This window comes from Centropristis striata, chromosome 5 (assembly GCF_030273125.1).
Source record: "Centropristis striata isolate RG_2023a ecotype Rhode Island chromosome 5, C.striata_1.0, whole genome shotgun sequence".
Classification (NCBI taxonomy): domain Eukaryota; kingdom Metazoa; phylum Chordata; class Actinopteri; order Perciformes; family Serranidae; genus Centropristis; species Centropristis striata.
Genome location: NC_081521.1, coordinates 6,488,080 through 6,776,437, shown reverse-complemented (window position 1 = coordinate 6,776,437; position 288,358 = coordinate 6,488,080). Strand labels below are relative to the sequence as shown.

The following is a 288,358-nucleotide window of genomic DNA, read 5'->3' as shown; positions in this document are numbered from 1 at the left end:
TTCAAGCTATTCAACTGTTGAATATGGTGAGTTTTTACCATAGACTGTATATAAATAATGGATGTAGTCACCGTGACATCACCCGTTGGTTTGTGGACTGCCCGTTGGAAGCATCGAGTTCATCGTTACACTTGTAGCCATGTTGTGTCGCCATCTTGTTTCCGATACGGGGAGCAGACCATATTTGGACTGTGGAGGAGGAGAGGGATCTGATCACTGACTACAGCCTCTCTACACCTCAACCTGACTGAGAGAAGCTGCTGCTAATTCATGTTAGCATTAACTGGAGCATTAACTGGGATGTTAGTTTTGGCTAGCAAAAAACAAAAAATAAATGTATGTTACTAACCTCATAAAAATGACCAGCGACTCCTTGGAGTGTCTGTTAGTCCAACCAAACGCTGAACAAGACATTTTTACTGAACAAAACATTCAAATAAACTGTCATTAAGTGAAAATACAGTGAAAGGGTCAAAGTCATGAGATCAAACAGCTAAATGTCCTCTTTTCTATCTATATAATGTTATATATAACTTTATTGACACGTTGCCGTGGGTACGCATTGTTCTGCTTCTCTCCTTATGACAGCTCGCCTTGTTAGTGACCTGTCAATCAAAGGTAGCCACGCCCCAAATCATATGATTCTTTATCTTCTATTTTCTTCTAAATAGGGCCATTATTAGAACTATTAACATGAAATTGTCTTGAAGAAGATTTTTTTTACTAGTGATTGAGACCATAGACTCAATTCTGAGGTAATAAATGAAGTGAGAAGTTTTCAAATTTTGCACTGAAATGAATGGGCAGGTTTTTTTGCAGCCAAACTTAGCGCCCCCTACTGGAATTTTCGGTAGAATGCAGCTTAAGACACTTCCTGGTTTGCCTCCTTGCTCAGACCAGGAGGTTGCTGCCTGGTTTTTACCTAAAATATTGGTACCAATTGAGAGTTTTAGTTGCATGTAGTTTGAATGTTATTTCAAAAGCATTTTCTACCAAAACATGCTAATTTCAAGTATTGCTGGCTTATTTCAACATACCATTGGTTTTTCCAATGCCTAGATATTTTTTACTTATTTAAAGAATTCTTACAAAGAAAAATGTACTTTCTGCACCGGCAGACAATTTTACTTGTTTCGAGCATGTATTTGCTTAATTCTAGTTATTTATTTCTTATTTTCTGTCAGTTGTTTTTTTTTTTTAAGTGTGGGCCCCTGTGCATAGACATGCAAAAGGCCCCACCATCTTTTACCCAAAAATTAGCAAGTTTCATATAATAAGAGGCCTTGGGCAAGTGGCAACATTAACACTTATACGTCTCTGTACGTCAATAAACTCTAACCTCAAAACAGTTAAAGACGTGCAGGTAAAATGTAGTTACATAGCTATTGATTAAAATTATATCACAAACTAAAAAACCTGATCTCTGCTACAGGAGATATAGTAATAGACTGTATTCACGTCAGTCAGATATATATAAAAAAGGGTAAACATGAAAATAGAGTTTGACAATGTGATCAAAGGCAACATCTGTAAAGCTTGATATTTGTTTTAAAGGGTTTGTAAAGAATTTATGGTATTATATGAGTTTTCAAAGGGTGGTTTTGGTCCATTTAAACCACAAGGGCCAGACTGGGACCAGCTGAGCTTTTAAAGGTGCGACAAGGGTTTAGGGTCCAAGTCTGACTCCAGATCTGCACTGCAATTCTGTTTTATGGAATACACCAAAAAACAAAATAGTCATAGATATCATAGACACATGACTTTCTGATTTATTTTCTTATATACAGCACTACAAAGCTAAGAGGTACAGATCAGCAGCCTGCTGAACTTAAACTATTGCAAACAAAAAACACATGCACATCATAAAGTATCAAATGCATGAAATGACACAACACTACTACAAACAGTCCTGATGCTTCTCTCCCTACCAAACAGTAGCTGTATCTCAAAGTCAAGGAAGGATCCTCAAATGGCTGAATTTGAAGGATACTACATCATCGACATCCGCCGCAGGACTGTCCCAATGTCCAGGATTCCCAAATTCCAAGGATGCCAAGATTTAAAAATGGCGGCGGAGCAATATGAATTTAAATAAAAAGTATTTTCAGTTTACACTGAATATTTGTTATCACATAACTTACAAAACTTGTGTTCAAAGTCAAGCAAAACATATCCATAAACAAATGCCAGAATATTTAGCTAAAAGATAATAAATATCATCTTGATACATTGCCAGTGAAGTTAATTGATGCCATCTCAGTCGCTAAAGTTATTAATTCATATGCATCAGATGATGTACTATGTGCAAAGTATATGTAGCTATGCCATTCAGAAGGTTTTACATTTCTGTATTTTGTTAACAGGGACCGACAAATCCACTATTGTCTGTTATTGTTGCGGCGCTGAATTTAAGCAGGACATCCAATTACGCAATGACGCACACCTGCACACTAAAGGCTGCTCCATTTGTGCGATATACTAATGACAGGAAGGATTCTGGCCGCCCTCGCCTCTGGAGGACCCGACTCCGAAGGAAGGAGCCTACCAAGGAAGGATCCTTGACATTTTTATACAGCCACTCTATTCCCCACCCAGTGTCTGCAGACATCAGCAACACATAATATGAACCACTGCACAGCGAGGAGTTAAACAGCCACAGGTGACTGTCATCATGACTCATATTTACCAGAAGAACCAGCAGTCAGCACCACATTTAAACTGGTGGTGACGCTGTTTAGCGCTAATGCTATAAAAAATAATGTGCTAATCAATCACACAAATGAAACTCACCCATACACTTGCAAACGTTAGCATCACGCGGGGCTCGTCAAACGATGACCTCTCCCCTGCAGGTCATCGCGTGATGTCATCATCAGACTGAAGGCGGCCAGGTTATTTTATTTTTAGCTTAATTATTTATATTGCGAAATGTTGTTCTTGATAAGAAATGATCATTACAAAAAAATAAAGATTAAAAATGTAATCTTTTTTTATTTATTAAATTTGCTTTGACAAAAAGAGCACTTTGGAGGCAAAGGCTCAGGTGCTTTAACACCCTTAGCCAACACCCAATAGAATATATAAAAGGCCATAAATGTAACTGGAATACAGCGCCTGATATTATTTATTATGTTTGTGCTTCTTCTCCTATGACAAGTTAAAATGTCAGCTGCAAAAAAGGTCTTTTAGTGTCATGTTGTTAAGTCAGTTTCATGATTACTGAAGGCTGAGCTGATGCTTGAAAAGAACTGGCTCAGTTTGATTGAAAGATACAAATGTTACATTTATTTATACAATAATCTATACTATTTTCATCCTAATCGTTTTCAGATGTTCTGATTTATCGCCTCTCTATGCACACTCACAAATACACAGTCGCTCAGCACAACCTGCAGCTCCACACACCTGACTGGATTGTCCCAGAACACTTAATGGTTCACACGTGCCACAGACCGTATTGGCACTTGGTCCAGTCTCTCTCCACTCCCTGGGGCCAGATCTAGTAAAAAAGGGCTCTATAAATAAGGCCAACTGTTTCTCTGGAGCCAATAAATCTTAAGAGAGCTGGATTTTTCTCCATTGTGGCATCTGGCGTCATTTGTCACATATGTGGTGAGCAATTAGGTATAAAAGAAAACCAGGAAACCCTGCAGAGGCCGCACTGGCTGGTGCCAGCAGCCATTGCTATGTTAAACTTCACCACAAAGAGACCACGATCCAAGAGACTCCAGGAGGGCGCAAGAGAAAGTGAAAAAATGGCTGAAAAACCAAAGTATTCGGTCTGGAAATGACATCATTGTTTTCCAGTGAATGATGTGGTTTAAGTTACAGCATTCTTGTTTATGTCCACCACAGGCTAACAAGCGTTTCAGGCTGAGCATAGATTGCAATCAAAGTCCTTAGCTCTCATAATCTGGGGATGTTAACCTTGGATCTGCACTTTCAAACAGAGACACACAGAGTAATTACAGGCAGACACACACAAGTACAAACTTATGCACACACAAAAGTGTCTGCATGCCACCGCTACCACACGGCCACCTTGGATTATATGTTATATGATTTATATTAATTATATTTTTAGCTGACAATAACATGACAAATCCTGTTGACATTTCTTAAGTGTGCAATGCAATATTAGATCCAAACTAATGGTGTTATTGTGCAGTATTTCCTGACCTTGGAGATGGATTTATTTCTGTACTCTAATTCAAACAGCACCATTCAGCACAAACCAAGAACTAAAATAGGGCTTCCTGTGTCACGCCCAATCACTTCCTGGTGCCAGTCACCATGCTGCAATAGTATATTGTACCCCATATGAAAGGTTTTGGGCAACTTTTCAAATTCATGAAGAACACAGTCTGCATACTATAAATACTGACATAGTGGAAGTTAAAACGGAGTCCAAAGACTGTTATGTGATTTTGATTACAGCCCTGCTAACTTGCTTCATGTTCAGGACATTGATTCCCGCTCTGGCTCCAAGGACTCCCCAGCTCTTCCTCTACCCAAACCCAATAGGAGTCCGATTGCTGCATCTGGTTCCTGTCACAATTTAAATGCAATTAGGAGGTTTCGCAGCATGGGGGTCAAACAGCAGAGCTACCGTCCGAACAGAAACACTATTAGACATACTAATGACTGCAGACAGAGCAGGACATGAGTCAGGCTCACAGAACTAGAAGCTGTAAAACAACCGTTAACAGAAATGTCTGCAGTCATATGCTAATGTTTAAATTCTTACTGGTATAACAAGTGTGATAGAAGGCTCATGCATGGATACTAAAACCACTTTCAGGTTCCATCTGGTGTAGGTAAAACGCTCAACTCTACCTTTCTCTGGTCCTCCACTACTCTTTCATCAGAACCTTCTGACGCTACAGCATGCACCTGTGCCAATAAACATAAAAGAATAACATCAGCACATATGTATGTGCATGCCTGCACATATGCATGCACACTCAAACACAGATACCAAGTTGTTCACTTCACTTTGGGTGAAATAGTGGGCCAAAAGTGCTTTCTATTACCGCAGACATGGAGGTTTTCAGGGAAATTTAGTGAAAGTGTGTAGCACAGGATAAAGTCTTTTATGTCGTTGCAGACATAAATTGTTATATACTTTTCTTAACGATCTGTGTTGTGCATGAAAGTGCTACCCTCCCAATAAGAGACCTATGTAGCGTTGAACATTACTGTACTTCATCAATGGACAAAATTAGGTGGGATACCTATTAATTCCGGTGCATTATTTTTCAAAGGAAATCATATGAACTCTTCATGAGAACAGCCTGCCTTAATGTTGGTCTGCAGTTCCAAAGTGTTCTCTTCATAGGTTTATGTTTTAAGTAGTGATGTGTAGGTCGCGAACCAGCCAGTTCAAAGAGCCGGCTCTTTTAAGTGAAGTTAATTGATGCCATCTCAGTCGCTAAAGTTATTAATTCATATGCATCAGATGATGTACTATGTGCAAAGTATATGTAGCTATGCCATTCAGAAGGTTTTACATTTCTGTATTTTGTTAACAGGGACAGACAAATCCACTATTGTCTGTTATTGTTGCGGCGCTGAATTTAAGCAGGACATCCAATTACGCAATGATGCACACCTGCACACTAAAGGCTGCTCCATTTGTGCGATATACTAATGACAGGAAGGATTCTGGCCGCCCTCGCCTCTGGAGGACCCGACTCCAAAGGAAGGAGCCTACCGAGGAAGGTTTATGTTTTAAGTAGTGATGTGTAGGTCGCGAACCAGCCAGTTCAAAGAGCCGGCTCTTTTAAGTGAACAATGGGAGCCGGCTCACGTCCGTCTGCGAGCCGTTCTTCTTCTTCTTCTTTTTTTTTTTTACTTTTCTTGTTAGAAAAAGTACCTGTGGATGCTGCCGGCGCTGACTACCAGTGTCATGAGCATGCCGTGAACCAATCATGTGAGGATTGAAAAGGATCATACAAGGATTACTTGATTGCTGTATTTAATTTCTATTTTTTCAGTACTTAGGTTAGGTGCGTGTGTTTAAATAAATAAAAAAAAATTCTTTGCTATTTTTATAGGCAATTTATATCTGCTTTGTGTTAGTAGAGCGGGTTGCACACAGATCAGATGGTTGGTGGTTCGATCCCCGACCATGGCAGCCTACATGTCGAAGTATCCTTGAGCAAGATACTGAACCCCAAATTCCTGATGCTGTGTTCATCGGTGTGTGAATGAATTCCCAATGGTGGCAGGTGGCACCGTTTAGGGTAGCCTCTGCGACCAGTATGAATGTGTGTGTGAAAGGGTGAATGAGTGCAGTCTGTAGTGTAAAGCGCTTTGAGTGGTCACAAAGCGACTAGAAAATCATTATATAAGTGCAGGTCCATTTACCAATTGGCTACAGCAGTTTATTGAAATATAAGTGATATATGTTTTCAAATACAAATCACAAGTCAAAACAGAGATAAATTTGGCTGAAATATAAAAGGTATAAGTGGTAAAATGAAGAGCCATTTGGGAGCCTAAAGAGCTGGTGAGCTGAGCCAAATGATCCGGATCACTAGAAAGAGACCAAATTCCCATCCCTTGTTTTAAGCACCTAAATTGAGACAATTCTCCACTTTTGTTAGCCTGATAAGCAACTTGTTTCAGTGCGCTGAAACAGAGGAAATAACTTTCCATATGGATGCACAAACTGCCTCTGTCTAGACAAGTATCAAAGCCTGAGTGTGTGGGAGCAGTGACAACCCAAGTGGGAACCATTGGAGTCTGAATTGGTGGAGAGAGGGGCTTCAGTAGCAAATTCTTTCTATTACCAGGCTGCCTTTTCCACTCACTATCCCCACAACAAACACAAAATAGCAACAAAATGCTCTCTTAATGGGGCTTTGACCTTCCCAGTGGGAAAGTGCTTCTGAATGCCAGAGTTAGAATAGGGGGACAAGTGTGTATGGACTGAGAACGGACTAGAGTCAGTGATGCACATCGAGCTATCAGACCCAAACCCGTCAACCCTTCAGCTGTTCAGTCCCATCGCTCCCCAAAGCCTCTCATCCCCTCCCACCACCATCTCTGTCTATGGCATTCTTTCACCTTCCACCCCACTCTTTGCCTCTTTTTCTATACCTCTTTCATTCATGCTTTCCCTTTCTCCTCCTCTCTGGATCATGCAGAAAAGAGAAGGGCAGATTTCAGTTCATTGATAGTGGAATGTCATTTACAGCCTCTTCCTGTAGTTTGAGGGTTGGGTGTGGTATCGTTCTCATGCTAAAACATACGTAGCTTTGCCATCATTGTGCACGGATCTTGCAGTATTCAACCCTTTTTACAAGTCAAATATGTTCCATGTCTGCAGGTCGAATGTCATATCCTCTTGTTAACCCTCTGGAGTCGTCAAAAGCTCCAAAGCATGACTTCTTCATCACATCCAGACTAGAAAACAAAGCAGCGTGGAGCCCTACTGTAAATTTACCTCTAAAGTTCTGGCTGTAAACTCCATGAGGCCAGTTTCAGTTTGATGATGATATACCAAGTAAAACTGGAGACAAGCTCAAATATATTTTGTATAAAATGATAGAACTGGATGTAACCATCTTATATGTTGTATTTTGCAACCTTTGTTCACATTTGCAACATTTGAAATTCTTTATTGAGCGTGATAGTGTTTTGGAAGTTTAAAAAAAGATTCAAAAGCACATTCTATGTTGGACTAAAGACACAAAATGACTAAAAAAAGACACAAAATGACTACAAAAAAGACAAAAAATGACTAAAAAAGACACAAAATGACCAAAAAAGACACAAAATAATAAAAAAAGAAACAAAATGACTAAGAAAGGGACAGAAAGACCAAAAAAAAGACACAAAATGACCAAAAAAGACACAAAATGACAAAAACAGACACAAAAAGACACAAAATGACCAAAAAAAGACATGGAATGACTAAAAAAGACACAAAAAGACACAAAATGACTAAACAAAGACACAAAATGACCAAAAAGACGTGAAAAGGATTCAAAAATGGACAAAATAACCCTATAAGACTCCATAGAGTTAAGAGTCTTCAGTACTGACCTTTGACCCCTTTCTATTAGACAGAAGCTGTGGCAGCAAGTTCAAAGGGTTACAGGACATACCTGAGGCATTACTGGCATTACCGCTATATGAAGGATTACTTTGCATGTTTGTGTTTTGTGTGTGTGCCTATGCACTTGTGTGTTCAATAAAGGTACGCACACATGCACACTACCTTGCATACTAGCAGAGCAAGCCCAAGGCATAAGCGAACTGATATATATAGATATTTCTTAGTTATTTTATTTGTTGTTGCACTTTATTATTGTTCTTGCACTACAATTTATTTTCGCACACTGCTGTTGCAGTTTTTTGAAGCCAAAAATAATAAACCAGATGCCACTTTTACTTAAATATATATAATGTAGGTTTTTTTATATAATGTTTTACCATTTGGAACGATGTGTTAATCAACCCTAGCTTGCTCTTCGAGTTGAATGTGCTACATTTTGAGATTAAAAACCATATTTGACACCACGGACATCATTCATTCATTGGTATTATTTATGTTATTAACTGGGCCACCCCCATAAATGTGTAAAGACATATCAGGCTGACAAATGATTATGTAAACAACACTGCCAGAGCCGCAATGACTTTATAGTAGGAGTGTGAATGATCAACAAAACATCAAAATCAATATTATTGGCAGAAATAGAGGGCCCCAAAACCGAATTGTGCTTAGGCTTGGGCCGGCTCTGCATACTAGCATATATTAGTGTCCTGGCAGTTCACTCAAAGTGATGGTAACCATTCAGTTAGCACTGCTAGCCAACACTTTGGGCTCCTGGGTAACAAAAAAGAACATAATGCACCTAAATTAGACAAAGCACAATGCAGCTTCTGTTGTTACAGTGAAACTCGCCCCTCTCTGTCCCCAACACACATCTGCAAAATCATTAACAGATGTCTAAAGAGCCTCCTTTGGCCAGCGTATCGCAAACACACACTCTCTACCTCACCATATTATTCCATTTTCTCAGTCACCACTGCTGGCTCCCTTCCTCTGCATTTCCTCAATTCCACCTCCACTACTCACGTGCTGATGCACTCAGGCCACAAACACATGAAAATACTCAATAACAAAAAAACTAGTGACTCACACAGTCTCACCTCTGTACGGAGGCTTATCCAGTTCCAACGAAACCACAATCACCAGAGACACAAACCTTGCTCATGTTTTGTGACTTTTGTTGTGGCCTTTGATCTCTTGTGGCGTGCTTTATCCCACATTACATGCTGACGTTGTCACAATACCACTTCATAGAACAACTCTGGGTCACTTCTCTTTATCTTTTTACTCCGACAAACCTTTTCTACGGTGGCCCTGAAGTGCAAATCACAACGGCAAATCAGAAAACGACAACAAATCAAAAAACACAACAACAAATCAAAAAACACAACAACAAACAAGAAAACACAACAAATCAGAAAACACAACAAATCAAAAAACACAACAACAAATCATAAACACAGCAAATGAGAAAACACAACAACAAATGAGAAAACACAACAAATCAGAAAACACAACAACAAATCAAAAAACACAAAAACAAATCAGAAAACACAACAAATCAGAAAACACAACAACAAATCAAAGAACACAAAAACAAATAAGAAAACACAACAAATCAAAAAACACAACAGCAAATCAAAAAACACAACAACAAAACAGAAAACACAACGAATCAGAAAAAACAACAACAAATCAGAAAACACAACAAATCAGAAAAAACAACAACAAATCAAAAAACAAATCAGAAAACACAACAAATCAAAAAGCACAACAACAAAACAGAAAACACAACTGCCGTTTTCTGTTTTGTTGTTGTGTTTTTTGATTTGCTGTTGTGTTTTTAGATTTGTTGTGTTTTCTGATTTGTTGAAGTTGACAAATTTGAACCAAAATCTCCTGGACTTCAGAGGTTTAAAGCGTCATCAAAAAATACAGAAATATATCTGAAAATATATCTAAACATGTTGTTTTTCCATTGTGTCTGTGAAATGCATTGGCTCTTTCTAAACTCATTAAGCCACACACCTTTTGGCGGAAATGGGAGCCCTGCTTCCTTCACCACATCCAGCACACCCTTGATCAGCTGTGCTCTGTAATTATCACCACATAATTAGTGGTCCAGATTTTCACAAGCCAAACAGAAAGAGTTAAAGGTGTGCCAGGGCCGAGCGCTTGCCAGGCAGTTAAGTTGATGGAGGCAGAATTCAGCAGGGTGAAGGAAAAACTGGACAGAGTTCACTGTGAGACACAACGCTCTCAGGAATTTACAGTTGGTCTCATAAAGCCAATGAAAAGCAGAGCTCTAAAACAGCAGGCGTAGTCATCTGAAGGAAAACACTGGGAGGAAGAAAGACAAGGGCCAGTTAAAAGTTCTGAATGGGCCTCAACAAGCAGAGAAACAAAACATCACATGATGTTATTCAGTTGTTATTAATAATACAGTATTACTCGGTTAACACCTAAAGATTTGTCTTTGCATTATAATTAACTACACCAGAAGAAAGTTATCCATGTAAACCAACTGGTGCACCACCACTTGGCTGCAGGATCAGAGCAGCCGGGTTTAATTAAATACCGTGTGGTTTTTAGAGTAAAGTGATAATATCTATTAGGGCTTACAGGATTAGTCTCGGTTACAGGCGAACACTGGAATGTAGATAGATTGTGGTTACTCTCGTCGATCAGTGCAAATCCACAAGGTATTAGTCTGCTCACAGATCCAGAGGTTAGTGAACCAGTGTTCCTGGTCAAAGCCAGAACACAGCAGTCCTGTTGGGGCCAAAGCTAATGGAGTCCCGCCATAGACTACCTCATAACCAGGATTTGGCTTGGTTACATTGGCACTGGATTGGTTGTATGTGTGTGTGTGTGTGTTTGGGAGAGAGAAAGTGAAAGATAGAGCAAAGCCATGGACTATTAACCACCACAGCAGCTGTGCTGGTGAGTGTGCAACCACACATTCATCACCGTGTGACTGTGTTAAATCGTGTTTCTGTGTGTACTTACAGGGATTCCTCAGAGGGTATAAACGGGCAAAAAGTAGAGACGTGGGTTCACGTCCAAATGGCTCCCTGAGCTTTCAGAAATACAGTAAATGGAGGGTGAATGAAACCCAACATGGACAAGAAAATGAAATGGTTTGAGGCCAAATGATCCTGAATGAATATGTAAACAAAGCTGAGTTATATTTCCATCAGACAACCGAATGAACTCTGGGGTTGCTGCTGGTGCTGGCCTCTCACTTCATGTTCCAACGTTAACCCTCTGGAGTCCGTGAAAGCGCCAGAGCACGACTTCTTCATGACGTCACAACGTAAAAACCAAGCAGCATGGAGCCCTGCTGTCAGTTTTGGCTTTTCCAGAAGTTTCCATGTCCATTTTAATGCATTAACCCTTTTTTTTTTTTTAGCAACTTTAGGTAAAAAAAAACACCTCGAAGTGTATTAATATGATTTTCCTTTTTTTGCAGAGATTTTTCTAATTTATCTTTGTGCATTTAGCATTTGTAATGCAATCTTTTATGTTTACTGTTTGTGTTTTTTGTATTTTATTATGTTTTTGGTGTGTTTTGAGTGTGTTTGTATGTGTTTTTGAGTGCTTTTGTGTGTGTTTTTGGTATGTTTTTCATGTTTTATGTGTTTTACGTGTGTTTTTTGTATTTTTATTATGTTTTTGGTGTGTTTTGAGTGTGTTTGTATGTGTTTTTTTGTGCTTTTGTGTGTGTTTTTGGTTTGTTTTTCATGTTTTATGTGTTTTACGTGTGTTTCTTTGTGTTTTTTTGTGTTCAAAATATTGATCCAGTAAGTCAAAATGAAAAAAATAATCAGGTCATATAGGTGAGGTTGTGCTGAAAACAATGATACCAACATGTCATGGTAAAGATTTTTTAGTGGTTTATACAGGCAGAATGAAAAGGAGTCAAAAACCCAACAAAATCGCCCCAAACTCCAAAGGGTTAATGGATGTGAATGCTTAGACTTCTAGGAATTAAATTAGCACACTAACCGCTGAGGCTTTCCAGGGGACACGAGGAGATGGAGTGAATGAGAATGACAGAGAGGAAGGGGCTCATTACAGAGATCATATAGGAGCTCTGTGCTTGTTTTGCCTTTGTTTGTTTGGCATTTGTCTGGTGTTTACCATTAGCATGTAGGGTCAACATTTAGACCCTGGCTGTTATGCTTTCTCACAGGGCAGCACACAACAATGACAGGAGTCTGCTAGTCTGCACAGGGAGGCCCCTAACCACGGCAAACAGGGGCCCGGGTCACTCCATCGATGCCCTCTGCCTATGTGTGACCACTGAGGACAAACCGGGGCAACTATGCAAACCTCATGACTCTGTGATTGACTCATGATTGGACAGTGTGTAGGAGATGACTGTGTATGTTAGTGGAAAGATAATCCAGGTCATTCGGCACCAACAACAACATACATGAATGGAACGTTCTGTCTTTAGTTTCATGGATAAACACGGAAAATGTACTTGATGCTATCAAACAGTGTGGAGAAGCCACACTTCTCACAAGCCCCTTAAGACATGGACTTGGACAACACTTTGAGTGAACTGAATGCTTATGTAATGGAAAGGCTGCAGCGCACAAAGGGTTCAAAACAATAAAAAAAAAAAGTCTTGTTATCACTTAATTGTGATTTTGTATGCACATAGAAAAGAAAATAAGTTTTCTGTTGCACCCTGTGACAGAACTGAGAGCTCTTCTCTTCCTTCATATCTTATTTTCCGACCACTTGTGTGCCAGATGACAGATATTGCATGAGCATTGCAGCTTTATGCATAACAGCCCTGTCATGACTGTCATTTACATAACCAGTGTTTGCAAGGCCAAAAGCTATTACTTAAACAGATAAGTGAAGCTGGCAGTGTTTGAAAAGAGCTATACACAGTTTCAGTTGCAAACTCCAGCACTTTATTTATACTGTAAAAACAAAACTAAGGGAGAAAACTAGTGTTAGATCCCAGTTTCAAGTTTTGGAGGCCATCAGTGTCAATCGATGACAGTTTTTTTTTATGCCGCATGCTTCTCAGATTTGAAATGGTGCATTACTGCTGAAAGCCTTTTCCTGTTTTTGACTCTCAGATCCCGAGCACACTGAGGGAACCATATCCACAGAGGATACACAGTCTGGATGCCAAAACCTGCTCTCAGTCTAAACATTCTCACACTGGAGATCGAGGAGGACACTTCTCTCCACTCTTAATGGCAACGTATACGCTTTAGTAGTCAAATCAGTGATATATCCAAACGACTCACTTACTGGAGGAAGTAGTTATAGAAAGTCGAGGATTTGAGAAGAGCTCTGTTTCATGTCCAAGTATGAAACAACAATTGGAGTGATGGCTGGGAACTTGGAGAGATTTCCGTGGGGTTTGAAGTGGAAAAACTGCTTGTCTTGATGGGCTGTTGGTGATGTTGAGTGAGTCGCTATAATCCGGGTGGTCAAGGATCCCAGCTGTCCCGGGTGCCTAAGCCATGCCAGCTGGACATGGCGAGGCCCTGGGAGCCACCGGGACCACGGGGACACGAGCCAGAGAGACAGGGGGAAAGATTTTCTGGTGTAATTGGCAGAATTGGTAGCAGAGGAGGTATAGTTCAGAACATCCACAGGATTAGTGACGTCTTTGATAGCGGCGACTGAAGACAAAGCCAGTGGTAACCAAAGACTTTGGCACTGTATTCATGTGTGGAAGAAAAACAAAGAGAGACCATGGATGCCTTGTGAGATGAATGAGAAAAGGATATAAAGCTCAATGGAATCCATGGAGAATACAGCCAGAATTGTCCTTCATAATACACTGCAAAAAAAGAAAAGTTGGGTGAACTCAAAATTTCAAGGCAACAAACTTCGATAAAATTTTAAGTTGGACAATTAAGCTAAATATTTTAAGTTATTTTTTTTTTGAGTTTGCTCAACTCTGAATTCAGATTTTTGTCAACTCAACTGTAAGTTGTACTAATTTATAATTTTACATTGTGATAACTTTTAATCCTTACTTCTGCAATGTGCTGAATTGGCACAATTGTAACGCCACTATGAAATGTCAGCTAATGTTGTGACCACAATTTTGAGTTAGCATTGATACACTAATGGCTACTCTTGTAGCTGTAACAAGCAGCGCCGCTAGCATCAGTTAGCCGCTAGCATCAGTTAGCCGCTAGCGTCAGTTAGCCGCTAGCTTGTGCTAATGACCGAATTTCACTGATTTCACACCAAAGAAATAAGAGTTAGCAGAACGATTGCTCCTTGTTGTGAACCCCAACTTAAAGATTTAAGTAACAACAACTCACAAACTTGTTTTTGAGCAGACAACTGGCTTCCTTTGTTGTGCTAACTTACATTCTTGCCCTAAATATCAATAATTTATATTTCCAAGTTAAACCAACTTAAATCACTGTTTTAGGCCAAAAAATACAAGTTGGCTTTTTTGCAGTGTACTTCATTGCTCTCACTGTGGATTCTAACCCGCAGTGCTGCATCAGTATCTCTGCATGCCTCGACAGATTACCTCAATTACAGCAGATTGTCCCATCTGGCGCCTCCAAAGGCCCCCAAAGCCCACCGCTGACTGTCTGTCATTGAGTGCATGCTTGTGTGTGTTTTTTGCATGAATGCTTATGGGTCGTGCTCATGCATACCATTGTGCGTTTCACATATCTAATGAGTGCTGTCTCGCAGTTTTACATCTCTTGCCTCTCTGTTCTCAACATGTGTCGTTGTGCACTGCAATGTGCTCACGTGGAGCAGGATTGCTAAATGTGCGTCTATTAAGAGTAATTGGAGTATTATCTCTATTGATGCTGAATTGTCCATTAAAGCCAAGAACAGGAGCTTAAGTCATCAACCGTCATGCTGCCTCAAAGGGGACAGGGCTGGTCCAAGAGACAGAGAGGATATCTTCATTTTTAAATTTAGTTTGTTCCTCATGACAGACATCTGGACGGAATGAGACACATTTTCCAAATTGGACCTCATTGTCTTCTTCTTTTATTATATTTAAAGTCCTCTCCTCTCCTCCTCTTTTTGAAACAAAACTCTCTTTTTTTCCCTTTATTAATTTAACCCTTTATCAGGCAAAGAACTATATTTGGTAAATTCAGGTAATATTTCGAGAAAAAAGTTGCAAATTTACTAGATTAAAGTCGCAAAAGTCGCAAATCTACCAGAAAAAAAGTTGCCGATTTAAGAGATTTAAAGTGGCAAATCTGCGCGAAAAAAGTTGCAGATTTACGAGAAAAAAGTGGGGAAAAACTCCTTTTTTTCCTCACAGATTCACCACTTTAACCCTTAATACGGCACTCATTGAAATACTTGCAAATTCCAAATTTTAACCCTAGAGAATATTGGAGGATATTACAAACTGCCAGAATGTGTAAAAAAATATATATATATATTTTGAGAAAAAAGTTTACGAGATTAAAGGGGCATATCTATGAGAAAAAAGTGTGTAGATTTATGAGATTTAAAGTGGTGAATCTGTGAGAAAAAAATTGCTTTTTTCCCACTTTTTTCTCGGAAATCGGTGACTTTTTTCACACAGATTTGCCACTTTAAATCTCTTAATTTTGCGACTTTTTTTCTTGTAGATTGGCCACTTAAATCTAGTAAATTTGCAACTTTTTTCTCGAAAGATTACCTGAAGTTTCCAAATATAGTTCTTTGCCTGATAAAGGGTTAAACAAAACACAACATAAATCACCAATGGACAAACACAGTAAAACAACAACAAAAAATGAATAAAAACAACGACAACAAAATCACAAAACCAACCTAAAAAATTAAATAAACTACAATAATAAATAAGAACTTTAACACATTAAAACTAAACAAGACACAAACAAACATCAAACATAATTACCACATAAAACATACAGTACATCAGTAAACTTGATAACCTAAGAGAAAATAATAAAGGGTTAAGTTAAATGCCAGTCTTCCACTTCAATAAACCTTTCCCACCTTTCTAAATACCATCCAACATCACCATTCCTATTCGCTGCTCCAAGAGACAGAGAGGATATCTTCATTTTTAAATTTAGTTTGTTCCTCATTACAGACATCTGGACGGAATGAGACACATTTTCCAAATTGGACCTCATTGTCTTTTTCTTTTATTATATTTAAAGTCTTCTCCTCTCCTCCTCTTCTTGAAACAAAACTTAAAATTATCATAATTTGCTACAGATTATATCGAGAGGGTTTACAGGAAGGCCATCGCGGTCACACAAGGACAAAAAGACAAGACAACAGATTTGGAACCAGTTATTGAGTTAGCCCTGCCTCTGTGCTTCTGCATTCTGTCAGGTTGACAGACATCAGAAAGCTGTGCAGATGAATCCCCTACTGACAGATGCTCACATCTGCAGACCAGAGACACATACAAGTAAACACAGAGAGAAAAAATGAGGGAGAAAGGCAGGCTGACACGTTTACATTTCCTAATGCAATAATAGGAGGACAGACAGAAAGTGAAAGTGAGAACATGTGAAAACTGCAACTTGGGAAGCCTGCAGGGTTTAATTACCACAATCTTGCATCATATACTGGAAATAAACATGGCAAAAAAAAATTGAATTGTAACCAACCATAAATCATCTCATTGCGCAAACTTTAGAGCATCAACATTGTGGTTGATTAAACACAGACACAGTAGTCAGTTACTTTTTTAAATGAAATTACACAATGCAAAGACAGGATTCTGCTGCTCTCATTCGTGGTGAATTTTAGGTTATTGTCTTTAAACAAAGTCGATTATAAGCATCCAACTAATCAATTATTTATTAATTTAAATGAACTCAAATTCAAAGAACTGGTGGATTTCAAAAACAGCACAGTTTATGTTCAAAATTAACAACAACATGCTGCCTGACTGTATTCAGAAAATGTTCAATCTAAGACAAAGCCATTACAATTTCAGAGGGGTGTTTATATTTATAAAGTTAAAAACCAGAACCAACACCAAATTACGATGCACCACTACCGTAACAGCTGTTAATTTATGGAACAAATTGGAGAATGACTTAAAAACATGCAATACCATTAACTTATTTAGAATTTATTTACCATTTATATAAGTTAGAGTAATGAGTGGTGCTATGCTGCTGCTATTTTTGTTTTGTTTTGTTCTGTATGTTTGATTGTCTTTTATTTTTATTTTTTTATTTTTAATTTTCTTCTTTTTTAAGGAAGAAAGGAGGAAGATGGGAAAGGAGAAGAGGAAGGAAGGGAAAGGAAGAGGGGGGGAGGGGAAGAAGAAAAAAAGAAAAATCAAGCAGCTTCTCTCTTTTCTCTCTTTTCTGACTGCTTATTTCTTTTATTAAGAAATAACAGATTGTACATTTCTAATTTTTAAATTGACTTGAGTTGTAACAGGGTAGGCGTAATAAGCTATACTTCAGCCTTTTCAGTCCAAATGTCTATTATCAATTTTCTTTCTCTGATTACTTATTGTTTACTTTGATCAATGTTTTTTCTCTGGTTTGTTACTTCTCTTTTAATGACACGTATTGACCGGAAACGGAAACGAAAAGAAGTCACACTGGTGAGCACATTTCAGTTGCCTGCATTTTATTCCCATCCTATCCAATTTGAAGCCATGTGAGAGGTGCGTAAGTAAACAGAGCCTAACTTGGAACCTCCCATTGGGGTAATATTTGTGCGTTTGTGTGAGCTCCACTGAGGCTTTGATGGCGTGGTGCTGCATCAGTCCATTGCTTGGATGAAAAAGCTTATTTTCCCTCTTCTCAGTGTCTCAGAGGGCCTCCCAACTTTATCACTTCCAGGCAGTTATTTTGCCACCTGGGAGCTCAGGGCGTTGAGTAGTGTGTGTGTGAGGATCTGTGTGTGTTTGCATGCTTGCATACATGCACACTTTTGGGTGAAAAACACAACAGAGTTAAATGTGAGCAGCACAAATACAAAGACATCTGCGATTCCATGACTGAAGCACGAGGGTAAGTTGAGTCCTGCGCAATTTGACCTTTTCTTCTCTTAAGCAAACACCCAGTGGAAAGTCCTCAACACAGTGGAAAGAAAATACAAACACATACACGCACACATGCACGTGAAGCAGATCGAGTGGAAAGTCCTGGTGTTTCCTAGTTTAGGAGAGCTGAGTAATCAAGCCTTAGGATCAGGAGCAGTGTTACAATCTGCATCCTCACTGATAAGCCAGAGTTCCTCATATGATGCTCTGACCTCTGGGTTCACAAAGAGTGTCAGGAATTCTCCCTAAAACATCATTAATAAAACTAAAACAAAGGCTGTGAACCCTGCACTGGGTATTCATCTATTTAACCCTTCATCGGGCGAAGAACTATATTTGGTAACTTCAGTGGATATCAATGAGGTCCCCATGTCTCTCAGTTTGGTCGTAGAACCACATGGATTTCTTCCAGCTAATCAGCAAAGATCAGGCTACGTCACAGACGGTGACACCATGACATCTGACCAATCAGTATGATAATAATATAATAATATAAACTTTATTGACCTTGATCTCCAATGTAAAAATGAAAAATTTAGAAAAAAGAATCTGCAAGAAACAGTCGTACAAACAGAGCTGTTCTTCAATGACTTGTACCAGGAGAACTTGACTATTACTGCATATTACTGTAATATACTCCTATTATTATTATTATACCGGCATTACCAGCCTTATTATTATTATTATTATTATATTTTATTATATATTATATATCATATTATTTTGTTTTATTTATAATTATTTTATTTATTTTTATTTTATATGTTTACTATTTATTATTACATATTATATTACTATATATTATATACTGTATTATTATTATTATTATTATTATTATTATTATCATCTATCTATCTATCTATCTATCTATCTATCTATCTATCTATCTATCTATCTATCTATCTATCTATCTATCTATCTGTCTGTCTGTCTGTCTGTCTGTCTGTCTGTCTGTCCATCTATCTATCTATCTATTAGGGTATATAAAAATACAAACCCGGGAAATATTTAGAGAAAAAAGTTGCAAATCTACAAGAAGAAAGTCGCAGATTTACGAGAAAAAAGTGGGGGAAAAAACAACTTTTTTCTCGCAGATTCACCACTTTAAATCACATAAATCTGCACATTTTTTTCTCGTAGATTTGCCACTTTAATCTCTGTATGTTTTTTTTTACACATTCTGGCAGTATGTAATATCCTCCAATATTCTCTAGGGTTGAAATTTGGAATTTGCAAGTATTTCAATGAGTGCCCTATTAAGGGTTAATTACAGTTTGTTTGGAGATGGTACAAAATCCCCAGGTGTTTTGTCTCAAATATAAATGAATCACGATAAAGCAGAAGCTTTTTCCAAAAACATCCTGAAACATTTCATTCTGCATCATTTAGCCGTACATAATACCCACTGATTGGGTTTGACATCACATTACAAACAGATGCTACACTTGAAAGTATCGGATGGGACGGAGAATAACGAGATCTGGGTCTTATTAAAATGCCAGAAACCAATACAGACAACACATTGGACTGTAGTGCTGATGTGTCCGGCCAGAAAAGGAAAAGCACATATCAGTCCAAACTGTCTTCTTTATGTTAATGTAAAGACAGCTTCTAATCAGCACTTGAAGGACACATTTGCTTTATTTGCTCCCATGAGATTGGACGTGTATACAAACGGACCCTCATCTAAATCTCTCACACACAGACCAGAACACAAAGAGTCATCCAGTCCAGTGCACTGGTATGCAGACACACATGCACAAACACAAACAGGCACCTAAGGGAGAGTGGACGGCTGCAGCCACTACACTGTGTTTGTTTTTGAGCGGATGGCCAATTCCGATGGGCGGACTTTCAAAGCCGTTTCTAATCCATTTGATTAGCTGAACCCAAGAACCTGGACTGCAGACAAAGAGCTCTTTCACACATGCAGCGGCTGCTTACAGCTACATGTGATCTCAGGAATCTGTACATCACAAAACATTCTTCATCTGCATTCCACCTCCCTTCTGCTGTTTGTGTTTCCCTCTCCTGCCTCAGCTGATAAGGCCACTGAAGTGTTTTTGTCTTGATATATCAGCGGTTAAGATCACGTTTTTCTTTCCTTGTGCTTTGAGGATGGCAAGTTTGGTGAAAAAGTTTCTAGCTTTTCTTTTCTGAACTATTCCTCAACAGATATTTCTCTATAAAAGAAACAACTTAAAATATAAAGAAATTAACCGTAAATTACAGCCTCAAATATTTCCAGCTCGATAAACTCCTCTCTCATTAGGCTTCCCACAGGGAAGATTTATTGGAGGATTAGATATTTTTATAGCTGACACTTCAGCAATTTAGTATCGCACTTCCATAAAGCTCCAAAAATAACGGCTCCTTCACTTCCCATTATGCAACTTAGTATCACTGTTTGTGAGAGATTTAGATATTTCAAACTCCATTACCTGGTTAGGAACTCATGCTTTCTGTTCAAACTTTTTTGTCAGTTTAATTCAACCGGATAATTTAGGGGAACTGTCACTCACTGGATATTTTCTCTTTTTCAGACCATTCTCTGTAAACCCTAAAGATGGTTGTGTGTGAAAATCAGCAGTTTCTGAAACCCGTCTGGCACCAACAACCATGCCACGTTCAAAGTCAGTTAAATTCCGATGCTTGGTTTGAACCAGGCGGCAACCTCCGGGTCTGAGCAAACCAGGAAGGCAAACCAGGAAGTGCCTTAAGCTGCATTCTACCAAAATTTCCAGCAGGGGGCGCTAAGTGTGGTTGCAAAAACATTTCTGTCCATTAATTTCAATGCAAAATGAGAAAACTTCTCACTTGATTTATTACCTCAGAACAGTTTTTAGGACAACATAGTCTCAATCGCTAGTAAAAATTCTTCTTCAAGACAATTTGATGTTAACACTTCAAATAATGGTCCCATTTAGAAGAAAATAGAAGATAAAGAATCGTATGATTTGGGGCGGGGCTACCTTTGATTGACAGGTGGCTAACAAGGTGAGCCGTCATCAGGAGAGAAACAAAACAATGCGTATCCACAGCAACATGTCAATAAAGTTATATATAACGTTATATAGATATAAAAAAGGACGTTTACCGGTTTGGTCTCATAACTTTGACCCTTTCACTGTATTTTCACTTAATGACAGTTTATTTGAACGTTTTGTTCATTAAATGTCTTGTTCAGTGTTTGGTTAGACTAACAGACACTCCAAGGAGTCGCTGGTCAGTTTTCTGAGGTTAGTAACGTACATTTTGTTTTTGCTTTTTGCTAGCCAAAACTAACATCCCAGTTAATGCTAACGCTAATGCTAACATGAATTAGCAGCAGCTTCTCTCAGTCAGGTTGAGGTGTAGAGAGGCTGTAGTCAGTGATCAGATCCCTCTCGCTCCTCCACAGTCCAGATATGGTCTGCTTCCTGTATCGGAAACAAGATGGCGACGCAAGATGGCGACAAGTGTAACACTGAACTTGATGCTTCCAACGGGCCACAAACCAATGGGTGACGTCACGGTGACTACGTCCATTATTTATATACAGTCTATGGTTTGAACAGGTCGTCTTCCCCATGTCTACATGCCTTAATGAGTTGCTGCCATGTAATTGGCTGATTAGATCATTACATTAACAAGCAGGTGTACCTAATAAAGTGGCCTGTGCATGTTCGTCGCAAGTAGCCAGAAATTGTAATATTTGCAGCTTATTATAGAGCAGCTTTCCTTACATTTTGCTCCTGTGTTTAAGGCTAAAAGACAATAAAAGACAACACCCTGCTGACTCTGTACACAGAGTGTCACTCTTATTACAGCACCGTGCAGAAAGAGAAAAGAAATCTGAAACTTCACAGGCCTGACGTAGCTGGTTAAGGTTGCTAAGGTTTGACCGGACAATCACTGTTTAGGGGAGGGGTGTAGCAAACAATTGAAAGCTTTCCGTAAAGCTTTATTTGGGTCTCATCTAATACTGTTGAAATGAAAAGACTTATAACAGTAAGGAAAAGTGAATTGCTGTAATTGCTTGGATTCCTATAACCTTAAGTCTTAAAGCCACTAAAGAGTTGAGAATGCTGCCATAAACAAATCTGTTTTTGATTTGAAATATAGGCAGCAGGAATACATTCCTCCTTGTTACTTTTATGTCAACATGTCATTAGCAGCTCCCATGTGTTGCCGTCGCTGGTGCTGAAGCTGATCTGGGAAAAGTAATGAAAGAGCCATCTGGTTTGACAGGGCCTCTGACATCAAATGTCTTCTGTTAAAAGACCACGAGAGATTTCAGGGAGGACCGACGCAGTCACACTCACGTGAACACCATCATCTAGTCTGAGCCTAAACACATGAGTTAATGTGTGAAGTATGCATTGCTGTAAAACGGTGGTGATCACAAAACCTCGGAGGAACCTTAAAACCTGCGGTGTGAATGGCTGCGAGCGAGCGTTCTTCACTTTCAGTTTTCTTTACCGACACCGGATCAAAGTATTAACAGTTCCCATAAGTTGACTTCTCATCCTTTTACAGTTCTACTTCAGCTTTCAGATTGCAAACAGGACAAACGTCAGGAAAGAGTGAACTTCTTGTATTTTGTTTCCCTGGCTTCCTTTTAGAGCCCAAAGGCAAACTTTCTGCACACTGGAGCCCAACGCGAGCTGTTCTTCCTCCCCTGTGTGAAAGGACTGTAAAAAATGTGAAAGTGAGCATCTGTGAGCGGGTATTTACTGGGTCTTGAGAAAATGGGGAAACAAACGATTTTAGGGCCATATTTATTAGTTCTGACACACACACACAGACGTGCACACATCTGCCTACTCTAGTGGAAAAAGTGGTCAGATGAACACTTTCTTGTGACTGCTGTAATAAACAAAACAAGAGCATGTCAAAACGTTTAATGAAATGTGCTTTAGGTGTCATCCCCAAAAGACCAATTTAAAGGTGTGTTCTACAATTTAATAGATTGTTCCAGCCAAAAGCACATGGGACTGAGGCTGACTGAAAGCCTGACTGCCTGTGTGAATGTGTGTGTGTGTGTGGTGTGTGTGTGTGTGTTCTTGTACTTCCTACATAGTGAGGACCAGAACACGTTTTTAACCAACAGAGTGAGGACATTTTTGCAAATTGAGGACATTTCGGCCAGTCCTCACTAAAGGCTTTTTTGAGATTCCAGACTTTATTTTAAGGGTTAAAGGTTACATGATAATGATAATTAACTGAAACCTTACTGTGTGGTTACAAAACTAACTAAAATTATAGTGAAAATGTCCTTCATTTTCATCTTTGTCAACTTTTTTCATACATAATGAAGATGGATAAGACAAAGAAGATAAAGGAAAAATTTACTGTGACCTCTTTTAATCTCCCACCCAACAAATACCCCATTACAAAAAAATAAATCTAAAGCATTTCAAAAAAATAAATACTGAACTAAAGCTAGCAAGCTCACTCTAAAAACTCATTAAAAATAAGTGAATTTGAAAACACAAAATTCACAACAAAATTAAAACTAAAACAAATGAAAAATCCAAAACCATTATAACTTTGCAAAGGAATTCACTAATCCAATGAGGGTCCTCACAAAGATAGAAGTACAAGAATGTGTGTGTGTGTGTGTGTGTGTGTGTGTGTGTGTGTGTGTGTGTGTGTGTGCGTGTGTGTGTGTGTGTGTGTGTGTGTGTGTGTGCTTGTCTTTATATAGTTGTAAGGGCCAACCCCTGGCAGAAGACCAACATTGTGAGGACATTTGTAGTTGTGAGGACATTTTGCCCGGTCCTCACAAAGAAAATGCTAGGATAGCCTCTAAAGGCCTTAATTAATAATCTGTATGAATTTCAGGGAAGGTCCTAACAGAGATGGTAAACCCTGAAAAGTGTGTGTTGGGCTAGGGGAAGCGGTGGTCCTCACAAACAACTCAACGATCGTGGCCCTCACAACTATATAAAGACATGTATGTGTGTGTGTGTGTGTGTGTGTGTGTGTGCAGGTTTTGCAGAATTTTATGTGTCACAGAGGAGAGGCAGATCTGGGTTGAGGAGGGAGTGTCGGTGTGACGGGACTCTGAAAGCAGGCGGTCCTTGTCTCTCGGGTCCGTCTCAGTGCTTGCTGGAGACATTGTGGCAGCAACAATTATTGAAATGTTTCCCCAAGGACAATGATAGCATGACCTAAAACACTATTACCTTCACTTTCTGTATGATGTGACGGCCCCGCCTATTTCTCTCTGATGACCTAATTGTTTGTCTTTTGCCGAGGTGATCAGATGGTGCCATCAACCTGATCTGGAGCACCTGGCCGGTGTTCCAGCTGGATAAAAAGGGCTCCACCCTTTTGGTTCCTTTGGCATTTCATTCAGTTCCACTTCACAACACCTTACACCTTACACCATGATCAATACACTCACATTTACATGACTGAAACTACTGACGTACACACCTCATGCTTATGTTACTTCAGGTTGTGTCACTTTATTTAAATAAATCTTTTACTTTTATATCTGCTATGCATCGCGTCTTTCCCATTTTTGTCATCTACTTTGAGCCAGGTCATGACAACATGAGGGCTCGTCCATTGGTTTTGCAAAATTTATTTGTATATGTTTAGATTTGTTTGACTGTTTGACAAAATACCCCGAGATACTTGAACTCCCTCTCCTGAGGCAAAGCTCTCGATTTACCGGTCCATCTACGTTACAACCCTCACCTATGGTCATGAGCTTTGGGTAGTGACCGAAAGAATGGGATCGCGGATACAAGCGGCCGAAATGAGCTTCCTCCCTAGGGTGGCTGGGCTCAGCCTTAGAGATAGGGTGAGGAGCTCAGACATCTGGAGGGAGCTCGGAGTAGAGCCGCTGCTCCTTCGCGTCGAAAGGAGTCAGCTGAGGTGGTTTGGGCATCTGGTAAGGATGCCTCCCGGGCGCTTCCCGTTAGAGGTGTTCTGGGTACGTCCAACTGGTAGGAGGCCCCGGGGAAGACCCAGAACACGGTGGAGGGATTATATCTCTCTCCTGGCCTGGGAACGCCTCGGGGTCCCCCAGGAGGAGTTGGACGTTGTGGCTGGGGAGAGGGACGTCTGGAATGCCTGCTTAGCCTGCTGCCCCCGCGACCCGGCCCCGGATAAGCGGATGAGAATGGATGGATGGATGGATGGATGGATGGATGTTTGAAAAAATTGGGGCTTGTCCGTTTGTTTGCGCAACTTGGTTGAATGTGTAGATCGGTTTGACTTGAATTCGTAGTTTGGTTAAGTTTCTCCTTCCGTACGGAGTTTGGTCGGTTCGGCCTGCCTGGTACTTTTGTGGTAAAACATTTGTTGCTTATTTTGAGAGCGTTCGTAGTGATTAGGGGAGAGATTACGGTGCATGTTGGCGGATTGATCAGGGTGAGTATCAGGTTTAGAATGGAGGTTTTTCTGTAGCTTTATGTTTATGCATGAGTTTGTGTGGATTTTCTTACCTTCGGCTGAGTGAGGGGGGAGATTGCGTCTTGGGGCCGTTCTCTAGTTTTTGCCGGTGACAGGACACACACTACACATAATCAAAGACAAAGAAGCATCTGTGTTTGGCATGGGAGGACTCAAAAGTCTGTTTTCTTGCCAGTGTTTACTATCAGTGTGGTAATATTCCACACTTTATTCTTTGTTTGTGAAAGATGTTTGGCATTGTGCTGTATCCAACAATGACTGCTCCTTATCTGAAGTATTGTGTTTTTAAGTTTCATTTGTTCTGAGGTGAAACAGATAAACCATGAAGTTTTCACTGTGGCAGACCAGCACAGCTATCCAGGTTTGGCAGGTACCCTCAATTCTCTTTCTTTCTTTCTTTCTTTCTTTCCTCTCTCTGTTCTCTCTCTCTTGCTCCTAGCCAGCTGTGAGTCTGTCCAGCCAGTCAGCGTGAGACATCTGGGATGCATTGGACCCGTGAGAGAGGAGAGAGGGGGGCAGCTGGAACCCATCAGAGCCCCAAAGATCAGCAGATCTGTTCTGTGTGTTTGGGATTTGACCTGTCCTGAGCTCTAAACTCACCCACTGTCTCGTAGAGGAATGACGACAAGGTAAGAAGAAGGGGAGGCGACAACTCTGATCTACACTGTAAACAATTGTCTAGTAAATTAACAGTAAAATACTGGCAGCAGGGTTGCCAGCTTTCTACTGTTAATTTTACAGTTCCCCTACTGTTATTTACTTTACAGTATGGTACTGTGATAAAACCACATACTGAATTACAGTAAAATCCTGCATTTCATTGATTTTGACAGTAGACTAAAACACAGTATAGTGCTGACAGTACACTTTACACTAACCATCATTTATAAATGGCAAAAAGATAGTTTATTAATGTTTAATCATCATTTATAAACCATATATAGGCCATTTAGAATGGTAAAGTCATCATTTATTAATGTTTAACTAACTACATCATCTATAAATGACAAATAGATGGTATATTAATGCAAGTTTACTTTACCATTAACAAACCAATAAATTATAATCAATAGTTTATTAATAGTTTTAGTTTTTAACATTTTAACACCATATTAAGTATGTTAATGATTTTTAACTGATTCATATACCTTTAAGAAATTAAATATGTATAGCACCTGTATATAATATAAATAGCATATTAACCAATGGTTAATAATTGGTTTATAAACCATCTATAAACATCACTTAGATGTTATTGTAAAGTGTTACCTATTGTTGCAGTATTCAATTGTGTCATTTTTTGTAAATAGAGCATATTACTGTCTTAGAGCCAATTACTATGAATTAAGAGCTGTCTTCACTGTAACCTCAGTAATTTTAATAAAAATACAGCCATTAAAAATGTGTACAAGAAGAGACTTGGGAAAACGGCATGCTCCCTACAAATTTTGCCCAGAATGCATTGTTTTCTACATTATAATACCCTTTTAATGGAAAACAGTATGTTACTGTCACAATTTGGCTGTTTTCTTACAGCAATCTGTTACAGTGTACTGTAGGTCAACGTATGTGTTTTCATGGATTGCACAAGCTTTTTTATATGTACTGGTTCAAGACATAAGCTGTGTGTTTGCAGGTTTGAGCTTTAGTAATACTGTCTTTTATTGAGTCTTTAAAAAAGGCCTGTCAAACACTACAATTCATTAGAACGACTTTCCTTTCTTCCCCTTTTTTTAGGTTGTTGTGCAGCAGGTAGGTATTTGCTCTGTTTTGAATTTGTTTGTAATTTAATAACAAATTATCCACATATAATGTCAAACTATCAACACAGTAAAAACGGATTTCTACACAACCCCTTATGTGATATCCTCGAAGCATGGAAAATGTGATTTTTCCATTCTTCGAGGAAAATACAAGAGAAAGCATTACAACACACAGTCTCTGGCAGCATATAAAGTACAGGCTGAATCACTTCTGGACAAAGTGAAACACTCATTTCACTCTTCAGTGCAAATTAGAAGTTTTGATTTCTTAATGCAGCAAAAACATTGGATAATTTTTAAACCAGACAGAGGTATTTAGTGGTTAGATTGTTTTAAGGCATGGGTCTCAAACTTGCGGCCCTCGTGACGATATTTTGTGGCCCTCACCTCGATATGAAAGTTTAATGTGAGTTTTATATGAATGACACTTTACCGTGTTGTGTGTGGAAGGTCCCTTTATTTACTTTTTTTGGTCATTTTGTGTCTTTTTTTCAATAATTTTGTGCCTTTTTTAAATAATTGTGTGTCTTTTTTTGGTAATTTTGTCTTTTTTAATAATTTTGTGTCTTTTTTAATAATGTTGTGTCTTTATTGGTAATTCTGTGTCTTTTTTGGTAATTTTGTGTCTTTTTAAAATATTTTTGTGTCTTTTTTTAGTAATTTTGTGTCTTTTTCAGTAATTTCTTGTCTTTTTGGGGTAATTTTGTGTCTTTTTTGGTAATTTTGTGTCTTTTTCTTTGGTCATTTTGTTTCTTTTTTAAGTAATTTAGGTTTAGGTAGGTAATTTGAGTTTGAGACCCCTGTTTTAAGGCTCGCTCTTTGGTCATTTGTTTGTATGATCTACAGTCTAAAGAGGAGCCACTGAACTCTCCTAATTCCTTCAGACAGTAGCTCGAGGATACTGGATTATGGAATCAAACACTGGGTCTGAGCCAATAAAGGAGCCCAATCCCACTTTTCAGCAGCTTTCCCCTTTCCCCTTCACCCAAACACAGTCAACATCTGTGGACAGGTTAAACCAGGTGTGGCCTGTCCTGGGTCCGGGGAGCCCGGGGTTAGATGTGGAGCCTAATGCAGGGGGACAGGTGTGTTTATTGGGGGGCGCTGATAATAATGTGGCCTGACACCTGGAGCCTGCGGTGGTGATGGGGATATTTGGACATGCTCGTACCCTATAATCCCTTTATGCTTGGCCTTTTCAGATGGGAAGTGAAATGGGTAAAAAAAAATGTGCCAGAAAATTGCTTGACGAGCATTTTTAAATCTCTGCCCTCTGGCAGTGTCTTGCTATGTAACTCCAAACACACCTGCCTCGAGGCATCTGGCACCTGCAATGGCTGAGACATCAGACTGACACCAAATGTCAAAGTGGACAGGGTCACTTCTAAGACATGTCACTGAACATTAAAGTCATTTTAAATGATTGTGGCCATAATTTGATGAGTGTTTTTGGACACTAAGAGACTGTAATTTTGCTCTGGCACTTCCAAAAAAAAAAATTCCAGGCCAGAGTGTCCCACTGTGAGAAGCAGAGGATAACAACAAGCTGGAGTTCACGTGGACAGTACTCATCTTTAGGGGTTTGAGTTGTGGGCAGCCAGAGATTGTGGTGTTGGCTTTCAGTGTTTTTAAGAGAACAATTCATCATCCCTGCCAGAAATCAGGACCCACCCTGGGATAATGGAGCAAAACACAATGATTCTCAAGCATGCAGTCTCCTACCCGGACACATTTACAGAGACAACCCCTCCCCTCCTATAACACACATAGAATTGAACCAGCTTCATGACATTTGATACACATTTTTTTTTCATGTATGAAATGTAATATGTTCTCACAAATCACAAAAATTCTTGCTAGTGCCCTATACCAGATTCATGTGTGAAATACGACACAGCAATTCCAAGGCGAAGGTGTCCAAGCTCAACTCTGCGACCTTTCATAACCGCCGATCCGCGCTATGAATTTACAGCTAGATTAGTGTTTCAGATTTCATCCCTCCCATTGTATTTTCTCTCATGTCTGGCCAACCAACCAAAAGCCTTTTCTTTTCACATACTGCTTCCATATGGTCGATAAATGCCCAGAGCTATTGGTAACATGGGCTAAAACCAAGCTGCAGAGTGCATGCTGTTTGCACTACAGGGCCTACTGTATAACAACATAACAAGAGCAAATCTGGAACATACAATTTGTCCATGCCTGTGACTATAGCCGTTTACTGGTTAGTAGCATGTAATGAGTAGGAGCCACAAGCACTTTTTTTCCCAGAAGAAGGAGGAAACTGTTGTGTTTGTTGCTTTTTGGGTGACCCCATGTTGCTCTGTAACTCCCTGTGGTTCCCACACTGCTTTGCGCTCCAACTCATCTTCCAGTTTTCTAGTTCTCCCCCCTGGTCACAGCACATTCATTTATTATGTCATTCTCAATCTTTTTTTTTTGTATGCTTTCCAAAAATTTAAAAATCATTCAGGCGAGATGCTGTCCAACACAGTGACTCATTGTTTTTTAAGTGTAAACAGCGACCTAGAAGTGTGTATTAATCTCCTGTGACAATGACAAAGCTGAGGCAACGCAAGCCCTTTGTATGTTTATGGTCCTGCTGAACGGGGCCTTTATGAGTGTGTGTGTGTGTGTGTAAGTGTCATAACAAGACCACCCAACACAGCAGTGCTGAGAAAGCCTGAGTGACTTAACAGACAGAGATCAAGTACTCAGTTTGGATGCAACACAAATACTTGAAGTTCCAACTTACATGACAATTAAATTATTTTATGCAAAGAATTCAGTATGTTATTGATGTTTCAGACTTGTGTAATTGTTTAGAAGAAGAAAAATATGTATATATATTATGGCAAGCCATTCAGGAAATTATTATATATTTGGATTCAAAACCTGAGAATATATATCAAAAGTCTGAGAATAATGAAACCTGAGAATATATATATATAGAAACTTGAGAATATACATTGAAACTTGAGAATATATATTAAAACCTTCAGTTAAAACCTTCAACATATATTCTCAGGTTATTCTCAGACTTTTAATATATAGTCTCAGACGTTCTATATATATTCTCAGGTTTCAATATATATTCTCAGGTTTTGATATATATTCTCAGGTTTTGTTATATATTCTCAGGTTTTAATTTATATTCGCAGGTATTGATATATATTCACAGGTTTCAATATATATATTTTCTCAGGTTTTGAATCCATATATATATAATAATTTCCTGAATGGCATGCGAACACCCAGAGACATGAAGCAAAATGTTGTTTCTACAGATATTTCAAGAAAAAAAAAAGGTTTTGTCTCCTTTTGAAAAATGTGAAAATATCCACAAAGCTGCAGCATCATCACAGTTTATGTTTCCACACAAACTGTGAGCAGAGCAGCTCAGCTAATGCACTTACTAGACACAAATCATGTCCCCCCTCCTTCACATAGATGCACATCCTCTCAGGAAGCCGACCCACCACCATCCTATCACTTCGAGACAATCTGATTCCTGCAGCTCTGGAGCTCCATTGTGGGAAACCTGGGAATCCTGGAATTCCAGAATCCCAAATTGGTTTCCTGTCCTTTCAGGAAATATCTCCACTGCAGTGTTTTTGTACTTATCCTTCCCTCTGTGTCTTATAGGTCAGAGGAGTCTTCCAGTTCAGCTCTGCTCTAATATCAAAGTCACAGGTGGAGACGTGTCCTGCAGCGGGGCAGTTAGACTCACTGTCACACAGCTCACTGACTCACAAACAACTCGTGACCCATGCAGCTATTTTTTTTTTCACCTGCCAGACAATCCTGTCTTCATCAATGCAACTATACACCTGCAAAGTTCATTTTTCTAATTATTCACTAATACAAATTGACACGTTGGCTTCCCCCACAAACAGAGTTGACCTCTTAAGAAGCCAGAGCCCCTTTATCTGGGTTTTGGACCACCAAGGTCCTGTCGCCAATTTGACCTTTGACCTAATTGTTGACTGTTAGTTTAGCCACTGCTTTCTCTCTCTCTCTCTCTCTCTCTCTTAGTGGGGCGGATTAGCTCAATATTTTACAACAATCGTTCACTTTGTGATAAAAGCATGAAATTTGGTAGATGTGTTGGTGAATATGTTTCGAACAAATCTGGATATTGGGCCACCTCAAAAGCGCCCCCTAGTGGCCGTGGCAGGCATTTGTTATACAAATAAATCAATGATGAATAAAAACTGCCCTTTTAATAATACCAACTGGTGATGAATTGTATATTGTTGGAAAGCCTGATTAGTCACCTTTACAACGAGGTACAGCTTGTAAGGATCGTGCATTCATGGTATGAGCAACGGGGCTAAACGTGTGGGTAGCACCCCCCAAAAATGTGCATCCCCTGTGTAGTGGGGCGGATTAGCTGAACAATCGTTCATTTTGTGATAAAAGCATCAAATTTGGTACACTCATTGCTGAATACATGTTTAATGAATCTGGATATTGGGCCATCGCAAAAAAAATTCTGATGGCTGTGGCGGACATTTTTAAAAATGGTCATTTAAAAGCGTCCATTTTTTAAAATGGCCGCCGGTGGGTACTGACGAGGAATGCTTTGCCTACCCTACAGCTGCTATTTCATGTTTTCAGCACCACAAATATAATTTAGAGACATGTTAAAGTGACAAAAGCTTTATTACAGTCTAATAGAAAAGAACATTAACTTTGTATAACATTTTATTAGGTCTTGATATTCCCATTCACAAGCTACGGCCTCCTCTTTGGCTTGTATTCTTCTGTTGCTCCTTAAAAAGAAAAAATAATTTTCAATATTGTATGACCTGCAACAATAAAAACAAAACACATTTAGACAGAGAAAAAAATCATACATTTTAAAAATTCTACTAGGGTTACTTTTTGCAGGTTACTCTTTCTGGCAAAATCCTTGTACTGAGGTGTGTGACTTAGTCAGGCGGCTTAGCCAAATAAAGGGGACACGCCGGACAAGAGCACCACATTTTTTCCACATACTCTCTATTATTATAGGTTTCCAATTTTTAGTAGGAGCCACTTCATCAAGATTGCGGTGATGGCAGCCATATAAAGTCTACGAGAAATGCTATATCTTCCAAGCCACTTAGAAGGTCAATCTTGGTGTCAAAATATACATTTTCTGGGTCCAGGAATCATTTAAAGCTATTGAGAATATCACTAGATGATTATTTGATCAAATAGATATGTTCATTTTCACTCAGACTGGGCAACTCGCTTCAAGTGCTGCAGCAGGGAATCCTGAGTTGAAACTGTTTGGAATCAATGTTCACGGGAGAGTGAGGATTAGCTGCCATGTACACTGCTCAAAAAAATCAAGGGTACGCTTTCATCTCATGTCAGATCTTGATCAACAAATTATTTACAGTGAGTCATCCAGTGATATTCTCAATAGCTTTAAATTATTCTTTGACCCAGAAAATGTATATTTTGACACCAAGATTGACCTTGCCAAGAGTGGCTTGGAAGATATATTGGTTCTCATAGACTTATGGTTTATGGCTTATATGGCTGCCATCTCCTATCTGCAATCTTGATGAAGTGGCTCCTACCAAAAGGTGAAACCTATGGTGATAGAGAGCATGTGGAAAAATTTTGGTGCTTTTGTCCGGCGTGTCCCTTTCTTCTCAAATCTGGTCCTAAGCCGCCTGACTAACTGTGATGGAGTTATAAAATACATTTAAAAAAAAGAAAAAAAGAACCACATGGGCAAAGGAGACATTACATATAGTGTGTGTGTGCCTGTGTGTGTGTGTGTGTGTGTGCAGAGAGGGATGCCCACATTCCACAGGACATAATTTAACAGTGTCTTATTAAGCTTTCACACCCAACAGCCACTGATGCATGTTCCAAGCTAACTAGCTAGCTTAAGTACCTATTTTTGCTATCTTGCTAATTTACTGTTCCGCCAAGGCCCATGATGATTGTTTTTCTCTGTAGCCTTTATGTTGTTCATAGCATATTTTATTCATAATTATCACAGGTGAAATAAAATATTTAGACATACCTTGATGGACAGTCCACTGCACTGCTTGTCCCAGGAAGCAAATGCTAGCTAGCTCATTTGCTAGCTAGCTCGATGGCTAGCCCGATTGTGGTGGGGCAGGAAAAATAACTGAAAGAGTGTCTAACTGGATTTTTGTTAATTTAATATGTGTATTTACATTTTTTAATTTACGTTTGTATATTTAGTTTAAATTTTTTAAATATTTTAAGAAATAATTGAAATATTTTTTGTAATTTTAACGAAGAAAATGACTGCTATGGCCACTAGGGGGCGAATTTGCGATGGCCTAATATACAGATTTGTTTGAAACATATCCATCAACACATCCACCAAATTGTGTGCTTCTATCACAAAATAAACAATTCTTTTGATTTATTGAGCTAATCCGCCCCACAGGGGATGCACATTTTTGGGGGGTGCAACCCACACGTTTAGCCCCGTTGCTCATTCCATGAATGCATGATCCTTACAAGCTGTACCTCGTTGTAAAGGTGACTAATCAGGCTTTCCAACAATATACAATTCATCACCAGTTGGTATTATTAAAAGGGCAGTTTTTATTCATCATTGATTTATTTGTATAACAAATGCCTGCCACGGCCACTAGGGGGCGCTTTTGAGGTGGCCCAATATCCAGATTTGTTCGAAACATATTCACCAACACATCTACCAAATTTCATGCTTTTATCACAAAGTGAACGATTGTTCAGCTAATCCGCCCCACTATCTCTCTCTCTCTCTCTCTTAATTCTTTGGATGTTGATGCACCTACCTTGTTTGTTAGAATGGTGAAGGCCAGATTACATATTGATTTCAGTTTTCACAGAGAGTTCTCAAACATATGGAGCCTTAACAATGTTTTATGTTCTGTTGTAGAGAATGAGCTGATTTTTGGACTTGTTTTGAGTTAAATTATGTTGTTGTTGTTGTTGTTGTTGTTGTTGTTGTTTTATTCTTTCTTTTTTATTTTACTAACTTTATTTTATTTTTTTGCATTTTGAGAATGCAATGTGATTGTATTTACAATTTGCTATAAGCAAATAAAGAGGCTTTGAAAGTTAAAAAATCTCTCTCTCTCTCTCTTTCTCTTTCTATCTCTCACTCACACACACTCCAAAAATCTTTTATCATTTGTTTGCATCTTCACCTTTAGTGTCACAGCTTCCATCTTTTATGTGTCTCTTTTGTATTTCTTCTTTTTACATCTCTGTTCATCCCTTTTCTCCATCTTTCTTTAGAAAGGCCATCTATTGTTATTGTTCTATTGAAATCTTAGTAAGATGAAATATCATAGATCAAGGGGATATATTCTTATTTTTTGTCTGATAAGATAGTTCTTCTTAGTCAGCATCTTTTATGTTCGACTGTTGTGTGTCTTGAGTGTTTTGGTCCTTAATTATCTCAATCAGATATTACAGCTTGTTACTGAGGTTTTTATGACCTATCCTGAGTAAATACATGCTGGAAACTAGAATATCAAAAGGTATAAAGCTGTTTCATCAACACTTACAAGTATAAAACTGCTATTTCACAGTAATAATTTCTTATTTCTAGCATAACTAAGAAATAATAACTTTGACATAATTTGACCTCTTCACTTACTTAAAACAAGCAGCCAGATGGAATAAATTGTTTTATTATCAATGAAACAATAGAAGTGTGTATTGTTGTGTAGTGTGAATGTAATTAACTAGTACATTGGCACATAGCTGTAAATTCACACTTGATATTTAAACATTTAATATGAAACATTTAACAACAACAATAAAAATAACTTTTTATTAGTTAGAATACACTAATTCAAAGGAATTTTTGGGTTTGTTAAAATTAAATGGTTTTACTTGTTTTGGAAAGTCTTGACAAGCCAAATTCTCTTGTTCCATTGGCAGATAATTTTGCTATTTTTAAGCAAAATACACCTAATTTTTGTACTTTTTTTCTTCTTTTTGAGAGATGGCTTTTTGCAGTGTGAGCTCCTCACAGCTCATGCAGTTGCAATGACGTGACCGCCAGGGTCAGCCCAGCTCTCTTCCATCTCTTTTTGAGGTCCGAGGTTAAGCTGATCCATTAAGGCGGGGGTCACTGAAATGATGAAATAATGATCCGGTATTCCTGCCTCTACATGGCCTCTCGCCAAGTGGAATTCCCAATTATCCAAGCAGGTATTTCCAAGATTTCAGTGTGATTAGAAACAGCTTCGGCATGTGTGTATGAGAGGGATGTATGTGTACAAGTGAGAAGATAGAGAGTCAAAGTCACTAGAGTAGCATAATGGAGGTCTAACAGAGTGCACACACACAGTAAATCTTGTGTCACAGAGGAGGGTGAGAGCACATTGGCAAGATTATATGAAAAAATACTGCACATACATCTGGTTTAGCCTCATTAATAAGGTGAGGGTGTGTTCCATTGTTGTGCTGTGTTTCAGAGCAACAGTGACATGGATTCAGATATATGGGCAACAAATAATAGTTACTGAGGCTGTTATTCTTGGCTAGAGCCACACTTCATCATTAGCTAATATGACAGAAATGGCTGACCCCTGTGTTCTTAAAAGGGTGTGATGGCAATGCTGACATAGAGCAACTCCTCGTGAGAACCTCACTCTGGCAGCCTATATTTCACAATGGGGCTCTGTGTCAGATGACATCAGAGCCTGGTTGCACAAAGATAGCCTCTGAACATAGATCTGGCTTAAGTGCATAAACAAATCCACTGTTTTACTGATTTCAAAGAGAAAACAAAGACAAAAGCTCAACATAAATCAAACATCATATGATCCCTGATCTAATTTCTGCATTAAAACCAAGACAAAAGAAACTTTCATGTTTAATACAGCATTTATCTCATGATTCATTTTGAATGTTTTTCATTACTTGCATTGTTTAAATTAGGACTGTTTGGTATGGAAAAAAATAAGAATATAATTAAAATAATAAAATAATTCCTGGTAATTTGAGTGATATTGCAGTTGTGATAGGGTTCATGATTTTAGAGAAAATTATCATTTTCACTGAAAAATATATTAAAATAATCATGTGGGGATTTTTCTTTGCAAGGATCTGTACCAAACAAATATTTTTTCTTCAGTCTGTAGAATACAATTTGTAAGCAGTGAAGTCTCATATTTTGTTTTTTGTCTTCAACAAATATTGAGCATTCAGTAACACTTTACAATAACCATCATTTATAGATGGTAAATAGACCATTTATAAATGGTAAACAGATGGTTTATTAAAGTTTAATCATCATTTATAAACCATATATAGGTCATTTAGAATGGTATACTATATATATATATATATATATATATATATATCCTTTATAAATGCCAAATAGATGGTATATTAATGTAAGTTGATAGTTACTTTACCATTAACAAACATTTACATTATAATTATTAGTTTATTAATAATCATTATAACATTTTTAACACCAATGTTAAGTATGTAAATGATTTCAAAATGATGTATAGCACTTTGTAAATGGTTAATAATTGGTTTATAAACCATCTCTAAACATCACTTTGTAAAGTGTTACCGAGCATTCTGCCCTTTGCATATTGCCATATTGCAATTCTTGATCAAACTTGTGAAATTAATTGTAAAAGTGCAGCTAGAGTTTGAAACACTCAGTCACAAAAGATTACTTCAACCTGACATATAGGAAATGCACTACAAGCAGAATATACACAGGAGTATAAAGAGATAAATGAATTTACACATCCACCCATCTGGTTTTACAAACATTTCAATCTTTTAACCTAAACTGAGCACTCTTATAAACTACTGCACCCTTGTATTTTAGTTTCACTTCTGGCTCAATGCATTACACATTGAAGTCAAGCAGTTTGGTGCGCACACACAAGTCTGAGTGTCACATTGTCAGTGGTAACCAAACATAAAAACACATATTGACACAGCTGGCTGTTTATGGGGGCAACAGAGAAGTAAACTGAGCAGACAAACAGGGATACTGAGTTCTGAGATACTGGCTGACTCTATGGCCTGCTGGTCAAACAAAAGCCAGATGCTATCCTGGCTTCCCGTATTAGTGGCCTATTATTTATTAACCTCACTCATGGTCCATGCCAAGGATTTCCAGAAATTTTACTTTCCACGAGTCTGTTGCATCCAGTTCATCATAAACCAGATGAAATCCTGGACAGTCTCTCGTTTTAGGGCTTTGAACCTGCGGGCCAATCTGATGGCAAAAGAAGCCCATTGAAACAAATCCCACCTATCAATGATGTGTCCAAACGGTCCTAGAAAACTGTCAAGTGCCATTGAGCAGCTGTAATGTCCCTACATGTGCTGCTCAGAGTGACTTCAGCTGCTCTTCCAACTCCAAGGACATTGTTGTCCTGTTGCTGCTGATGTAACAGCAGCCGCTGGCCAGGCTGTTACATAAGCTCTGGAGACACATGAAAAAGCCAAATTGGAAATGAAAATCACCGAAAATCTCTCTGGTTACTTCTAGAGAACCACACAGCTCCTCCTAACGCAGGCTACTGGCCAAGCACATCATCTCAGCTCTGCACTGCTATGATCCCCCTCTCTCTCTCTCTTTCACTCAATATGACTGCCATATGGAGGAACTGCAAATCAACAGCTGACGGGATGTGTGCTTGTGCAAATTGTTAACATATTAATATGTGTGATATCTGTTGAATAGGTGTGTGTGTGTATGTGTGTGAGCATCCAACTGCCACATGCAAGCTTCTCAAAATGGGTCTTTTATTATTTACTGTGTTGCAAATTACATAAATACTGAAACCATTAACATACCATGACATAAACAATAGTTGGACTACAAAACGTGCATTGTTGAAATTCTCCTTCAACAGTTGAGAGCTCTGCGATGAAAACAACAAATTACTCCCAAATTTGAAGTCTTCTCCCCTGTGGGCCAAGCTGATGACACATGACAAGAAGTTATACGATTGTGATCATAAAAATGAAAGCCATCTCTCCTGGGGAACAGCCAAAGAATTCCAAACATGTTTGATCCAGTAAGTCGGAGCGCCCAGCGTCATGCACTCATTCAACCCTCTTTCTCCTCAAACTGTGAGATCAACAGGAACTTTAGAATTTACTTCATATGGATTATCGGGACACTAGAATCAAGAGGCCATTGTTAATGTGATTTGCAACACTTGTTGCGATATCTCAATGTCCAGGCACTGAAAATAGTCTGTTATATCCCTGAATTACAAAAGCCTAACAGGGAGTTAACCAGCTGTCCACTGTTGTTTCCCGATGTTAAGCCCTAAATCTGTGATTTTAGCCCTCCCTTTGTTACTCTGTGACTCTATACATTACCCATTCAGTTAACAGTAATAACAGAGTAATAGAGTGCTGAGGTCACCAGGACTACACTTCACCAGATATGAACCATAGACTGTATAAATAATGGACATAGTCACCGTGTCGTCACCCGTTGGTTTGTGGCCCGTTGGAAGCATCGAGTTCATCGTTACACTCGTCGCCATCTTGCGTCGCCATCTTGTTTCCGATACAGGAAACAGACCATATTTGGACTGTGGAGGAGCGAGAGGGATCTGATCACTGACTACAGCCTCTCTACACCTCAACCTGACGGAGAGAAGCCGCTGCTAATTCATGTTAGCATTAGCGTTAGCATTAACTGGGATGTTAGTTTTGGCTAGCAAAAAACAAAAATAAAATGTATGTTACTTACCTCAGAAAACTGAGCAGCGACTCCTTGGAGTGTCTGTTAGTCCAACCAAACGCTGAACAAGACATTTAATGAACAAAACGTTCAAATAAACTGTCATTAAGTGAAAATACAGTGAAAGGGTCAAAGCTATGATACCAAACCGCTAAACATCCTTTTGTAAAATCTAAATAACGTTATATATAACTTTATTGACATGTTGCCGTGGATACACATTGTTCTGCTTCTCTCCTGATGACGGCTCGCCTTGTTAGTGACCTGTCAATCAAAGGTAGCCACGCCCCAAATCATACGATTCTTTATCTTCTGTTTTCTTCTAAATGGGGCCATTATTTGAACTATTAACATGAAATTGTCTTGAAGAAGATTTTTTGCTAGCGATTGAGACCATAGTGTTGTCCTAAAAAAAAATTCTGAGGTAATAAATCAAGTGAGAAGTTTTCTCATTTTGCATTGAAACTAATGTACAGAAATGTTTTTGCAGCCAAATTTAGCACCCCCTACTGGATTTTTTTGGTAGAATGCAGCTTAAGGCACTTCCTGGTTTGCCTCCCTGCTTAGACCCGGAGGTTGCCGCCTGATATGAACCCATCAAAGAAACAAAGTCAGCTAACATTAGCTAGACAATGCAAAAGATGGTCTGATTTACTCCAGTTGGCTGGCGGTGCATGGTTTTGGCAGGACTGTTTTCAACATGGCGGCCAACTTTCTCATTTTACAGCTAATCAGTATGGTAACATATGTCTCTATAAACATTTGAGGTGAGAAATAAATAATGCAGTAACAGAGTCTTGGCTCATATTTGTTCAGCATTGCCTCCTTTGATAGATTGAACAGAGTTTTGCATGCTGGTTTGCACTGGCTGCAGGTCAGTTCTTGGTTTTGAGCAACATTACTCTTTTCACTGCAACTGCAATATCTACACGAGACAAGAAAAACTTTATCATGAAAATTGATGAGCACATGCTTGTTAACCCTCTGAAATCTTGGGCTATTATGTCCTTCAAAAAATCTGTTAAAAAATCTTCACCATGCCATGTTGGTATCAGTTTTTTCAGCACTACCTCCCCTATATGTTCTGATAATTAATTTCTAACTTTGACTTACTTGATAAAAATGTTGAACCCAAAAGAAACAAAAGGAAAACATAAAATCTGATCTTGAAAATTATATTTTCAATCACCCATTTCAATTCAATTCACATAATTTTAAATGTTGCAAATATGAACACATGTTGCAAATATAACATATAACAGGTAAAATGAGGATAATATATAGTTCTATATTTTTATACTAAATAGATTTGACATCATCTCCGGTTTTAGTTGGCCGAATATACTCCAAAAAAAATCTGGCATGGAGTTGCAAGCCAGAACTTTAGAGGGAAGCTGATGGCAAGACTCAATGTTTCTTCAGTTTTATGTCTTCATGACATGAAAAAGTGATGTGCCGGTGCTTTCATGGACTCTAGAGGGTTAATTAACCTCTTTGTTAACCTAAGGTAAAGTGAATCTCAGGTAGAGGTGGCCAGTGTGGCATTAGACACTATTTCAGTTCAACTTTAGAACTTGGCCGAACAAGTTGCTTTAGTGTTTGTTTCATCACCCAAGCATGCTCAAACCAATACAGCAGTACTGCAACTTTTCTTCCCATAGTAAAACTGTGACCTCTCCTTACAGCTAGAGAGCGTCTCATTAATATAATCCCGCTTTCATTAACTTGATTTACAAGATAGTTTCTATGTACATATAACATTCCTCCGACCAGAACCAAACTATTGAATGCCCTGTGTGAATGTCAAGCATGGTAAACAACATAATCACTGATGAAATCTCATGCAGTGCTGTTGGATAAGATTCCCCTCAAACTGCCAAAATGGATGGGAGTCTACTTCCACACACACACACACACACACACACACACACACACACACAGATAAGCTTACTGTACTGACTGGTATTTTTTATAACCCGAAGCATGGACTGATCATAACGAAGCCCACTCAGCATTAAAATAAAAGAATAGCAGAGGGTAGGATATATTTCAGAGCCAGGCGCCATAACCACAAACAGATGGGTCCTCTACCACTGAACTTAATTGATGGAGGAATGGTAATCATTTCAGCCTCACCAATCAGAGGTAATAGAGGCTTGTCCTCCCCTGACACCCCTGTCCTAATTAAATAGTACTGCCGGTGTACATTATAAATCCTTGGTTGGTTAATTCTGATGTGCATTCTTGACTTTGACTTGCCATTGGACCACATGACCTGACCCTATAATTATACAGAACAGCCTGTAAATTATATTACTGTGTGCTTTTTCCACCAGGGCAGTAATCAAGATAAGTAGCAACTTTCTGCATATCAGCAAGACCTGTCTCACTCTATAGTTTATATGACTTTGATGAAAATTTAGGAGTAAAGGTTCTTAATCCTTGCAGGAACGGAAACAGTACTAGAATGTTATACTCAAGTAAAAGAACTGTGACTTTAAAGACCTAAAGCGCCTGTGTAAAAATGTTCTTTGACTAAAGTAAAAAGTATATTGAATTTGCAATAACTGTCAATATATACCAGGGATGGGCAACTGGAGGCCCGGGGGCCGCATAGGGCCCGCACCCTCATTTGAAGTGGCCCTCAGTACAACAACATGCATTTGAGCATGAAATCTTTTTAAAGTGCAGTGTATAAATGCACAAAATGACTTCTTGCAATTAATGTTGGTCTGCTGTTTTTGCACTGAAAAAAAGAAGAAATCACAGTAAGTGGTTATTTTTTATTTGCTTCAAACCTTTTGTATTCCTATTTATTCTGTTAAACATGCATTTGAGCATGACTTATGTTAAGTTACTGCTCTGTAAACATATTTAAAATTACAGTTTCATCATATCTGGTTAAGTGCACGGTTCTATATGTGGCCCCGTGGTAGTGTCCATGAAAAATTGTGGCCCCCTGCAGCATTTAAGTTGCCCATCCATGATATAAACAGTAGTGGAACAATATTCATTCATTTATTATCCTTAACCGCTTATCCGCACGGCTGGAGCCGATCCAAGCTGACATTGGACGAGAGGCAGGGTACACCCGGCGGCTGTGGCTCAGTTGGGAGAGTTGGTTGGCCCCCAACCGAAGGGTTGGTGGTTCGATCCCTGATCGTCGCAGCCTACATGTCGAAGTATCCTTGAGCAAGATACTGAACCCCAAATTGCTCCTGATGCTGTGTTCATCGGTCTGTGAATTAATTCCCAATGGTGGCAGGTGGCACCGTTTAGGGTAGCCTCTGCCACCAGTATGAATGTGTGTGTGAAAGGGTGAATGAGCGCAGTCTGTAGTGTAAAGTGCTTTGATTGGTCGCAAAGCGACTAGAAAAGCGCTATATAAGTGCAGGTCCATTTTACCAATACCCTGGACAGGTCGTCAGACAGACAATCACGCTCTCATTCACTCCTACAGACAATTTAGAACCACCAATTCAACCTATAAGTGCATGTTTTTGGACTGTGGGAGGAAGCTGGAGTACCCGGGGAGAACCCACGCTGACACGAGGAGAACATGCAAACTCCACACAGAAGAGCCACAGGCCGGAGTCAACTTGGTTTGGTAACCTGCCTGTAAAACAAAAAGCACAACTGCAGAATCTGATTGGACGGGCGGAAAAAAATAATCGGTATGCCACCCCCATCCTCTCTCCAGGAAATCTTTGAGGAGACGGTGAGGAGGCAAGGCCACAAAATCGCTGGTGATCCAAATCATGTTCTCTCCAGCGAATATGTTGTTGCCTTCAGGAAAAAGGTATATGGTACCAAACTGCAAGTTAGATTACATAGATACAAACTGTCCTTTATACCTATCTCTGTTAAATTATTAAATAGTGCAAGATAGTGTGTGTGAGTGCATGTATGTGAGTGAGAGATACACAAAGGGATTGTGCAATAAAAACGATGCTAAAGGGAAGTGCAATAGAATAATCAGTGCAATAGAATTAATGATGTTGTATGGGTATAGTGCAATAGTGCAAATGAAGAGTGTGTGTGTTCTGTGCTGATATAAATTTATGTGATATGTAAACAGACTTTTGTGTGTTTTGTGATGTGCTATATGTGAACATGTGACATTCTCTTGTGTCCAAAACTAATTTCTCCTAAGGGAGACAATAAAGTAACTAACTAACTCAGTAACACACACCTCAAATCCTTTTGTCCAAACCAACAATATATACATTTTTTTTTTAAAGTACATATTTTAAGTACATAAAAGAAAATACCTTTGTTAAAGTAACCAGAGTAAACAAGTTTATTACTCCAAACCTTACTGTTTAACCTGTGTGTTAATATACAGGAACAACAAATGTGAATCCGAGGTACATTGAGAAAATGAGGACGGCATGTGTTCCTGGTGATATGCTCCTGATCCACACAGATGGAAAGCCAGAAGGGCTGGTCGCAGTCATTTCCCCAGGAAACAGCCTGCGTGGACCAAGTTGGCATGCTTTGCCCCTTCACATTCCCCCGCTGCAAGGGATTAAATCTCTGCACATTTAACAGGGATGCTTTCTTTTCTTTTTGAATGTCTTCCTTCCTTTGCCGAGCATTATTTGGGCTGCATATTTAATTACACCAAAACCTGTTTGGGATATAGAAGTCCTATCAAGATGCAATCACTATTAACTTCTTAACATGCGAATATGATACAGTGAATAAAACTTGGAGATTCAGAGATGGAAATACAAAACATTTGAAATGAATCAAATGCATTCCGTTCAGGCACTCTTTTTGCCCGCGGAGGGGAGCTGCAGAGAGAGAGAGGAGGGAAGGAAGCTGTCTTCAGCTCCTGACCAGCATCCAACACACTGAGTGCTCACCAGAGGCTGGTTTGCAGAGGTCTGGAGTCCACTTGGTTCTGTTAATAATGCTGGAGTCAGCTCCACAACAGTAAACACTGAGAGAGCTGCAATCAATCAGCACCTCAGGGACTTGACAGACCAAATTGCCACTGGAGGCCTTATGGCAGTGATTTTTAGTGTACAGTCAATGTGATCACCTCATCATTTGTGTCTAGACCAGAATGAAATACTGTGGCATGAAGTGGCACTGTGGTGAACAGCAGAGAACAGTAAATTATACTGCATTGTTTGACAGTGGCAACATAAAATATGGTACAGTTTAGTGTTTCCAAAGGAGGATCCAGAGGTCTTTGCAGGGATTTGAAAAAGTTGAAAAAAAAATATTCCATTCACTTGCAGCCTGACAATAAGATTTTCTCTGTTAACCCTCTGGAGTCCATCTATTTATTGAAAGTACACACGTTTTATTTACAGTAATAACTTTATTTATATATGATATGTAGACAAGCTGAGAAAGCTAGTTAAAAGTGCATCATAGGAGCTTTCACAGTGTGCCATTTATGTTTCTAGACCATTTCTACAATGAAAACTATTACTATTTTTAATTTACATGCAAAAAGACTGTTTTGTAGTTTTATTATTTATTTATTTTTTTGCTGTTTTTGTGTGCATAAATACTTTTTCCATAGACACTTGTGTCTTTTGTTTGTATTTTGGGTTCCTGGCAGCTTTATATTTTGTTAATAAAAATAAAATGAAAAATCTGACTGATAGCCAAGTTTGTGTGGAGAAAAAGGAGCCATGCATGTGATGTAAGGACAGACTGAAAGATGCTAAACAGAGACAGAAACGAATGCATAGGAAGTTGACAAATTTGAACCAAAATCTCCTGGACTTCAGAGGGTTAAATTGCAGATATGCTGGGGTCGCCTGGTGGCCGCTGGGGAACATCATTTGCCCACCACTGCAGAAACTCTGGTTCAGTTAAGGGCAGTACTGCTTTTATTTTGAGTCTAATTGAAAACAACTGTTTACTGCACTAGCAGGGCGCCTGTGGGAATGGGATTAGGGTCTGGGGGAGGATAGCATCAACATGCTTGCGTGCTACGCCCTCCTGCTGAAGCTGCTTCCTAGCAGGTGAAGAGACGTATGTGGCGTCATCATGTGCATTGGGGGACACACACCCTGCCCAGGCCAACAGTGTGAGTTAACAGTAATGAGGAGAGAAAACAGGAAACGTGCTTTCCAAATACATAGTACAGATTGTTGAAGTATAGACTGAATCATAATATCTGCCAAATGCTGATATTCAACTATACACTGTAAAAATGTCTGTAGATTTTTTACGGTGAAAAACTGCAAATGATTGGGTTAATTAATTAATTCAGTTTCAGTAACAATGAAAACACCGTAACTGTATATATCAGCCAAAACAGTATTTTTTACATTTTGTTTGGGAAAAATAAATTACTACACTGTAAAATACACTGGCACTGTGTTTGACCCAAAAGAAGACACTTTTTTTTTTTTTTTTTAAAAGACACAAAATGACTGAAAAAAACACTAAATTATTTTTTAAAAAGACACAAAATGACCCAAAAAAGAAACAAAATGACCAAAAAAGACAGAAAATTATTTTTAAAAAGCACATAATGACCCAAAAAGACACAAAATGACCCAAAAATACACAAAATTACTAAAAAAAAAAAAAAAGACACAAAATTACAAAAAAAAAATGACACAAAATTACCAAAAAAAAGACACAAAATTACCAAAAAAAGACACAGAATTATTTTTAAAAAGACACAAAATTATTAAAAATAAGACACAAAATTACCACAAAAAAAGGACACAAAATCACCAAAAAAAGTAATTAAAGGGACCTTCCACGCAAAACACAGTAAAGTGCCATTCATATAAAACTCACATTAAACTTTCATATCAAGGTGGGGGCCACAAAATATCGTCATGAGGGCCACAATTGGCCTGTGGGCCGCGAGTTTGAGACCCATGATCTAGATTGATAAATCACACTTTATTTCAATTCAAGATTAATAATTTTAATTAATTATTTTAGGGAGAACTGTCCCTTAGCTTTTAACTGACAATGGGCATGTAATGAAAAGGTGTGCAGGTGCAGGGAAGACATGTGGACTCTCAGCGGACTCATAAATATGACGCTTTTAGACATGCAACTCACATCTGCTTTAACCCTAATGACTCATGGCATCACTTGGGCTTTAGCATTTTGACCTGCGATGACCTCCTCTTGAAGCCCAGAGATTAAAATATATGTTGTGCACATTGTTTGAGCAGGAGGGGACAACGCATTTGGCAGCGCGGACCACCAGACATATGATACTTTGGATTATCACGTTCGGATGTAAAGACTGTTTAACATGAAACAGATGGAAAAATTTAAAACACTTGGTTCAGAGATTAAAATTGAGCTGTGACAGTATGTGGCTTGTATTGTTTCTTACTTTGTGTGTTGGTGTTGTCATGGCAAATAAAGGTCCTGGAGACACCTACTGCCGCAGAAAATACCATATAAGAAGTTTTGAGTACTTTGCCAAGTATTCATGTCTGTTTATCTGCGGTTTGTCACGATAATAACATCACATACATGCAAGATGCAGTCAAGAAAGGATGGTCTCTAGTTAAATTTGCATCACATGAACGACAAAGCATTTTGCTTTTAAATCTGAGTTTATTGGTATTCTTTTAATCTTAACTTTGCATATGGACTTTTACCTTTTTATTCAACCCCCTGGAGTCTCCAAAAGCGCCAAATCATGACTTCTTCATCACATCCAGACTAGAAAACAAAGCAGCGTGGAGCCCTACTGTAAATTTACCTCTAAAGTTCTGGCTGTAAACTCCATGAGGCCAGTTTCAGTTTGATGATGATGATATACCAAGTAAAACTGGAGATAAGGTCAAATATATTTAGTATAAAATGGTAGAACTGGATGTAACCCTCTTAAATGTTATACTTGCAACCTTTGTTCACATTTGCAAGATTTAAAATGTTTTATTGAGCATGATGGTGTTAAAAAAAAGATTCAAAATCACATTTTATGTTGGACTAAAAAGGACTAAAAAAAGACACAAAATGACAAAAAAAAGACACAAAATGACCAAAAACAGACACAAAAAGACACAAAATAACTAAAAACGACACAACAACAGACACAAAATGACCCAAAAAGACACAACAATATAAACAAAATGACCAAAAAAAGACACAAAAAGACATGAAAAGGATTCAAAAATGGACAAAATAGCCCTATAAGACTCCATAGAGTTAACTTTAAAAAAGCTGAAAAGCTGGCTTGTACAAACATTTTGTACATGCATCTCATTATAATACTGTTCTTTTCAATTTGGGGTTTAGATCTTTGTGCATCTGACAGAATCAAACTGTCTTCAGAGACTCTTACTGACACACTGCACATAACGGTACACAACATACAACTGTATTGAATCATGCATAATAGACACATTACACTAACGTAATATCTGATACAAGCATTGAACTAATCAAATAAAATGAGAAAAACTCATCTCTGTTGGAGGTTCAATGGAATAATTCTCTCCCATGAGAAATTTTGGAATTATGGTTTTCTTTTGGGGGGTTCTTGTCATGAAAAACCTCCAGCATTTCAATAAAATACATGGAAGGCTAACAATGGGCATCATTGAGTGCACTGCAGCATCTAAGGGAGGGACTGACCTCCAAGAAACGACAAATAAAGGACTTACAGATGGAGCATCACATGTAAACACATTTGCTAAAGAGAAGCAGGGGAAACATTGTGAGAGCAAGAAAGAAAATTTAATTTAGAAAATCCAGAGTGAAAGTAAAATATATTGGAAGTCTTTTTCTATTAAATCGGCCGTCCATTGTTCCCGAAACTTCATACCTCTATCATTATCTCGAGTGCATATGGCGATCAAACAGCCAGTGAGCTGAGAAGAGAGATGCCTTTCATTAAAACATCAAAGAGTGTGTATTATTCCCCATCCTGAGCGCTTCACTGAGCCACTTGGTGCATTGCATGCCTTATTAGATGAGTTCAAGCTAATCCAACTGTAACCAATTGTGCGTTATTGTTCACGCTAATTACTCCGTCGGAGGAGGTCGACCTCTACTGAGCTCGCCTCAGGTTCACATCAGGATGTCAGAAGTCACACTCAACCAGGGTTGAAACTTCTCGCTCAAATACCCACCTTCACCCCACCCTGTCTCTCCGAATCTCCCACCGTTCACTCAGCAGCTTGACCCATATTCCCTATACCCTCACGGCCTGGGAAAGATTAATCCGCAATAACGGGAAAACGGGGTTGTCATTGGAGATTTGAGTTAACCCTCTGGGGTCTGAGCCTATTTGCCCTTTATACACCACATAATATTTACTATGTGTTTGGTATTTGGCACAACTTCCACATGATCTGATAATTATTTTTTCCACTTTAACCCACTTTATTAACATATTGAGCCAAAAAATACGCAAAAATCATGAAATCTGACGTAAAATTATACTATTTATGACAATAAAAACCACAAATATGCTCAATGAACTGTTAAGGACCTGAAAAATATAAAACATAGGTTGCCAATATGAACATATAAAGGTAAAATTCAAATATGATAAAACTAAATATAAAAAATGACCATGAAAACATGTTTATTTATAGGAACAGTGTTAGATGATTAGACCCCTTTTTCCCCACTTTGACAGAATGCCACGCCTGCCTCGTCCCATCCTACTTTTACACTTGAATGAGTATTTTTGTACTATTGAATTACAACGATCATATCTTTGGTATACATGACCTTGGAACGTCAAACAAAAAACCGGAGAAAGTTTCAAGTCTGTAATTTAGAGTGAAGTCGACAGCAGCGCTCCACATCACCTCGTTTTTTTGTTACGCTTCTTTGAAAAAAGCCACATTATCATAGACCCCACACTGCAAAAAAAGAAAAGTTGGGTGAACTCAAAATTTCAAGGCAACAAACTTCAATAAAATTTTAATTTGGACAATTAAACTACATATTTTAAGTTTTGTTTTTGAGTCTGCTCAACTCTGAATTCTGATTTTTGTCAACTCAACTGTAAATTGTACTAACTTATAATTTACATTATAAGTTATAATAACTTTTAATCCTTACTTCTGCTAACTTCTGCAATGTGCTGAATTGGCACGATTGTAGCACTGCTATGAAATGTCAGCTAATGTTGCGACCACAATTTTGAGTTAGCATTGATACGCTAATGGCTACTCTTGTAGCTGTAACAAGCAGCGCCGCTAGCGTCAGTTAGCCGCTAGCATCAGTTAGCCGCTAGCTTTCGCTAATGACCGAATTTCACAACAAAGAAATAAGAGTTAGCAGAACTATTGTCCCTTGTTGTGAACCCCAACTTAAAGATATAAGTAACAACAACTCACAAACTTGTTTTTGAGCTGACAACTGGCTTCATTTGTTGTGCTAACTTACATTATTGCCCTAAATGTCAATAATTTATATTTCCAAGTTTTACCAACTTAAATCACTGTTTTAGGCCAAAAACTACAAGTTGGCTTTTTTTGCAGTGCAGAGGATTAATACACATACATCCGCTCCCCGCTGTGGCCCTGTGACCTGCGCATGTGCCCCCGTCACTTGAGAGCACAGGTATGCAGGGAATGCCATCACTGCAGAGTCAGAGAGGGCCGCGAGCGAGAGGAATCGCAGGTTAGGAGGTGAGGACTGCACTTCACGCCCAGATGAATGTTTGTTCAACCTGGGTTCATTTATGAAAGAAGCCGAAAAAGCTTGAGGAGACGGTTATGCCTCCATCATCTCTATCTCTGACTGGATAAGCTCTTCTCTTCAGGCTACACAATTCAAAGAAGGTCTCGATGTAATGATGTGGAAGAGTTTAGTCCAGTATTGTACCCCCTTCTGTGCTGCAGCATTAGCCTTCAGCTATCTGTCTTTATCATCTGTCTTTAACCCTGATTTGTCCTGCCCGGATCATAAGGAGAAGTGAGAGGGCTCCTCATTTCACACATAATAATCTCATTTCATAGCCTCTGGCACAGGGTCAGAACAGAGGAGAAGCATGGAGAGATCTGAAAGCTGGAGGTCCAATCACATGGTGGTGTGTGTGAGTGTGTGTGTGTGTGTGTGTGTGTGTGTGTTCTTGTACTTCCTACATAGTGAGGACCAGAACACGTTTTTAACCAACAGAGTGAGGACATTTTTGCAAAGTGAGGACATTTCGGCCGGTGCTCACTTCTTTAAAGGCTTTTTTGAGATTTCAGCCTTTTTTTAAGGGTTAAAGGTTACATGATAATGATAATTAACTGAAACTGTACAAACTGTTACAAAACTAACTAAAATTATAGTGAATATGTCCTTCATTTTTGTCTTTGTCAACTTTTTTCATACATAATGAAGATGGATAAGACAAAGGAAATAAAGGCAAAATTTACTGTGACTCTTTTAATCTCCCACCCAACAAATACCCCATTACAAAAAACTAAAACTAACACTAAAACTAATAAAAACTAAACTAAAACTAAAGCATTTAAAATAAATAAATGGTAAACTAAAACTAGCAAACTCACTCTATAAACTCATCAACAAAAATTCACAACAAAATTAAAAAACTAATGAAAAATTCAAAACTATTATAACCTTGCAAGGGAATTCACTGTTCCAATGAGGGTCCTAAAAAAGATAGAAGTACAAGAATGTGTGTGTGTGTGTGTGTGTGTGTGTGTGTGTGTGTGTGTGTGTGTGTGTGTGTGTGTGTGTGTGTGTGTGTGTGTGTTAGGGGCCTCTCCTCTCTGAGGCTCTGGGGATATTTGAGTTTTCTTTTAATACAATTGAGAGGAGCATTCAAAACCTGTGTAGCTCATGAAATGTTAGAATTGGACATACAACAGTGTTGTCACTGAATGTAATTCAAGATTTTGCAGGAGAGTCTGGTGTCAATGTTTTTGGCTGGCGATCGGGTTGATGTGTGTGTGTGTGTGTGTGTGTGTGTGTGTGTGTGTGTGTGTGTGCGTCTCACCTTACCTTAGGACATAAGAACCTGAAGATGTCATTGAGTCGGCCAGTTTGGACAAGCGAGAGGCTGTTCGGGTCAACTGCTGCACTTAAAGATCAAACACGAGATCTTTGTAGCAACTGTGCAATACAATACATTCCTACAATGCACACACACACACACACACACACACAAACACACAAACATCTGCAGTGCTTGAACTATTGATACAAAAAGTGTATGCATTCTTTCATTCAAACTCAACAGGTAGCAATGGAGCCTATGCACGCACACTAGCTACACCACATATACCTGATGAAGGTCGTGTAGACAAAAAGTAGCGAATCCAAAGCATGAAATGGCCTGAAAATGTACGACACATCCATCTGGAATTGTGATGGTGATATCAGTGAGCAGAATGAAACACTGAGCTATTTATCAGTCCCTTAGCTGGAGGCAGCAAGCCACTGTACACTGGATAATTTGTTTTACACTATGGTACTATAACACATGGTGAGCTAATACAAACCTAACAAATACTAGCTCAACGCACATACAACACATACATACAGCCTGTGAGTGTGCTTTATTTACCCTTGTTCACTTATTTCATATCTCACTGCAAAAAAGGTGTTTCTAAAAAGAAGCTAAAAACACTAAATCTGAGGGAAATGACTTGACAAGATTTCTTAAATTAAGATTATTAAATCTAGAAATAAGCATGTTTTTTTATCTTGGTAAGAACCAAATAATTTGCAGTGCACTCTGCTCGGGCCAGTTCATCGCTGCTTGCAGCTTTAATTTATCTTGTTTTAAGTTATTTCTTATTTTAAGCGTACAACATGCTTATTTCTATATTTAATAATCTTAATTTAAGAAATCTTGTCAAGTGAAATTATCTGTCCATGCAGCAAGATCATTTCCCTCAGATTTAGTGTTTTTATCTTGTTTTTAGACACACCTTTTTTGCAGTGCGCTGATGAGGTATTTGAATCTATATGTAGCATGCATGTTCCCAATTTATTGTAAGTTTAAAGTTTATCATGAAAAAAGCAATTCTTGTCTCACAAAACTCGTTAAACAATGAATACATTTAAATTACAAGAACAGCGAGTATAAGTAGCATAAATGTTATTTCAAGCAGATGTAAACACAATGCAAATTATTTGTTTCTTACCAAGATAAAAAAGCTTTAGATTTACAAGTGTTACATCATTTATCTTGTTTTAAGAGTTTTCTTATTTTTCTTATTTAACATGCTTATTTCAAGATTTAATAATCTTAATTAAGAAATCTTGTGAAATTATCTGTCCATGCAGCAAGATCATTTCCCTCAGATCTAGTGTTTTTATCTTGTTTTTAGACACACCTTTTTTGCAGTGCTGCCATGGACCTCCTCCCGTCATTCCTGAAGGATGTTTTAATGACACATGAAAGGTTATACATGTCGTTATAATGCACAGAACACATACCAAACACACAACAGCTGCTGTTAGTGCCTCCACATACCATGTGCACTTCACTTGAAAAATCCTATGCATGTGTGCACATACATTACTTTCAAGGGAGCCTGCAGGTCTCACACTTGGCTGGTACGAACCTACTGTTTCCATAATACAGTTTGGAATGTAATCAGTCTTGATAGGTCGGTCAGTGTCAATAAATCAATTATGAAGCGTACAATTTAAGCATGGGAGCTGGAGCTTGTTGCTTTAAAGGAGAGCTGCTGCTGTATAGGCCTTGGGAGGTTTAAACAGACTCTTTTGTCTGGCAATGTAATCCTTCATATGACACAGTATTATCCAAACAAATCTCACATTTTAATAAAGACAGGAATTCCTCTCCAGACTGTGAGATGACCCAGCCCAGATTGGGTGTGATGCTGGAGAGAATGCATATTGCAATTGCCATAATTGTTTCCTTGTTCATGTTAGGCCCCATCGTACATCCATTCAGTCACACTACGATAAAACTTATTAAAAGTTGCCCTCGCTTAGCACAGAGGATGGGGAAAACCTTAAACAGCCAGGGTAGTTTTACCATGTGATGTTTTCACAACATTATACATTCATGTATAGCAGGGGTCTCAAACTCAAATTACCTGGAGGCAGTATCAAAATGACCAAAAAAGACACAAAATTACAAAAAAAAAGACACAAAATTGCAAAAACAAGACACAAAATTACAAAAACAAGACACAAAATGACTTAAAAGACACTAAATTACTTAATGAGGACACAAAATGACCAAAAAAAGACAAAATTATTTGAAAAAAGACACAAAATTATTTGAAAAAAGACACAAAATTACCAAAAAAGACACAAAATTATTAAAAAGACATACAATTATTCAAAATAGTCACAAAATGATTAAAAAAAGACACAAAATGACCAAAAAAGACACACAATGACAGAAAAAAAACTAAATTACTTAAAAACGACACAAAATGACCCCAAAAAAAAGACACAAAATTACAAAAAAAAAAGACACAAAATTACCAAAAAAGTAATTAAAGGGACCTTCCACACACAAAACTGTAAAGTGCCATTCATATAAAACTCACATTAAACTTTCATATCAAGGTGGGGGCCACAAAATATCGTCACGAGGGCCACAATTGGCCACGAGTTTGAGACCCATGATGTATAGTCTGTAAAATATGATATAAATTGATGTGCCAACGTTTTTTCATATAATACAAAACGTTCTTCTCTTAGCTCACTGTTTAGCTGTCTGGCTGAAACTGTTCTGGTTCACGTTTACTGCTCATGGTGTCGCCTGCGGGAGCAGCTGGTTTAAGCAAAAACAATCTAAAAATACTCACTCTCTACACCAAACACCAGTCAAACAAAGTTCATGACTAGCTGGTGAACAAAGTGCACTATTCAATAGAGAGATAGAGACAGAAAGAGACAAACAACCATTCATGCTTACATTCATTCATTTTTTATAGACTTGCTTTTATGTGATGTCCTTTTTTATGATCTTTTTACTGTTTTATTGTCTATATTGCTTCTCGGATTTATTTATTAATTTTTTTTTACATACATATTATTTTTGCATTTGCCCGTTTGCTATGATTTTGCGTCTTGTCTTCTTGTATTAATTTTACCCTGTATCTTGTTCAGCTGCACTTTTTAGCTGTTTGTTGTTTCCTTGTCTTTTGCCTTTTGCCTTCTGCTCTGGCTTGGCTTTTGTGTCAAAGCACTTTGGAAACACTGATTTTAAAAGTATTATATTCAAATAAAGGTATTAGTCACTACACTCAATAAATAAAACATTGGGTCAACAAAAAAAAGTATGTTAACTATTTCCTCTAGATTATTTAAGTTAAGCCAACTGCTGCTACTACATTAATTCAAAGCAATGTTTTGAGTATGGTGAATTACATTTTCTAAGTAACATGAACTTAATAATTGCATTAATGCAAGTACTTAAGTTGATCCAACATCATGTTTTAAGTAAGGTGAAGAAACTCATGCATGCAGGAGACGGAAACTGGGCCGTTTACACGACTTCAAATTGTATTTTGCATTAACAGAACTTAAAATTAAATTATTTTTTGATTAACTAAAAATTTAAACTGACAAGTCATTATAGTATATTGAATCAATAGGCATAATTTGTGTTTCATCTAAACTCAATAAAATAACAATCACAAGTAAAAAGTCTAACAGTATCTCAGAACTTGATTTTTTATTTCACAACAACATATATATTTAAGTAATGACTAAAGGTCCTCTGAATTAGTTTTTAGAGGACATTTAGACTCAACAATTTAACCAAACATGCTTGTCTTTGGGACATGGGAGGACATGCATAGAATGTTTATTTGGAGAGTTTTGGAGAAGATTTCGTCTCCAAAAGTCCTTGGTTTGGTTTATACAGAAATCAATTAAAGTTATGAAAAACACTAAAGCAGGAACTATAATCCTGTTCACAACTTCGATGTAACAACACAACATGGCCCTTTGCATGACCAATAATAAATCCAAACAGAGCAAACCATCAACAGACTGTCTTGCAGTGTGAACATGGCTCCTCCATGATCCCCATGGCCTTGTCCTTGACCTCAACACAGATCCCATGACCCACAGCCCCCCATCTACCAAATCCATTAATCATACAAAATACCTTCATGCCTATTACTTGGGCTCTCAAGCTTCTCACTCGAGGCACGCAGTGCTAATGAACTTCCTTTTAAGTTAATTCCAATTCACTGTTTCTCCTCCTCAGCAGGTTTTAAATACAGAGCCTGGCAGGTAGCAAAGGTAAGCAAGGTTCGTACACTTTTTGAGTGGTTTCAAGGACTTTCAGGGTCCATTTTCAAGCTTTTCCAGGACCTTACAAGAGTTGTAAGTTGCATGTTTTAGATGAGTACTTACATGCTAAAAGGTGTAATTTCACTCAACCATACCAACGGTGATGGTTTTTTACACTTTTAACAACCAAAAGTACAGTTTGATAGTCTCAATATTCAATTTATTATTTTTTTCATTGAACATGTGATTATCTATAGTCAGACTGCACGACAAATACAGTCAGAATTTCAAGCATTTTCAAGCACTTTATCCAAAATACAAGCACTTTTCCAACCTTGAAAATACAACATTAAAATTGAAGCATTTTCAAGGATTTCAAGCACCCGATAAGGTTTCTGAAGAATAACCATTGCACTGAATAAGTCGTTCATACTCTCAAATTAAGAATATTTTCGTTTGCTCCCAGTTGTGTTCATCTGAGACATATGTGTGTGTGATTATCCGAGTGTTTTGCTTATAGGGATGATCATGTCCCTGGTGGCTTTGAGTCGGGTTCCTTTTCCTGCCCTGGAGATGATTTAGTCTAATGAAAAAAAAAAAAAATCATCAGCCTCCCAAAGCAGTATGGATTTAGCCCCTCATCCAGGAATCCGAAAGACTAACAAATCTCCACTCTTTACTGGACAGGATATGAAGGATATCTGCCACAGCAATCACAGAACATGTGCCAGTCAAACACGTGTGTGTCTGTGTCTGTGTGTCTGTGTGTGTGTGTGTGTGTGTGTGTGTGTGTGTGTGTGTGTCTGTGTGTGTGTCTGTGTGTGAAAGAGAGAGAGAGAGTGCATGCATGCACATGTAAGTACATTGGTGTGGTTTGGATTAGGAAACCCTGATGTGCCGATCCACAGACCGCTGTGTGTTTTCTCAGGCTATTGGTTATTAAGGTAAGAATTTGTGCATTGGTGACCCCAGATATCTAACTTAAGGCAGATTGTATCCACTTAGTACAACAGCACTACTGCTGAAACTGAGGCAGAGCTACAAGTGAAGCAATTCCCAACTGGACCAGTCAGGAATCTGGTTAGATTAGCCCCCAATCCCCTTAAAGCATGGAGGCGTCAGCAGTGCATCCCAAAGGGAAAGGGGGGTCTCATTGCTTTGTGTGGTATGTATACTTGTGATATATGTCCTCAGAGTACTCATGTCCCAGTCACAAAATGCTTGACTCATAAAACGTTGAGATCTTTTCTTCTCAAATATAAGACCCAAACAAACGCATTTACAATATGCTCCCATGTCCTTTGCTAGTCTGAGGTCTGTGGGGGCGTGTGAAAAAAAATTGTGTGAAAGCTGGACTCCATCTTGGTTGGGTGTGATAGAAACCGATTTGCCAATCATTCCATTGCTTTTATGGGACTGACAGGGCTGCCAAAAGAAAAGTGCTGCCTTTCAAATTGAAAGAGTCAGAACAAGGAAGAAATACTTGCATACAAAGATAAAACCAAGCAGAAAAATGAAGGAAAAAAAATATTTTAACTCTATGGAGTCTTGGGCTATTTTGTCCTTTTCATGCCTTTTCGTGTCTTTGTAAGTCATTTTATGTCTTTTTTGGTCATTTGTGTCTTTTTGTGTCTTTTTTGGTAATTTTGTGTCTGTTGTGTCTCTTTTTTTATGTCTTTTTTGGTCATTTTGTGTCTGTTGTGTCTTTTTTTTTGTTATTTTGTGTCTTTTTTTGGTCATTTTGTGTCTTCTGTGGGGGTTTTTTTTTGGTTATTCTGTCTTCTCATTTTGTCTTTTTTGGTCATTTTGTGTATTTTTTGGTCATTTTGTGTCTTTTTTTAGTCACTCCGTGTCATTTTGTGTCTTTTTTTAGTCACTCCGTGTCATTTTGTGTCTTTTTTCGGTCTGCCTTGTATAACATCTAGATGTGATGAAAAAGCCATGCTTTGGTGCTTTTGGAGACTCCAGAGGATAAAAGAGAAAAAAAAGCATGCTTCAGTTGTTTTTTTATTACAGTGCACACCCACAGTGTAAAAGATGCTGAGAGCTGTGTGAAATTGTGTGTTTGTGTTTCATCAAATGTTTTACAGAAGCAGAGAAGTCAGCTGATGAGACACCTGTTATCCCTCATCTTTTGTGAGCCTAAACATCATACCTCCAACTGTCAGTGGATGTGTGAGGCAAACATTTAAACATGTGGCTAATTCCCCTGTCTGTGTTTGAATATGAGAAGCAATCTGTCTCTCATCAGTAACAGTAAGCTGAATCCTATACAGAGACATTGCTAGGAGTGCTGAAAGTCTTGCCTGTGAAACTTTTGCTAAACAGAGACCACTGCACCCATAAACAACAATTACAGGAAAATGCTAAATGCTAGAAGAGATCAATCATACAGTCAGTTAACTGGCTCAGTATTGTGAGCTACACAGCATTTATCCATTCATTATCTGTAACCTCTTTTCCCTATTCAGAGTCTCTGGGAGGCTTGAGCCAATCCCAATTTACAGTGAGTGTGAGACATGATACACCCTGGACCGGTCACCAGTTCATCACAGGGCTGACACAAAGGGACAGACATCCATGTACGCTCACAGTCACAATAGGATGTTAACAACAACTAGAAAATTTCTAAAGAAATGTTGAGTGTGCTTGACTCTGGCCTGTGACTCTCACACTGAGAAAGGTGGAAACGGGTGAAAATTCCCCTCAAACAGAAAGCATTTTTGGCAAAACCGTAGTTCCTATTATTGAACCGACTTCACTTTGAGCATCCTGTGTTCTTCCTGAACGTCTACATATGTGTTTTGTGAAGAAATATATATTTTTAGAGCGATCAGAAGAAACTGGTACCTCTGTTTTCCTCGGTGTATGAGGCTGTGGGTGCGTGTTGGTGGCGCATCTGTGCATCCTACATCCAAACTATAACTCTAACAGCTTTAGCAGACGAACGTGAGTGAGAAGACAATTTTCCTATGTTTTTATGTATATATTATTTCTGTGGAGTGGCATCTGCGACCTCGAGCGCAGTTTCCAAATGTATTTTTTGACAAAATTTTTCTTTTTTTCTCTCCCTCTCCACTCTAGCAATGATGTCATCCACTCTAGACTCTCCATACAGTTACATTGGGGGGATTTTTTGGCGTTTGCCGAATAATTTGAAACCCGTTTGCCAAAACACTAAGAAAAGTCATAGCACACTTGTCATGGCCAAGCCGGTTTGATACCTTTTTAGTGTATGTGCAACCAAAATTCTGGGAGGAATAGTCGACCGGAAAAAAAAACGGAAGAAACGGAAAAAAAAAATCTAGGAATAAGCCCGGTGGATAACATATAGTGTGCTTTTTCAAGCACACTCAATTAACCGTACTGCATGTCTTAAGACTGTGGAAAGAGATATCCCATGCCAACACAGGGAGAACATGCAAACAAGCCAGCCAGCAGTTTTGAAACCAACTTAAACCACCATACGACTCAATTACATACCAATATCTAGGCCTTTCCAAAAGTTTGCCAACATTGGGGACCATTCAAGACCAAGTAAACCTGAACTATAGCTGCAAAGTTGTATTGAATTGTCATTTAGGCAGTAAAGCCAAAGTTGTATTTCTCTGTGCTTACAGATTGTGGAGTGACAGCCACCACCAATCTTCTGTATAAAAACACCACTTCCTTTCCCCTCTCTGACCATTAAATGCAACCAGATCGCCGCACGTATTTCCGTCTCAGCGCGGGTCTTTGTTTGTCTACCCATGAATCCGGGCAGCCCCTGTGTTGGGGGGTGCAGGAAGGGATGCAGACTGGAAGCTGTGAGAGTAGAATATCATTAGCCATAAAGCAGATCTTCACTCTTCTTCCCTGTATATAAAACTTCACATATGGCCGGGAACGTCTTTACTGTAGAGCCAGCTGCATGTGAGTGACTGAAGCCTCAGATCAAATGTTTACTTTGGACTGGACGTCTTCCCTTAAGAAACTACAAGAACAAGACACCCCGATTCTGAACAGAGAGGTGGATAACCCTGTCAAGTTCTGACACCCCACCTGGCAAAACAGAGGAAATAGTTTAGTGTGTGTTCTCAGCACACACACATGTACACACACACAATAATATCTACCGTGGGTTCCAGTGGTGAAATTGTTCTACAATAATACATAACTGAATTTTTAATGCACCGTATTTCCTCAATTTAAAGCCGGGCCCTATTAATGTCCGGCCTCATTTAGTAACCGGGTGTAAAAACAATTTTTAGTAAATAAAAGCCAGCCTCGGTGTCTTACCGGTGTTACGTCAAAGTCTGTTCCCCCGTCGATGTGTCCCCCTTACCTTAACCTGCACCAACCTGACCCCTGACCCCAACCAGTCCTCCTTTAAGTTGTTAACATGACCCCAAGTTTACCTTAACCCCAAACAGTTCTCTCTACAAGGCCTAACCTTAAACTTAAATCCTAACTCCAACCGCGGAGGTGATGCTACGGAGAACACCATTCAGGAAACATCATTTGACGGGTAACAGATTTCCACACAACACCTGTATTTTGAAGTTTGGCCACACAAGTTAGTACTGTAGGTAAATATGGTTGTTTCTCCCGCTGTCCTAGTCATTCTCTGTAAAGTCGAGCCATTTACGCACATTCTTCTGGGCTTTTTAGTAGTTTAGACATTTTAAATCCTGCTTAAAATTAACATTCAGCGTGCTGTTCATTCTTTGTTTACATCCGAGTACTTCCAATATGGCCGACATCCGGGTAACTGGCTACAATGTGCTGTGTTAAACACTCTTAAAAGTGCCGGTAAGAGCTGCTCTGATTTTCTTTTTTTAATAAAAGCCTCCTTCAAATAATAGCCTGCCCCTATTATTAGCCGGGTCCCAAACTGATTTTTTAATTAATAGAAGCCCCGGCTACTATTTGAGGAAATACGGTAATACTATTGCTTGTTTCTGTACTAAAACAGCATGTTAGCTGGACAAAAATATTTTGATATTGTAAGCAAAATCATATCCTGATGTTCCAGCACTCCATCCAATCTTAAATGTTTATACAGCGATTTACCAAATCACCAGCATGTCCACAGTAGTTGTCCAATGACTCCTCTCAGGACACTCCAGTAGTTAGTGTGCAGCCGTTCTGTGGGCAGCAGGGCCTGACTTTCATTAGCCAGCTGTGGTTCAGTGGTAATACGAAAATGGAGAAGAAGCAGAAACATGGAGCTGGGCCAGACCAGGACCCGAGCCAACGTCTGTTTACTGGCCAGACACTGTGGGTCAGAGAGGTAAACATGACCAGCAGTGCCAGAAAAAGCCACGTAATAGTAATAGAAAGGAGGGTGACATGCAGAGAAGAGAGGGGGCAGGAGAAAGTGATGTGTGAGTGTTTGCAGGAACATGTGAGTGATGCTCCTTCTGGGTTTGCTGCAGAGAGAACGAGCTGTTTGCCAAAGTGTTTATGGTAGAAAAATGCTCTGTTGCAGCTTTTAGTGACATCATGGCAGACGAGCAGCTTCTGCAAGTTGTTTCAGTTGAGTGACTTAAGCCCCTTAGTTATATTTAAGCTGACATACCAATGTTTGAAATACTTGCTGCACAGTAAAAAAATAAAAAATAAAAAAAAGTTAAATTTACGGTAAAATACCGGCAGCTGTGGTTGCCAGAACTTCATTGTAAAAAATACAGTGAGCATAAGTAAATGTAAATATCAGCAAAACTGTAATTTATACTGAATAATCCCATTACTTTTAGGATAATTGTCATGGTATTTCTCCATTCATTTTACATGAAAATGTTATATTGTTACATCAAAACTGTGTGTTTTCTACAGTTTATGACAGTAAAGTTTGAAGTTTTATGCTATTCTTTAATTTACAGTAATTAAAAGTACTATGGTGATGTTCAATGTTTAATTTACGGTAAAATACCGGCAGCTGTGGTTGCCAGAACTTCATTGTAAAAAATACAGTGAGCGTAAGTAAATGTAAATATCAGCACAACTGTAATTTATACTGAATAATTCCATTACTTTTAGGATAATTGTCATGGTATTTCTCCATTAATTTTACATGAAAAGGTTATATTGTTACGTCAAAACTGTGTTTTCTACAGTTTATGACAGTAGAATTTGAAGTTTTATGCTATTCTTTAATTTACAGTAATTAAAAGTACTGTGGTTGCCAGAACTTTGTAAAAAATACAGTGAGCATATGTAAATGTAAATATCAGCAAAACTGTAATTTATACTGAATAATCCCATTACTTTTAGGATAATTGTGTCATCGTGGTATTTCTCATGTTATATTGTTACATCAAACTGTGTGTTTTCTACAGTTTATGACAGTAGAATTCGAAGTTTTATGCTACTCTTTAATTCACAGTAATTAAAATTACTACGGTGATGTTCGATGTTTAATTTTACCACCTATTTCTGATGCAATTTGACAGTGTTTTACCGTAATTTCTATAAACATTTTTTACAGTGTAGAAAGTGATGTGTGAGTGTTTGCAGGAACATGTGAGTGATGCTCCTTCTGGGTTTGCTGCAGAGAGAAAGAGCTGTTTGCCAAAGTGTTTATGGTAGAAAAATGCTCTGTTGCAGCTTTTAGTGACATCATGGCAGACGAGCAGCTTCTGCAAGTTGTTAGTGACTTCAGTTGCGTGACTTAAGCCCCTTAATTATCTTTAAGCTGACATACCACAACTGTACCACACCTAACATGTTCCTGGATTGTTACTAAAGCCGTTTTTTTTTTTATTAATTTAGATGACTTATTACTTTCACTTGTCTCTGAGTTTTGTTTGCAGTAATGTGCTCCATGACCCCAGAACCTCTCCCATGTCAGCTTCAAGGCCCAACCTACTCTATAGAGACCCAGTGCAGCTTATCTGTATTAAAGCCACATATCTTAGATCCAGGACCATTATCTCTTCTACACAGTTTCATTAACATCTTGGAATAAACTCAAACCACTGCGGTCGTATCTGCATACGAGCGTTAGCCAAATATCGACTGGCTAAATGTCCCTTTCCTGGTAATATCTAATGTCTTCCCATGCTTGCGTTGCCAAGTCTTTGGCGTTGTATCAGACCTTCGCTGTGTGCATCACATGGCTCTGTTTATTGCCTGCGGTTTAACATTGATAGAAAAATAGCCCCCTGTGAGCCAAACACGTGGCCACCTGGCTCCAGCGAGCCGGGCCACAACATGGACGCAGACGCACATGCACTCACACACTGACAGAAGCCTGTCCAATTAGACAGACTTAATTGCAGTGGTGACAGCAGCAGGATAGGACAGGAAACGGCTACGGCTCAGATTAGGGACGATCAGCTGAGATGTGTCTGGGATTCTGGCCAGCTAAACTGAGGGAGAGTTAGAGCAGGAGGGAAAGACTTTAAAGAAATTTGTAATTAAGAGTTATTTACTTAATATCCCTAATAAACATACTCTTCCTTTTGGGTCTGTTTATGATTATGAGCTGAGACGAAGAGTACAGAATAAAGAAGGTACAGAAAAGTACAAAATACTGATAACAGATCAGATCCAACTCTCCCCGCTCTGCTACTCTGCATGATTGTGCCATAACTCAACTTGAGCCCGGACAGCAAAAAGCAGAGGGAAGGGGGGAAGTGGAATACGGTAGGAAAGAGTGGGATGGGATACACAGAGGAGACAGGAAAAGGAAGATTTACTGTTGTATTAAAGAGATGTTGGAATAAAACAGGGGACGTGGGGATTTCTCTGGCGCTTTTCAAAGGCTCCCCATGTCACAAAACAAATCCAGCGCCTCGCAGAATGAGCTACAACATGATGCATGAGGGAGAAGAGCACACACCTGCACTGGACTCAGAGAGAGGAGGGGGAGTTGTGAAGAAGTGACAGGGAAAACAGGAAACGGAGAAAAAAAAGGAAACAAATGAAGTGACAGCAAAGAGCTCAAAGAAAACTGGAACATTTTATATATTCAGTATTCATTTACAGTGCATTGCAGTGGCTGTATTCCACTCAAGTAATTTTAACTTAATTTCTCCAGAGCTTTCAGTCACATTTCACACTAAGAATTGGCAGATGGAGTTGGAAAAATGTCTCCTAAATACAAATGTTTGTGTACTCACTGATTTATGATTAAATTTTGTGTTAGTTGTGGAGCTCTCCAGCAAAATACCAACAGTCTGCATCGAGCTGAACAAACTCATTCGCTAATAAAGACGCTCAGATATGGAAAAAACAGCTGATAATTGGACCTTGAGTTAAAATTAAGAGTGAAACTACTACTTCCAAAGTCAACAATGAAATCGGAATTGTACATTTTTAAGAGAAAAACAGATTTTATCATGATTTAAAGCGCAATGTGTCAATGTCTTTCACTCTCCAAGCTATTAAAAAGAATTATTCTCTCAACCATTTATTATTTTCTGTTTCCTTCAATGATAAATGAGCACATCCACTCATCCAAAAAAGAGGGAGTTTTCAATTTTCAATAATCAAATTAAAGACGCTAACAAATAAACACTTTATACCAAGTTGATGAGGTCGTATCTCCTCTTTTACAAAGCCAAGGCTGACTGCACCTTTGGTGAAATTACTTTTCTTTTTCATTTTCCCTGAAGAAAAAAAAACAAAACTGTGGCCCCCACCTTGATATGAAATTTTAATGTGAGTTTTATATGAATGGCACTTTACTGTGTTGTGTGTGGAAGATCCCTTTAATTACTTTTTTTGGTCATTTTGTGTCTTTTTTAAAAATAATTTTGTGTCTTTTTTTAAATAATTGTGTCTTATTTAAATACTTTTGTGTCTTTTTTGGTAATTCTGTGTCTTTTTTTGGTAATTTTGTGTCTTTTTTAATAATTTTGTGTCTTTTTTGGTAATTCTGTGTATTTTTGGTCACTTTGTATTTTTTTGTCATTTTGTGTCTTTTTTGGTCATTTTGTTTCTTTTTTGGTCATTTTGTGTCTTTTTTAAGTAGTATATTTTTTTTTCTGTCATTTCTGTTTATTCTGGCAGCTGTGGTTGCCAGAGCATCATTGTAAAAAATACAGTGAGCATATGTAAACGTAAATATCAGCAAAAAACGAATTTATACTGAATAATCTCATTACTTTTAGGATAATTGTGTCATCATGGTATTTCTTCATTAATTTTACATGAAAATGTTATATTGTTACATCAAAACTGTGTGTTTTCTACAGTTTATGACAGTATGATTTAAAGTTTTATGCTATTCTTTGACTTACAGTAATTAAAAGTACTACGGTGATGTACAATGTTTAATTTTACCACCTATTTCTGATGCAATTTGACAGTGTTTTGCTGTAATTTCTACAAACATATTTTACAGTGTGCTGTTATCATATATCATAATTTGACTGGTTGGAGGCAGATAGAGAGAGAATTTCACAAAGGTCACAGAGAAACAAGTTTCTACATTTTTACATTACAGGCAAAAAAAAAAAAAATCCAAGCTGAGAGAGAGAGAAAAATCTGAATAATACATCAGAAATCTCTGAATTATTCACAAGGTGGAGGGTGTCGGTGAGGGTGGTAGAGGGTGAAGAGAAACAAGAAAATTGATGGAAAGCAGAAAAAGAACAGAACGAAACAGGAATGACTTTAATACCCAGAAGAAAAGTGAGTGATGAATGTTTTCATCCTCCTCAAAGCGCCGTCTGAAAGGCCCCGGTCTGCTCGGGGTTCCTCTGCTGCCCTTCCTCTCCACTCTGTTACCATTCAGCAGGTTGTCCCCTGGGTGTGGGGCTACCAGGAGGGGTCTGCTTTCACCTCAAAACCCTCACACACGGACACGCAGAAAGAAAGAAAAATACGGGTATAAAGAGAAGTGAGCAATAGTTAGAGGTTGTGTGTGTATTTGGGGGTGCAGCGGTATTCAAATCCTTTCTGCTGTGACAAGGTCTGCCAGAGTTCATGCTCTGAGTGCCACAGCCAAAGACACACACACACACACACACACACACACACACACACACACACACACACACACACACTAAAAATGGAAGTCAGAGATCAGTCATCTGATGGGCAGGTGGGGGAGAGTGAAGGACATCTGATGGACTCAGGAGGGGGAATAGGGACCAGGAACGTTTTTTCTCTGGTTTGTTTAAACTGTGTTTGATTCAAAATGACTCGTCCAATGTTTAGTTAAGCTCTCAGAGATGATATACAGCACAGGCCCAGACACTTTTATGAGCTCTGAGACAACAGTGAGACATGACAGTGGAGGTTATCGCTCTCCCTTTCTGTGTGTGTGTGTGTGTGTGTGTGTTGTTGTGCTGCAGTATCTGTGTGCTAATCACAGCCTGTACTTGTTTCACCTCTACAACTTCAGCTAGTTAGCCTGGGATTTTTATCAGCCAGCTGCCGTGCCCACATGCTGTACATCATGGGTCTCAAACTCGCGGGCCAATTGCGATATTGTATTGGCGATATTTTGTGGCCCCCACCTTGATGTGAAAGTTTAATGTGAGTTTTGTATGTATATATATTTTATATTTTGGTCATTTTGTGTCTTTTTTTAAAATAATGTCTTTTTTAATAAGTGTGTGCCTTTTTTTGGTCATTTTGTTTCTTTTTTAAGTAATTTGTTTTTATCTGTCATTTTGTGTCTTTTTTGGTCATTGTGTGTCTTTTTTTTGGGTCATTTTGTGTCTTTTTTTGTAATTTTCTGTCTTGTCATTTTCTGTCTTTTTTAAGTAATTTAGTGTTTTTTCAGTCATTTTGTGTCTTTTTTGTAATTTTGTGTTTTTTTCAGTCATTTTGTGTCTTTTTTGTAATTTTGTGTCTTTTTGGTTCATTTTGTGTCTTTTTTTAGTAATTTTGTGTCTTTTTTTGGTCATTTTCTGTCTTGTCATTTTGTGTCTTTTTAAGTAATTTAGTTTTTTCTGTCATTTTCTGTCTTTTTTAAGTAATTTAGTGTTTTTTCAGTCATTTTGTGTCTTTTTTGTAATTTTGTGTCTTTTTGGTTCATTTTGTGTCTTTTTTTTAGTAATTTTGTGTCTTTTTTTGGTCATTTTCTGTCTTGTCATTTTGTGTCTTTTTAAAGTAATTTAGTGTTTTTTCAGTCATTTTGTGTCTTTTTTGTAATTTTGTCTTTTTTTAGTAATTTTGTGTCTTTTTTTGGTCATTTTCTGTCTTGTCATTTTGTGTCTTTTTTAAGTAATTTAGTTTTTTCTGTCATTTTCTGTATTTTTTAAGTAATTTAGTGTTTTTTCAGTCATTTTGTGTCTTTTTTGTAATTTTGTGTCTTTTTTGGTCATTTTCTGACTTTAAGTAATTTAGTGTGGTTTTTTTGGTCATTTTGATACTGCCTCCAGCGGCCCCCAGGTAATGTGAGTTTGAGACCCATGCTGTACATGATCACAAAGGCAGACACACACATTGACAGACACACATGCCTGCTGACCAGACCTCAAAAGGTCTACCGCCTTGTTTTTAGCTCCTGCCTTTAATCACTTCAGCAGATCACTATAACAGAACATATTGTTCACACACTTGCACACACACACACACACACACACACACACTCCCTCTCTTCCCTGGTGTGTATGAAATTTCCAGGAGGGAGTTTTAACCTTGTCCATCCCCGCATTTAGTACCCCCCACATTCGCCCCCGTCCATATGTCTGGGCACCAGAGCTCAAATTGAACACGCAACCCAAACTCATATACACGTCCTGGGAAAATGTACACGTGCCTGCCTCGCATTTGGGTCATGCGAGTCAGACATGTGAAGCCCCGCTGGTAACGCAGCAGAGAGGGAATACAGAGGAATCACAGCTTGGTCATCAACACTTACGAGGCACACACTGAAGGAATAGTCCAAGACAAGGAAGTGAGAGGAAGTAGCTGCTGATAGATGTGGACAGGGAACAGAATCCACATCACAGATGCACAAACTATTCATGCTTTCATATTTATTTTATGAGAGAAAATGATGTTCCTGTTCCTGTCTGGACAGTATTTTGTGTGTATTCACACCAAACACAAAATGTGCAAAGAAAGTAAGAAATGGCAGCAGCGTTTACACCAATGCATCTAGTGCAAGTATTGTAATACTATGGTCCAGTTGTGAAACTTAAATTGGTAAAGCAAGGCAAAAATTTTCTTCACATAATGTGAATATGAAAAGTAAGTCTGAATGGTTTACTTCACAACTAAACCAAAAATTATAGGTCTTATTTGTAATTATAGGTCTTCTTTCTCTACAAAACATTAAAAGATGTCAGAGTAAAACACTTTCCACTTCTGTTACAACATCTTTCCTCACGTTATCTACCATCACGGGTAATTACCAAAAAGCCCACATTTTTGACAAGCTATTAGGGGTGTGACGATACTCTCAGCTCACGAAACAAGACAAGATTTTAAGAAAACTACAATGACACAATATATGACTGGACCAACAGACTTTTATTTAACCGAGTTGCATATGCATTTTGCAATGTTTTATTATAACTCTTTACATGCATGATGTAAGCGTATAAGATAAGTTAAAGATAAGATAAATAAAAAATAAAAAAAACCCAGAGGGATTAATGAGACTTCGGAGGTGATTTATGGTTTTCTATCATCTCGTAATCGCATAGCGACAGTTTCGACCGTGATCACATACACCACGGATTACACATGGGAGACTCAACTGTGGCCGCTGTTGCTAACTGCACAACATCAGCAGCTGATCAAAACAAAGCAGCATGGCTAGTTATCATAAACATAGAGATCTTGAATTAATCACATCGAAAACTGTGAATAGAGTGTCAGTGCTTGTTGTAAACAAAGAGAGATCGCTAAGTGAACACCTCCTGCAGCAGTGTACATACACACTGAACTGCTACAGAGCTAACTGTTAGCCTGTTAGCACATACACACTGTACTGCTACAGAGCTAACTGTTAGCAGGACTGTGCCGCTTCGATTCGTTCTTACCCTTCTTAACGAGCCGCCGGCCCCTGCGACGTCATTCTGGCTGCTTGCTGCTTCCCCTCCTTCTCCTCCTCTTCTTCTTTTCATTTTACTGCTTCCACAGGTCACAAATAGAAGTTTGGATAACTCACAAATCTCGCGAGACTGATTTTTAGCGCAACGAGAAATATCGAATTTAATCTCGCGAGATCGTAACCCTACAAGCTATCCATTATAATTATGCATCTTGCCATACATCAGAGTGGTCATATAAAGAAGCATACTGCACCTCAATTGGGTGAAAGACAGACAACAGGCAGAGAAATGTCAACAAGTAATTAAAATACAAAAAAATAGTCTTTGGGGAAATGCAATGACACGTGGAATTGCAACAACAGCAGTGAAATCATAATTTCTGTGTGCTGATAATCCTGCACATCTCTCACTATATTTCAAAATTTCCACTGAAGCAGACAAGAAAACTGATCTAATTCAGCCATTTGTTGCAGATACTTGCGTGATCAGAAAACCACTATAAATAATTAAGTCATTCCATACACACATGATTGATTTCTTCAATTATTTATATTAAAACCAGAGTCAACGCTCAGTCAAGAAATCACACACACACACACACACACACACACACACCAAGATCCATCCTCCTTTCTGGAGTGGAGGAGGTGGAGGGGGGGCTGGGGGAGAAACAGAGGGGCCTGTGTTTACACTGGCAGGGCCAGCAGCTTGTGAAGCCCTATGGAAATGACCAGCTCACATCTAATGGAGAGAAAGCTCCAGCATGACTGACAGGGCCCGCTTGCCTTTGAGGTTCTTTACAATCAACTCAGTCCATTTCCCAGCATGCTTCACTCCCCAGGGCAGCCACACCAAACGAAACAAATAAGAGCGATTAAAAGGAAAATGGTTGCCATACCAGGAACATGGCAGGGGAGCATTCAAAGAGGGTGAAAGAGTGGGATTCTCATGAAGCCAGTCTAAGTTATGTCTCTGAAGATTACAAGGACATACTTTATTAACCCTTTGATGCACAACATATAAACACTCCTTCTAATGCACAACATGGGTGAAAAATGACCCGCATTCATTTCCAACCAAAAAAATGACACAAAATGAACAATAAAAAGACACAAAATGAACAAATAGACACAAAATGACCAGAAAAGACACAAAATGAACAAAAAAAGACAAAAACATGCCAAAAAAATCCCCCAAGGTTACCTTATGGCGAAGCTAGAGTGATGACATCATCAAAAAAGACACAAAATGACCAAAAACATGAAATCTTAAAAGTGCAGTGTAAAAATGAACAAAATCATTTGGTCTGCTGTTCCAAAAAAAGAAATCACAGTAAGTGGTTATTTTTTATTTGCTTCAAACCTTTTGTATTCCTATTTATACTATTAAGCATGCATTTGAGCATGAAATATGTTAAGTTACTGCACTGTAAACATATTTAAAATTGCAGTTTTATCATATCTGGTTAAGTGCACGGTCCTATATGTGGCCCTGTGGTAGTGTCAATGAAAAACTGTGGCCCGTTCCAGCATTTAAGTTGCCCATCCCTGGTATATGTTATAAAGGGTCAAAGAAAATATGTATTCAATGCTCTTGGCTTTTTGTTATGAGCTGTACCATGTTCATGAGAATCACTCCAGAATGCGTGCAGCGCAGGAAAGCTGGACACTTAATGAATTGTCCGCTGACTTGCTGTATGCTGTAATTGCAGCACTAATAGAGGGGCTGGGACGCCAAGGACGTCCCAACAGTGCAATTTCTGAGACGGTCTTCATTGACAATGTACAGTATTTAATCCCCGGAGAGGAACACAAATCTACAAATAATTGGCGTATATTTCCTTCCATGTTGTGCCGTGATATGTTTCCACCATGTGTTCCAAACCATTTTCTCCATCTAATTGCATACAAAAGGAAAATAACAACCAGCACCGGGCCCCAGTGGTCTCACAGTGGACCACAAACACAGGACTGATCTTCTTTTAAGATGCACGTAAATTTTCAAAAGAGGGAAATTTTCATCATAATGGCTAACATTACCACCCATTTCACAATACCATCTGTATTCTGGGAAGAGAATGGATTTTTTGTATTGGCATTTGGATCTCCATCAACAGGCCCAGACTCCATTGATTCGCATAATTACATTAGACGGCTTTAGTCCTTTTCACAGCAGCTTTATGGTTATGGATGGGTTCATGGAGCTGAGGCATGTCAAAGCAGAGTCCAGCTGGAGAGAAAAAAGCTTCAGGAGGGTAAGTGGAGAAATTAACAAGTGAATGGATTGATGGACCAACAGGCTAACACAAGGCCTGTGCCATCAATCACTGCCAAAGACGGGAAACACACACATTCACACAGCTAATAAATTACATGTAATTATATCATGCAGTTGATCCAGTTGTCGTCTGTGCTCTCGTCACTTATTCCTCCACCTGGTATTCTTCACAAATCTTCTTTGATGAGATTAGAGGAAGCTTAAAGTCATTCTGTGCTCAGAACCCAATGCCAGTTTCAAACAGAACCACGTTCTCACCAGCACTGAAAACAATAGCTTTTTATTCTGTGTGAATAAATGTTGGTACATTTAAAGTTAAGATCCTTAGGGAGGATACTAGTTGAAAATGTTCAAAAGAAAGCTCATGGATGCCATCTAGTGGAGGAGAAGGAGATGACTCCCTTCAGCTATTGAAACACGCTTTAACCCTCTGGAGTCTCCAAAAGTGCCAAATCCAGACTTCTTCCCCACATCCAGACTAGAAAACAAAGCAGCGTGGAGCCCTACTGTAAATGTACCTCTAAAGTTCTGGCTGTAAACTCCATGAGGCCAGTTTCAGTTTGATGATGATATACCAAGTAAAACTGGAGACAAGCTCAAATATATTTAGTATAAAATGATAGAACTGGATCTCACCCTAAATGACAAATAAGACACAAAATGATAAAAAAAAGACACAAAATGACCAAAAAGACACAAAATAACCAAAAAAGACACAACAAAAGGCACAAAATGACCTAAAAAAAGACATAAAGATACAAAATTACTAAAATATACACAAAATGACCAAAATTGTTACGCTTAACACACAAGACAAATAAAATAGAGTCACACGACAAGAAAAAACAGTTGGAGTCGGATGACAGGATCACACACAATCACAAGATCACATTTATGTTGGTTTTTCTTTGTTTCTTTTTGGTTCAAAATGTTGATATAGGTGAGGTTGTGCTGAAAAAGAATATACCAACATGGCATTTAAACATATTTTATGTGGTGTATACAGACAGGATGATCTTTAAAAAATGGACAAAATAGCCCCAGACTACATAGAGTTAATGTTCAATAGCTGGCAGTGACAGCAAGCAGTACACAGATATTTGTATCAAAAGTGTTATTTTTATTCAATGGATTTTGATTCAGTAAATCACAGAAAACTTAAGAAACAAAGCAAGAGGTACAACAAAAACTTTTTATCAACGTAAAGCATTTTTATCCATTACCTCTTATAATAAATTGCAGGAACCACAGCAGTTACACAATACAATACTTGTGTTGTCATACGGTTTGTTGATGTAAAAGTTAAACTAACAGGTGAAGTTAGCGATTCTAGTACAGTAGACTTTGTATCAGCTCTGTAAATGGGAAGCAAACAAGTGGCACAATGCTATTCTGTTCATGCGTGTGCACAGGACAGAGGTAATGCAGGTATAAACAGGAAGGCGGTGAAAGGAAAGAAACATCTGGTACGTGCCAATGTTCCAAAGAAGCACTGACGGAAGGGGCATATTTGTTTGGGTTCAAATATGAACAATCTTTCTCCAGATTCCACCTTTAATAGTGTCTTCATCATTGGAGTTTGGCAAGAGTCACGTCAAAAATTTACCAAGTAGTCTTTTGGTGCAGAGAAACGAAAAAGTCAGAATGATCCAAACTCCCTTCAGAAAACAAGCATTTTGAACGTTGTTTGTTTTTCTGTCTGTCTTGTTGACATACTTGACAACGCATGAATTAAGACTTTTTACACATCTGCATCAGGATGGAGCTATTTTGGCCTACTTTTGATCCATTAATTGCAATTAAATCACAGTAAAATCTGTTTATTTGGGGTTCATACCACTGTAGTAGCAAGAGTTCCTGGAGAAGGTGGTGAAAGTCACCAAGCTGTCTGCACCTCTGGATGATGTAATGAACACAGAAAAGACAGCATTTGGTTTTACAACATATCTAGCAAAGCGGCAATAGTGGTTTGGTCAAAAATTTACCAAGAAGCCTTTTGGTGCAGAGAAACAAAAAAGTAAGTTTCACAAATTGTACGGTTATTCTGGAGGCGTGTCAGGTTTACGATGGTCACAGTTTTTATGAACAATTACTGGTGAAGACAACAAATCTGTCTGTGAAACTATTAATAACTCTTTAACCCTCTGGGGTCTATGATCACGTTGGCGTGATCAGATAACGTGTCTTTTTTTAAAGCGCCGTAGTAAAAAAACGAGGTCACATGGAGCGCTGCTGACGACTTCACTCCAAATTACAGACTTGAAACTTTCTCCAGTTTTTGTTTGACGTTCCGAGGTCATGTCAAACCAAAGATATGATCATTGTAATTTGATAGTACAGAAATATTTATTTAAGTGTAAAAGTAGGATGGGACGAGGCAGGTGTGGCATTTTGTAAAAATGGAAAAGGGCTCTAATTGTCGAACACTGTTCCTGTGAATAAACATGTTTTTAATGGTAATTTTTATGTATAGTTTTATTATATTTTATTATTTATTATTTTTATTTTACCTTTACATGTTCATATTTGTAACCTATGTCTACATTGTTCAGGTCTTAAACAGTTCATTGAGCATATGTGTGGTTTTTATTGCCATAAATAGTCAAATTTTATTTCAGATTTCATGATTTTTGTGTATTTTTGGGCTCAATATGTTAATAAAGGGTTCAAGTGAAAAAATAAATTGTCGGATTGTGTTAAAGTTGTGCTGAGAAAGTACCAAATACCAAACATGAGTATAGTAAATATTATGTGGTATATAAAGGGCAAATAGGCTCAGACCCCAGAGGGTTAACTAAAATGAGGTTAAAAATACTTGGGGGTTGATTGGCAATCAATGATTTGCAATTTGGTTTAAAAACTGTAATGTAATGCATGGTAACAACCAGCAGGGGGCACCATTGACATTCAGTATACTGCAGCTCTGCCATGACTCACTTGAGATGACTTTATGTTTGTTTTGTTCAAAACAGAGTTTACATACTGTAAATAAGAAGGTGTTTTATAGCACACACTGTTAGAGAACTACTGCTGATACTAAAACTAATACTGGTTGTTAAGGTGTTTTCCTCAAGCCGTCTAAGAACCTTTGAATCTGGAGTTAAATACCAAACTTCACTGCAGTCCTTCCACATCATTTCAGTCCAGTTATGTGCTTTTGGCTCCAGTATGTCACTGAATCCCTCCTTCATCTCAGTCCACTGTAACACCTTCAGGCAGCTCCACTACCACGGGGGCACAGTCGTCAATGTCTGCCTCAAAGTCCCAGCGAAACTTCTTGGTCAGGTGAGCTTTGAACTTCTCCGCTCTCTTACGCAGCGTGCCGTCCATACCAGGTCCACTGGCAAACTGGAAAAAGTCCTGTAAGAAAAATTGTAAAAATAAACATCCTTAATAATAACAAAAATTACCACCAACAGATTCATTTAAATTTCATTCACAGAACATACATGACTCCTTGTAAACTTTACAGGATGAAAATAAAAGATAATCCGGACTGTACACTATGTACTACTAGCCTGGGTATACCCATACTGCCTTGCGCGCTCAAATTTAATTTCGAACCTCCAGGCGGTCTGGAAACCAGAGAGCTTTCATAGCCCTGTTTTAGGGATCCAATCACAGAGCGGGGAGGGACGGCAAGACGATGACGCGTACTACTCGGCACTTGGAAGCTTGTAGTTTTCTTACGGATCCAACATGGCTGCTGCAGACACGAAACTCTCTTTAGCTGTAGATGGTGTTTTAAATAGTTTAGAGCGAAAGTTGAAAGGCGAAAAATCTCTCGGCGGCTCTGCTGTCCCCCGCCAGCTCGTAGCGCCGCAGGGGACAGCGGAGCCCCCAGAGACCCGCAGCAGCTTGTTTGTTGCCCATAAAATCAGTGGATGTGTGTGGCTGAATGACATGAGGGGGAATAAAGCGTGAAAATAAATCTTGCAGAAAGCGAGAACTGGAGAAGCAAAGCAGCAAGCAACACTCTCTCACAGACACACACACACACAACAAACATCCATTTCTGTTACTCTACTACGTCATCTGGTATAACTGATCTGATTGGCTAAGAGCTACCTACAGACGCTATTGATAGACATTCTAAGCGCCCAATAAACGGCTCTGGAGGATCGTAAACCACACCTCCTCTACGGAGAAATGAATGGTTGGTTGCCAGACCAAATCTCATTTGAGATTTGTCTGGTGTTAGCCAGGCTAATGTACTACAGGAACAATGGGCACCTTTTTCCACATGATTTGGGAATGCCCAGGAGTTGCACATTTTTGGAAAATGGTGCAGAGTGAACTGTCATAGCTAATGTCCATTCCTACCCCCCTGTCCCCATCCGTTTTTATTTTAAATTTTATCATGTAAATGGAGGGAGAAAAGGCAATATTGGCTTCAAGAATCGGCCCAAAAAAATCGGCAGCACATATCGGGGATCGGTTAAGATTGATGTCAAAATAATCGGCATCGGCCTTAAAAAAACGTATCGGTCGACCACTAGTTGAGATTATGTGCATCCTAACATTGATGTGATGGCGGTGCATGTATCTACCTGTAGTGTGGAAGTGAGGAAGTTGCTCTGAGACACGATGTCAACAAAGAAGTCGGGTGGGATTTCTCCAAGCTGGTGGTAAAGCACAGCAATGAGCCCCAGATAGAGCTCTTTACGCTTCTGCATGGACTCCTCTGATCGGCACAGCAGAGCCAGGAGACTCTTCCAGTGCTCGAAGCCCTCGTATACATTCCCAAGCAGGAAACACACAAAGGCAAACTGCAGCTCACCTGAGAGGAGAGACAAAATGTGATTAGCTTCCAATAAATAAAATGTGTTATTTTGGTAATATACAAGTGTTGTGTTATATATATACAAATGTGCATAACAAATACCTAGCAGGTTGAGAGGATGAACGCCGTAGTTCTTCTGCAGCAGAGTCTCCAGGGCGTAGCTCTGGTCCAGGCTGCACTGGGTGATCTCAGCGGGTGTAGCCCCACTCGGGTATTTCTTTTTGGGGATAACAGAGAAGCGTAACTCCGTCCCCTCCCTGTGCTTCATTTTGGGGAGCCTGTCGAGTCCCTCCTTCATGCTCTGGCAGGCTGTGTCATTCCTCGGCTGCTCTGCCCGATCTTTGGTGTGTGTGAGCTGAACCTCGGGGATGACGTCACTGAAGGCACATATCCGACCTGAAAGAGGCTGCAAGTTGTTGGCCAGCTCCTCACTCACACGGTCAGTCAGAGACACCCACTTCCTCATCACCTCGTACGGATAAGGCCCCAGGAAAGGATCCAGCTCTTTCAGGTTTGCTCTGACCCGGCTCACCTCCTCTTCGTTCTGGGAGGCTGAGAAGTCCAAATCTTCTTCTTTGGGATCCCAGTTGGCCAACAGGATGTCTCTGGGTTTGAGATTGAGGAAGAGTCCTGTCTTGGGGCCAATTTCTCCTCCACAGCTTGGCGAGTTAACAGAGGAGTAGAAGAGGAAGTGCAGGCCAGGGGGGATCATCTTCACGCCCTTGAAGCGGGGACCGACCTGCCAGCTCTTGCAATCAATCCCCAGCTCTGTGCCCTGAGGAACACCCAGCAGCACCAGCGTGGCTCCCTCCTCAAACAGCCTCCGAGCAACGTCCGGATCCATGTCTACACTGTTGCTGTTGGCCATGTCTGCTGCCAACAGCTACTTCACTTTAAATTACTGAATAAAACAAACCGGGCAACACAATAGCTTAACTACACTTTCAGCTGGTAAGTGACAGTTTTACATGTTCACTAAACTCAGCAGTATTTCCTTAAATGTTTAGGCCGACGTCCCAATGTTAACACAGTGATGCTGCTTTTGTGTGTTTTGAATGTCTATAGCTTATTAAAGTAACCGTTAATAGCGGAATTCAAATATTTAAATTAAAATGTATGTCCCGTAATGATACCTCGTTTAGCTGGTTGTTGATGTTTCGTTGGAGAATCGTTTGGTCCACGCTGTGCAACACGCCACTTGCTCCGGGCGGAAACGGGAACAAGAACAAGAATCGTTCCGCCTGCCTTAACCAAGGAGTTCTGCCGCATTCAAGTCTTATCAGAAAGGTAGGACAATTACTTCCTATCGTGTTGTTAAAACACTCTGTAGTAAAATACAACACAATACTTTGAATTGTCTATGTTTTTAAGAGCAAACTTAAGAACCATTTTTAGAGATTTTTCTGCTCATGCATCTTAGTGTTAGAACATCTTCTTTTTTATTTGTTTATTTGCTACGATCTATCTATCTATCTATCTATCTATCTATCTATCTATATATATATATATATATATATATATATATATATATATATATAATTGTTTTATCTTTTATCTAGGTTTTTTTTTTTTTACTTTTTATTGTTATTATTTACTTTATTATACTTTTACTTTATTTATTTTATCATACCTTACTTTTTTATTATTTATTTTATCTAATTAATTTCTAACCTGCCTCCAGTGCTTCCAAAAGATATGATAAAGATATTAAGTGTCTTGTTTTATTTATTTTTAATAAATTAATTATTATTTATAACGTATTTATTATTTTTTTATATATTGTAAGCTCTGTTGTGAATTGTTGTAAACTGGTTGTGTTAATAAATATGTTTCATGTAACACCTATACCACAACTGCAATAATAATAATAATAATAATAATAATAAAGATCACAATAAAAAGCCTTACTATGAGTAGAAATCAGACATTTAAAAAATGTGTTTATTATATTGCATATACTCAAAAACATAAATGACAGAAGAACTTTTCAGGGTTATGATGGCAAATGGCTTACAAAGTCAAAAACTGTTGTTACAACAAGAGAGTGCACATTCTGAAAGTATTTATATGCATTGTGGATATTTTTAGCTTATCTGTGGTTACTATAAAACTATTCATGAAACATGCTGACATGCAAAGTCTGGTATACTTTTAACACACAAAACACTGAGAACTTGACAACAGTAAACATTCATAACATTGCATTGGAAGAACTGCTGTTCATTGACCATGTACTGTAATATCCTTTGTTTGATGTGGTGAACCTAATGGAAATTCACCGGAAAGTAGCACAGAATTACATAAAGACACTTTGAAGTTTCTGCCAACAAGTAATCAGTGATTTGATAACTTTCACTGACCAGATCCTCTTTCTCTTCTTTCCTCGTATTTTCTGAACAGCTGAACAGGAGCCTGTCTTCCCCTGAATGCATACGACCAGAAAAATAATTGTTATGCTGTAAAATATTGGCTTTTTTACTGCATTTTTCATAGTCACATAATTAGGGATGTGTATGCATCCTTGCATAGATTAGACCATGTGCAAACTATAGATGTTCCGATACCGATTCCGATACTTGTGCTGTGGGTATCGGCCGATACAGAGTACCAATCCGATACCAGTATGTTATAAAAAAAATATCATACTTCACCTGCATGACTGTGATATGATTATCATTGTTGTAAGGCCTGGCTCAGGTTAAACCCTTTGTCAAACATGAATAAATACAGCAAATTCAAGCCATTTATTTTTACATTTATTTTTAAATAAAACAGTATACAAAACTACGGAAGAGGATTAGGGCCACACAAGAAAAAAATATTTGAGTTTTGATTTTATTCTCAGAATTCTGACTTTAAACTCAGAATTCTGATAATAAAGTCAGAATTCTGACTTTAAAGTCAGAACTCAAATATTTTTTTTCTTGTGTGGCCCTAATCCGAAGTACAAAACAGTAGTGCAATTTAAATAAATAAATCTAGGAATATTTAAATTAAAGTGCAGCCACTGTAGTAGTTTAACGTAGCGAACCAGTAAATAGATTACTAATTTAATAAATTGTGGTATCAGATCAGTGCCTGGACTCCAGTACCTGATACCGATGCATTTTCGGCAGTATTGGAGCAATTTTCGATACTGGTTTCGGAATCGGAACAACTCTAGTGCAAACCATTTTCCTAGCCCAACAATTAAGACTTATTTTATGTATTAGAGAAGTGGTGAGGAGCAGAATATCCATATACGTGCTTTGTAGTTTTGTTTTGCTCTTTCATGTGTTCTTATTTGTTGTGGGAAATGGAAAATCAATATGCATTTATTCAATTACAATAGAAGAATATGGCTCCCTGGAGTCTTTCTCCTTACCAGATAATCAGGGCTGCAGTTCTGAATGATGGCTTGCTCCATGCTGACCACTGGCTTTTCCAGGTCAGACGTCTGCTTGCTGCTCCTCTGACACCTCAACTTCTGTGTCATACCATAGATGGAAACCAGGATGCGACGACGCTGCCATGGGACAGAAGCCCGGAGAGAGAATATAATGAGACAGCATTTAAAATAGCCCATCTAACTTATCTGTTGATGGCATAACAAATATGTTACACTTAATTCTTCTTTTGCATTTGCTAAATCTTTAATGTGAGGGTCGCCATTCAGGCTGATTGTGTGACAGGATCCCGGGAAACCTACACTGAAAAAAAGAGATTTTTTTGGGCCCTGTAATTCTTATTTCAATCATCTATATACATTCTACAAAGAAATATGAATTCAGCTTTTACTTTAAAATAACATTTTTCATATAGTGCATTACTTAGTGATTGTTTGTTATATTCACTAAACCAGTTCATTGGCTTAATTAGTTGGTATTTCCAACTTTCCATCAGTGAATCTGCAATTTACTTGTGTATTTTCATTTAAAAAGTGGTTCTATTAAATAAATATGACTTAGAAACAGCCTGGGTAAATATTACAAACACTTTCTGTGTGGAAAAACTTGCCTAGCTTTTCTTTTTTTAAAGTAAATTTTTAAAGTAAATGTCACTCCAGTTTTTTTCAGTGTACAGTTTAACACTATCAGGACAGCCAGTTATGAGTCATTATTACCCTGTCCATGGTGCTGAAAGTGCACATATAGTAGTGCGACTTACCTTTCCTGAGGGACAGGGGTCTCTCACTTTGGAGGTATTATACGAGTCGGTCAAATTCTGCAAAACAACAAACTATGAGCTTTACTAATGCAGTGAAGGCAGCTGCAAACACTGCAGCCAATCACAGGATATGCATTGCTCTGCGTGTTTAATTACAGCTGCAGTTGACATTTAATGCATGCATATGTCACACATGAAGCTCACTTAATAGCTACGACACATGTGCAACAATGTAATCATACCAGATTCTGCAGCTCAACGAAGACGACCTCTCTGTAGGAGCCCAGGATTTCTCTATAGTTACATCTGCGTTTACCACAAGCGTCAACCAACAAGAGAACCACGAGGACACTACGGAGTAGAGTTCCGGTCAGACACTATAAAAGAAAGACGTGTTATAACACTTAGTCTATTATGTAAAGAAAACACCACTCTAGATTAACAATGTGGGAGAAAGATCAATGTCCAGGACGCAAGGTGCGCCAAAGCTTTACTTGTATTAAACCTCTGAAGTCCAGGAGATTTAGGTTCAAATTTGTCAACTTCCTATGCATTCATTTCTGTCTGTGTTTACCATCTTTCAGTCTGTCCTTACATCACACGCATGGCTCCTTTCTCTCCACAAACACTTGGCTATCAGTCTGATCTTTTTCATTTTTTCAAATTATTGTACAATATAAAGCTGCCAGGAACCAGAAATACAAACACAAGACAGGGGTTTCTATGGAAATGTATCTTTAAAAAAATATATATTTATACACACAAAAACAGCAGAAAAATAAAAGATAAATAAAACAGTATGTAAATTGAAAATAGTAATAGTTTTCATTGTAGAAAGAAAATTCACATTTTATAAATGGTCTCGAAACATAAATGGCACTTTCAACTGGCTTTCTCATCTTATCTGTTAAATAAATAAAGTTATTACTGTAAATAAAACATGCTCTGTATATTTTCAATGAATCGATGGACCCCAGAGGGTTAAGGTCTCTCGCTTAATGTTTAACGCTTTATTTTTGGATAGGGACAGTGCACATTAATGAACATCGAAAACATCTCTGTAAACATGCAGGATTATAGCAAAGCTGCTAGTTTGCATCCACAGTCTCTAAAAATAAAAATAAATACAAATATAAAAGACCGCAAGTAAATAGGTAAAATACAAATAGAGGAGACAACACACACACATACCAGACTCAGACAGGATGTAACAATGCAATAAAAAGTAATGTTCAAATAGTCTCAAGTCCAGTTAGTGGTCACAGCGGTGCACACAGACTTCACCGTCAGCGGCGCAACTTTCAGCTCATCTCTTGCGTAAATACGCACCAAATGTAAAAACCACACTTACCATTTATCATGTTCTACTGCAGGATCCTCAGACAAGCAAAGCCATCTCTACCAGTGGCAGGAACATCTGAAGAAGTAACTCCTGATTCAGCCTAGCTCATTATCTCCAAAAACCTTTTTTTCTTCTTCCAGTATTTCTTTAAAATCCCTCTGGTGGATAGGTTAACGCGGTGGCGCATAGACTTCCGTTGTGGTGCTCCGTGGTTTCCAACATCACCAGAGTCACTCCTGCTCCAATTTCCTTCCCCGTCATGGATTGCTGACACTGGGTTTAGGATTTCAACAACCTCCAGCCCGATCAAGTCGAGGACAACTTCTGCAATCAATCACTTGCTGTCATCCTTTCGGTTTCGTTGGGAAGACTTGATGCCGATGAGGAGGAGTGGTGTGCAGAGCGGGTGTACATTTTTATCCAAAGCGCCAACATGTTCGCGGTGGGTGGTTTAAGTCGCTCCGGGTCCATGGGCCCTGAGCTACATAAAACCAGTGCAATCATAAAACGGTGTCTAATGGTTATGATGTTTTTAAATCTACAGGATATAGTGATCCAAACCGGTTTCGGCCAAACCAAAAGGTACAAAGTTTCAATGAAACCCCACACGGTGCAGCCAAAATGCTGACCATGCATGGGAACAGCATGGGAGGATTAGTGCGGGTACAACTCTTGGACCAACTTGTCTGGGAACACATACAACTCAGAAGTAGATGTGACATTGAAATCACAACAATGCTTTGTAAAATAGAACTTGTTTGGGGAAAAACAGGAAATGTTTCAACAAACGGCATTTTTTGTTTATTAGACGCCTGCAAAGTATTTCAACACATTTCAAGCAAACTACATAAAAAAAACAGACCACATATGCAGCATGAGAAATCATGTAATAGTCCCTGACAAGGAGTTTATATACACTACTAAACAAATCTGGACATGGAAATAAAATTCCTTAAAAAAAATTCAGATTTTTTTTTTTTAACAACCACAAGTTTTGTCAACGGCTGATCCTCATAGTTAATTCCAAAGATAATGTAAAGGTGGACTCAACCTGTTTTAAGTTCAGGTTTGTTTTACAATTTGCACAATAACCACAATGAAATCATCATTTTAACACAAACCAGGAGAAAAATAGACTAATGTCAAAGTGAAAACAAAACAATGTATTTTTTCTAATTTAGCAGAAATATAAAACAAAAATAACCGATTGACTATTTTTTAATCCCCTGTAATACATTTATAATCTGTAAAATAACATTTTGCCTTTAGAAAGTGTGCTAAATGTTGATTTACAGATACACAAATGAAGCCAGAAGGTGTGTTTCTCTTTACTATGCACTGTTGCCGTGGTGATCCACCAGGTGCAGCTGTCTGTAATGTTGCAGGAGAAACAAACTGCTCATGAAACAACTGAACTTCTGTTTACCAGATGGCATATGGGAGACTTAAATAGAGTGGACAAGGGTTATACAGTCTAATGAGAAGAAAATGAGACCTCTTCAGCATCAACTCCCAACTCAATATCCAGTTCAGTGCGAGATTAGATTTACTTTAATGACCTTATACTGTGGGGAGTCTTCTCTGTTGCAGGCTCAGAGTAAAATGACTGCAGCAAAAAAAAAACAGTTAGATCCCAGAGAACAACCTGCAGAAGCCTGGGAACAGACTTGGGAGAATGTTTATTTCACAGCAAGACTAATATGACAAATACAAAAGCAAAATTAACCAGGAATGGCTAAAACCAACAATACTAAGTCCTGGAGTGGCTGAGTGCAGCTCTGCTGGCTGAAAGACCACAAACTACTTCTGTTGCACATTGAAGAGTTTGCCATTATCAGAGGTATCAGTGATTTTCAGTATTTAATTTGTTTTTTTACTTTGACATTAAATCAACAAACTCTGTTGATGAGTACACAAACTGTGATTCCATTTTGTAAAACAATAAAACCTAAAAAAGGAGGGTATGGGTGAATACTTTGTATGTGCCACGGATGGGCAAGTCCTGGTAGAAAACAATAGTTGAGCATGTCCATAACTGTTAATCCTGTTAGACTGGTGACTGCCAGAGTCCTCAAGGTGTTTTCAGTCCAAATTTCCTCCGTATCAGAATGTGTTCTTGATCTTGCTGGCTACACCCGCTAAGATCTCTCCTGTCTTCTTCTGCCAGTTCAGGACGTGTTTGGACTCGGCACACCAGAGCTCTCCATGACGGGGCTCGGCATTCTCACAGCGCTTTCGCACCTCTTCCTGCTGCTCCTGATGGACGCAGAACAAGAGAGGTTAGATACCCACAATGCACCAATCAATCAATCAATCAGACTTTATTTGTATAGCACTTTTCATACAAGAGAGATGCAACACAAAGTGCTTTACATAAAAAAGGAGAAAATAATAATAATAATAATAATAATAATAATAATAATGATAAAAACTCCACCCCTGACTCTCCATCCTATTAAAAACAAAGCCCAAACTGAGGAAGCGCCATCTCAACGTGGAGTAATAAGGAAACACTGGAGGCAGGTTAGAAATTAATTAGATAAAAAATAAATTAAGGTAAGATAAAATAAAATATTTATTCAAAAAAAAGGAAAAGTCAATAATGACAATAGAAAGTAAAAATAAAATTAAAATTAAAATAATGCATCAACAAGCCACACACACACAAACACACTTTTTTTAGGATTGGCTACCAACTTTATGAATAAGTCAAATAAATGATGTGTCGTTTAAACTAACACATTGAATTAATGAGCACATCGTATTAACCCATTGAAGCCTGGAAAGCGGATACGTCATTTTGTAGTATTTGTATAAGCGCTCAAATACTTTTTGAATTTCATTTCTATCTGCTACAGAGGCTGAAAAATCTATTATTTAGTAGAAGCGTTGACACTTCTGTTGAATTTCCAGAAAAACTTCAGGTTTTAGGGGCTTATTTTTAAATCGCCCAGAGGTTTTACAGGCGGTTTTAGGCGTCAATGGGTTAATATAGCTTGTGTCTACTCTTGCTGTAAACTTGCTGTTCATCTTTGCTGGTGTTTTTTTTTATTCATGTGACCGTACTGGTGTGCAGCAATCAGTTCATCACTAAATTTACAAGGTTCGTCCTTCTGACAATGCTGGCACTTTAAAAGATAACGTCCACAACTGAAGAAAACAGGCTTGATAGAGAACAGTTGCTGAAAATGCTGAAAGGCTAATTTTTGGATGTACTGCTCTGCATGAAGAAATCTCAATAGTTTAGTCTTTATTGCATAACAGCTCTCAACAATGGACCATTTTTAGTGTTAAATGATACAACAAGAACATTATCTGGCCAGTCATAGCTCCTATTACTGATAAACCACAGCTACATTAACTTAACCTGCATCCGACTGCAGGATGCACTTGTCATTCTCCATCAAAATTGAACCCTGTGAGCTTGTCAAGACCTCTTTGTGAACGAAACCATTGACACACACAGAGTGGGACAATGCTCAGATAAGGAAAGACGGTAATATGATCCTTACCTCTGTGCCGTGCTGCAGCTCAAACTTGTAGAAAAGAGCCCAAGCATCTCCCAGGTCTGGCTCAATCTTTACCGTCCTCAGGAACCACTCTCTGGCTTTGGTGATCTTACGCTCACTCCAGAACAACCTAAAAAGTAGCACACGTTGGCATTTGAAATAATAATAATACATTCAATTTTTATAGCGCTTTTAAAGGTACTCAAAGTCGCTTAAAAATGAAATGAAATGGAAACAAATTCATACCTAAAGGTTTGCTGAACCCATTGTAAAATCAGAAAATGTATATTCAAGATTTGCATTAAGGGCAGAGCTTGTTATTGAGAAAGAGTAGAAAAACTATGAAAAGATTCTGCCAGACTAAATCAATTTCCCCTCGGGGGATAAATAAAGTAATTTTTTATTTGATTTGATTTGACATACTTGGCTACAGCGAGCAAAACATGGGGATCGTGTTCACACTTCTTCAAAGCATCCACACTCTTAGTCTTCCTCTGGGGCCTGGCCTCCAAAAACACCGCCTCAGCCCACAGGATACCTGGGAGGAAGGAAACAGGAGCAGGGTTAAACAGAGGATTTAAAATGATGGAGGTAGGCAATTAAAATTGTCTGGTCTAGCATATGAAAGTCCAATCTGCAACCTGGACAACAGGATTACTGTTGACAATACAAACATTCTCGTCTAAACACATTCATTTTGCTTGAGAGATCATATTGAATACATTTAAATATGCCTGCACGAGAACAAGGTAGTGCATTGGTTCTCCTGTGAACTTATTTAGTTATAACTGAAAGATTTATCTACAGTTGAGTATCACAGGTAAATAAATGGCACTCAGGTTTATGAAGGACAAGCTTTCTCCCATCATGTGATTGGCGCAGGTATAATAAAATAAAGTATATTGAGGTAGTATACAGTTAAGCATTAGCTTGGCTTTGAAGAAACCCTGATGAGTAAAATGTGATTCTGCTGCTGCAGAACTCTAGCCTGGGTACCCATGCTGCCTTGTGTTCGATTTTGTTTCAAACTGCAAGGCGGCATGGTGTCCATGGCCGATTCTTAGCCCTGCTTTTGGTATCCAATCACAGAACGGGGCGGGACGGCAAGATGATGACGCGTACTATTGGACAGACGGAAGCTTGTAGTTTTCTTACAGATCCAACATGGCTGCAGCAGACGAGAGGCTCTCTTTGGATCTAGCTGTAGACAGTGTTCTAGATAGTTTAGAGCCAAAGTTTATTTTAAAAGTAGAACAACGTTTGGCTTTACACTCCTTTATCACCACCAAAAAGGATGTTTTAGCCTTGCTTCCAACAGGATTTGGCAAAAGCCTAATCTACCAACTAGCCCGGTTAGCGGCTAAGCTAATGGGGTTTAGCAAGACCCCAGTCATATAATTGATACGATTAACTAAGAGCTACATACAGACGCTTATGATAGACATTCGTAGCTCCCAATAAACGGCTTTGGACAATCAGCTGGACAAAAGCCAGGCTAGCAGAAATCAGCAAAATTATAGAAAAAGGTTACACCTCATTGTTTAAAATGTGATATCAAATTCCCAATTTAATTCCAGAGTCTGATGCATTGACCATTTTAGACTTTAGAATTTGTAGCCCTATCAACTTCCTATGCATTAACTTCTGTCTCTGTTTAGCATCTTTCAGTCTGTCCTTACATCACATGCATGGCTCCTTTTTCTCCACACAAACTTGGCTATCAGTCAGATTTTTCATTTTATTTTAATTAACAAAGTATAAAGCTGCCAGGAACCGAAAATACAAACAAAAGACACAGGTGTCTTTGGAAATGTACCTTTTTAAAAACATTTTTTTTACCATTTATACACACAAAAACAGCAGAAAAAATAATAAATAATAATACTACAAAACAGTCCATTTGCATATAAATTAAAAATAGTAATAGTTTTCATTGTAGGAAGATAATTCACATTTTAAAAATGGTCTAGAAACATAAATGGCACACTGTGAAAGCTCCTATGATTGAACTTTCAACTGGCTTTCTCAGCCTGTCTACATATCATATATAAATAAAGTTATTACTGTAAATAAAACATGTATTTTCAATAAATAGATGGACTCCAGAGGGTTAAAGTCATTAGTGAAACAAGCTGGAATATATTGTTACCTGAATTGGGGCACTCCTGCAGGGCTTTGGCCATCAGTGTGTTGGCAATGTTCTTCAGTCCAGCCCTGAACTCCAGCCTGACCGACTCCAACCTAGTTAATATTATGACATACAAATCATTTTAGAGGCACAGATTTACTGTTTTTTACTCATAATTTAGTCCTTTGACATTGATCCCAGTTTGGTATTCTGTACTGTATTAAAAAAGTAGTTTTTTTATAGTTTTCTTTAACTTTCCAAAGTAAATCTTTTGTATTTTCTCATTATGCAAATAAATTGTGCTTTAGAAGGCAGAGCACACACATTCATGTGCATTTGCTTAATAAATTGTCTACAAATTTTAACTTAAAGCTCTTCCTCAGGCAGCGTCCTGCTTTTGCATTCAGGTTGTTCTCCAAAACTTTTTGTTATGTATTTTCTCACCATAGCTCGGGGGTCTGGGGGTTCTTTAGTCGTGACTTCTCCAGGATTGCTCTGGCTCTCGTCAGCTGTCCCACTCTCTCTTCAAGACGAGACAGCAGCAGCCAGAGGCCCACTGAGTGGGGACACTTTTTCAACTACAGCAACAAAAAAGTAATTTATTTATTTGACAGTTATCAGAAAAACACAAATAATCAAAAATGTCCTTTCAGAGCCCAACTTCATTTGTTCCCTTTCCTTTGGTAATTATAATAACGACACAACACTTTTACCCAAACACTCCCCCCTCTGCTCACCCCTTGGTTGTAGGCTTCTCTGGCCTTATCCATGTTTTCACACTGCTCTTCTATCTGACCTCTCATCATCCAAAGTTTGGGGAAGTCCTCGTAGTGCTTCAGGGCCTCAGTGCACAACTCCTGTGCAGCTTCTATGTTTCCCAACACCCACTCCAACTTCACTGACTTCATAAAAACCTGGAGAGAAAACAAATACACAAACAGATTTTCAGCCAGGAAAAAACAATAGATAGGACCCATTAAATCCCCATTATAAATTAACTTGGGTTTATCATATACACGCCAAATTAACATTGTTGCAAAAAATACTTATTATAGCCCCAGTTATGCAAGGCAAATACCTGCCAGGTTTCAAATATATCAAATACCAAGTTGCTTAGGCATAGGCTTCATTAACACAAATCAGTTGTCTTATCAGACAGGACAATCAGTATAGCCGACATTAAAGCAAACTCTCTTAGTCATATCTGTCAGCAAATCCAACAGAGATAACTTCAGGGAGGATAGCCAAGTCACCTGATAGAGAGTTAAGTTATAGTTTAAGAGCACCATTGACAGCATTTGTCAACCTGAGACGTGCCGAACGTTTTAAGGTGTAGAAACCTGGCAAGCCTGAACCTGAGAAAGACAGCCTGTTTGTAGAAGAAAAGTCAAGCATATTACACTATTAACTATTAACACTTTAAAGGGGAGAAGAATAAAACCTGTTAACCCTTTGATGCACAACATATTGACCCCCCTTCTAATGCACAACATGGGTCAAAAATGACCTGCATTCATTTTCTATGTTATTTAATGCTGCTGTGTGTTACTGTGCTCTATCTTTTGATATCAACTTATTTTATGATTGAATATTCCAAGCATTTTTTAAATATCTTATAAAAGTTATAAAACAACAGATCATTATTTCCATTTTGCCTCTCATACTTTATGAAGAAAAAAAGTTTTTGTATTATTACATAGCTAACTACTTGGTTAAGTAGCTTGCTAAGCTAACTACTTATCTAACTTCTTGGCTAAGTAGCTTGCTAAGCTAACTACTTGGCTAAGTAGCTTGCTAAGCTAACTACTTTGCTAAGTTATTGGCTAAGTAATTAGCTTAGCACGCTACTTAGCTAAATACTTAGCCAAGAAGTTAGCTAAGTAGTTAGCTTAGCAAGCTACTTCGCTAAAAAATGGATATGGGTCATTTTTGACCCATGTTGTGCATTAGAAGAGTAGTGACACAAAAAATTTTATTTAAAAAATAATAAAGGAAAACATAAAATTAGGATGTATGATGATCAAAAACAAACTAATTGAGGAAAACCTGGAATACTGAATGATGAAAATAATGTATTACTAAGATATAGAACAAAAAAACTCATACATATCGGGTCACTTTAGACCCATGTTGTGCATCAAGTTAATCAAGTCACCTCTGAATATGGGTCACAGCTCTTTTCATACCAATATTGCATAATGAAAAACAAATGGTCTGTTCTGGTACAGAGGGTCACAGAAGGGCAGTTGCAGAGTAACAGGAGATTTTAAATATACAAGCATCCTTCCACTGACAAATTAACAGCAAAGAAATGTAGGGTGTGGGTGAGGGTCTTTTCCCTGGTTTTGGTCAACATTTCTTTTCCGTTTGTATTACAATCCAAAAACCACAGGAAGGGTTTGATTGACAAAACCATGATATATTAAGTGGTTTGGTACAGATTTGTACTTTTCTTGTAATGGATCTTCATGAAAGTTTGAAATAGCATATCTCTCTATTCCACATTTGCACCCACACACTCACCCTGGCTGTTGGGGCACTGCTTCGCGCCTTGGCGAGCAGTCGACGGGCTCTTTCATACTCGTTATTCTCAGACTCCAGCTTAACAGCAGCCAGCCAGATCTCTTCACTGTTTGGGTTGGCCTAGAGAGGAAAACAAAAGGAAGAGAAAAGTGGGAAGGAGGGAAACAAATGAGATACAAGTTTGCATGGATGATACATGAACAAGTCAAAGTGCACGTCATTATCACCTGAAAGGCCAGAGCCAGGATACTTCTAGCTGCGGGCACATCCTCAGCCAGCCACTTGGACTTGGCCCCCATCAGCCACAGGACCTCGGCCTTGGGACAGTGAGCCACGGCCCTTTGGAGCAGAGCCTCCAAAGACTCCCTGAGAGATGAAATGAGACATGGCACAGTGTCAATTGATGAAGCACATTAAAGAAAAACAATACAGACTCTTAATAAAGTGATTGATTAACCCATTTAAGCCGGGAAAGCATTACCGCTTTTCTACCATTAAAACCAGGGGGCGCTGTTGCGTTATTCTACCATTAAAGCCAGGAAAGCGGATACGTCGTTTTGTAGTATTTGTAGTTTTTTCCACCTATTTTCGGTCTCTTGGCCAATGAAATGCATCAGAATACATGTGGGAGTGTCGCAATGCAACACGGGACTTTTCCAGAACTTTGAAATCATCACCAAAAAAGACACAAAATGACAAAAAAAAGACAAAAAAAGACACAAAATGACAAAAAAGACACAAAATGACCAAAAAAAAGACACAAAATGACAGAAAAAAAGACACAAAATGACCTAAAAAAAGACACGAAATGACAAAAAAAAAACACAAAATCAATAAAAAAGACACAAAATTAAAAAAAAAAAAAAGACAAACTCAGAATACAGTGTCGCAATCCAACATGGGACTTTTCCAGAACTGAAATCATGGCAGAAGACGACTATAGTGGAGGGAGCTCAGATATAACAGCTATAAGCTCTCAAATACTTTTTGAATTTAATTTCTATCTGCTACAGAGGCTGAAAATTGACTATTTAGTAGGAAGCTTTGACACTTCTGTTGAATTTTCAGAAAAACTTCAGGTTTTAGGGGGTTATTTTAAAATCACCCAAAATCACATTTTTTCCAGGCGTTTTAGGCTTAAATGGGTTAAAACAGTGACAAATAAAGACAGGAATAAAATGTGCTTTTGACAACTGTCAAAACCAAATTTGGTCACCTGGTGCCGTTATTTTTCTCAAAGTACGCAGCTCTCAGCCAGACACTTTTTTTACTGGGGAACACCTGCAGAGCGTGGGCGTAGATGGCCCTGGCACACTCCAGCGCTCCATGGGCCACACACTGAAACACAACAGACAAGCATCTCAGTTAAATCGGAAAGTCAAGTGAGTAAATTTGCCCTTTGCCACTATCTCAGTGTGGCCTGTGTAAAAAACAACAACAACAAAAACAGATGTATTGGTACTCACACTATCTGCATCCTCCATCCAGGTGTGTTTGCGGTCCTCCTCTTCAATGCCAATCCCAATGACGGCCCTTATCACGGCCTGGCAGGTTGCCACACTGCCTGCTTTATCACACTCCTCTGCATCCTGCAGGACAAGAAGAAACATTTGGGAGAAAGTGAGTGGTATATTAACCCATTTAGGCCTAAAATAGCTGGAAAATTGCCTATAAAATCTATGGGCAATTTAAAAAAAAAAACCCCTAAAACCTGAAGCTTTTCTGGAAATTCAACTGAAGTGTCAACGCTTCCTACTAAATAATAGATTTTCAGCCCCTGTAGCAGAAAGAAATTAAATTCAAAAAGTATTTGAGAGCTTATACCTGTGGGCTTTCATGAGAAGTTGAGTTTATTTGTCCAAACCTTCAATAAAGTTTTTTGAAAAAATCAACATGTTGCATTGAGACACTCCCACATGTATTGTGATGCATTTCATTGGCCAAGAGACCGAAAATAGGTGGAAAAAACTACAAAACGACTTAACCGCTTTCCCGGTTTTAATGGTAGAAATGCAGTAATGCTTTCCCGGCTTAAATGGGTTGAAGGGCAATGCAAGGGGGTAAAGACATTAACTACTGACCCCAACAGTGAAGTAATCAGCAAATTCGGGGAAATGAGTGGAGATAAATGGAAATTAATAGAAAACTGAAGAAAAACCCCTAAATGAACTATATCCATGCAGATGACTCATAGTTTATAGATAATCAGTCTTTTATGATGACTAATCTCTGCACAGATGATTCCTTGGGGCAGAACAAAGGAATGGCTCATGGGTCCCAGACACAAAAGGATCCTTTTAGGAACTGCCAAATCCTGTCAATTTACAGTGCATCTGTTGTTGGTGTTTCGATGAGTGAACTGGCAAATGGCCTTGACAAACCTACAACCACAACCACCCAGCACTTTGCCAGAGGTAGAAAAAGCTAGGTAAAGCTAGGTGAAGGACAAAAAGAAGAAAACAATGTGAAGAGATTGCAGCAGATGCCGAAGATTGCATAACAGCTATAAACTTCACTAAACAAAATGTTAGTCAAAGTGCTGGCTTGTATTCTGTTGCACCCAGATGAAATAGCTTTGGGCAGCTTTGTAAAAGTATGTTGGCATGCCATCAAAACTGACAATCGCATGACGCATTCTCACCGCCATAAAAACAAAGGTTTAAAGGCACAGTCAGTCCTTTCTTGACCTTATAGTTTATTTTATTTAAATGAAATAAAAACCTAATGTTGTATTATCTGCAGATCATACTTTATACTACAGAATCACTCCAGTGTTGATAAACATTACTGATTTATTAGTTACTGCATTAAAAAGGCTATTTCATTAGAGGTACAGCTTTAGCCGTCTTATTGAAAGACCTTGACAGCGAGAGCTGAACCTTTAAAAAGCTTTCGTTAATTGCCACTTCTAATATTATCTTCCACCTCTGTTTAAGAGAGGCTCCTAAAAACCTAAATGGAATCTTAATCTAATCTTAAAAATACTTGTGCAAACTTCCCTACTCTGCCCTGTTCGGGACGTCACCGTCACCGAACGTCACCTGAAAGACCCGAGTAGTCCCGAGTAGACCCGAATGAACGACGGGCAGTTCTGGATAAAAAGTTATCAGTTAAGTGCGCCGATGTTGTCGCACATCCTTGTCGGTTATAGCAGAGTCAAACAGAGCTTAATCATAACTACCTGTTATCACTTAAGGCCCCCACACACCGCCCCGACGGGACCTGACGCCGACGAGCTTTTGTCCGACGATTCTGCCGCCTCTTGTCAGACACAGTCGGGTGAAAAAAGCAGTGAAACACATCGCCACGACGACTGCTGACAACACAGCAGCCTGTGCGTTCTGTGCTTGCGCAAGATGCAATAAGTCTCCCTTACAATGGGAGGCGCTAGTCTCTGTATGACTGTAATCCAAAACATGAAAACAGGAAATGACGTAATGGAGAAACCATAGAAGTAACCATGGATTTTAAGTTTGTTATTAGTTTTGAGAAGACGTTTTGGAAAACAAAGCTTTGCTGAGCTGATGGTCGCGTTGCAAAAAACAAATCAAAATGTAGTTGTCTCTCCCGTGCCATGTGTGTTTACTCTCGTCACTTCTGCCCCTCCCACACACCCAGTGATTCGCTAGAGCACCGCCAATCAGATCCGCCCATAGCTAGCACACAGCCAATCAGAGGACCCGACGAGTCTACTCTCCCGACGGCCGACATCCTCTTTTATTTCTTTATTTGCTACTATTTATTAGTCTATCTCTCTCTCTCTCTCTCTATATATATATATATATATATTATTATGCTCTATTTCTTATTTATTTATTGTTTTATCTTTTTTATCTAGCTTTTTTTATTTTCTCTTTTTAACTTTCTATTGTTATTATTTACTTACTTTTTTATTTTCTATTATTAAATATATTTTTTTTTAATCTTACTTTATTTTATATTATCTTACTTTATTTTTTATCTAATTAATTTCTAACCTGCTTCCAGTGTTTCCTCACCGCTCCATGTTGAGATGGCGCTTCCTCAGTTTGTGCTTTATTGTTTAACAGGATGGGTGTTTTCTCCTTTTTTATGTAAATCGCTTTGTGTTGCATCTCTTGTATGAAAAGTGCTGTACAAATAAAGTCTGATTGATTAACAGCTGCAGGAAACCACAGAGCTGCTCCCTCTTTTGTTGTGAAACCACAAAGCCCCAGGGACGCACCTGTATCCACTGCTCTCTGTTGATCTCCACGCCGTTGGCACGTAGCGAAGTGATAGCTCTGTCGATGATCTTGTCCACCATCTGAGTGTTGCCATTAGCTTCCTCCAACTTTGCTGCAGTGATCCAGATGTGGCGATCGGTGGGGATGTTTTCACGAGCTTTGTTGAGGACACGACGTGCGTTCTCGTACGTCTCTAACCGGGCCAGAGCCAGCCACAGCTAGAGGGGACAGATGGGAGGAGTCAAGATACAGACAGGTACAGGGTTCGTACACTTTAGCAGTGGTCAAATTCAAGCATTTTTCAAGGACTTTCAAGGTACATTTTCAAGCTTTTCCAGTATCTTACACCTGTTGTAAATTGCATGTTTTAGATGAGTACTTACATACTAAAAGGGGGAGATTTCACTTAACCATACCAACAGAGATGGTATTACACTTTTAGGAGAAACGGTCTTCATTTCAGATAGGCTACTCATTATTTTTTACATTGAACATGTGATTATCTATAGTCTATAGATGGATATAGTCAGATTGCAACAGAAATACAGTAAGAATTTCAAGCATTTACAAGCACTTTATCCAAAATCCAAGCACTTTTTAAACCTTGAACATACAACATTTAAATTCATGCATTTTCAAGGATTTCAAGCACCCATACGAACCCTGCAGGTAGAGTTGATAATTGTTGCAATTTGTAGCAATGAAAAAAAAAAAAAACTCCAATCGTACCTCCACACTAGTAGGGCAACACTCCACGGCTCTGCTCAGCATGATCCTGGCATCCTCTGGCTCCTCCAGCTCCACAGCTGTCTTCCACAGTCGAACCGACTTGGACACATTCTCCAGGGCTACATGGGTAACAATTAAACAATTACAATTAATTTTATTGCCAAGTGATTTATAGTATGGGAGCAGGTCAGTGTTTTGCTCGAGGCGACAAACTAAATGTCACAAGAATTAAAATCCTTGGAGCGTGCCCATACAGGCAAAAGTTTTAATAGTGAATATACACAAATATAAGTATATTTACACTAGCAACACAGCGTAAACAGTGGCAAAAAAAAAGGAAATGGACACACTTTTGATTTCAGTGAGACATAAAAACAAATATCAAACCGCATTTCCTGCAGTAGTAGTAAAGTTCAATTGTGTCTGAGTGGGAAGGCAGAGTGTTGTGTATGTAATGGAGAAAAGTCAAGGGGAGGCAGCTGAACATGTAGAGGCGGAGAGAGCTCGTCCACAGAGGAAGCGCCATATCCATCTCTGTCAGCGGGGTATGCTGCTGGGAAATATGTGTGCGTGTGTTTATGTGCATGCATGTTAGGGCATTGACACCGTGGTTCAAACAGGGTGCCTGGCCCTGACGAGAAGCCAGAACTGCCGCTGCCAAATGTAACCCTTATGAAATCTTTTATACAATCTCATGTATGTGTGCAGAGACTGCCTGTGTGGGTGCTTCTGTGAGACATTGGGCAGATGGAGAGATTTTGAATTTTTGCCCAACAGAAATTAGTGTCTTCCTTTTGGCAGGGAAATTCTTGCGTATTCATTCATGTATGCACGGCTCATAGCAACATAACAGCAACAGGCTTGTGAAAACATCAAATTTCAACTTTCACATTTTCCCTTTCCCAACTATTTACACTTCATTTATAGTCAGTAGAGATGCACTGATTGCTATATTCTTGTCTGATTCTGATTGTTTTTAAGCATCACCTGCTAACTCAGAATTTTGCCGATTTCACTTTTCTTTCTTTGTCAAAACTACAAAAGACATCACAGACAAACACTTTTGCAACTTTTCTTTCATGGAAAAAAAAACAAAAAAAAAACAATTATATGTTCATGATAAAAAATATGGCAAAAAAGTTAAGTTTTACCAAATTTGGGAAAAATGGATTGAATTCATAACCCCAACTCGTGTAGACTTTGCATGTTCCCTTTGACATATTTATTCATTTATTATTCACCTTGTCATTGATGGAAATTAAAATAAGTAAGCTCCCTCACTTTATTGTATATAGTTGTCATATAAAGACTGTTAGTCTGTGTGGGCCTAAGTTGTGTGTGTGTGTGTGTCTGAATGTACTAAACCTTCTATATTCAATGGACTATACAACGACACTTTTCCAGGATAGTGAATATGGAGGCTCATGAAGGAGCAGTGTCTTTTACCACACAAACTCTGACTCTGGCAGTCTCTTTTGATCACCTGCCTGCATAAATGCGTGGGGGAAAAATGGAAAAGGTCTATGGAAAACACTGATTTTGTATTGTTGTGCTGATGTCTGTTTGTAAATGCCTTTTCCAAACAAAATAAAAAATTACAAAAAAAAACAACAAATATGGCAAAAGGGGGTACGGTTTTGTCTTAATTCAGTTGAAATACATCAGCGGACGCCGACTTGTGACTGGCGCTGCACACTCCCTAGCTTTAACTGCTTTTAATGGCTGATATTTTAGGCTTTGTCTCTTGAAATGGGGCATGTAAATGGGGGTGGTTTTTAGGTGTCTGACTGGGGGACAATTTTTTTAAATGTAGGTAGCCTGAGAAACCAGTGTATGAATGTGTGTGAATCGGTGAATGCTGGCTTTGAGTTTGCTGGGACTGAACCACAAAGATGTGATACACAAATGCAATTAAAAGAAAATGCTACAAAAAATGTTTTTGGACTCAGACGTGTTACAAAAAGCGTGTTTTATGACCTCTTTGTGACCTCTTTATGTGGTTGGCTGTACTTTTTGCTGCAGCTGCTACTGTGTAAGTGTCGTGCATGACTTGTCTGAGATGTAAAACCATCGTGCGGGCCAAGTGTTTAAACCTGACTGATATAAAGAAATCTGATATTTGAGACTAACGGGCCAGTTGCCAGTCATGGCCGATCAGCAAAAACACAGCTGTGTGAGTGTGTATAGACTGATCATACATTGTTATCACTGATCTGGGAGCCTTACCCTTCCTGAGGACTCTCTTCTTGGCCCTGATGTCCGTCTCCAGCTCTGCAGCTCTGATGTAGATGCGGACCGACTGTGGCAGGTGGCGGACAGCTTGGGCCACCACGGCTTTGGCTGTGTCACCTGGCTGCAGCCTGGCTGCCTCCAGCCACACATCCTCACTCTATGGGCAGAGACAAAGGCTTACATCAAGAGACGGGAAAAGACATTTCCCCCCGCTGCAACTCATCTTGACAGTTATTTAAATAAACAGCCAGTGAAGCAGACTGAACGGTCTGTTATCCATCATTGATGTTATAGGTTTAATACATTTTTTTCTCTAAACATTGGTGTGCAACATCAACCGATAACAAACAAATCTAATTTTTTACCCAATCAATGTTCTAGATCATGGGTCTCAAACTTGCGGCCCGTGGGCCATTTGCGGCCCCCGTGACGATATTTTGTGGCCCCCACCTTGATATGAAAGTTTAATGTGAGTTTTATATGAATGGCACTTTACCGTGTTGTGTGTGGAAGGTCCCTTTAATTACTTTTTTTGGTAATTGTGTCTTTTTTTTATAATTTTGTGTCTTTTTTTTTTATAATTTTGTGTCTTTTTTGGTCATTTTGTGTCTTTATTTCTGTCATTTTTTGTCTTTTTGGGTCATTTTGTGTCTTTTTTGGTAATTCTGTCTTTTTAAAGTCATTTTGTGTTTTTTTCAGTCATTTGGTGTCTTTTTTTGTAAATTTGTGTCATTTTTTGGTCATTTTGTGTCTTTTTAAAGTAATTTAGTTTTTTTTCTGTCATTTTGTGTCTTTTTTTTTTAGTAATTTTGTGTCTTTTTTTGGTCATTATGATACTGCCTCCAGCGGCCCCCAGGTAATTTGAGTTTGAGACATCTGCTCTAGATGCTACAATGACACATAACTATTTGCACATGTGCCTTTGATAGATTCAACATACTTGTGTCCTCCATCTTTTACCTTAGGACACATCTCTGTGCCTTTCATGATCAGGTTCCTGGCCACCTGCAGTTTGCCAGTCACCTCCTCGAGCCTGGCAGAGGCAATCCAGGCAGGGGGGTGATGAGGATTGGTCTCCCTCACGGATTTCAGTAGCAGACGAGCCTTCTTAATGTCACTGGACATGCAGAAGCAAAGACAAACAATCAGACACACACACAACTTAAGAACACAAATACACCTAAGGAACTTGTGATGATGCCAGCGTCTCTACCTGATATCTCCTCCATGTGTGGGGATCATGGAGTTGAGATCGGTCAGGTAACCTTTAGGATCCACCACTGTCTGTCCACTTACTGAGTCAGACACCTGAAGATTGATATGAGGCCGACACAGGTCAGAGAAAATACATCCTGTGCATCAACATCTAGATCATGAATGATAGAACGGGGTAAAAGATGATTATTAGTTACCTGGCTGAGCCTCATATCCATGAGTGTGTTCCTGGCCTGACCAATTTTCCTCATGTCCAGCTCTCCTGTGCCTGGTGTCATGCTTCCGGGGTAAGGTGTGTTCAGACCTCCCAACTAGTGGAGAGAAGAAACATTGATAATGTAGAGGAGCATTACACTTTACGTGAGACTTTTGTTACGGCACGGTGAAAAAGGATGGATCAAATGACACTTTTCTCAGCACTGTAAATGATACCTGTGAACATTTTTAAGTGTGAACAAGACTCTCCTGTGTTTTAGCTGGATGGTGGTAATAATGTAACACATAAAAATGCAATATGTACAAGGCAGAAACTCACATTGTTTGAATGAACAGGCCATGTTTTATTTGTTTTCAATTTAAGTTCTCAGGAATCGTGTGATCCGTTTCAGCAGAAATGTGTCATACTGGTCTGTTTACAATTACAAGGTTTAGTTTTCCTTTCATTACAATGTTTAAAAAATATTTTAGGCTTATTCACAGTATTTATCAAAAACATTGCAATGATTTTGTCAACAATATGCAGCCCAATTAAACAGGGAAGTTCACTGAGATTACATGCCTGCATGAAAAAAGAAGTATAATTCTACAGTTGAAGTGATTGGCTTGTTTCCAGTGAGACATCCTGACTCCTGCTGGTGCATGTCGAAACTACATTAACCCTCTGGAGTCCATCTATTTATTGGAAATACACATGTTTTATTTACAGTAATAACTTTATTTATATATGATATGTAGACAAGCTGAGAAAGCCAGTGGAAAGTGCAATCATAGGAGCTTTCACAGTGTGCCATTTATGTTTCTAGACCATTTTTAAAAAGTGAATTTTCTTTCTACAATGACAACTACTATTATTTTTAATTTACATGCAAATAGAACGTTTTGTAGTTTTATTATTTATTTATTTTTCTGCTGTTTTTGTGTGTATAAATGGTAAAAAAAAAAAAAAAAAAAAAGGTACATTTCCATAGAAACCTGTGTCTTCTGTTTGTATTTTGGGTTCCTGGCAGCTTTATACTTTGTTCATCAAAATAAAATGAAAAATCTGACTGATAGCCAAGTTTGTGTGGAGAAAAAGGAGCCATGCATGTGATGTAAGGACAGACTGAAAGATGCTAAACAGAAGTTGACAAATTTGAACCAAAATCTCCTGGACTTCAGAGGTTTAACCCTTGTGTGATGTTCATATTGTTGTTACTCAGCCAGTGTTTGTGGGTCTGATGGACCCGTTGCATTTTGTGGCTTTTAATGCCTCACAATCAAACACTTTTATGTTAAAATACTGAACAGATGATGCACAACACAAGCTGAACACATGAACACAGAGTAAACATATCAGTCAAGACAGACTGAACATCAATTTCCACACTTCCATTAGCCCCGGGTCCAGTGGACCCAGACATCTTATATGTAATAGAAATGTGTAGGGGGGCTGTATGGTGTGTGGTCATTAAATATGTATTCTGATATATGTTCTTCACAGAAAATGAGCCAAAGTCAGTGAGTCTCAGTTTGAAAAATTAATTAATTGTATCATTTTTCTTTTAATAAAAAATGAAAACGGGTCCCACAGACCCAAACACCACACAAGGGTTAAGTGTTTTTAGTGGTGTGATTTCATGTTGATGCCTGCTGTAGGTTGTGCATGTGTTTGCATGTATATGTCCTTACCCCTTGCAGAGGGTCAACAGTGGTGTGGTTCTCTCCAGTTTGCAAGTGTTTGGAAAAGAAGCTGTCGGGGACGGGGGTGAGTTTCTCATAGCGGGGGTTTCTCTGGCGCTTATTCCTGGCATCTCCGACCTCGGGGATGCTCAGCCATTCCTCCTCTGACACCTCTGCCAGCTTCCTCTGTGAAGAGAAGGACAAGAGATTATAAACAGGTGAATGATGTTTGAATGTTTAAATCAACTTGGAATGTCAGCAATGTTGTTTGAATTTATCTGATCATAGGACAGTGCACCAAGGTTAATATAGTTAACGAAAACTAACGAAATAACGGAAACTAGAATTGAAAAAACATTTTCGTTAAACCGAATAAAAATAAAAACGAGAGTTTAAAAAAAAAAAAGATAACTAACTGAAACTGTATTGGATGGTTACAAAACAAACTAAAATTATATTGAAAATGTACCTCTTTAAATCTCGCACCCAACACATAGCGCATTACAAAAAAACTAAGACTAATAAAAACTAAACTAAAACTAAGCATTTTCAAAAAATAAAAAATAAACTAAAACTAGCAAACTCACTCTAAAAACTAACTAAAACTAACTGAATTTGAAAACAAAAATTCACAACGAAATTAAAACTAAAACTAATGAAAAATCTAAAACTATTATAACCTTGCAGTGCACTAATTTAAAGTGCTATGTTTTCAAAACAAAACATTTCAGTAATGTGCACAGCTTCACACATGTGATTTCTTTGCAACATAGTTATGGCAGCATACTGCTCTAAAACCAGGTTAAGATAATTGTCATAATCTGGTTTTCCATCCATTATGGACAACATATGACACATCTCTAAAATGTTGAGAGATATGTGTAAGAGTACAGAAGAGGACAATTCAACATGATCACAAGTAGAAAGAAAGGCAACAGTTTGGCAAACAATGTACAACTTTCTACCTTTAGATCCGAAAACTGCTGCTGGATTTTGGGTCGCTCCATACGATATTTCTCGATTTCTTCCTTTTCTCTCAACTCCCTGAAAAAAAGGACAGCATTCAAAATTACACTGACATGCAGCATTAAGTACACACAATGGCAAACGTATACTGTAAGACTCAAGTGGGAAGTAGATCAATTTTTTAGTAACCTTCTTTCTTTGCGTCTTTCATCCATCCTCTTGTCCAGTGCTGCATATATAGCATCTGCTTCTTCATCATCCTTCTCATAGGGCCCACTGGAGAACAAGCTGCCTGCATACCCATTAAACTACAAGAAAAATTGCAATAATGTGATTAGAAAGACAAAAAGATATACAGTAAAGAAACAGAGTTATCAACTGGAGAGCTTTAAATCTTGACTAGATACATTGAGTCCTTGCAAACAGCTCTACAACAAATAAACCTCAGATAACAGCCAAAAACAGTCCAATCATAAGCAAGCACCTCATCATAGTTTGTGTCGTTCAGATCTTCATCATCATCATCCTGGTTCTTTTTCATTTGGTCCCCGACCGTCCTCTTCCCTGGAGGTGCATGTCGGTCATCCACGGGATCATTGGCATCACGAGCAGGACCGATATCAGATCGGGTGGTGAAACCAGTAGCACTAAAGAGGAAATATTAATTTAAATGTTACACAAATAAACATGGGTAGACTTGTGACAGGCATGAACTGCGATGATCAACTTCATTAATGTGATGATGATTACTTGACAAGCTTATCTATGCTTTTAAGTTAATGTGCTATTATTGTTAATGTGCTAGTATTCAGCTAGTGAATATCTGTGGGGTGGACATGGAGGTGGTGCCGAGTTATAAGTATCTAGGTGTTTACCTGGATAATAAGTTGGACTGGTCCCTAAACACAGACGCTCTCTACAAAGAAGGGCAGAGCTGCCTCTCAGATCTCTTGACATTTGTAGCAAGATGCTGCAGATGTTTTATCAGTCTGTGGTGGTAGTGCGTTGTTTTAAGTTGTGATTCAGGAGTGACATGAGCGTGTCATAAACATGACATGGGATGTGTCATGAACATTAATGACACTTTGAAGTAACATTAATGCTCATGATACTTGTCATGTCATGTTTCTGACAGGCTTGTGTGACTCTTATGTAGACACCTTCAAAATAAAGTGTTACCATATCTTTCTTAAGTCACAAAGGCATGTTCAAAAAAATTACCTAAGTTATTTATTTTCTCTTAAGTTACATAATTTACACAGTGTTACTACTATGCCAATAGCCATCCTTTTTTGCATCCTTTTTGAGTGAAATGATCAATAAACGTCATATGTTACACATTTGGTGAAGTTTTTTGTGTTTCCTGCAAAACTTGAAAAAATGATTTAGGCTTTTATTTTAACAGGGTGACGATATTATGACAGCCTGATGAATGTATAACCTTAATATCTTATAACTATATGATTTATTTTTAGCATTATTAGTGAATGTGCAGACTTTATGCACTTCGTATTCTCTGCATGACCAATGTATGCTAGCTTAGCATGTTAGCTTACCCTCTACCCAGACCAGGCACGTAGCCCAGCGGGGCGGGCATCCCCAGAAACGGCTTCTTCTTTTTGCCCATGAGCGGAGAGGCGAGGGGCATTATCGGGGGTCCACCGCCAACCCCCGCCGCCCCGCCGCCTCCCGAAGAGGACTTGGACACTATTTTAGGTCCTTGTTTCCCCCCAGAGCTGGACATCGTCTTCATTCTCAAACGACGAGGTAGCGAACTGCCGGATAAACAACAGTCGCACTTCCGGTAAGGGCAAACAGCGCGCGCCCCATAGACATACATGTATATATATATATCTATGGAGCGCCCCCTTTCGGTCTGGGTGTCTCCAAAATGGTCCTCAGTGTTTTTAACAGCGCCCCCACCGGCCAGGCGGGCTTCTGTTTATTTTCACTTCTGTTATGATATTCATTTTGTTTTAAATTGTTGATGTTATTTATGCAACGTGCTCAACTTCAACGTCTCATTGTGCAACTGTGTCATTGAAATTACTTGTTTAGCATATTTCTCAGGTTTAATACTAAAATCAGTTTACTACGGAAGCCACAGGAGGGCGCCATATCCTGAAAAATAATAAGCCTATTGAACTATTGCAATCAATTAAATTTGAAGTAGGTCTATACTGCCCTACAAAGTCTTACTGCAACTGTAACTACACAAAAGGTAAAACTGAAAAAAACTGCTTTAAAGTGTTTTAACGTGTTATAACTGGCAAGCCAAATGGGTTATAGGTAGTTAAGTGATATGACAATTATTTCTACTATTGATGATGTCATTTTTTTGCTAAAAAATCAATTTACCACAAAGATGTAGTTACTGCACTCTGGTTTTGCTACAAGATGTTCTAATAGAAACAGAGTGCAGTAACTACAATGTTGTTGTCTTCTTTCAGCTTTTATATTTTGTTTTCAGTGAATATACATTTTCAAATTGAGTTTTTTATAAGTGTATTTAAAAGTGTTTAACAACTCTATTCAAAGATGTGTTTACTTTAGACTTAATATTATAAAGTAATGTTATATAGATAATCATTTCCCTATCAAATAAACTTCTATTTCTATTATTCTTGTCTTATTCAACACAATGAAGAACTACAAGGCTACACTGTATCACAGTCAAATCAAACCGTTTTAAGTGTTTGCTTTATAGATTAGTATTCCCAAAAATACTAAGAGTTTCTGCTGTGAGGTATTTTGACAAATATTTGATTTGTATGTTTTCATTTATATTTGAGCAATCTTGTACTTTTTTTGCAATATTCTCACAATTCCTCTCATTAAGGGCATTAATAGGAACTCTACAAATGCATTAGCGAGGCCTTTATAGGCCTACAATATGCCTGGTAATTAAGTTTATTATTAGTAATGAGCATAATATGGTCTTTGAGACTATTATTTATGAGACTATTTAATGTCCTCTCTTGATAAAGTGTCATAAATTGACCTGTGACCCCAATCATGGAATATATGACACAGCTGGCATTAGTTTGAATAAACAATCAGGCCTTAAAGGTTACATGTTGTTCAATTCAAATGAACCTTCCCGTTCCTCATAATGTCAGGGCTTTAGTGAGGCTCCTGCAATCAGAATGATCAGTAGAAACCATTTTTATTGGACACTAACTGAAGCATACCTCAGCTCAGGAAGAGTACTTAATGAAATATTAACGCAAAATTCAGATTATTGTCTTGGAGATGATATTTAGATCTTCAAGTCGATTCAGCCTGGATATTGCAAAACAGTTTAGGGGATTTTGGAGTAATTCCGACAGATAAATGTTCATATGTTACAGCAATAACTTTGCATTATGTGTGAAGAATATCCGTGGTTGTGAGTCTATATTCAAACATAAGACAAGAGATTGCAATAAAGGTAATTACATTCTAACATGCCATTTCTGGGTTTCATCCCTCGAGATGGAGTGAGGCCATTCATCAATTAGTTTAAATCACGTTTAACTTCACCCATCCACTGTCTGATCCTCAGCCCAGGCTTTAACATTTTTCTTCATTTACATTGCCTGGAGGGCAGACATTATTTCACTCCTGGGAGAAGAACATTGTGATGAAAATGGACTGTCAGACACATTAGAAGACATATAGCTCACACAGCCGGGGACCAATTTAAACACGAAGCGCAACTCAAGCCTTGATTCCATCTCCAACACACAGCCTCTTTTGCTGCGATCATTCCAATGATCATTTCATTTTAAGTTGAAGGATTTTCATAATCACATCAAGGAGCTGGCATAATGTGCAGCATGAATTTACATCATATGTGTTGTACAATAAGGGAAAGACAGCAAACAAAACCTAATTTTACATGTCTGTGTGATTTCTTTATATCATCACGCTGACCCACGGATTAGCAATCCAGTTCAGTCTCATTAGTGAGACATTATTCATTAGTTATACTGGCCAATATTAACTATGACAAAATGATTCAGAGCCTGGTCCAACCACAAACTTGTATTCAGTTAACAAAAGTGTATTTCCATAAGCATAAACACATTCAGCAGCAATTCACACAGACACACAGACACGCACACACATTCTTGTACTTCTATCTTTGTGAGGGCCCTCATTGGAATAGTGAATTCCCTTGCAAGTTTATAATAGTTTTGGATTTTTCTTTAGTTTTAGTCGTAATTTTGTTGTGAATTTTTCTTTTCAAATTCAGTTAGTTTAATGAGTTTTTAGAGTGAGTTTGCTAGTTTTAGTTTAGTATTTATTTATTTTTAAATGCTTTAGTTTTAGTTTAGTTTTTATTAGTTTTAGTGTTAGTTTTCGTTTTTTGTAATGGGGTATTTGTTGGATGGGAGATTAAAAGAGGTCACAGTAAATTTTGCCTTTATTTCCTTTATTTGCCTTATCCATCTTCATTAAGTATGAAAAAAGTTGACAAATGAAGGACATTTTCACTATAATTTTAGTTAGTTTTGTAACCACACAAAACAGTTTCATTTAATTATCATTATCATGTAACCTTTAACCCTTAAAACAAAGTCTGAAATGTCAAAAAAGCCTTTAAAGAAGTGAGGACCGGCCGAAATGTCCTCACTTTGCAAAAATGTCCTCACTTTGTTGGTTAAAAACATGTTCTGGTCCTCACTATGTAGGAAGCACAAGAACACACACACACACACACACACACAGATGTACAAGTATTAGCATATACAATTGTGGTGTTGGTGACAGCAAAAGATAGCTGCTTAGTGAAGGATTGCTGTTTAGGGGTTGTGAGGCTGACTGAGTAACGGCGGTCCAACCAAAGATCGCGCCATAATCATTCCCTTTGATGTGCTGCCATAATACATTTGGCAAAGATTCCTGTTAATGCAGCTGTGAGCTGGAAGCAGAATGCAGGATGAAGACACTCTAAAATAGTCTTTTTCTAGTTTACCTGCATTATATATACCACTTCATGGCACAGAGGTCTGAAAGTGACTGCTGTCAATATCAATAGATTATTTATAGTGTTTAGTCACAGTTACAGTTTTGTTATTATTTCTTTTACATAAAAACAGACACTGGGTTTATGATTAACAATCCATATGAAGATTTATATTATGACGAAGGGGGGATCATACATTTATCATCCAAGAGTAAGCCATTAGTTTGGTTTGTCTATGTAAGTAAACGGCGAGGCATTTTTCTTTCTTTTATTAAAAAAAAGAAAAAGACTGATCGGACTGATTTGGTTAGAATTGCATTTTGGATGAAAGAGATTTACAAAATATTATCTCTCATTTTGTGAATAATACTTTAATGTGCTGATAGGGTGGTGATAAACTGATGTGTGACAGAGTGAGTGATTGGTGAATTAAATGACGTGCTAAAAATAAGGGAAATTATAACTGGGCTACTGTATAGATATAGTGTTCCTGTTTCCGTGCAAGAATAGAGTAATCTGCATGTTAACCCATTCATGTGTGTGTCAGCTTGCATGGATGCATAACTCTATTTAATCTGTTTATTCAGTGCAAATGACATGAGATAGAGGGAAGGACCACTGGACTATCTGTCCTATCTGTCACAGCAGATGTCCACAGTGTGATAATAAGTGCAGATGTACTGTAGGATGCAAGTGGAGCTGCATGGAGGCAGCAGACACAGTCTACAGCATGTGTCTCAAACTCGCGGCCCGCGGGCCAATTGTGGCCCTCGTGACGATATTTTGTGGCCCCCACCTTGATATGAAAGTTTAATGTGAGTTTTATATGAATGGCACTTTACCGTGTTGTGTGGGGAAGGTCCCTTTAATTACTTTTTTTGGTAATTTTGTGTCTTTTTAAATAATGTTGTGTCTTTTTTTAATAATTTTGTGTCTTTTTAAATAATTCTGTGTCTTTTTTTATAATTGTGTGTCTTTTTTAGTAATTTTGTGTCTTTTTAAATTATTTTGTGTCTTTTTTTAGTCATTTTGTGTTTTTTTTTGTCATTTTGTGTCTTTTTTTGTAATTTTGTGTCTTTTTTTGGTCATTTTGTGTCTTTTAAAAATAATTTTGTGTCTTTTTGGTAATTCTGTGTCTTTTTTGGTAAATTTGTGTCTTTTTTTGGTCATTTTGTGTCTTTTTTGGGTCATTTTGTGTCTTTTTTTAAATAATTTTGTGTCTTTTTTGGTAATTCTGTGTATTTTTTGGTGATTTTGTGTCTTTTTTAAAAGTAATTTAGTGTTTTTATGTCTTTTTTCGTAATTTTATGTCTTTTTTTGGTCATTTTGATACTGCCTCCAGCGGCACCCAGGTAATTAGGTAATTTGAGTTTGAGTCCCCTGGTCTACAGGAAGATATCAAGTATTATGAGATGAAATAGCAAATACCACTATGTCCCATTTATGGTCCACCGATTGAGAGAAAGCTGCTGTCTGCAAGAAAAGAAGCACAGGAGGAGAAGTGTGGAGATGACAGGTTTATTGATATACTTTCATGCATCGCCACAAACACACACCTACCCACACAAAGAAGCACAGACACATCATTCATAACGCCTGAGCGGCATTGTGAGTTAATTTTAGCTCATTATATTCAACAATACAATGTGGGCGAGGCAAAAAAAAATTTGCAAAATAGGACATGGACATCATCGTTTTTCACTATTACACACACATGCTAAACTCAATTACCATCTCTTAGTTGAAAGCAGTCTACGTGCACAAAGCCTGATTTGTTGCATAGAAGAAAGTCCTGAGAGGATTAATGGTTTATTTAGCTCTTATTACCGACTGTGTATTATTCTGAAACAAAGAGAAGTGTCCTTGAGAAAGGACAAGTAAATTGCTATTAGGGCCTTCCTTTAGGAATGGCCAGTGAGAGTCGTTTTGGTGCAACAGATGCTCAAATGGAATTTCATTGATCCGCTGAGCTTAGTGCGACAACAAAGCTTTGAATGAGGACAGTGTGGTAATTAGTCTAGGGCAAGATCTGAGACACTGTACAAAGAAGGAAAAGATGGTTGATTTTGTGCGTTGAATACTAATGCATTGACAAAACGTGACATATGTGCTTGTAGGTCAATCATATCGGAAAAGGATTCATTAGGCCAATTGCCGTGCAAAATAAAAGACCCCTTCAAATCCTCTCCAAGCAGTAATAGGTTCACCTTGAGACTGAATGCGAACACTTACATGCCAGACACTTACATACGTGCATACTGTACACCAGAGATAATAAATGCCTGATGTATTCTCCAGCTCCAAAGCATGCACTGAGTTTTCACTTGATGTCACAGCATCCCCCTGCTGCCATGTTACATTTCTCCATGTAAGCACTCACTTTTACTTAGATTGAGAGAAGAAGGGAGAGCAAGTGAATGGCACTCACACTGGTTCAGTAAAGGGGTTTCACATTTTCCACATTAAAAATCTGACAGCTAACAGGATCTGAAATGGAGCTGATTTGTTTCCCCGATGGCTGAGCGGATAAATGAGATTATTGACTGGAGCTGTTCTCCTGACCTGGTGCTTGAGTGAGACTGGTATTTAGCTGGGCTGTTTAGACACAGTGGATCAGACCACGATGAATAATTCCCTGTTTATTCCTGACCCTGTCATAAAGGAGAGGAGAGGAGATTCCTACAACGTGGGAGACAGTCGAACACAGATCCTTAGAGTAAAAGAGACTAAAAGAGAGAGAAGGGATGAGTGGGATTAAAAAGAGGAAAAGAAGGACTGACAGCGAGAGAAAGAGAGAGACTGAGCAATCCTGCCGTTACTCAGAAGTATGAAGCCTGAATAACATGGGTCTTCTCCTATCAGAATCATCCCTAGAGACTCGACGCAGGTTGTTTTTTTTAAAGATGAAAGTGAATTTTGTATTGTCTTCTTGCCTGCCATTTAATGCCAGAAAATCTTTGTATTGTCTTAATTCAGCCGAGGCGCAATGAACATTTTATATATTTTTTCACATTTTCAGTGCTTCGCATTCAAAGAATTGCTCCCTTGTGAGGATAAAAACAGACATTGTGAGGAAGATAGACTCAGATAGTTGATTATTTAAATATTTTGCTACCATAACAACAAAGAGGATTAAAACAAAAGGCTATGTTCTAGGTGTAAAAAAGTATATTCAGGTGCTTTTTCTTTAAAGTTCCCATCTGGACATGTTATAAAGTATGTAAAAAAAAAAATCAAACATTGTCTTCCATACAGAGAAAGTTAAAAAAAAAAAAAAAAAAACTCTGGATCTTGCCTAGTTCCCCGCCAACCACTGCTGCTTGTGTTAGGTTGACCAGTGAAAGAGCAGTGCACATCAAGATGGCTCATGATATGTCTATTGCTGCGTTCGATTGCACTCGGAACTCGCAAAGATCCGACCTCTGAGTCGGAAAAGTGCAGTAGAACGGCCCTTGAACTCGGGATTCCGACTCGGGAATTCGGGTAGGATCCAAGCTGCCCGAGTAGGTCCGAAATACATGGAAAACGTCAAAGCAAGATGGCGTCACACACCATGAGAAGTAAACAGTCACTTTATATTTATTAATTTGTAGTATTTGCACTCCCACTCTGTTAATTAAAGAGTTTGTGTGGGCATAGTAGGGATGAAAAAGCACAGTAAAAGTGTAAAAAATATTATAGTTTCACCCATATTTAAACTACATTAGTCTATAAGGTGGAATACTGCACTTCTTTTTATTATACCCAGGATATTGATAAGATTTAATTATATTTTTGTCTCTTAAGTATTTGCAGACCACAATTCCACCCTATATTTGGACCCAGAGAGGACACAGCCATTAAATTGTATGTTGTACCAGGTAGCTGATTTACTTCCCCAGAATAATTTTTAAGTGCTCCAAAGACATCCAAACAAACATCAATTTGCTGTGGCCGGCCATGTTTTCTGAGGTTGAGCAATGAAACGCATTTACCTCGGAAGTCAGAATTTCCAACTCGGATCTTTCCGAGTTCTGAGTGCAATCGAACGCAGCATTAGTATGTCTGATTTTCATTGGCTTTAATTATATTTTGTGCATTCAGAAGCAGAACGAATTGTGTTGCAATAATAGAAACTATTCATGTTGAAGTTTGTGTATTGAAGTTGTACTAATAAGATATGTTGATTTAATCTTTCTTTTGGCTACAAAGGCTGAACACGTAAATAATGTACGTTAATCTGGTCTATTTGTAAAGGTATCAAAGCAATTACTGCAATTCAGTAAGAAACTACAGAAACCTTATGGAGAGAAAATCTTGGTGAAGAGAAAGATAAATCTGTCCATATTAAATCAATCGTGCTCAAAAGAAACCATCTCTGGAAAAAGACAAAAGTGACCTTTAAAGCAAGTGCCTTTCAAAGATGAGACCCAAGATGAGAAGGGATGATGAGTGATGGTGCAATTGTTGCCTTTCTTTTCTTTTTGACTCACAGGGTCTGCTATTTTCATTAGCTGTGGTTTTTATAGTGGCTTTATTTTTAGGTTGGGCTAGTGCTTACTCAACTCCAACTCTTTTCTCAGTCGGTGTGGAAAGAAGTTATTACTGTTTGATTTTAAAGCAAATTGTTCATCCAGCCCACCCTCCAACTACATTCAAACTGCCAGAGATAGAGAAGGCTTAAAATTGTAGTAAGCTACGGCAAAACAACAACCAATATGAATTGTCACAGTAAGATGTTGGGACACACTGCCAGAACATCTTCAATGGCATGATAATTCTCCAAGAACTCTACTGGAGGAATAAACAGAATTTTTTACAAAAGACGTTCCCTGATTTTGTGTTTTGATGTTTTTGCAATGGTCCAAAATCTTCTGTTCAACTGTGTCAAGACTGAGTTACTGCAAAGCTCTTAGCACATGATTCACATGATTTTCATACTCATCAAACCATTCATCGACCCCTCATGCTCCGTGGATGGGGGCACTGTGATCCTGAAAGAAATCACTCTCATCAGGGTGGAAATATTTCAAAGTAGAATACGAATAATCACTCAGAATACATTTGCAATGATTTGCAGCAATATTTCCATTTGATGAGATAAATGGACTCAAACCATGGTAGGAAAATGCCTCAGACAGAGTAAAAGAGCCAGGAGAGCCCGTCACTGTAGGATCAACTAGAATATTCAGTGCTTGTCGATTTTGCACCAAAAAATCTTTTCCCTTGTCATAAGCGACAACCATTCTGGGGCTCTTTGTTTGAGTTCTTCACTAAGGACCTTGTAGAACCTGATAATGTAATAAATTCCCGATAATGTAATAACTCTGATAATGTAATAACCCCGATAATGTAATAAAAATCTGCACTTGAGTCCATTGAAAATGTAATAAAACCTGATAATGTAATAACTTCCCGATAATTTAATAAAGTGCATTTCCCAATAATGTAATACACTTTTTTTTTTTTACCAATAATGTAATAAAGTATAACATTAATGGGAGGTTATTACATTATCAGGTTAGCCTTCATGTCACAAGACCTGATAATGTAATAATTTCCCAATATTGTAATAATTTAACAGCAGACCACCCATTACTTGGGTTCAAGTGGTGATACTGTGTATCAACTCTAGCTCAAGAGCTCTAGCGCCACCAACAGGTCAAAGTTGAAGGTTTATTAACTTTTGACCCGTTCATCCGTTTTTCACAAACGAGGTATCCATGACAACACGAATGCATTCAACAGCTTCTTGAAATCTAAAGGTGCTTGGTGTTATACTTTATTACAGTATTGGTAAAAAGTGTATTACATTATTGGGAAATGCACTTTATTACATTATCGGGAAGTTATTACATTATCAGGTTTTATTAAATTTTCAATGGACTCAAGTGCAGATTTTTATTACATTATCAGGGTTATTACATTATCGGAAATGTATTACATCATCAGGTTCTACAGCCCTCAAGCATCCATGTAACCCAGACCCGTTCACCATGCTGTTTGGAGTGGCTAATCCAGATAGTGTGAAAAGTAGTTATGAAGCTAAGGCTATCTCCCTTTCAACATTGTTAGCCAGAAAGCTAATTTTACAGTCTTGGAAATCTGAAAGGGCTCCTACATTTGAAACGTGGTTGAGAGAGCTGGGAAATTTATTACACTTGGAGAAAATCAGGTACATCATATCTGCTAATGAGGATATCTTTTTTAAAATATGACAACCTTTTCTTGATTTAATGTCTAAATACTAAATTAGTGCTATTCTGTTGCTGTGCCATTTATTTTATATCCATGTTTTGTTTGTCTCATGTCAAAAACTCTGTCAAAAAAACAAACATGTATTGTTCTGTGTAGCTCCACCAACTATTTGTGTATATTTTAAATATAAATACACACACAAAAAAAAAGGTTTTTTCCCTCATGTCATCTTGAGCTGAAATCAGCATACCACAGACCAGGATAAGATGTGAATGCATTTTTTGTACCTACATTATATTTCTCCATTAACTTATATAGGTTATTCGTCCCTCTCTGTAGAGGAACTGTTCCTGCCTCTGTCTCTCTAAAGCTCTTCCCCTCACTGTGTGACACACATAAACACACATATAAAGCATATTGTGTCTGTGCCACACTATCAGAGGAATCAATGATATTCAGCCACAGGCTCAGGATGGCATTCTTCCTTATTCAGTTAAGACTTTATTTTAACGGGGGAGGAAACAGGCACTATGTAGGGAAAAAGCTAGATGGATAGATGTTCCTGAACCCACAAGCAAAGCGTGTTTATGTGTGTGTGTGTGTGTGTGTGTGTGTTCTTGTACTTCCTACATAGTGAGGACCAGACCACATTTTTAACCAACAGAGTGAGGACATTTTTGCAAAGTGAGGACATTTCGGCCGGTCCTCACTTCTTTAAAGGCTTTTTTGGAATTTCAGACTTTGTTTTAAGGGTTAAAGGTCACATGATAATAATAATTAACTGAAACTGTATTGTGTGGTAAGAAAACTAAAATTATAGTGAAAATGTCCTTTGTTTTCATCTTTGTCAACTTTTTCATACATAATGAAGATGGATAAGACAAAGGAAATAAAGGCAAAATTTACTGTGACCTCTTTAATCTCCCACCCAACAAAAACCCCATTACAAAAAACTAACTAAAAAAAAAAAACTAAAGTAAAACTATAACATTTTTTAAAAAATAGCAAACTCACTCACAAAACTAATTAAAACTAACTGAATTTGAAAACAAAAAAATCACAACCCAATTAAAACTAAAACTAATGAAAAATTAGAAAATAGAATAGGAAAAAAAATCAAAACTATTATAACCTTGCAAGGGAATTCACTATTCCAATGAGGGCCCTCACAAAGATAGAAGTACAAGAATGTGTGTGTGTGTGTGTGTGTGTGTGTGTGTGTGTGTAGCACCGCTCAGGTTCAGACACTGTCTGTTACGCCTCTGTGGTCATTTGCATAACAGTGAGGTCACCATCAGAGAGTGAGTGGAATGTGAATCGCCATCCTTTCCCATCCCTCCCTCCCTGCACATATATGTGCCTACATACACATGCGCACACACACACACACACACACACACACACACACATAGAAAAAAAAATACATTACACACACAAAGGCTTGCACACGCACAGGGTGCAGAGCAGGAGACAAGAGGTGATGATCAGGGAGTGGCGAGGGGAATATATCTCTCAAATAGGTTCTGTCATCTTTTGCTCCACATGCTGAATAAATCCAGAGAGGGGACACGGCTTTTTTTTTTTTCAAAGCAGACCTCTCTGCAATGTGCACACAGAATTACGGAAAACTCTCCCAGGTCTGTGATTAGGAAAACAGCTCAGGGCCACAACTTAACACTATAAAGTGGATTCCTCTCTATCATCCGCACTCATCTCAGTGGAGTAAATAGCTTCCTGTGAGAATTCATTAGATTGCTTTCACTTCCACCTGAAAGAGCCCTCCCTTTCAGATCAGATTAAGAACAGGCAGAAGAGAACGCTTATGTTCCATTGAAATCCATCCTCTTTGAATCTTTTCTCTTTATGAGCATTTAGATGCACCCAAGGTTAGTCCGGTCTTTTCTCAACTGCTCTTTTCTTTCCATTTTTTCTATTCTATTTGGCACCATTATTTCTAACTGCCAACTCAGGGACAGCAATTCACCATGACACCAGCTTTGGCAAGGCTGATGCCACACTCCAGCATCAATAGCTGCTCTTTGTCTCTTAAGGAAGTGCTCTCTCTCTCTCCAGACAGAGCTGTAGGCCGGAACAGGCCCTGAGACACTCCTTTTTCATCATGTTATAGTGTTTCTGTTCAAACATAATGATTTTTATATGTTACAACTGTTTTCCTAAAAAGTGAAGCAGTTTAGGGGATATGTTTGTTAATGTGTTTTGTGCATTTTTCTATGCATGTGTGTGGCACTGTCACAACAAAATAAATAAGGCTTCTTGGCATGAGGAGAACAGGCCATATGTGATGGTATAACACAGACAATAAAAGTTTAATGGCCTCATCTGTTCGTTTCAGGATGTAATGTATAGGCTGTATAATGACACTAACACTCTTTCTTCCACAACTGCTTATCGCCAAGAAAAGATACCTCAACAAACTCTCAGTGGGAGCTCCAGACTCCAGACTAAAGAATGAATATAAACACTAGCATTTTCCATTCCCTTGAGCTCCTATTCCCTCATGTTTATCCTCGCCGTGCCACACAACACTGTACAAACATTTCTCTTCACAAGCTTATCGTCACACTGTTAAAATAATCGCCTAAGTCATTTTTTGTCAAAATTGGGTTTTTTTTGCCTAAATCATCTCCTCATATGGTAAAATCTCCTATATCCTCAGTTGATCAGATCATGTGATTTTACCCCTTTAAGATAATGGTCTATGTCAAGTGTGTGACTTAAGCAGATTTATTATGCCTAAGTCAAAATAAAATGTGACTTAGGCAATTTTTTGAACATGCCTTTGTGACTTAAGCAAGATATGGTAACACTTTATTTTGAAGGTGTCACGCTCATGTCACTCTTATGTAGACACCTTCAAAATAAAGTGTTATCATATCTTGCTTAAGTCACAAAGGCATGTTCAAAAAATTGCCTAAGTCACATTTTATTTTGACTTAGGCATAATAAATCCACTTCTTTGACAATTTGCCACATTCACAGGCATCAGATAAGAACCCAGCCAAGAAGAGCTAGAGGGAGATTGTTTAGAAATATGTTTAGGTTATCAGTGTTTTATTGTTGACACTAATATTAGTAACACTTTATTTTGAAGGTGTCTACATAAGAGTGACATGAACGTGTCATAAACATGACATGGGATGTGTCATGAACATTAATGACACTTTGAAGTAACATTAATGCTCATGATACTTGTGTCATGTTTGTGTGACTCTTATGTAGACACCTTCAAAATAAAGTGTTACCATATGTTGCTTAAGTCACAAAGGCATGTTCAAAAAATTGCCTAAGTCATTTATTTCTCTTAAGTTACATAATGTACACACAGTGTTATTACTATGCCAATAGCCATCCATTGTTACATCCTTTTTGAGTGAAATGATCAATAAATGTCATATGTTACACTTTTGGTGAAGTTTTTTGTGTTTCCTAAAAAACTTGAAAAAATGAGTTAAGCGATTATTTTAGAAGGGTGATGTTATGCTTTTGTGCCACCTGCCACCTAATGAACTGGTGCACAGCAAGGTTTGATCTCTTCAGGTCCCAATCTATTCATTATTCACTGCACTGACCATCCTCTGAATTAAAGATACAAGGTTTGGCTGCTCATTCTTTTACAGGACAAAATGTCCTTTCAGGCACACAGTAGCACACTTCTAAATTAAGCTCTGTCTTTGAGAGCATGAGTGAGCACGTACAGTACAAGTGTGTGGGTCTCTGCATGTGTGTGTGTGTCTACGAACATTAGGTCTGAGAAACAGAACACAGTGAATGTTTGGTTTAGATCTATATGAGTATACGCCTTTGTGCATGTAAGGGAGAGTGCTTCAGTCCCAGTCAGCATGTGTTCTAGTGAAGCCCTGTCAGACCAGCCGGTCCTTTGTTCGTGGTGTTCACCCTTTGATGATCCACCGCCTGGACTCTGGGGACGGCCCTCATCTTCCAACAGAGCCTGATGGACTGTCTTAAAGTCTTTCAGGGACATATCTTTTCACTGTTCTACAATAAAAGCACGGCCGTTCGGCAGCCTGTGTACATCTGAACGGCAGCAGAATCAATTAGCCGGGTATGTTGAGAGATTAGATTGACAAAGACGTGATCACAACTTGCTCCAAAATTCTCCGCTTTGAAGTGAAGCTCGGCTGTTTGACGGGCAAATAGCGGCTGACGTGGGTGTCTGCGCGGGGACGGCTGCTTTAAGGCTTTTCTCTAAGCATCCCGAGGACCTCCTTGCTTTGCCGGTTTCTTGGTTTGTGCAAAGATCATGTGTTTGCATAGATGGTAGCCCACACATGTTCTCCACTTTTCTACTATTTCAATAAAGCTCACCACCTTAAAGGGGCAAACTGCCAATTTCACATAAAAAGCTCTAGTTATTCTTCTTGCAGGGTACTATTCAGCATGTAAAAACATAAGCATAATGTCTTCTAATTTTCTGGGGTGGGTGGGGGGGTGTCAAAGGCAAGGCAAGGCAAGTTTATTTGTATAGCACAATTCAACACAAGGTGATCCAAAGTGCTTTACATAAACACTAAAAACAGCAAGACACAATTGAAAACAGTAAAATAAGATCCAGCAGGATAAGAAAAGAGATAAAATAACAAAAAGCACAAGTCAAAAGTTGCGTAGTTAAAAAGTAAGGGCAGTAGAGTCGAGCAGATAAGTGTTAAAGTTAAGAGTATGCTGCAGTAAACAATAGTGTTTTTAGTCCTGATTTAAAGGAGCTGACCGTTTGGGCAGACCTCAGCATTATTGCGTAAAAACTTTCAGCGTGTGGGCTGTTGCATGGTTGCTTAAAAACGTCTCTCTCTTATGATGTAAGAAGCAAGCATGGAGGTGGCTGAGACGAAAAGGCATAGCACTAGCCACGCAAATTATCCAAAAAGTGCAACAGCTACAGTGATAATGGAGCTAACAGTGTGTAGTATACTTTATGTTACTATTGGTATATTTTAATGTAAGTTTCTTTATTAACAAGGAAAGCCTCACCCTGACCTTTGTTCAAGAACAGTCCAATGCAGCCAGTCTCCAGGCCGCTTTAAACCAGAAATAACGGGCTGTAAGATCTGGGAGTTTTCAGACATAGAGGGGTTGGAATATTGAATATATACAAGTATAGATTGTATCTTTTTAACCCTCTAGAGTCCATGAAAGCGCCGGAGCAACGACTTCTTCATGACGTTGCAACGTAAAAACGAAGCAGCATGGAGCCCTGCTGTCAGCTGAACTCTAAAGTTTTGGCTTTTCCAAAAGTTTCCATGTCCAATTTATGCATCAACTCTTTTTCAGCAAAGGTTAAAAAAACACCTTGAAATGTATTAACATGATTTTACTTTTTTTGCAGAGATTTTTCTAATTTTGCAGTGTGCAGTCAGCATTTGTAATGCAATATTTTCTGTTTACTGTTTCTGTTTTCTGTCACTGTTTTTTTTTGTAATTTCTTTGTGTTTTTAACTGTGTTTTTTTTTTAATTTCTGTGTTTTTTGTGTGTTTTTTTCATGTTTTATGTGTTTTTTGTGTGTTTTTTGTAATTTTTTGTGTTTTTGTGTGTTTTTTGTGTTCAAAATGTTGATCCAGTAAGTCAAAATGAAATTGGTGTGTTTTGAGTGTGTTTGTATGTGTTTTTTGTAATTTAGTGTGTGTTTTTGGTTTGTTTTTTTTTCATGTTTTATGTGTTTTTTGTGTGTTTTCTGTGTGTTTTTTGTGTGTTTTTTGTAATTTTTTGTGTTTTTGTGTGTTTTTTTTGTGTTCAAAATGTTGATCCAGTAAGTCAAAATGAAATTGGTGTGTTTTGAGTGTGTTTGTATGTGTTTTTTGTAATTTAGTGTGTGTTTTTGGTTTGTTTTTTTCATGTTTTGTGTTTTTTGTGTGTTTTTTGGAATTTTTTGTGTTTTTGTGTGTTTTTTTTGCGTTCAAAATGTTGATCCAGTAAGTCAAAATGAAAAAAATAATCAGGTCATATAGGTGAGGTTGTGCTGAAAACAATGATACCAACACGCCATGGTAAAGATTTTTAAGTGGTTTATATACAGGCAGAATGAAAAGGAGATGTGGATGCTTAGACTTTTAAGGATTACCTAAGGATTGTGCCCGGGAAGACATGCCCATGCGTTGCGTATGGGCTGGAACATTCGAATTAAATTATTTTACACACAGACAGAAAAGTCAGAGGGAACTGAGGGCTCCATTGGAGGGACACCTTTTTTCAGCAGCCTTGAAATTGACAAAGTTCTCCTCCGCTGTACCTAGGCAGTGTATTCTGATGATTGATAATAAAGAAAACTAAAAGGAACTTCGACTTGGTCTTTAATCCACTTTTCTCAATCAAAAAGGTAGTACATTTACACCACAAGTGTTAGGTAGAGATGCAAGCATGGCGAGCCAAGCCACCAAAACAAAGAACAGAGAAGCTCGGATCACAGTCATTACTCCTTTTTATCTTTGCATATAATCATTGTTTGCTGCTATATTAATGTTCCGAATGTCTATTTCCCACCTTATAATACTGAGGGTGCAGAATTTGAAAGATGAAGCAATAATAATAGTGATTTAGTAGCATTATGGGGATTAGACATGTCCTCCAAATTAAATAAACCCACTAAAGCCTCTAGAATGAGTCATAGTATGACACTATTTTTCTGTGCCAATAAATCACTGCTGAAAAATATAAACACTTTCCGATGTGACACTGTGGTTAAGGTTCTGTTGGGCACAAAACCACTTGGCTGGGTTTATGCAAACATTGCGGTTTGGATTAAAATGACCATTTCATTAAGGTTTGGGTCCTTTGGCATGACATAATAATAATAATAATAATCCTGTGTAATATTAGAAGATGACCAAATCTCCTGCATTGCTCTTATCATAATTACTGCTAGAAGGCTTTGTCACTTCAATGTAAACTCACTGCTGGTGGTTTTGGGCCACTTGCTGAAACAATCGTTCCTCTTGAGAGAACATTTTTGAACGGTATAGGGATCCAGCAGTTTGGAAGTTCGACTCCACTTGATATATTGATCTGCTGCTGCTTTGATATTGATCATTCTATTTTTTTGTTTTGTGAGACTCCCAACTTTATGGCAGCACAATACTAAATCCCAGTATGTGACTGGAACTGGATTATTTGCTTTTAAAATTGGTTTATTCGCCAAAATTGGAAAACTCACAAAATTGGAAAGTTTTTGGACCAAGCAGTGCAAGTATCTTACAGCTTTATAAAAAAAATAAAAAAAAACAACAGAATCCGAGCACTTGTCTTAGAGTCTGACTGAAAGTAAACACAAAGAGCTGCATAGCCCGGTTGATCCATATTGTCAACATGCCGGCTGTCTTACTTTCTGTATTCATGAATGCGTGAAGGTTTGTTTATGTCAGTCTGAGATGTGGGCTCACTTTTGTTCTAGCTTGTTTGCATTGAGAAGCAGTGCAAGATGAGGGTTTGTGTCTTCAAGTTTGGAACCTGTGCAAATAAAATGACAAGGTACATAGTGTACTGTGCAGCTTTCACTGCTGCAAAAAAGGGAGACCTTATAGAGGGATTGTCTGGCGACTACTTTCTGTGTTTACTGTCAGTCAGATGCAAAGGCAAGTATTTCATAAGATAGATAGATAGATAGATAGATAGATAGATAGATAGATAGATAGATAGATAGATAGATAGATAGATAGATAGATAGATAGATAGATAGACTGGTTGGCTCTCTTAAAAATACTCACCAAATTTTCACGAAAACTTACAGTGTGATCTAAAATCATGCCCAGGTACTTAAAATGCTTCACTACTTCATCAGGCTGGTTGTTAAGTACAACAAGGGATTTTAAAGTTTTTTTTAATGCTGCAACCTGCCTTTCCCAAATCTCCAGAACAGAAGTATTAAGTAAAATGTTTTCTCGTCCAATTGTACAAATGAGTACAAAAATACGAGGATCACAACCAGTTTGACAAATGCAATAAATTCACTTTAAGCATCGCCACAAATGCTTCAAGTGTGGACTGTGGAGGCAGACTAAATTATTAATATGTTGATTTGCTTTGTGGCTCAGTTTTACCACTGATCATATATTTTCTTGTAATAGGACAAAGTGTATTGTGCAAAACATGCACGGAAAGTGACCTTTTTGTTGTTTGTGGCATGTTGTCAGCTTTGTGTCACTTTTTTAAAATATGAGTTATATTAAAAAAAAGTGTGTGTAAATTATGTAACTTAAGAGAAATAAATGACTTAGGCAATTTTTTGAACATGCCTTTGTGACTTAAGCAGGATATGGTAACATTTTATTTTGAAGGTGTCTACATAAGAGTCACACAAGCCTGTCAGAATCGTGACATGACAAGTATCATGAGCACCAAATTACTTAAAAAAGACACAAAATGACCAAAAAAAGACACAAAATGACCAAAAAAGACACAAAATGACAGAAAAAAAACAAATTACTTAAAAAAGACACAAAATTTTTAAAAAAGACACTAAATCACCAAAAACGACACAAAATGACCAAAAAAGACACAAAATTAGAAAAAAGACACAAAATGACAAAAAAACACTAAATAACTTAAAAAAGACACAAAATGTCGCAAAAAGACACAAAATGACCAAAAAAGACACACAATGACAGAAAAAAAAACTATATTACTTTTTAAAAAAAAAGATGATTTGGCAAAATCTTTTTGACAAAAGATGACTTCGGCGAATATTTTCATTTTAACAGTGTGACGAAATGGATCTCCACAATTATTCCTATTGTTGCCTGAGGTTGATAAAATGATAATGATAAAATGGGGCGTGATGGTGCGCCTGTTAGTGCGTGAGAGAGAGAGAGAGAGAGAGAGAGAGAGAGAGAGAGAGAGAGAGAGAGAGAGAGAGAGAGAGAGAGCAGTATCCAGTGTGTGTCCAGTAACAGCTGGTGTCGGGGCGTAATGACCTTTTGTCTCCCGGCGGTCAGGTACGGAGAGGGGGGCGGAGATTCACAAGGAGCCGCTTTCATATCGGACTGGTCCCGGCGTCCCGGAAATCAAATGGCCGTGAACCGACAGAGAGGGAGAGTGTGATCCAGGGTTTTCTTTTCTTTTTTCTCTCCACGTCTACAGTGAGAGCCGTCTCCATGCACACATAGTAGGTGAGAGAGGGCAAGACGCGCTCTTCATCCTCACACTCAGAACATTTTATCCATCCGGCAGAAGAATGGGAGAGTCCTGTTGACACCACGGAGAGATACACGCTGAGACCGAGCATGGCTGTGGACGGTAGGAGCGCTTACTATTCCTTTACCAACAAGCCGCACAGTGTTAAAACAGGGACTCAATGATGAGTTCATATAGTGACCTTACAGCACTTATTTATAACACATTATTCCCTTAGAATAATCCTGTAGGGACACGTGCTTGTTTTCAAATGTATTATTATTGTGTTTTTGTTTTAAAAGCCATTTATGGTTCATCAAAAGCGTTACTGTACTCTATAGTTGCTAAATTAAGCTGTATAGATGCTACCATATAGCCTATATTTGTAATTTTCTTGGTTTTTGGACCTCCATCTCCATTATTCTGACCAAAATAAATCACCAAATGCTATCTGACAGGGTATCAGATGCTGTCAGGACAAAGTGTGACTCCACTATTTTGCTGTCAGGTTAACTTTAATTTGACAAAATCCACAGAGAAACTTAGTCACAGAGTATCTACAGATAAGCATTTCACTGGTGCAGTGTTTTAATATTCAATGCACTTAATCCTTTGATGCACAACATATAAACACCTTCTAATGCACAACATGGGTCAAAAATGACCCACATTCATGTTATTTCATGCTGGCTGTGTGTTTGAATATCTTTTTTTTTATTACAACAGATCATTATATCCATTTTTCCTTTCATACTTTATGAAGAAAAATAGTTTTTGGGTCAAAAATGACCTTGTGCATTAGAAGCGTAGTGATAAAAAAAGGGTTTTTATTCAAAAAGTAATAAATGAAAACAAAAAATTAGGACGTATGATGATCAAAAACAAGTTAATTGAGGAAAACCTGGAATACTGAATGATGAAATTCATTTATTGCAAAGATATAGAATATGAAAACTTAGTCTGGTCACTTTAACCCCATGTTGTGCATCAAAGGGTTAAGTATAACTATTCTATATTATTCTTATTATATTCTTCTGGAAACTTCAGTGTTTTTACTTGATGGGCTTTATTTGTGGGCAAGCAGCTGCCTCACCTGGATGAATGATAGCTCAGGAATATAACAATGAGGCAGCAGTCTTTGTTCTCCATTCTTTTGTTTGACTAATAATTGAGACAAATGCTGTAAAGAGTTGGGCTGTTTTATACAAAAATAATATCTTTTGGTTTGTGTAAAATCAAAGCAGAGCAGCAGGGCATGAACGAGGACTGCTTTGTTGTTTGAATAAGGCTTTTTTAAAAGTGATGTAAGCAAAACTATAATCAATCTCCCTCACTAACCAGCATCCAACCACTTTATCGACCTAACTTAAAATTAAATCAAAACTACTCTGAAAGTGCAAAATACCTGCATCGAATTCGGAAAATGTGTTATTCTCTTGTGTGTGTTTGAATTAATGTTTTTTTTACTCTGATTATAAAGTTTCATTCAAATTGATTTGTGTTTTTTGTTTGATTCAGCATCAGACAATGGTGAGAAAATGGGCATCAAACTTTCTAAAGTCAAACAAAAAACATTTGAAAATAGCCTGTTTTGCCTGACTAACAGTCGAGTTGTTAAATTTTCGAAGCTGGAAATACGGCAAATGTTTGGTAGTTTTTCACTGGGAAAATCAGAAACTATTTACATAATCAAAAACAGTTTCTGATTTATCTTCAATTGACAGATTTACTCATTAATTTTGTCCATTTGCATGCCATAGCAAACAGGATGTCTCATGTTGAAACAGATCAAACATCTTTACTCGATTAACCCATTTAAGCCGGGAAAGCATTACCGCATTTCTACCATTAAAACCGAGGACGCTGTTGTGTTATTCTACCATTAAAGCCAGGAAAGCGGATACATCATTTTATTTGTAGTTTTTTCCACCTATTTTCGGTCTCTCGGCCAATGAAATGCATCAGAATACATGTAAGAGTGTCGCAATGCAACATGGGACTTTTCCAGAACTTTGAAATCATCACCAAAAAAGAGACAAAATGACCAAAAAAAGACACAAAATGACAGAAAAAGACATTAAAGACACAGAATGACTAAAAAAAGACACAAAATGACCAAAAAAAGACACAAAAGGCCAAAAAAGACACTAAATGACCAAAAAATACTCAAAAATAACTGAAAAAGACACAAAATGACCAAAAAAAGACACCCAATGACTAAAAAAAGACACAAAATGAGAATACATGTAGGAGTGTCGCAATGCAGCATGGGACTTTTCCAGAACTTTGTAATCATGGCGTAAGACGACTATAGCGGAGGGAGCTCAGATATAACAGCAAACACTTTTGGAATTTCATTTCTGTCTGCAACAGAGGCTGAAAAATCTATTATTTAGTAGCCGTTGACACTTCTGTTGGATTTCCATAAAAATTTCAGGTTTTAGGGGGTTATTTTAAAATCACCCAGAGATTTTACAGGCATTTTTACAGGCGTTTTAGGCCTAAATGGGTTAAGCCACATTCATGCAGCCTTAGCTTAAAACAAATGTCTTTTTCTGAATATCTAATAATATACTATGCACGAAAAGCTCTTCAGTATTTTTGGAGTGTTTGTATCCTTGTTGTTGTTGTTATTGTCCCGTCCCTTCCTTCCTGTGCTCGGCTGGCTGGTGTTTGCTCCGGGCTAACTAACTTAAGTGAAGCCTAATCAGAGGCTCTTTCTGCTCAAGGGCAATAACGCGTGTGGGAGCATCAGTGTAGTGCCAATGCCAAGTGTGTTTTCCATCTGTCCTCTGTCTGCTGAAGCAGGTTAGCTCTCTATTAGCATTGCTGCAGGTAGGACACTCAGTCAGATATGCATATATGCCTAGTGACACATTGGGCTATCTATAATTAATCCATAGTTTACTTAAGCATCATTAATTTACTCAGCGCCACGGGCGTTGACGCCACCATGACAGTGTGCTGTGCCACTTAAACTATGAAGAGTGTTGGTCCGACTAGAAAGTAGCACTGTGGGGACACACACAGAGTTCGATTCACAAACCAGGGAACCAGGGACCCCTAAGATTTACTAACACTCCTGGTGTATGTGAGGGCACAGACTCTCCTTTAAGAGGATTTTGTCTGATAACTTTTCAAAGCAATTTGCAGTTTGACACAGAACTGGATAACCGTTAACTGTTTGTGGGGATGAAATAGACACACAATCCTTCATTCTGCCCTTAAAATGCAGCGACGGCAGAATCAAACTCCTCCACATTTCACCGTGGGACCCCAATTTGTTACCAATGAATGCTTAAGGAGGGGATTGCACAGCATAATAGCGTAATATTCGCATTGATTTCCATTTGTTAGGAGGTTTCTGTTTTGTTGTTAGGTAGGCTATCAGCTGCAGACCTGTGACTCTATCAGTTACAAGGGATGATCCACATTTTAAATGATATAATGGACATTATTTGTCTCATCTTCATGTAAATTGCTGAGAGAATTACATTTTCCATCTTGCTGCGTGCTGCACAGCGAGTCACGCTCTATAATTATGCCCCCTCTATGTTTTGGCTATTCAGAGTGGATGAAATTCATCAGACGTTTGCTTAAATCACCCAGGACATCTGGCTGTATTGTCATATCGGAGATAAGGAACCATACAAATGATGCTACTGGGCTACTGTATTGTCCATATCGCAACATCCAGGAGCAGGGATTTTTCTTTTAGAGGAAGACGGCAGCGTGGTCCACCCCATATTGACATCAAAAATAGGCATGGGGGCAACCCAGGGTGTTTGTGTGTGTGTCCAGTCAGAGAGGCAGGCCTGGTTAAGCTCAGCATGCAGGATATCCAAAGACGTGGACCGGTGCAGAGAATGCCAGGGTGGCTTCCATCCATCCATACACCGCTAGACATATGTGCTCACCATCAACCTGACAGGCGCACATGGAGACTAGCACACAGCTGGATCTGAATCCAAAAACAACCTATTTATTTATCTCAACCCCCATGTCTGTGAGGATGTGGGCAGACAGTCTGTTACAGGAGGGTTGAGGTTGTTTTTTTCCATGCCTGAATGATGGACATATGAGTAGGAAGAGGCCTAACAGATGTAGAGAAATGTGCACAGTACATGTCTCCCAAACAAAGAGGATTTAATAGGATTTTCATCCTTAAAGGACGCTGCAATGGCTCAAAAGTGAAAAACAGTGATTTTTTTCCTCAGAAAAGTATGACTGGCATTTTCTTTTAGTCTTCTTAGAATTCACACTTTAACACAAAATGATTGGGGGGGAAAACATCTTGTTTTCTTATGTAGAAATAATTACATCCACAGTGTTGACAATTGATCTTTTTTGTGTGTTAAGCCTCCGAACTGTCAACAGTCTAGACTGTTGTTAACCCTTTCCTCTGCACCCCCACAACGCACCCTTTCTTCAGATCCGGTCACAAAGTCGTGTGCTCACTCAGCTGTGAAATAATCGCCCCTTTCCACTGGGGCGCTCCTTCTACGCCTCAGAATTCCAATCTGTACGTGTGCGTGTGGGCGTGTGCGTGTGTTTTGGTCCATCCATGTGTTTATATTTGTGTGTGTGAACATGCAGATGAAGCAGAAGGGAAGCCAGCGCCACGGTGGGTGGGACAATGGGGGAGGCGGTTTGGGCTGTTAGCTTTACACAGACAAATACACCCTTTGTTGTTTTCCTGGCATGTGTCACGTTGCCTGCTGGAGACAGCGTCCATTTGGCGCAATTGGTGTTGGAGCCAAATGTGCTTCTGGCCTCTGTAGTAAAGTAATATGGTAATAGTGTGTTAACCCTCTCAGTTACAGTGGCACGGTGGGATTATACAGCGATTTCATATGTGTGTGTGTATGTGTGTGTGGGGGAGCATGCAAGCTGTTAACCTCTTTCCCCTGTCTATCATCATCCCCTTCCACCCCACAGCAGGGAGTGTGTCACTCAATATAATGCATGGAGAATTCTCTTGAACACACACATGCACACACGAACCTGGTCTCACAGGAATCCGTGAAATAGCCACGGATTCGTTTAACTCAAAATCTGTGGAATAGCCACGGAATCACTCAAATTTCCGTGAAACTGACACAGATTTCGCTACAATGCAAGTTAATGACAGTCATCTCCCGTGGCTATTCCATGGATATTCGTTCCTATTGGTTTGTTCCAAGTCACGTGACTTTCAAGGTCCCGGCGGTCAGAACAAAAAACATGGCGGACAATTCTCTCTTTTAGTGAAAAAAATCAATATTTTGACTTAGTTTCTGCATAAAATGGATTTTGATCACATTTCTAGCGAGAAATATATGTTTTATTTTCTAAATATTCACTCAGTGAATGTACATAATCACTTTGTATGTTGGAATAGCCACGGGATATGACTGTCATTAACTTGCATTGTAGCGAAATCCATGTCAGTTTCACGGAAATTTGAGTGATTCCGTGGCTATTCCACGGATTTTGAGTTAAGCGAATCCGTGGCTATTTCACGGATTCCTGTGAGACCATGTTGCATGCACACACACTCTTCTGTCATCCATCATCAACTCTCTGATCCACCACAGCCCTGCAGCTGCACCTGGCCTGAGCCTGTGGATTTTAGACTTGCAGAGAGAGGAATAAAGACAAAGTGGACAGAGCGAGAGAGGCGACAGAAAGGGACGTGTTTGTATAAACGGATTGATCGTTGAAATTCTCTAAATGTCTTGACAAGAGTGATGAAGATTGACTGGGAAAGTACTGAGAAATTGTTCCCTCAGTTGAGTGACATCTTAAAGGATATGTCATTTTGTATTACAAGTTGGGTTTTGCAGTTTGGGCCATAACTGTTATTGGGTATGATAGGGTGTGCTTACCACAGTAATTGCTTGAGATCTGCAAACGCAGTAGAAGGGCTGTAAGAACCACAATTGTCCAGATGATCACACAGGTTGGAAGCAAGCCAACAGTTTAGCCAGTTTATCTGATTTGCTTTCAGGGCCGGACTGGGTGAATAATTCAGGGTGGCAATGTAACGTCAGCCCAAGTCACTCTCCACACATTCACAGAATAGTGTGTACTGCTGCTGTATTTGCTCTGTTTAAAATCATTGACATATCTTTTGCATTATTACATCAAGTTTACACACACGGGTCAAACATGACCTTGTGCATTAGAAGTGTAGCGATAAAAAAAAAAGGGGTTTTATTCAAAAAGTAATGAACGCAAACAAAAAATTAGGACGTATGATGATCAAAAACAAGTTAATTGAGGAAAACATGGATGATAATAATAATAATAATTTTATATATATATATGGGTGATTCTTCAATTAAGGGAGTTTTTCTGTCCCCAGGGTAGATTTTCAAGAAAAAAATGTTTTTTAGGAAAAACAATTATTGTATTTGTTAAGGTTAGGTTGTAGTAGCTATGAAAAAAATAACTGTGTCTCAATGATGACATTTTAATACATTTTCAGTGTTTGAAAATTGAAATGGGCAAGAATTTCACTGCTTTGGGCTTGTCCCCAACCCAGACTTTTTGACATCCCCTCTTCAATAAAGCAATAAAAAGTGCTAAATTCATTAAAACTTTACTTTGCATTTCCTCATAACAACTTAAAAAGACATTTTTTAAATTCATATAATATATATTTATTCAATTTACAATTTATTATTAATATTAATTATATAAATATCACTGTCCCTCATACATCTGTCATTACCATCACACTCAACATTTTAGAGAGCAATAAAGTTTTTACAAAAAGTTACTTACATTGTTGCATGCAAATTAGATGCTCCAGAGGACGATTCCCAGACATGAGGCAGTAGCCTGATTTTTTGATGCCCACATATGTAAGTAATTTGATGTTTTATACATCCTGATCTGAGCGTATGTTTATTAGGCGTCATTACCAAACAAGTTACTATTTGAGTATTTTAATTAATTAATAGGAAATTTCACTTTATTTACGTATATTTAGTGTAAATTGTATGCTAGCTAACCAGTCAGCTTAGCTTAGCGAAAACCTAGCCAACATTTTGTGCGGCAAGTGAAAATTGTCATTACCATCACGTGTCATTACCATCACACAAGTGACTGTGATGGTAATGACAGTCAGTGATGGTAATGACAATTTATCTGTTTATTACCTTATAACTAGAATATATTAGCTTAATTTACTATTTACTACTTTACTATGATACATAATTGAACAGTGACCAATTGTATTTACAAATATTTAGAATATGATTCTTAAAGAGCATGTTTTGTACTTACTGGAATGATTGTGAAAACTTTGCTTTTCAAATCATTTTGTATTAAAATCTGTGTTTTGTTTTCGTGATGGTAATGACATTTTGCTCTGACAACTTTGAAAAAATGATAAAAATATCAAAATCATCATGAAATACTATCAAAGCTATGCTAAGATCTTTGTTCCAGACCAATTGATAAACTTTTTGAAACAGAAAAAACAGAGATTAAAAAACATTATTTTTTCAAAATTTGGGGACAGAAAAACTCCCTTAATTGAATAATCACCCATATATATATATATATATATATATATATATATGTATTTTTTTAAAATAATTCTTCTTTTCGAACCGAAAAAAATAAACATTATACAGACATACATAAACATATAAACATATACACACATACAGTATATATAGCCCTATACATACATGCATCTGCCCCGTCTAAGAAATAAGATATATATAAGAACCAGTTAACTTAATATTCACTATGCATTTCCCTAATTAATTTTGGTCCGAAAAAATATGTATTACTATTATTTATTCATTTATTTTCTTATCAGTCAACCATAGTATACTAATACAAAAACAGATCTGAGAATTTCTATTACTATTAGTTTTGACTTTAGACAAAAACTGCCACAGAAAACATCCAAAATAGTGAAACACAGCCAGGTTTCTTTAGTTCCCAGAATTGATTGCAGTTCTATAATTAAAGCAGGTATAAATATTCATACTGTGATTTTACACTGTGTTTTGCACCTTTCAAATCCTCAGAGCTCTGACTGAACTTCATGAATCATCAACTTCATGATCATCATGAAGCTTTGGTAACTTTGAGTTAATGGAGGTACAACATTTTTATTTTCAATATTATCTCCATGCGTTCACATCTCCTGCAATCCTACTGAGCTTGATTAATTGTTGCCAACTCAAAAAAGGTATTTGTGATATTATGATGTGCTGCTAACACTGTTCCATGTTCATAAACATATCTGTCGTTTTGAAACATTTAGCATCCTCTCAGCTCCACCGTTTCTCTTTCTTGTCTTCTCTTTCACCTCCTCTGTCCAGTTTTTCTCCACTCTGCTGATCGGTATTTGCGTGCGATCAATCAGTGATGATAGACAGAGCTCATAGCATCATGTTTAACCAGGCGGGGGGCTGGCAGTCTACAGTTCTGAGTGTCGCCTCGTGTTGTTTTTGCTTTGATTCACACATTTAACTCAGCATCTTTAACACCAGCCTGACAATCAGCTGGCCCGGCCAACGGGTATTTTCTTGCTACTCCTGATGGCCAGTCACTTTATTTTTATGTAGCACAACAGTAAGCAATCACTCATTGCAAAGGAAAATGTTATGCCTGCAAATAGGTTCTGGTGGAGTTTTTTTTAAACCAGGGGTCTCAAACTCAAATTACCTGGGGGCTGCTGGAGGCAGTATCAAAATGACCAAAAAAGACACAAAATTACAAAAAAAAAAAGACAAAATGGCCAAAAAAGACACAAAATGACCAAAAAAAGACATGAAATTACAAAAAAGACACAAAATGACTGAAAAATCACTAAATTACTTAAAAAAAGACACAAAATGACCAAAAAAATACACAGAATTACCAAAAAAAGACACAAATTATTAAAAAAAGACACAAAATGACTCAAAAAAGACACAAAATTATTTAAAAAGACACAATATTATTAACAAAAGACAAAATTATTTTAAAAAGACATAAAATTACCAAAAAAGACACAATATTACTAGAAAAAAGACAAAATTACCAAAAAAGAAACAGAATTACCAAAATAGACACAAAATTACCAAAAAAAGACACAAAATTACCCAAAAAAAAGTAATTAAAGGGACCTTCCACACACAACATGATAAAGTGCCATTCATATAAAACTCACATTAAACTTTCATATCAAGGTGGGGGCCACAAAATATCACCACGAGGGCCGCAATTGGGCCGCGAGTTTGAGACCCATGATTTACACCCTGTGCGATTGTGTGACAGCTTAAAAAGTTCTCCACTGATTTATGCATTACACACAACTCAGTTTAAAATAAGTGACATCGCTTGAGGTGATTATTGGGCCCATAACTATGGAAATAAGATCACAGCGGCATTAAACATGAACTATCCTTAAAGGAACCCATGCGATATACTTATAGAAATGCAATAATCAATTTCATTCAAACTCTATTAGAGAGTTGGTGTTAATGGAAGACATTTTCAATGAGTTATTGATCTGATGGATTTGTCAAGTGACTCTCTCTCTCTCTGCCCACCAAGCGTTTTGACCTCTGATCCACTGTGCAGGGTTGAGATGGACAGAGGCTGATTCATTAGATAAACATTTACACTCTGGTCCTACAGGCCTCTCAAAGATTGATGAAGTGGTAAAAGAGGAGAGTCCGCTCCAGCATAAATCAGCAGTGGATTAATAGGAGCAGAGTGTGGTGGAATTTAAATTTTTTCTGCTCTGCGGCGTCACACTTCAACTGTCTCATCCAGTCCACCCACATCGCTAACCTTGCCATCCTTTTAATACTTTCAGAAATGACAAGGCTTCAGTGTTCTGATCCAGTGCCCTTGTCCCGGGTCCGACTTCACCCTCACCTCCTCCCTCCCTCCCTCCCTTCCTTCCTCCTCTCCCTCCCTGAATTAGAGTGCGCACAGGCCCATATCCAATTTTTCTCCTTTAATTAGCCTTCTGCACAGGGAGAGGGGCTGAAAGGGTACAGGGATGGATGAAAAAGAGAAATGTAATTTTTCTGAAGGATTGCACTAATTAGGTATAATTTCATACAGAGGTTGTATCCCTCATGTGCCGCACTGTTGTTACTTAAACAGACAGACTCAATCACTGCCTCCTTCTTCATCTCCTCCTTCCTTCCAACACATGCTTAATCAATTTAATCAATGTGTTTTGGGCTTACAGACAAAGCATTTGTGTACTTTTATTTTAAACTATAATCATGTTGATGAAATTGTAATGACTTAATTTAGCATTTATGTCCATTGTTGGTTTTTCATCGTTACCATCTGTCCTGAGGAAATGAGTTGGCGCCAAACGTGATGAGGCCACGTTGCAGTCACACTATCCTCGTGTCCTCCGTCTCATCCTTCACCAGATGTCTTTCAGCCTGCAGTCTCAAGGAGAGCAGTCAACCTTTCCCCCCGCTCGCTATCCCTCCCATTAGAGTCAGCTAAACAAACAGTCTAATTAAGTGTGGCCTCGTGTGATAGGGTAAGCTTGGAGCTTTTCACTCTTTGTTAATAGGTTGGCCTGCTCCTCCTACCAAGTGCCGGGGGTCAGTGGAGCCCGTGGTGCAGATTGCCCATTAAACCAAATGGCTAATGGCTTCAGCTACACCATAACAAGGCAGACATGGCTGCACACTCGGGAGCACGAGTCACGTTCATCCACCTTAAAAGCAATTACAGTGCAGCTTGCAATCTTGTAGCATGATCTGTGGCAGGTTTGATATGCATGTGAGACATGCATATCGTTAGCCTCATAGCATAATTGCTAAAAAAGTCATTTTTTGGCCAAATTGTGATATCTGCCTAACTTTACCCTCCTACCACTGCTGCATCTTACATTTACATTTACATTAAGTCATTTAGCAGACGCTTTTATCCAAAGCAACTTACAGGAAGAATAAAAACAAACGATCAAGGTATAGTGCAATAAGAGCTATTAGTGCATCAATAAGTGCTAGTGACAATTCTTTGAGGAGTAGAATTATCATGTGGTGCTAGGAGAGAAGATGCTCTCTGAAGAGCTGGGTCTTCAGGAGTTCTTTCTGCCTTATTGCCTATGTTCTCCTATCAGAACACTTGTTAGAGTCCAAAATCACTTTCTGCCTTAGTCATCTCTTTGACTTAGGCATTTTTGCCGCTACATACAAACCAAACTACATTATTTCTATGTAAGAGAAAAATTGCCTTAGTCAGAGCATATTCTGCCTAAGTCACTTTTATATGAAAACGATGTGTTTAATTTTGTATGCAAACTTGTTCACACTTCTATTTGAACTTACTGTTACAATATCAATTAAAAATACCAATGGGCTTACTAAAAATTTTATTTTTTTTCTTGTTTTCCGAAAACGTTCAAGTATGACTTAGGCAAATATGCTAACGATATGTAAAAGTATGTCAGCGTGTGTGTGTGATTTTGAAATTGAACATCTTTTAGACTCATTCCACCCATCCATCGTTCATACCTCTTCCAAAAATAGAAATCAATTTTGCTTTCTGTCTTCTCCTCTTATCGGGCTTTCAGCTGCCCCCTTTCTCTCTGCTCCTCCTCTTGCAGCTCCAGACTATATTTCACACATTAAACAAAAAAAAAAAACACCATCCTACCTCCATACTGTTCACCTTCTGTTGCATACTTCTCTGTGCATATTCCACTGTTTCTCCCCCTCTCCTTGCTCTCCTGCTGTGTCCCCTGATGTGTGTTGTAATAGTGCCCTGTGAATATATATACAGCTCTGACAGGCTCTACGGCCTCCTCTGGCTGTCACAGTGCTGCTCGAATGGGCCCTCAATTTACCATGTCAATAGGCAGCCAAGTGTCAGCGTGTCAGTTCCACAGCCGAGGTGGGGAGAAAGAGTTGTTTAAATGCAGCTCAACTCTCTGTGACTCTCTTTAACCTCTGGAACTAACATTCTTCCTACATTACAGCTTTTTTTCTCACACTTTCCTTGCATTTGTTGCCTGTTTTTTCACGTTTCTTCCCAACTGCACTGCTCTTTATTCTCACCTCAATCTCCTTCTCTTACAGCAGCATTCCTCTCTCAGCTCTCTTTTGCCATCCCCTTATTACACTTTCTCAGCCATAAACACATTCCAAGTTATGCGGTTACTTCTGTCTTATTCATTCAGTCAGTCTCTCTTTCAAACTCTCTGCCGACTAATGTGGAAGGATGATGAGCGCTGCTTGGACAGAGCAGAGGAAATATATGGCTAAGATTGCAGAGTCTTTGCAACGCACAGGGGAAAAGGGGAAAAAATTGCCGTGTACAACCTAGTGCAGACCTGGTCCTTGTCCGGCCCGCGGGAGGTTACCCAGAAATGAGAAATCAATACAACCGCAGTGCTTTTATTTTGAAGGTGGTTTACGTATATCTGCCTGCATGCATACCCACCTGCAAAGAAACGATTTCCACAAAATCCACTGAGTTACCTTGGTACCTAAAACATGTGCTTTTTGCAATTACTTGTTGACTGCATAACATACATGCTCTATATTGTTTTTGTGGTTTGAATGTATGTTTAGTAGCATTCCTGGCTGAATGACTGTCGACTCTTTAACTGATAGTTCACAAGATTTATTTAAAATCGTAGCTCCATGAAAATAAAAACAAGACATTACTTGGTCACCTTGTGAATCCACCGTAAGAGCTACGAGGAGGGAAACAATAACAAACATTAGCATTAGCACTTGAGCAAACAAGCACTTTTACTATAGTTAAGACAACAAATATAGCCACTAATATTATATGACAGAAGAAAATAAACTTTAACAAACCTTGTGTCCTGTCACCCGCCACTATAGAAGCCTTTTTAATACTTTATATCAACTTTATATGAATTACGAAGCACTCATTATTTACCGTTTGAATGAAAGCACCCGTTTCACACTGGACGGCACCTTTTCAAAATAAAAGCATCACAATATTGTAAAACACCTAGAAAATATACAAACATGAAAAACAAGCTATATAATAAAAAATATACCACTCAATAAAAATACCCATGACTACTGCAGAGTCATTTGTACTGATGATTCTAACCTTTCCTACTTAAGACAAAAGCCAGATGTTAGTGGATGTTATTGGGTTTTTTGTCCAGTTGGAAAGGGGCTTATGTTATCTCTCAGGAATTGCATAAAAAAAGCCCCTCTCCAATCACGTCAATCCCACAATCCGTTGCATGCTTATTGAAAATGTGAGATTTTCACTTCACAAATGGTTCCCTTTTTCCCTCGTAAACTCACTGAGCCAAGAGGAAGCTCTAGCTGAGATATATAAAAGCCATATGGCACTCTCAAGAAATGCCTCACGCCATGTCAAATGCATTGCAGACACTTGTAAACTACATGGATATTTAAGTACTTTAATGAGACATTGCATGTCTCTGTTTGCATGTACGTACAATCAGATTTTCTGCCTTTCAGCCACAAATACAAACTGACTAATTTTCTTAATGTCACATCCCAGAAAATGTCCTGGAGGCTGAACAGAAGAGATCCCTTTTAGCCTAAATGTAACCCGCTACCTCATGTGCACCCTCCTGACTTCCTATTAAATGATTCATTTGCAGAAAGAAATTGGGGCTATGATGCCAGAACCAGACTCTTATACAACATCTACAAATTATATTTTACTTTCATCTGTTTCTTGATTTGGAATCCCAGACCTGTCGTTAAAGCTATAATTCTTCTTTCTTGATATCATTTTTTTTTTTTTTACCCCAGTTTTCTTTGGATTTATGGTTGTTTTAATCCTTAACTTTGGTCTTTTGCTTCCCTTACATCGTGTGGTGGGAAAACTGTCTGTGCGCTCTTTGTGTATAATAATGCTCTTTAGAGTGTCTGCACCCTTTTGACCCGATTTTGTTGAAATCCACTGAGACATGTGGCTGTTGTACCTTATCCGTAGATTAGGAGGGATTTGTCCCGTAAAGTGGGTGATAGAGGCAGCAGGAAGTGATTGCCTAAGTGCTGCATTGGTCACAAAAGCTTGAGGACTGAAAGAAACCCTGTAGCAATACATGCCATGTATATTTTGACTGTGTACAAGCACCCGGGGGCTATGCAAGACTTTTGCAGATCTTGACAGCCGCTTTCAGGAACAAACAGCCATCACTTTGTGACCCCATATATATCGCCCTAAAAGCAGTTACTTTTTTCTCATTCCACTTCATCTGATTTTGTCTTGTCCTCCAGCCCTGTTACGATGCTTTTACAGAACTTTGCCCCAGAAATAGTTGTTATATTGAGCTTGGAATGACAGACGTTAAAGTGGAAGCAAGACCAAACCATTGTGGCGGGAGGCAGCCAAGGTTACAGGGCTGTCAGTCAGAGTTAGTGGGGGCGGGCTCTAAGCTGTCATCCCAGCATTTCGGTCTCGCCCTACATATCAGGTCACTGGTGCTCTGCAGGCTCTGGGTCTTGGCAGGCGCGCACAAACACACAGGCTGACACACATACTTCTACACACCAGACTACATGCATACAGTTTAGGCACTTGTGTGTATGTGCACCACATTTGCTCTTGCGGGCCACTGACTGTGACAAAAAGCAAGATTTCCACCAGGAACAAAAACTGACACAAGTCAAGTATTATGTTTGCAAAGATCTCTGTGTCGTCAAAAGATGGAATTAAAGTTTTTAAGAAGGATCGCCTGTCAATGAGACAGATCTCTTTAAACTTTAAACTAGTTTAAAGGCCAGCTTCCAACAGAGGAAAGTGCAGCTACTGTGGGATTTGGGGGTTGGATGAGGAGCACCTAAATTGGCTGAAAGTTAAATAATTAAAGGTTGGATAATAAAGCTTCTTCTCTCTTGTCCTCTTTCATCGAAAGTGAAAATAGCCTACAATCAGGCACTGCATTAATATGAGTAGATGTGATGGCATAGACATGTGTATGCGGGCGACGTAGAAAGAGAAAAAGCGAGTAAACGGGGTTGCTCATGCATGTGCTATTAATGCCCCATTGTTAACATGATGTGTCTGAGGGATAATTGGAGTGTGTTTAAGTTTGTGTGTGTCCGTATGAGTGTGTGCGTGTGTGTGAGATTGTCTATGACGTCTGGGTAGCCGGATGATAATAAGGAAATGGTTCAGCAGAGTGGAAGAGAGAGTAGGAATGAGAGCTGGTTTGGCGCTGCTATGCTGGAGCAGAATTACTGAAATTACCGGGACACACAGCATGGAAAGTGGCAGTGTCACTGTTAACAGGCAAACACACACATGCATTGACAGGAACACACACACACACACACACACACACACACACACACACACACACACACACACACAGACACTGAGGTTGATTAATTGGTGGGTCTCTAAGAGGAGCCCTGAGCAGTCTCTACTTCACTGTGCTGCCTATGAAGCATCTGGCGTCATTAGAAGTCAACATTATGGGAGTTATCAATAGAGAGCTAATAGTGTTTGAAAATCTGACATTGATGGTGCACTGTGATGTATTTTCCTACAGCAAATGGGTAAAGGAAGACATTTCTAAATCACCTAATTACATTGACTATTACTAAAGTGATTGTTTTTCAAGACATTTCATGTTGTATCTGTGGATGGTAGACAGCTCAGTCATACTAATGAGTCTCAGATTCACAGTAAAACGGGCATGAAGCAGTTGCTGCTGGTCCTATGTAAAGAATAATAATAATAAAAAACTTATGAAAGTTATCTGCAGCTTTCTGTTGTGTTTTTGAATACATCTCAGAAAGAATGTAGTCTATAAAATGGGAAACACAACTCCACATTTAAATATGTTGTTTTGCACAGTCTATGCAACAAACACTGTATATTCAATCATAAAGAGGAAGGGGACTCCAGAGGGAGCTGAAGAAACATTTAGTTTTGCCAGAACTACTGTAGAGTGTTAAAGGAAGACGCTATTTTGACGTTTTTGGAAAATGCACATATTCTCTTTCTTGCACACACTTCAATTAGAAGATTGATACAACTGTCATGTCTGTATGATTATATACAGCATCAGCCAGGGGAAGTTAGCTTAGCTAAAGCCTGGCACACACTAGATGACTTTAAAATATTAACTGATTTTAAAAATGTGGGACACCGAAAACAACACACATTTAACCAATTTTTTCCTTTAATCTTAAAAACCTACCCACCAGACAATTCACACAGAACGCAGCAACACAGAGCCACGGTTGGGACTTGGGATCTCACAGAAACTTGCACTATCAAAATGTGACTTCAGATAAAATCAGAACATTGTGGCATCTGCCGGTGTCGGCCCATTGCACTTGTATTTGCTCTGTTTTGCACCAAAAAACAATAAAAGAGAAAAAGAACCGTGGATAGCTGAGAAGATTGAATCATTAGGCTTACAAATTTAGCAGTAGAAGTTGGACATAAAGTTTGATGTTGGTCTCAATTGTGGCCAGTGTAATAACGTTTAGCAATTACAATTCACAGTCAGGGAGGCTCCAATCCACTTAGCAACACTAAGATTATGTCTGGGAACCCATCAAATCATCACTCCACTAGCCTTAAATCAGCACCATCCCCACGGTGTTCTGTGTTCAAATTGGACCCAAAATCATCTAAATTATCCTCCGGTGTGGGGGCAGCATTAGCATAAAGACTGTAAAGCGAGATAAAGAGGTAGCCTGGATCTATCCAAAGGTAAAATTGCACTTACAGTACAAGCACCTCTAAATCTCACTAATTAACACATTATCATAAGATAAGCTAATCACCTGCTGGCTTTAGATAAACATATTTCCCAAAATGATGAACCGTCCTTTTAAGGAAAAAAGAAAGGTGATAAAACCGTAAGGAAATAAGTGGAGGGGATCGGCAGGAAAAAGAGGAGAGATAAATAGAAGACAGTGTGAGTGTGTTTAGAGTAAAGGATTAAGAGGGAGAGGGGAGTTGAAAGGTTCCCTCGGGATCTTTCGGCCCGGACAAGGAGCTCCTGCTGGGACTTTATGTGTATTGAAGTGTGTATTTGTCTGCATGTGTGCATAAGAGCTACACAAAGCGCTTTGATTCTCTTCCCTGTTTCATCCAAAACTGCTCGCTTTTGTACGAGCCGCTGTCTGCCATGTTACCTGACAGCGCAGCCTCGGGAAACCATGTGAGTGAGCAGGAACAAGTGTGTGTGTGGAGGAGGGGGTAATTGGCATGTCCATCTGACTGAAAGGCCTCAGCGAAGTGGCGGTGGCAGGAGAGGAGCTGATAACATGGCAATTAAGCCGAGAGAGACAGACCCCCAATCAACACAGCATGCTGCAGAGACCCACAGAGGCAGGTGGGACTGCAGGGAGTGGAAACAGAGACGGGGAGAATGGGCGAGTGCCCCCAGGTGTGAGCTAATTTGTCTCACTGTTAGACTGAAAACAAGGAAGCTCCTGAAGGGCCTGAACCAAACACGTCTGACTGCACTGTAAAAAATGTATAAATAACAGTAAAACTCGGTCAAATACATCAGAAATAGCATCACATGGAATGAACTTTCAAGCTATCTTACACTGGATAATATATATTATAGGAGTAAAGGCAGATCCTCAGACTTTTAAAAAAAATGTTGCAATCTCATATGGAATTTGACTTTAACCCTTTATCAGGCAAAGAACTACATTTGGTAGTTAGAGTCAGGTAATATTTCGAGAAAAAAGTGGCAAATTTACTAGATTAAAGTGGCAAACCTACAAGAAAAAAAGTTGTAGAATTAAGAGATTTAAAGTGGCAAATCTGCGTGAAAAAAGTTGCAGATTTACGGGGAAAAAGTGGGAAAAATGCAATTTTTTTTCTCCCAGATTCACCACTTTAAATCTCATAAATCTGCACATTTTTTTCTCGTAGATTTGCCACTTTAATCTCGTCAACTTTTTTCTCGTTTCTCGTATGTTTTTTCTTACACATTCTGGCAGTATGTAATATCCTCCAATATTCTCTAGGGTTGAAATTTGGAATTTGCAAGTATTTCAATGAGTGCCCTATTAAGGGTTAAAGTGGTGAATCTGGGAGAAAAAAGTAGTTTTTTTCCACTTTTTTCTCGTAAATCTGCGGCTTTTTACGCGCAGATTTGCCACTTTAAATCTCTTAAATCTGCGACTTTTTTTCTTGTAGATTTGCCACTTTAATCTAGTAAATTTGCAACTTTTTTCTTGAAATATTACCTAAAGTTACCAAATATAGTTATTTGCTCGATAAAGGGTTACGAGCACTCTAGGTCAATATAAGGCATAGTAAAAATGGCAAGACCTGAGCTTAATAGTTTGTGGGGTTTTTTGTTTTGTTTTGTTTGTCTGTTCTTTTTGGTTTGTTTGTTTTTCTCATCTGTTTTATTTGTTCCTTATTTATGCTGTGTAACAATGTCTGTTGTGTGTTGAGCGTATAGGTTTGGATATTATTTTGGTTCTCTGAGTGGTGTGATAGGGACCAAGCCCCTCGTTTAAGAGTGGAAGGGGTCTCGCTTTCTCTAATAAGTTTTTGACTTTGGCAAGTTTGTGTTTCTGTGCATATTATTAGAGCTATTTTGATTTACCCTATGTGAGGGAATATGAGTTGTGGGGGTTGGAGTTTTGTGCATATCCTCTGTAACCTGTTGATTGTGAAAAAAAAGAGACCGTATTAGACACTTTTAATTACCGTAAATCAAAGAATAGCACAAAACTTGTATTATTTTCTGTTATAAACTGTAGGAAACACACAGTTTTGCTGTAAAAATATAACATTTTAATGCTAAATTTATGGAGAAATGCCATGATGTGTGAATGAATGACACAATTACCCCAAAAATAACGGGACTACTCAGTCTAAATTACAGTTTTTGCTGATATTTACATTTAAATTTAGAATAGAAAACCCTACTCACTGTGTTTTTTACAGTTAAGTTCTGGCAACCAAAGCTGCCGGTATTTTACCGTAAATTAAACAGATTCTTCACTGAAGACACCTGCTGCTGCTGCTGCTGAGAATATGTTGGTTTTTGTCACAAGCTTCAAACTGCACGCTTTAAAAGGAAGTAGAATGCTGGCAAAGTTCTTGGTTTACATCTTCTGTTGCTTCATGAAATAAGACGTGGAGGAAATGGAGCTATTTTATGTCTCTGTTTGATCGTTCTTGCCAGTGGCGCTGCTGCAATTCTCTCCTCACCTGTCTCAGTAGTATTGCCTAAGCCTCTCTGTGTGGCCCCCTGACACAACCTTTGCGTCTCCTACCCACCTTTCTTCTTTCTCTCTGTCTCTCCTCTCCCTCCCCTCTCCTCCGGGGAAAAATTAGAGGCAGCCTCCTGGATCACATCACACAGGAGCACAACAAACTTTTAAAAACTTCAAAGCTCTGAGTTATATTTCAGTTGGCTGACAGAAGAAGCACCACCACCACCACCACCACCACCACCTCCCGCTGCTGCCAAGTTGCTGTTTCTAATCATTCATGCTGCTTACGGATCTACAAACTAACTCCCTGTCTGCAATTTTCATTCTCTCCCCGTCTATCGCAGCTTCAAATTCATTGGCATATTTCCCTTCTCTCTCCCTTGTGCTCTTTCTCTCTCTCTGTTTACCTCTCAGCTTCTGTGGAGCATTAACTTTTATCTTTTTTCTCCACCAGCCCCCCGCCTCATTCCATAAGCCTATTTCCACCTCTTTTTCACTCCTCTTTATTTTCTTTTATCCCCTCATCCTGGTCGCTTTGTGCGGATGCAGGGACGGTGTAGAGCAGATTATCAACTAACTCTCACAACGGTCATTTATGCACTTCATTGTTTGCAAACCCCTCGGTGCTCCGTAACCTTTGTGTTTGTTTGTGCAGCCGTGTGTGGGTGTATGCATTCTGTGCTATCGACTGATTGTCATTTTTGCCACGCTACGTTGCTCAGACATTTCTTCTCTAATATGTCACAGAGGTCTATGAGCGGTGACATACATGTGCACTTGGGTTCTTGTTTGATAGCCATGGCTTAAGGACATTCAATAAAGTATTGAGTGCTGAACCCTTTCACATCCTATTCGCTTACCAGGCCACAGCGTTAGTGCACCACATTGATTTATGGACCGCGTGTGACAATCACAATGAACTGGAGTCCATTCGGGCTGCAGACTCCACTCCACTAGTTTAACCTCAGCATATGGCAGCGATCTAATATACAGTTATAATGTGAGAGCATAAGAAGCTGACTTCTCTATGCTCAGCAGACAGTGGGTGGTGGATCCCTGCCGGACTGCCCTGCAGGCTATCACTGAAGGTATTGTGAACTCAAATAGCAGGCATGCCGTGTTTTACTTGCGTGAAAAAAGCTTCTTTTAATCTGAATTAAAAAAAAAAAAAAAAAAAAAAAGTTAATGACAAAACCTGTTTGTCTGATTGCTTGAATCACTTTAGAGTTCATTAGCTTACCATCTGGCTTATCGCTCTTGGTTCCAAGTGATCAGCTTAAATTGCACTTGAAATCAAAAGATTACATTTCGATATTGAAATGCATGCAGACATTGTTTTTTTTTTTTTTTTTTTGTGGTAACATGCTCAAACACTTATTTCCTGCTGTAAATTCAGCATGTGCCTTTTTTTGAGGCCGTGGTTGCTATGTTAAGATGGAAATGAAGTATTTCCGGGCTTTAATATTTTGTACCCAAACATCCGTTAATCCACTCAGGCAGAACATTTGGCCACTCAGGGGAACAGCTGTAAACAAACACTAAATATTTAAAAAGCCTATCTTGTCTAAGCTGGGAAGTTATGCGCCTGTGTTCATTTTGTGTCCCCCCCAACCCCCCCACCTCGTCATTTTGGATTCTTCCGAGCAGAATGCAGAGGAGGACATTCTTCATGACAGACAAACTGTGAAGACAGTTTAGATCGCAGCATGAATTGAGACTTGAAAGCTGAGGAATAATGTGTTATTATTGTGTGACAGCTGAAATGACTGTAATTTAACATATACAGAGGAACATAATTCCATCCTTTCTCTTACTTTCTTCTTTTTTTCCTCTTTTTTTTAAACTTTATTGAGAAATTCCAAATACAGTCAGAACATTCATGTCCAACCTGGTCTCACAGGAATCTGTGAAATAGCCACGGATTCGCTTAACTCAAAAATCCGTGGAATAGCCACGGAATCACTCAAATTTCCGTGAAACTGACACGGATTTCGCTACAATGCAAGTTAATGACAGTCATATCCCGTGGCTATTCGAACATACAAAGTGATTATGTACATTCACTGAGTGAATATTTAGAAAATAAAACCTATATTTCCCGCTAGAAATGTGATCAAAATCCATTTTTATGCAGAAACTAAGTCAGAATATAGATTTTTTTCACAAAAAATGAGAGAACTGTCCGCCATGTTTTTTGTTCTGACCGCCGGGACCTTAAAAGTCACGTGACTTGGAACACACCAATAGGAAAAAATATCCATGGAATCGCCACGGGATATGACTGTCATTAATTTACATTGTTGTGAAATCCGTGTCAGTTTCACAGAAATTTGAGGGATTCCGTGGCAATTCCACGGATTTTGAGTTAAGCGAATCCATGGCTTCCTGTGAGACCAGGTTTTTATGTCGGATAGAACAAATAAAGTCTGGCATCACAAAATGAGAAAATAAATAAATATGAGACAAAGTGAATGAAGTACATAAGTCAGTACAGGTGTAAATTAAACAGAATAATAAAAAATAATGAAATTAAAAGGGAAGGGGGGGGGGGAAAGAAAAAGGCATGACATATTACATTTTTCCAAATATTTCTTGAATTATGTTAAGAGTATGTACACATTTGTTATTATCAATCGTTTTAATACATTCAAGGTAGTTATTAAATTCAATTTCAAAAGCAGGAAAGAAGGGTCGACCTTTGGAAAATTTGGCCTCGTGAATGTGTAATTTCGCCATTAGAATCATCAAATTAATTAAGTGTTGAATCCTTTCTCTTACTTTCACTGCACTGAAACATCTCGTGAATCTGCAAGTCAAGATGTAAAATCTCGGACTGGATGTTGATGTTTGATCAGTTAACTTCTTGCATTTGACCTTTCACAATATTAAATTATTCAACCAATCAGACAGGATACAATTTAGCTTAACCTTTCTAATGCCTGCTTGTGGATCTCACCACCATGTGAATTTAAAACTGTTTAAGCATGCATAAAGTTGTGCTCTGCCTGCTTGACCTTTTAATGTAATTTTCCCCCATTTTGTGCTCTGTCTATCTGATGCACCCATCCATTTGGAAGTCCTAACCGGGCTAATTTGGATGGATTCGTCAAAGTGTTTTCATGAGCCGTGAATGATAACAGTGTAGCACTTGCGTGTGATCTAGACTGATCATCTGATTAACTCGCCAGTTAGGTTGGCTTGTCGAATAATAATTCAATATCTCATAAACATAATGCAAATACACACAGATAGCGTGTGCCCTTGAAGGCTTTTTTGCACTAGATTCACTATGATGATTATATGGATTCATTATGCAAATGCAGCAAACTGTGCTTGCATTGCTCTTCTGTATGTGTCAGGGTCAAAGAAGCTTGTTGCAATATATGAGTACAATAGTTTGTAAATCCCTAAAAATGTAGAAGGGAAATATTTATTCTATTACTTCTAGCTGCTTTAAGGTTAGAATAGTCCTGTTGAGTGTTGAATAACTATGTTAAAATGCACATTTATACTAGTTTTGATCTTATTAACCCTTGAGGCACCTTATAGGGACTAAACGTGTACATTTAGCTAATTTTATGTTTTTGATTCTCAATATATCGGTCAGTTTAAAGGCTAATTGTATGAAACTTAGCAAGGGATTTTTTTTTTTATAAGAATTGAAAAAATTCCAAAATTCCTCTTTTGCAAGGTGTATAGAATAGGAGATACACACAACACTCACACTTTGACCATTAAGGCCAGTTTTGGTCCCATTGACTCCCATTATAAACACAGATTTTTGATACACTGTCATCCTGACATAATATATAATATAAGTCATGGTCACTTAACAGATATATTTAAAAAAATATATTATTATTTTCTCTTCTTTTCTTCTTTAACATATAGCACTCCTTTAGCAATGACAGTTAGCTCTTAAAGTTATGTACTTTCTTGATTCCTATGGTCTATGTCTAGTACCATCAGGTTGAATGCACTTATTGTAAGTCGCTTTGGACAAAAGCGTCTGCTAAATGACATAATGTAATACCTAATAAATCTAAGCTTCCCCCTTCAAAATACATGGAAAATAGGTTTTAGGTCTGATGGCCCCCCTCAAAGCAGAGCTAAATCACACACAGTTTCAGTGGTTCTCTTAGCTTGTAAAATGCATGGCAATGAAAAAGCTGAACACCGTAAAACTGGTCTTAGTGTGTTGGGATTGATATAAAGGAGTTATCAATTATTGACCTTGTCAAGGCTGTAATAACCTCACCCCAAAAATTCCACTTTGCACCTTATTTTTTAAAATATTGCATATTTTGTGTTTTTGCCCTTGAAAAAAGCAGGGGTTCATATGACAAAAAGGGCATTAAAACATAAAAAATGAAAAAAAAAGTATATATCTATGTTAAGTCTGAAGCTGCTAAAAGGTTTGATGCGTTGAAAGTGAAATAACATTTTTATGACACTTGTATGACAGGGACCGTTTCGGGACTTTAAGGTGTAAAGTGTGAGGTCATTTTAAAGAGGCCTCGAGGGTTAAAGACACATTTAGATGAGAAATCTGGTTGTCCGGTATAAAGTTAAGGTATCTTTGATTCTTCCGCCATTCATTCCTGAGCTCAGCATGAACACAGTTTAGTTTTTTGCAGCCTGAAATCTACTGCTTTCACCACTTTGTTGGATTTAGCTTCTCCATCTGTAATAGAAAGTGAAAGGAACAACGCAAATGCGTTACAAGAGTATATTCACAACACATAACTGGGGAAGGAGACCACCAGATAACTGGGATTGGGCCCGACCAAACCTCACATCTTACTACTCGACCTCACACTCCCTCCTCTTCCTCCTCCTCCCTGTTCCTCTGACATTCACTCTGAATTATCGATTGTCAGTTAGATCTAATCTCTCCTCCCGTGTCTTCATATGAGCGCTTGGCTGTGAAGGGGAGTAAACAATCGCATAATCTCATCTGCTCATCATTTCCCTATTTGTCCTCCCTCATTTCCTGATGCAATTAAATGCACACTATGCAATTTCTGCCACGGACCTTCACTTAGCGTCTGTAGCAACCCAAATCCATTTTACCATTTAATAGGGGTGTGATGAGATTAAACTCGACGATATTTCATTGACAGAGTAAAACTTTGATTTGGTTTTGCACATAATATTGTTTGCACTTGAAAAATGTATTATAAAAACTTTGTGTTTCTATTTTATTTTAACTTTTATAAATTTTAGTTTTAGTCTCAATTTGTGGAAGAAGAAGCTTATTAAAAGCTCATGCTTACATCATGCATATTAAGAGTTATAATAAAACATTTCAAAATGCATGTTCAACTCGGTTAAATAAATGTCTGTTGGTTCAGTCATATATTTTGTCATTGTCGTCTCGTTCTCGTGAACCCAATATCGTGTCTCGTCTCGTCTCAGGAGCTGAGTGAATCATCACACTCCTTCCATTTATTATATATATTATGTATATTATTATGTTCTGAAGCTTTTCTGCCTACAATGCAAAAAAAGAAAAGTTGGGTGAACTCAAAATTTCAAGGCAACAAACTTCGATAAAATTTTAAGTTGGACAATTAAACTAAATATTTTCAGTTTTGTTTTTGAGTTTGCTCAACTCTGAATTCAGATTTTTGTCAACTCAACACGATTGTAACACCGCTATGAAATGTCAGCTAATGTTGCAGACACAATTTTGAATTAGCATTGATACGCTAATGGCTACTCTTGTAGCTGTAACAAGCAGCGCCGCTAGCGTCAGTTAGCCGCTAGCCTCATTTAGCCGCTAGCCTCAGTTAGCTGCTAGCTTTCGCTAATGACCGAATTTCACCGCTTTCCAGCATTTCACAACAAAGAAATAAGAGTTAGCAGAACTATTGTGCCTTGTTTTGAACCCCAACTTAAAGATATAAGTAACAACAACTCACCAACTTGTTTTTGAGCAGACAACTGGCTTCCTTTGTTGTGCTAACTTACATTATTGCCCTAAATGTCAGTAATTTATATTTCCAAGTTTTACCAACTTAAATCACTGTTTTAGGCCAAAAAATACAAGTTGGCTTTTTTGCAGTGTAGTCGCTCCTCTGTGACGTATCATGTTGGCCATTTTCCACCTTTCTGTTCCTCCATTTACCCTGGGCTTCATTCCTTCATCCTCTTAAGAGGGCACGACCGTGTCTGACCCCTGTATCCCATCTCCTCTTCTGTGTCATTCTTCCTCTTCCTCCTCTTGTGCTCAACATGCAGTGAGCTCCTTTGAGCGGGAGCGAATATGACAGCCTGTGTCCTCGGGTGAAGGAGTTAGGTGGACTGTGTTTGTGTGCGTGCCTGTCTCCGTGTGTGTGTTTTATCTAAAGTGATCTGTAATTGTATGTTCTCTGACACAGTGATGGATAATCAATAGTTCTGTCTGTCTCAGTGGAAGCACGGCGAGGGCAAGAATGGAGAGTTGGAGAATAAAAGTCATGCTGTCCTCAAGGCTGGACCCTCTGGTTTTTTTCATAGAGGTAGTGCCTAAAATAAGGAAGCCAAGGTCGGTCTGGCATTTCTCATAGCAGCCTTTGTTGTTGTCTGTGCTCTCAGGGTGCAGATGGACTTCTACAGGGAAATGCCAGCCTCCACCTGTGTTCCAGGCTACACTGTGCATTGTCAACCATAATTGCCCCTGCAGTTTAAATCCAGAATTCAGCTCCCATCCACATGGCTGCATATACAAGCTCTCTGCAGCTTTATTCCAATCCGCCGTCCAAAACTAAAGCAGACAGGGATTATACAGATGTGTGGATATGTGAGTCTTCATGCTGGCATCGTGAGTCACATTCACGTATGCATGAGCATGCCGGCAATCGCTGACACACACAATCATAGCTGGAATTTTCCTTGTTTGTGTCCTGACGAGAGTTGGTTTGTTGTTATCTTCAATCAGCCTGCGTCGCCGACGTCCATTGTTTACTCCCATTTCCCTATCTGCGTGTTCCCGTGACACTGATGGTTTGTGAGAGGTAAACCTCAGCCCCAGCCTGTGCGACAGTCTCTCATGTCAGAGTGGGTAACAGGCTGCATTGCATCATGGGAAAAGCCCCTGGGGTCTTGGGTTTTATATTTATTTTTAAAGCTGCAACCAGAATTCTTCTTCCCTGCTCTTTTAAAATGGAGTAATTTCATGGCTCATTCCTGGGGTTAAGACCAGGTCTGGTGGAGTGGAAGAGTTGTAAACAGCCTCTCGCTTTACCCCCAAACACACTATAGGACCCACAAATCTGGATCATTGCGAGATATAAGAGACATAGTGGGAGTTGGCAGCATCGGGCCGTTTGATGCTATATTTAGGACTTCAGGTTTAATGTGTTACACAGGCATGAAATCACTGCATGATGAAGTTTCACCCTCTTGCAGATTACAGACGAATGAGGAAGACTAGGATTTTTTCTCTCTCCTCTTTCATATAAAACTTGGACTGCAAATAGAAATTTTTATCTCTGAGCTGAATAAGAGGTGCTCGGTTGGTTGGGATGGAGTTGATGCCAATATCATGCTGTTGAAATACACCATGGTTCCCTCTCTGTGATGCCTGAAATAAGGTGGATTAGCCAGACCTCTTGCCTCATCCTCCAAGCGAGAGGATACACATGAAGTTGACGCCAAGGTTATGCAAAAATCAAACTTCTTACAAAAAGCGCACACAGCAAAACAGTCCACACGGACTAATTTAGATGCTCGCTTTTAGAGTCAAATGAGTAATGTCCAGTGATGCCATGTTAATCTACTGTGGGATTTGGCTTGGAACGACCTTCCGGAGTACCGTACCTAACAGCTTAATTACCTTTTCAAAAGGGAATACCTCTGAGATTTAGCAGCCACTCTGCACGGCAGATATGCTGCTCAGTCAAGAGGAGGTGATATGAGGTTACACTTCACTGAGCTGAGTCGTATTGACCTCCCTACCCTCTGCACACACACTGACACACACATAAACACCTGTCTGACACTTTGCCCTTGGTTTTAGCACCTCTACCTCCAACAGTTCTCTCTCTCCCGACACCGTTTTCCTCTCTTTGTGAGGCAGAACTTACAGATCCCAAAGCTTTTAAATTTGCGAATCATAGCCTACACTGCAAAAAAAGAAAAGTTGGGTGAACTCAAAATTTCAAGGCAACAAACTTCGATAAAATTTTAAGTTGGACAATTAAACTAAATATTTTAAGTTTTGTTTTTGAGTTTGCTCAACTCTGAATTTTACATTGTAATAACTTTTAATCCTTACTTCTGCTAACTTCTGCAATGTGCTGAATTGGCATGATTGTAACGCCGCTATGAAATGTCAGCTAATGTTGCGACCACAATTTTGAGTTAGCATTGATACGCTAATGGCTACTCTTGTAGCTGTAACAAGCAGCGCCGCTAGCATCAGTTAGCCGCTAGCGTCAGTTGGCCGCTAGCGTCAGTTAGCCGCTAGCATCAGTTTAGCGCTAGCTTTCGCTAATGACCAAATTTCACCGATTTCCCGCATTTCACAACAAAGAAATAAGAGTTAGCAGAACTATTGTCCCTTGTTGTGAACCCCAACTTAAACATTTAAGTAACAACAACTCACAAACATGTTTTTGAGCAGACAACTGGCTTCCTTTGTTGTGCTAACTTAAATTATTGCCCTAAATGTCAATAATTTATATTTATATTACGTTTTACCAACTTAAATCACTGTTTTAGGCCAAAAAATACAAGTTGACTTTTTTGCAGTGTATCTTCTTGTTCATTTTTTATTTACTGACTCAGAAAACGCACATCATGCTTTTTTTTTTCACCTTTCCTCCCTCCGTCCACCCTTCGTCATCCGTCATCTTTCTCTTCTCCTGGGACTGGAGGTGATAAAAGTCAACGACAAGGGCAGCGAGAGATAATACAACACCAGTTAGTGACAAATGGGACAGAGGAGATTTGGCGGTTGTCCAAGCTGATCAAAAGCATGTTGAGACAGACAGAGACAAAGAAAGGCGCTATATAATCCGTTCTGCTGAATGGTAAGGATGGTAATCACCCCGGACACAAAGATCCATTTTAAAACACTGAGCTTTAACACAGCTAAATCCTTAACTCCATGGAGTCTGGGGCTATTTTGTCCGTTTCTGAATCCTTTTCATCCTGCCTGTATACACCACTTAAAACATGTTTAAATGCCATGTTGGTATATTTTTTTTCAGCACAACCTCACCTATATGACCTAATAATAACTTATTTTTTATTCTGACTAACTGGATCAACATTTTGAACCAAAAAGAAACAAAGAAAAACCTGTCTGACTGTATTTTATTTGTGTCTTGTGTGTTAAGCGTGATCATTTTGGTCATTTTGTGTATTTTTTAGTCATTTTGTGTCTTTTTGTAGTCATTTTGTGTCTTTTTGTGTCTTGAATTTAGTCATTTTGTGTCTTTTTATAGTCATTTTGTGTCTCTTTTTGTCATTTTGTGTCTTTTTTGTGTCTTTTTTGGTCATTTTGTGTCTTTTTTAGTCCTTTAGTCCATTTTTTTAACTTTCAAATCACTATCATGCTTAATAAAGAATTTTAAATGTTGCAAATGTGAACAAAGGTTGCAAATATAACATATAAGAGGGTTACATCCAGTTCTATCATTTTACACTAAATATATTTGACCTTATCTCCAGTTTTACTTGGTATATCATCATCAAACTGAAACTGGCCTCATGGAGTTTACAGCCAGAACTTTAGAGGTAAATTTACAGTAGGGCTCCACGCTGCTTTGTTTTCTAGTCTGGATGTCATGAGGAAGTCATGCTTTGGTGCTTTTAGAGACTCCAGAGGGTTAAAACATGCATTTTCTTGAAGCTTTGCAACCGTAAAAGCAACCAGCAGAGGCATATGTTGCAATGTCATTTCAAAGGAGACGTGAATTGGAAGGTATGGATATTTAATCACTTTGGGGTGATTCTAAATTCTCCGCTGTATCCTCTGCCAGGAGGTTAAGTCGACTGAGTCCATTGAAGCTTGCAGAATGAGCGCTCTGTCTTTGTTTTATGACTGCTGGAGGTGACAAGGTTTGGCAGTGTGGTGGAGATTTCAGTGGAACTGGGATTTCATGCAGCTGCATTTTTTCTTATCTACAAAGGGATGTCTATATAGTGTCGTGTGATCTCTGTGTAGTAACAGAAAATCTTAATGAAGCTGTTTTGTGGTCTATTAAGGCATCCCCCACCCCATTCTGAGCGCTTTTACCTTGCTACAGTTTGATCAGTATACTGTCAGTTTGCATGGATCCAACACTAATTTACAGTACCCCTCTCCCCTCTCTCTGTTTCTCGTCTGGCTTGCTCTTGCTCTCGCTTTTTTACGCTTTCTCTTGTCTCTTTCAGTGAGATTGGCAGGTCTTTAGGGCTGCAAGGCGCTTAGCTTCCCACGTTCCTTCCTCCTGTCTCCTCCCCCTCAGTCTGACTGGCAGTAATTACATCAGGGCTGGGCTCGGTTTGTCCCAACGACCCCAAAGACCTGACAACCAGAAAGAGACAGAAAAAGAGAGAGAGAAAGCAACAAAAAAAGAAGGGGAACAAGAAAGATACTGCTGCATAAGAAGATATAAAAGTAGCAGCATAAATGCAGGAGTGCAGAAAGAGAGAGAGAGAGAGCGGTAAGGGAGAGAAGGTTACACATCAGTAATTCCTGACAGGCCTTTCTTGTTTTTCATCTCCACCCTCTTTTTCATTCCTCCATCATGGCTGTGTGAACTCTGCATTCACCGCTGCTCACTTGAACAGACTTCTGGGTTGAGAAAAATGCCCCCACGCTCCTCTCAGCTGCAACTAGGAGTTTCCCACAAGCCTCAGCTGTCATACAGCAGCTCTCTGTGGTCTGTTGTGTAATTCTAAAGTGGGAAAAGTCCAGGAAGGCTTGTTTTCCCTTGTTGGTGAAAGTAATGGCAGGTTTTTACTGTTTTATATTGTGTTTTCTTTCATTTCTTTGACAGCATATCGTAGTTATATCTTATTCACCAGGTATGGGAAGAGCCCTTAGGGCCAAAAATCACCTAAAGAAAGCAACACAAAAAGACACAAATGGATGAACACACTGGAAAGACCTTATATGACTTAACATACCACGTTCAATTAAACCCAATCTCTCTTTTTTTAAAATCTCGTCCCCAAGGAGGAGGAAGGAAAGGAAATTAAGAAGTCATTCAGCAGATGAAATGAGGCTTTTCTCAAAGAATGGACTGACATTGTTCTGTTGTTAAAAGACTTTTTGTCATATTTAAAAGTAATGAAATGCAACATTTATTATGCCTTGTTCCACTTTTAGCCCTTTCATTAGTAATTCTTTCTCTGTCTCGATGACTGCGTTTGCACACACACACGAATCAGGGGAATTTAGTGAGAAATCCAGTTGACGTAGGAAATTAGAGAACGCCTCACATGCACTGCCAAGCTTTTACTTGCAGATTGTTAGTATTAGTAATGAGTTCTCCTCCAACATATTTTTCAACCGACAGTGGCATATTCAAGTGCATTAATGTTTAATGATGCTTCAACTTTTTATTCCTTGTTCAGTCGGTTAGACTTGACAGAAGTGCATACATTGATTAAGTCATTATCCGTCCCCTTAAGCCCTATAGGGAATGGTTCTCTTGTTTACTTGGCGGTTAGAAAATCATGTTACTGCAGAAAGCTAATCTGCTACCAGGATGCTTAAGTGTCTTTTTGTCTGTTTCATGCATTCTCTTGACCTTTGGCAGATGTGCAGCCAAATCCTCTTTTTTTCTCTTCCTTTGTCTTTTTTTTTCTTTTTTTAAGTTGTGCATGCTGTTTATCTGTCTCTAGTAGGGTTGTCAAAAGTATCGATACTCAAAAAAGTATCGATACTAAAACGTTGTATCCGGATACGATACTCATTTTCAAAAGTATCGAGTATCTGAAGCTTGTTATCATAGTTGCAGTTTCTTTTTGCACAACTGTTTTTTATTATAGATATTTAACCTGTGGTTCTGTTAATTTTTACATGTTGCATTTTTCTTGCTCATAAAAATATTCCTGTTAAATTTTGGGGTCTTTGTTTTTATCCTGGTGGTATCGAAAATGGTATCGAGTATCAATATTTTCATCGAGTTGAAAATTTTAGTATCGTGACAACCCTAGTCTCTAGCATGACTTTGCACAGAATAAAAGTAATGCTGCCAACACTTGAAGGCAGTAACAGCTAAGTGTTTTGGTCATATTAAAGTCAGTTGCATATTAATTTTAGTAGCATACAGTGGTGGAAAAAGATCCCTTACTTAAGTAAGGTAAAAAGTAGTAAAAAGTACTATTACCACACTGTGAAATTACTCCACTACAAGTAGAAGTCTTGCATTCAAAATTGACTAAAGTAAAAGTACAAAGCCTGTTATTTCAGTGCATACTTTGCCAGCGGGTTCAAGATTTTTGTTTATGAATGAAAATGCCCTAGAATTTAGCATTGACATAGACCTTCCTTGTGATGGTTTATGCATATTCACAAACTAATCCAAAGTATTTATTAGTTTAGGAGTCATATTTGGTATAATTTGGACGAACTTGACTCCAAACATTAGCATGTTATATGTTAAAACATATATTCCACGTCTGGCAGAAATGGCTTTGACACTTCAGGAGATGTCCAAGTTCTCAGTTTAACATAATTTTAATTACAATACGTCAAGAAATGTGCATTTTACAGAGATCCCTGGGTTCAAAACTCACTTCCCTGATTTACATGATTAAGGTGGATCAGTTCATGAGGTCTGACAGCTAAGTGTCGTGGTCATATTAAAGTCAGTTGCATATTCATTTTAGTAGCATACAGTGGTGGAAAAAGATCCCTTACTTAAGTAAAAGAACTATTACCACACTGTGAAATGACTCCACTACAAGTAAAAGTACCGCATTCAAAAATTGACTTAAGTAAAAGTACAAAGCCAAATCCTCTTTTAAATTCACATGATCAATTAATCTGTCTTGGTAAAGGGAGCTATGGCTCCATTTGTCCCCTTTAAAATGAACCCACTTGCCACAGATGACCAACCACATTACAGTAGCAACTTGATATGAACTAAGATGCCCTGTGGCTCTTTCAGAGCTGTCCTCTGACCCAGCATTGACAACTTGTCTGCTGTGCTGTCTCAAAGCTAACACACACACACACAGTGCAGGGAGGAAAGGAGGGGTAGGGGAGATGGAGAGAAGAAAGAATGCAAAATATTCATGATGTAGGATTTAAATAATCAAGGACTAATCTAGCAAGAGAGACACAATTCCAAAAAATCATGCGCTGCCTCTGTGAATATGCACTCAGCATAATTGGAGATCACAGTGGAGTAGCACTGCTGCCCACCACCATCACCAAAACAGCCATCTGTTTGCAACTGTATGAGAGTCGGAACACAAAGCCTTTAATCTGGAGTCAATGCCACCTGTTAAGCTCTTAGAGGATTATCAATTACACTGCAAAAAAAATAAATAGTTGGGTGAACTCAAAATTTTAAGGCAACAAACTTAAATTGGACAATTAAACTAAATATTTTAGGTTTTGCTTTTGGGTTTGCTCAACTCTGAATTCTATTTTTGTCAACTTAACTGTAAGTTGAAACATGATAAGGGTTGATTACCTGTGTGGACTCCAGCTGGAGGCAGCAACAACAGCCACAATGAGACTTCAAGTGCAACTCGGAAAGTTGGCTTTCCGCATTTCACAACAAAGTAATAAGAGTTAGCAGAACTATTGCCTCTTGTTTTGAACCCCAACATAAAGATATAAGTAATAATAACTCACCAACTTGTTGTTTGTTTTTTTTAAACAATATGTTTATTGATTTTCACAGCACACAGTGAAAAACAAACAAACACAAAGAACAATCAAACAAATAAAATTATATATATATATATATATATATAATTAAAATAAAATAAAAAACCCATACTGGGCTATACTACACTACAACTCAGCTCACAGACACAGAGAAAAATACATATCGACAGATGATTCAGAAATTATATAGATACAAAAATAAATGACAGTTAAGCACCCAACATGTTCCAGTCCTTGTGTAAATATGGTTGAAATATTCATACCAATGTATAACATAAAAGGGTCCCATATTCTATGAAAGATTTCATCTTTATCATGCAGCATACACGTCAGATAGTCAAGAGATATATATTCTATTATAACATTATGCCATTGTGTTCTAGAGGGAGCTTTATCTGTTATCCAGTTTAAGAGAATACATTTTCTACCAACTTGTTTTTGAGCATACAACTGTCTTGCTTTGTTGTGCTAACTTACATTATTGCACTAAACATCAATAATTTATATTTAAGTTTTACCAACTTAAATCACTGTTTCAGGCCAAAAAATACAAGTTGGCTTTTTTGCAGTGTATTTATTTATTTCATTTTTTTTAGGTGTTCTTTTGCTAAGTTCATAGACACTGTGAATGCATACAAAGAAACAAAGTGAGTGCTTATCATTCTTTTCCCTCTGTTTGTCTCTTTCTGTTTTCTTTCTCCTCCTCTTCTTCTTTCTTTCTCTCCTTTCAGCGGCGTCCAGCTTCAGTTTTTGCCGTGCCTCCCTGGAGCACACGGTGTCTGCTGAGGAGCTGAGCTACCAGCTGCCGCGTCGCGCCGGAGGCAGCAACCTGACCTGGCACGACGGCCGCGGCCAGAGGACAGCACACACAAGAACCGTCAAACTGCTGCAGCAGCCTGGCACAGAGGGCATCCAGGTATAAAGACTTTCCACACAAATGGATTAGAAGCGAGTGTGGAAGAGCGTTTTCTCTGCATGTGAATGACTTTTTAAATGTGGTGGAATTGAGCAGGTTGGACCATAACGAACATGGAAAGAGAAAGAAAGCCTTTGAGGCCTGAGCCGTATTTGGTTTCACCAGTGGAGCAATCTGCTATGAAGTGGTTGCGCATAATCTGTCACTGAATTGGGATTTTTCAAAAGGAATAAATTCCAGCCACCAGGCAGTCACAGCAGCTTAGGAAAATAAAACGTGCCTTTTGCCACAATTTAAAATCCAAAAAAGAATATTTCAAGAGTTTCCACTTCAATCACATTTCACATTGGCATAGTTCAGCCAATTCCGCCAAAGGCTATTGTTTTCAGTGATTAATTGCTGTTATTTTAGTGCATACTTTGCCAGCGGATTCAAGATCTTTGTTTATGATTGAAAATGCCCTAGAATTTAGCCTTGACAAACACCTTCCTTACGATGGTTTATGCATATTAACTGACTAATCCAAAGTAAGCATCAGTTTAGGAGCCATATTTGGTATTATTTGGACAAACTTGACTCCTAACATTAGTGAAGTTATAAAGTTATATGTTAAAGGTGGGAGAAGGTCTGTCAGAAATGGCTTTGACACTGTTCTGTCATACACAGTTGATTGTTAACGTCACTTCTCCTCACGACTTTCAACTTTAAACAGTCTCCTTTCTCATTTGTCTGTGTCTGTTATCAGCGTCAGCAATATCCACATCAATTTCAATTATTTAATTTCTGCATATTGAGAAAAAGACCTTTGACAGGCAGCTGTGTGGGCATCAGTCGGAACTCTGCTGTGTCAGGGGCGAAATAATGAAAAAAGGCACCAACCGCATGCGGTGAGAGTTTTCTAGCATGTATTAGCCTGTATGGCAATGCATCGCATCTTATTAATTTCAAGGCCACTGTAGAGGGCACTTCATCACATTTTCCACACTGGAAGGGCACCCTGGGGGCACTTTATCATGTTTCATCAACCATGGGGACAACCAAGAGGGCATTTTTGCAGCCTTTCTTTTTTTGTTTTGTTTAACCAAGGAGTAGGCATTATAAATATGGTGACAATCTTTGTCTCATTATGTAAAGTTGTTGTACAGTATAATATTACAGTGTAGGGCTGCACATGTAATCAAATTTTAATCGTGATCACGATTTTGACCGCCACGATTAAATTAACCTGATCATCAGCGATATTTCCATTTTAAAATTTCTACACCAGTAGTCCACCAACCAGGGGGCAGGGCTGTTTTTCTCCCCTGAAAAAAGCCTGGTTGCTGATTGGATAGAACACTAAGCAGGATGTGACGTAGTATTCGACGTCACAACAGCCATTTGTAAAAGCCAGCAAAGTAGTCTTGCCAAATTAGCTACTTTGTTGCTATATTTAGCGACTTTTCGGACCCACTTAGTGACTATTTTACAAAAAACGACTGCAACTTTTTCTGGTGTTATCTGGAGAATTTTGGAGACTCATTCTTACGCTTCTTAATGAGCTGCGGGGGCTGGCGGCTCCTTAAGAAGAGTAAGAACAAGTCGAGGTGGCACAGTCCTCCTGCAGCAGTCTCCCCCAGCTGGAGAGCCGGAGGGGATGTTAACCCCTTAGCGTCCAGTCTGCAAATTGCTAACAGGCTAACAGTTAGCTCTGTAGCTAGCTCTGTAGCTCTATAATCGTGATTAATAATCATGATTACAATATTGATCAAAATAATCGTGATTATAATTTTGGCCATAATCGTGCAGCTCTATTATAGTGTATGAATTTGTGTTGAATTACATCACAGTGGTGGATGAAATATTTTAATAAGGCAGTTTAATTTTTTTTAAAGGAGCTTAGTTAAGAAAACATTACTTCCCTTGAGGAGAGCTTGGCTGTATCTTGTGTGAATTAACTGGTAGCTCATCAAAGCTATTCATTTTCAAAGCACTGTCTCTGGAACTATATGAGAGAAGAAGTGGTGTAATGAAGCCGCCCTGACTTGTCTGGGTATACAGTCATATACAGTCACACACTGTGGCAGATAATCTGTTAGCATCAGAGGAACAAGAGCGAGCATTAGTGCATCAGCATCAGTGCTGCATCTCTAGCTACCAAATCTCAGAGGTACCGGGAAGTTTAATGGTTTTATCTTGTACATGATGTCTGCTGGTCTCACCTGAGCCGCTGGTGGATCCCACCAGGGAGAAACTGGTTATGTAATGGAGGAGAGCTACAAGAGTGGTTACATTACTTGTGATGTAACTGTGCTTGCACAAGGGAGCACACACTGCATAGAAAATAGACTCAAAAATAGTCAATTAATAGCCTTCTTTATGTCCCATGTGTCTAAAAAATGTAATTTATTCCACAGATGGGTGTTTCCCCCCAAAGCACAGCAACAGCTTTAACAAAACTGACTGGTATAAACACCAGATATGAAAGCCATTGCAGTGCTGAATGGCCTGCTTGGTGGCTTCGTGTCTCAGCAGTATAATGTAAGCACAGCAGCCAGAGCATCGTTTACTTCCACACATCGCTCTTGTGCAAAATGGAATCCCATCTGTGCAGCACCAGAGAGAGGCAAAACAAAGAGGGAAAAAAAATCTATTTTAAGACATTCTGCCTGTGTTTGACCTAAAACAGCATATGACACAACAGCCGCCTTCCTGGCTCCGACTCCTCACATGAAAGAGAGCGCAGAGCCCAGTGGAGGTCATTTGTTTAGTCTCCCCATTGCCTTTAAGAAAGTTTGCCACAGTGAGGCTGTAAGATGTACATATGCACTGCAAGATTGTTCAATAATTCATAAAAGAGTGCCCCCTCAGCTATAACAGCTATAAAAGGCTTAATAAAAGACGAGTGGGAAGCTGTTTCCATGTGATTACACAGAGAAGGGATAATTAAACCTCCTCTATACCATGAGAAGTAAGGCTTATCGTTTCCTTGTGGCAACAAGCCTCTCTATGCATTATTCAACAAGATGGAAAGCAGTCCAGCTCTCTGATGTCTCCGTGTGTCTCTTGCATTCACAAAAAAAATTCTGTGTCCGTATGTGCACCTCTATCTTCAAGAATCTTTGTTCATGGGTCTGCATGTGGATCTGTGCATTTGTGTGTGTGTGTGTGTGTGCGGGTGGTGTGAATTGGCGTCTGCGCGTCCAGTTCTCTCAGGAGTGATGATGAGATTATTCTCCATTACACTGGTTGTGCACACATCAGCTGTAATGAGGGAGCCAGTTAAGTGAAACACAACTCGGCTTCTGTATATATGGTGGGACCAAGGGAATCTTCCTTATCTGTTTAACAGAGCTAATAAAACACATTATGCACTCCTATGCAAACTCCTGTGCAGACACACACACACACACACACATACACACACACACGTTCCTCCACGCCAGACAGTCTGGAGAGAGATGTCTGTCATCACTAAAGATGCACCAAGCTGGGTTTTTTGTTTTGTTTTTTAGGGGTTTTTTTTGTATTACTGATCAAGTGTAGGGATCCAAAAATATAAATGTTCAGATGCACCTATTCCCCAAGACAGGGATGGGCAACTGGAGGCCTGGGGGCCACATGTGGCCCACACCCTCACTTGAAGTGGCCCTCAGTACAACTTCATGCATTTGAGCATGAAATCTTAAAAGTGCAGTGTAAAAATGCACAAAATTACTTCTTGCAATTAATGTTGGTCTGCTGTTCTTGCACTGAAAAAATAAATAAATCACAGTAAGTCGTTATTTTGTATTTGCTTCAAACCTTTTGTGTTCCTATTTATACTGTTTTCCATGCATTTGAACATGAAATATGTTAAGTTACTGCACTGTAAAAATATTTAAAATTGCAGTTTCATCATATCTGGTTAAGTGCACTGTCCTATATGTGGCCCTGTGGTAGTGTCCATGAAAAATTGTGGCCCCCTGCAGCATTTAAGTTGCCCATCCCTGCCCCAAGACATGCCAAAATATATTTTTTGCACAGTATAAGCACAGCATTTATTACTTTACTTGAAACAAAAAAGAAACTGGAAAGGTATTCAGAAATTGCAGACTTGTCAAGATGATGTTAATGAAAGTGAAAAATAATTATGGTATCCACCCCTTGATCTGAATCCACTCTAAAATATAATGGGCTCTTTCTCAGCCAATGCTACGCCCTTCCAACAAGTTTCATGAAAATTGGGGCGGTAGTTTTACTGTAATCCTATTGATAAACGGATCAACAAATAAATAAAAACAAACCAAACTAGAAACATCACCTCCCTGACAGCAGTAACAATACCAATAAGGTGGAATAATTATTTTTCATTTCCATACGGTAGTCAATTTTTCAGTCATTTTCTGGAAATTAAAGAATAAAGCTTCTTGCTGGACTAAAATGTGTCGAAAATGACACTTAAAACAAGGTAATTTATGCTGTAAACAGGTGAAATAATGTCACCCCACACCTGCAGCCACTTACTCAATGCAGCTTAAATGGTTTGTTAAAATAGAATTCATATACTCATTTGTGTTGTTACATTGCTACAGGTGCACCTGTATGCAGACCCGTCCACTAATAGGATTTTTTCCAAATAATGACTCATTGTGTACTTGGGGCACCGTCTGTGGCATCCTTGAATTGGCTGTTGTTTGGACAGCCAGATGGGGTGAGGGGGGGATGTGGGTGCCTCATTTTGCTGCGTGACACACAGCTTGTGGGTGAACCTTTAGATGAGACTGGGGAATAGGTGGAATAACAGAGACACAATTTATGAAGAAAACAGAAGCCACTGTGCCTTATTTCCCTTTATCAAAACCAAGCCTGTTACAGGAAGTGAGGCCCTTACTCTCTGTTTCGCCATGCTGGGTCTGTGAATGAAAAAAGACCCGTCTGTGATTATTTTTCCCTCCTCATTACAGAACACAGTGGCTGTCATTCTCACACGAATACAAAGCAGTGAACTAAGAGAGAGAAAACTTATAACAAATACTCCACACAAAGCCTTCTAACTTTGACGAATCCTGGTAAGGACGTGAATGAGATCCACAATAGAGTTTTAGGTTGGTAGTCTCCAGTTGAGCTCATTATTTTAGCCACCAACTGGATTCGTATATCGAATAAATGCATTAGATACTGTTGTTAAGATTGTCCTGCTAAATTCTTACTGAAAAAAGCCATTGAATTTATGTCAAACTCCACTATGTGCACTGCTTCGGGGACATCGTCGAAAGGTGCTCTGTATCCCTGTGTGTCATATATTTTTTTCATATCTACCAACATGTGTAATATCCTTAATATATATATATATATATATATGAAAAAACAATATGATGGATATTGTCATTGCATGAACAAATACTCAGTAACAGGTTGCGCTAGACATATATTATATTATATGTTGTATGCTATATTGATCTGCATTTTTTTATCTTTTCATCTGTAGACAATGTTCGTTCAAAAAGTTAGTTCAAAGCACTGCAATGTCGAAGTACAGCCCCACAGAGCCAAGAGCACTTTTTATAGCCGTGTTTCCTTCAGGGGGAAGAGTGGCCACCGAGTCTCAGGCCACGCCCTCTCAAAAGTCCGCTCACTCTGCATGTCTCCACTACAAAAAGCCCCCCAGAAGAATTTCCAAGACTCCGGAGATAACGCATGGTGACGATTTAACCCTCTATGGTACGCATTATGATGCCAGTTAGGAAAAAAATGTTTGGAGTGTTTTTTGTCTTAAAATAGACTAAATAAACATAACCTGAAGAAATTTTATAATTCTTTTTTATTTTGTTGAAGTTTTTGGAGATTTTTGCCCATAGGCAACACTGTACCATAACAGTGCACAAGTGAAAAATAACGTTTTTAAAATTTAATTTTAACATCATTTATTTAATAAGCATGTGTAAAAGATTCAGTAGCTTCAACAGGGTACAATACATAACATTATAAAAGGAACTTTTTTAACCGGTTTCTTGTCCGAATGTTGCCTGGAAGCAACATTGTACCATTGAACCAACCCATTGAAATTAATGTCTTAAACAGTCTAAGTGTATGAAATTGTCAAAAATGAAGGTTTACTCACTTATCAGTAGGAATTTTTTTTTTTCCCAGATGGAAAAGGGCCAGGAAATTACGTTTTGAGTGTTTTTGTGGCGCAAAATGGCAAAGCTGTTTGCTTTGGAAACGTCTGCAAAAAAGTATGCTTTAATTTGTCATGTGACAAATTAAAGCATTGCTATTGGTTCCCTATACTCTTCCCTCTTTTTTTAAAGTATCGCATCACTCAAAAAGATGCATTGTAGAAATTTTACAGGCTAAAAATGGGTATGTTGCCTGAGGGCAACACCGTACCATAGAGGGTTAAACACGGGAGACGCAACTGTGGCTGCCGTCGCTAACTGTGCACAAAGTCAGCAGCTGATCATAAACAAAGCAGCATGGCTAATTATGCACAGCTTCTCCACTGATCATAAACATAGTGAACATGAATTAACCGGCATCGCTAACTGTGCACAGTGTCCGGTGCTTGTTGTAAACAAACAGAGATCGCTCAGTGAACCCTCTCTCTGTGACTGCAGCTGGGAGAGACTGCTGCAGGAGGACTCCTTCTTACTCTTCTTAACAAGCCGCCAGCCCCCCACAGCTTTTTAAGAAGAGCCGAAAAGTAGACAGCGGTCAGCACAACCCCAGCTTTGAAAATTTCAGGAAAAAATCCCAACAATCATTTGAAAACAACTTGGGTTTTACTGCCACATTTTTTCATGAAATTGGTTGTCATCTGTCAGAGGGAAAGGTGGAATAAACATGATGTTTTATTGAGGAGGTAGCAGGCTTTGAAAACAGGAGCTGTGGTTTGCAGACATCACCTGTCTCTTCTTTATTTGCCTAAACTTTACCAAACTATAACTACTCTCACTTAAAAAGTCTGTGTAACTTTCATACGTTACTTGCTTGTTGTCATCTAGTGGGACTATATTGAAGCATTACCTTGGTGGCTGATAACTGCGTCGGTGTATTGATGATGCAGCAGAGAACAGCGGTTTGAAAGACACAGAGAGGAAAATAAGAGCTGCTGGGCTGTGAGGCAGAAATGCTTTAGCCTGTATTGTCCTTGTCCTGCCACTCAGTGATGTGTTGCTCTGTCCGAGACACATGTTTGACTCATGCTAAATAGAGAGCTTTGTGAAAATCCCATCTGGCCCTTTGTCCTCCCACTGAGAGGCCGCTAACATTCGCATGAGTGCAAGACATTTACAAAACTGCAAGTCCCGAGGACAACCAAAGGCAGAGCTGTGCGAAGCTAACGGAGGCTGACAGTACACACACACACACACACGCTCTTGCACAAGTACACACATAAACATTTTGAGAATCACAGTGACACACTCAGCCACACATATGCACAAGGCTAGACTGAGCAGTGGGAGACACAGGGGTGCTAAATGATGCAACAGAAACTGCCAGGGACAAGGGGGAGGATTCAGTGTTACTGAGAGGACAGGAGAATTAAATGAGGAGTGGGGGGGAGAGGTGAGAGGGAGATATGAAGAATCATGTGTCAAGATCTGTCGGGGTCTTTGGGATTGGAGAGACGGATGGAAGATCTGATTCTATAATGACGGCAGAGAGAGAAAGATGGGTCCGGTAGATGGGGAGATGGAAAGAGAGAGTTGTTGAGTTAGACAGCAGAGCACACAGAGAAGATAGAGCAGGAGCGTTTAGTAACCTGTGGAGAAATGAAGGGACAGCTAGAAAAGATGCAGAGCAGAGAAGGAGAAGCAGGTGTGAGCTGCAGTACAGATGATGTAATGTAGATTCACTCACTCAAACACACACACACACACACACACACACACACACGTTCTTGTACTTCTATCTTTGTGAAGGCCCTCATTGTAATAGTGAAATCCCTAGATGAAAAACTGATGAAAAATCCAAAAGCTGGATTTTTCATCAGTTTTTAATTGGGTTAAGTTTTAATTGGGTCAGTTTTGTTTTCAAATTCAGTTAGTTTTAATTACTTTTTAGAGTGAGTTTGCTAGTTTTAGTTTAGTATTTATTTATTTTAAATGCTCTAGTTTAGTTTTTATTAGTTTTAGTGTTTTTTGTAATGGGGTATTTGTTGGGTGGGAGATTAAAAGAGATCACAGTAAATTTGCCTTTATTTCCTTTGTCTGACCCATCTTCATTATGTATGAAAAAAGTTGACAAAGATGAAAACGAAGGACATTCTCATTAAAATATTAGTTAGTTTTAGTTTTGTCACCACAAAATACAGTTTCAGTTTTAAAACTCTCATTTTTATTTTTATTTCAGTTAACAAAATGTTTTTTCAATACTAGTTTTCGTTATTTCCTTTCGTTTTCGTTAACTATAATAACCATGTTCCCGAGCCCCTTACCCTAACCCTAATACATGGTTACCTTTACATGAACCTAATGTCCTCACTCTGTTGGTTAAAAACGTGTCCCGGTCCTCACTATGTAGGAAGTACAAGAACACACACACACACACACACACACACACTCTGCTAATTGGTGTAGCATCATTGATCAATCTCAGTCAGGCTGTGGATGTGCCGAGACAGAGGCAGTCATCGGAAGAGAGGCGTTATCGGTCACAAAGAGTGAGTTTTAAGGATTCCCCACGCTCCCCTGACTTTCAGCTAATCCCTGACTCAGTTACACTGAGAGAAAGGGCATGCACATGCAATCACAAACACACACACAGAAACAGCAGCACTTAAATAGGCAAAAAGTAGCACTGTGTGCAGAAGTCAAGGCAGCAGAAAGATCGAAGGGAGGAAACGAGAGAGGGGGAGGACAGGGAGGGAGGAGGGAGGGTGTCAGCCAGGCAGAGGATAAAATTTATGAGGAGCAAGTAGAGGGGGGGATAAGAGACATGATAGAACAAAGTAAGCAGGGAAGGACAAATAAGCTGTTCGAGGATACAAACAGAATGATCAATAGAGAAGTGCAGAGAAGAAAGTCAGAGTATTTGGACTAGGAAGGGAGAAAAAATCTGAGGAAACAGGAAGACAGGGAATAACACAGAGACAGATGTTCTTATTCATCATTCTTGAATATATGCATATGTGACCTAAAAATAGAACATTAGTTCATTATAATTTATTATAATGTATTGGGTATCTTTGCGTTCATTCCATGACAATGAAGTCATCGTATAAATCAAAGTAAGAGGTCAATTTGGTTCAATTAAAGAGTTCTATGAAGGTTGATATGATATGAAGCTACAGCCAGCAGCCAATTAGCTTTTAGCTTAGCATAAAGAGAAGGAAACAGCTAGCCTGGTTGTGACCACAAGGTACAAAACATTCCTCTTATCATAACCTCGGAAGCTCACTAATTAACATGTAATATCTTGTTTGTTTAATCTGTGCCAAACAAAAATGTAAAAATGACAATTTGTGTTTTTATTGGGGGTTAGGACTATTTATGGGTCAGTCTGATGTTGTTTTTTGTACAAAAACAAAACTCTTATCTTTATTTTCTAACCTTATCTCTACCAATATAAATTAGTTATATAGAGTGAAAAATGCCTGCAGTTCTTGGCAATATTGTCTGTTGTCTCGTTGGCATGCAGCTGCAAAATCTGTTCTTCTCCCATGTCGTCATTTGACATGACAGTGATGTTGTGGGTGTTAGGAAGCAACTACAGAGTGCTCGTTGGGTCAATGCTGCTCAAAAACTTTGTTGTTGTGAAAAATTTTGGCTTTTTACACATTTCTTTTACAGTGTTCTGGCTGACTCAGATATCTAACCGTGTTCACCCTTAGAGAGGCCGAGGCACGGCTGCAGCATGGAGCATCCAGTCAGAAAGGACCCTCCAAAACCTGAGCTGCTGAGAGCAAACACCAACTGGGTGTGCCTTTGCTTAAACCACCCTCTAATGCCAACAGAGACTGAATCATTCTGCTGCAATGAGTGTCAGTGTGGGCAGTTTTTGTTGGATGTTGCAGATGACAACCTCAAGAGCCTGTGTTTGCATTATTGTGCATTAAAGGCTGCACATTTTCACTTTAGAAAGGCTGGTACACTGCAAAAAACATGAAGCTTACCAAGTTTCCTTCTTATATCTAGCAATAGTATCTTAATTATATTGTTTTGAGTATAATTTACCTACTGATCATAGCTTTATGTGGTTATTTAATTATTAGTATTATTATTATGTGGTTATTTAATTATCTTATTGTATAAGACTTGTTTTTAGGGTTGACACTTTGAGCTTTTTCATGCTTTTCAAGCTATTCAACTGTTGAATATGGTGAGTTTTTACCTAAAATATTGGCCCCAATTGAGAGTTTTAGTTGCATATAGGGTGAAAGCTATTTCAAAAGCATTTTCTACCAAAACATGTTCGTTTCAAGTATTGCTGGCTTATTTTAACGTTACTAGTCGGGCTATTCAAGTCATAATTGCTCAAAATAAGTATATTTGGATTTATTTCAAGCTATCATTGTTTTTTTCCAGTGCCTAGATATTTTTTTTTACTTATTTAAAGAAAAAATGTACTTACTGCACTGGCAGATAATTTTAGCATGTATTTGCTTAATCCTAGTTATTTTTTTATTTATTTTTGTCAGTTGGTTTTTACACTGTAGGCAGATTTTTTCAAACTTTCTGATAATGCAGGTTAGCTGCTGCTTTATGCAAAGCTAAGCTAACTGGCTGTTACTTGATATGCATTTGTACTGTACAGACGTACAGAGTGGTACACTGTAAAAAAATGTCTGTAGATTTTGACAGTAAAAGACCGTAAAATGATAAATGGGTTAATTCAGTTTCAGTAACAATGAAACACTGTAAATGTATAAAACAGTATTTTTTACATTTTCTTTTTGAAAAAAATATTACTCCACTGTAAAATACTATGGAACCTTGTTTGTAACAAGCCATCACTGTAATTTTTGCATTTATTTTTTGTAAAAATACTTTTTCTCACTGTTAAATGTACTAAACATCATATCTCTAACATAAATATACTGTAATATTTAATGGTAAAATATTTTATTTATGTGGCATTTATAAACTATTTTCTTGTCAATTATATGGCAGAACAGCGTTTCTTTTGATGGAAAAAGTTTTAGTTTTTTTTACGGTAAAATATGGAATAGAATGGCAATCTTAAATGTGAAATCATACAGTGTCAATATCATTTTACCATAATATTAGAAAAAGTTGCACTGTATTTATTACGGTAAACTTCTGGCAACCACAGTTGCTGGTTTTTTTACCGTAAAAACAACAGTTTTTTTTACAGTGTATAACTCTTCTCCCAGCAAGCTAGTGAATAAATAGATTTTGCAAAACATTTATATCAAATAGGCTTTAAACTGATAAATGAACGATTTCTGTTTCAGTTATTTTGGTGCTGACTTCAACATATCACTCTATATATTTTACCCTCCCCCTCTTTCTCTCCTCCCTCTCCTCCTCCACCTCTCATTAGACTTCCGCTCCATATACAGCTCCACTTTGCCTATGCACCCCCTCCGCTGCTGTACGTAATGAATGAGGGAGCTCCTCCCGCTGGACAGAAGTAGGTCTCGGGAGGAGTGGGGGAGGTAGTAAAGGGTGAACAGGGACGGCAGAGAACTGGCCAGAGGAGATACAGACTGATGGATGGCCAAAGAACGGCGAAAGAAAAGCGAGGGAGGAAGAAGAGAGAAGGAGGGATGATGGGGAGCGATCATTCCATTTCCCTTCTGTCTGGCTTCTGTATGATGAAGGCCATTACTCACGCAAAGAATGCCCACCGCCCTGCGCACTGTCTGCTCTTTCTTTTTGTCGTTTTATTGTTCACCCTCTCTTATCTGCCTGTCATCTGTCTTTTTCTTCTATGTAGTTTTTTCCTGACATTTACTTGGTATCGTTAAAGAGTGTCAATAAAAGTGAGTCATGATGAATTTCATAATTAATCAATACAACTTCTACACAAATAATGGCATCTGTTTTCCAGGTTTTTTATGGGTACTAAGTGATTTAACAAAAGAAAAGCAGGGCTTAGTTTTAGGGTTGAAAAGATTTGGAAAAGTCACAACTTCAGTGCAAAAGTAAAAAACAATTCACAGTTTGCATTATTCACTTTAGTTCTTTGGCTTTTGAGTTTGGATACAAAAATCCCAATAAATCTCTGACAAATTACCAGAGAAATGGCTTGAATTGAAGCAGCTGAGTAAAGAAACAAGAGTACAGATTAATACATTAAGGAAAGATACACAAAGTCTAAGCAATAAAAACCCAAAGACCTGATAATTATAGTAACAATGTGTTCTAATAAGTGACTCTTCGTATCGTCACCCTGTTAAAATAATCGCCTAACTCATTTTTTCAAGTTATGTAGGAAACACAAAAAACTTCACAAAAAGTGTAACATATGACATTTATTGATCATTTCACTCAAAAAGGATGTAACAAAGGATGGCTATTGGCATAGTAATAACACTGTGTGTAAATTATGTAACTTAAGAGAAATAAATGACTTAGGCAATTTTTTGAGCATGCCTTTGTGACTTAAGCAAGATATGGTAACACTTTATTTTGAAGGTGTCTACATAAGAGTCACACAAGCCTGTCTGAAACATGACATGACAAGTATCATGAGCATTAATGTTGCTTCAAAGTGTCGTTAATGTTCATGACACATCCCATGTCATGTTTATGACACGCTCATGTCACTCTTATGTAGACACCCTAGAGTAAAGTGTTACCAATATTAGTGTCAACAATAAAACACTGATAAACTAAACTGATAACTAAACAATCTCCCTCTAGCTCTTCTTTGCTGGGTTCTTATCTGATGCATATGAATGTGGCAAATTATCAAAGAAGTGATGATCTTAAAGGGGTAAAATCACATGATCTGATCAACTGAGGATGTAGGTGATTTTACCATAGGTGGCCAGTGTCATGAGGAGATGATATAGGCAAAAAAAAAAAAGACAACAAAAGACATTTTATTTATTTTAACAGTGTCACTATATATTAATCACCTTTATTTTGTTGCAAAGTATAGCAATGAAACTATGATCTTGCTTCCAAACTTTTGGCCTGTAGTGTATATACACTGTTTATTGAAATGTATTTTCTCATGCAAGACTGAAAGTATGTGTATAACTTTAAGAAAACATAGGACAATATTTCAAGTTGAGATGGCCTCGTAGTCCATTTTAACTTGCTGTGTCCCAATCAAAATACTGTAAACTCTTCACCAACTCAGCATCCGCTCAAAAAAACAGCCCCTCTGTGAAGACTCTGCCCTCCAGTTCAAAACATCATGACCTCTCTGTTTGCTCCTTAGTTCAAACAGCTTGTCTTGTTGCCTTTGACTTGAACCAGACAAAAATCTATTTGTCCTGTTAAATTTCCCATACTTACATTGCATTTGCAGCTCCTTTCCACTCCAATATTTACTCAACTATGTCAATGTGAGGATTGTAGAAATGATGGGGACTAAATCAGAAGGCTTGCTGCTGACATTATGGCCATCCAAAGACGACGGAGCATTTTTACCTCCATCGTGTCCACACTCAATCATCCACAAGAGAGAGCATTTCCACACATCTCCCAACTCAATCTCAATTAATGACGGGGGCCGAGCAGTAAATTTGGGTTATTAAAATGGCTTCAGCGCTCCATTGAGTCGGTTTAGAAGTATGTGTGTAATTAGGAAACGAGCAAACACACTGGAGCGGAGAAATGGAGTTGTTTTCAATTAAGGCCTACAAAGCAGAACGCACTTAGCTGGTGGACCAGCCAGAACTTGATAGGGCTGATTGGTGCTTAAATTGACAGGAGGAGATCTCATTACAGTAGTAGGCAAAGATGTAAATAGTTATGAACCTGTGTCTTTCACTTATTGTGATGTGGAGGTGTTCTGGGAGCCTGTCGACGTGTCATTAACAAGAAAGTGGAGGGAACATTGGATATTAAGCGACAAGAGTGTGTGCAAGTTGCATTTGTGTGTATGACATTTCAGCATACATAATCCCATTAAATGCAGTCAGTTATGGAGTGGAACGTTTGGCAGCAGTTCTGTGTTTTTCTGTTGAATATCAGCCAAAGCCTTTGTTGTGGAGCTGGCACAGTCAGAGCATGAATGAATGGATTAGATATGAGACTAAGTCACACAAGAGGGAGAAAGCTGAGGGGACCAGGAGTGGTTATGTTTCCTGCCCATATGAACTAGTTGTGACTTTATTAATGTCCATATTAATTCCCCTGCACATGGCTGTGACACAAAGACAAGTCTGACATCTTTTGGGGTCAGAGGAAGGTGTCTGAAGACGGAGAGACAAAGGGAGAGAGAAATAATTGAATATGAGAGGAAAAAAAGACACATAGCTGAAAGATAAATGTGGCAGAATCCCACTAATGCAGCGTTGGCTGCATAACGAAGGTACTGCTGTCACAAAAAATGATCTGAAAAAAAAGGCCACAGCTGCCACGGTACTACACAACCCATGGTGGTAGAAATAATATATGGAATGTAATTACTGCAGTAAGATATGTTGTTGGCAGAGGGGTGAAGTGTCGCATTGTACAGAATTGGAATAATGTAATGTGAGAAAACATGGTGATAGCAGCTTTACATTTGTCTCTCTAAGTTAGTAGGGCTGAAAGGCAAAAGACTGAGTGCTCCTTTTAATCAAAAGAACAGCATCTGTTTGCCCTTCTATGCCTACAAGCTTTTAATCCGTATGTTTCTGTTAATTTGGGTTTCCATTTGAGCTCATTCTGTGAAATTGAGAATGTGAAGGGGCACACTATACCCATTCTAAAATTTTAAGTGGGTAAAGTTAAGGTGTACATTTCTGTGGGAGATAACACTGCAGGCTACACAATACTATAAACCCTTAATAAGCTGCTTTCCATTCCACTATTTTATTTGCACTCTGCGCATTTTCTATGTGTGATTTAGACCACCAAAAGCGATTTTGCTGCAAGCTGCATTAGAACACATCATCCCAGCTAATTTCACATTAATGACAAAATCCAGAATGTTGCATATTTAAATAAGCTCGAGCAATTACAGGGTGATTATACTTGCGTCATATTGTACCGCAGGAAATTAAAACACTTATGCACCCACATGCACTGGCTCTGTTTTGCTAATACTGTTCCTACACACACACGCTACAGTGCACTGCATCGGTTAATATAAAGTTTCTTGTGTGTTTCAGTTGCGTCCGGGCGAAGCCTTCACTGTGTATCACACCAGTCCTACTCTGTCCAGTCTGTCCAAACCTGTGGTGCTGTGGACTCAGCAGGATGTCTGCAAGTGGCTTAAGAAACACTGTCCTCACAACTACCTGACCTATGTAGAGGCCTTCTCCCATCATGCCATCACAGGTACTGTACAGCACATAAAGGTTCATGCACACAAAACATCACTGGGACCATATGTGTCTGCACTCAAAAAAAGGGGCGTCTAAAAACAAGATAAAAACACTAAATCTGAGGGAAAATATCTTGCTGCATGGACAAATAATTTCACTTCACAACCAGATTTCTTAAATTAAGCTTGTTAAATCTAGAAATAAGCATGTTGAACGCTTAAAATAGGAAATTAACTCTTAAAACATGATAAATTATGTAACACTTCTAAATCTAAAGTTTTTTTTGTCTTGGTAAGAAACAAATATTTGCAGTGCACTCTGCTCGGGCCAGTTCATCGCTGCTTGCAGCTTTAATTCTTCTTGTTTTAAGAGTTAATTTCTTATTTTAAGTGTACAACATGCTTATTTCTAGATTTAATAATCTTAATTTAAGAAATCTTGTCAAGTGAAATTATCTGTCCATGCAGCAAGATCATTTCCCTCAGATTTAGTGTTTCTATCTTGTTTTTAGACACACCTTTTTTTGCGTGTGTGTGATTGTAATTCTTTTGTTGTAATGATTTAATCTTTGCATCTGTATTTAAGGGACAGTTTGGATTGTTTGAAGTTTGGAGAAACAGGCAGGAGTAAAGTAATATACTGCTGAGGACAGGGGTAGCAGCAATATATGTATTTCAGCCACCTGAAAAAGCTCTCCTAAAATAACAGGTTAGGTCAGGGGTAGGCAACCTGAGGCTCCGGGGCCACATGTGGCTCTTAAGGCCATTTGCAGTGGCTCCCTGTGGCTGTGACAACAAAATTATACAAAATGAAACAGTTATTTCTTTACATTCTAATGTTCATTTATCATTGGTGTCAGCCCAATTCTTCAGTTGTAAAAATGTGTCACTTATATATGACATTAAAAAATGTCATATTTAAATCAACTAAAATTCTTACGAAAGTCTACGGCCCGCCCGGTGCCTTAAACTTTAAATATTGCCAACTTCAAGTCTAGTTTTGAGTTGCTGCATTCTGACAAAATTATATTAAGAAATGCTCATTATGACCTATTAGTGATAGTGGTAGGCTAATTTAGACTTAGTAGGTTGTTTTATCCTATCCTGTAAGGCTGGAAATAAGGTTTGTGGCTCCATTACAACATTTTCTCTCTTTTTTTTGGCCAACTCTTTTGTTAGTAAAGGTTGCCTACCCCTGGTTTAGGTGTATGATATATATAGAATATATATATATAGAATATTTTCAACCTTGCTGTCAGAATGCCCTTTCTGGCAGGGAACTGAAGCCGTTATTTATGCTCTTTGCCCTGATCAATTTATTTGTCTGCATTATTGTGTGACTTTGGTGAATCCAAACTTACCCTTTAAAACACCAAAGTCACACAGTAACACAAACAAAATAACCAACTACAGTAGCGGTAAACCAGCAAATCCCATGTTCTGCAAAGTAAAGTTACCATTTTTGTCAAAGGAGTCTGTCGGCCTTAAAGAAGGTGTTAATCAAGACTTAATTTCCCCATCAGAAAGCGCTGTATGTGGATGTTAGTGTTGCGGTTTACGGTTAACTGTTACACACTTAATAAGTATCTCATACACTTTTAAAAAATGACTTCATTCAATGGTGCAGGAATTATAAATATGACCTTGTCTTACTGTTGCTTGACAGTGAGTTCCTCAGACTCTGTCCATTGACCTCTCTGCTCCCTTTAATCAGCACAGCAGTGGTGCTTCTGCAGAGTAAGACATTGCAAACCATAAAAGGCTTACCAAATGTCACACAAGTTTTATTTTTAGGTTTGTGGTTCCACAGCTTAGCTTTTTCAACTGGAAACAGGTTTACACCGAAATCTCTGCAAAGGAGATTTAAAAGGCATTCAAGTGAGGTAACGAAAGGAGTGCAGCCTATTTTTGGAGAAGAAAGGGAAAGCTGCAGGAAAAATGAAAAAATGGTGGGTTATCGTGCTTCGAGTTCAAACAACACCCTCGCCCACACACACACACGCACACACACACACACACACACACACACACACACACGTTTATTTGTTAGCAAGCACAAATAAACACAAATACATGCAATACACACAAGCCCAATAGACACACATGAGCAGGTACATGCAAATATGTACACACACTCACACAAATACACATATATTCACACACTGACAGACCAGACGGTAGAGCAGTTTCTTTTTTAGCGTCTCACTGAGAACAGATTGCTGTTCTGCGCCGTAGGGTCAGCCACCACTCGCTTACATTTGCATGCACACAAACACACTGGCACACAGACACGTACACACACACACTGGCTGCAGGGTCAACAATGCTGCCACCGTCATAGTTACAGCAGCTCTGATCGGATCATTTTTATTTATGTATTTTCAAACAGAGAGAAAGAGAGAGACAGAGGCTTAGATCCAATTATTCTTATGTATTCACTTGCTGATGTCCAGCTGGATTTCATTTTGCCTGGGTTATTAGCTCCTGTGTTTTTCTTGTGCAAATGTTGGGTGAATATGTCTTTTTGTTGTTGATGCATATGGTCAGCATCAAAGAACGGCATCAACAAACAGAATGATGTTGGATATCACCGAGAGCCGAGAAATGGATTCTGCGTCTGTATCATCTTAGTTCACTGACCCAAAAGTAATTGTAGCTCTCTCTGTCTCGCTGTAAGGGCACCATTACAGTGGAACAAGCTGCCTGAGGAGATCAGTGTCGTGTCTCTTGCTTTTACATTTAATATGTGTGTAGGATTCATCCATCCATTGTCATACTTTTAATCATTTTATCAAGATTGTTTATGTTGTTCTGTCTGTTTTCCTATTGTTGTAGTTGAAAAGGTTTCTATAATTCAGTTGGGTGTTGGTCAAAAGCAGGAAATAGGCTGTCAGAATATGTACGCAATGTGATTATATTTCTGTTCCACCACACAGTGATGTATGTGGAGCTCAAGATTAATCGAGCTCCCTAAATCACACCTGTGATTGCTTCTCCTAGTTGACAAGCAAGTTTGATGAAGTAAAAACGCCTCATGTTTGAATTAATGTAAAGAAGTTTGCAAGTGGTCCAGACTTGTTTGTTTTTATGTGTGTCACAAAACCTTCTTGACAATTTTTAGGTATTTGTACTCAATATCCTAGTTTGTGCGACTTCCTACTACATTTCAGAGAGAAATGTTGGACTTCACATTTGTTTGACAGCTGCAGTTATTTTGCAGAGTAAGGGTTTGCATGCTTAATAAATGATAAAGTACACATCATTGTTATTTAAAGCACTAGCTAAATGTATATCAGAGGTGGAGTAGTTTGCACCTGAAAGTAAAACCTGAAGTTCTACTAGTTAGAGATGTTCCAATACCATTTTTCCCTCCCAATACTGATTCTGATACTTGAGCTGTGGGTATACCAGTATAAAAAAATATCATACTACACTTGCATGACTGATATGATTATCATTGTGGTAAGGCCTGGCTCAGGGTAAACCCTTTGTAAAACATGAATAAATACAGCAGATTCATTATTTTTTACATTCATTTTTAAATAAAACAGTATACAAAACAGTAGTGCAACAGCAACTTAAATAAATAAATCTGAGGGTCTGGGAGCATTCTCCCCCAGAGAACATTTTTGCCCTAAAAGCCTAAATTTGGTGCCTCTTGCACATTCTATTGCCACTATTCCATCTTAATCATTGCATATTTTAGAGAATTATTATAACGGAGAATAAGGGTTCTTCTATGTTTTATTTAAGGCATCTTATTTTGACAGTCTTGTTGTCAATTCTGTGGTGGACTCTGCTAACACATCCATGTGCTCTTGTTTTGAAAGTTACATGTGTTTGCTTTTATTTTAGCTTATAATAGATTACTAATTTAATAAATTATGTGGTATAGGATCGGTGCCTGGACTCCAGTACTCGCCAGCATTTTCGGCAGTATCGGAGCAATTTCGATGCTGGTATCAGAATAGGAACAACTCTACTACTAGTGGAAATAAGGCTTTAGCAGCAAAAAGCATGTTTTATTGCTTATGCGCTCTTCATTTGTTAAAGATTAATGGTCCACTTTCTTCATTCAGAGGTTGCATGGTGTCACTTTAGGCATAAAGCATCTGTTTACCTCCACCACTTTGTTGTGACTAGCAATTGCAGTGGAGAAGTACTGCATCAGATTTAACTCAATAAAGGCAGATTGTAAAAGTTTAATGCTTGGCAGTGAAAATGTTGGCACGGCATGTGTGTGATTCACTGACAGAGGACCTGCTTTCACTTGGTATCAAAAATGTGATGTGTAACTTAATGAATGTTCAGAATAAAGACATATAATTGCATGCTTTGCATTTACACCAGGTGTTTTTATTTTCTGCATTACGTTCTGTGCACCAAGGTTATAATAGTTTGGGATTTTTCATTAGTTTTAGTTTCAATTTCGTTGTGATTTTTTGTTTTTAAATTCAGTTAGTTTTAATTCATTTTTAGAGTGAGTTTGCTAGTTTTAATTTAGTATTTATTAGTTTTAGTGTTTGTTTTGTAATGGGGTATTTGTTGGGTGGGAGATTAAAAGAGGTCACAGTAAATTTTGCCTTTATTTCCTTTGCCTTATCCATCTTCATTATGTATGAAAAAAGTTGACAAAGATGAAAACGAAGGACATTTTCACTACAATATTAGTTAGTTTTAGTTAGTTTTGTAACCCCAAAATAAAGAGTTTGCTAGTTTTAGTTAAGTTTTTATTTTTATTTCAGTGAACAAAAATGTTTTTTCAATTCTAGTTTTCGTTATTTCATTAGTTTTCGTTAACTATAATAACCTTGCTGTGCGCACTGTGATAAGAAATCACAACTTTGAAGACCTCAGGTGTCAGACAGTCAATAAACTGTCACCTGCTGCCCTTAGCTCATGTACGGATACTATAGATAGCATTTACACATTGAGATCTTATCATAAACGAAGCTAGACCACCAGCATTCCAGCTGCTGCTGCATGAATTTACACCATGCAGTAATATTCTATTTTCCCTATCATGGTATTATACCCAGATGAAGGTCACACTATTATAGCAGGTGTGATTTCAGATAGGATGGAGACACAGAAGGAACAAACAGTGGACAAATAGTTAATGTGCTGCACACTTACCTTGGTGCTCCTGTTTATACAAGCTGAGAGACATGTAATACAGTATAGGCCTTCAGGGACAGCATGGAGTGAATTGCTCTGCTATCAAAGGTTTAATCTAAAAGTTGTTCTTTTTATAAGGAAGTCTTTACCTTCCTCCCTCTCGGATTGCTTTTCAGGCGGGTTTAAGTGTCATTATTGTCCTATAGCCAAGGCAGAACTGCTTCCCACTTGCCCACAGACGTCGTTAATAAGCAATTTATTTTGAAGCCAAATTGAGAGAAGCGATCTCTATTGAAACAGCTTTTGTTTTTGTGTCTTTTCTCCCTTTGACAGCACTACTTTCCCTATCTGCAGGCAATTATTAGGAGCTGTATTAAGTCTGTCTGAGGGGAATTGATTTGAGCTCCATTCATCTGCTTTGTCTCATTTGTACACATACGCACACACATACAACACACCGACCAAGGGCAGTGGTTTTCTAGGACGCACTGGTACTGCTCTTGGCAAGCACACACCAGAGGGCTGTTGGGGAGATGGGTTGAAGAGGTTGATGAGTGTGTATGTGTGTAGACAGAGTGTGTGTGTGTGTGTGTGTGTGTGTGTGTGTGTGTGTGTGTGTAAAAAAAATGAAGCTGGGCACAAAATAAATGGAAAATTATTGTTGTTGTATCCCCAAGATAGTTGTGCTCACACAAAATGGGTTGTTCCACTCTACGTCCTGGAAACAGAGAGCACCTGGACTCTGAGGAGAAGTAAATAATCTGCCTTTAAACCACACACACACACACACACACACATTCTTGTACTTCTATCTTTGTGAGGACCCTCGTTGGAATGGTGAATTCCTTTGCAAGGTTATACTAGTTTTGCATTTTTCATTAGTTTTAGTTTAAATTTTTACTAGTTTTAGTTTTTTATGGGGTATTCATTATGTATGAAAAAAGTTGACAAAGATGAAAACAAAGGATATTTTCACTATAATTTTAGTTGGTTTTAGTTAGTTTTGTAACCACAAAATACAGTTTCAGTTAGTTAATTAATTATCTTTTTTTTTAAACATAAACCTAATTGTAACCTTTAACCCTTAAAACAAAGTCGGAAATCTAAAAAAAAAGCCTTTAAAGAAGTGAGGACCGGCCGAAATGTCCTCACTTAGCAAAAATGTCCTCACTCTCTTGGTTAAAAACGTGTTCCGGTCCTCACTATGTGGGAAGTACAAGAACACACACACACACACACACATATCCATTAAACCATTACGAGAGCTAACTGGTTTGTCATGGTTCTGTCTCCCAGGAAGTGGGGACTTGCACACAGTGGAGGTATCTATTGTCTGTATTATTCCAGCCCATCTGGTTGTCAGGCACAGACTGGCTGACAGTTCTGTCCTCATTTAGTTTGCTAGCTCCAGTGAGAGCTATATGTCATATCTCAAAGAGCTGGAATGAGAGAAAAAAATCACAATTATTGCTGCTTCCTGATATAATGTTCAGCAGTCTCTCTGCTGCCTACAAAGTATCACTTAACTTTAACAAAGCTTGGTTAATAAAAAAAGTTCCCTCAGTTCCTGCAGATAGACAGACTGGACAAGTACAATGAGCCCCGCCATGCTAAGTAACATTTGACTCCTGCTTCAATATCACTCTGAGAGATTGCATTCAATACTGAACTTTCTAAACGTTCAATACTTTCATCAAATGTATTTTTCAAGCTGAAATCCTATTTCACTTTACCTCCAGAGGAAACACACATCTATATGCACGGTGGAGTAGTTACATAGAAGAAGAAAATGAAGATTGGAATAGCTTGGGATGCAGTTTGACTTGTGAGACTGCATCGGTCGGCAGATGAGTTAACATTTGAAAACATTGGAAGACTGTCTAGAAGTCCGGCCACATGAACTGAGTTCTTTGTGGGATATGGAACTGTCAAAATGACCTGTCTTCACTAAACCCCTAAAATAAATCAGCTTGACTGAAATTTAAACCTCAAATCTATTTTGTATGAAGAAACAACCTGTCATTCATCACAAACTTTGTAAACATATCTAGGTTTTCCCTTTTCACAGTGCAGAAAGATTAATTTAATCAGTGGAATCCATTGGTTTTTATTACAACACACCTGTCATAATTGTTCTCTTTACTAAAGTATAGGTTTATTATTATTATTGCTAAAGGTTCTGCATAGATGTAAACATATTTTTTAGCAAGATACATCACTGGTGTAGCCTAAGAAAGTAGAAAAAAATGTCTTAAGCAACATATTATAATGTTGATAAATTATTTTACACCTGCTGGTTTCATGGAAATGTGAAGGGAAGGTCATAGAATTTCAAGTTGAAAAAGGACATAAGGGGGTTTTCTATGCTGTTAAACATAATGCCGGGTCAGTTTGTATGTGCCACCAGAAACTGAATTTGATTTATTTATATTTGAATTTGAATTGCTTAACTTGAATAATTGCATTAAAAAAATGAATTTTAATCACATAATTTGAATTTGTATTGTTCAATTTGAATCATTGCATTGAAAAACTGAAACTTGAAATTGAATTTATTAGCTTGGAACTGAACATTCAGTTCTCACAATTCAAATTCATTTCTCAAAATTCAATTTAAATTTTCTGTGGGTAGTTGAGGCAGAGCAATCCAGCGCAGATACACAAGAGCTCCTCTTCGGCCAATCAGCACCTCCGTTTTCTTTTGAAACATTGTTGCCACCTGGTTACCATAGCGCCTCTTCGGCCAATCAGCACCTCCGTTTTCTTTCGTAATATTTGCTGCCTCCTGGTTGCCATAGCACCTCTTCGGCCAATCAACACCTCCGTTTTCTTTCGTAACATTTGTTGCCACCTGGTTACCATAGCGCCTCTTCGGCCAATCAGCACCTCCGTTTTCTTTCGTAACATTTGTTGCCACCTGGTTGCCATAGCGCCTCTTCGCCCAATCAACACCTCCGTTTTCTTTTGTAACATTTGTTGCCACCTAGTCACTACTCACCACGAAACAGAGGAAGAAGTTAGTCTGACTTGACCATGGATGAGGCTGGAACGGAATGGAAGTGCTGATTGGCCGAAGAGGTGCCATGGCAACCGGGTGGCAACAAACGTTACCAAAAAAACAGAGCTGCTGATTGGCCGAAGAGGCGCTCTGTGTATCTTTGTCGCAGAAAATTGAAATTTTTTGTGAACTGAATTTGAATTGTGAGAACTGAATGTTCAGTTCCAAACTAATAAATTCAATTTCAAATTACAATTCAGATTCAGTTTTTCAATGCATTGATTCAAATTGAACAATACAACTTCAAATTCAGTTTTTAATGCAATTATTCAAGTTGAGCAATTCAAATTCAAATATAAATAATTCAAATTCAGTTTCTGGTGGCACATATTTCAGCCCATAAGTTTGACCCCAAAGACAACACAAGGGTTAAGAGGCGGGTATACACCAACAGAAATGCCAATAAGATAAAAACAGCATCAGCTATCTTTTTTCAAGAGTTTTGTGGTCTTGTATTAGTATCAGTTTTAGGCGACGTGGGCAAAAGATAGACGCAGAGCGATTACTTAACAACTGACCAATGTTGCTGGGGTCAAGATGTTGGGAACAGTATGACTTGTTACATGTCACATACACTTTTTTCAGATGGTTTTAGAAGCACTTAGCCCAGGCCTGGGTCCACTGAGGGTCCTAACAGACCAACCCCAGTCTATCACACTATTACACTCATAAATCTGTTCTCCACCCTCCAGCCTGTTTTTTTATGAAATATTACTACTGAGTCTGTTAAGGATATTTATATTTCATGGACTCGGAAAAGGTACAAAGTGCATTGGCCTCTATTCTCCTTTCATTTACTATTCTCCTGTCTTTTTCTCCTTTGTTCTGTCTGTTCTTTCTTCTTGTCCCTGCACTCCTCCGACAGACATGCTTATTAGCTGCTGTAGATAAATAAAGGAACAACAACACGGTTTAATGATTGTGTCACCTTATGTACAGTGTGTAGATGTGTATGTGTGTGAGAGAGAGGGACTGAAGAGACACGTTTTTTTTATGTGTACTATATGAAATATACACATACTGTAGAGGAATCAAGAGAAACACAGAGATACAGAGGATGTACTGATGTCCATGGGAAGGAAATAAGAACGAATGGAATGAAATGGAGAGTGAGCTGCATGAGTAATGAGTCTAATTATGATTTGGGCATCGTACAGAGCTGCTGCAGGTATGATGGATTCCTCTTCTGTCTGCACCGGTGAAGGACATAGTTCCCTTACCCATTGTAATCTGTGTGTGTGTATGTGTGTGTGTGTGTGTTTATTGCCACGTGAATGTCTAAGTTTTTCACTTTGCCTCTGTGTTTGTGTGAGTGCAGCTTGGTTGTAAAAGCTGTTTACTGTGGGTAATGGTATGTTAAATGTGAATGTCCCCAGGGTTAACTTCCAAACTCTGTAGTAAAAATCCAGCCAGCTTGAGCAGTCCTCCTCATGCCAGCCCTTTTACTGTACTAACTAGGAAAAATACACCTTAACACTGGGAATAAGATAGTGAATCGACAGCATAAATGCACATGCAATACATTTAGTAGGCCCTCCAAATTAATACATTTAAAGTCCCACATCCCTTTGAAATGAATATGCTTTTAAGTATGAGAGGAAATCCACATGCATATAGAAAGAATGTGCAAAGCCTTTGAAGAATGAGCTGTGTTTTGAACATGGAGAATTTTTGGAGCCCTTACATGCAGAAGCAGCATTAATAGAGGATGTCTAGTGATTTGGTATTACTTTCTAATAACACCAGGGAGTTTAGTCTATCTGTAATGCAAGTTTCAGATTTACCACTTTAAATCTCATAAATATGCACATTTTTTTCTCATAGATTTGCCACATTAGTCTAGTAAACTTTTTTCTCAAAATATTACCCCCCTCCCCCGGGTCCGTATGTTTTTTTTTTGCACATTCCACAGTTCTAATTAATCTAATCTAATTCTAATTCTGGCAGTATGCAACATCCTCCAATATTCTCGAGGGTTGAAATTTGGAATTTGCAAGTATTTTGTAGTAGGAGTGCCCTATTAAGGGTTAATCAACAACATTATGCAGAATTTAGTGTTTTCTGTGATTCAGTACCCAGACAGTTAGAGTCTAATTCACTTCTAAATTGCTGTTGAAAAGATGAACAACTATAAATGTGCATTTTTGATGACTACATTACTTGTAATGAAAAACTAGCCAACAACTTAGAAAATCTCTCGCCAGTGACTTTAATTCCAGTCTGAGATTTGCTCTTGTCCAGTGGCCTCTTGCTCGGTCATCATTTTCTTTTCTGTTCTCAGCTTTCTCTATCAACATAGGCCTACTCTTCTGTCTCTATAGGGCTGTTTCCACTACCGCCCAATACCCGGAATGAGGCGGGTCTCACTCGCCGAAACACCCCTAATTTGAATATTTTCTCCCCTGAAAAAAAAACGGTGACTGATTGGATAGATCGCTAAGTGGGATGTGACGTTGTACTCTACACAATAACAATTTGTCACACAACACCATTTGTAAAAGCCGGCGAAGCAGTGCTGCCAACTTAGCGACTTTGTTGCTATATTTAGCAACTTTTCAGATCCCCTTAGCGACTATTTTTCAAGAAAGCGACTGGAGACAAATCCAGGGACTTTTTCTGGTGTTATTGGAGACTCCTTCTTACTCTTCTTAACGAGCCGTGATGTTTAACTCTTAGTGTCCAGTCTGCAAATTGCTAATAGGCTAACAGTTAGCTCTGTAGCAGTACAGTGTGTATGTGCTGCTGCTGCAGGAGATGTTTACTTAGCTATCTCTGTTTGTTTACAACAAGCACTGGACACTCTGTGCCCAGTTAACGATGCCAGTTAATTCACGATCACTATGTTTATGATCAGCGGAGACGCTGTGCAAAATTAGCCATGCTGTTTTGTTTATGATCAGCTGCTGAGGTTGTGCACAGTTAGCGACAGCAGCTACAGTTGAGTCTCCCGTGTTTAATCCGTAGCGTATGTGACGTCACTGTCAAAACTGTTGCTAAGCGACGTCACCTCCAGAGTCTCTAAATCCCTCTGGGGGCTAACTTGTAATGGAGACACGCTGAGTGAGCGGACTTTTGAGACAGTGTGGCCTGAGACTTTTCCGGTGGCCACTTTTCCCCCTAAAGGAAACACGGCTTTTGTCCATAGAGGCTGTTAAACCTGGTTCTGTTGCCCACTTGCCTGTCTCCAGTTGAGGCATGACTCCAGGGAGTCCAGCAGCCACAATTTGCCTACTGCTGTTTTTGAGTTTGACACATTCACAGTGGGCTGCTCATGGAAAAAAGTTTGAAATTATCCCTCCATCTGATTAACTGAAATGACTAATATACAAATTAAATTTTGTGGCTCTGATGGTAATAAAAACGTGGAAAGTTGTCTGTTTTTCTAAATCAGTGGAGAAACTTCATACATATACGTCTCATTCTGGCAGGACGGGCGCTGCTGCGTTTGAACGGGGAGAAGCTGGAGAGGATGGGAATTGTCCAAGAGACCCTGAGGCAGGAGGTCCTCCAACAGGTCCTCCAGCTGCAGGTCAGAGAAGAGGTCCGCAATCTGCAGCTCCTTAGTAGAAGTAAGTAACAAGATGGTGTGTGTGAGCAACCACGTTTCTGTGTATCTCTGTCAGTAATTGTGTTTTTGTGTGAGAGGGAAAGATAAAGAAAGTGGAGGCCAGTTGGGTTTGGCTAAATTGGAAGAAGGCAGTCTGAGAGCATGTGTGCCTGCTGTGACATACGTGAAGTTGGACATCGCAGTGCAATTGTTTGTGACTGTGTGTGGTTTTATTGATGGGAGCTCATGATTTGCTGCCTTGCCTCTGAATGATGGCTTCAGTAAACACTTTTATTATCCAGCCATCAATAAACTGGCTCAGTCAATCACTGTTGACCTGGATTCAGCAGTTGACAGAGCTTACTTCTTTAAAATCTGTTGTGGCTGTTTTCTGTGTTCATTCAGGTCTACGAGTCCTCAAAGTGAAATGTCCAAACAATTTCCTTTCACAAGAAGTAGATTCCGTTTTTGCAATGAAAGGTTTCCCATAGGTTCCAAGAAGCATATTTTTTAAATTCAATATTATTATTATTAGTAATTATAAAAGATTGGGATAAGGATCAATATTTTTTTCTTTATTTTAATTGTAATGTTTTGGACATAAGTTTCTATTGCTACCATATATTTTCCTATTTTTCTGTTCTGGCTGTCATGGAGTTAATAGTTTAAATATGGAAATAGCTGAATTATACATTCAAAATATGTATACCCTTTTTATGTTTGTCGTTTTCTTTATGGGGGCGATTTAGGGATGCAGGTTTCTTATGCGGGTCCATCAGGGCCCGCTTCATGGAGAGGGGTCTGGGTAATGGGGCTGAATACACAGCAGCCTGGACCCCTCTCCATCAGGGTGGGTGTAGATGGACGTGCATGAGTTGTTGCAGGTCTGGTTCCTCAACTTGCTCTTCCTACATCTTTTCTTTAAAAAAAAAAAAAAAAAAAGATTATCCTTAGTACCCTTGTTTACTTGTATGTTGTGTATATAAATGTGTTTCAATAAAGAAATACATTTAAAATAAATGTAAAAAAAAATTAAAACATTTTAAATCAAAATTCAATATTACACCCTTTTAGAGGAATATTTAATGTTTTGATGAGTGCTGCTGTGTGAAAATTGTCATCGTTTTTCATATTTTTATGATTTTGTATCCAGATCCAAATGTACTGAGCACCAGCTATTTCACCCAGGTTTTCCTCTAGACACCATAATCTTCAAGATCATGACCTAAATTCAGCAGCAGCAGCATCCTGGCTGAGCTCATGTCTCAGAGGAGAGAGGATATGCAGCATTTAAGGGAAATATCAACATGCTTGTTACTTCAGATCTTCCAACAAGTCCTCATACCTAAATGACAGAATGTGTAATTTGCCAGTGTCAAACCTAGTTTTAAATACATGACAGTTGTGAAACAGAACTACTTGGTCATGTTTAGGCAAAAAAACTACTTGATAAAGTTTAGGAAAAGACGTTTTGGCTTTGTTATTTTAACAATCTAAAGTAACAAAACCTGCCTCCACGGTCATAATAACGACGGTCACTAGAGGTAAGCACCTAACAATAGAGAAATGTAGAAATTACAGTAAAACACTGTCAAATTGCATCAGAAATAGGGCGTAAAATAAAAAATTGCATATCACCATAATAGACACTTTTACCGTCAATCAAGGAATAGTACAAAACTTTTGAAAAACTTTTTGAAAACACACAGTTTTACTGTGAAAATATTTTTTTAAATCATGTAAAATGAAAGGACAAAAACACAAGGACACAATTACCCTAAAAATAACAGGAATATTCAGTATAAATTACAGTTTTTGCTGATATTTACATTTAAATTTACAGTAGAAAACCCACTCACTGTAATTTTTACTGTGAAGTTCTGGCAACCACAGCTGCCGGTATTTTACCGTAAATTAAACAGATTTTTTTTACAGTGTAGACGTAAAATTAAAAATTTTATATCACCGTAGTAGATGCTTTTAATTACTGTAAATCGAGGAATAGTACAAAACTTTTAAACTGTAGAAAACACAGTTTCTTTGATGTAAAATTAAAGGAGAAAAAACATATTTTCACTAGGACACAATTATCCTCAAAACAAAGGGACTATTCAGTCAAAATTACAGTTTTTGATAATATTTACATTGAAATTTACAGTAGAAAACCCAGTCACTGTAATTTTTACGATGAAATTCTGGCCGGTATTTTACCGTAAATATAACATAGTTTTTTTTTTTTTACAGTGTACCTTTAAATTTGAGGTAAGGATGATAATTCAGTTTTCAATCAAGGAACAAAAAAAGTCTGAAGGTTTTGACTGTTTTCTTTTGATTCATGGGGAATTGTTGAGTGCAAAAGCTTTTATGCACAAATAAAAAATAAAAATAACTACATAACGATCTTCTCTAAATGCTTCCATCTCCCTTGACGTGAGTGCATCTGTCCAAAATAAGTATTTTGTTAGACCAGGCAGAGCAATTACGTTGTTTATGCCGCCAACAGCTCATGATGAACTGATGGTGCAAGGGCTCTTATAATCACCAGTTACATTCAAAGAAGTAAATGAAGTGCTATTTGCAATCTGTTAAGCTCACTATTTGATCGTTCATGCTGCTCATGTTGTGACTGTTTTTTCCCCACTCTCCAGTCTGCTTTGAGGTACGAGCTTGACAGAAATAATATAAATAACTGTGGTTTTGATGCCCATTTTAATCTATCCACGACCCACCTTTGGGACCTGAAAGTGTTTTTGTAGACACAACATCGACTGCATAAGAAGCCAGAGATTTTGTGCGAGCTCTGGATCCCCACAGCAATATGAAGAGTGTGTGTGGTTGAGACAGAAAGAGGTAGATGTGATATAAAAGATAAGGAACAAAGTGCTCCAACCGTGGGATCTAAAGAGACTAAGCAAGTCATAGAAATGGGCTCCTGACTGTGAGATGACATTTAAAAAATCACTTCATCTGAAGTCATTGAATAGCACAATATACAGTGATTTAAAGAAAGCAATTCCAAAAGCTATTGAGGCAAATAACAAACAAAAACCCATTTCAAAGATCAGATAAAATGATTTCCTGCCTGAATCATGAACAGAAACGCATAAAAGAGAAGTTATTGATTTTTTTTAATGAATAAAGAAAAGTGATCAGAACAATTTGAATCACCTGACAAGAAGACCAGCTATTGTATGCAGGACTTAATTGGGCTGCTATCCAATTTTAATGAACATTACACTGCAAAAAAGCTGTGTCTGAAAACAAGATAAAAACACTATATCTGAGGGAAATTATCTTGCTGCATGGACAGATAATTTCACTTGACAAGATTTCTTAAATTAAGATAATTAAATCTAGAAATAAGCATGTTGAACGCTTAAAATAAGAAATTAACTCTTAAAACAAGATAAATTAAAGCTGCAAGCAGCGATGAACTGGCCCGAGCAGAGTGACCTGCAAATTATTTGTTTCTTACCAAGATAAAAAAAACTTTATACTTTTAAGCGTTCAACATGCTTATTTCTAGATTTAACAATCTTAATTTAAGAAATCTTGTCAAGTGAAATTATCTGTCCATGCAGCAAGATCATTTCCCTCAGATTTAGTGTTTTTATCTTGTTTTTAGACACACCTTTTTGCAGTGTACCAAAGACATACAATCCCATTCTAAATGCATGCATATGCTAAACACACAAACTATACAACCCTTTCTTTGAGCTGGTGATACTACAAAAGATCAGCACTACTTGGCAACATGTGAAATGAATATCTCCTCTATTATCAACCCAGATGCATGTGCCATTAAACCTCTGGAGTTCAGGAGAATTTGGTTCAAATTTGTCAACTGCCTATGCATTAATTTCTGTCTCTGTTTAGCATCTTTCAGTCTGTCCTTACATCACATGCATGGCTCCTTTTTCTCCACACAAACTTGGCTATCAGTCAGATTTTTCATTTTATTTTAATTAACAAAGTATAAAGCTGCCAGGAACCCAAAATACAAACAAAAGACACAGGTGTCTATGGAAATGTACCATTTATTTTATTTTTATTTTTTTACCATTTATACACATAAAAACGGCAGAAAAATAATAAATAATAAAACTGCAAAACAGTCTATTTGCATGTAAATTAAAAATAGTAATAGTTTTCATTGTAGAAAGAAAATTCACAATTTAAAAATGGTCTAGAAACATAAATGTCACACTGTGAAAGCTCCTATGATTGCACTTTCAACTGGCTTTCTCAGCTTGTCTACATATCATATATACATAAAGTTATTACTGTAAATAAAATGTGTATTTTCAATAAATAGATGGACTCCAGAGGGTTAACTCCCTCAGTCAGTATTTTTTTCATCTTTACTTATTCCTCTTAGACACTTAGTAGAAATTGTTTTTTATGGCATGCATGCCAATCAAGCATGTTGAATTCAATCAAACTAAATTAAATTGAGATATGGAATACAATTGACTGGTAAGGAGAAAGAATTAAATTGCTGTTGGACACTTCTATTAATAGAGCAATGCAAATGTAATTTGCCAGTTGAGCAGGCTCTGACTCTAAGCTGTAAGGGCAAGCTAATTTGGTGGCCTTATAAAACACCTGAGGTTCTCAGGGTTGGAGGGTATTCAGAGGTGGTAAAAGTAGAGCGGGGTGGGAAGCAGCTGGAGGGCTGATAATGGGGGTTGTTTGAGTGGTGAGTGTGATGAGGTGGTGATTAGGTGGTAGTTGAGGGCAGAGGTGCTAAAGGTCTGAGTGTGGACTGGAACATTAAAAAAACTGTTTACCATAAAATAACCTGTGCTGTCGTTATCTACAGCAGCTATTCTCAACCTTGGGGTCGGGACCCCAATTGGGGTCGCGAGATGATTTCTGGGGGTCGCCAAATAATTTTGAACACATCATTTTTGGTCATTTTGTGTTTTTTTTTGTCTTTTTTTGTCATTTTGTGTCTTTTTTTTGTCATTTTGTGTCTTTTTTGGGTGATCTGAACTGTGCATGTGAGATTGTGTTCAGTGAGCGGGGGTCGTGGACAACATGCATGTTAAATTGGGGGTCGCGACTCAAAAAGGTTGAGAACTACTGATCTACAGGATGTCTCTGCATCTCAGCCTAAACTTTCAAACAAATAAGATCTATCCAAAAATAATGTTCGGTCATGAAACACACTGTAAATAATTTACTGTGATTTTTACAGTAACATATTGGCAGCAATCAACATGTAACTTACTGTAATTATTATTTACAGGAGAAGTAGTGTATTTTTATTTACAGTACTGTTTTTATACTGTAAAATAAAAAAATAAAAAGTTTTATTTACAGTACTGATTTGTTTACTTAATAAAATAACAGTTAAACATTGTGATTTTTTTTCACAGACACCGAATGACTAAAAAAAAACATAAAATTACAAAAAAAAACAACATATGACTAAATAAAGACACAAAATGACTAAAAAAAATACACAAAATTACCAAAATTGTTACGCTAAACACACAAATAAAATAGAGTCCCACTGGAATAAAAACCAGAGTTGAATGACAGGATCACACACAATCACAAGATCACATTTATGTTGGTTTTTCTTATGTTTTTTGTTCAAAATGTTGATCCAGTAAATCAGAATAAAGAGTCAATTATTATTAGGTCATATAGGTGAGGTTGTGCTGAAAAAAAAAAAAATACCAACATGGCATTTAAACATTTTTAAGTGGTTAATACAGGCAGGATGAAAAGGATTCAATAATAGACAAAATAGCCCCAGACTCATAGAGTTAACTATAACTAAATGTTGTTTCTTTAGCAGCAAGAGTAATGTTTACAATATGTATTTATTCTTTACATTTTAATGGGGGTTTTTTTACAGGTGTATTGAAAAAGTTTTTACTCTGAAAAGTTGTATTCAGTCCCTACAGAGAGCAGAGGAGATGCTGCAGCTATGCATTAACATTTTAAAATTAAACCACCATTAAACACCATTAAAATGGGAGATTATCTTTAATAATTTAGCCCTGGGGCCTGTTTAATACCAGGTTTTGGTACCCATTCCTATTTCTTATTCTCTAGTTTTTTAACTGCTTGCAAACTTTAAAAATAAATTCCCCTCAACCCCAGCTATTGTTGGTGTCTAGTGCCAATTACAAATTGTTACTATGCTAAAACACTAAACTTAGATGATGAACATGGGAAATCGTATCATGTTAACCCTCTATGGTACCTCACATTTTTGGCCTGTCAAATTTCTACAATGCATGTTTTTGAGTGATGCGATACTTTAAAAAAAGAAGGAAGAGAATAGGGAACCAATAGCAATGCTTTAATTTGTCACATGACCTCCAGGAGGCCATATTGAAACCCTATTTTGCAGACTTTTCCAAAGGAAACAGCTTTGTGGCCCTTTTCCATCTGGGAAAAAACAATATATTCCTGATGATAGTTGAGTAAACCTTCATTTTTGATAGTTTCATACACTTGACTGTTCAAGACATTCATTTCAATGAATGTCTTGAACAGTCTTGGTTCAATGGATGTCTTGGTTCAATGGTACAATGTTGCCAGGCAACTTTCAGAAAAGAAACCGGATAAAAAAATTCCTTTTATCATGTTTTTAAATTTAAAATGTTATGTATTGTACCTTGTTGAATCTTTTACGCATGTTTATTCAATACATTTTAAAATTATTTTAAAAACTTTCTTTTTCACTTGTGCCCCGTTACAACAAATCCCAAAAACATCCAAAAAATAAAAACCATACATTTTCTTCAGATTATGTTTATTTAGTCTATTTTAAAACAAAAAAAAACTATTTTTTTTCTTTTATTTTCTCCACAACTTTTTTTTTCCTAACTGGCATCATAATGCGTACACTGTAAAAAAAGATAAACAATAGCTCAATAAAATTGATGCAACAGATTGCACACAATATTATTAATTAAATCTAACTACGTTACAAGTTGAGTTAATAACAACTTAACAGGAAGTGCCTGTCAATCAAAAACGGACTAATTCTATTGTGTTGGATTCATTCAAAATTCTCTTGATTTAGAATTACATACACATAAAGATTATATTTAATGTGATCAGAATAAGTAGATTCCATCTCAAACATTTTTATATTAAAGTTACTTAAACAACTGCCTCAAAATCAAGGACGCATTTATATTTAATACATTTTATCAAATATATTAAGTAAAATGAAATGACTACAGAAGAATTTATCACAGTTAACATTGCAGATGTTAGCATTTAGCTTCGCAAACTACTGTGCCTCAGTGCAGCCCAACAGGGTTAATAGCATGGTTGCAGACTCTTTTACACTGTGGGGTTGAGAAAAAAAAGATATGCGTAGGGGGGAAAGGTGCTGATGTTTTAATGAGCAAATGGTAGGTGATATGTGTGAAGAGGAGATGGTGAAATTGAAGGATGAAGGCCAGAGGTGAGAAAAAAAGAGCCGGACTTGTCAGAAAGTTGCTAAAGCATCTTAAGGCTGTTTTGGTTCACACTGTACTCCACACACACACTTCCACACAGCTCTTCTATTCTCCCTGAAAGATTCTCCCAATACATTTGCAATTCTGCTGTGATTTAGTGGAGCCTCGTGTCATACCGCCTGTCAGGTCTGATTCATCTGCAATGGATTTACCAAAGATTAAATATTGATCTCACAATAACTGTTGAAAAGAAGACGAAAATACAAATAAGCTTGAATGTGATGCGAGTTTGTCTCTGATCTGAGGCGTGATAGCACGATTTACCACAGCCCTTACAAGACGCTCATTTTATTCACATCAGTAGCTTTGTAAAAATGCACTCTTCAGTGGTTTCTTAAACCTTTAGAAGCAATAAGTGCTCTCTCTGTGTCTCAACAACTCCTTTTTGAAAATAAAATATGTGATACAAATTTTTAAAAAAAGGTGATAGAAGAGAGCACAGGCACACCTCAGGGATCAGATTTGAATATGGAGAGAGAAGAAAACGAAGAATAGCAAGCCATACAAAATAAAAGGACCCAGAGCTCAGCTTGGAGGTGAGATGTTGAACAGATACAGTAGGTGAGATAGAGAGACCGTAGAGATAAAGAAATGAGATGGGTAAAGGGGTTAATGAAGGAACAGAGATAGTCAAAGAAACACCTCGGTGTGATAGCACTTTCATTCCCTGGCTGTGGGGCCTTGTACTTTACACTCCATGCTAATCTGTCTGGAGCAGGCTCACTTGCTCAAAGCACTGTAATAGCATTTCACACTTAACGTGGAATCACATTACTTCTGTTGAAAATTATTGTTGAAAACGCTGTTCTCCACACAATAACCAAAGGGGGCAAAATGAGAAAAAAAACTGCTCTTTCATTCTGTGACTGAAAGAGATTGATATTTCTTGTCTCACGGAGCGTGTTGGAAATGTAGAAAGGTGTATTTGTAGATTATCTCCATATTTTTTTATGTGTAAATGGAATAATTACATGAGAATGATTTAACAATTTATATTAAAGCGGCACATCACCAATTTTATAACCGAAGCTAAGCATCGTTCCTACTCAGAGTTATGGAGTTTTAGGATATGCTGTTTTTGCAACTTGACCCATGTCACAGACTATGAGACACCTCGGCCTCCACTGCACCATCCTTTTTTATTATGTCTCTCACAAGTCCTCCAACTTTATGGAAGAGCAATAACACTGGAGTGCCAGTTAACCCTCTGGAGTCTCCAAAAGTGCCAGAGCATGGCTTCTTCATCACATCCAGACGTAAAAACAGAGCAGACCCAAAAAAGACACCAAATGACTTTAAAAAAGACACAAAATGACTTAAAAAAACACACACAAAATGACCAAAAAAGACACAAAATGAGAAGACAGAATAAGCAAAAAAAAAACCACAGAAGAGACAAAATGACAAAAAAGACACAAAATGACCCAAAAAAGACACAAAATGACCGAAAAAGACACAAGATAACTAAAATAAGACACAAAATGACCAAAAAAAGACACAAATTAGCACAAAAAAGACACAAAATACATGAAAAGGATTCAAAAATGGACAACATAGCCCTATAAGACTGCATAGAGTTAACTGTGGTGACTTTTAAGATTCAGTGTTTCCTTATCTGTAAAAGTAGCCGGTAGTCCTCAGGCTCTGAAGAGCACATCTTCTCCAGTGAACAGAAACATTTCATATTTCATCAGATCTCTTCTGAAATGCTGGGTATTTCTTACTGGCTTATTTTTTTTTTTTTTACCACTAGCATGGAATACATGAATGAAACCATGTGTTTATGAACTTGATGTTTTACACAACACACAGCACAGCAGCTGACCCTTTCAGATGCTTTGTGCGTACGGCAAACATTTTCTGAAATGAGCACAATCTTTGAAAAAGAAAAGGCTCATTCTTTGTTAACACTGAGAGGAAATAAAGTTCTTTCACAAACTGAATGTTACACTGTACAAAAAGCGTAAAGTTTAAGCTACTAAAAATCAAATTTGATTTAAAAAAAAGGTTAAACTCATACTGCCCTCAAAATATTTTGAATATCAAACACTCTTCCCTTTTTTTTAACCTTCACTGAGCATAGCACCCATCATGTTGTTTGAAAAGTTTTGATAGACACAAGATCAATGCTTATAAAATGCCTTTTAACTGAGGAACTTTTGACATTCATTGTTTCTTTAAGAAAGTTTTCACAGCTACCTTAAACATCGACTGAAGGTGCGTGTTTGAAGCTAAAAACATGGATTTTTAGGGCAAAGTTTCAGCTGATGGTTACTGAAATCCTAAAGTTACTAGCAGTTGAAAAATTCATACAGAGTTGAAAATGAAATATAAGTTGAATGCAATAGAGTGCAAGGGCCTGCTATAGTTTGCATTGCATTATTTCACAGTATTGTTTATGTTTCCTCTTGTACATACAACTCTTTCATGGTTGTGAAAGCTATTCCACTGCTTTTTTGTGCATCTAGCTTGTATTTTTTTAGAAACTTTCGCTTTCTGTATTTCAAATATTTTCAGCAGGCTTTGGTGTGTTATATCAGTTAGTGAAAGATAAGGATGATGTCTTCCACAGCCCAGAGCCATACCTCTCTCAGGGTAGTTTGAACCATGCAGAGGTTGTTGTAACATCTGCAAAGCTTTGGGAGGAACGATTCAGATCAGAGCCCAGTGGGGGATCTGCCCTCCTTCTTCTTATCAGCCTCTGGTTGTTGGTATATCTTTATGATAAACCGTCAGTCCCTCCTTCCTTCTCAGCACATCAAATTTTCATCAAAGTCGGCCTAAGCCTTTGTGTGTAGCCATCTGTCAGGTTTCAGAACTCTCTGTGCTAATTAGCTGAAACAGGATGGCCAAAGCTTGACCCCAACCCCAAATCAAAAGAAGTGTTGTGTGCAGCCCTTTGGTTGCAGTTGGAGCTTGCCTTGTTTCTCTGAAACACTCCTGTGATGTTACACATCCTTGCAGAGCTTTACTCAGTGGCGCCTGCCAGCTGAACTGTAGCTCTGAATTAGAATATGAATGAAACTCTGAGCTTGACAGACAGAGAAAAAGAGGGAACATGTCATTTCTCCTCAGCTCAAATTTTTGCCTGGTTGCCGTTCACCTCCCTCCCCCTCCTCCTCCTCCTCCTCCGCTACACCTAGGCTGTGACAACTCCATTGGGAGCTCATTTAAAAGGCTCTCTATCAGAGAAGTGGTTTTCTCTGTGTCTGTACAAGCCTGCAGTCATACCCATGCCTCTCCATCCTTCTGTCTCGCTCCCCATCGTTTCCTGGTTCAGGTTCACTCCAGTGCCGCGTTACATCTGTCAGTGTCTAGAGACAGGTGGCGCGTCTTCTTCGGCTATCGGGAGTGGAGGGGCTTAGAGCTGAAATGCCAACAGTCTGGGAAAGGAAAGCCTGCCTTCCCACTGACTCCGGGTGTCATTTCAGGATGGAACGAACTGGCTAGTTGTCAGGGAAACCACCTGGTCGCATCTGTTGTTTCAAAAGAGAGGAAAAAAAGATAATGACATTGAGGAAAAAGGGGCTTTTTGTTACATGCTGATTAGCTTAATGTCATAATTTCCGCCCTTCGTTGTAAGGCTTTATTAAACAACCACAGTATCAAAGCAGCAGGAAGGCATAATAGAAACACATACAATAGCTATTATGAATCTGTACACCTGTGCTGTAACCTTAGATCAGTAAATACAATCTGTTCTTTTTAAGATATTTTCAGTTTTGTATCATATTATTCAGTGTTTTTCTCTCTACCTAGGCTAGGGACAATGCAATAATCTTCATGCACTACCATTGCCCTCTTACTTATTCAGTCAGACAGCGTTTCATACTAAATTATTGGTTGTTATAGAGGTTGTTGCTCTGTGATTGAGTGCAGCGAGTTACACGAAGGGAGGCCAGCCACTCCAGTTACTTGATTATTCAGTAACAGAGTCTGGGGGAGGAAGGTGTCACATACAGATTCAGGAAGGTTATGAGACCCATACTTGCGCTTTTTTAAAAAGACTCTTAGATGAGAGTCCTTGTGCTTTTAGACATGATGTGTTTCAGCAGCTTCATAGTGCATTAACAGAGACAGATCAATGGAGAGAAATATATATTCCACAGAAGCTGGGAAGCTGTGAAAAAGACAAATTTAGAGTTTAGATTCATATTTATGAAATACTGAACCTCTTAAAACCCACCTGCCCTGTTAGGTTTATGAAGCTTTTAACAGAAGAACTGTGAGGCCAAAAAGCATTCGAAAAATAACATTTTTTAATTTCTGCAGTTTTGCTTGTTTGGCATGTGGCTAAAACCCAGTTGAAACTACAGTTTTCACCTTATGCTTGCCTGCTGGTGCACAGGTGGGTTTTAAGGTTCAATATTGTATTTGTTAAGTTTTCAATTTAACATACACTGCTGCTCAAAAGTTTGGGGTCACTTAGAAATGTCCTTATTTTTTTAAAAAGAAAAGCAATTATGTCTGATATTTAATATTAAATTAAAATAACAGACATACAGTCTAGACCAGGGGTCTCAAACTCAAATTACCTGGGGCCGCTGGAGGCAGTATCAAAAAGACCAAAAAAAGACACAAAATGACGAAACAAAGACACAAAATGACCAAAAAAGACACAAAATTACCAAAAAAACCACAAAAAGGCACAAAATGACCAAAAAAGACACAAAATGACCAAAAAAAGGCACAAAAAGGCAAAAAAAGACCAATAAAGACACAAAATGACTAAACAAAGTCACAAAATGGCCAAAAAATACACAGAAGTACCAAAAAAAGACACAAAATTATTTTATAAAAAAGACACAAAATGACAGAAAAAAACTAAATTAACATAAAGAAGAAACAAAATGACCAAAAAAGATGCGGAATTACCAAAAAAGACAGAAAATTATTAAAAAAGACACAAAATTAACAAAGAAAGACACAAAATTAACAAAAAAAGTAATTAAAGGGACCTTCCACACACAACAAGGTAAAGTGCCATTCATATAAAACTCAATTAAACTTTCATATCAAGGGGCCACAAAATATCGTCACAAGGGCCGCAATTGGCCCACGGGCCGCGAGTTTGTGACCCATGATCTAGACATTATTAATGTGGTAAATGACTATTCAAGCTGGAAACAGCTGATTTTCTTATGAAATATCTATTAGATATTTTCAGCAACCATCACTCATGTATTCCACGTTTATAGTGTTAAAAGGCTGATTGATCATTAAAACACCTGCTTTATGTTAGCACAGCTGAAACTGTTTGTGCTGATTTGAGAAGAAATAAAATGATCCTTCCTCAGGCTGGTTGAGTATCTAGAGGTAAAGTTGGAGATTTTTACAGGCTAAAATGATTATTTCTATTATTCTATGTCTTTTTCTTTATTTTCGATTCATTTTATAACTCATTTCATGAATAAAACAGGGACGTTTTCTGGGTGACCCCAAACTTTTGAGCGCTAGTGTTTGTCACAAAGGATTAAAAAATTATTGTATTCTGTTACATTTTAGATCCCAATTTTTTGGAGTCGGGCTTTTATTTTTCAAAATAAACTACAATAGTGCATGATGTAAGAGTATAATATTTCTGCACTTTAGCCTCTGCTTTTCTATCCATGTGAATACTAATTATATACCCCCTCCCTTCTCTTCCCTTCTCTTCTCTTCCTTCTGTCTGCAGCCTCCTTTGGAAACTTCTCTTAGCTCATCCCTGGTTCCATTTTGGCAGCCCTTTTCCTCACCCCCTGTCACAATACATCTCTAGGAGCCATTGAAGAGGTGCTGTCTTCAGATATGTGAGCAGAGAACTGACGAGTGAAAGGAGGGAGGACGAGCCTATAGACTACATGCCAACCGGTCTGGAGGATTCTCATTCAACGAGGCCAATCTGGTTTACGGACACTGAGACAGAGACAAAGCCCCGCTTGAGGCAGGGCTACCAACTGTAACATAGTGATAAGATGTAAGATTCACAACCCTAGTGATGATGTAGGCCTGTCACTGGTATATGCTTGATCGCAGCAAATCTCATTTTGATTTCCTGTCTCATTCAGATCGGACTGGTTTGGAGAATATCAGCAGAACTCTCTGGTTTATTTTTGACATATATTCGTTGCATCACAACCAGGATTCACGTTTTATTCTCTTGTCTGGTTAAGGTCATTACATGAATAACTCTCTGGCATGGTTTTATATAACCTTAACCTTTGAGCCCAGTGTTGCTGAAACCATGCAAATGGGGGTTTGTATTGCGGATCTCCATCTCCCTTTGAAGCGATAACTTGAAACCATGTTGACAAGGAATTAGAGCTGGTTTTAACTAATGCCAATACAATCCTAATCAATTCCTCGCACACAGGTCCCACTCACATTTCCCTCTCAGGACTTTAGTTTTGGAATTGTAGGTTTGGAGCAGGGATGGGCAACTGGAGGCCTGGGGGCCGCATACGGCCTGCACACTCACTTGAAGTGGCCCTCAGAACAATTACATGCATTTGAGCATGACATCTTAAAAGTGCAGTGTAAAAATGCACAAAATTACTTCTTGCAATTAATGTTGGTCTGCTGTTCTTGCACTGGAAAAAAAAAGAAATCACAGTAGGCTAAGTGGTTATTTTTTATTTGCTTCAAACCTTTTGTATTCCTATTTATACTGTTAAACATGCATTTGAGCAAGAAATATGTTAAGTTACTGCACTGTAATCATATTTCAAATTGCAGTTTCATCTTATCTGGTTAAGTACACGGTCCTATATGTGGCCCTGTGGTAGTGTCCATGAAAAAATTGTGGCCCCCTCCAGCATTTAAGTTGCCCATCCATGGTTTGGAGGATCAAAAATTACACTTTAAGCCGAATGTCATTACAACAATCAGTCTTTTTGTATTGCGACTGATCTGCAGTATGTCAGCGAGGAGTTAGAATAATATATATACAGTTATATACAGTACGAGCGTTGTAGAATAAAATATACTTTAAATCTGCGTATACTGTAACTGTAGTCTTTTATTAATGGAACGGGATCCCGGGGACATGGAGTTAATGTGTTAATCAATCAGACGCTGTATGCTTGATAAAGCAATAATTTAAATGGTAGAAGGTGAAGAGGAGTAGCACTGTATGGGATAAATTATTTGAGATGCTAGTTTGAGTGTCTGCTGAGGGAATTCTACATTTTGTCTGTTGCAGCGGCAGCATCTGCCAGCCTCGTAGCTTCTGTCCTCTGTGTGTACTAGACTGCACACAGTATGTCATCTGTCGCACACAGACACTAGGAAAAAGGACAAGCCTCTGTTGTATCCTACCAACTTTCTGTCCCTGGCGTGACACTGCGTTTCAGACGCTCAGAAATCAAAATGTGACAAGTACACAGATGAAAGATTCCCAGCGAAAACTCAAGCAAGCACCTTTGATGTCACCCAAGACAGCAGCAGACAGCTATGTATAATGAAGACGTTTAAGTCACATAAATAAATAAATTCAATACATAAATAATCTTCCAACAAACAAAACCTCCCCTTTCTACATCCCTCCACCCGTTCTTTGATAAGGAGCATTTGGGTAATGTAAGTATTTGACTGTTAAAAGGGAGAAAACGCACTGTATTATTTTTGGATTACCGGATGTACTGTAAATATGAACACTTTTGGTTTACTTTGTCAGATGATTGATGAACTGAAAAAAAGGAAAAACATATTTATCTGCTTTACAGATAAGAAGACATATGGTATGGAATATGATGAAAGCTGTCTTTTTAGAATAAACTAATTGAGATTCAGTGTTGGTCCTCATTGCTTTACTATTGTACTCATGTTTTTTGGGTTTTGTTGAGTTTTTATATGGGTCAATGACGTGATCTAATCCAGTATCAGTTGGTGTAACCAGGTACTTTTTCCCCATAAAAATCTGATTATATACAGGAAAAAAAATGTGAACTAAAATGAGACAAAAAAATACAATCCATGTTTACTTTCCAACATTATGGTATACAAAATTTTTTACATAATTTGTCAAAACTTTAGAAAAAAATGTTTGTTTTAGAATATGTCTTGCTCAATATTGACGAAATGTGTACATGTAGGAATACTAAAAAAAAAAAAAAGCCATTTGATGCCATGTTATGATGATTATTACATGTATAGGTATAGATTATTACATGTATAAATCCACTGTAGGTGGATAAAATATTTAATATTTATCATTCTTTTGTGGTTACACCATTTGAGATGATGAGATGAGATTCAACTTTATTGTCATTGAGCAGAGTAACAAGTACTAGAAAAACGAAATGAGCATATTGCCAACCCTTATTTGTCACTGACCAATGTAATATTTAAAAAAAAAGTCAACCCTCATATATTTTGTCTGGGAGCCAAGATCTTTCCCAAGTTGTAAAAACAACGTTGTTCCAAATGTATGACAGGAATCAGTTCTTGTAATCATCGCTGGGAACAAGATGGAGTTGTTGTCTACCAGTCGATGAAAAATCCCTTTTTAGCTGGCAGCGATCCCTCATCATAAGAGCTGATTGTATATGAGACTGAAGTGATAGAGAGTCCTTCCAGTGTACAAAAGTAGCCAAGTCTCTGCAGGGAAGTATAGTTGCTTTATGTCTTTTGGAAATTCAAAGCTATCAGACCAACATAAATCTAGCATTGGACTATCTCCAAAATAAAAGCAACAGAGTTATTTCTTTATTTTTTTTGTCTGTCACAGCACTGAAACACTGATGGATGATAGTTGATGATGTCTTAAGACTGTTGAATAATTGAACCGCAAATGGAACAGGATTCTTTTTTTTTCTCATACTTCTCTGACACACATAAGTAGGGTTTTGAAGTTGTACATTATTGAAAAAACTATTTAGAAATGTAGAAATAAAATGTTTTACTTAAAGTGGCAACAGACAGCATTTAAACTTTTTTTTTTATCATTCATCATTTATATTCATACCAACTGTGTTTCTGGGACATTAATGAGCAGCACAGGGGCTCCACAAGGCACTGTTCTGGCTCCATTCATGTTCACAGTGTACACAGCGGACTTCAAATACAACTCTGAGTTCTGCCACATCCAGAAGTACTCGGACAACATTGATATTGTGGCGTGTATCAGGAATGGACAGGAATCTGAATATAGGGATCTGACTTCAGTGACTGGAGTTACATGAACTTTCTCCTACTGAACACCTCAAAGACTAAATGATCAGAGATTACCTCAGTAGCTCTCTGCTCAGATCTCCTCAAAGTTTCCCCAGATATCCTTTTCTAACCGAGAAATGCTGCATCAGTGTATCAGAACCCCCCTGAACAAAGAAAGAAATAACAGTTTAAAGAAAAATTTCTGGGTTACTAAAAGCTGAATATTGTCACCCTGTTAAAATAATCGCTCAACTCATTTTTTCAAGTTCTGCAGGAAACACAAAAAACTTCACCAAAAGTGTAACATATGACATTTATTGATCATTTCACTCATAAAGGATGTAACAATGGATGGCTATTGGTATAGTAATAATACTGTGTTTAAATTATGTAACTTAAGAGAAATAAATGACTTAGGCAATTTTTTTGAACATGCCCTTGTGACTTAAGCAAGATATGGTAACACTTTATTTTAAAGGTGTCTACATAAGAGTCACACAAGCCTGTCAGAATCATGACATGACAAGTATCATGAGCATTAATGTTACTTCAAAGTGTCATTAATGTTCATGACACATCCCATGTCATGTTTATGACACGCTCATGTCACTCTTATGTAGACACCTTCAAAATAAAGTGTTACCATATCTTGCTTAAGTCACAAAGGCATGTTCAAAAAATTGCCTAAGTCACATTTTATTTTGACTTAGGTATAATAAATCCGCTTAAGTCACACACTTGACATAGGCCATTATCTTAAAGGGGTAAAAATCACATGATCTGATCAACTCAGGATGTAGGAGATTTTACCATCATGAGGAGATGAATTAGGAAAAAAAACAATTTTGACAAAAAATGACTTAGGCGATTATTTTAACAGTGTGACGATATGAAAATCTGAATATACAATGATTGAAGATTATAATTGAAGGTGAGCATGTCTCATAGCTGCACCTGGGCTCTGACCCGTCATTCAGGGTCCTCGAGTCACGACTCCGAACTGCAAATGCAAAACACTGCTGCTTGCCTAAAGAGACACACATACCTCCTCCCTGCTCACACACACTCACTGGGATCCAATTACTGAGAGACGTGAAGCATCTCACCAGTTGATAACAAGGCACATGTATGATAAACAGATTCAGTGAACAGTGGCCTTCTCAACCCTGACAGAGAATATATCCGCAGAGCAGCAGATGGTTGGATGGTGCAGTTAATTGGTGACTGTTTACTATTAAGCGTCTTTTCTTTTTGAAAGCTTGTCTTTCGTCATCATTCTCTAAAACACCCAAACACTGAGACTCTCCATTCAGCTTGTTTATCGTTATCAGCTCCTGGCTTTGATCAGCTGGATCTCAGTCCTCCGACAGCACTGAAATAGAATGAGAATCACTCTGTCCTCTCTCATCAGCTACTGTTGAGCAGCCCTTAAGCAGCTGCTCTATTGGAGTCGCTCAGTGGCACAAACAGCTGAAGACTGTAATTTTTCTGGCCAGCGCCCAAGTGTGAATATTCAGGATACCACTACAAAGCAAATCATTAGATGGAGGAAAAAAACTGCATGTGTGCTCACTCAACTTTCACTGAAAAGGTCAAAAGATAAATAAACCAAATCAACTACTGGATGGACTCCTCAAGAGGCTTTTAGGGCAGAGACCACTCCACCTGGCCACTTTTAAAAACCATTAAGTAGCATTTTGCTCACTCAGCAGAGGAGGAGTGGGAACATAAATCATTGCCACGGTAAATGGATTAATCACAGGTCAAACAAGGCCCATGTGAACTATTCATCAGTGGCCATTAAAGAGAGCAGGGAGATGATTTTACTTTCTCTATCAGTTAAGCAGAGTGTGCAGGGAAATGGCAGTTGTCACTCAGTCAAGAGTGAAACACCCATAAGGCTAAGTGTGTTATGGACCAGCTGATCTTCCCCTCAAGAGATTCAAGTAACACACATGACACTGCCATGAAAATCAACACACATGTATGTAGTAGTAGTGCCGGGAGCCCATGTTTCCATATGTTCTAAAGCAGGGGTCTCAAACTCGCGGCCCGCAAAAGGATATTTTGTGAAAAGTTTAATGTGAGTTTTATATAAATAGCACTTTACCGTTTTGTGTGTGGAAGATCCCTTTTATTTCTTTCTTGGTAATTTTGTGTCTTTTTTTTTATAATTTTGTGTCTTTTTTTGTAATTTTGTCAATTTTTTTGGTAATTTTGTGTCTTTCTTTGTAATTATGTCTTTTTTTGGTAATTTTGTATCTTTTTAAAATAATTTTGTGTCTTTTTTGGTCATTTTGTGTCATTTTGTGTCTTTTTTGGTCATTTTGTGTCTTTTTGGTCATTTTGTATCTTTCTTTGGTCATTTTGTGTCTTTTTGGTCATTTTGTACCTTTCTTTGGTCATTTTGTGTCTTTTTTGGTCATTTTGTATCTTTCTTTGGTCATTTTGTGTCTTTTTGGTCATTTTGTACCTTTCTTTGGTCATTTTGTGTCTTTTTTTGGTCATTTTTTGTCTTTTTTTTTAGTAATTTTGTCTTTTTTTACCCCCAGGTAATTTGAGTTTGAGACCCCTGTTCTAAAGGAACATTTTACCCCATAATCCAAACGATGTTGGAGACATCGGCCATAGAGATTTTGTCCTTATGGTGAATATATTGGCAATTGACTTGTGGTTCTTAAAGCACCAAAAAAAAAAAAAAAAAGAAAACTTAGCAAAACTCAACATCAATGTCTCTTCACATAAAAATTGACTTGGTTTGATTTATAGTCTATGGTTGTGAGAGGTTATGAAACTATACAAACACAAAAATAGTCACCTCTACGGCCAATATCCCCAACTTTTAGCAGTTGACACCAAAACAATACACACTAATAAACAGCACTACAGGTAAGAAAAAAAAACATGTATTTTTAATTTGTGGGAGAACTGTCCCTTTAGGAGCTGCTGCTGCTGAGTTACAGGACAGCACTGTCCCCTAGTGGAAGACTAATGCAGACAAACCTTGACTTCACATTATGAATCTGGATTTGTTTGAAAAATGTTCTTCTTGCAACAATAAAATGACATAGTCCAATACTATAATTAAATAGGAATCAGTGGCATGCTATATTTTTTAGAAACAGTAGCCTACAAAAGACACAGCAAAGCAATCAGCAAAAACATGACTTTAACTTGTGGGAAATTTATTTAAGAGGTTAATACCTTCAAGTCATTGAATTCATTAATGCTTGGTTTTATGCTTTAGTTTTATCTTCTAGACATGTCTCATATCTTAATCCATATTAATGTGTATGTCTTCCGTACTTTTATCTTCTGTAGCCAATATTTCACTGTGTGTAAAAACCTCTTTGATTTAAAAGTGACATTCATTAAAACATAATACAATGTACAAATACATTTAATGTATTTAAACACAAGTTGTGGGTTGATCACCACTGTGAACTTGAAACAAAAATGAGGCTCTCCTGCCCTCCAGTGGCAATGCTGAAAACATTTTTACACGTCCATTACATCATGGTTTCAGATGATTTCCACTCATAGGAAATATTAGGTCATGGCGACTGGCACCAATCAAAGACTAAGAGAGTCTCTGTGTTGTTTTGCTGAAACCGAGTGAGGTGGCAGTGATGCCATGAATGTGTGTGTGTAAAAACTATGATGCAAGACAGCACCATATGTTAACATTTATTATTACTGGGGGACCTGCCGGGAGTGTGCACACAGCCTGTAGTCTATAAAAAAATCCAATATTGTATTGATTATAGGCCTGTGTGTTGTTGAGCTACTATTATCATAATTAAGATTAATAAATTGCTTAATATTGACCTTGAATTTGGGGATTGTATGGTAGATTATTATACAAGCATGAAAAATGCTGGGGAAATGTATGAGCCTGGACAAATGTGTGGAGTTTTTTATTTTTTTAAACTCATTAGGTTTTGCAAACATATTTGTTATTCCAGTGGTTTTTGGAGAGGGGTACTTGCAGTGACTGAATACAGCACTGGGCTACAGTAAGGTAATAACAAAGAATAGCCTACCACAGACTGCTCTATAATAATTTCCCCTGTCTGATTTGGTAAAGCTGCTATAGGCTGGAGGACGCATGGAGGGAACATTTGGCAGCAACTAGATTAAAATACTTGGCGGAGGTTGATTTAAGGAATTTAAGCCCTGACCCTTTTTTCGTCAGAAACGAGCGCCGTTACGTCGGAAGAGCAGCACGAGCCGGTATTGCAGCGAGTTTATTAGACAGAAACCCCAATATTAATCTGCTCGATATAGATAATAATAACGCGAGAGTTTGCAAGTTGCCTCAAGACTGTAGTTGCAACTGTCAAAGGTGGAGTGGATACGCGCATGACCCAACACACATTACTGTAATACTGTACACGGCCGTCGAGATAATATCCGTATAAAAAAGCGAAATAATCCCGAGGTAAGGAACCGAGGAGTGTACCAAAACCGACCGAGGTTTGGCGTTTCTGCTCATTTTCCTTCGCTTCGTTTCCTTTTACTCTAACCAAGTGTTTCGCCGCCGTCGAAATTACTGCACTAAATATATTTTTGTGCCTCCCTTCAGCTCCAGCCAGCGCAAGGATTTTTTTTTTACTCCTCCTTCGTAATAAAGTCGCCATTTTGCTTCACTGCCTATATAAACCATCCCGTATTCTAATATTTTTCCTCAAGGAGTCGGGGAGCTACCTATCTTTCCTGGCTATTTCTATTATTTCTGGAGTGTTTAACGAGAAGACAGAGGTTGAAGAAGTGCCTCGTGGTATACATATTAATGCAGGAAAGGAGGGGGGCAAGGCAATTGGAAACTGGGAATAAGGTGAAAGTATCCAGCATTTCTTTTCATGTACAGACGAAATTGTAATTTCTCTTCTGCTGCCTTGCTGTTTTTTTCTTGCACCGAGTCGTCGTCCGCAGAGTGGGGGCACAGCACAACGGTGACGACTGTCCACTTCCTTTCAGGCCCCCCAACCCCAGTCTGACCGGTCCTTGACGCACAGCAGGTGTGATTGCCATGTAACATAACATTGGTGGAAAAACGCCCACTTCGGTGTCTGTCTCCTGACCCCCTCCTCCCTCACGTGGGTGACCCGGGGCCACCCGGCCCCTAGAGCTGGGTGACTGCCCGACAGTTCAGGTAGGTGTGGCCGACAGAGTGGAGCACTCTTTTTTTTTTTTCTTCTTCTTATCCATATAAATATGCAACTCTGTAACCTTGTTGTAGTTGACACACACAGCATGGCAGTGTGCCACGTGCAGAGCTAAAATACTTATTTCCAGGTTGGTTTGTCAGCAGATTGTGTGAGGAGATGTGCGTGGGTGTCACCAGGTTTTGTTGTGTCTAGCTAAATGTATGGTAATGTAGGACTGTCGTTTACTTGTAGAAATAATCTTTTATGAAAACACCAGCTGCAATGTTTTTTTTTTTTAAAGAAACATTGCTGAACAAATGCCAGAGGAAAACTAAAAAGTGTTATATTCTAAAGAATATTATAGGGATGCCCAATTTGTAACACAGGAAATTGCATTGTGTATAAAAACACGAGGTCATGATTAGGCTACATGCAGTTTCTCTTAAAGATACTTGTGTAATTTATAATGGCAATATTTCTGCAGTAATCTTACTGACACTGCCACATCTGTTTATTAAGTAGCTAAATGCTCGTCTGTAGTTCTCTTCACACTCTGACACATCATACAGGAACAGGAAGGTGTCTAGTATCAGTGTGTGCAGTAATCATGCAACTTGCATCGTGCTGCGAGCACACTGTGCCTTTTAAAGTCAAATTTATTAACAACTTATAACAAACTGTGAGCATATTGTCACTGTGACAGATGAGCCATCATCGCTCAATGTACAGTAAGTAACATGGCGTGTAAACGGACACTGAGTGGCCCCCACCGGGTGACCCTTTGTGTGCTGTTGTAATTCATTAGTAGAGTGACATGAATGTGTGCTTAGAGAAAGCATGCTGGATCGTAATCAGTCCCACTTAGCATAATTAGCGATTGTCAGCCTTCATCCATTAGACTGTCCCATGCTGGTAGGGAATGAGGGTTCTGCACACAGAGCCCAAAACTGACATATAGCCTAACTATGCATGATGGTGTCATGACATCCATTATGGATTGGTGATCTATGCTTTTAATCCAACTATAAGTCAACAAATAAGGATTAGCTCTCATCTAAAACAAACTAACTTTGCTGCTGATCACATGACCTGATTAAGAGCTGCAACATTTGTTTTCATAATAAAGAAAGAATGAAGGGAAGTAGCTTCATACTAAATATGTTCAGATACCATTTCTTCCCTCCTGATACTGATTCCGATACTTGTGCTGTGGGATCCGATACCAGTATGTTATAAAAAAATCATCCTACACCTGCATGACTGTGATATGATTATCATTGTGGTAAGGCCTGGCTCAGGCTAAACCCTTTGTAAAACATGAATAAATACAGCAAATTCAAGCCATTTGTTTTTCAACAAATATTTGTTTTTAAACTATTTTTAAATAAATCAGTATACAAAACAGTAGTGCAACAGCAACTTAAATACATAAATCTAGGAATATATTTAAATTAAAGTGCAGCCACAATATTGTAAAATGAAGGTACAGTATAAAAAACAGTAGTCAAACAGCAACGTAAATAAATAAATAGAAAGTAAATTAATTAAGCGCCACTGTTTTAAGAGCGGCGAAGAAGAACTGTGCCAGAGCTTAACGAATCGAACCAGTAAATAGATTACTAATTTAATAAATTACGTGCTATCGGATCGGATCGGAGCCTGGACTCCAGTGCTCGACGATATCGATGCAGCATTTTCGGCAGTATCGGAGCAATTTCCGATACTGGTATCAGAATCGGATCAACTCTACTTCATACCAGACTCTCTCCCTTTGACTCACCTTTTGTCTAATGGGCAGAGCATGGAGTTAGTGTGTAAGTGAGAATATTGATTTTGGAATGAAACATGGAAGGTCACACCCTCATTACCACTGTAGATGATGTGTGTGCCTCCACTCAGATAACCTTCAGTCCAATAGCACTGGCTGACGTAAAGAAAGTGCATTGTAGAAAGAGGGGACGGCATCATCACAGTGGACACTGCTAGTAATGTTTGGACTAATGAGCATCAGAAAGCAGCCCAATATGGCTTCTGGCTATCAATCTCTCCTGTGTGTTTTTGTGTCCCCTCAACCACCATTGCAGGCATGGAGAGCCCAAGTGGCCCCAGGCTTGGGAAGCTGTCCTCATCAGGGCTGCCAAGTGGCCGGACCCCCAAGCATGGACATCCCCAGGAGCCTGTCAGAACCACGCCAGGCCCCGAAAACAACAACAAACACAGTAAGTGACGAGTTGCCACACTCTGTTAAACGAAGGCTTGATCAATTCACACACTTCAGATCCATGCAGCATTTCTTCACACATTATTCTCAAGGACCAGTGTGTAGGATTTAATGGCATCTAGTAGGTCCTGACTGATATACATATATATTATATACATTAAGCGATTATCAATATGGCAGCTGATGAGCTGGAATGAAAATAAACAGTTTCTAAATGGATTATGCAACGATTTTACACTAATATGACTATGCAAAGGTACTCAGGGTGGCTGCTTTCTTAAACATGAACTATATTAAAGAATGTTTAACAGTCTGTTCATTCTATGCATTACATTGTCAACTACAGCTCCACCTTTGACAAAGTAGTCTTACATCTTACCTGCCTGTTCGCTGTGATTTTCAGCAAACTGTAGTAATATATATATGCACATATACATACATATACACTGAGGACGAAAGATCCCAGTACATCTATGATAAGCCAAAAGTGAATACAATTGGCTTACAATAAACGGGTCTTGCTAGGTGTTGACTAGTGAAGAGGTTTCAGATTGCAGCCAGTATACTCCTCCACTCACCTGTCCCTTTTCTAGACAGGTAGTAGAACCTACAGAGGCCTTCAGGTAACTTAAAAACTCTAAAGAAGCTTTCTAGAGCTAGTGTTGATTTGCCCATTCTGGGCCGCTGTTGAAACATACCAGTGCAGCCTTGTGGACCCTCGGAGAGGATTTGCTCCCTATGTAGATATGACTGACTCAGTCTAAGCTAACAAAAAGACAACAATTCTTAGGTCCAGATGATTATACACTGATGAAAAAAACAGTTCTGCCCATAAATCCCCCTAAATCCTACGCTCTGCTCTTTTTTTACATGTTGGGACTAGGAAACCTTTTGTTTGTGTGACCCAGGTTTGCTTGGTTTTCTTGGACTCTCATTTACATACAATCACATATATGTGATGGTTGCAACTGTACTCTTGCTAATTTTTCTTTATATTCCATTTGCCTTCAATTTGCTGGACTTTTGTAGTTGTTTTGTAGCTTGAGCTAGCACTAGGCTAGCTGCTCAGAGCTTTGTGTTGTTCCTTGAGGATTTTATCAACATACCACACATATAACTCTCTGTGCTGCTTTTTGAATGGGTTATATTTTACTAAGAATCAATGGTTCCCCAGCCTCAATGTAATTTTACCCCTTTTACCACAGAAGGGCCTGGAAACTACAACATTTTTCCTCAGACGGCCTTACAGTGAGAAAACCAAACAAACAAGTATTGCCAAGCACTGACATTAGTGAAACCCTAAGCCATCTGGATAGAGATGGAAGATTTTGGAAAGAGAGAGCTGGATTGGGGAATTATGTTTCAATCCAATAACCTGCAGATCATCATGATTTTGTTAATAGAGTCAGGCAGACTTGGAAAACTGGAGCTGCTCTAATATGACCCAGTTGTTTTGGTTGCTACAAAATAGCCCCTCATTCCCAGACACGCAGCACTAGACTAGGTGCTTCAATTTGTTTTCTTTCCATGTTAATATTCAGCCCTGTAGGCTGGATTTGCATGCATGTGTGGGTGCGTGCATGTTTGTGTGCTTGCTTGCTGTGGACAGCAATACAAAGCTGATTTTGCAAGACTGAACTTTGAGGGCAGGAAAGCATTGGACAGTTTTTTCTAACAAAGTGGGGAAGCGGTTTAAATTGCTTTAATTTTATGAACTATCACTCTGATCTTTTGATAGTTAGCAGTATAGCTCAGGCCCACAGAATGGTCTCCAGCTCCTTATTACAGGCTGCTGGCTGATGTGCTGTTTTTGCTCTTAAAGAATTTATTGTAGCAGAGAGTAGAACACAGTCTATTTGAATGACAGGATTTTCTCTGCAGCCTCTCAGAGTGTTATGTTTTATAGATTTTTTTTTTACACTTTATCACTCAATAAACAAGACGTGTTTATAAATCAATCAGTGGAAAGTTGGTAGTGGGCTCTGCGCTGATCGTTTTGAGACTGAAGGCTACAAATGAGGGAAGCACACTTGGCTGAGGTTCACTAATGAGTCGTACTGCCTGTGTGTGTGTGTGTGTGTGTGTGTGTGTGCGCGTATAGATAATGCTTTCACAGGTAATGGTCCTGGTCTTTACGGGACTTTCTCTGGTAACTTAAGACTACTGATTTTGCTTGTCTGTTTCGTTTTCTCTTTCCACAGTTGATCTGCTTTGACTCTTGTTAAAGTAGAGCTTCTCGAAAATACTGGCACAGTAATTATATCAGTGTTTTTGATAGTACAAGTCTGTTCCGAGGACAGCTTCCAGCACAATTTGATTGCACAAGATAAAAATCTACATTCCACTATGTTGTAGTTGAAATTCTGTCTTGTTTGGATGAAAAGTTGCTCTTATCTGGAACATTACCAAGGGTTTCCCTGGCCTTTGGAGAAGCTTAGTTGGTAACACTGCCAGTGGACTGAGTTTTATGTGATCATGTGGTTTGAAGATTCTCTAAGAACATCCAGCAACACAAGGCTACTGGAACAAGTGCAAGAACCTAGTGTAACAGTAGGAATTGATTTAGACACTAAGCAGAAGAAATGCATGAAGAATTTTAAAATGTTATCAGAAAAAAGGCACTCTATTACAGTGGCCTATGTATTCCCTAATGACCACACAATAATGGCTGCTTGTTATGATTCACTCGTAGTGGTTGAGGCTAAAGGGAAGAAAATATTCATTGACTGTGATTGGACTTAGTTCCTCCTGCAAAACACAAACCCTGTCTGCATCAAAATGCGTTACCTTTTCAAACAACAAGCCATCTTCTTAAATCTGGCCTCCTTTGCTTATTACTCATCAGTGTCTGGCTTGAGCTTTCTGTAGCTAATGATGAGGAGAAATGCTAGAAGTGCTAATCATAATGAGCCTGGCGCTAGCTTGTCTATCCCAAGGGGACTGTGAGTCTCGGTTTGGGGAAACAAAGGCATCAATATCTAAGGCTCCCTGTGGAGGTTTTTCACTGCTCCGTCTATGTCCATTGTACACGGTGTGCTCTTGAGATTATCAGGTACCGCATTATCTGCCCTCTTCCCGCTGAGCATTTTTCATTTTTCATTAAATGTCCATAGAAAGTTTTAACAGTTCCACCGCGCTGTATTATCAGCTCTCATGCTGATCGATAAATGCCCTAGTTGGAAACTTGCATGATGTAACAATGAAGAAATCTGGTCTGGCAGGACTGTTTTTGTACCAGTGGTTTCCTGAAATCCCTCTGTGATTTTATGCATGGAAAAAAGACTGCAAATGGGGTTTGTGTGCTTTCTTAGAGTGGTGCGGTTTAGCTGTCACCTTGCCACACCAGACAAGTTGCATGAAAGGATGTGGTCCTTGAGGGTGACTCTCTCTCTCTTTGTCTCTCTTTTTTCTTTCTTGCTCGCACATTTTTTTTTCACATTAACATCTTATTAGAGCCCTAGTTTTGTCATTTTTCTCCACCAGCGGTCTAAGCTGTTAAACAACCTAAAGTGAAAGTATTTGGACAGAACTAATGCTGTTCTGCCAAATGCTTTAGGCAAGCCCTGAAATTAGGCTCCTTTCTGCAAACATTAATGCAAGCATAAGTGAGTGGAGCCTAGTGTGTGTGTGTGCATGTGTGTGTGTGAGAGACCATTCTCCTTCTGTGATGGAGACTGGTGCAGTACCCTACCTGATCCCAGGACACAATTTTTCCACTGGGCATACTGTGTGTAAGGGTAGGTGGGAGGAGCTGTCTCTATCAGTATGGGGACGATTTGATTTGCATAGGCTACGTGTTAAATGTGATACTATGTGCTGATTTTATTGGTGTTTACATGTCTGTGTGTGTGCACACTGCACAGCCATGAGTGTTCTCAAATGACAGTCCACTACTCTGACTGCAGGACCTTCATTTCAGGCCCACAGACACCATCTGCTGACCTTGCATCTTTGCCTCAACAGCAATCTCTCGCTCTCGCTCTCCATCTATTGCTTTCTCACACTTTCCCTCGCTTGTTTGTTGTCCCATTCTCCACACATAACTGTCACTTCTTTCCACTTCATTCCCATTCGGCCTCACTATCCATGCCACCTTCCACGCCATGCCCCGCAAAACCCTCCTCACCCTGCTCCTGCACCCTATTCCCCCTCTCCACCCTCAGTCTTGCGACGGCTCATATTTCTTATATTTTGTAGCTCTCTCGCCTGCTGATGCTTTGCGTCGCAGAAATTGGTGGAATACCAAAAAGATAAAATCGATAAAGAGCTATAGATTGGAGAGTGTTTGTTTTTGGGATGAAATTGAATTCTGGGGCTTTTCACAGCCTGATGCTGCACCTCGTTTTGAGGAGAGTCCTTTGTCATCTTTGTCACACCTTTATTTGGCAGGCTTGAGGATGGCAGATGAGAAGGAGTACAGGGGAATGGGAGAGGAGAGAGATTGAGTTGGTGAGTCACTGTCCATAAGGAGAGCACTGCAAACAGTCTGGAGCAGGCATTGTCTGTCTGGCTCGTATATACTATATGCGCTGTTGCATAAACGCATGCCTTTTGTCATGGGTGCTGGTATTTGTGCTTCAGTGCATAAAACTCTGATACCACCACGATCCATGTATATGTTTCTGATTTTCTGTCCAGTCAGTCTTAGATTTAGAGAGGTTTCATTTGCTTGGCTGTCAGTTTACCCACAGGCATCATCCCAGAGGAATCACCGGCCGCATATGTGACCACTCATCCAAGGCTGTTGTGATTGGATGTCACAAAACATACTACTGGCTATGGGCCAAATGGGCATCAGGCGATAGATTAGGTTTCCAATAATATGAAGCATGCAGCTGATGTGGAAGGCTGTAAAATCAATGCAGGTCTGAAGAGGCTGTTGAGGTACTGTGAGTCACCAGATTATGTAGCAGGAATCTCAAGCGCGAGCTCTTCTCTTTGATTTGGCTGCTGTAAGTGTGGTTTACTGGTGCTAGTAAACTGAGAATGCCACAGGTCTGTGTGATGATACCCTGCCTCTACACAAAAGTTATTCCCTGTGCAGTAGTTCAGACAACTGAGGGCTTTGCTAATTGTTTTTGCTCCGGACACTCACAGACTGGGCACTAATTACCAGTTATTTATTGAGAAGATCTCCAGCTCCAAGCCTTCTTATCAGTAAATCGTACAAATCAGTTGACCCATGAATAAATTATGTCCCTAAAATCTAGATTAAACAAAACCACCACATGTAGAAATCTAAAATCCATATACCCCGAATTAAGGCTGTGTGTTATGGTCAAAATCTTCTGTCACGATAGAAATAATTTCATATCTCTGTGTTGAAATATCACTATATAGCACGTTTTCGTGTAATCCGATAAATACATAGTCTATATGAAATGACTACATAAAAGTTTGTTTTTTCCATGCTAGCAAAACAAAGTCCATGGTTTCCTCCAGCTTCGCTTCCACAGACAAGGAGCAGAACATGAAGGGTCATTCAAATTACATAAATATTGCTGTTACACAGTTTGGCTGCTGTTTTTTCTCCATCACAATAGAAACGATGAACGAAATAACGAAAACTAAAATTGAACAAACATTTTCGTTAACTGAAAAAAAATAAAAACGAGAGTTTTTAAAAAACTATAACTAACTGAAACTGTATTCTGTGGTTACAAAACTAACTAAAACTAACTAAAATTATAGTGAAAATGTCCTTAGTTTTTGTCTTTGTCAACTTTTTTCATACGTAAACCCTTTCTGGTTGATATGAAATCAATTTTAATCTGGTTTTATGAGTTGATAAACTTATTGGGGCTGAGATGGATAATAAAAGGAAATAAAGGCACACCCAACAAATACCCCATTACAAAAAAAAATAAAACTAACACTAAAACTAATAAAATCTTAACTAAAACTAAAGTTTTCGAAAGAATAAAATAAAACTAATTAAAACTAGCATAATGACTCTAAAATCTAATTTAGATTAGCTGTAAAAACAAAATTCAAAACGAAATTAAAACTAAAACTAATGAAGAATCCAAAACTATTATAACCTTGCTGAATAATCACTCTTAAGACTCTTACTTACACTGAGTTTGCTTCTGTAGTGAAGTACATAGTGAAAATAAATTATACCTGATTTGTCTGGAGATCCTTGAGTACTCTCTGAAGGATCCCGGGGGATCCAAGGACTCTAACTCACAGAAACGGCTGTGGCTCAGTTGGTAGAGCGGTCGCCTACTGATCGGAAGGTTGGTGTCATGTCGAAGTATCCTTGGGCGAGACCCCAAAAGGCCCATCGATGCTGTGTTCATCGGTGTGTAAATGAATTCCCAATGGTGGCAGGTGGCACCAGTGTGCCCTGGTAGCCTCGGACACCAGTATGAATGTGTGAGTGAACGGGTGAATGAACGCACTCTGTAGTGCATGGGTCTCAAACTCGCGGCCCGCGGGCCAATTGCGGCCCTCGTCACGATATTTTGTGGCCCCCACCTTGATATGAAAGTTTAATGTGAGTTTTATATGAATGACACTTTACTGTGTTGTGTGTGGAAGGTCCCTTTTATTACTTTTTTGGGGTAATTTTGTCTTTTTTAAATAATTTTGTCTTTTTTAATAATTTTGTGTCTTTTTTGGTAATTGTGTGTCTTTCTTAAGTAATTTAGTTTTTTTCTGTCATTTTGTGTCTTTTTGGTCACTTTGTGTATTTTTTTGGGTAATTTTGTGTATTTTTTTTGTCATTTTGGGTCTTTTTAACGTAATTTTTTTAACGTAATGTAGTGTTTTTTCAGTCATTTTGTCCTTTTTTGTAATTTTGTGTCTTTTTTTGGTCATTTTGATACTGCCTCCAGCGGCCCCCAGGTAATTTGAGTTTGAGACCCCTGCTGTAGTGTAAAGCGCTTTGGATAAAAGCTCTATATAAGTGCACTCCATTTACCATTTAGAAACACTAAACAGAGTATCAGAGAAATTAATACAATGCAAGTTTCTCACATTTTTTTCCAATTGTCTTTGTTTTTTGCTCATGACCACCTAAAAGTAAGCTATGTTTACCTTTGTTGTTTGGTTCTATGTGTGTATGTCGTGCTTCAACTCCTATATTTTACTCCGAGAGGAAGTGTTATGGCAAAAAAAAAGCATTTAATATTTTTCTGTGTTTTCAGAAAAACTACAAAACAATATGATAACAAATTAGTCCAGACATGTTTGTGTGTTGTCAACAAGTAGATCTGTGTAAGAGATTAGTCTATATACACAGTAATACAAAAGACAGAGAGCGAGAGGGAGAGAGAGAGAGGGGGCAGGAAGAGAGAGAAAGAGAGAGAGAGAGAGAGAGAGAGAGAGAGAGAGAGAGAGAGAGAGAGAAGGAAAAAACAAAGATAAAGAGTGAGAGCCAGGCTCACTGAGAGTCTGGTTTTCTTTCAGTTAGTCAGTGTCTGGGTCGCAAGACTGTTCTGGTGCTGCTCCACCTCTCTTCTTCTTACTCACTGTCTGGATTCAGGCCTGACTGGGAGGGAATTATGGGGACGTCTTCAAAAGGAGGTCTGTATATGAAGGGAAGGTTTGTAAGAGAATGCGAGGAAATTAGAGTACAGGATGAAAATGTACATGTAGTAAAATAGGAAGTAGTTGGAGGTGTGTGTGTGTGTGTGTGTGTGTGTGTGTGTGTGTGTGTGAAAGTGCTGACACGCCACTAAATGGAGAATATGTGAGAGAGCGGAAAGTTTTGAAGAAGTAAAAGTAAATGGATAAACTTTAAAGCAAAGGTGGCTTTAAGTCCAGTGGTTGCATCCACTGTAAACCAGGAACGGTTATACATTAAGGAGGCGCTTACACTCTGTCAGTGTGTTTACCCCGCACCGTGTCCAGGTGTATCAGTTTCTCCATCTATTGTCCGTTGAGATTGAGGAAGTAGTGATACTGTGTCTTCTTTCCATGGGCTTGTGTCAGTGGTGAGTGGTGTTTGTATTGTGCGTGTTGTCTTTCTCCAAACTACAGTATGTCTAAACCCTACTGTGCAGAGCCAGACAAAGGCTCCTGTGTGAGTGTTGTCGAGGAAAACAAATGACTGTTCTGTGTGCGCGCCTGTGTGTGTGTTTGTGGGTAATGTGTGCACCCTTGCACTCAGGGGGAGCAGTTGCAGGCGTAGCTAGGAGAACTCAGAGGTTATTTGAGATCATTAGGCAGCTGCCAGCACTCCTGGGCCCTGACTCTTCTTCTTCTTCTCTTCTCTTCTCTTCTCTTCTCTTCTCTTCTCTTCTCTTCTCTTCTCTTCTCTTCTCTTCTCTTCTCTTCTCTTCTCTTCTCTTCTCTTCTCTTCTCTTCCTCTTCTCCTTTACCGCCAGGGTTAACCAGTTTCGAGCAACAGTTGCAGACAGCTGGGACAGCTGACATTAGCCGAACAGCTGTTTTATCCCCGTGGCCTGTGCCTGAGAACCAGGGTTTGGATTTTACACAATGGGCCTGCTTTGTTTCATACTAAGACAATGGCTGTGATTGCTGAGCGCCACAGTGTGCTACCCGTACTCGAGCAAAGCAAAGCAAAGTAGAAGACACTGAACACATTTTGTCTTGTTTTGCATATTTCACCCCAGGACAGACAAGTCTGCCATTGTAAATTTTGTTTTTACATTTGGGTTTTCACCCTCACCTGCACTTCCTTGGCGTGTGTGTGCGCATGCCTATTTGCATTGTAGCCCTCTATATGTGGGCCTAATTGTTCTGCTTGCTGGAAAGAGGCCTCTGATAGTGGTAACTAAGACAAGTGGATCTTATTCCCATAGCAACAAGAACATATCTTTCCCAAGAGCAGAATTCATTAATTATGCCTTTCTTTTACAAGACCTTTATTTTCTAAGACAGGAATTAGAATGCATGCTCAATTTCCTCCTCAGCACAAGAGCTACACCGCCGACTGCATCACCTCCCCAGCTGCTACCCAGACAGCTAATAGAGAAATGCTCTGTCGCCTGGAGAATATTAATACACCCATATCTATGCACACACATCACACATCACACACACTGGTAATGGTTTTGTGTGCTTGTTTGTGTGTACCAGTGTGCACTCTTATGCATGTGTTTTGCACCTCGTGTCAAGAACTATTCCCAAGCACAGCGGCGACGCTGCACTACTTCTCATTCAATCTTATTCAGTCTTGCTTTATTTTCCTTCTACCTTATTATTGCGAGTATGAAGTAAAAGATTACATATAATCTGTCAGCCTGTGTTTGTGTCTGTGCTTGAATGAGGAACAAAAAGAAGACAAATGAGGGAAAAGGGGAGAGTTGATACTGTGTAATAAAACAGAGGGAAACAAGACGGGGGAGGCCGCGGCAGGTTGTGATGTTATACACATTAGGGTTGTCAAAAGTAGCGATATTCAAAAAAGTATCGATACTAAAACATATCCGGATACGATACTCATTTTCAAAAGTATCGATGAAAAGTGTCATTTTCTCTCTTGAAGTCCCAGAATGAAGCAGAGAAAAGTCGACTTATCAAGCTTGCCTAATATTGTGCACAGCATACAAAATATTGTTCTAATTGTTATTGTTTATTGTATTTATTTACTTTTTGCACTACCTCAGACCTGAAGCTTGTTATCATAGTTGCAGTTTCTTTTGCACAACTGTTTTTTATTATAAATATTTAATTTCGGGGTCTTTGTTTTTATCCTGGTGGTATCGAAAATGGAATCGAGTATCTAATATTTTCCTGAGTATCGGTATCGAGTTGAAAATTTTAGTATCGTGACAACCCTAATACACATTAACATCAGTGACGTATAGAGATTTTTTCTGGGTGGAAGGCTAGCCTTTTGGCAACATGTGCTTTTTTTTTTAGGAGCGGTGATGGCAGGAAGTCAATTCATTTATTTGATGAAACATTCTCCTACCATTTTTATAATCCTGGTAGACACAGAGCACTCTGATCCAGTTTGGGATCCGCCACAAATGAGCTGCACTAGACATGTGCGCATCCTGTCGCTGCTTGTCAATGAGTTTGCAGGAGAAGAAAGCAGTTGGAAGACACTATGTCATGTTCTTCAGCATGGAGAAGTGAAACAGATTCAAAAGGGAGTCTTTGTGCTGCATTCTACTTCACAACGAAGGAGTATAATCTCCAATTCAAGTAGTTTCCACTCGACATTTCTAGATCTGATATAACTGAATGGGCTTTAGCGGCACCTCTTGCCTTGTTTCTGCTCCTGCTATCCAGTCTTGCCAGATCAATGCAGGGGAGTTGAGAGCATATGTAAACATATATCATTGTGAAGAGCAGACTACAGCCTCAGCTTCTACCTGCAGCACCGTCATTCACTATTCTGCTTGGTCAGAGAAAGAAGTCATCTGCCTCTGCAAATTCTCTCCTCTCTCCCTCAGCATCCTCTGCTTTCCTCTCCTCCTCCCATGGTCACCCCCCTCCTCCCCCTCCTCTTCTTCTTCCACATGCATACACTCATCCTCAGCTCTCTCCATCTTCCCTCCCTCTCTCAAGTAGCACAGTATAGAGGAAATAGAGTGCAGGGCTGATAGTGCAGAGGTCTAATTGTAGCAGAGAAGAGAGCAGTAATGAGCCAGTGCACCGCCCGTCCTCTGAAGTTTGCATGGAGAAAGATCGGGAAGGGTGTGTGCAGAGAGAGGAAGTGAAAGTGAGAAAGCGAGACGTGAGGTGAGAAGAGAGAGAAGTGGCAGTATGAAAGATGGAGGGAGGGAGCAACGGGGAGCAGATAGAGAGCTGAGGCAGTCGGTCTGCTGTGTGCTGTGTCAGAGGTTCACACAGGCGCTAGCGATTTATAGCTGATCTATTTGGCTCAACAGAAGGCCTTTAGCCACGCTGCCCTCTCTCCCACACATGCACTCTCTCTTCCCTGTGTTTATCTGACAATCATACCTAACACTTATCAGTATTCTAACTCATCACTATAGCTGTATATACAGTACAGGCCAAAAGTTTGGACACACCCGTCTCATTCAATGCGTTTTTCTTTATTTTCATGACTATTTACATTGTAGATTCTCACTGAAGGCATCAAAACTATGAATAAACCATTATGCAATTATGTACTTAACAAAAAAGTGTGAAATAACTGAAAACATGTCTTGTATTTTAGATTCCTCAAAGTAGCCACCCTTTGCTTACTAGAATATAAGACATGTTTTCAGTTATTTCACACTTTTTTGTTAAGTACATAATTCCACATGTGTTCATTAATAGTTTTGATGAATTTACAATGTCAATAGTCATGAAAATAAAGGAAAAACATTGAATGAGAAGGTGTGTCCAAACTTTTGGCCTGTACTGTATATATTTGTTTTGGTCATATGTGAATGGATTCAGGGATTCTGGAAGTTTGAAAAAGCTATTTTACTAAAGCTGAGTATTATTTTATCTGTGAAATATCATGAACAATATAACAATGCTAATATAAATGATAGAACTTTGCAACACACCTCTTTTCCCCCTGAAATATCCACACATACATACAAGCACTTATAAATACAAAGTACACACACACTTTCACACACATACACACATACATACGCTAGCTAATCTATAGCATTTACATAAAATTCCCCCGTTGGTCTGTCTGTCTGTCTGTCTGTCTGTCTGTCTGTCTGTCTGTCACAAAAACCCTCCTCCTACCTATTAACTATTAGAAATCAATGCTAACAACAGCTGGTGTTGTAAATATCTACTCTTTATTTTTTTGGATTATTTACTTTATTTTCTGTTTAAGTTGTTTGACCTTTTCTTGTTCTGTAAATAAAAATAAAGTTGTCCTCCAAAAGTAGGGCGGTGGTGGTGGTGGTGGTGGGCCAAAAAATAAATAAATAAATGATAGAATTAAAAGATATTTCTTTTGCCATGAAAATAAAGCTCATGATTTACTCTGTGCTAACTCAGGAATCATTTTCTCTTTCGTTCTACCAGGTCCGATGTGTGATGAGCCAGCAGAGGGGAAGAGGAAAGGTCGCCCTAAAGCAGAAGTGCAGGAACTGAGAAGCATCCCTGTGAGTATCTCTCTTTGAACTGAGTGGGTGTTTGAAGTGGGCTTCATTTTTCCTGAGCAGAGTAGGCAGCTCCCCATGAATATGCACGATATACAGTACAGTATAGCGATAATCCTTGCATGTATTGAACTCTCTTCTTCCTCACCCCTGAGCAGGCCCATATGATAGTACAATGGAAGGAAGAGTTTAAGCGCCGCTCCAGGGTTAAGTGTCCGTGTTCAGGCTGCTGGTTAGAGTTTCCCAGCATCTATGGCGTCAAGTACCACTATCAACGCTGCCAGGGGGTGAGTCACTAACCTCTGTTCTTTCCTGTTATGCGGCTATTTCTACCTTATGCTTCAGAATAGTCGTTAACAGTGGATTACAGCAAAGCTACTGGAGAAAAGCACGTACGGAAGGACCACTGCAGTCTGTGATAAGTGACTTTAAAAGCGTAGTTTCGATTTGTTAAAGCGGGTTGTGTGAGGCACCTATCTAAAGACAGTGTTTTACCTTTTATTGATGACAGTCAGCATGTTTGGAGAAGCAGGCAGGAGAGGCATGGAAGCTAAGCAATATACTGCTGAGCAAGGTTATTATAGTTAACGAAAACTAACAAAATAGCTAAAACTAGAATTGAAAAAACATTTTCATTTACTGAAATAAAAATAAAAATGAGAGTTTTTGAAAAAACGATAACTAACTAAACTGTATTTTGTGGTTACAAAACTAAAAGTATAGTGTCAAATCTAAATTATAGTGAAAATGTCCTTAGTTTTTGTCTTTGTCAATTATTTTCATACATAAACCTTTTTGGTTGATATGAAATCTATTTCATTTATCTGGTTGACTTAATTTCCGTATTGGGGCTGAGATGGATCAGACAAAGGAAATAAAGGCAACATTTATAGTGACATTATTGAAACTCGCACCAAACAAATACCCCATTACCGAAAAAAAACTAAAACTAACACTAAATCTCATAAAAACTAAACTAAAACTAAGCATTTTCTCAAAAATAAAAACAAATTAAAACTAGCAAACTCACTCTAAAAACTACCGGTAATTAAAACTAACTGAATTTGAAAACAAAACTAAAACTAATGAAAAATCCAAAACTATTATAACCTTGGTGCTGAAGACAAGGGAAGCAGTCAAATGTATTTTAGCCACCTTGAAAGATGCTCACCTTAAATTTTAAAACTTGAACTTTTTACCTTGTCACTTGCCCTCAGACATCTCTGTTTAAGTGTACAAGTGATATTGATTCTTTTAGGTGGTGGAAATAGGTTTTGCTGCTTTCTTTGTCCTCAGCAGTGCATGGCTTAACGTCTGTGCATGTATTCCTGCCTGCTTCCCCTAAAACTGTGGGCGATTACACCAACTATGTACCTCATACAACCCCACTTCAATAAATCCAAACTATGCCTTTAAACTGGAGATGAAACCTCTAGATCATTTATAATGCCCATGCCTCAAATATTTAGTGAGCACTGACCATACTTGGCTGTCTCAAGAACCTGTTATTAGTCAACTGAATGCTTCAAGTAACAACTACCCACATTTATTTAATCTGGCGTAGGGAGGGAGCTCTCTCTAAATCCTTTCTCCTTGTGTTTGTCTTTGTATCAGGCCACCGTAGCCGAGAAGCTGAGTCATGGCTGTCCCTACTGTGAGGCAGTTTTTGCAACAAAGGTGCGCCTGCAGAAGCACAAGCTGTGGAACCATCCCGACAGAGTTAGCATGGAGCCCAAGGACGAGCAGCCCAAGCTTCAAAAGACCCCTGTCAAGTCCAACACCAAGAAAAGGTGACTGGGATTTTAGAGCTCAAATTCCCACCCACACTGACCCACATAATGGTGTTAGTAACGTCATAATGCTTGAGTTTGAGTTTATTTATTTAAAACAGGGACAATACATATTAATGAACATATACATGTAAATATGTAAAAGATTATAGCGAACAGCTAATTTCCATCTTTAGTCCCTTTGGCAGGTCGATGTCAATACCATAACCATAACAATAAAATAAATAAAACAACGATAACAACAAGTTGGCAGTTGGCCTTCATGGCCAGAATGAGCAGGAGGAGAGAAAACGTGTCCTTGAGAACACAATAGAACAGAAAATAAAAAGTAAAGCAAGAACAATGAAAAGTAAAGTGGATCATGGAACATACAGGCCAAGGGTCAGGGGACCAAAAGTATTTCACTAGTGTTAAACGCTACGTTTACATATCAAAGGGTTGATGAAGTGTTAGGTGCGTAATTATATTGCAGATTGCACAGTAAATATAAAGTGCTATTATAAATGCACAATAAAATGGTGGCACTAGGTCTATTACCAAAAGGCATTGAAGGAAGAGCCAAAAAATATCTTTTACAGATATTACTAGCAACAGCAATTAAATGCATTACAGTAAGGTGGTTGAAGCCTGACCCCCCAACATATAGTATGTGGTCTGAGAAAATAAAGGAAATATACCAAATGGAACAAATAACATACTCCTTAAGACTTCAAAAACATATATTCACTAAAAGGTGGAGCCCGGCTATGGGTATACTGATATCATTTTATTTCTTTTATTTCATTTTAATTTATATTTTTTGTTGTCATTCTAGTCTCTGTATTTTTTTTTGATGTACCATAAGTGTTACCATGTGTATGAAACAGCAGATATGTTGAATATGATTCTGTACACGATTGTGAATGAAACTTAAATAAAAACTAAGTTAAAAAAATAAATAAATGCACAATAATCAATACAATACATATGCTGACTGCCTCAAAACTATTCCTCCCCTGGTCTGTGAATTCAGGCCCATGGAGAACAGTCCCCCCTCTCCGATGTTCTTCAAAGTCAAAAAGACCCACGAGGTGTCCACGCCCTCTCAGAACGGGGAGCTGGCCCACCAGAAGAGCGAGAGGAAACAGCACAGCCACAGCCAGCCTTCACAGCAGATTCAGCCGCCGCCGCAGCCGGTCCAGCCTCAGTCGCAGCAGTCCCACAGCACGTCGTCTGAGGCCGAGGGCAGCGACAGCGACGGGGACAGCCTTCCCCCTTCTTTCCCCGACGAAGACCCCGAGCGAATGAGGCACAGTAAGATTACAGCAGATCTTCTGTAATGGATCACATGTGCTGGTAACACTTTACAATAACCGTCAGTGGCGGTTCTAGACCAGTTCTACTGTGAGGGCCAAGCAGGGGCCAGTGTTTAATCAGAGGGGTACATTAAAAAACAGCAGAGATGATATTTAGGCATTCAAAACCTTTATTTTAGCTCATTTAAAAATCTCATTTAAGTATATTTGGAAGATACAAATACACTGATTGAAACAATGAGACTTACCAACAATAATTATTTTTGCACGACAATGACATTTCTCATTTTTGTGCACAATTACTTTACTTTCTTTATTTTGAAAGTGCAGCACAGTGAGAATGATCTTCTTTTATATACACAAGCTTTTAATGCACAATTAAATTATGATACATTGTACACACTCTGGGTTCCTTTTGTGTACAATGAGATATTGTCTGAACAGTAGGTAAATAATTGTTCCGTTATTCATCGTTATAAATCAATAGTTTTATTATTAATTTTACACAGGGGCCACAGCAGGGGCCAAGGGCTTCTTCACAGGGGGAGTGGCCCCTCTAGGCCCCTGTGTAAAACCGCCACTGATAACCATCATTTACAAATGGTAAACAGATAGATTGTTAATGTTTAATCATCATTTATAAACCGTATATAGGCCATTTAGAATGGTAAATACATAATTTATTAATGTTTAACTAACTAAATAATTTATAAATGGCAAATAAATGGTATATTAATGTAAGTTTATAGTTACTTTACCATGAACAAACAATTAAATTATAATTAATAGTTTATTAATAGTTTTAGTTGCACTCATTTTAACATTTTTAACACCATATTAAGTATATTAATGATTTTTGAAATGATTCATATAACTTTAAGAAATTGGTTGAATTTTTTTTAATATTAAATATGTATGGCACTTTGTTAATGCTCCCCAGGCGCAGTAATGTGCTGCCCACTGCTCCTTGCATGGTGTGTTCACTTGTGTGTAATAAAGGATGGGTTAAATGCAGAGGTTGAATTTCCCCATTGTGGGATTAATAAAGTAATCTTCTTCTTCTTCTTCTTCTTCTGATGTTAATAATTGGTTTATAAACCATCTATAAACATTATTTAGTCGGTTATTGTAAAGTGTTACCCATGTGCTCATTATATGCTTGTGTGTGTTTGACCGTTCCTTGCTCTGTGTTTTTCTCTTGAGCCAGGACGGAAGCAGAAAACGCCTAAGAAATTCACTGGAGAGCAGCCTTCAATATCTGGAACATTCGGATTGAAAGGTAGATGCCATATCACCCTGTTGTTGACAGTAAACAGCACTTTCTAATGAACACTTGCACATAACAATCAACCAGCCTTGTGCAGTAATCTCCTGTGGACTCGATATTAATAAGTAAATAAATGAAGTTGCGAGGGAGAGTTTGTTACTATGAGCATGATTCATCATCGATTACTGACAATAGAGCAGGCCACAGGTTGATGATTCACTGAATAATGGAAGCCACGGGAGGAGACATGTAGCACTGCTTGAAGAAAGGCACAAGGATTGGAGGTTGTGGGCTCGCTCAGAACAACTGTATAACATGGTGTGATTGGCTAAGTGAGTGATTATGAATGCTCCCTACTGTTCCTGATCAATGGGACTGTTTTTGAACAGGGCTAATGTGGATAACTGTAGAGATGTTTCATATCTGACTAAATGAATCAGTGACTCACACACCAACCACACACCACAGACTTTCCAGTATTTCTCTCTCTTTCTGTCTCATTCATATGCTGAAAATGTTCAGTGACTCATACAGCATACTCAGGACTGTAAACTACTTATCATCACTTGTCAAACAATTCATCCACAGTTTGCAGGACTCACTGCTCTCACTTGCCCTCTTTCAATCCACCTGTCACTGACTCAAAACAACCTCCTTTCGACAGTGTTTTTCTCACTTTTATTTATATATATATATATATATATATATACATATATATATATATATATATATATATATACACATATATATATATATATATATATAGTCCCGGCCCTAATATATATACACATATATATATATGTATATATATATTAGGGCCGGGACTCTAATGCGTTAATTAAGATTAATTAATTACACAAAAATGAGCTGGTTAAAAAAATGTACGCATTTTAATCGCACTTATTTTTGCACCGCGGAACGTTTCTCACTGGATGAGTTTCAGGTGGACCGATTATACTGGAGCACCAACTAGCGTTCATGAGTTCAGACAACAACAAACCACAGTGAACATGAAGGAAGAAGCTGATGAGACCTTTGGTTGGCCCCGTGGATGATGGGACATTTAGTTACTAAAAACCAACGGATGGAAGCGTCGATAAGAGCATGGTTGTGTTGCTATGCAACAAGGAATTCACATATCACTGTAGCACATCCAGCCTCAAGTATCACCTCAATGCTAAACATATAGCAGCTAGCGGCTAGTGTGGTAGCTAGCGTTGATTGTGTTTTACTTAAAAAAAATTTTAATCGAGTCCCGGCCCTAATATATATATATCTATATATATATAGATATATATAGATATAAAGTATCAACTTTCCTTTTATTAGCATTCTGTTGTTCAGCATTGTCTTACATCTGCCCCTCTCTGCTTGTATCTCTCACTTTACCTTGAATAAGTGCAATGGGAGTATTAATTACTACGGCGAATGTGTGTGTGTGTGTGTGTGTGTGTGTGTGCGTGTGTGTGTGTGTGTGTGTGTGCTGCAGGTATGACTAAGGTGGAGGAGAAGCTGAAGGCGGGCCGTGCGAAGAGATCAGAGGGGAGCGGGTTTGTTGAGGAGCCCCAGAGAAGACCCACTTCAAGTCAGTCCTCCAAGAAAGATCCAGCTACAACCAGCTCTGGTAAACACTCTGTCTGTCTGTCTGTCTGTCATTTGACTTTTTTTGACAAGTGTTCATCAAAATCGACTTCACACTTGGCAGGTGCAATGTTGAGGAGTTAAGGAAGTGCAGAGACCTTGATGTCTGCAGGACATAAATATTTATCAGTAATGCATTATGTACAACATGGGCCTGAAACTCGCGGCCTGTGGGCCAATTGCGGCCCTCGTGATGATATTTTGTGGCCCCCACTTTGATATGAAAGTTTAATGTGAGTTTGATATGAATATCACTTTACCGTGTTGTGTGTGGTAGGTCCCTTTAATTACTTCTTTTGGTAATTTTGTGTCTTTTTATTGGTAATTTTGTTTCTTTTTTAAAAGATTTTGTGTCTTTTTTAATAATTTTGTGTCTTTTTTAATAATTTTGTGCCTTTTTTTTGCTAATTCTGTGTCTTTTTTTGGTAATTTTGTTTTTCCTTTAAGTTATTTAGTTCTTTCATTTTGTGTCTTTTTTGGTAATTTTGTGTCTTTTTTGGGTCATTTTGTGCCTTTTTTTAATAATTTTGTCTTTTTCAGTAATTCTGTGTATTTTTTTGGTCATTTTGTCATTTTGTGTCTTTTTTAAGTAATTTAGTCTTTTTTTCAGTCTTTTTGTCATTTTGTGTCTTTTTAAGTAATTTTGTGCTTTTTCAGGTTTTTTTGGTCATTTTATGAATAATACTGATTCCATGTGCTCCTATAGGTGCTGACACCCAATGGCAGCGAGCAATCCATGAGCGAGGTGAAGTGGTGTGTCCGACCTGCTCCATCGTCACCAGGAAAACAATCCACGGCCTCAAGAAACACATGGAGATTTGTCAGAAGGTCAGTGGGCGATACAGCCGTCCATGAGCCTGGGAGTGGGGAGGGTCTGCTCTCACAACTTCTGGTAGATCTTGCTTTAACAAACTGTTTTCCTATCAAACTACACTGCAAAAAAATGGGTGTCTAAAAACAAGATAAAAACACTAAATCTGAGGGAAATGATCTTGCTGCATGGACAGATAATTTCACTTGACAAGATTTCTTAAATTAAGATGATTAAATCTAGAAATAAGCATGTTGAACGCTTAAAATAAGAAATTAACTCTTAAAACAAGATAAATTAAAGCTGCAAGCAGCGATGAACTGACCTGAGCAGAGCGCACTGCAAATTATTTGTTTCTTACCAAGATAAAAAAAAACTTTAGATTTAGAAGTGTTAGATAATTTATCTTGTTTTAAGAGTTAATTTCTCATTTAAGAAAAAATTAATTTAAGAAATCTTGTGTGTCAAGTGAAATTATCTGTCCATGCAGCAAGATAATTTCCCTCAGATTTAGTGTTTTTATCTTGTTTTTAGACACACCTTTTTTGCAGTGTTGTTAATACTTTTCCAAGTCAACACTACAGTGCAAGATGATTGACTGCATTTGCTTCTGGAATAGCCTGAATGTCATTAATATCAAATCATCATGCCAAACCTGTTGAATGCTTTGGGCACAAAGTACAGTTGTAACCAAGTGTTAAAGGTGTCATATTGTAAAAAGTGAGACTTCCATGTCTTTGTTGATTACAAAGCAAGTCTATGTCCTATATAATTACTGTGAAAGTATGAGTCCAAGCTCAACCCACTGAGAGATGCACACATATTCAAAAACTGTGCCGTTAAATGAGCTGTCAGAACGTCGATAAGGTTTTAAATGTCACGACTAAGCTAACAGTTAGAGGAAACCGAGCATATTTTAGAAAAGGGGATTAAAGAGACAGGCCTTAAAAAGGAGCGTAAAAACAGGTATATTCAGTTAGACCGCCTGAGAAAAATAATCTGTTTTATTTATTTCTTTAAAACGTATTCCAGTAGAAATGAATAAACCTGAAAATTAGCATTATATGTCCCGTTTGTGCTGTTTAAATGATTTGTGTATTATGTGACATTTATATGAGTTAATCTGAAGGGAGTTTAGAAAACTAGTTTCCGTATTGTCATAACTTTTGTGAACCACAGTTGTTTATTAATTTTTTTTTTCTTTCTGAGTGCGAAATAAAGCTCACTCAAGCCAGAGCTGTTATTTCCACATTGGATTATAACTTTGACTGCAACGTTATTAGATACGTCTCCCTGAGGACTCCGTTGTGCAGAGTCTAGGGAGCCTTTACAGTAATGATATTGATTGGAAGGCTGTAGAAATAACACCGGGCAGTATCTCTGTACAGTAATCTCAACCAGTTTTCTCATGTAATACCCTCGACTCATCTGCTGTGATATGAAAGCTAATATCGGTTGAAACGGACGAAAAGAAAGGACACTCTTCACTTCTGTGGTTTGTTTGCATTGCACTCAATTGTGGTCAACAGCAATAATAAACAAGGCAGGGTGCCGCATGGAAGAAGTTGATCTAAGTAGATTATATTGAGCTTTCCTGAGGACAAACCAGCTGCAGTGGTGCAGTAGCCTCGGGGCCCTCAGAGAGACGTGTTCCTACAACCATTTTAATGGTTCCTCGGCGCAGTGGCCCGTGTGACTCTATTAAAGTGACAGTCTGCCGTAAAGCAATGACAGAATCGCCACATTACCACTGGGTCACTCACCATCAAAACACCCCTGTCTCCAAATCAATACTGAGGGAGGAGAGTAATCTTCCAAAAGGAACACTTTGTTGCTTTGTTTTGACAAGATTGCGCACTAATAACAAAATCTATCAGGTTATAGGTGAAATGTTGCTGTATTGATAGATCCAATAAAGAGCATAGCGAGCAATAGTGGGCTATTTGTTAAGTTCCTTTCATAGGAATGTGATTTGATGCTCTGTTTGGCCTTTAACCCCTGCAGCTCCAGGACGCCCTGAAGTGCCAGCAGTGCCACAAACAGTTCAGGTCCAAGGCCGGCCTCAACTACCACACCATGGCTGAACACAGTACAAAGGTACTGGACACACACGGACACCTACACAAGCACGCACATCCTTTTTTTTCATATGTATCTTTATTGGGTTGTCAGGACATAATACATATTCAATCAGTAAGGGTACAATTTACCCATTTTTCAACCCCCCCACCCCGAACTAGAGAGTCACATTCACATAAAATAAGCAAAAAACAATAAATAGTAATGATAACGAGCAAATACAACTCTCTCCCTGTCAAAGAAAAATAGGAGGGGTGAACTGTAGCCAAATAAACAATAACCCAAAAAAAGAGGAAAAAAAGAATATATATACATATATACATACACACATATAAAACAAGACAAATAATAATAATAATAATAATAAATAAATAAATAAATAAATAAATAAAAAGGGACATTTAGAGGAGGGATCCAGAATGCTTGGAAAAAACAAAAATTAGCTACAACAGTTTGTATATGTTGTGCCTAGAGTTTGACCACCAAATCTACATACCAAAAACAGTTACTGGCCATTTAAAAGTTACATCAATTTATATTAATTAGAACCATCTATCTTAATCATCTAAGGATGAAATGGACTCAATTACGCAAAGAATGGGGTTCCAAGTTTCATAAAAGTTGTCGGAGCACCTCCTAATACTGGACTTGATTTTTTCTAAGTGTAGAAATGACATTAGATGCATGCATATCCTGTGTAAATCCTGAAGCTAACTTTAGACCAGAGTTATTCAGCAATGTTTGAAGAAAATTAGTAAAATCTTCTCCCAACAAAGGTCTGAGCTCATCATGTTTTAATTGCATCATATAATCTACACCTAAGGCTATCAAATTAAATCAACGAGCTACATTTCCATGTCATTGCAGCAATGTTGTAAATTTTCAGAGTAGGACAGTTTTAAAATACAGACACATTCAGGGTTCTTACCAGTGCTTGAAACCTGTGAAAATGCTTGAATTTTAATGTTGTGTTTTCAAGGTTTGAAAAATGCTTGAATTTTGGATAAAGTGCTTAAAATTGTATTTCTTTAACAACAAAATCCTATAGAATAGAAATATAATTAGCTGGAGAACCTGAAATGAAAACGTAAAATAATCATTTTCAGTATGTATTCGAAGAAATATGTAATTTACCACAGCTGTAAGATGCTGGAAAAGCTTGAAAATGGACCGAATGGAAATGGATAGAATGGAAGTGCTTGAATTTGAACTCGGAAAAGGTGTACGAACTCTGCACATTGGACTTTAATGGGAAACAAATAGCTATCAGTATTAGAAATAAAATTTCTCTTTTAGAAAAAGTGCAAACAGAGCTCTGAACAGCCCTTTTTCTCTTTATTGTTTTCCATTTTTTCCTACTTTGTTTCTCAGAGAGTGAAATGAGCCTGTGACTACCTACCAGCAGGTGCTCTGGAACCATACTAGGTTTTAATAATGTTCATGGCAGAGACAGCTAACTCACTACTTAAAGTCATGGTCAAAGTGTGTAGTGCTATTTTTGTTGTGGGAAAACACTCTGAGACAAATTCTGTGGCCAGAAAGCAGAAGGGTCGGTCCCTCAGTGCTGCATGCTGTCATCTCTCTCAAGTCTCTCTTAAGCTGTGGTTTTCTCTCTATGCACAGTAAACATTTCACTTCTTTATTTCACAAGATGACAAACAAACATACACACAACACATACATGAAGAACACACATAAGGAGATGCTATTTACAGTATATACAGTTTCAGTTCTAACTTATAATCATGCCCTCATATCCTATCTTCAAATATTTCTTCCTCCTTCTTAAAATGAGGTAATATGGGCAACATGTATCCATGACTACATACATTAACTGAACAACTAAAGTGGAGAAAAGAAAAAGAAAAGAAAAAGAAGAGGTGGCTAAAGTTCTGACATTTTTGTTCAAACCTGTCTGATTGAAGCTGTAACCTTGCTGTGATTTTCTCCATGATAAATACATTTTTTACTCTTTCTCTCCATTCTGTTACACTGGAGGGTTGTGGCTTTAACCAAGAGGCTGTAATTGTTTTCTTCACTATTAAAAGCAGAATTCTCAGTAACAAAGCCAAGTTCCCATCTATAATATTATCTGGGACTATACCCAATATGTACACTGCTAGATCTAGAGTAAAGTCAATGCCCAGAACATGTTTTATTTCCTTTTGAATATTTTTTACAAAAATGTAAAATCTTTGGGCAATCCCAAAATATATGAGTAAAATCCCCTCCAACACATCTCAGAAGTATTACTGTACCTTGAGGAGATAAATGGAGTAATAAAGTACCTCATTTTGATTTTCCAATCAAACTCCCTCCATGTCGGGCTACTACACTGTAAAAATGTCCCGTTGTTTTTACAGAAAATAAACCTAAAACTGTAGTAATTAAAAAAAAAAAAAACATTTTAAAGTTGTAGATTATACCGTCCTTTACTGCTAATTTAACAGGATGCTGCTGCTTTTATACTAATTATTTATGCAAATCATCTCTCTCAAGTCTCTATTAAGCTGTGGTTTTCTCTCTATGCACAGTAAACATTTCACTTCTTTATTTCACAAGATGACAAACAAACACACACAACACATACATGAAGAACACACATAAGGAGATGCTATTTACAATATATACAGTTTCAGTTCTAACTTATAATCATGCCCTCACATCCTATCTTCAAATATTTCTTCCTCCTTCTTAAAATGAGGTAATATGGGCAACATGTATCCATGACTACATACATTTGCTGAACTACTAAAGTGGAGAGAAATAAAAGAAAAGAAAAAGAAGAGGTGGCTAAAGTTCTGACATCTTTGTTCAAATAGATAGATAAATACATTTTTTACTCTTTCTCTCCATTCTGTGACACTGGGGGGTTGTGGCTTTAATTGTTTTCTTAGCTATTAAAAGCAGAATTCTCAGTAACAAAGCCAAGTTCCCATCTATAATATTATCTGGGACTATACCCAATATGTACACTGCTAGATCTAGAGTAAAGTCAATGCCCAGAACATGTTTTATTTCCTTTTGAATATTTTTTTACAAAAATCTAAAATCTTTGGGCAATCCCAAAATATATGAGTAAAATCCCCTCCAACACATCTCAGAAGTATTACTGTACCTTGAGGAGATAAATGGAGTAATAAAGTACCTCATTTTGATTTTCCAATCAAACTCCCTCCATGTCGGGCTACTACACTGTAAAAATGTCCCGTTGTTTTTACAGAAAATAAACCTAAAACTGTAGTAATTTAAAAAAAAAAAAAAATTTAAAGTTGTAGATTATACCGTCCTTTACTGCTAATTTAACAGGATGCTGCTGCTTTTATACTAATTATTTATGCAAAATTTACATGCAGATTTTGCTTATTGTGCATTGAATACCAGTAAATTAGCATTCAGTTATTATTTATTGTACACTGAATACCAATAAAATGTACAAGTTGTTCTGTGAAGTTGTTTACATTTGTACTGTATTTTTTGCAGAATTATTCTGGTAACCACAGCTGACATTTTTTTTCTGTAAAAGCAACTGAATTTTTTTACAGTGTAGTTACCTTTCATTGGATCAATTTAATTGTATACTAGTTTAGTTCAATTTAACTGTATAGATAGATAGATAGATAGATAGATAGATAGATAGATAGATAGATAGATAGATAGATAGAAAATAGAATACATTTAGTAACTACTTACAATGTGCAAAATAAGACAGTTCAAGAGACAATAAAAAATACATTTTAAAAATATAAAAGCTAGCTAGCTAGCTATTCATCCCCGAAAAAAAATTCAGTTGTCACAGTAGTCCGGTATTCAAGTACAATAAAATACAATAGAATAAAATACTGAGGTAGAATAAATAAAAACAACAATAGAAAAAAAAGAAAAAAAGAACACAGAATACAACAAGGACACTTAAGAAGTTAAAAAAAGAAGATCACAACAATAGAAAAAAAAAAAAAAACACAGAATAGAATTAATATTGTAAACATTAACTGCCCATGTGGTCTATAGCTTATCAGAAAATACATTTAATCACAGGTCTGGATAGAATTGGGTCTGGACTTCCATTTTAGACTTCTAGTTTTAGTCTTTTTGGCTGATCTTTGCCCCCTAATTCTTCAGTGGTCCAGTTGAGGATACTTTGGGGACCCAGAGAGTTAATGTTACACCACTGTCACACTGACCCACTGAACAGGGTAGTTATTAGATACCACACCAAAGCACTACAGCCATTCATGAGGTGGTCAGACTTACACTTGTGACTCTATGTATGGAAATCCACCACACGCTGCTGCAAGTGTCAGCTTTCACTGTGTTTGATGAGGAGTGTCTAACTGGTAGATATAGGTATTTCTTCCACAGAATGTCTTTTCCATGAGTTATTTTAATTCTTTTCTGTTGCATAGTCATCATCAACTGCTTTGCTTCTCTAACAATGTGATCCTGCGGGTTAGTAAACGATCATACATTTAAACGGGTGATGGTGATTGGTATTCTTGTCCTTGAAGTGCTCACATTTCATTCTGCAGCTGTCCTAACTCTGACAGCAGAGAGCTTCATTAAGATATTATCATGACACTCCTGCATTAGAGCAATGCTACTGCTATGAGATTGGCTGAATAATTCAACACTGCCTGTTTCAAAAAGTAACATGAAAGATTAATGAATGCAGGTACACCAAACCTTGGAGCATGTGTGTTTGTATTTTTGTGTGAGCCCACTTTCCAGTAGAATATGATATCTGTCCACATACGAGTGTACGTGTGTACGCGCGCGCGTGTGTGTGTGTGTGTGTGTGTGTGTGTGTGTGTGTGTTCTTGTACTTCCTACATAGTGAGGACCGGAACACGTTTTTAACCAACAGAGTGAGGACATTTTTGCAAAGTGAGGACATTTAGGCTGGTCCTCACTTCTTTAAAGGCTTTTTTTGAGATTTCAGATTTTGTTTTAGGGTTAAAGGTTATAATTAGGTTTATGTTATGGTTGGACATTTAGTTGTGATGGTGAAGGTTAGGGTAAGGGTTAGGTTAAGGGGCTAGGAAACAAGGTTGTTATACTTAACGAAAACAAAACGAAATAACGAAAACTAGAATTAAAAAAACATTTTTGTTAACTGAAATAAAAATAAAAATGAGATAAAAAAAAAAAGATAATTAACTGAAACTGTATTGCGTGGTGTAAAAACTAACTAAATTATAGTGAAAATGTCCTTCGTTTTCGTCTTTGTCAACTTTTTTCATACATAATGAAGATGGATAAGGCAAAGGAAATAAAGGTAAAATTTACTGTGACCTCTTTTAAAACTAAGTGAATTTGAAAACAAAAATTCACAACCCAATTAAAACTAAAACTAATGAAAAATTAAAAACTATTATAACCTTGCAAGGGAATTTACTATTCCAATGAGGGCCCTCAGAAATATAGAAATATAAGAGTGTGTGTGTGTGTGTGTGTGTGTGTGTGTGTCCATTTAATAGTGATGATGATAGATGACTGTGCCACCTGTGTCAGCCAAGTTAAACTGTTTGATACTACCATTTATCTTCAGTCTGGACCTGTTTTGCTTTGACCTTATTGGCGACATTCCAGTTCAGCAGAGCAAGAGAGAAACACTTTGTGTGTGGAAAAACCAGGTGCTTTTCCTCAGAAAACTACTAAAATTCACTGCAACATTTTCTCAGATTAGATCATTCAAACTTTCTTTGGCAAGCTGTGCCGTCTGCTACTCAAGTAGCTGCTGTTTCAAGAAGGCTTTGATCATTTGCAGGTTTGACGTGTCTCATGCACTTTTTTTCTTTTCTGTATACAAGACAGCTTTAAACAGCAATAAAAAAACAAAAAAACAATCATTCAACACTACCAATCATGCTATTTATTGTTGTTGATGTTTTATATTTTTGCAGTGTGTGGGATTGTGTTTTTGAGCAAGTAGGGCATTAATGATCTTTTATATTAGGGATGCACGATATTATCGGCATGCTATCGATATCGGCCGATATTGACCTGAAAATGAACTATCGGACATCGGCCAACTCGCCGATATCTGCCGATATAATAAAGTGATTAAATAATGGGGTGCACATCTCCTCTCTGTTGCACCTTGTTTGTAGCTCATAGAATTGTGCAGTGTAGTCTGAGCCCACCTGTTTATTTATGTTCTGATTAGAGACTGAAGCTGATTATATTTTTTGTCCTTTTTGTGATTTTGTTTGCACAGTGCAGATTGAGTCGTCACATATTGGGTTCCTGTTTTAAGTTAAATTTGAATTTAAGCAGCAGTCTGTAAGGTACATGTAGTTTAATTCAATTTGGGTTTAATTGCTGTTCAGTTGCACTTTTCACATGTTCCCAGTGAACACAGGTTATGTTTACTTATTATGTCAATTGGGAAATTTGCCCTGATTGTGGGTTAGGGTTAGTTGTGCGGGAAAAAAATATCGGTATCGGTAATCGGCTAAATGAGTTGCAAAAAAATCGGCATATCGGATATCGGCAAAAAATCCAATGTCGTGCATCCCTTTTTTATATGTCTTCCTATATAAAGTGTATGTTGAATACTCCCTGCAAATGATTTCTAAATTCAGTACAATACCTTCAAAGATATCAATATTCAATTCCATTTTCTCACAACATGATTTAAAGCTGTAACATGACAATTTTCTTGTCTGGTAAACATCACAAACAATAACAACTTTTTACATTAATGAAAACAACATTCTTCTTGAGAGAGTGCACATGATCGTTTTATCTCTGTTAATGTTGCAATTAGTGTAACTATTTGTGTTCAATCTGTTACAGATTTTTTCTGTCATTTTTTCTGTGAGGCACTTTGTACTCCAGCCTTGTACAAGTGGTGCTGTGAAATTTGATTTGATTTGGCATTTGCACTAACTCTGGGTCCAGTGTGTTGTCAGTGCAGTCACGAGGCAGAGCCCCAGTGCATTGTGGGAAAACACAGAGGGCTGACAGAAGGACACAGGTCACCTACTGAGTTTGACCTTGGTGTTGCTGTTGCTGCTGTGATACCGCCGTCTCTCCTCTCACTCCTCGTTCTCCCGCGCTTGCTCTTTTGCTCTCTCTTTGCCTCTGATAGAGGCATCAAGAATACATGCTGATGTAGTTTCATGGTTTCTTCTCCTGCCAGTGCAAATCAATGGCTGCTCTGTTCTCTTACCTGCAGGCTTGAGCTTGATTTACCTAAAGTAGTATTCTGGCTCTATCTCATCTCCTTCTGACCTGAACTAAAGGCTCAGATTGTGTCTCTGTTATCTCTGTTTTTTTTCTCTGTGTGATAATAGAATAATCCCAACACTAAAATTTTCAACTCGATACCGATACTCAGGCAAATATTCGATACTCGATACCATTTTCGATACTATAAGGATAAAAACAAAGACCCCCAAAATTTGACAGAAATATTTTTATTAAAAAGTAAAATGCAACATGTAAAAATGAACAGAACCACAGGTTAAATATTTATAATAAAAAATAGTTGTGCAAAAAGAAACTGCAACTATGATGACAAGCTTCAGGTCTGAGGTAGTGCAAAAAATAAATAAATACAATAAACAATAACAATTAGAACAATATTTTCCTTGCATTCCTTGGCTATGCTTTACACACATAACAATATCGATACTATAGATACTTTTGAAAATTAGTATTGTATCCGGATACAACGTTTTAGTATCGATACTTTTTTGAGTATGGATACTTTTGACAACCCTACTCGATACCATTTTCGATACCACAAGGATAAAAACAAAGACCCCCAAAATTTAACAAAAATATTTTTATTTAAAAGAAAAATGTAAAAATTAACAGAACCACAGGTTAAATATTTATTTTAAAAAACAGTTGTTTTGGATTTGACATCATATTTTTGTTGTTGGTCAAACACAGACGGTAGAGTCGGCTGTGTGTGTTGCTGTTTGGTTGCAAGTCGACTTTTCTCTGCTTCATTCTGGGACTTTAAGAGAGAAAATAACACTTTTCAGTCACCAACATTTATGTAAACTTATTAACTCTATGCTTATGTATACTGACACTGTGTCAATTAACGTAATATGGGCATACTACGTGCCTGATTTATTTATTTACGTTGTTTATAATCATTGACGTGACGTCAGCCTTCAATTGCTAGCTGCGGCTAATGGCTAATAATAACACGGCCACGATAATATCAGTAATAGGTCAGTTTGAAACGAAAGACACTAACCTGCCGATAGTTTTGAAAATGAGTATCATATCCGGATACAACTTTTTAGTATCGATACTTTTTTGAGTATGGATACTTTTGCCAACCCTATGTGATAACACATGAGGAAACACAGAGAGTTGGCTCCACTGGGATTCCTCAGTAAGGCCGGCCTCTCTCCAGTCCCCTGCACTCCCCTGCTTTCTTCTCCCTGGCAGCTCTGCCATCTGTTGTTCTGGTCTCGGCCGGCTTTGGCACCAGCCAACACGCGAGTGAAAACACGAGTTTGACAGTTGTCATAAACATGCCTTGAGTAACAGCCTCACCATGAAACCATTTAATGATCCTGGCACAGCGTGAACACCCCAGATAGAAAACACATTTTCATCACGATTTTTTTTTTAAGTCAGGGGGGAGGGGGGAGGTGTTGTGATGGGACACACTCATGCGACGTCGTGTTTGTTCCCCCTCAGCCCTCGGGGAGCGAAGGCCAGACGGGCGACAAGCACGAGGAGAGAGAAAGGCTGCGCAGAGTGCTCAAACAGATGGGACGAATCAAGTGTCCTAGTGAGGTATGCACTTCGCCTTTCTTCCCCGCGTCCCTTTCTCTCTTCCTTTCTCTCATTCTTTGCAACTCTTGCTCTCCTGTGTCCTCCGTTTCCATTTGTCCAACTTTTCTGTCTTTCACGTCACATTTTCCTCTCTCCTCATCTGCCAGCTTCGATTTTGTTTCTCCCTTTTCCTCAGGCTCTTCTTTTTGTGTCTGCCTCCTCTTACCTCTCTCCCTCCTTTTTTCTTTTTTTTTTCTTTATGCCTTGTTCTTGACATGTTGCCCAAAACCACATCAACACTCTGCTTCCCATTACTCACACTAGAGTGCAAAAGGCAGAGAGAGGAAGAGAAAGAGCTGCAAAAATAGACTCTCTGTGACATGTCCTCACACTGAAAAATGAGCAGCTTCCTCCTGTTTTCTCTGCCCTTTTTACCAGTAACCACAAAATATTGACCAATTTCAAGTAATAATGTTCCATTAAAGCGACATGTCGTTCCACTAACCCAGTTTCCTGCTTAATGTGTGTTTTCATTCTGTCTCATATCTGTCACTGGCCTCACACGATCACACAAACATTATGTGTACAAACACACACACATATATACATACACACATACATATATACAGGGCTGTTCAGCCCACTTTTCCAGCCTGATGGGCTACCAGTACCACCAGAAACGTTGTGGAAGAGAGTTCTCTGTCGATGAGCAGCCTGTGTTTCTGTGCCAGCACTGTGATAAAACCTACCGATCCAAGGCTGGCAGAGACTACCACGTGCGTACCGAACACTCCCCGACTATCACCACCACCACCATGACAGCCACCACCACCAACGCCAACAAGGACATTATCACTGACACCAACAACAACACAGGCAAAGAGAGGGTAAGATCACCTTAGAAGACACGTATAACTCATTATTAACCCTTTATCAGGCGAAGAACCGTATTTGGTAACTTCAGCAGATATCCAAAATAAAAATATTTCGAGAAAAAAGTTGCAAATTTACGAGATTAAAGTGGCAGATCTACAAGAAAAAAAGTCGCGGATTCAAGAGATTTAAAGTGGCAAATCTGCGTGGAAAAAAGTCAGATTTACGAGAAATAAGTGGGAAGAAAAGCAACTTTTTTCTTGCAGATTCACCACTTTAAATCTCGTAAATCTGCAACTTTTTTTGCACAGATTTGCCACTTATATCTCTTAAATCTGCAACTTTTTTTCTTGTAGATTTGCCACTTATATCTCTTAAATCTGCTACTTTTTTTCTTGTAGATTTGCCACTTTAATCTAGTAAATTTGCAACTTTTTTCTGGACCCCATTTTGATATCCACTGAAGTTACCAAATATAGTTCTTCGCCTGATAAAGGGTTAAAGAAAAAAGATTGTTTTTTAGTACCAATAGTACCACTCATGCTATTTATTGTTGTTGATGTTTTATATTGTTGCAGTGTGTGGGATTGTGTTTTTGAGCAAGTACACTGCAAAAAAAGTGTTAAAAAACAAGATAAAAACACTAAATCTGAGGGAAATGATCTTGCTGCATGGACAGATAATTTCACTTGACAAGATTTCTTAAATTAAGATTGTTAAATCAAGAAATAAGCATGTTGAACGCTTAAAATAAGAAATTAACTCTTAAACAAGATTAATTATGTAACACTTCTAAAGGTTCTAAAGGTTTTTTTTCATCTTGGTAAGAAACAAATAATTGTCAGGTCACTCTGCTTGGGCCAGTTCATCGCTGCTTGCTGCTTTAATTTATCTTGTTTTAAGAGTAAATTTCTTATTTTAAGTGTTCAACATGTTTATTTCTATATTTAATAATCTTAATTTAAGAAATCTTGTCAAGTGAAATAATCTGTCCATGCAGCAAGATAATTTCCCTCAGATTTAGTGTTTTTATCTTGTTTTTAGACGCACATTTTTTGCAGTGTAGTGCATTAATGATCTTCCTATAAAGTGTATGTTGGATACTCCCTGCAAATGATTTCTAAATTCAGTACAATACTAGATTACTAGATTTTTCTGTAATAACTAAAGTTTCCCACATTTCCATTTAAAAGAAGTGTCCTACTGCTCCCCCAGGTGGTCTCAGAGGAGTCTCCATCGGTGGGGAAGAAGGAGCAAAGTCAGCCCGAGAGGAAGGATTGGCAGGAGAAAGCACCACCCAGTCAGCCGAAGGAGAAGGAGACAGAAGCCAGGGACAAGGACAGGGACAAGGAGAGGGAGCGAGTCAAAGAAAAAGCATCGCAGAACGTGAGCCACGGGGACGACTTTGAACGGACCCCCAGCGGCAGAGTGAGGCGCCGGTCAGCTCAGGTGGCAGTGTTCCACCTGCAGGAGATAGCAGAGGACGAGCTGGCCAAGGACTGGGGCACCAAGCGCCGCATCAAGGACGACCTGGTGCCTGATAGCAAGAGGGTGAGGAGGACACACAGTGGATGCATGAAGCACACCAACATGGTCTCACAGGAATCCGTGGAATAGCCACAGAATCACTCAAATTTCCGTGAAACTGACACGGATTTCGCTACAATGCAAGTTAATGACAGTCATATCCCGTGGCTATTCCAACATACAAAGTGATTATGTACATTCACTGAGTGAATATTTAGAAAATAAAACATATATTTCTCGCTAGAAATGTGATCAAAATCCATTTTTATGCAGAAACTAAGTCAAAATATTGATTTTTTTCACTGAAAATGAGAGAACTGTCCGCCATGTTTTTTGTTCTGACCGCCGGGACCTTAAAAGTCACGTGACTTGGAACAAACCAATAGGAAAAAATATCCATGGAATAGCCACGGGATATGACTGTCATTAACTTGCATTGTAGCGAAATCCGTGTCAGTTTCACGGAAATTTGAGTGATTCTGTGGCTATTCCACGGATTCCTGTGATACCAGGTTCAAGCACACATGAGCCACTTTCAGACACATGAACATAGTAGAGATAAACATGTGTACTCACCAAGTTTATAATAGTTTGGGATTTTTCATTAGTTTTTGTTTTGATTTTGTTGTGATTTTTTGTTTTCAAATTCAGTTGGTTTTAATTTGTTTTTAATTTTTGGAAAATGCTTAATTTTAGTTTATTTTGTATTAGTTTTAGTGTTAGTTTTAGTTTTTTTGTATTGGGGTGTTTGTTGGGTGCCATATTCAATACGGTCACAGTATTATTTCATTTTTATTATCCATCTCAGCCCCAATAAGTTTATTAAGTCATAAAACCAGATAGATGAAATAGATTTCATATCAACCAAAAAGGTTTATGTATGAAAAAAGTTGACAAAGACGAAAACTAAGGACATTTTCACTATAATTTTGTTAGTTTTAGTTAGTTTTGTAACCACAAAATACAGTTTCAGTTAGCGTTTTTTTACAAACTCTCATTTTATTTTTATTTTCAGTTGAATGTTTTTTTCAATTTTAGTTTTTATTATTTCGTTAGTTTTCGTTAACTATAATAACCTTGGTCTCTCTCTCCATCTCCACAACTATCAACTCACATTTACACACAGAAGCACAAAAAGGATAAAACACATTGACTCGTTTTTAAAGCCAACATTTCCATGAAAAAGTTCCAAGTGTAAAAGACAGAAGATCAATATGTCACACTGTCTCTGTTTTTATACACACACTTTAAAATTGTACCACTTCCAGGAATACTGATATAAATATCTTTTCTTTTGTGTGTAGTTAAACTACACCCGTCCTGGCCTCCCCAACTTTAGCCAAGAACTATTAGAGACCTGGAAGAACCAAGTCAAGGAGAAGGGCTTCATCTGCTGCAGCAATGAAGTAAGAACACCAACTGGTCTAATGTGCATCCATACTTAATTATAATAATAATTATTATTATAATACACTCAACTTATATAGTGCTTTTGTAGATACTCAAAGACGCTTATATGGAAATAAGTATATTTGAAATAAATAAAACATTGATTGAGAGATTTGTCTTGATATTGACCACTAGGTTTATAATAATTAGATTTCATAGGAATATGAATTGATTGAGTTTGTCAACTTTGTATTAATTTCAGTTTTTTGTTTGTTTTTTCAGAACTGTGAAGCTGTCTATTCCAGTGTATCAGGACTTAAAGCCCATCTTGCCAACTGCAGCCAGGTACAAACACTCACCTGAAGTAAAGCCAACTACCTGATGAGTTTTGGCTCTGTACATACTGTAGTCAAAATAAGAATGCACACACACACACACAGACATGGGATTCCCACATTATTTTGTCCCACATTTGTATAGCTCATATTAGGGCTGGGCGATATGGATTAAAAATCATATCCCGATATATTTAGGCTGAATACCGATATACGATATATATCCTGATATTTTTATCGCAAAGTGAGAGCAAATGTTCAGTCAAAGCCAAATATGACATGTCACAAGTAGTTTTATTGAAACCGTTTATTTAAGTGAACATAAATACTGTATAACAACAGGAGTACCTTTTTTTAAATCAAAGCTCCATAAAATACACATTTAAATAAAAAAATATCTTAAATAAAAATACCCTATGAAATAAAAAAAGGCTAATCTTTTTCTGAAATAAATATATTTATATGTGAAAAGAATAACGAACATTACAAAAGAACTAAATATGACAAACCCGTGTAAGTGCAGCATTTATATATAAAGAAATAATTTTTTTAAACTATGTCGATATATGCGATATGGTCTAATTCCATATCACATTTAAAAATAAATTGATAAATCTTTTATATTGATATATCGCCCAGCCCTAGCTCATATCCAGGTCAGGATTGCTTATTGAAAGAAAGTTAGGTTAGATGAAACTTGGCTATAAAATGAAAGTAAAATAATTCAAAATAGAATGGTAGGAAATGCAAAATGTGTATAGAAGCATCCAGATGATACAGACTTTGCTAACCTGATTTGAAAAAGATATGTTAAAAAGTAGCTGTTGTAAACTGTGTTATTATTACAACCAAAAAAAGAGTAAGAAAAATGTCCAAAAGGAATGCATATATTAACTCTTAACTTCTGGTGTTGACTAATAGCATAGACTGTAATCTGGTGTGTAACAGGTGACACGGCGCCGTTAATGATGAATCATCGATGCAGATTCACCAAGCATGTATTGCTTTTGACATTTTGAGCTGAATAACGTGTATATATTTGGATGTGTGTGTGTATGCATGTGTTGTGTTGTTGCAGGGTGGTGGAGAACTGGGAAAGTACACTTGTCTGATCTGTCAGAAGGAGTTTAGCTCAGAGAGCGGTGTGAAGTACCACATCAGCAAGACACACTCACAGGTAGGTTAGTCTCAGTGTTAAAAACCTCAGGATTATTTACTATTTACAAGTCTCACAGGCATAAATATACAGTTCACTGCACCATTTATACAGAATGAAAGTAGTTTAATTTAATTCAAATGCTGTGTTAACGCTGCTAACTACTGAGCCACTGTGCTGCCCTGCTGAGAAAAACAGGTTTGGGAGGGAGAATCGTGAGGCAAACAGGAGAGAAACGGTTAGACACACCTACATGTAAACAGCACAGGTGATTGTAATACTAGGATAGAGAGGTGTGATCTTGTTCCTGAACCTTTGTCATCATAACTTCATTACAAGCCTGCTGAGTCACAGTTCATATATAGATTTTGTGATAATAACGTGTGATGCTTGTGCAAGTTTACACAGATCTTGTCGCCACATTATACCGAACACGTTCCCTTAAATACAGAATGTTTAACACAATAATTTGTTTGTTTAAACCTCTGAAGTCCAAGAGATTTTGGTTCAAATTTGTCAACTTCCTATGCATTAATTTCTGTCTCTGTTTAGCATCTTTCAGTCTGTCCTTACATCACATGCATGGCTCCTTTTTCTCCACACAAACTTGGCTATCGGTCAGATTTTTCATTTTATTTTAATTAACAAAGTATAAAGCTGCCAGGAACCCAACATACAAACAAAAGACAGGTGTCTATGGAAAGTACAATTTTTTTTAACCATTTACACAGCAGAAAAATACATAATAAAACTACAAAACAGTCTATTTGCATGTAAATTAAAAATAGTAATAGTTTTCATTGTAGAAAGAAAATTCACATTTTAAAAATGGTCTAGAAACATGAATGGCACACTGTGAAAGCTCCTATGATTGCACTTTCAACTGGCTTTCTCAGCTTGTCTACATATCATATATAAATAAAGTTATTACTGTAAATAAAACGTGTATTTTCAATAAATAGATGGACTCCAGAGGGTTAATGAAACGTTTTGTTCCCACAAAATAATTTTCCCTACAGTAAAAAGGTCAGTCCCACAAGGTTAAAATTTTAAATGGTTGCCATCTTATCCCTCTGGGGTCTGAGCCTGTTTTGGCCGTTGAATACTTTTGATTTGGTGTCCATTTTTTCTTCACCTTTATGATCTGACAATTATTTTCTCACTTTACCTAAAAATCATGAAATCCAAGTTGAAAAATTACTATTTACTACAATAAAAACCACAAATATGCTGAATGAACTGTTTTGGAACTTGAAAATGTAAACATAGGATACAAATATGAACATAAAAATTGTAAAAATGTAAATATAATAAAACTATATACAAAAAAGTCCCATAAAAACATGTATATTTATAGGATATTTGTTCCTTCTTAACTGCAACTCTTCAAAACAAACTATGTGCAAAATTACACAGAGAGCTCCACCAACGCTCAAAATATTTCTGTACTTTCAAATTAAAACTATCATATCTTTGGTTTTACATGACCTCGGAATGTCAAACAAAAACAAGGAGAAAGTTTGAAGTCTGTACTTTGGAGTGAAGTTGACAGCAGCGCTCCATGTGACCTAGTTTTTTTGTTAAACGTCACATGATCTGATTAGGACGCCACGATCACAGACCCAGAGGGTTAAGGGACCTTGTGGGCTCCATATTACTTTATTCAGACATGGGGGTGTTATAAAGTGATATACATGCTCCTGAATGAGTTTTTCTTTGCCTTAGAACTGGTTTCGTGCAGCAGCCACTGAAGTAGTTTCCAGCACCAAGACTAAAGCACCAGAGAACAATGGGATCAAAGCTGAGGTGAGGAACGGTGCCACCACTGGTAAGAAGAGGGGCCGCAAGCCCAAAGAGCGCCCCCATGTGGTCGCGCCTCTCCAAACACAAACTGAAGCACCTACCACTACTCAAAACTCAACAACCCCTGCCGTGACCCCTTCATAGTCCGCCACCCTGACCCCAGACCCAACGGACAGTGCTAATTCAGGCCAAAACAGACAGCCCATCCCCTCGACCGCCAGACGGAGCAAACCCAGGAGGCTGTCGTTGTCAGAGTAGCTCTGCTTTTGTCGACCCAGGAGCCAGAGAGGATGCTTACTGTAAATGTTGTGCCAGGAAGCTTAAAGACATTTCTAACTCCACAAGGACTTGGCACTGACAAGAAAGTTAAATCAACCCTTAAGAAGTATAATATTTAGTACAGACTTTTTTTGAAATCCCAGAGTTAATGTGTCTACTATAAACAATACTCATGTAACAGTAGTGTTTTATTTCTCCATTCCACTTTTGTCTCCTTTTTCAAGGCACACATTTCAGTTTCTGTACTCACAGCAGGGGTGTCAGTAGTAATCAAAGATAAAATCCTGACTTCTACGTGGATAGCATTTTCTAAACAGAGGTAGTATTCCAAACAAATGCAGAGTAATTCTCTCTACAATATTCATGTTGTGTTTGAGAGGTTTTAAAAAGGATATTCTATTAGCATGGTGAAGTCATTTAATGATAGCTAGTGTTTTCACATTTTTTTTCACAGATATACTGTACTGTGTACATAAACAATATCTATATCTATATATCTATATACTCAAAGCAATGATGCCATCTGTCATTTTAAAGCCTGACACGTCCAATTGGATCATAAGCAGTCAGAATTTTTGCAGTGTGTGCTGTAGTGCAATGTTGTTTTGAACTTGATTTTTTTTTTTCCTGATTTTACTTATGTTTTTTTTTTTTACTTTTCATGTGTCAAGTAAGCAAATGTCATATAAGCTAAAAATGTTGGTCAGTTGTTAATCATATTCCACTCTGTTTTTCCTACAGCTATGTGGCTATCACTTCAGTGACTTTTATTTTATCTGCACCGCACGACTATGAAAGGTATCTGCTTTGACGACCATAGTTAAGTGTCAAAAGATTATTTCCACAGTTCTTTTACACTGACGTTAATAAGCAGAATACCCCTGAAAGTGATTGTTTGAGATTTCCATCTGTAAGGTATGAGTTAATACTTAATATGGCATTGTTTAATTGATTTTTAACACAAAAAACTTGAAGAATTTCTGTCTAAAATAGGACTGGCAAATCTAAATGTTGGACAGAGGGATGAATTTCATGTGAAGCTTGTTGCACCATTGCAGCACAATCAAATTATGTGACACCATTTTAAAGGAGGCCATATTTTGGCTACTGCTTTAGTTTGAATCAAAGAGCTGAGGAGAGTAATAAAAAAATATCTTTTATAGAGAGGTTGAGGGAAATAATCTTTTATTAAACAGAACAATTGCAAATGAAGATTCACTTATAATGATGTATATGAATTAATTCCTGGATGCTCAAAGTTATTGCCTTGCACTTTAACCCTTAACCCCTCTCGCTCCCCTCTTGTATTTTTGCACTCCAGGAGTATTCAACCTAACCTAGTGGCTGTCAGGCACAGAAGTGGGAATATTTTACTCTGATGAAAAATTTAAATAGAGAAAAACTAAATTTGTCTCTACATGGGTAATGAGCAGCATGGTTAACTCTTTCTAAATAGCATCTGTAATGCAACAGGACTGAATAATTATGACTCAAGCCATAACAAGTCTTGTCGAACTTCTCAGCTGCTCTAGCTTCAGATTTAAAAAAAATGAAATAAAAGAATCCATTATTACTGTTATTATTATTATTAAATTACTTTTCAAATCTAAAAATGTGTGCAATCAGAGAATATTTTCACTTTAACATGTTTAAAGTAGATACTTGAATCCAGTTATATTAACGATTTGAGCAAACGAGAACTCCATAAATATTTGATTTATATAAATGTCCATAAAAATAATGACTTGCTTGCTTGAAGAAAAAAAAAAAAAAAGACGACAGATCATAAATCTATTTTATATTATCTTGTGTGTATTACCCATATAGCAATCTGATAGCTTTGGATAAAGTTGTGACGTGGGGGATATTCTGGTGAGATATTAAGGGTGCTTTACTTGCCACTCTACCTTAAGGACCTGAAGTCAGTAAGTCCACTAATCCATCCTGCCATTTCCTCCTTACTGGCAAGTCTTCTGAATTTTGCACCAACAAATGTCAATGTCATCATTTTAAATCAAGCACTGATGTCAGCGGAACATTTTCAAGAAACATTGAAATTGAAATGTATGCGTCCCAGGTGGTGTCATCCCTACGCCGTGACCTTTTGTATTCTGAAGCAAAGACTTAAGCTGAATTCCTCCATTATTAATCAACTGATGGAGTCTATTCAGGTGGGGATGATTATGCATGTGTCTGTCTCTATTCATGGGACGGACGTTTATCTTCTATCCAGGTTCAGCTGACGGAGAGGATAAGTTAGACAAGCACTGATCGGTCCACGGACCTTTTTCGATATGAGTTGTCCAGACCTTGTGTGTGAGTGTGTGTGTGTGTATGTGTGCGTGTGTGTGTGTAAAAAACAGTTAGCACCTTTGTAATGACTGGATGTCAGTAAATGGTAACACTTTTCGTTGAGTGTTATGCTGTGGCACAGAATCAGTTCATCAGCTGCTTGTTAGTCGTTTCATTAATAACGTCACATTGACCGTGTTTACCTGACAAGCTTTGGTGTTGCAATATGATAGTTAGGCACTGCTTTTAACAGTGGGTATTTTATATTTTATCACACCCTTTACTATCTGTCTTCCTATGATGTGGAAAACACATATCTATCCCGCAGTGTGAGCTAACTGCAACATCTTTAGAGAGTACAGCAATACACCATATTTAGCTGGTTTTGTTGGCTTGCTGATATTTTGATATTGATGTGTCTTCTCAAAATTGTATGGCTTTTTTCACTCCCCCTTCTTTTATTTGTTTGCTTTAAAAAATGCTTTTTACATATTATGAAATCTAACAAAAAAAAAGGTTGAAAAAATTTGTAGACCACAAAGAACATTGTAGGCCTAATGTGTCGGCATACACTGTTATTTTATCCATTTTGATGATGCACATAAATTGAGCTTTTTCAGTACACGATGACAAACACATTGAGAGGGTCCTTTATTATTATCTATTCAATATGGGACAACAAGGCATATGTATGTGTGTTTGTTTCTGTATTTAGTGCACTTACTATACCATGAAATAGGCTTGAAATAGGAGTGTTGTTGGAGCTTTCTAGTTACCCTGACTGTGTGTGGTGTGACTTTTGTACCTGGGGAAACAGCAGGCTCAAGCGTCTTCCCTTTGTCAGCAATGTTATTTCCAAAATCAAGATTAATCCTTTGAAATCCCCTTAGACAGCCTGAGAATTTTACCCTTTTATTTGGACAACAGTGGTTCGTTTTGTATGCTACCTACTTCAAAAGCAGGAAATGGCATCCGCCTCTGTCGTCGGGGCCATTCTGATGAAACTGTCGGGAGTTTTCAGAGATGATGTTGTAGCTCATAACTGGTTATGATATAAAGGTAACAGGTGAAATGAGACTAATGATGTATTAAAGATTTCCATATCTGAAATTAAGCTGTATAGAACCTAACATAGGAGGCATCGACACCTCCGTTGAGTCTGAACTGTTACAATTTTTCTCCCAGACTTGTTGTATTACCTGTGCATTAGTATCCCTCAACTAATTAATAAAAGTTTGTTGACTAAAACTGTGTCAACTGTAATAACTTCTTAGTAAGTTTAAATAGCTGTTATAGGTTATAATGGATGGAGCAGACTTTTCTCACGAAGGTCATTTTGTTTTTTGAAACGTCGCTGTGCACATTAAGCAGAGGTGTGGATAATAGTTTTGGATTTTTCATCAGTTTTAGTTTTAATTTCGTTGTGATTTTTGGTTTTCAAATTCAGTTAGTTTTAATGAGTTTGCGTTTTTGAGTGTGCTTGCTAGTTTAAATTTGTTTTATTTTTTGGAAAATGCTTCGTTTTAGTTTAGTTTTTATTAGTTTTAGTGTTAGTTTTTTTGTAATGGGGTATTTGTTGGGTGCGAGATTAAAAAAAGTCACAATAAATGTTTCCTTTATTTCCTTTGTCTGATCCATCTCAGCCCCAATAAGTTTATTCAGTCATAAAACCAGATAGATGAAATAGATTTCATATCAACCAAAAAGGTTTACAAATGAAAAAAGTTGACAAAGACGAAAACTAAGGACATTTTCACTATAATTTAAGTTAGTCTAAGTTAGTTTTGTGACAACATAATACAGTTTCAGTTAGTTATCGTTTTTATTTCTATTTCAGTTGACGAAAATGTTCTTTCAATTCTAGTTTTCGTTATTTCATTAGTTGTATATATTAACCTTAGTGTGGACTCGAGGCACAGAACAGACGTGAAAAACTCCCAAATGACTTGCAACTTGACTTGAACTAACATTAATAATTTGTGACTTAACTTGAATTTAAGCCTTTTGGCTTGATACCTTTCCCAAACCATGCTATTTGCTGTGAAAGTGCAATGCCAGCACTGCTTTTCCCCCCAGGATTATATATACTAAAGTTCAAATGCACATGTTTTTTTAAATCAAATACATTAAAGCATTTTAAAGCATCCATGTTTTCTGTAAATTTGTTATATCATTACTCTTGTTGAAATTACACTTCATTTGGTAATAAATACATTATTACTTGTTTGAACTAAAACTGTTTTTATGACTTGATTTGCCTGTCTTGACCTGAAGTACAAAGACTTGAGACTTAGATGTGACTTGCAATCACAAATATATGGTCCTGACTCTGCTAATAAGATTAATAAAGGCAGTACTCCTTCATGCCAGTTTCAGGGCTCCTGTTTTGTGCATGCTGGCTCGCTCTAATACCTAAATGGAACAGAGCCATCATTGATTCAATAACACCTGTGATGTCCCCTGCTGAACCCCAACGAGCCACTTTAAGACGCGTTGTTTTTCTCATTTTACATTTTACTCAATGTGACCTTGCATGTGACTACAATGTAAAATATACATACTAACCATTTTCCAAGTGCCACAAATGTCTGAGTAAAAAAATGTTTGCTCCACATTTTCTACATATTGAACTATTCCATTTTCCCGCCTCTGTCTTCCTACGATAAACAATGTATATTTGGGTACCTCTTAAAGAAAAACGTACATTTCAATCCTACTGGTTGTGAGGTGGGATTCATATTAAATTAAAAGAGACAGGAAAAATTAAGTAATTTTAACTGAAATATCACAATTTTAAGTTTAAGTTACTTTCTCTAACACAAACTTAAGTAACCTATGATCTGTTCAAGGACAGTCGGAAAGTTCAAATTCTGACAATAATACCTGTTCTTACATTTTCTTCCTATAATAAACACTGGATATTTGGGTACCTCTTAAAGAAAAACATACGTTTCAATAAGTGACCATACTTTCTCTAACGGAACCTTTTGTAACCTATGAGGACTATTTTACAGTTCAGCTCTATAATAATGTCTGTTTTTGCAGTTTCTTTCTATGATAAATGGTGGAGTTTTTGCAATTGTTTAGGCATGGTGGGGTTCAGAGTGTAAAATTTATTAGGAGTGTGGGAGGAAACCGGAGTACCCGGAGTAAACCCACGCAGTCACCGGGAGAGAAAAGATTCTCCACAGACAGGAGGAGGAGGGTGAGCACCTCCTTCCGTGCCCATAGTGCTGCCCTGTTGAAGCTCTGTGGAGGTTTTTAACGAAAAAACTTAGTGGAGGTTTTAAGTTAAAAACCACAGAGCTTCACTTGTGTCCCTCGTCGTCTTAGTCATCTTGGTCATCTTGGTCATACGGGTGGATGGTGCAGCAGGAGCCAAAGGTCTTCTTCATCCAGGAGGAGTCGACGGATGCAGTTCTTCTTCTTCTTCTGCTCCGACTTCTTCTAGGTGCTGGCGCTGTCTGTAAATGAAAGTGTTAAACACCTCAAACGTCCTTCAAATGAACAGAACACACAAGAAGAAGTGACTGTTTATGTTTCTCACCATGTGTCCTGTCCATCATGTCTCTGTCCATCATGTCTCTGTCCGTCGTGTCTGTCTTAAAGTTTTTGCAATTTTGCAATTTTTTTTTTTGGCATAGTGGAGTGTAAAATGTATGGGAGGAAACCGGAGTACCCGGAGGAAACCCATGTAGTCACTGGGAGAGAAAAGATTCTCCACAGACAGGAGGAGGAGGGTCAGCACCTCCTGCCGTGCCCATAGTACTGCCCTGCTGAAGCTCTGTGGAGGTTTTTAGTTAAAAACCTCCACAGAGCTTCACTTGTGTCCCTCTCTGTCTTAGTTGTCCTGGTCATACGGGTGGATGGTGGCGGTGCAGCAGGGGCAGAAGGTCTTCTTCATCCAGGAGAAGAGTCGACGGATGCAGTTCTTCTTCTTCTTCTTCTGCTCTGACTTCTTCTGGGTCCTGGCACCGTCTGTAAAAATCAAAGTGTTAACGCCTCAAACGTCCTTTAAATGAACAGAAGACTCAAGAAAAAGTGACCGTTTATGTTCCTCACCATGTGTCCTGTCCGTTTTGTCTCTGTCTGTCGTAACTCTGTCCATTGTGTCTCTGTCCGGCACTTTCACAGAGTAGGTTGTGTAAAGTCCAACCGGCAATCTAAACACACAAACACACAGAAAGAGAGAGAGAGACACACACATACAGAGAAAGAGAGAGAGAGACACACACACACACACAGTTATTGTATTATTCCTGTCATTATCATGACATCTCCCCCCATGTGACCTGATGTAGGTTTGTGGCTGATGGTGTTAGCTACATATAAATCATTATCCACAGCCAAACCCACAAACAATAACTCCTGTGTTCTGTCTGCCAAAATTACAGCTTTTGTCAAAGGAGTCTGGTTGCTTTGAAGAAAGTGATATGTTTTTCTGGGGACAGGGCTGCAGATAAACAGATTTTAGCCACCTAAAAAATATCAATATTAGTTTTAATGTTAGCTGTATTCATAATATTTTCTCCTTTTTACCTCGCGGTCAGACAGCTCTTTCTGACGGGAACTGAAGCTGTTATCTATGCTTTCTTCAAACACACCAGACTCCATTGACAAAAACAGCAATTTTACATCACTGGATAGAGCTCAGTTAATTTCTTTATGGTATTGTGTGACTATGAGATCGGACCTAACATGATGTCCACAGCAAGGCATTCTGTTCTGTGATTAGTTTTGCTACCTAGACATGTTTCTGCTCTGCAAGAACTCATGCAGCCACATTGATCACTTCTGTTGTTGGATATTTGTGAAATAACACAGAAAAAGTGTTCACATCTTCTGTTAGACATCATATAAACTTCTGTCTGCAGGCAGGTTGAGTGTCTTACCTGTCTGCTCTCTCCTCGTCATCCAGCTGCAGCGTGTTCTCGGCTGCAGCGGGCCGAACCAGGATCACACCTGGTGGAATGTCTGTGGGAGATGTTGTCCTGGCCGTCATGTCTGTAGTCCCCGTGTCTATCACTGTCACACAGTAAGTCTTGTGCAATCTAAACAAACACACACACACAGAAAGAGAAAGAGACACACACACAATTAGTGTATTATTCTTGTCATTTTCATGGAAACTTACACCCACGTGACCTGATGTAGGTTTGTGGATGATATAAATCATTATCCACAGCCAAACCCACAAACAACGACTCCTGTGTTCTGTCTGCTAAAATTACTGCTTATGTCAAAGGAGTCCAGTGACTTGGAAGATAGTAATATATCACTATATCCACCAGTCAGGGTGGATTAATAGGTCAGCAGGAGGCTCCTCACTTACTCACAAACAAACACGGAGTTAGGGTATTGTCCCTGTTGCTGTCGTGACCTCTTTAAAGAAACACCTTTTTTTCTGAGAGAAGATAATCTTACCTGATGTTCTCCTCAAGTAGTATCCCACCTGGTCCGTCCTGCGGCAGCCTGTTTTCAGCTGCTGCAGGACGGACCAGGATCACACCTACTGGAATGTTCTCCTTAAGAATACCACCTGCTGGAATGTCCTCCTTTTGGAGTATCCCACCTGGTCCGTCCTGCAGCTGCCTGTTTTCAGCTGCTGCAGGACGGACCAGGATCACACCTGCTGGAACCTCTGTTTGATCCTGTGTGGTTCTCTGTGTCTTCCTCTTCTTCTTGATTCTGGGTTGGGAACAGGAAACAATTTAATGACACTACAGGTGAATAGAGTCATTTTTTAACTTATATATATATATATATATATATATATATATATATATATATATATATATATATATACTGTTTCTTTATGGTCATATATATATATATATATATATATATATATATATATGTGACCATAAAGAAACAGTATATATATATATATATATATATATATACTGTTTCTTTATGGTCACATATATATATATATATATATATATATATATATATATATATATATATATATATATATATATATATATATATGTGACCATAAAGAAACAGTGCCTGAAAAAACAATGTTTTTGCTTGCACTATCTCACCCCAATGCACCATAACTCAATCAGTCACTAAATTGTGTCGAGCACACACAGACACACAGACACTTACAGGTGGCTGTATATTCCGCTGGTGATAAACGGATGAGTCAGTATTTCACTGGGAGTGATCCTCTTGGCCTCGTCCAGGCTCAGCATGGCCTCTAGTAGGTCGACGGCCCATCCTGTCCGCAGGTCCTCGCACTCGTCAATACTCGTCAGATGCGCCTGGTTCAAGAAACAAACTCTCAGTTAAGTCATCCAAATGATTTATGAAAAAAAAAACAATAAAAAGCAGCAGCTGCTTCACACTCACCCTCCTGAGGTCGTCCAGACTGAAGTGCACCTTTGGCTGGTACTGTGGATGAGAGTTTGCGTGTCCCCCCCAATACTCCTGATGGGTCTGAAAGAAGATAATCAGCATGAATATTCCTCTAAAAAGATTGATAAATCTTGAGACGTGTCGACATGCTAAGGAGAGATGAAATGACTTTATTATGGTACCTTCAGTCTCCAGGTGTTGCACTCAGACTTAGTGAAATATTTCCCAGTCTTACGTCCCTTTTCAAGTAGATGGTCCGGTGGTACACCCAGGAGAGCAGTGATTTCATGCAGCTGGACAGAAAACATCACATCAGCACCACATGCAATAACTTTTATCTTTTGCTCTAACTGTTCTTTACATGACTAAACATCAAACTAAATCCTGCTGTGACACTGAAAGAAAACTTAAAGCTGTGAATGAATAGTCTGTTCAGGAGAACAGGGACAGGGAGTGGAGTCCAGCTCCAATGGATGACTTACTGCTTCATACTCGGTGTCTGCTGAGAAGAGCTCCTTGCCGTAAAGCAGAACGGCCATCACGCAACCCAGCGACCACATGTCGATGGCCTCAGAGAACGGGAGGCCCAACATTATTTCTAGAGCCCTGAATGTGAAAGAACAGCACAATGAAGGACGCGGCCACATTTCAAGGATCCAAACTAACTGAGCAGGAAGTGCAGACGGTGTGCAGACTGACAGCTCGCTCTCTTCTGATGATAACTCAGTCTTACCTGTAAGGAACCACCTGCATGGTCCACCCCTGCTTGGTCTTTGACCGGTGCATGGTCAGGCCGAAGTCGATGAGTTTGACCCTGAAAGGTCGTTTCGTGTGATCCACCATCATTATGTTGTCGAGTTTCAAGTCAGTGTGAATCAGCCCGATGCCCTTTAGAGCGTCAAACGCCGTGGCGAGCTGTGAGGACAAAAAGGATGCGTGTCAGAGGAAGTACGACGGTTTAAAGTGTTCTTATCATAAATTATATTTATTTATCTATATTATATAAGTCCTGCGATAGTGCGGGGACCGGTCCAGGGTGTAACCCGCCTCTCGCCCAATGTCAGCTGGGATCGGCTCCAGCCCTCCGCAACCGGAGTGCGGATAAGCAGATAAGGTTAATGAATGAATGAAAATTAGAAATATAAGACAGAAATATTTTTTCAGAAATAACACAAAATGTCTACGAATACATAACAAAGAATTAAAACAACCAAATAGTTAAAACAATAATAAATAAATAGTCATAATCAAAATAAATAAATACATTTTTCATGCACTGTTATTCTTATGCAGCGGCTATTTTGAGAAACATTACATTATCTCTGTGTATTTCAGAGTTTGTGTCTGTTCTTACCTGCTGGATAATAAAACTGACATCACTCAGCTGCATGGGGAGACATTTTCCCTTTCGGATGAAGTCCTCCAAGCTGATGTCGAGAGACTCGAACACCATGGCCTTCCCAACACTGGTATCAAACCAGCCTAAGAACTGGATGATGTTGGACTGGTCCAGTTTCAGGCACATTAACTTTTCCATTGTGGAAACCTGCAGACACACACAGAGAGAGGTGAGGATTTCTGTTCTGGGAAATGATAAATAACCTTGACTTCACTACATTTATCTGAGAGCTTTGGTCTCAAGTTACAAATTAAGACTTTTGCCATCAAAGTCAAGTTATCATTTGACAGTTTCAGTCATTTTTCATGCAAAGACATAATTGGATCATTTTTATTCAGTTTTTTGTTAATTTGATAACTTTACCCATGAGATGGTAAAGTAATTGAAATTAGCCTCCATCATCAATAATTATAATTACACAATTTAATTTATATTATTCTAAAATGAGTCGTTCTCCATGATGAGTACTCTTATTTTCTGTGCTTTAAGTTTATTTATGCAGGTTATATCTAAAGTCTCATATTACTATAACTGCAAAAAATTCACAAATATACATATCTAATTTCTAGAAAAAAATAACTTATAAAACATTTTATTTCAAGATATCTGAACAAGCAACTTTAAGCTTGTTGCTTTGACAGATTTTATTTATATTTATAAGTTTTAAAATAACAAAACACTCATTCGTTGTTTTGTTTTTTTTAGCTTATATGGTATTTTCCTCAAGTAAAACATCTGAATATTTCTTCCACCACTGCATGTATGAACATCAGTGAAAACTCTTTGATTGAAAGGTAAAGCTGGGAGGTTGAAGCGTTCAGTAAGGTTGTTTTGTGGGCGGATACACAAATCATGCTTAACTCATTCCCAGAGTGTTTCTGAAGTTCCACATAAAACAACTTTATTTTCAGCAGTTATAAAAGAAGTACCCACATCTAATATTTAAGTAAAAGCAGCTTTACAACAGTGTAAAAATACTGATGCAGGTAAAAGTACATGAAGAAAACACAAAATATCAGCATCAAAATAAAGAACTCATCATGCAGAATAACATGTTGTGTTATGAGATTAATATTAGTGATGCATTATTTGTCAGGCATCACTAATATACTGCTGGGTAGTTTAATGCATAATAATACATTAACTTTTGCAGTAATCTGAACATGTAAAGTAACTTGCTATCAGATAAATGTAGAGAAATAAGGAATTTTTCTTTTGGATTTGGAGTGTAGCAGCTGTAAGTACTTCAAAATTACACTAAATATATGTCCACCAATGATCTTTAAATAGTAAGTGTTCGAGTAAACCAAACAATTAAACTTTATTAGACAAAACAAGTCAAAAATCAAGTTGCCCATTGACAGAAAAATAATTACATTTTAGTAATGTACTGACAGAACAAGTGTGGACCATTAAAACCACAGAAAAACGCAAAGGCTTGACACCAGATTGACACCAGTCAATACAAATTATAAAAACATTTAAGGGCTTTAAGAAAAGTAAAACTGTGTAAAAATTGAATCTAAATTAAGGAGTTAGACAAACAATAGAAAACATGAATCAATAATAATGTAATAAAACACAAAAAAGTAGATACAGTTGGATCGTAAAATAGATGAGTGATGAAAAATATAAAATGACAGAAAAACACAGCAGATAAAACAAAATAAATTAAATTTGACCACTGAAATACAATGATGCATGTAAATAAATAACATATAAATGATATGAAGTGAAACGATTTGAAGTACAAGTCCTTCAAAATTACCACTGATTTTTAAAAATGTAAATGTTTGTAAGTAAATCAAACTATCAAACTTTATTAACACCTTTCATTCAGAAGTAAATAAGACAGAGCAAGTGTCAACCATAAAAAACAGAAAAACACAAAAGCTTTTTAAAAACTACAGACCAGTGTACACCAATCAATAAAAATGATAAAAAGAATTAAAATTTAAAAAAAATTTCAGAGCTATAAGAAGAGTAAAACTGAGTAAAATAGAACTAAATAAAAAATTAGATAAAACTACAAAACAAGATGCATTAATAATGACAATAAAATGCTTAAAAGTAGATAAAGTTGGAATATGATATAAAATCATAATATATATATGACAGAAAAATATAACAGATACAATACAACACGTTACATTCAACCACTTAAATACAATGAGACGTATCAGTAAATTAATTTGATATGAATTTGATATGAATAATAAATAAACCTTTTTTTTCAGATGTTTGGCTGAATCAGTGAGTAACCAAAGGGTTTACACCTCAAAAAACTATTGATATAATATGTAGTAGCACTTCCTGACAAGACTAATTACTACTACTTATATTTCTGTCTATATTTCTGTATTGAGTGTCTCACCTCAGTGCTGTCTTCTTCCAGAAACATGGGGATCTTAACAGCCACGGTCTGATTGGTGTCTTTCTTCAAACACCTCACCACTTTTCCAAAACTGCCCGCTCCCAGAAGCTTCATGAACTTGAAGTCAGTGGGCAGCTCGTTTGCATCACGGGCAGAAGAAGAAAATGATAACTTGAAACTACTTTCTGCCATTTTTCTTCGTTGATTACTGTCTAACTAAGCTGAAAAAAAGAGAAGAAACAGGTGTTAATGTGAGCTAAAGAAAGAGAAAGAAAGGAAGAATACTTACTTGTTTAACCGCAGTTGTTCTGATAATAATATATACTAATATTATATAACACTAGAGGTGTTGTCAGTTCAGCAACTGTCCGTCTAATGAAGAGAGTCCACAGATGTTGTTGATTCTAAAATATGATAAGAGTTCTAGAATTCTTTATGAGTTCTTCAGTTCTACAGGGAACATTCTAAACACACATGCACACACACTAAATCAGATGTTTTCAATAAAAACTGTGAAAAATATGACATTAATTATCAAAATACTTTTCCACAGAACAGCCAGAATGTGTCATTTAAAGGTTAAGGATATTATTCAGAGTTTGTTTTTTCCACTTTCTCAGACTCACAATCTAATAAATCCTCCTTTAAGTTTATTTTGTTGTTCATACTTTTGTAATATTACTTAAGTTACATTAAAATGCAGGACTTTTACTTGCAACAGAGTATTTCTACAGTTTTACCGCAAACAGCGAAACTCTCACCAAGTGTATTTGTCTTATATCTTGTCAAAATAACAACTGAAAAAGTGAATTTTCACATGTTCCTGTGGCAGATTCATTACAAATTTAAAATTCATTATAGGTAAAAACACACTATATTCATTGTTTTTAACATATTGACATTTTTCTCCAGTAACAGCTAACTCATAGTGAGTTAAAAAGCCATTTTTTAAAGGAATAAACCGGTCTTTGAATTAAAAAAAGGCTATTCAAAAACTCAAAAACTAAAATCTCCATGAGGAAAACTACTGCGATGTTTTTGTCCTGACATTGTTTTTCGGTCTCAAACCAAGCCACTGTTTGTTTGACATATCTAGCCTACTAGTACGACATTTTGCATTCATGTTCATTGCATATAAAAGTCCTGACAATGTTTTCTTTTCCCACATGAATAAGCTATTTACTTTCTGTTTGTACATGAGTATATTAAGTTGCTTTTTCCAGGCAGGGTGAGTCCGTTTTCTGCTACATGTTTGTCTTACCGTGTCTGACCGTAATCTATACACTTGTTTAACATGCATACAAATTAATTCCTGATCCATAAATTCTTTAACTTGCGGGCACTATGCAGCAGCAGGAGGGAGTTGTGGGGGATTTCTTGGAACCAACAATGACATCTTAGTGCCGTCAGTTCATGGATTTTGTATTAAGAGTGATCATTTTTAACAAAAATCTTGAATTGCCAATAAATACCTAAGCTATATTTGTCATTAAAGGCATCTAAACATGAATTGCTGCATAATTTGAAGAGTTAATTTGCAAAAACAGTTCTCAAAACTGTCCCTAAAACGGTCCCTAAGCACTCTGGCTGCCGTTGGGCACTAGGACGTATATTCGGCCCGGTTACTTTAATCTTTCGCCAGACTCGCTGATTTTGGTGAGTTGATCAAGCCTGTGAAATGTCAGTCTTAGTTTTCTGTACAAAATAAAACCATCCTGGGGGAAATTGGTGCGGTTTTCGTGACGCTATTCCAGTTAGAACGCCGGAAAATAGGCGAATATCGCTCCTCCATTGCTCCTCTTCTTTCGTCAGTATCTCGGGATCTCGCAAAAGTATCTCGGGATCTCGCAAAAGTATCTCGGGATCTCGCAAAAGTATCTCGGGATCTTGCAAAAGTATCTCAGGATCTCGCAAAAGTATCTCGGGATCTCGCAAAAGTATCTCAGGATCTCGCAAAAGTCCGTCCTTTTTTTTTTCACCCATCTTTTTTTTCCCCGTGTCCCCTGGGGGGCTCCGTAGATTTGCATATACCCAGTGGTTTATTCTGCTTGATACGCCGGTATACGCCCTATATACTTGCTAGATTTTTTTTTCCATATATCCATTCCATATACATTGATGCGTGAGCATACGTAACAACATAATTTTACGCTACCTTAATGCCAACCGGCAAGTGAAATTAGCATAGCAGGTGATTGTTGGTAAATTTAAATATATTGTACCGTTCCTCAGTACATTCACTAGCCTACCATCAGCTGGTTTCACAGTGCTTTATTTGTGAAGAATCAGGCTACTTTGGGTCATAGACAACACCAAAACAAGCTAACCAAATTCATTGTCATGAACTGACCAACTTTTAGCTCCCCAGGTCCCGCCCACCTCCAAACAACCCGTTGTCATGGGAACGACAATCACTGACAGGCTTCTCAGCCCCTAATTGTATGTCGCGTTCATGAACATCGGGGAAATCACAGAACTATGAACGGTTGTGTGTCCAACCAATCACAGAGCCAGCTTTCCTAACTGACATGTCCAATCTCGTTGTTTTTGTACTAAAAAACATCTGAATCTGAATGACATTCACTAATGCCTAGCCTCCAGTATACATCTTGAAAGCATGCTGACAGACTGGGTATGTTGTCAACATGTTAGGATGCAGCATCAGACACAAGGTTGTGACGGTGCTTATGAGGTGTTGCTCCAACATGGTTGTTGTTGTAAGATGTGTTGTTCTGGGACGGGTGAGAACGAGTATAGACAGTATACCCACTGCAAAAAACTAGACTACACCACTGCCCTGCTATGATGCGCCCATACAGTCTTTGGATGCACCACATTGTTGAATGTGAAAAATGCTTTTTGCTGAAATATAATTATACAATTCATAATTTGGTTTTCATAGCTATAGAATGGATCCCCCAGTGTAAGGAGCAGGTATTTCACAATGTCATGCTGGCTGTTATCATCCTAATGTAAGATTTGTTACTGGTTTTAACAGACGACAGTACACTACTACATTACTTTTACTGATCACTTTAAAACAAGTCAGGGGCTTGCTCCAAGTTACATTTCAGAGATATTGACACCTTATGAGCCGGCCCGCAGCCTTAGGTCCCTTCTTGCTCAAAACTAAAGGTGATAGGACGTTTACCATCAGGGCCCCTCGACTTTGGAATGCCCTGCCTGAGGACCTGAGGTTGCTGAACCAGTGAATTCTTTTAAGTCACTTCTCAAAACACATTTTTACAGACTTGCATTCACATGATGTTGGTCTTTCTAACTTGTGTGGTGTGTGTATATATATATATATATATATATATATATATATATATATATATATATACATATATATATATATATATATATAAATATATATATAAATATAAAATATATAAAATAAGAAACCAACAATGAAGAATAAATAAATAAAAATAATAATTAACAATTTTTATGTATATATATATATATATATATATACATTAAAAAAAATCACTGTTGGTTTCTTATTTTTGCAGGAGTTTTATTCATGCTTGTTCTGTCAAAGCACTTTGTGAATGCTGTTTTTAAAGGTGCTATATAAATAAAGGTACTTTTATTAATATTATTATTATTATTATTATTATTAATAATGTAAGATTTGTTACAATTTAGACTTAAAGATACAATTTGTAACTGCAATTTTGTCTATATACTACTGTAGCATAGCTTGTATGGGATAATAAGTTAAAAGAGTGCTATTTCAAAATACAATATATATTTATGATATATGACCGAATCACATAAAACTTTATTATGTATGTAATAAAACGATAAAAGTCAGTATTGAGATCAGATGTGTAATCTCACACGTGGCTTCTTGAACCTCACCCATTGCCAGTTTTGGGCAAGGCCCTGTGTGGTTATGATACTGTACATGCTGCTGGTCGTACACCGGAAAAATACAAAAAACAGAACAGATGCATTCTGGGTCTTGAAGTCCATGCAGCAGAGCGATGCGGTTATTGGATTTCGACGCAGAACTGCAATACGCCTACAAGCCCCATGATGCATCACCGCGAACTCTCACCACTGCTCACACCTGATTGTCAACAGAGTAGCAATGTCTGCCGTTAGCAGAGAAGAAAGGCTCTCAAAGATGGACAACGAAGAAAAAAATGCCTCGGTGTCGAACAGGTAATACGGTTAATAAATTCTTGATGTCGCTGGAAAACATTGACTTCATAAAATGTTGTGTTTGGCCGACTTTCAAAGAGAATTTCCACTTAAGCATCTTTACGGGAACACGAGCTGTCACCCTGTGTGCCTTCATGGAGCAGCAGGGTCTCTATGTACCTTTTTATAAAAGTAACATGTCACTGTAATGGCAGCCACGAAGTTATAGCTAACACTTTATAACGGATGTGATATTAACGCAGAGTATGTTTAGTAGTCCCATGTTTGTACTCTTTTGAATTTTACTAACAGTTGACACATTTTACACGAGGTACCCCTTTTATCTACCTTCATCATCATCCTTCCAAAAGCAAGAACACAAGAATATATATATAAAGTATATTAAACTATAAACATCACCATTTGCTAATATAACGTAAACGTAAAATAGTGTAGCTAGCTTCCTCTGAGCAGAGGGGAGAAGACTGGTGTTGTGTCCTTACTGGTTTCCAAACTAACTGGTATCCGTACTCGTGTGTGCTTCTGCCTCAGTTAGCAGATTTGTCACATATCGTAACTGTTAAAAATAAGTCTTTTTTTGTCAAAATTGGGTTTTTTGCCACCTATGGTAAAATCACCTACATCCTCACTTGATCAGATCATGTGATTTTACCCCTTTAAGATAATGGCCTATGTCAATTGTGTGACTTAAGCGGATTTATTATGCCTAAGTCGAAATAAAATGTGACTTAGGCAATTTTTTTAACATCCCTTTGTGATTTAAGCAAGATATGGTAACACTTTATTTTGAAGGTGTCTACATAAGAGTGACATGAGCATGTCATAAACATGACATGGGATGTGTCATGAACATTAATGACACTTTGAAGTAACATTAATGCTCATGATACTTGTCATGTCATGTTTCTGACAGGCTTGTGTGACTCTTATATAGACACCTTCAAAATAAAGTGTTACCATATCTTGCTTAAATCACAAGATATGTTAACACTTTATTTTGAAGGTGTCTACATAAGAGTGACATGAGCGTGTCATAAACATGACATGGGATGTGTCATGAACATTAATGACACTTTGAAGTAACATTAATGCTCATGATACTTGTCATGTCATGTTTCTGACAGGCTTGTGTGACTGTTATATAGACACCTTCAAAATAAAGTGTTACCATATCTTGCTTAAGTCACAAAGGCATGTTCAAAAAATTGCATTTAGTTACATAATTTACACACAGTGTTATTACTATGCCAATAGCCATCCTTTGTTACATCCTTTTTGAGTGAAATGATCAATAAATGTCATATGTTACACTTTTGTTAGGTTTTTTGTGTTTCCTGCAACCAGTAAGTGTGGAAACCAGTAAAGTCACAACACCGGCATGTCTTTTTCTGCACTGCAGCTGTTTGTTTCTGGCGTTCCCTCCATTGAGGGGAAGTACAAGGCTACAGAAAAGCCTAGCATTCGAGTTAGATGACTTATACTGTAACTGAATATACATGACGTATTACTGTGATATTGACCCAGTTAGTCATCTCTCTGTAACCACCTACAGTAAAAACCAGCCCTGAACTTGGTACCCTACTTAGCCACTAGAGGGGGTTGCTGCATTGGTCTGTCCACTGAGGCTTTCTTCCTGTTTTGGTAGATTCATTAAACCGGTCTCACAAGCATTAAAGTTATACTCACATGATTAAAGTTAACATTGCTAAGCTGCACTGACTTGAATATAGTCGCAAAGAGATATTCAGGATGAATCTGTGAGTAAACACACAAGCTTGGTCTATTTTGATTATGCAATTCAATTTATGAATACAACATACAGATAGATATTTAAGTTTGTAAGTAAAATGAAATCCAACTCAAAGGTACCACAAACAACACCCTCAAAAATTACCAGCTGATTCACCACCTCTCTGACACGCTCATAACAGAAATTAAACATTATAAGCTTTGCAAATATTTGACTCAGTTGCACAGTTATGGTTAGTGTTTCAATTATTTTGTCCACCCTATGTATATATATCTACTTACATAACTCTGTCCTAGTTTCTAAAATAAATAAGAATATTTGGAATGTGGGCCATGCTGAAATGTCTTGTATCTTTATGGCCTCTGTGACTTCCATTTAAGAAGGTTGATTTTATGATGAACTGATGAAAGTTCAAATGAGAGACAAATGGATTTGATCCAAATAATATGCTGTATTTAATAAATAGCAATAGTTTCTCTTGCTGTACTTGTAATGTTAGTAAATTTCACTTCAGCGCACGCCTCTGAACCGCCTGAGAGTCTGTAGCCATAGAGAGACCGCTGAATGTTTGGCATAGCAACCAGTTCAGGCTTCTTGTTTCGATGTGGCTTTCTTGCTTTGCAGCTGTCTTCTGGCTGAGTTTAAAGCAACAGCGACAGTCCCAAAACTACAGTGAAGGTTACAGGGAAAACAGTGAATTCCCCAGTGTCTCTCCCCTGTGGTTTTACCGAGGAAGTAAACCAAAATGAGATCTTGCCAAGTCCATACTCCAAATATTTGGAAACACTTTAAATGTGGGTTTAAATCCAATCTAGTAGCTTCTGTAAGTGATGTGGTTCTTGAGCCGTGGCCTGCTCAATTCTTGGGTTTGTTTTCGCTGCACTGGGAAACAATTAGCCTGTCTCCTCTGATCTCTGAGAATAATGATTTGTTTGTCTGTGCAAGTTGTGGCCCGGGAGGAGTGTGGGTGCGTGCATGTGTGTGGTGTTTACGCATGTGTTGTATGTGTGCATGCCCCAGAGCTACTTCGCTGTCAGCTGATAGAGCAGTAGAGGTAGTGTTGGGTTTCATCATGCTGTTTATTCCCCACCCTTCGCTGTGAGTCAAGTTAGGGAGGGGACATCGCTCTGTCTGTGTGTGTGTGTGTGTGTGTGTGTGTGTGTGTTTGCTGACGTCTCCAGACTCTCATAGAGACAAGACAAAGTCCCTGCAGGGTAAAAAGCATATTGCCTCCACCCTTTCTTTCCCTTATTTCTCCCTCTCTTGACATCCCCAACAAAACCAGAAGCAAAGGAGGTTTTTTATTCAAGTTTTTCTTTTATTTTTTCCCCCCAAATCTGTTTATCAGCGTCTCTGTCGCTCTCTTCTGGCCCCTCTTTCACCTCCAGGCACATATTGCAACACTGACTGTCAAAAACAGATGACCCAAGCTTGGCATGTGTGTGTGTATGTGTGTGTGTGTGGGGGGACATTTATGTGTGTGTGGTCGTGCCAGGAGTGGGAAGGTCTGGCTCTAACCTGATGCTATTAATACCACCTAATGAACATAATCTGTAGGGTAGGTTATCCTCTTACATTTGTTGGCCGGACGACTGAGGGGAGGAGTGGAGAGAGAGTGAGTGAGTGAAAGAGGAGGGAAAAGCTTCACACTGAGTGCGCTCTCTCTACCGAGCTGCAGTGCCTTCTCTCTCTCCCTCTATTGCTCTGAATGGAAGAAACAGAAAGCTAAAAAAATGTTTAAAGTTTCGTTTCTCATCTAATGTGACTCCCCTCTATATTAGCCACCCTTAACATCACTCCCTGTCTGGGTGTGTTGTACCAGAGGGCAGCACTGTTAAGTGCTTTATTGTGCAAGAGTGTGTATAAATACTGTATACCTGTTGGAAACAATACAGGATTCAAACACAACTTGCGAAGTAGACACAGTGGGAGCCTCCCTGATATTTTTCTCCAGTTATGAACTCTCTACCATCTGACTCAGGAGCTAGAATATCTGGCTGTTGGACTCTAAGATCTGATGGCGGGTAAGTGCATTTTATTTATTTATATACTTACTTCAACTTTTTGTTTGGCTTGTTTTCGCTCTAGTATCTTCAGGTGTACTAAACAATTCAGTGTTTTTGCTCTTCCACCCTGTGAGAGGTTTTAGTCTCCGTAACTTCTCTCTTCAAAAAGTGGATAAACAGGAGAGACTGCGGTCTCTAGCTCCCAGAGCCCTCAGGTTTTTGTAGCATGCTTTGGGAAAGTTTGCATCTGTCATGTCATAACACAACTTGTGCAAGTGACTGTAATCGGGCTTTTCTACTGGTGGAATATTGTGATGATTTGATCGGATCATGTTATCATTTTGCACAGTTTTGTTACATATAAATGATTCAACACTTTGGAATGACAAAGTAATCAAAGGCAAGTGTAGTGGAAATTTTCTCTGCTGCTGGTGAAGAATGAAATAGAGTCTTTTGCAGGCCGACAAGGTTTATTTCTTTGCAAAGAAAGGTCATTAAACACACGAGTGGTCTAAATGAAGAAAGACCTAGAATCAAAGAAAACTGCCCAATTTACGCCCACTCTGGCATTTCAAAGTGGCTGAGATCAGAATTACTCTCACATCAAGGAGTTGATTATGTTGTATTGTTGTTGTTGTTGTTGTTGTTGTATGTATTTTTTAGTGTGTGAGGATTTTTGTTAGACACAAACTCCTTCAGCTCTGTAGTCTTGCTGATGTTCAGGAGTAGTTGTTGTCTTGACACCAGTGGGGCAGGTCTTCCTACAGGTTGGCCTTTTGATTGACATCTGTGATCAGACCCACAACAGATGTGTCATCTTTAAACTTGACGAATGTGTCAAAGTGGCTACACAGTGGTGGTGTACAGGGAATACAACAGGGGTCTCAAAATGCAGCCCTTTGGTGCCCTGGTGTTCAGGATGAGACTACATTTAGATGAACATTAATTTTATATTTAGTTTTTCATATTATGGCATCAATATTGAGAAAACTCTTAATACAGTTACATTGTATTCAACTGTTTTTCTCACCTCATAGAGAAAAACTCTACTCTCAAAACTGAACCAAGAAGTTGTCGTCATACTCCATAGATTTAATGCAATACAATCGATATGTGCAAAACATACAATCAACCTCATTTATAAATATAGCATTTTCAGTAGCCATTTATTTATTTTTATACTTATTTATTACATCACATGGCCTTGTTCTTGTTTTTGTCCTTGTTTAGCTCTGTATTTTTAAATGTTTTTACTCATGTTGTTTTGTGTTATGATTGTCATATGTGCATGTAACTATGCACCTTATGCAGTGGCACTTTCAATTTCTTTGTATAGTTGCCTATATAGTGACAATTAAGGCTATTTGATTGATTTGATTTGAAGTTTTTGCAGTTGAATACCTTGTGTTGCCTTTAACCATTTTACTTTAGACCCTCAACAAAGCTTAGAGTCCTGGGTTTTCTAATGACTTCTAGTGTAAGACATGACTTTCTGCCATATTTTCTGCTACTATTATCACTGAACCCTGCTGACAGGTGGGGCTCAGATGGTCCCCTTATCTGCTCCTCTCCCAGTCTGGTCTCAGGAACCTGCACTGAGACCACTTGACAACCTTTTCTTCTCACAAAGTTGCATTCGTAGAAGCGTGTATGTAATGTTTATGGACAATGAGCACTGTGACTGTACACACTGCACAAGGGTGTGATTCAGTACAGCCAACTAGGCTAATCTTTTATCGCACCCTGGTTGGGCTTTAACTGATAACCCTAGTAGAGTGTGCTCTGCTTCATGGTCTCGGAGTTCTCTCACTCGTAGTTTGCTCCCTCGCCCACCTGATATCTCTGCTATCTCGTTTGCTTTACATCTGACCTGTTGACACTCCACCTGGGGAGGTTTATGGCCTATATAAAGAGGTATGAAGCTGCGAGTTGACCGATAAACAGAGGAATAGACAGAGGTACATTTGTCTCTTAAACAACTTGCGCTAGTGATGGCTTCTGGGTCTTTACAGTCCTCGCTGGGTGAAGTGTGGATGTCTCGAATACTGCAGTAAGTGTTGCTAGCAACTGTTACCTAGTTAGACTTATCTTTCAAGGAAACTTGTGTTTGTAAAACTCCTAAGGCAAAATTGTTTTGGTGATGCGTCTTGGTGATATTTCTTGTTCCTGGATTAAGAGCTCAAACTTTGTCACACCAGGTTGATTTTTTTTTTGTAAGAGCTGAAGCAGGTTTTCCAGGAGTAGTTGAGTTCTAGTGAAGTTACTCAGCAGTAGGTTAGACCAGTTCTTTGTAATGTTGTTCTTTGCTCTGAATGTTAATCAGTCACCACCATTTACTGAATGTTAATTCTTCTTCACTCTCCTCTTGTAAAGTCACAAGCAAAGCAAGTAAACACTTTTTCACTTGGTGAAGCAATTTGTGACTTTATTGCCAGATACTGTTTCAAAAATCCACATGTGCAATTGTTTTGGTGTTGAAATACAAGACACAGGGCACGACATAATTTTCTGTCAGTTGAAATGTGGTCATCAGTGTTGTTATTGTGTTCACCAGGGATGTGACTCACCAACTTGTTTAGTTTGAATTTTCCATGCAAATCCACTCTGTACATGGCTCCTTTAAGAGTCTCAAACCTGTTTTGAATGAGCTTGTTGTCATTTGTTTATGAGGACCTTTTTTTTTGTTATCTGTCAAAACACATCACAATGGTTTCCGTCACTGGTAACACCCTTAGTGCATTGCATGTCCACATCATTCCGTTGCAGAAGTGAACATATACTGTACTTTGGTTCCTGCTACAGTTCGACTTTACACGACTGTACAAAGCTCACCCACTGAAGATGTAAAAGCTAAACATTAACCCACGACAGGCGGCAACACAAGACTAGCTCAGTGGTGTTTACTGTCATTTAACTGGGTCACTTTTCTTCAAAATCCACCTTCATTTCTGTCCCAGACTGACACACCCAAAGTGTCAGAGTGGAGACACAGAAAGCAGCTTTTCTTTTATGAGATTATCATGTAGATTGCATTTGTGTTATCTTGTTCTTACCATTGCCCTATGGGCAGTTTAATACCACATTTCACCACTGTTCACATGCAACTCTTGACACAAGGACACTAATGAGTATTGGTTGTACTATGATGTTCTGCTGTCCCTTAGTGTAAGTTAACCCATTTAAGCCTGGCCAATGAAATGCATCAGAATACATGTGGGAACTGGTTTTAAATGGTTTTATTCTGGTTTTAAATGGTTTTAAATGGTTTTATTCTTCTTGTCTCGCAATGCAACATGTTGATTTTTTTAAAAACTTTATCGAAGGTTTGGACAAAAAAACTCAACTTTTCATGAAAGCCATAGGTATAAGCTCTCAAATACTTTTTGAATTTCATTTCTATCTGCTACAGAGGCTGAAAAATCCATTATTTAGTAGAAGCTTTGACACTTCTGTTGAATTTCCAGAAAAACTCCAGGTTTTAGGGGGTTATTTTAAAATCAGAGGTTTTACAGGCATTTTTTCTAGGCGTTTTAGGCCTAAATGGGTTAAATGAAAATCCATGTCATACTGTGCCGAAAGCTATTATATTAGCAGATGTAATTGTTTTAAATGGCGGTGGTTAAGTGTACATTATCCTGGGAAAAAAACAAACCGATAAGGAATAACTCTGTTTTAAAGGTATATAAAGTTGTATGCAAATGTCTGGTTCTATGAATTACACACCAATAGAAGACAATAATATTGATGGCATTCTTTGTTGTGTGTTTGTTGCTCTACAGTGGAGGTGGTGAGGGATCACTAGACCGGCTTCTCCCCTCAGTAAGCCCAGGCCTTTCACCCAGGAAAAGGACCACCAGTCAGTGTAAATCTGAGCCTCCTCTCCTCCGCACCTCCAAACGAACCATCTACACCGCAGGCCGCCCACCCTGGTACAACGAACATGGAGCGCAGTCCAAAGAGGCCTTTGTCATTGGTAGGACACTGAAAGAAATGGACACTACGATGTAACAACACTGATATTTTCTGTTTTCTTTTTATATATTTGTTTCATGTAGAGTACATCAACCCAAAAAGCTGCAACATCATACATCAGATTACATATAAAAACATAGTGCAGTAAAGTATTTTAGCATTTCGAGACATTTCTCAAAACTGAAGGAAAAAGGTGGACCTAAACTAGGGCTGGGCGATATGGACCAAAAGTCATATCCTGATATATTTAGGCTGAATATCCATATACGATATATACCGATATTTTTACCGCAAAGTGAGAGCAAATGTTCAGTCAAAGTCAAGTATGACACATCACAAGTAGTTTTATTGAAACTGTTTATTCAAGTGAACATAAATACTGTATAACAACAGGAGTACATTTTCTTAAAAAATCAAAGCTCCATAAAGTGCACATTTAAGTGGAAAAATATCTTAAATAAAAATAGGCCAATCTTTTTCTGAAATAAATATATTCATATGAGAAAAGAATAACAAACATTACAAAAGCCTAGGCAAACCCAAGTAAGGGCAGCATTTATATATGAAGAAATAAAAAAAAAGAACTATATCGTTATATCCAGTATGGTCTAATTCCATATCACATTTAAAAATATGTCGATATATCGATATGTCGCCCAGCCCTAACCTAAACTAGACCCAGAGCTGAGTGCATAGTCTAAATCGAACGTACCCTACAATAACACTTCTGACACAGGAATATTTGTGTTTTTGAAAGTAAGCATCAGCAGGTAAAAAGAGCCTTTTGCAGAAATAAGTGATCACTATATTTACCGCTAACATGTATTGACAAGCTCATTCAGTGTCATTATTGACATCATAACTGGCTCTGCTTTGCAAATTGTACCTGCTATTGGAGATGTTTACCTGATTGAAAAAGCCCTGGTATCTGTTTCTGCCTGCCTCTCTCCACAAGCACATAATAGCCTAAAGCAATCACAACATGAACATAATAAGGTAATCTGTCAAGCTAGCACTAGTAAAAGTACGTTCCAACCAAGCAAAGGTATTTTAAAATTACTTATGCCTTGAAACATGCATGCAAAACAGTACTCAATGTCTCAATATTCTGTTACAGGTCTGTGTGGCGGCAGCGCTTCAGGAAAGACGACCGTAGCCAGGAAAATCATTGAAGCTCTAGATGTTCCATGGGTTGTACTACTGTCAATGGACTCTTTTTACAAGGTGTGTGTGTGTACTGTATGTGTGGTATGTAATGAGTGTCTGTGTCCATTTGCATGAGGCCACGCACCTGTTTGTGAATGTTGTTATGTGAGGTTATGGTGCTCAACTTGATTTAGTTTGTCTGACAGCATTTAGATTGATGTGAACAGGGTTCGTACACTTTAGCAGTCAAATTCAAGCATTTTTCAAGGATTTTCAAGATATATTTTCAGTTAAATTTTTCCAGTATCTTACACCTGTTGTAAATTGCATGTTTTAGATGAGTACTTACATACTAAAAGGGGGAGATTTCACTTAACCATACCAACAGGGATGGTATTACACTTTTAGGAGGAACCATCTTAGATTAGATTAGATTTCACTTTATTAATCCCACAGCGGGGAAATTTCTTTGTTACAGCCGACCACAACATTTTCACACAAAATGATTTCCCTTTAAGATAAAGATAAAAAATAAACAATCCAAGAAAAAGACATTTAACAATATATAGTATACAATATACTATATACAAATTAAGTGAAGAATGTGCAGAGTGCAAATTATATGAAAAAATGTGCAGAAAAGAAAGAAAGAAAACTCCAACACGTTCAGGTTATGCTGTTGTTGACAGTCTTATGGCCTCTTCATTTCAGATAGGCTACTCATTATTTTTTACATTGAACATGTGATTATCTATAGTCTATAGATGGATATAGTCAGATTGCAAGAGAAATACAGTAAGAATTTCAAGCATTTACAAGCACTTTATCCAAAATCCAAGCACTTTTTAAACCTTGGAAATACAACATTTAAATTCAAGCATTTTCAAGGATTTCAAGCACCCGTACGAACCCCGTGTGAAGAAATCAGCAAACATGTCAAAATTCAGATTCTAGAGATTAAAACTGTGGCATAAGATAGAGCCAATGAATCATTTTTTCCCTTTTATTATTACTTTCCTCTGTCTTGTGTGGTGGCTAACCCCCCCAGTAGCCTGAAGGAAGGGAAAGAGTGAGACTGAGTGCAGAAGACAGAGTGAAAGAGAGAACAGCATTGCCTTTGGATCCCAGAGGGGAAATGAGGATAAGAGGAGTGACTGGACGGAAAGGATATAATATTAGAAGGCGGATGAGTCAAAAGAGGAGCAGAGTGGTGAGCGAATTGGGGAGAGGAAAAGAGTGGTGGAGAGCAATGAAGCAAGAGCCATCATTCTTGCCCCTCTATACCTCCACCCACTCCGCGGTTATGTAATCCTGTCACAATCTGACAGCAGCGGTTCAGGCTCTGCAGTGTAGGAGGGACTTAGCAGTGGCCAGTGGTACTGGAGCCCTCAGAAAGGGACAGTTTGCACCAGGGTTGTCAAAAGTATCAGTACTCAAAAAAGTATCGATACTAATATTACCTAATATTGTGCACAGCATACAAAGTATTGTTCTAATTGTTATTGTTTATTGTATTTATTTATTTTTTGCACTACCTCAGACCTGAAGCTTGTTATCATAGTTGCAGTTTCTTTTTGCACAACTGTTTTTTATTATAAATATTTAACCTGTGGTTCTATTAATTTTTACATGTGTAAGATAATAACAAGTTATGTATGTTAATAATGGTAATAATAAGTTTATATACTACATTACTATGTGTTATACATACATATTAGGGTTGTCAAAAGTATCGATACTAAAACGTTGTATCCGGATACAATACTCATTTTCAAAAGTATCGAGTGTCTGAAGCTTGTTATCATAGTTGCAGTTTCTTTTTGCACAACTGTTTTTTATTATGAATATTTAACCTGTGGTTCTGTTAATTTTTACATGTTTCATTTTTCTTGTTGTTAAAAATATTTCTGTTCAATTTTGAGGTCTTTGTTTTTATCCTTGTGGTATCGAAAATGGCATCGAGTATCGAATATTTTCCTGAGAATCGGTATCGAGTTGAAAATCTTAGTATGGTGACAACCCTAGTTTGCACACACACTGCAAAACCTGAGGTTCAGCATCCAAAACATTTAATCTAGCATTTCTGTTTTTCAAATTCATACGTCCTGTTCTGTTTCCTGCTGTTTACTCACACCCCCCAGAGAGTCTGTCACACCGGTTTATCATATTAACTGCGTAATCAGTTAACTTGAGAAGGGGGTGTTGCTGTTCTAAAACGGCCAAATACCAGGTCTGGGGTTTAATGCTCAACCACCCTAAGGGCACATGCGCACACACCCACTCACGCACACACACACACATGCACCACCTGGTTCAGACGTCACAGTGGCGCATGATCGCCTAAATTTAGGCCCCTAACTTCAACTGCTCTTGAAAAGTCATCTGTGTCTAAGTGTTTTTGCACAAGCGTAGAAATTATGTGGCTAACTATCATTTGAGCATGTTTGCTTGTTTTTGTTAGAATGCATTTGTGTTGAATTATTTTCTAAGGCTTTATTTTTTATTTTTGTTGATATGCAAATGTTTATGTGTAAGTGTCTTAACAAAAAGCAGAAGACACACTGCAAAAAAAAGGTGTCTAAAAACAAGATAAAAACACTAAATTTGAGGGGAATTACCTTGCTGCATGGACAGATAATTTCACTTGACAAGATTTCTTAAATTAAGATGATTAAATCTAGAAATAAGCATGTTGTACGCTTAAAATAAGAAATTAACTCTTAAAACAAGATAAATTAAAGCTGCAAGCAGCAAAGAACTGGCCCGAGCAGAGTGCACTGCAAATTATTTGTTTTTTACCAAGATAAAAAAAATCTTTACATTTAGATAGTGTTAGATAATTTATTTTGTTTTAAGAGTTATTTCTTATTTTAAGCATTCAACAAGCTCATTTCTAGATTTAACCCATTTAGGCCTAAAACGCCTGGGAAAAATGCCTGTAAAACCTATGTGTGATTTTAAAATAACCCCCTAAAACCTGAAGTTTTTCTGGAAATTCAACAGAAGTGTCAACGCCTATTAAATATTATATTTTTCAGCCTCTGTAGCAGATAGAAATGAAATTCAAAAAGTATTTGAGAGCTTATAGCTGTTATATCTGAGCTCCCTCCTCTATAGTCGTCCTCCGCCATGATTTCAAAGTTCTGGAAAAGTCCCATGTTGCATTGCGACACTCCCACATGTATTCTGATGCATTTCATTGGCCAAGAGACCGAAAATAGGTGGAAAAAACTACAAATACTACAAAACGATGTATCAGCTTTCCCGGCTTTAATGGTAGAAAAACACAACAGCGCCCCTGGTTTTGATGGTAGAAATGTGGTAATGCTTTCCCGGCTTAATTGGGTTAATAATCTTAATATAAGAAATCTTGTCAAGTGAAATTATCTGTCCATGCAGCAAGATCATTTCCCTCAGATTTAGTGTTTTATCTGGTTTTTAGACACCTTTTTTGCAGTGCAGGGGCAGTCATTTTTACTCTGTAAACAATCTTTTGTTGTCTTTGTTGTGGAAAGTTTGTTGTATATTAATTCCAGCACTGTGTCGATCCTCAGGTCCTGTCCCCAGAACAGCAGGTCCTGGCTGCCAGTAACGACTATAACTTCGACCACCCTGATGCCTTTGACTTTGATTTGCTGACCCACACCCTGCGCAAACTCAAACAGGGCAAGAGCGTCAAAATCCCCGTGTATGACTTCACAACTCATGGGAGACAGAAGGAGTGGGTAAGGATGACTGCACACACCCAGCCACATGACAAAGCACTTTGTGATTTAATGAGTAAACATGCCAGAGTTACAGCATATAATCTCACTTTCTCGATTGCCGGAGAGATTTTTAATCCCCCTCGCTTGAGGGAAATCTGCAAATCTGCTACTCCAGATGGTCACAGACAAGCCATTATTGTGATTTCTTGTTTTTATACTTTCATGGCTGTAAACTACATTCAGACATTCTCTAATCAGTGGTTGAATTATGATTGAACATAATGATTGTTGCAATATTCTTAAAGCAGCATATGCTCTTTGTATGTACATTGTACTGTAATAATGTACAAAGCAGCTAATAACTAATTTCCAATTAATATACAAAGCTTCTTTAAGGGTCGAGACGGGGGATATCAATTGAGGGTGTGAAATAACTTTAAAGTCATGAAAATTCATACAAATAGGAAAAGGTTTTGCATTTCATTCAGCAGAGTAAAAATATGGAATGGGATGTGTGAAGAATTAAAACAATGTTCAAACATTAAACACTTCAAAATCAAAAATATAAATATAATATTATATATATATATATATATATATATATAATATAAAGTCTTCACACGATATAGGGATGAAAACAGGTGTGTGAAATGACACAAGGTGGTTATTGTTGAAGTTAGTTATTTTTTAAATGTATTATTACTATTTTTCTTTTTTTGTGTGTTGTTGTTGTTTTGTTTGTTTGTTCATTGTTGTCTCATTGTGACTACATGGGTGTATGTGTACTTATGTGTTTGTAAGTTAATAACAAGTTATGTATGTCAATAATGGTTTATATAGTACATTACTATGTGCTATACATACATATATATAAATATTATTGTTGTTATATAACTGAATATAGTAAATTAACATAGGGAGAAGGGCTGGGATTTAATAAGCTTTGACTCCTTTTGAACACAAATAAGTGTTGAGTCTTGTTTAATTTTGTGTTGTTGTGTTGTATTTATTGTTGTTTGTTTGTTTTTAATTGTTCATCTTTTATTTTGTGTTCAAATAAATTCTCAATCAATCAATCAATAATGATGCATGCACGTGTGTCCACCACAGAAAACGGTTTATGGAGCCAGTGTCATCATCTTTGAGGGGATCATGGCCTTTGCAGATAAAAAGCTCTTGCAGGTAAGACAAGGTTATCATCACCTAACCTTTTTAACTGGCCAGTGGATATATGCATGTGGTGAAACATGTTTTACTGTGCATAATGTGGGAGGGAACTTTTACATTTTATTGCATTTAAAATAACAAGTGTTGTCTGAAAAAACAACAATCCTTATTAAAATGTAAACAAATTCAAAACACTAGATTGGAACTGATATATTGGCCGGTATCACAGATATTGCAACAGTGTAGGAATAATTGCAACACAGAAAGTCCAGAGATATATTTCAATAGATTTACCTTGTCCACAAGAAAGCACTGACAATTTACAATTTTCACTTATTTAACTGTTTAATCCATTGTAGAGCTGCAACAATTTTTCGATTCATCGAACAATAATCGATTATTAAATTTATCGTCAACTATTTTGATTGGTTTGGGCAGTTTTTTAAAGACAATAAGTCCAAATTCTCTGATTTCAGCTTCTTCAATGTGAATATTTCTGGTTTCTTTGTTCCTTTATGACAATAAACTGAATATTTCTTTGGTTTGTGGACAAAACAAGAGATTTGATGATGTCATCTTGTGGTTTCGGAAACACTGATTGATATTTTTCAACATTTTATTGACCAAACAACTAATTGATTAACCTTTCAAATAATCAACGGATTAATCGATAATGAAAATAATCGTTACTTGCAGCCCTAATCCATTTTCCTTATCCATACCTATTTCTTCCATATTTATTGTTGGATATTTGAATGCACAACAACATTGTGCATTCATTGTGTATTTTAACAAACATTAAACAAAATTACTGTTGAAAAGCGAAATGCTGACTTTTCATCTACAAGTCTATCTGTTCAATAACAAACTGTACTTAAGAATATGAATAAACCTGCAATTTATGTAATTAAAAACACATTGGCTCTTTAATCTTACTCTGAGGACTGAAGTAGGTTAAACACATTTTGAGGTGCTGGCTGACAAAAATAAACAGAATAAATTACAAAGATTAATTAAGAGCAGCTGCACGCTTGCAGCTCGGATGTGATAATTTATTTCAAAAGGAACAAGAGTGTTTCAACACCTAAACTGTCCTTAACTGGCTTCCTTTTTGCATTCGTCTAGTTTCAAGACACATCTTTTTCTAAGCAAGCCACAGAAGATGAAATATTAATTTAAAGCACAGTACACTTAAACCATAAGAACCCAGACCCAGTAATCCTTAAAGGAAAATTATGGGGGATATACCACAGACAAAGTGGATCACATAGAACACATTTCTGATGTTTTTAAAAAAAAATCTACTCCTAAATGTCAAAGATCTGTGATGTGACATAAACATATATTTCTTATTTTAAAATAAAAAACTAGACACATTTTCCGCTTAGAGAAACACAAATTAGCCTTTTTCTTTCCATCTCCACAACATTTATCAAAATTGTGACATTAATAGTGCTGGTTTGCAATAAATTGCTTGTCAGATTTGTTTTTAAGTAACAAAATAAAAATAAATCAATAATAAAAAATAAAAAAAAAAATAACTATTTGCCTTTTTGTTTGCATCTCCATAACATATATCATAATTGTGACTTTAATTTGTTCAGGAAAATATGGTCAGAACAAGTTAATGAGTTAAGGTGAAGCATAAAGCTGAATATGGGAGATTCTAGAAGATTTAAAGTGTTTGTTACACGGGTGTCACCATGAGTTCTTATGGGATAAACTTTAAAACAAACAAATCATTGAAATATCTCAACACAACTGTAAGCATTATACTGCTAGTTTGACCTAAAACACCTCAAAGAAGCTATAAAAAAAGAATCTAGAAGATATATTTAGCATGGCATTTTTGCAAGTTGTCTGTGTGTGAATGTGTGGCACGAAGCTTCACAGTTAGCTAAACATTTTCCCTGTTTCTAATCTCCTGTCAGTTGCTGGACATGAAGATTTTTGTGGACACAGACTCTGACATCCGGCTGGTGCGTCGGCTGAGGAGAGACATCACAGAGAGAGGCAGAGACATTGAGGGCGTCATCAAACAGTACAACAAGTTCGTCAAGCCGGCGTTCGAGCAGTACATCGAACCCACAATGCGCCTGGCTGACATTGTGGTGCCACGTGGTGCGTGCATGCTTCAAACACACAAACATGCAATTTAGTGAAATTGTCTTGCATTCAAGTACTATTCTAATTTAACATGACACTTTTTCTTTTTGTCGTGCGGTCAGGTGGTGGTAACATGGTGGCGATCGATTTGATTGTTCAGCATGTTCACAGTCAGCTGGAGGAGGTAGGAGAGGTCCCACTTACACACATACATATGTACAGTACACACAGACAATATGCACTACCAGTTTATATGATCAGGACTTATTAGTGGAGGATTTTTGAGGCATCTTCCTAATAGAGCTGAAGAAGTACACTGTTAGGATGAGCTGCACCCGGAAAGGGTGTAGCTGCTGTCAGTAATTACAAGCTCCATCACTCCCCCTAGTGGATAAAATATGCATTGCATAGATTTTCGGCGAGGTTAGATGTACGTTATTATTTCAATCTTTTTCAGAAAAAATATATACTTAAAAATATACTATATATGTGTCTAAAAACAAGATAAAAAAGCTAAATCTGAGGGAAATGATCTTGCTGCATGGACAGATAATTTCACTTGACAAGGTTTCTTGAATTAAGATTATTAAATGTAGAAATAAGCATGTTGAACGCTTAAAATAAGAAATTAGCTCTTAACACAAGATAAATTAAAGCTGCAAGCAGCGATGAACTGGCCGGAGCAGAGTGACCTGTAAATTATTTGTTTCTTACCAAGATTAAAAAAAACTTTATATTTATAAGTATTAGATAATTCATCTTGTTTTAAGAGTTATTTCTTATTTTAAGCATTCAACATGCTTATTTCTAGATTTAACAATCTTATTTAAGAAATCTTGTCAAGTGAAATTATCTGTCCATGCAGCAAGATAAATGTAGATTTTCGGGGAGGTTAGATGTACATGATTATTTCAACCTTTTTCAGAAAAAATATATACATAAAATATACTTTATTTATATCATTTAAGTATTTTGTTTGCTGCTATTAATTGAAGGACCCCTTTTGGGGAAAATATTGCAATTTGGAGCAATTTGAATATTTTTCACTCTTTTCATTTAATTCATTTATCCATTATTTATTTTCTCGAGGAATCATTGAGGGCAACCCCTCATTTACAATGATGTCGAGAGTACAGAGAAAACACATGCAAAAACATTAAAAACAGTTTTTTAAATTTTATTTAACCTTTATTTAAGCAGGGAATATCCCATTGAGATTAAGAACCTCTTTTTTCAAGGGAGCCCTGGCCAAGAGGCAGCACACACAAAATATATTTACATATTTACATATTTAGTTGCAGTGAAAGGCAGTTATTTGTTATCATAGTTTTAAACTGACCCATAGTTATAATCGTGTTGAGTTTGAGTGAATGTTTCTTTTCTATTTTCTTGACTGTAATTGAGCCATATCAAACTAATTTCAAGAAATGTTTTCAAGATTTATAAATCTAAGTTTTCTCGTGAAAACCAGAGTGTGCTGTTTTGATTTTTGCATTTGTTGTGCAACATGCACTAATTGTCACCAAAGGCACATTTTTGCTCGTGGTGAGCACGTTGTGCCACAATGCAGTTTGCTATGTTTTCTCCCCACCATACACACACACACACACACACACACACACACACACACATTAATACACACACACTGCTGATGGATTGCTTTCTCACCCTCTCTCCCCCCACTTCCCCTCCACCCCAACCCCCTCCACGGCTCACAGCGCGAGCTCAGCGTCAGGTAGCGTGGCCTTTATCCTGTCTATCATTCTCTCCTCACCATCTGTCCGGTTCCCCGACTGCTCCAGCTTCTTACTGGGACAGAGAGAGGAAAAGAGGCCTAAAAAAAAAAAAAAAAACAACCTCTACTTTCCACTGATCTGCTGGCTGCCATGGCACATCACCAGGCGGCACTGTTGTATCTGTAGACCAAATATGGCTAATTAGCGATCAGAGTATGAGACTGTGCCAACACATTGTAAACACCAGAATAAATATAAAAAACTGCATGAAATCCACTCAAAGTGGAACTAAGATCAAAAAGTTTGGATGTGGTGCAGCGCAGCCAGCATTTATTGTAAAGATGTTGGTTTTCCTTCTCTCTACCTTGTAGAGAAATGACAACTTGCACTCTTCCTGCCTTCTGTGTCTAAAAATACACCAATGAGTCAAGTCACTGACCCCTCCTTTCAGCGGCGGCAAGAGTAGGGGAGAGAGCGACTACAACAGAAAGCAAGAGAGAGGAAGCTCTTGCTACAGCTATTGTTGACTATCACATACCTCAGCCACAGAGAAAGTTTCCAATACCCTACTACAAAGCGCTGAGTTTTTCCATTGAATGTCGGCCACAGTATCTGAGACGGAGAGAGAGAGGAAGTGAGCTTGGTGCCTGTCTTTAGACACAGGATGTGCTGGGGCCTGTGAGCTGAAATACCAACCTCTACTCTTCTACACGGTGAAAGAGTGACAGCCGCACGATAGCTTGTGCACCTCCCACGCGTACACACAATGGATGCACGTGTAAAGTCATCAAAATCTGATCCAAAACACTTTTTTTCCTCTTAGCATCTGTAACGATCTTTTAAAAACACGGCCTGTTACTTTAATTCTCCCCTGAATCATTATGCACAGACCAATTGATAACCAGGAAATATTATTTTCCATTAAATGGCAGTCTGACTCGGTGTTAAGCGCATTTTTTCCGAGACATTTGACATTTTCAAGTCTCAGCTGTCACACTTGTCACTGTGTGTGAAAATCCCTTCATCTCTTCATCCACCTGATGTTTTGTCTCTTCTCATTTTTTCCTCCTCTTATCTGTTGTTTTTCGTCTTTCTGTGTCCCCTCTGTTGTGATTGTTGTTGTCTTTCGTCGAAAAAACTCTCCCTGTAGAGGAAACTTCGCTGGGATATGTGAGCAGATTTGCTATGATTTCTCTTTTCTTTGCATCTGGCTAATGTTGATCTCAGTGATATCTTGGATACTGTAGTGTCAACAGGACTGTATCTGAGTATTTGTAGCAGTGTGTCTGTTCCTCTAGAGCCCAGGTAGATCTAGGCTAACTGTATACTCAAAACTATTGTTTATGTGTGGAGTCCTAAGGAATTATTACAAGTAGTAGAGACCTGTCATGGAAAATATCTATCATGTACACTACAGGCCAAAAATGTGGAAGCAAGATCAAATTTATACAAAAAAATATCATAGTTTCATTGCTATACTTTGCAACAAAATAAACGTGATTATTATATAAAGAGCCACTTATTAGAACACATTTTTATTGCTTATACTTTGTGTATCCTTCTTTCCTTAATGTATAAATCTGAACTCTTGTTTCTTAACTCAGCTGCTTCATTTTAGCCATTTCTGTGGTAGTTTGTCAGAGATATGAACACAGTTGAGATTAATTGGGAAAAGCCAAAGAGCTAAAGTGAATAATGTAAACTGTGATTTGTTTTTTACTTTTGCACTGAAGTTGTGACTCTTACAAATCTTCTCAAACCTAAAAATAAGCCCTTCTTTTCCTTTCTTAACATTTATTCAGCAATGTTCTGGTAACATCAGTGTATATCTAAAGGTCAATTGAGGAAAATGGTTAAATTCAATAAAGGTAAAGTCTGATCATGCAAGAGTCCATTCTGGTTTTTAAGAAAGCCATTATAAACATAAAATTTAAGTTGCTTCCAAACGTTTGGCCTGTAGTGTATTTATTTGAATTAATTTAAAAACCATATGTACATTTGTTACAACCCCGAATCCAAAAGAGTAGAGACGCTGTTTAAAACGTAAATAAAAGCAGAATTCATTAATTTCAGAGTGTATATTTACAAAAAAACAAAAGTTTATCAGAACCTAAATATAGTCCTTGTATAGTTTTCAAAAGAATATTTGTCAAAAAGTGATTGCATTCTGTGTTATTTACGTTTTAGACAACATACCAGCTTGTGGGGTTGTATGTTGTATGTGTACTGATTACTTTTAGCATATTTTCCATCATGATGGTCTCTGTGCTGTTGTAGTTTTCCACTCACATACTCAACACTGGCACTGTGTGCTGTGCAATTCTGTGCGTCTGCTTGTTTCCCAAGCAATCCTGTTAAAAGGGTTGCACACTACCATTATCAACTTTGCTCTAACTACTACTGAACAATTATTTATAATATCTTTAGTTTGCATGTACTCACGTCTGTGTGTTTGTTTGTTTGTTTCCGGAATGTGCGTACAGTGTGTGTGTGTGTGCGCACGTTTGAGTGTAAACCTGCACATACTGTACACGTGTGCGTGCAGAGAAGCCATAATTGCACTATTTATGTGCTATGTATTTACGTATCTGTCCATCTTCCCTCTTTCTGCTCCACCCACCCTTCACCACCCCCACTCTACTATTTGTTGCCGTGGTTACAGGGCAGCCCTGGCTTCTGCACACCAGGCCCAACCCCTCCCCCAGACCCTCAGTGTGCTGGAGAACACACCCCAGGTCAGGGGCATGCACACCATCATCAGGTAAGAGCCAAGAAACCCACATTCACTAAAACATATGTTTCCATTAACCCTTTATCGGGCAAAGAATTATATTTGGTAACTTCAGGTAATATTTCGAGAAAAAAGTTGCATATTTTCTAGATTAAAGTGGCAAATCTACAAGAAAAAAAGTCGCAGATTTAAGAGATTTAAAGTGGCAAATCTGCGCGAAAAAAGTCGCAGATTTACGAGAAAAAAAAGTTGGAAAAAAGCAGCGTTTTTCTCGCAGATTCACCACTTTAAATCTCATAAATCTGCGCATTTTTTTCTCGTAGATCTGCCACTTTAATCTCGTAATCTTTTTTCTCAAAATATTATTTTCGTATGTTTTTACACATTCTGGCAGTATGTAATATCCTCCAATTCTCTAGGGCTGAAATTTGGAATTTGCAAGTATTTCATTGAGTGCCCTATTAAGGGTTAAAAGACAGTGTGCAGCTGCTGCCATCGTTATAAACCTTGTATCTTTCTTTTCCTAATTTCTTAATTTCCTAATTTTTCTATTTAGAAACAAGGAAACCAGCCGCGATGAGTTCATCTTCTACTCCAAGAGGTTGATGCGTCTGTTGATCGAGCGAGCGCTCTCCTTCCTCCCTTCGCAGGTGCCAAACAATAAGATACACACTGCTAATTAATTCACAGAACTGCATAAGGGTTTTGTAATCCTTTGTGTTAAGTAGGACATTGAACCATTAGATACCTTGGTGTAGATGAAGACATGTACAGCAGGAGAAAGAAAGTGTGAGATAAAGATAGACAGAAGCTGACAAGACAAGAAGATACAGTACAGTTCTCTGTGTCTGCATTGAAATATGACAATGAATGGAAAAAGAAGACTAAGTGCTTGTATTGGCTAAAAAGAGAATCAGATAATACACATAGTTGGTTGCGGCATGAGCATGGAAACTTACCGAGTCACCACAATGGAAAGTTTCCATACCTTAACCATAAGATACAGGTCTGCATTACACAAGCACACTGTGTTTGAAAATGAAGTGATTGACTCCTTTTGATTTATTGATTGATTGAGAATTTATTTGAACACGAAATAAAAGATGAACAATTAAAAACAAATTAACAATAATAAATACAAGACAACAACACAAAATGAAACTACAACAAGACTCAACACTTATTTGTGTTCAAAATGATCCCATCCCTTCTCCCTATGTTAATTTACTATATTCAGTTATATATAAAAAATTGACGCATTTTAATCGCACTTATTTTTGCACCGCGGAACGTTTCTCACTGGATGAGTTTCAGGCAGAATTCTGAAAATGTACTATATTTCCAAATATGCTATTGCTACACTAAATGGCAAAAATTGCACTGGTCTGTTGGACTTGAACAAAAATAAATAATATTTTTGTTGCTTAAGCTTATGTATTCAGTCATTATTCAATGGTATACTAAAAATCCATGTGAAAAAAATGACTTCTCACTGTTCTCAGGTCAAATATTTATATGCGATTAAAATGCGATTAATTTTCGATTAATTAATTACAAAGCCTCTAATTGATTAGATTAATTTTTTTAATCGAGTCCCGGCCCTAGTTATATATCAACAATAATATTTATATATATGTATGTATAACACATAGTAATGAAGTATATAAACTTATTATTACCATTATTAACATACATAACTTGTTATTACCTTACACACACATAAGTTCACTTACACCCATGTAGTCACAATGAGACAACAATAAACAACGTTTTGTAACCCTTTTGTTATCCATGGACAGTTGCTGTATTTTGGTTTTCTTGTATTTTCTTTTTTTGGACTGTTTTTATTGTATAATTCCGTAAATACACTCAAAAATATATCATACGCCTTGTCCACATTATTTTCCCGACTCCTATAGTCCACTATAGTGCTGTGATCAGCATTGTACTCACACTGTTATGATTTTTAATATTATCTCAGGTCCACGTAGTGCAGACCCCCCAGGGAGAGGATTATGAAGGCAGGACTTTCCACGGGAAGAGGGTGAGTGAACTCCATTTACTTCCTGCCGTGTTCTTTATTTCAAAGGCCATTCACATGATTTTGCCTCTACCTAAATTGATGCAATTAACCTCTGTTTCTTTATTTTTCTTTAGATCACAGGAGTGTCCATCCTGCGAGCCGGGGAGACGATGGAGCCGGCTCTGAGGGCCGTCTGTAAAGATGTCCGCATTGGCAAAATCCTCATCCAGACCAACCAGGACACAGGAGAACCAGAGGTAAACACTGTGGGAACTTTCATTCACATCAAACAAAATAACTTAATATCTCATGATGAGTTTCTGTTAGGGGTGATCTTTATGACAATTTATAACGTTTAAATGTTTTTTTTATCATTTCTATCACAATTTAATATACCCAGAGGTACTATGATGTTTTTTAGGACATACCATAATGTGTTTGGTGTTTTTTTCTCCAAATATTATACATATTATACTAGAACTATTATACTACATATTATACTAGAACTATGATCAACGTACTATTCTATGGAGTCTTGGCATTTTTGGACAAACTACACTATGGCCGTTTTTTTTACCCTTTTTTTTTGTTAGTTAGTTAGTTAGTTAGATAGATAGATAGATAGATAGATAGATAGATAGATAGATAGATAGATAGATAGATAGATAGATAGATAGATAGATAGATAGATAGATAGATAGATTGAATTTTTGGATAAACTACATTATGCTGAACTACATAAATTACATTACACTAATACATGGGACGATGTTATGCAGTACATAAAATTATTCTGTGGTTATTTCATATAGATTATTAATTTATTGATATATATCATTACTGGGATATTAAATGACCTATAAAAGGATAGAAAATGTTGGTCATATTCCCCAGCCCCTCTACGTGTTCTTTCTAGGAAATTGTCAGGTTGGGGGATTTCCGCACAATGCCACCTATGATATACGTATACACTGCAATAAAGGTGTGTCTAAAAACAAGATAAAAACCCTAAATCTGAGGGAAATGGTCTTGCTGCATGGACAGATAATTTCACTTGACAAGATTTCTTAAATTAGGTTAATTAAATCTAGAAATAAGCATGTTGTACACTTAAAATAAGAAATTAACTCTTAAAACAAGATAAATTAAAGTTACAAGCAGCAATGAACTGGCCCGAGCAGAGTGCACTGCAAATGATTTGTTTCTACCAAGATAAAAAAAAACACTTTAGATTCATTTTCATTTTTTTCATTTTATTAATTCTGCTTTTCAAACCGAAAAATAAACAACAACATAAACTACAACAGCGTAGGCTAGATGCATATACATATACATACACATACTCACATAGACACCATTATACAGATACACACATACACACATACACACACATACACACACATACAGTATATAAAGCCCTATAGATATACACACATACAGTATGTATAGCCCTATACATATACACACATACAGTATATATAGCCCTATACATATACACACATACAGTATATATAGCCCTATACATATACACACATACAGTATATATAGCCCTATACATATACATGCATCTGCCCCGTCTAAGTAATAAGATAGAAATAAAAACCAGTTAACTTAATATTTACTATGCATTTCCTTTTATCATTTTGGTCCGAAAAAAAAGAATCTAAAAGTGTTAGATAATTTATCTTATTTTAAGAGTATATTTTCTTATTTTAAGTGTTCAACATGCTTATTTCTAGATTTAACAATCTTAATTCAAGAAATCTTGTCAAGTGAAATTATCTGACCATGCAGCAAGACCATTTCCCTCAGATCTAGTGTTTTTATCTTGTTTTAAGCCTTTTCTGCAGTGTCTACAGCATGGAACATGGCCAGGCCAGGTTTGTTACAGGCTGGTATTAACCCACATCCTGTTTCTACACATTTTCAGCTTCATTACCTGCGTCTACCCAAAGACATCAGTGAAGATCATGTGATCCTGATGGACTGCACTGTGTCCACTGGAGCTGCTGCCATGATGGCTGTACGAGTCCTACTGGTGGGTGCACTAGAAGTCTTTATCCCAAAATTAATTTCATTCCTCATGTAGCCTGTATTCATGTGTGTGTGGGGTTGGTTTTTTTCAGGACCATGACGTTCAGGAGGACAAGATCCTGCTGGTGTCTTTGTTAATGGCAGAAATGGGAGTCCATTCAGTGGCCTACGCCTTCCCTCAGGTCAAAATCATCACCACAGCTGTTGACAAGAAGGTCAATGACCTCTTCCACATCATACCTGGCATCGGTGAGTGATTGTGAAAACATAATATGCTGTTCATTAGGGGTGGGCGATATGGCCCTAAAAGATTATCATGATATTTCGGAGTGTTTTTGTGATAATGATATACTTGACGATATTAAAAAATACTGAAAATATATAGAAAAATATGTTTTAGTCTGTATAAATAAATAAAAACCGTACAACAAAATGAAAATCAATCATAAATCTAAATGTAGTGTAAATTGCAAATCTCAACAGTTGCCAAATACAAAAAATTTAGTCTTGACTCTTGAGTATTAGCAAATAATTTTTAAAAATGTGTACATTTTATAGTACCATGTGATCAATCTCATCCATTTTGAGAGCTAAATGTAAGCAAACACCTCACATAACATTTTTCACAGTCAACAGGGCTTTCCACTAGAACATAGAGCAGCCAGACTGTGTGGACTAGAGACATTTTTTTCATAAAAGCCCAAATTTGGTGCCTCTCACACATTTTAATGCCACTATTCCATCATATACACTGGTCTTAATCATTGCTTATTTTAATTAATTATTGTAAAGCAGAATAAGGGTTCCTCTATGTTTTATTTAAGGCATCTTATTTTTACAGTCTTCTTGTAAATTCTGTGGTAGATTCTGTTCTTTTATTTTGAAAGTTGCATTGTTTAGAGACAGGAAGTAATAGTAGCTTTTTGTGATTAAAACCAAAACAACTGTAATTGTTAGCTAATGTTAGCTCGCCGTCTGGACCTCTGACAAGACCGGACAGGTTGATAGGATTTAGATTGGCGTGCACACACGCAGATGCACACGGAGAGTAGGTCGGCACTGCAGCTTGCTGCATTCAGAGCGTGTGTTTCAATGTGTGAATGTGCTTTTTTTATTTAAAAAAGAAAATGTATTATTATAATATATCTACTTTTTTATTCTATTTACATTTTAGTAGTACCGCTTTCTCTGCCTAATAATACATAATATTTATTATCATATATTAATACTTAACTGCTAGATCTATAACTGAAATATGCACGCACGCACACACACACACACACACACACACACACACACACACACAGGGGCACCATTATTGTTGTTGTTTAATATTCACTCCGTGTATGTCCATATCACTGTATTGTATTATTGCACAATAAAAAAAAATAAAAATGTGTGAATGCGCGCACATGTCTCGGAGGAGGATGGAGAGGTGCGGGTCGGGTGACAGACACTCTGCTAAGCAGAGACAAAACGCAAAATAACTTGATATTATGAATAGTGTAGGCTACATATTCTTTCAGTAGCTTGAAATGTGACGTTAGCGCAGCACATGAGACTATAGCGGGCCGCCACAGTCTAGGTCATTAATGGGAAACCCTTACACCACTACGTCAAGAAGTAGGAATATGCATTTTTTTTACCCATAAAAAAATATATACCGGTATAATCGTGAACAATGCGATATGGCACACCCTACTGTTCATGCATTCTTTCTATCGTGCATGCTGGATGGATTCCTAACGTCAACTTTTTTTTTGTTATTGTTTTATCTGATGCTGATGTTATTTGTTTTTTCAGGAAACTTTGGAGATCGATACTTTGGAACAGATGCACCGCCCGACTGGAGCGATGAAGAGATGGATGAGCCCAGTTACTGATTAAATTACCGGCAGTGAACAAACTTGTTGTGTGATTCAGGGCTGCGTCCCTCTGAGGACGATACGAGGACACACTCTTCGCCTCTATTGGACGGCAGCGCGCGCTCTTCAAGATGCCCTGAAGAATTAACTGAAAACCAGACAAACCCTTGCAAATGTACAGTCACCTTGTTGAAATTTTTAAATATATTATTTTATCTTATGTAAATGCTGTTGTGGGATGTTGTGTTATGAAGTATGAAATATTTTTATATGTACAGTATGTTGTTTTGTCCAAATATTTTATTTTATTGTTTAAATAGTGACAATCTTTGAAATTCGCAGGCATGCTGCTTTGAAAATATCTATATCTAGCCTTAAGCCGTATACTGTGGACGACAACTGAATGTGAATTTGCGCGTGCCGGAAAAGAAAAAGACATCAAGCTTTTTAGTTTTTTTTTTGTTTTTACCACGACCTTCCACACAACTTTCACAAAAGTAAAATCGGAACATGAACTCGTGTTGCTCAACTTCCATCGCCATGAGCACTTTCTGAAGGACCATTCAATCGGAAAATGTGTGGGTGTATCTGCCTTTTTTTTAGCTCTCTAGTTCACCCTTTTCCTTTTTGTGGATGCTGACCTAACCAGTTGAAACGGGTGTTGAAAAAACTTTTTTTCATAAAACACCTAAAAGTATGCACTTGTGATGTATATTTATGCAGAATGTCCTTCATTTGCATATTTTTATCATTGGATAGATCTGACCAGTCAGCAGACAAGTCATGTATCTTTTTGCTGCTATGAAAATGGGTCGTCTGCATCTAACAAACAGATCAAGTGTTTATTTCTGTCCCACACATCCTGATCTTTGCCTCATTTCACCATGCAGCACATGAGATTCATTGTTAATAAAAAAAAAAGAAAAGGGCTGTTGACTTGAGAATGCTTATGATCTCAGAACATCTACATGTCAAAAAGTGCAGCGTGCACAAAGCCCTGCTTGTGCCTTACCCTGCAGGGCTTTAGTATCAGTATTGAATGGAATTATATATGTCTGTTAAAGTTGGTGCCTATTTCATAATGCCTTTCATAATTATTTTTACTAGTTGACCAGGTTGGTTATTTGAACTGATGCAATGAGATATCAAAAGGTAAAGGAGTGATGCATATTTAAATAATTTTGATATCATTATGATCTCTTCAACAAGTTCACAATTAATTACCATTATACACAGGGTTCGTACGGGTGCTTGAAAACCTTGAAAATACTTGAATTTAAATGTATTTTCAAGCACTTTGAGATCTGCTGATAAAAAGTGCATTAGAAATAAAATGTATTATTATTATTATTATTCAAGGTTTAAAAAGTGCTTGGATTTTGGATAAAGTGCTTGTAAATGCTTGAAATTCTTACTGTATTTCTCTTGCGATCTGACTTTATCCATCTATAGACTATAGATAATCACATGTTCAATGTAAATAATAATGAGTAGCCTATCTGAAATGAAAGTGTAACACCATCTCTGTTGGCATGGTTGAGTGAAATCACCCCCTTTTAGTATGTAAGTACTCATCTAAAACATGCAATATACAACGGGTTTAAGGTACTGAAAAAGCGTGTACGAACCCTGTATATGGATTTTAATGGAGAATTTTGTAAGAATTATTTATTTTTATTTTCATTTCTTTTTTTACATTTTGGAAAGAAACGGAAATGTTCATTAAGAGCTAAAAAAAAAAAACATGAAGTGAGACGTGTTGAAGATGTTGCCACATCAGCTACAAACACTGTTACTACTGTTGGCTCACCATCACTTTTCCATTCAGTCACCTGCTACTGTGCAGTCTGTGCTTACTGCTGAATACAACTGTTAGTGAGTCACTCTGTACTTAAAATGCATCGATTGTGTTTGAAGCCTCAGTGTTTGACTGGAGCTGTTTAGTGTTTACCACTGCTGCTGCTGCATGTTTTTTTTATGTTTAATAAAAGATCAGTAAAGCTTTTAAATGGCTAATAGTGTCTTATTTAATGTATCATCAATGTGAATTATGTTGTTTAGTGTTCAGCAAGCTCACCACCAGTTAAAGGTAATGAAAATTTTCTTTGGTCTGAGATTTTAAAGCATTTAATGTTTGCTTATCACCATTACCTGAGTTTTTTTTCCCCTTTATTAAACATTTCAAGACCGAGAGAGATTACCTACACTTTGAAAACGGAACAGGAAGGAAATTGTGGTCGTCCTCTTCTCATGGAAAGGAACCTTGCTATCTTCCATCACTTTCCATAATTATCACTCTTGACAGCTGTCAAGACGCCAGCCACGGTAAAGCATGATTGACACACATTTGATGAGGCTGATGGACAATTACAAACCAGCAGCCTATTAGGCAGATATTGACCCACAAGAGGCATCTTTTTTCGGAGGGAGGGGGCGGGAGAAGGACAGTCAAAAGACGTGCAAGAGCTAAGAATACCAGGAAGCTCAGCAGAGGCTTTTTATTCTTGTACTGCTCTAGTTTATCGAGAGTTAAAAACACTGAGCTGTCATACATTTGTAAGGTTGTATTTTGTTTTTTCCATTTAAAATGGATGCATTTTTATTTTAATGCTCATTAAAGTTCATTAAATTGCCTTAAATGTGCAATAAATTGATGCATTTGCCAGTTATTATTTTTTGACTTTTGATTAAAATGCAATGAGTTGATTAAATTGCCTTTAATTTGCAATACATTTTTTTCACAACATTTTGCATATTTTCCCTCTACACACAAACACACAAATCAGCATGATGACATTTAGCTTAAAAGAGTATTTCAGTTCAATGCAGATGTATTTTATTTTCAATGTCGAAATGCATGAAAACGTCATATTGGTCCTTTGAATGAAGATGTCAGTGGAAAGTTTACCACCAGCACTGACAAACAGGAAGGTGGTGTGTCAGTGTGTGTGTTTGTGTGTGTGTGTGTGTGTGTATTCTTGTACTTCCTACATAGTGAGGACCAGAACACGTTTTTAACCAACAGAGTGAGGACATTTTTGCAAAGTGAGGACATTTCGGCCGGTCCTCACCTCTTTAAAGGCTTTTTTGTGATTTCAGACTTTGTTTTAAGGGTTAAAGGTTACATGATAATGATAATTAACTGAAACTGTATTGTGTGGTTACAAAACTAACATCAACAACAACATTCATCTTTGTCAACTTTTTTCATACATAATGAAGATGGATAAGGCAAAGGAAATAAAGGTAAAATTTACTGTGACCTCTTTTAATCTCCCACCCACAAACA

At 38.0% G+C, this 288,358-nt stretch overlaps 6 protein-coding genes across 11 annotated transcripts; 3 read left to right on the top strand and 3 right to left on the bottom strand.

Moving 5' to 3' along the window:
- Positions 1 to 72,194: 72,194 nt before the first annotated feature.
- aar2 (AAR2 splicing factor) lies at positions 72,195 to 76,323 on the bottom strand. Its single transcript, XM_059332884.1, has 3 exons — positions 75,225 to 76,323; positions 74,890 to 75,119; positions 72,195 to 73,699 (listed from the first exon to the last, which is right to left on the bottom strand). Exons 1-3 carry the CDS (start codon positions 75,988 to 75,990, stop codon positions 73,532 to 73,534), a joined length of 1,164 nt encoding a protein of 387 aa, XP_059188867.1. The 5' UTR covers positions 75,991 to 76,323; the 3' UTR covers positions 72,195 to 73,531.
- Positions 76,324 to 81,385: 5,062 nt separating this feature from the next.
- Positions 81,386 to 101,763, bottom strand: prpf6 (PRP6 pre-mRNA processing factor 6 homolog (S. cerevisiae)). Its single transcript, XM_059332883.1, has 21 exons — positions 101,552 to 101,763; positions 100,480 to 100,642; positions 100,185 to 100,303; positions 99,995 to 100,073; positions 99,039 to 99,215; positions 97,349 to 97,462; positions 97,150 to 97,244; positions 96,897 to 97,053; positions 95,931 to 96,093; positions 93,705 to 93,823; positions 92,975 to 93,193; positions 90,237 to 90,359; positions 89,987 to 90,108; positions 88,998 to 89,136; positions 88,771 to 88,890; positions 86,985 to 87,161; positions 86,692 to 86,825; positions 86,269 to 86,360; positions 84,543 to 84,657; positions 84,123 to 84,249; positions 81,386 to 82,866 (listed from the first exon to the last, which is right to left on the bottom strand). The coding sequence occupies exons 1-21, from the start codon at positions 101,746 to 101,748 to the stop codon at positions 82,714 to 82,716; spliced, it is 2,904 nt and encodes a 967-aa protein (XP_059188866.1). The 5' UTR covers positions 101,749 to 101,763; the 3' UTR covers positions 81,386 to 82,713.
- An 18,343-nt stretch (positions 101,764 to 120,106) lies between these two features.
- samd10b (sterile alpha motif domain containing 10b) lies at positions 120,107 to 196,496 on the top strand. Its single transcript, XM_059334204.1, has 5 exons — positions 120,107 to 120,385; positions 153,970 to 154,154; positions 169,357 to 169,525; positions 181,116 to 181,256; positions 194,402 to 196,496. The coding sequence occupies exons 1-5, from the start codon at positions 120,373 to 120,375 to the stop codon at positions 194,422 to 194,424; spliced, it is 531 nt and encodes a 176-aa protein (XP_059190187.1). The 5' UTR covers positions 120,107 to 120,372; the 3' UTR covers positions 194,425 to 196,496.
- Positions 196,497 to 201,998: 5,502 nt separating this feature from the next.
- On the top strand, positions 201,999 to 245,765 carry znf512b (zinc finger protein 512B). 5 transcript variants are annotated; one of them, XM_059334200.1, is made up of 18 exons: positions 201,999 to 202,300; positions 202,840 to 203,014; positions 205,094 to 205,228; positions 217,156 to 217,235; positions 217,391 to 217,519; positions 218,847 to 219,022; positions 220,035 to 220,315; positions 221,525 to 221,596; positions 223,074 to 223,208; positions 223,932 to 224,053; positions 226,041 to 226,133; positions 234,786 to 234,884; positions 235,493 to 235,750; positions 236,952 to 237,287; positions 238,568 to 238,669; positions 238,935 to 238,998; positions 240,046 to 240,164; positions 241,869 to 245,765. In XM_059334200.1, the coding sequence occupies exons 3-18, from the start codon at positions 205,096 to 205,098 to the stop codon at positions 242,088 to 242,090; spliced, it is 2,421 nt and encodes an 806-aa protein (XP_059190183.1). In that variant the 5' UTR covers positions 201,999 to 202,300; positions 202,840 to 203,014; positions 205,094 to 205,095; the 3' UTR covers positions 242,091 to 245,765. The 5 variants fall into 5 exon arrangements, with proteins under 5 accessions (XP_059190183.1, XP_059190181.1, XP_059190185.1 ...); XM_059334198.1 differs by having other exon boundaries at positions 201,999 to 202,696; XM_059334202.1 differs by having other exon boundaries at positions 201,999 to 203,014; positions 235,595 to 235,750.
- Positions 245,766 to 249,937: 4,172 nt separating this feature from the next.
- Positions 249,938 to 254,964, bottom strand: LOC131971104 (homeodomain-interacting protein kinase 2-like). Its single transcript, XM_059332404.1, has 8 exons — positions 254,654 to 254,964; positions 252,235 to 252,426; positions 251,614 to 251,795; positions 251,363 to 251,486; positions 251,063 to 251,173; positions 250,875 to 250,961; positions 250,632 to 250,786; positions 249,938 to 250,205 (listed from the first exon to the last, which is right to left on the bottom strand). Exons 1-8 carry the CDS (start codon positions 254,843 to 254,845, stop codon positions 249,938 to 249,940), a joined length of 1,311 nt encoding a protein of 436 aa, XP_059188387.1. The 5' UTR covers positions 254,846 to 254,964.
- Positions 254,965 to 262,264: 7,300 nt separating this feature from the next.
- On the top strand, positions 262,265 to 286,357 carry uckl1b (uridine-cytidine kinase 1-like 1b). Of its 2 annotated transcripts, none has more exons than XM_059333174.1 (15): positions 262,265 to 262,600; positions 266,362 to 266,555; positions 267,672 to 267,778; positions 271,255 to 271,425; positions 272,518 to 272,589; positions 274,506 to 274,695; positions 274,803 to 274,864; positions 276,399 to 276,415; positions 279,079 to 279,177; positions 279,704 to 279,797; positions 281,129 to 281,191; positions 281,305 to 281,427; positions 283,101 to 283,208; positions 283,297 to 283,453; positions 285,008 to 286,357. In XM_059333174.1, exons 1-15 carry the CDS (start codon positions 262,533 to 262,535, stop codon positions 285,085 to 285,087), a joined length of 1,605 nt encoding a protein of 534 aa, XP_059189157.1. In that variant the 5' UTR covers positions 262,265 to 262,532; the 3' UTR covers positions 285,088 to 286,357. The 2 variants fall into 2 exon arrangements, with proteins under 2 accessions (XP_059189157.1, XP_059189158.1); XM_059333175.1 differs by lacking the exon at positions 262,265 to 262,600 and adding an exon at positions 264,522 to 264,632.
- The last annotated feature ends 2,001 nt before the right edge of the window (positions 286,358 to 288,358 follow it).

What these genes read in the sequence shown, in the direction of transcription:
- LOC131971104 (XM_059332404.1), bottom strand. Translation starts at nt 254,845, where the DNA reads ATGGCAGAAAGTAGTTTCAAGTTATCATTTTCTTCTTCTGCCCGTGAT. An exon ending in ATGCAGGTGGTTCCTTACAG is followed by an intron (nt 251,487 to 251,613) that starts GTAAGACTGAGT and finishes TTTCACATTCAG; the next exon opens with GGCTCTAGAAATAATGTTGG. An exon ending in GTCTGGACGACCTCAGGAGG is followed by an intron (nt 250,787 to 250,874) that starts GTGAGTGTGAAG and finishes TTCTTGAACCAG; the next exon opens with GCGCATCTGACGAGTATTGA.
- znf512b (XM_059334200.1), top strand. Translation starts at nt 205,096, where the DNA reads ATGGAGAGCCCAAGTGGCCCCAGGCTTGGGAAGCTGTCCTCATCAGGG. An exon ending in TCCAGCTACAACCAGCTCTG is followed by an intron (nt 223,209 to 223,931) that starts GTAAACACTCTG and finishes GTGCTCCTATAG; the next exon opens with GTGCTGACACCCAATGGCAG. An exon ending in TCATCTGCTGCAGCAATGAA is followed by an intron (nt 238,670 to 238,934) that starts GTAAGAACACCA and finishes TTGTTTTTTCAG; the next exon opens with AACTGTGAAGCTGTCTATTC.
- prpf6 (XM_059332883.1), bottom strand. Translation starts at nt 101,748, where the DNA reads ATGAAGACGATGTCCAGCTCTGGGGGGAAACAAGGACCTAAAATAGTG. An exon ending in TGGATATGAGGCTCAGCCAG is followed by an intron (nt 97,245 to 97,348) that starts GTAACTAATAAT and finishes ATCAATCTTCAG; the next exon opens with GTGTCTGACTCAGTAAGTGG. An exon ending in GTTTTGCTCGCTGTAGCCAA is followed by an intron (nt 84,250 to 84,542) that starts GTATGTCAAATC and finishes GCTACTTTTTAG; the next exon opens with GTTGTTCTGGAGTGAGCGTA.
- samd10b (XM_059334204.1), top strand. An exon ending in CTGGCACAGAGGGCATCCAG is followed by an intron (nt 154,155 to 169,356) that starts GTATAAAGACTT and finishes TGTGTGTTTCAG; the next exon opens with TTGCGTCCGGGCGAAGCCTT. An exon ending in CTCCCATCATGCCATCACAG is followed by an intron (nt 169,526 to 181,115) that starts GTACTGTACAGC and finishes TCATTCTGGCAG; the next exon opens with GACGGGCGCTGCTGCGTTTG.
- aar2 (XM_059332884.1), bottom strand. Translation starts at nt 75,990, where the DNA reads ATGGCCAACAGCAACAGTGTAGACATGGATCCGGACGTTGCTCGGAGG. An exon ending in TCATCCTCTCAACCTGCTAG is followed by an intron (nt 75,120 to 75,224) that starts GTATTTGTTATG and finishes CTCTCCTCTCAG; the next exon opens with GTGAGCTGCAGTTTGCCTTT. An exon ending in TCCTCACTTCCACACTACAG is followed by an intron (nt 73,700 to 74,889) that starts GTAGATACATGC and finishes TTTTTCTTACAG; the next exon opens with GACTTTTTCCAGTTTGCCAG.
- uckl1b (XM_059333174.1), top strand. Translation starts at nt 262,533, where the DNA reads ATGAACTCTCTACCATCTGACTCAGGAGCTAGAATATCTGGCTGTTGG. An exon ending in TGACATTGTGGTGCCACGTG is followed by an intron (nt 274,696 to 274,802) that starts GTGCGTGCATGC and finishes TCGTGCGGTCAG; the next exon opens with GTGGTGGTAACATGGTGGCG. An exon ending in TCTCCTTCCTCCCTTCGCAG is followed by an intron (nt 279,798 to 281,128) that starts GTGCCAAACAAT and finishes ATATTATCTCAG; the next exon opens with GTCCACGTAGTGCAGACCCC.